This window comes from Pangasianodon hypophthalmus, chromosome 27 (assembly GCF_027358585.1).
Source record: "Pangasianodon hypophthalmus isolate fPanHyp1 chromosome 27, fPanHyp1.pri, whole genome shotgun sequence".
In the NCBI taxonomy this organism is placed as follows: Eukaryota; Metazoa; Chordata; class Actinopteri; order Siluriformes; family Pangasiidae; genus Pangasianodon; species Pangasianodon hypophthalmus.
The window spans coordinates 1,941,954-2,230,311 of NC_069736.1; the positions used below are offsets into that span (position 1 = coordinate 1,941,954).

At 38.0% G+C, this 288,358-nt stretch overlaps 1 protein-coding gene across 1 annotated transcript; it reads left to right on the plus strand.

The window, feature by feature from the left end:
- The first annotated feature begins 36,087 nt into the window (after positions 1-36,087).
- Positions 36,088-154,265, plus strand: brinp1 (bone morphogenetic protein/retinoic acid inducible neural-specific 1). The gene is made up of 8 exons (XM_026921482.3): positions 36,088-36,479; positions 66,113-66,380; positions 95,920-96,110; positions 103,702-103,871; positions 116,319-116,424; positions 136,897-137,133; positions 141,211-141,433; positions 152,374-154,265. The coding sequence occupies exons 2-8, from the start codon at positions 66,163-66,165 to the stop codon at positions 153,512-153,514; spliced, it is 2,286 nt and encodes a 761-aa protein (XP_026777283.1). The 5' UTR covers positions 36,088-36,479; positions 66,113-66,162; the 3' UTR covers positions 153,515-154,265.
- Positions 154,266-288,358: the final 134,093 nt, after the last annotated feature.

Consider the following 288,358-nt stretch of genomic DNA (forward strand, 5'->3'; position numbering starts at 1 on the left):
CAATGTCCAGCTGGGAGAAGATATGCCCCATCTGTCCATCCGTGTTCCTCTAACAGCTAACAATACCTTCTTCCATCCTTCTGTACCATCTATCTGTACAGCCCACTGTCCGTCCATCTGTTCCTCCTCCTCTTCGTCTAGATACATTCCTTCAATCCATCCACTTCTACCAGCTCACCCCTCACTCATTCTCCTCCACATGCTCACTATCTCTGCATCCACTGTCATAATGTATCAGCATGTTCACTACCCAGACTTGAATCTTTACGTTTTTTTCTGCCTCCTTTCTCTGGGGGAACCTTAAATGTTCTTTATAACCCTACAACAGGGAGATTCCCTATCAGAGTGGGTTTGAGCTTCCATCTGTATGTTCTTCTGCACAGCTCTTTATCTTTCTCTCCATCCTCCTCTACCTGTTCACTGTCACACCATCCAACCTACTCTTTCATCAATCCTTCTCTACCAGGTCACTACCTGTCCACTAACCTCCACCAACTCTCTATAATTGAAATCGTGTCCAGAACCAGCTCATTACCATTATCATTTATTACCATTATCATTCCCTCCATCTTTCCATCCTTCTTCCTCTACCACCTGCCTGTCCTCCTCTACTACCTCATTATTCCTCCATTCATCCTTATACCAGTTTGACATCAATCTGTCCTAATCTACTAGCTCCCTAGCCTTCTATCCATCCTCATCTATCTGTTAACCATTGTCCATTCATTCTCCACCCTTCTCTAGCCAAATTGCTATCCCTCCATCCATCAGTATGCCTCTGATTAGAGTTAGGGTTAGTGTTAGGGTTAGCTGATTATCATTTTATTTATTATTTTCTCCCAGCTAACTATCTGTCTAGATCACTATCATTCCATGTACCCTCCTGCTATTCTTCCAGTTGTCTTCCTCTACCAGCTTACAATTCCTCCCTCCATCAATCCACCTCCACCAGCTCATTATCCTTTCATTCATCATCTTCTAATGATTCACTACTCTTCTTTCCACCCTTTTCTACCAGGTCATTATCCTTCCCTTAACCTTCATCATGTCTCTATACTTATATTATATATTATAATTATTATTATTATATATTATAATTCCACAGCGGTCTGTTTCCCTGTTTCCCTAATCATTTGCTCATCCATCCTCCTTTACCAGTTCACTCTACGTGCATTCATCCACATGTACTAGCTTTTTGTCCATCCATCCATCCATCCATCCATCCATTTCACTGCCCTTCTGTGAGCATCACAAAGATGATCCAGCATCACTTACTTTGTTCATGACTTTTCTCAAAACTCATTTTTCCAAACCTCATGTTTTTCTCTAAAGTTGCACTTTCATGCGTTATGTGTAATTTTTTTCTGCTCTTTGAATTATTGGAAAGTACATTAGAAATAAATTAGTAACACAATGTTCATATTTTCATATTGGGGACATAACTAGATATGAAGACATTAGTCAGATTGAACAGTTAATGTGTTCTAAATGAATAGATGCAATTTCCCATTTTGTTTTAGAAAACCATAAAGCCTTGCCATGAAACTACATCCCCTTGGGACTGGGATCCTGCAGGACACAAAAAATTGTGCAAATGGGAGAGTTTTTCTTTCATGTAGAAAACCTGTAGGCAGGAGTATAAGCTTGCATGACAAACAGAGACATGTGGAGGTATACTAACTTCCTGGTCCGAGTCGCGGTGGTTTAAATTACGCCACTAGTTAGGGAAATAGAACCAAATAAATTGGTTGAAAACAAAACTAATAAAATGCAAACGAGATTAATAAATCTGCACACATCTCTAGTTTAGACCATTTATGAACTGGAGTGATGTAGCTGAGGTTGAGGAACTGTCACAACCACGGTGACACCGCTGCCATTTCTACATCAGGGCATTTTCCAGTGTTTCTGTGGAAAAAAAACCTTTCTGGTTTAGACCACGCCCACTCTGGATTTAAATACAAATACAGATACGAAGATTTGGAGCACTGCATAGACACTGTTACAGATACTGGTGCTGCATTACACCCCTATTTCATACATTTGTGAAAATAGAGAAAAATATCTGGAGCTCAGCTTGTTCTATTATTCAGCATGTTTGTGTAGACATACAGTATTTTCAAATCTAGTTGTGTTTGCAGACTAGAGGAGATAAATCATGTGTGTGTGTGTGTGTGTGTGAGACAGAGAGAGAGAGAGAGAGAGACAGAGAGGCAAATCATGCTGCAAGTCATGCTGATCATGTCCTTTCCAATATCCCTCAGGCAGACAGTATGCAAATCCAGGTTGTATAAAGAGAATGGGTGTTACATATTTACATTTACTTTACATTATGTTACATATGTAAGAGTGTACGAGCCTAACTGTGTCTCGGCACATCCTACACGTTCACAGCATAACATATGAATGATAAATTCACCCACCCACTGTATCAACATGACGTGTGTGTGTGTGTGTGTCTCTGTATGTGTGTGTGTATGTGACTGAAGAACAATGCAGATGCGTAACTCCTCAAAAGCAGTGAATTCATTCTGTGTGGTCAGTCCACAAAGCTTTGTTTAAGCCGCCTCTGGTCCACTCATGTCCTGATCCACTGGGCTGAGAGCAAACAGCAGAAACGAAAAGGGAAAATAAATAAATAAATAAATAAATAAAATCCCCTTCAGTATCTGTTCTATGGACAGGTTTATACACCTACGCTGAAGCTCAAGGAACAGGAATAGGCAGCCGCATACATTCGACTATTTTTACTTTTGACGAAATCATTGTTTGTGAAATCAAGTTCCTCCATGAGGAGGGACAAGTATATACCAGCTACTTCAGGAAAATTACATGGTGCATTCAGGAAAATAAATAAATAATATTAAGAAAAAAAAAAGAAAAAAAAAATACAACATTTCTCCTATTAAATACTACCACTATGACTAATAATAATAATAATAATAATGATAATAATAAAAGAACTTCTTAAAATAAGTAATTGTAAAAGAAAAAAAAGCATAAAATAAAATTGTGGTAGAATAAAAATAATAGATTATTTGAATGAAAAATAATAATGATAAACTAGCAACATTCATACATTAAAGTCCTACGTTGTAGATGTTTACAAAGAAAGAAAAAAAGCATAAGCAAAGAAGCTGAATACAGAGAGAGAGAGAGAGAGAGAGAGAGAGAGAGAGAGAAATCTAAACGTAAATAATTTTACAAAAAAAATTAGAGATGCACTTTTATTTGTCTAAAAAAGGCTAATAAAAAAACAGCATAAAGCAGGAAGCAAGAAACAGAGAATAAAAATGTAATAGAAATTCTAAAAAAAAAAAAGATTCTGAAAAAAATTTTATGTAAAATTCTAAAAACAAATAATTTTAAAAATAAAACTTTTTTTTTTGTCTAAAAATGTTTTAAACAGCACAAACAGAAGAAAAGAAACAGAAAATAGAGAACATGAAAAAACATTTAAGATAAAATTGTTAGAACTACAAATTGAGTAAAGTAAGCAAATGTAGTTCAGAAAATAAGATAATATTTAATTCAAATAAAAATAAAAATAAACAATTGCTCAAATGATACAACAAATATAAAACCAGATAAAAGCTTGAGTTAAAAATGCATGCAACTGAAGATGCTTGGGAGTTCCACAGTCTCACAACTTTCATGTTTTGCTCTTAGAAACAAATGGATCAATACTGCACCTTCTACTTCAGTCAATTGTTAATTAAACCATGCTATTCGTTATAATAGTAATAAATAAATAAATGCTGAATGCAGTTATATTTCATGCTGGGCTTCGGGCTGCTGATTAATAAAGCGGCTGCACAGAAATAAATCACTTCTTAACTGAGAATGAATATTTATTAATTATATAGTGTGAGTGTTCAGGTTTTATAAGGCTAAACACGAAATCATTGTTACTCTGAACATGTTAACTAGCACTAATCATGAAGAATCCTGAAAAAAAGAGTTGTAAAATAAAGACTGAATAAATCAGAATAAATTCCCGGTGTAGTGATTTAAAGTGTAAGCGAAAACCTTTCAACTCCGTCCTGATACACTGCTTTATTTAGCATAATTAGCATGTATTAAACACCATTATAGCATTACCATTGCTTGTGTATTCAGCTATGCCTACAAATAGCCTAATAAATACAAAATAAATTATAAATTTATGGTCCAACTAGAGTTACAGCTGCATGCAAAATGATACATTATCCAATGCTGTGCTTTTAGCTATGGCAATTAGCTCATTATGAAACGCTGACACGATCGCTACATGGAATTCGCTAGCAAAAAGTGCTGCTTTACTTTCCTAGACGCAGATTTTGCCACCTTACACATCACAGGTGTTTCACGAAAACAAGTTGATTACACATGAATTTATACCAACTACTGAACACCTCCATATTTATCAGATTAATCATGATTATCATCTTTAGTCGGGATCCTGCAGCTTAATGAAAGCAGAAGGTCACAGCTGGTGTTGGAAAGATGCCTGGTATCCACAGCAGGCTCGCAATCAGTCCGTTTTCTCAGTAATATATCGTATTTTAGAATTTACTCTTATTTTAAAAGGTGCAAGGACTGACGAGGGAACATATGGAGCTTCCAGGACATAACAAAGAGCAGGTTTATTCCATAATTTATGAAAAAATATGACCTGACATTTAGCGAATAAATGCAGATAGTCCTTGGGCAAGTAAACTGGGCAACACCCAATTTCTAGCCATTTCTTGCATAAGTGTCTGCATTAAAATTTAATTTAGTTGCATTAAATTAACTAGCCAGATTTCTCTGCAAATGCTAGGTAGCCATATTAGCAGTTCTGAGCCTGATGTTAGCAAGCTAGCTGCCTCGATTTACATCAAATGACAAAATCATATTTTGAGAAAAATTGCTAATTCATCAGAAGAAGCTGCAGATTTTTTTTTTCGAGAGAGAAGAAAGAGAATCTGGTGAGGGAACGGCAGTTTCCAGCTGCTATAATGTAACACGTGTTGTAAGTGTTGTGACGTTGTATTTTTATAAATAAAACATTGATAGCAAATCACTGTGGTATAAGAGGAATAAAAAAATTGGGATGTTGTATTATTAATCAACAGGGTCATAACTGTAACTCTGCTTTATCACACCATCCAATCATTGATTATGTTCCTTTAATTGCACAACACAGAGTGTTTTATTCCTTACAAATCACACAATAACAACTTGACGATTTTGATGCTGAACGTTTAAAAACTTGTCATCGATTTGGTCACAAGTGAGGCGTAAATGACGGATTAAATGCCTAAATAAAATTTCACAAAATGTCACAAGAAAGTGTACATGAACTTTATAAATTTTTTTTAGCATTTATAGAATTAAAAAAGCCAGTAAATGTAAAAGTCTTTCTGTTCACAGATATATTTAACCCCAAAACCTGACTCCACTGCTTGTAGTCTGGGGTTTGACTTATTGAGCTAAAATTTTTCCATCACATATAATCTCCTGTGTTATGAGGAGAAATGCCAAATGAAAAGCTAAATTATTTAGTGTGCATTTTGTGGATAAAAATTCTTCCAGTGTGGTTTCACCCATCTTTTGTTTTTCTCTCCAAATTGGCAGCGTTTCGCTTATTCGCCTCTGCGTCTCGCTCAGCTTCCTGCTTTTCTTGGCTCAGGGACAAATATTATGTACGCAGGAGGACATGATGCTCAGTGCTCTTTATTGAGTACTATTGCTGAACCATGTTGCGCTGCACTAGTGTGGAGGTATTTTTAGTGAATAATTTGCAATTAAATGACAAAAGTTCCACTAAATTAAAAGAATATTCACAAATAAATAAATCAAGTTTTTTTTTTCTTTTGCATATAAATACGTTCAACAACAACAACAACAGCAACAACACAAATCTGACTAGCTTCAGCAGTTAGATTAAAAAAGACCTGCATATTCCACTAGTATATCTTAAGCTGTGATTTCTGCTGTGATTGGTCAGAATTACATGGGCTTTATGAAAAAATTGTTTCGAAACTGATTGGCAAAGCCATCCGCTGTGCTACCTTACTGCCATATTATTCAACAAATACACTATACACTAAAAAACGGATTAAAAAATACAAAAGCCACGCTGGCCTTTGGCTTATACAGTATGCATATTTTATGTTACAAAACATCCTATTTGGTTACTCAACAGCTTATGAAACCTCGAGCACCACTTCCCCAGTGCCAGTGTCATGTTTTGCAAGCAGGCACCTTGTTTGTGATTTTATGCATAACGCGTTTGCTAGGCGACACCACAAGGTTAAACGGGAAAAGTCATCAGCCAAACGGCTTGTGAAAGCGGTACATCTGCTCTTGGCAAGGAGACGGGTGATACTGCATGCATTTGTTTATCAACCACCTTTATCTTTTATTTTCCCTGCATCCAGAGCACTCTCCACACAGCAGACACATCCATCATCGGCTCATCGGGATACAGGAACCACGACGGGATGCTATTTAACCCTTTCATGGATAAATTATTTAAAAAAAACCATATTCTTCAGATAATTTTTTAAATATTACTTAACATTGCATGTTATATGAATTTTGAATGTTTCTAAATATCTAAATATTAAAAGAAAATGGAGTTGCAGGAGTAATATAATTAAGTAGAACGAAGAACAATAAAACAAGAACCTGAAATTAAAAAAATAATAAAATAGAATAAATTAATTAAAAAAATTCCAATGACCAAAAAGAGAGAAAATATCATCAATAGCAATATTCTGGAAAAAAAAAAAAAAAAAAAAAGCTACTTTTAAAAAGCCTATGGCTCTTATTGGAGTCTGGAACAATTTCTTTTTATTTAATTTTGAAATAATTAAAGATATACCAGACACACGCTGCACTGACACTGACAAAGAGTCTAGAGAGCAAGAGAAATCAGGATAATGCGTTATATTAAATTACAATAATATGTGATTTGATTTAAATCTTATATTTTCCCAAAAACAGCCTTAAATTGACTGTCCATCATTGTGGATGCTATGCATGAAAGGGTTGGATCTCGTCCCTGTGTTTATATCCCACAGGAGGTGAAACCTAAACCCGGTTTGTCTACTGATGTGGATTAAATCCCGACGTCCACACCGGGCCTTGTTTCTGCCACTGCAGAGAAAACATGGGCACGCTGGTAGCTACCTCCGACTGCTGAATTCATTTAAATGCATCCAAGCATGAAGAAATGAACATTCCTGTGTGTATTACTGCACACTCATGGCTGGCACTGCATTCATGCTGCACTTCTATACAAGTGACCTATAGGCAGAGGTCAGCGGATCACTGGGAATAAAAGCATTCACTCCTGCGTGTATGCCTGTACACAGATTTTGTTTTAAAATTTATTTTACCCAGAGACTGAAAAGCTAAAAAATAGATTTTTGGAAATACTGTGATTATTCTCGGTAGTCGACTCAGGCTTTTAGAGGGTATTGATGCATTTAAATGACCCTCATTATCACTTCTTGGAGTCTAAAAAAGAGACTGACAGACAAAAAAAAAAACCCTGAAAATGTAAAACATCAGGGACTAGGAAAAAGAAAAAGAAAAAAAAACACATGTCAGACAGATGAAGTACATAAATATGATAGTGAAAGGGTGGGATGTTAAAATCTCACAATTATACTGAAATGACAGTTGAAAAGTGCCACTAATGAATTAATTTGTATAATATTTTTACATATCAGATGGTGAACTACTAAATACAACTAATTTACATTCTTGTTGGTAAATAAACCTACAAAACAGGAAAAAGGTTCTTCGATATATCAAAACCACCTATAAATGTTTGTATTTCTTGTTTTTATGCCAGAACAAGAACTGAAATGCATCAGATACACTCACTGTCTACTCTTCACCTAAACTGGACAGACGTCGCCTGGTATTTTTCTAATCTTCAGCTTTCCAGGTGAGTCTGTGCCTGTTCTGAGATGATGCTTTTCTGCTCACCATGGTTGTACAGAGTGCTTATTTGCATTCCTGTCAGTTCGAACCAGTCTGGCGATTCTGCTCTTGCCTCTCTCACTGACAAGCCGTTTCCGCCTGCAGAACTGCTGCTTACTGGCTGTATTTTGTTTTTCGCACCATTCGGTGTAAACTCTAGAGATTGTTGTGTGTGCAGATCAATAGTTTCTGAAATACTCAAAATGCTCATCTGCACACAACAACCATGCAACAGTCAAAGTTCTCATTTTTCCCCATTGTGATGCTTGATGAACATTAACTAAACTCTTGACCATATCTGCATGATTTTATGCACTTTGCTGCTGCCACGTAATTGGCTGATTGGATAAATGCATGAATGTGACAATGTACAGGTTTTCCTAATAAAGTAAACGGGGAGTGTATACAGTATATGGTATATTTTCATTTTTAGACTTTTATTGTTGTCTTTAGCATGACACCATAACCTACCTAAACATTTCTGACCCTATTCTCATCACGCAATTATTTAGAAACAACTCAAACACTAAAAATATCATCTCTATAACTGCCAGGTTGACTGATTTTCGCTGCCGGACAGATAAAAAGGTCACATTATATGTTGCAGCTCGGAAAACTCATGTATCGCCCCAGAATATCAAGTTTCTCACTTGTAAATATGACTTTGTTGGGTATTTGAGTGCAGTTTCCAAGTAGGAAAATTGGTATTTCTCAAACACAGCATCATGCTTTCAAATGGGTAACAATGCGTGTGACTGAAGTTATATGAAACGTTATGAAGGTTAGGAATAAAGGTAAACTTGTGGGTTATTGTTTATACCTTTTCTTTTATATGGATTTAAAATAAGTCCATTCACATCTCTTTTGCTTGTTTGAATATAGAGAGGACACGAGTTTTACGTGTTTTAAGTAAATTGTCCTTGATTGAATCCTTGACTGTGGATTTGATTGAATGTTTTAAATATAGTTAATAAATAAATACATTTATATGCTCAGAAATGTGACAGTCAGTTGGAAGGCAGGAAAAACAATAAAGTATTTGAGTCAGTAACAGAGTTGTTTAGTTTCCTTTACAAATACAATACCTGGAGATTTATAGATTTCTATTGAATGATTGTATTTGAAAACAAAATGACACTACACGCATTTCCAATATGCAACTGTATCACACACAGGCCAAACCCCTTCCCTGAGCAGCTCCCGTTTCTCAAGTTCCCTCAGCGTTGCCCAACCTGACAGCCGTGTCTCTTTCCAGCTACGTGGCCTGACGTAAATTAGACAATCTGGCTGACTCGGACACTTCATGGTCCAGAAGTAAAAGGGGAAAATGCTCGTAGCTCTCAGGTGTAATTTTGCGCTTGTTAGTGGTGTAAATTGTCTGCCGAGGCCTCGGGGGGATTCTGTAGGAAACAGGTGTTTGCTTAACCCCAGACACCAAATTGGCTTTGAGGAGAGAAAAATTTACTGTACTGAAGAGGACATCTTTTTAGAGAAAGAGAGAGAGAGAGATAAAGAGGGAGGGGGAGACAGACTATTTGTTTTGACAGGCAAGCCGCTTAAGCAAATGTCCTCATCAAACGAGGCCGAGTTCGTGCCAGTGTTCTCAGCTGTGTGCTGCTCTCCTGCTTCTCGCTGCATGAAAATAGATTTAAATATGATTTGTCCCATATGGGGAGAAGTGGTTGGGGTTTGGGGGGTTATAATCACCCACACATCATGAATATGCTAATCGCTCAGACTCTACTCGCTGATGTGTTAATGGATTAAGCTCTATTACTGGATTAATGCTCGCTCAAGCTCTTCTGAGGCTGTACACAGTATGCAGAGGGTCTGAGTGTCTCTTTCATGACTAGTTCCTTGATCTGATTGTCTCTTTTACGACATGTTGCTTTTTTGTTGACTTGCAGTTTTGTATTGTAGTCCATGTTGCCAAATGTTTTCAAAAGAAAGTGACTAACGTATGCTCAGAAATTCATACGTCGCTAAAACTCGTCAGATGACACCATTTGCATGTACACTGAATCATGAAGTTTGCAATATTCAAACCCACTTTTCAAAGTTGTTTAACAGTCACATGACCCTGGCAGGCCAATGCAAATGCTTTCTGTGCAGTGCGTCTTTCATTTTCATTCTAATTGTGAACCATGACCCCTTTCCAGCTCACTCCTATCATCCTCACCGCATGCCCCGCTATTCTTTATATAGCTGCTTCCGTGATGTGACCCACTTTTAGACACACCACACTTTTCATATTTGAATCTACATTCTGATACTGTGGGGTTCCAGCATTTGCACCCTACGACATTCATTCATTCTTTCCTTAAGACGTTTTAAATTATTCTCCTCTTCTCGGTTTGGAGGCTTTTGAACACTTTTGGGCATTGTAGAGAGGAGGGAGGGCCTAAAAAAGTACTGTAGGTCCTGAGACATTTCATTGGCCGATTCAGTGATGCCTTGTGGAAGGTCTGAATTGATTTAGCCGTAACTTGTGTCTATGGAATTATTTCACAAATATATCTGTGTTATACGTACAAATCATCACTACTTACAGTTTCTGGGAAGATAGTTCTTCTATTTCCAGCAAAATGATTGACATTATATATATTTTGCAATCTGAGTTTGTAGATCAGTGGTGTTTCTCATCGGTGTTTTGGTCAGCAGAGGGTCTGGACTTCTCGTTTGGTACCTCGAGATGTACCTCCACCACAGAAACCACCACAGGATTGCAACATGGCTGATCCTGACTCCATTACCCATCACTCATAGCTGCTAGCACATTCACGCTCACCTGATTACCAATCACACACACCTGGACTCAATCACACACACTCTTATAAATAACCCAGACTCACACATACACACTGCGAGCTCTCTGACTTTACGCATGATGGTACTGAGCTTTTGTATTTTGTGCACATGCTGTCTGGTTTCGATCTTGTTCTGGTTCCTGGTTTCAGATTCTGGTTTTGGTCTGTGATATTCTGTTTGTCAATCATCTGACCTGTTTTTGACTCTGTTCTTGACTGCTGATTTGGTTTTTTTCCCCCATGTTGTAATAAAGTCTGCCTGCACTTTCAACCGTCTGTGCTGCCTGACAATCACAATCAAGCTTTGCCAGCCAAGTGTTTTTTTTTTTTTTTTTGATTCACATTTATTTATGCGAATCTGGTTTCACTGAATTAAATACGCATACATTTGCATACTTAATAAAACCAAAAATCTAGTCTTTGGATGATGATTCTCTCTAGAGAAGGACTTTGACAGAACAGTTTGGTGGAATATCATTTCCTTTTTGTTTAACAACGAAAATACAATGCAAAACCATACCATTTTCAGTATATAATGTAACATAAGTCCAACAAATATCAACATTTTAAGAAATTCCTCTGCAATATCTTACTCGATATGGTTAGAAATGAAGATGTAAAAATTTCATGAATGCAGGTCATCTAGAAACTTGAACGATTTTTGCTTCTGAATATAGAATGCTCTACAATTTCATTCATTGCCACTCTTGTAAGTGTGATTTCTAAGGTCTGTAAAGAAAATGAATATGTATATGACAATAAACACATATACCGTATATTGCAACAGGGATATATGATGGCATGATTGTGCCAAGTGGACGGACCTGTCCTTCAGCGTTCATATAGAACACTAACGGGGTGTTCATAAGTGCATAATACAGCGATATATTATTTATTACTACGATTTAAAAGAAAAAGTTATAGAGGCAATTGATCCAAAAATCTGAAAATATTATGGACCTGGCCAAAACTCTTATTTCTGCCTACAGTAACTCATTTAGCATTTTACAGAAGCACCAGCATACTTCAAAACCTGGACAAGGGAACACTTCTAATAAACGGCCACCATAATAGTGCTCATATTTCAGTCTTATGATTAGTATAAGATGCCTGGTTAAAATCGCTCGATGGTAGGAAAACAAAGCTCTTTATGTGAAGTCATTTTGATTTTATAAACTGCTCCTCACTTAAACAGGTGTGAGGACCTTTCAATTGTGCGATTGGAGATTTATTACTGGTCTTAAGAGCATTATGGGTGTTAAGTGCTTCAGGCAGTTGAGTATATGCAGATGATTTGTTGTTTCATGATGGGCAATGGCCAATTTGTGCATCTAGCACTTAAACTGTTGATTAAAATCTGTTGAGAATGGCTTGTGTGGGACATAAATTGAATTCCAATTCTGTCATGCTGTATTTTTTTCCTAGGCTTTCAGGGAACTAATGTTTAAATGAATACATTATCAAATTTAACGGAAGTCATGATCCATTTGTCCAGTTTTTTTAAACATTGAATCAGGCATTGTAATTTTTTCCCTTCACATTCGTCAGTGACAGGATGCAGGTTTGATAGCAACCAATTGTTCTTTTCTTTTTCAGTCAAAAAAGTGCCATTTTTCTAGAAGTCCTCTTGTTCTCAGTATGCAAATCGAAGCAGATTGTGACCTTCCGAATCGCATCCATGCTGAGCTCCTGCATCAGTGATGATGAAGTGAAAACCACAACCAGGTCAGTATTCCACAGCAAAACTCGGCACACGGAGACGTTTTAACCACTGCTCCAACTCCGAGACAGACAGTTCAGCTCCATTCTGCCATTTTTCTCCTCCTCCTCTGTCTGATTCTCTAACAGGTCTGTCAAATGCGATGAGTTCCTCGTCACGGAGCCCTAAAAGTAGCCGCCGTTACTAGACGGTGGTAAATTGATCTGACAGCACGATCACACCGGCACACGCCGCACAGCTGCAAGGTTTAATCAAGATTTATCAGAGCAATTACACCTCAAATGCTCCGTCACTCAACAGCTGTGTGTGTGTGTGTGTGTGTGAGGGAAATCAGCCAAGCACAGGCATATATATATATATGTGTGTGTGTGTGTGTGTGTGTGTGTGTGTGTGTGTATGTGTGTGTGTGTTGGGGGTGGGTGGGAAGGGGGGTTACGAGAAACATTCCAAGTCCAGTTTAGCTGAATTACTATCTGTCATTCAGGAGATGGGTGTTTAGTAAATCACCATCCATGCAGTTGTGATAAGCTGACATGCCAATGTATATCACAGCTTATGAAAAAAAAAAAAGCTATGATTTTATTTTCTCAAATAAATATCCAGTCATGTTGCTGCACTGGTGCCTTCCTGGGATAAAATGAAAATGTTTAAAAGGTGTCAAGATTTAAACCCTTAAGAGCTTTTAATACACTTTTTGAGGTGACTTTTGTGCTTGTATACCAGAATTAAACTTAAAGAAAGAGTTCAGTGGAAGTTGAGTGGAAAATAAATTTCATCCTCCCAAAAAATCGATTATTTAAAAAAATTTTTTTTTTTTTAATAGTTTTGCACTAGAGCTAATGTAGCTCAGTGATGAAAGTTACAAAATAGGGACATGCTGTTATTGGAAATTAATCAACAACAGGGTGAGGTGCTGAAGCAGAGCATGTCCCGAAGTGTTTTATTCCTCTTATACAACAGCACTTTTCCAACCATTTAAATGTGTTCATTAATTAACAAAAGACATATCATAGTATTTAGGTATTTATTTACTTTATGTATTTGTTTACTCCTCTGTCCTGAAGATGTCTAAAAACTTATATTTACAGCTTTATGTAAATGAATGGTACAAAGTGCTGACACTGGAGACTCCTTCCATAAATGTTAAACAAACATCTCCTTACAGAAAACTTCACCATATCACTGATCACACACTTTTAATCTGCTTATGTTAAACATTCGTCATACAGCTTGCTGTGAACGAGCTGTTACTATAGAAACGATAACGTATTAGAACGAGTGCATTAATATACACCTGTGATTTGCAGCTGCACTACTGTCAGAGCTGCTGTTATAGGAAATTAATCAACACCTTCTGACTAATCAGAACTGAAAATTCAACAGCACTATGGTATAATTCAAATGACACAAGTGATATTTAGTTGTGAGATCAGGGCGGCTCTCTAATGGAAGTTTCCGGTCAGTTCTCACTAGGTATAAATCCACATCTTAATACAGTCTAAAACAAAAGTGGCAGAACCCTGTAGAAGCATATGTTATCTCTCGGCTGGCAGAAATGCGAGGGCAGCAGGTAGCACCGGGCAGAGCGGCCACACTCTCTGAGTAATTACTTCTCCCTCATCACGGTTCCAGGCCAGCTCAGAAGATTCACGCTAATTACATTAAAGCAGAAGAGGATTTGCCTGAGCGAGTGAACGATCGGGGGGCAGGCCGAACCTGGCAGCCTCCCGTCACCAGCAACCCACCACAGAGCTCGCTTTTGTTCATGAGATTGAGTTGTCTGGCTGCCATCAGTCATGTTTAAAAAAACACCGGTCTCTATTTTCTCCACAACACACCCATCTGCTAAGAGCAAGGCTGCTTAGTATACGAAACAGCACTCTCTGAGATAGTGTGAGGAAAACTAAACAGAAAAACGCACACAAAGAGGAAAGACTCAGGGGAATTTTGTTGTTAGTTAAAGCAGAATAATGAAATACAGCTACGTACGGAGATGGGATTCAAGACTGAATACTGAAGTAAGTACAGTATTTGGTTATGTAATGCATTTGGTTGTGAATTGTGAAATTTGGAAATTTTGTGTTGGAACTTTGTAGTGTAGGACAAAAAAACAGCATTTATGTGTACAGTCAAGTGCAGAATTATTGACACCCTTCACTAGAATAAGAAAAAATGACTCGCATTACATACAATTATTCGATTTTCTCGACTCAAATACATAAACATCTAGATGCTGAAATTACTAGCACCCTTAAAGTATATTAACATTCTGAGATTTCTTTAAGCATTTTTTTTAAACATCAGGCAGCTGTCAGTCTCCAGATACTCTGTTCTTTCCTTCGACCAACAGTCCACTGGAGGAGGATCGACAATGCTTTGGGGCTGTTTTATTGGCTTAGTGAAAATAGCATCATGAACTCTGCAAAGTACTAGAATATTTCAGCCCAAAGCCTGGTTGCCTCTGCCAGGAGGTTACAACAAGGAGGCCATAAGTGGATCTTTCAATAACATAATGCACCCTTCAATAGAATAAACAAAAATGACTGGCATTACACACAATGAGTCACACTTTTGTGTACAAGTGAAGAAACTATATTAATATGTGTGGTGAAATTATTGGCACTAAAAGTACTAGAATAAGAGTGATTTTTTAAATCATTGCCATCAGTCTCCACTTTTCTGTACTTTCCTTTGACCAAATATGAAGTTGCCCACATATACATCTTGTTTGTCATCCATCATGGAGAAACATTAGATGAATAATTATTAACCCACACAAGTCATGGATGTAAAAAGGATATAAAAATGCATCTGCAGTTGAAAATACCATTAAGCAGAATCTTGTGAATCTCCGCTATGCGTCACACTATTTCAGTCCAAAACCTGCTTGCCTCTGCCAGGAGGTTAAGACTTGGTGGATCTCTCGATAACAATGAGCCGCAAACATGCATTAAAATCAGCATGAAATAACGGCAGGTGTTTTGTAGCGGCCATCTCAGTCTCCGGATTTGAATCTTGAATTAAAAGGACGTTCTAAGAATAGCTAAAATAGAGCCTGAAACATTGTGTACAAGCATCTCTAATATTACTGAACATTACAAAGAGAGGCTCAGTGCTGTTATTCCCTCTAAACATTAATTACAGGGGTGCCAGTAATTCTGAAAATAAAAAAAGAAGTCTTGCAGTAAAAGCCCATTTTTAGTCTGTTTGAGACTGTGTGGTCTTCCTAAGTCATGAGGCTCATTAACGGTGATCAGGGTCTGGGGAGAAGGTAATTGCCGTCCTTCCTTATCATTGACAAAAATATCCCTTTAGAAAATAAAGTGCTCTCCCACGTTAATCGTTTTTGTTCTCAGGACGAGGTTCTGGTGTAAGTTCTACATGTGTAAGTGTCTTTCACACTCTCACCTCTAACACAAGTCTAGCACCTCCGAGCAAATCCTGTTTCTGCCCACGTACACTGAAGTCTAAAATTCCGAGTTCACTCACTTTCTCATGAAAAAAATATTTTGTCATAAATAAAAATGTGTGTTCTTATTGTTTGAAGACTGATGTGTTCGTTATTCACACACCAGAAAAACTGACCTTGTATTTTAGAAGCAGGATTTCGATGTTTAAGGATCATGGGTCATTAATTACTTAAAAAATGAATAATAAAAAAGCAAAGCAATAGAAAAGTAAAAAAAAAGGAAAGCAGAAGAAGAAGAAAAATAGTGAATAAAAAATAATAAAAAGGAGAGAAAACTGACCATGCATTTTAGAAGTAGGATTTGACCTTTAAGGATCATGGGTCGTGAAAAAAAAAAAAATAGAGGAAAAAATTATATAATGGAAAGAAAAATGACCATTGTATTTTAATTAACATAAAAAAAATAAAACAATAAAATTTACCGTGTTTGTCCTTAACTAATTAAATAAAAAAAAAAAAGAAAAAGAACCAAAGCGGAAGAAAAAAATTTTAAAAAAATTTTAGAGAGGGAAAATTCTAAAAAGTGCATATATCCTTCACTGATTCAGCTTCTGGATACCTCATATCCCTTACACACATTACAATAAAAGTACATTTCTAGTTTTTATTTATTCTCCAACGTGTGATTTATGTATAGAGGAATGAAGTTTCTCGCTCTCTCAGTTAAAAGCTTCTCAGCAGTCGGGTCGTGTCGAGTCTGTCACAAAGCGTGAAATCCCGCCTCCGCCATTACTCGACGCTTTTTCAAACATGACTAGCAATCTTCTGTTGACACAAAGAGCTTTTTGTAGTTGAACTACGGCTCGAGGAAGAGAGAGGAGAAAAGAGAGAGCTAGAGCGAGTCACGTCTCGTATCCGTTTCAGAGACGGCGGTAAGAAAGAACTTTGTCGTTTTTTTCCTCTCTCTCTCTCTCTCTCTCTCTCTCTCTGTCTCTGGCTCTGATTACAGCCTCCCTCATGTCATAATGAGGCTAAAATACACTACAGGGGAATAATTCATGTGCCGCATATCTCACCGCTACAGTTCTGCGAATTAATTTCCCATTTCTGAGTAGTCTTTGAGCTCTTTACATTCCAGACGTCTTGAGTGATTGAGCTTTAGATGTGTCACGTAGGCCATAACTACGGAGGATATTACTAACAGAGAAGACATCTATCATTTAATATCACATCATTAGGAGAAGATGAGACGGGAACGCTAGCGCACATGATCCGCAGAACTCAATGTGATAGTTCAGGGAATAAAAATTAGAATGAAATTCACTTTTTCACCAAATGAAGATCAGCCATGACATTTTTGGTGTCTACATTTAGCTTCCTTACATTCCCTTAAAGAAAAAAAAACACATATGTACAGTTCATGTGTGAAACATATGTGATCATACTGTATGTGATTCATCTCATTATGTGAACATCATGTGAAAAAAGAAATATTCGTGTGATGAAACAATGTTTGAAAATGAAAGAATTGTGTCGAAATCACACGTGAAAATAAATGAATCCTGAAAAAAAATAATAAAAAAAAAATCATACGTGAGAATAAATGAATTGTGTGTCAAAATAACATTTTAAATCAAACAAATCATTTGTCAGAGCCACATGTGAAAGTAAATGAATCACATGTAAAAATCACATTTGAAAATAAAGGAATCATTTGTCCAAATCACATTTTAGACTAAACCAATTATGTGCCAGAGCGAAATGTGAAAGTACAAGAAACATTTGTAAAATCTCACGTGGAAATAAGTGAATTATGTGTTAGAATCACATGTGTAAGTAAATGAATTATGTGTCAGAATCACATGTGTAAGTAAATGAATCATGTGTCAGAATCACATTTTAATTTAAATGAATCATGTGTAACACATGGAAATAAAAAAAATCAGGTGTCAGAATCACGCCAGTGTCAGAATCAGTTTTTTTTAAACTAAATGAATCCACTGTCAGAATTTTTTTAATTAAATGAATCATGTGTCAGAATCACTTTTTAATTTAAATGAATCATGTGTCAGAATCACATGTGTAAGTAAACGAACTGGAAAAAAAAAAAAAAACCAAAAAACCCCAGAATCTACATTTTGGGCTGGAGAGAAGAAGAACAGCTGACCACTTTGCGTATTTTTCTTTTGGTCTTTTCGATTGTTGGTGATGCTATTGCAAAATTGTCCAAAATATTAGGAAGTGGTTGACTGACATCGCAAAGAGCAAACCACGTAACAGTTTGAAGTGAAAATTTAATTTTAAGCTTTTATTCCTACGATGACATCCACCTCGTGCTATAAAGCTCGACGCTAACGCTTTCAGATCTTCTCCGTGTGATTTAAATGCTTATGTTACAGTACATTTCGAGCAATGAGCAATTAGAGTTTAATGGGAGCTCTGCGATGAAGGTGACGAACACATGCTGTAAATAAGAAAACATAACCGTATATAACTGCTGTTAGGTGGCAATGCAAGGAAAGGGGGAGATGGGCCATAATCTGTTTGATTGCCTTGTTATGATGAAAGCCTTGTTAAATTAAATAAAGCTAATTAAGAGAGAGAGAGGGAAAACGAGGGAGGAAGGAAGGTGAAGAGGAGTTTATAGACCACAGAGAACTGCAGGATACGCACTCAGCTGCTGGTTTACTGGGTACAGAAATCTCGTATCTCAACTCATTGGCCATTTTAGTGGGTTTTTATCACCACAGTACTGAGTCCTGAGGTGCTTTCTTTCCTCTGATGGAGACAGTAGAGCTATACCGTTCATCTAGATGGCCTGTGTGGTACTCAATTAACAGAGCCAATGAGTCCAGACCTGACGACTTTTACGTATTTTGCGTAGGGCTCAGAATTTTAACATCGAAGTACACTGCTATGAGTTATCACTCAAAACCAGCCCTTTGTTCCCCAGTAATAACAGCAGACATGGAAATCTGGAATGATTGACAGTAACACAGGTGTTTTGAACACTCCGATACTAACTGACCCCCTGGAAGCCCCGCCCCTTTCCCCCATTAGCAATCTTATGTTAGTATCAGTAAACCTTTGGCTGGTGTCTCGAGTTTCCTGCTTGTAAGACGTGCTGAGGTGGCGTCCTCGCTTTCTGTGATGATAAATAGCAAAAGTTTTGAGTTCATTAATGCAAAATAAAATCATTCAACATTAGACAAGTATATTGCATACAGAGTTCATATGAAAAATGGTCATAAACAGCACTCTTTCAGCTGACAGAGAAACTTTTGTCAACCTTTGCCTGCAGAAAAAGATTAAATAGGAATAAATATAAATTAAAATTGTATATTTGGACTTTCTGCATTGTGACAATGTCCATTGTTAAAAGTGCTATATAAATAAAATTGAACTGAATTTACTAGGCCTACAAGGAAGTGTCGGTTCTAACACTTTACAAATAATTTTAATGGTAATGATAATGATAATTAATGATAATGATTAAAAATGGAGGACTAAAATGCATAAAATGATATAAATTAAACTTGATTTTATTTTTGGACCTACATAGTAGAAGAATGTTTTTTTTTTTTTTTATTGTCAATCAATCAAAAACCATGGTGTGTGTGTGTGTGTGTGTGTGTGTGCAAACTTTTGCTCTAATTACCACTGGCTTTTTTCATCTTTTTTTTTGTTTTATGTTCTCTGCAAAGCACTTAGTAAACCCATGTACAGTATATAAAACTAAACGTAGAATGCCATATGTGAGAAAAGGAACTAACCGGTTTCACAGATGTTCCACAACATTTAATGTAACTATAAATGGATAAAAAGTATGATGTGTTGTCCTTACAAAATGTAATTCTTGGTAAATGGTCACGGTATAAGAGGAATAAACCACTTGGGAACATGCTTTCAAAGGAAAAGTAACTCCGCTTCACCACACCACCCTGACGTTGATTAGTTTCCTATAACAGCATGACACAGAGTGTTTTATTTCTTACTTATTCCTTGAAACAGTGGGATTTGAATTTGTACTTTCCACCAGCTCAGAACTTTAACCTCTCCTAATAGTTTCACTGTGATTAATTCATTCTTTATAGTCACTAAAGAGTAATATGTTTTTGATGAATAGCTAAATAAGAAGCTGGCACTTTAAGAGATTTTCCACACAGCCAACTTTTTAAAATGTGAGAATCTCTGACATTCTTAAAGACAGCTCTGATTAAGCAACGGCTGCTCACTGTTTCCACTGTTTGTGATGCTGTCTCTTGCTAATCAGCCAGTTTGTAGCTGCAGTTCTGAACAAATCCATCACCCAGAAGCGCTGGGACGCTTTAAACAAAGCCGTTGTGTTAAAAAAAAACAGAAAAGAAAAACAATGTCTTCCAGTTAGACAGCATATATACAGCTAATCAAACAGAGCATCTTCAGCAACACGGAGCTGGTGGTGGGAGCTGATGGTGGCAAAGCCCAAACGCCCACTTGGCCTCCAGCCGCCAGCTGATTGGAACATTATCTGAGAAAATACGCTTCATTAGCGCAAGCAGTGATTAGGCCAGAGAGCGAAAGAAATAAAGACAGAAAAAAAAAGAAATACTGTTAGCACAATGAGCAGAGAGACGAGTGAGTGCTGGAAGTAAATGTCAAGCAAAATGCCATCAGTTGTAATCTGGCATCACACACACGCAGCCTTAAAGGCGAAGGCACAGAGGAGTGTCCGGCATTTCCGCATCTCCAGTCAGCTGTGAATTCTGGCCTCAGTCGAAGTAAAGGAATGTACAAAATCTATTCCAAAAAGTAAAATCATCATCATCATCATCTTCATTATCATGATCATCATCATTGTTTGTATGGCACTTTTCCTTTTCGTCAAAGTCTTAAAGTGATTTACATAAAAGAAAAAAAAATAGTCAAAGTATAAAATGATAAACAATACCTATACTGATAGAATTTAGAAATAAAAAAAATCAAAATATAAAAAATTAAAAGGAAAACAATGATTCAGAGTAAAAATAAATGGCAAAAGATGTTAGTATAACAAATAATAATTAGCAACTTTAATAAAACAAGTCACAGTCACAGTCACAAATAAACATTATTGATCCCAGAAAATCTACAATTTTAATAATTAAAAAATTAATAAAGAAAAAATGTTCAAATGTTTTCATGTCCCTTGCTGAATGTGACACATAAATACCCCCGCTTATTATTATTATTATTATTATTATTATTATTATTATACCCTAATGTGAAGTTTCTAAAAACCACCTGTGACTATTCACATGTAACGTTTATAAGACTTTTATCTGTAAAGAATCCTGCTGTGTGTAATATCGTACCCTTCCCTCACACATGTTCTGTGTCATTACACAGATCATCCATCACTACAGTAAAGGCGTCCACGCCGAGCATCCATCACAGCGCCATCATATCGTATCACCGCCACGTGAAAGAGCCGTGAGTCTGCTGAACTCATTCACGTTGACCCTCCCTGTTAAGAGCAGCTGATGTCTGGTAAATTTTTTTTGCTTTTCTTTATGGCTTCACCTATAAAGCTGACTGCTCCAGTCGATGAGGCTGCAGTCGTTTGTTGACATGGCTATCGATACACAGTCGGAGGAAAAACAGCTCAGCCGAGAGAAGTGAAAGGTTCAGCGCTGATTGACTTGCACTGTGTTCTTGTGGATAAATATTTTTCGACCTGCAGTGGAGGCAGATGTGCTCTGAGGTTCAGGTTGTACACAAATGCAAGAGAATCAGAAGCCTAGTCAGCTTTTACAGGATTAATATAAATCCTAACACAACTAAATGTCCTGTTGGTATAAATCACATTTATGTGTTCTTTATTATGTTCTAAGGGTGCAAAAACTTCTGGACTTCATATACAAAGGGGTACAGTAAAACAAAATGTCTTCTTGTGCAATTTATAAATGGCAGAAACAAACATTTAACACATTTAACAAACATTCCCTTAAAATCGGTTCTTAGTTTTCATTAAAGTAACTCCATAACTACATATGCATTTAAAAGCAGGATAAAAGAATGAATTATTTGGTTTATGTATGTGAGGGACTTTCTTTTAGCAATCTGAATACTACATATGCACACTAAGGTTTACAGTTCACTGTGATGGACTAGGTATTTATTGTTATATGAAAATGTATTAGATATATGAGGGGGTGGGGTGAGGGGAGTCTAAATCCACTAAATCCCTCCCCTTCATGATCTGTAGTATTATTTGTGAGCTTTTTCATTGTTGGTCATGCTTCTGTAACTGAATTAAAACAACAAAACAAAATCCATTGTGCAGACCTCAGCAAATTTTGTTTCACAGTCACTGAGTGTACCGGCAACTTAATCCTGCATCAAATGACCCCTTAATTATGTTGTTGTTGCAAATTTATGAGCCATCATTACCCATCTCAGGCAATTTCTCCCATTTTAATTGCTGCCATAAAACTCAGTCATTAGGCGTTTTGTCACCTGTATGACGCACACTGCAATACACAACAGCGTGCTGATGGCACCCTCCCGTGCTTAACTCCAGAACCATTACACATGCACGCAAGATAATTGTCTCCTATGATGGAGAAGATGCTGTTTAACCTTTACAGAAGAATCAGCTTTTTTAATGAAGAGGAGAGAAAGCTATTCTTAGTGTCATATCCGTTCTTCCATTATCAACCCTGCAGTGAAAAAAAAAAAATGTCGGTGATTCACATGTGCATGATGTACCAGCCAGAAGCTAGCATGAAAATGCGAATGGTGAAAAAGGGCTGTGTAAAGATGTTCAATGATCCGAATAAGTGCATTCTGATTGCTGATTCTGTGTAACCTGTTTACACCAACTGTATATGGGTGGTGTAGTGGGTAGCATTGCTGCCTCACAGCTCTGGGATCTCTGGTGCGTTCCTGAGCTCAGGTTATTCTCTGTGTAGGGTTTTGCATGTCCATGTCCACATGGGATTCCTACGGGTTCTCAAAAAGACCATGCCAGTAGATGGAAGGGTTAGGACAATTTGCCCTATAGCTGTTACTAAGTGTGTGACTGGTGTGTATTCCACCTCACACCCAGTGTTCCTGGGATAGGCTCCACCTCCAGCATGTCTCTGACCAGGATAAAGTGTTTACTGAGGACGAATGAGTGAATATTTATTTCTTTATTTATGAATTGCTGTCCATGGTGCTGAAATACTAGCATTCGAATGGTGGCGATATCTTTGGTGTTAATTATAGTGTTTGGAGAGCGTTACTGTCTCTAATTACATGCTTATTTTCCCCTAATGTGTCTTAAATCACAAAGAATGCTTTACCCTGCACATTTTACGAGTGCAAAGTTTCCTTTCAACACACTCAGTACTGTTTGTCTCTACTTTCTGGACAATAGTCGTTCATCAAGTGTGTAAGCAACCTGCTTCTGAGGCTGTAGGAGGTGAAGCCCGTCGATATTCGAAATTGTTGAAGCATTTTCACATCCTACAGCGTCAGATGAAGTAATAAGACTCACCAACTGTCAGTGTCCACACTGCTCATGAGACATTGTTAATTATCATCGTGTCTTAAACACTTCATTTTCACTCAGTACTCTGTGTTTTCCTTTTTTTCTCACATTAGTGACATTTCTTTTCATATAAGAGAAATATCAGCTCGGGTTCAGATGTAATGGATTCAGACATTTGAACTCTAGTGCAAAAAGATTAAAAAAAAAAAAAAAAAGAATGACTGGGTACAGTTACTCGAAATATCAGTGGTGTAAAAATGTTAAGATTCATTCCAGCTTCTATAGGCGAATCATCATTAGCAGATTGTCAACGTTTCCAACACCTCAGGTCAAGCCTGCTCTTCGCTCGCTTGGCATCTGGACAGCACGTTGTCATTTCAAACAGCAGGTCCTCGACATATAACATTTTTCTTTTTTTTAAAGATTAGATTAAAAGATTATAAGTGCTGGAAGCTTGCTGTCATGCCCATGCGTTTTTCTTCGCACTGAAGGCCAGATGAGAGGTGAAAATGAAGAAAGAACAGTTTGAGAAGTGTGCCTGACCTAATGAGGTTTATCTGCCAGAATAAACGGAGAGATGAAATGGTGTTACAGGCGGTTTAAGAGCATGGCCACTGGAGATAAACAAGGACATGTGTCCATGTTGGTTAGAAGGGCTTTTTGGAGAGTTATGAATATGGAAGAGAATTCATTTTTCAGCTCGCAGCCTTCAGTTCTGTTTGTTAAAATGGGTTAAAGTGGTTTTATTTTCCTGAACAAACTCGCTGATCATCGAGAGCAACTCACAGAAGCATCTGATAAACCATATACGAATATGAGTTCCCTCAATTTCTGGTGCTGTTCTGCGAATTTATGTCCCAGCATTTTTTACTTAATCAGTTTGAGACAGATAAAATATAATTTCTGTAAATATGATTCAGACACAGACTACATGTTGCACAGCTGTTCATTTGTGCTAGTTGAGCAGAATAAAAATTCACACCATTGAGGAGTGGTATTGTCAATTTTACATTTTTAGTCAGTATCTTTTACCTTTAAAGTATTATTTTAAAAGTGAATTAAAGGTACTTATAAGGTCCAATTATGTATCTCAAATACTTATAATGGTACATTACTGTATATTCACATTACATTGCAACAGATACACGCTAAAGGTACAAGGGTACACAAGGGTAAAAAAGATACCCCAGGTATCAGTAATGTCCTAAATATGAGTATGGATCTCTAAACTAGCGAAGTGCAATCGGATTGGATAGTGATGTGCAGCCCACGGCTCCGAATGCGCTCTTTCACATAGCGGTGGTCACGATGGAATTCACTGCCACAGTGCATGGAATTTTATTTCAATTTTGTTTTAGGAATTCATTAGGGACACGCACACATCTACACTTCATACAAAGTGACACTGATAACATTTGAACAAAACAAAAGGAAAAAAAAGACTTTTCTTAGTGTAGTGTAGTCTCACACAATGTGCAGTTAAAATATTTTCAGACCGAAAAATAACATTTAGCTGCTTAATTTACTGTCTGTCTATTTGATGACTACTGTATGCAACCGATATTACAGACAGGGCTTGATTTTTTAAGTCCTGCAACACCACGGAAGCTGCAATCCAGCAACATTCAGAGAAAGGAAATGTCTCAGACACAACAGTGCTCCAACTGCCTCACATATGGCATCTTCAAAGCTGTTCCATAGACCGCATATGGCTTTAGTATATTGACTGCGATGTGTTGAGGGATCGCAGTGATTTTTCCAGAAGCGACTGCTCACAAAATTCAGCGGGAGGGCCGTGGGTGTCGACTGCACATTACATCAGTAATTATTCAAAAAAGAAACTAGAGACATGCACTAAAATCCCTGGCACACTCAGCTTCATTGCATGTACACAACCTCACAACGCACATTTTTGGCTAAAACATTGAGATTTACTGAAGCTTTATGTGAGTAAATACATGCACAGCAATCATAAGGAAACAGCATATGCTAATAAAAACTCCTGTCATTCAACTAAATGAAATTTTATTTTTATAGCACGTATAACAAATATTGTTATGAATCAGCTTTAGAGAAATTCTGGATGCATCTGGATGCAGACAGCATCATTTGTGTGTCATTTCTTCTCAGTACTTTGTACATGATGTCATTCATGCCATTGTTATTTGCAAATCATCTGCAACACACTCACTTAGCTCACACGCAAATTAGTATGTGTTATTTGGGATTTTAGTAATCCTGGGTCTTTCAGAACTACATAATAGCCTTTAAACATCTCTAAACCCACACAATATTAAAATAAACATATTAAATAAATGAGAAGAAATAACTCCATCACTTGTCAAACAGTTCACATCACTTTTGCTCATTTCTTTGGGAAAATTCAATGAAGTCAGCTTTTTTTTTTTTTTTTTTTACCCTTTTCAAAAATATTTCCCCCAATTTAAAAACTTCATATTTTGTTCTGTACTACAGCAAAGGGTTTGACATCATTAATGGCAAAGTCTAGGGGGAAAAAAATCGAAGTAAAAATGATAAAGTTGTGTGTCAGAAAACTTGACTTCTACAGTTTTATATCACAAACACATGCTATAAAAGTAGCCATTGGTCAGGATGTGGTTTACTCTGACCGAGTTTCATGGTCTCAGTGAAAACCGAGATTGTGATGACGTAGGATCTGACCCAGGGATAGCATTTAAATAATGAAGTAGAGAGGGCCAAGAACCGATCCCTGGGGAACGCCTTGAGTAACAATAGAAGTGACAGATTTCTGTTTGCCACTGGCAACAAAATGATGTCTGTTAGAGAGAGATAGGATCTGAACCAGGCGAGAGACAAGTCTGTGTTACCAATATCTGAGAGCCTGGACGTGAGCAGGTCATGATTTATAGCATCCAAAACAACAGTGAAATCAAGAAGAAGGAGGAGAAGGTCTAAGGCACTGGAGTAGGGTGGCTACTTTTCAACATACCAAAACCAGATACCCTTAAACACGTTTAAAATTCCAGTAGATTCACTCCTGTTCATTCTAGTTGTACTATATGAACTTGACCTTGTTCTTCAAAACAAACTCTTAGAAGTTGGCAGTCTGTAATTAAAATCAAATACAGAATTCTGTCTTGACATTTTGGTTCTTTGTTCTTTTAGGCTTCTTTTTGGAAACTCATGTCTGTCAACCGAGCCAGACTTATAGATCAAGGATTGGCCTTCCTTGGATGGAGGATGCGAAGTCTGTAGCAGCTTTTGGGAGGTTATTCAACTCCAGCCTCAGTGTCTAAAAACGAGTGTGGATCAGCCTGTAGGTTGGCATGCGCCACTCTAAACTAACGCAACCCATTACATCAAATGCGTTCTTTCACACATCGCTGTTAATGGCAGGAATTACTATGCCACTATGCCAAATTGCATCTAACTTATTATAACTTGACCATAAAAATTACTACTGGCAGAAAACAAAACCGTCTGATGCATACCTCTACCCTTCAAATATAAGCAGTGGTTTGTTCTTTAAGAAAAAGCTCGTACAAGTCAGAACTTGAAGTATGGAATTACATCAAATACACATTTCTGCCCAAGATATTGTTTCATTTTCGCTTCTTTTTCTGGATTTCTTTCTTGGCCATTTTTGTGCTTCTTCTGAATTTTAGACAGATGCTGTGACTTGGTGTAGTGCTCTTTATGACTGGCCGCTGTTTTAAAAACAAACTGCCAATAAACTGGGGCAGTGGTGGCTCAGTGGTTAAGGGTTCTGGGTTACTGATCAGAAGGTCAGGGGTTCAAGCCCCAGTGGGCCCCTGAGCAAGGCCCTTAACCCTCTCTGCTCCTGGGGTGCTGTATCCTGGGGTGCTGTATCATGGCTGACCCTGTGCTCTGACCCCAGCTTCCTAACAAGCTGGGATATGCGAAGAAACAAACTTCACTGTACTGTAATGTATATGTGACAAATAAAGGCTTCTGCTTCATAAGGAAAAGATTGTCCATGGTGAAATGGAGGCGGTCATTTAGGACACGTCAAACAGCGAAAAACTGTTATATATGAAAAACGTATGCAAAAGCTACAACCCTTTCTGACAAATTAGATAGAAAAGGATAAAGGATCTTATGAACTGGTGTAACATTACCATTTTTAAGAGCAGAAAGATGAAACAGGTGACTTGTTAATGCAAGGACAGATGGAAGCAGTGATGACATAGAAACACTCATCATGGAGTGAAGTGAGGGTGGAATCGAGCAGACAGGAAGCCGCATCAGATTTAGAGATTAGTTCCATAGTAATGATTGGCTCAGAAAGAGAAAAAGCTGTCAGGAATTTGTCATGGGATCTAAAGAGGGGGCTCGCTGTAATCGAGTGAAAGCAAGGCAGTGGGGAAACGCTGGTATATTCTGCTGATTGTAACTTTATAGAGGCTGAGGAAAAAGCCTTACATTGATCAGTAGAAGAAGAAGCTTGTTAATAGCAGTGAAGAGGATTCTGGGCTTGTGACCAGTTTTTTTTGATTAGAGAGGAAATGTACGATGTATGAGTAGCATTAACGGCTGTTCATAGGTTATAACATACACATTCTAGTCTAGTTACATAAAATTCCTTGCTTACAAAGTTCTGGATATGGCTATAAATAAGAGAACTGTAGTGGTTTTGTTTTGTAGTGGCGCTTCATGTTACCAGTATTGACTCAACAGACGTGATGTGTTTTGAATTTGATGATGGGAGCACGAATGCATACTCATCAGTTATCAAAGCTAATCAGACCAGAAAACATAAATAAAATGAAAAATCTATCTATATAAAAAAAATAAATAACTTATGGCTCTTACACTGGGAAATAATTTACATAAATGCATGTGATTGCATCACACTGAATCACAGCAATCACACCAAGATGGCGGCGCGGTCAGACGCAGCGGCTACTCCGGGTCCTAAAGACGGCGCTTTTATGTCTTTTAATCTCGTCTCTTCATCTCCAAATAATCTCACTTTATCGCTAATTCATAAGGAAAAAACTTCAAAACACATCTATGATCGCCATAGCCTTTTGGAAATTGGCAGTGCATACAAACACCGACTCTCGCCGGCAGCTACTGAGAAGCTTCGAGGCCTTTGTCTACTGCTGAAGCCTGACCTTGAAACCGCGGCCTCGTCCGCTGTCGCTACCTGCACAAGGCGGCATCGCAAGCAGTGTGAGAGAGGACAGAAACGCGGTAATCATGGAGGTATACGAGCTAGGCTAAGGGCTAACCCCACAAGACTGGCTCTTCCAACACTTATGCTCTCAAATGTTCGCTTGCTGGAAAATAAACTGGACTTAATTCAACTCAGTCGGTCTACACAGCGAGAGACAAGGGGTTGCTGTGTTTTTATCTTCACTGAAACATGGCTAAACAACAACCTCCCAGACTCCGCCATTCAGCTGCACGGGCTAACCTGCTACCGAGCGGACAGAGATTCATCACTGTCTGGTAAGGCTTGCGGAGGAGGCTTGTGTGTGTATATCAACAAAAATGGTGTAACAATGCTGCGGTAGTATCAAAACACTGTTCGTCGCTGGTGGAGTTTATGTTTGTGAAGTGTCGACCATTCTATCTGCCGAGGGAGTTCATGGCTATCGTCATTGTTGCTGTGTACATTCCCCCATGTGCAATTGCTAAGGACGCGCTTCGCAAACTGTACAGAGCCATCAGCGAGCAACAAACAAACAACCCTGACGGCTTTTTCATTATAGCTGGTGACTTCAACCACGCAAACCTAAAGACAGTTTTGCTGAAGTTCTACCAACATGTGAACTTTGCAACAAGGGGAAACAACACACTGGACTTTGTTTATACAACAGAGAAAAACGCATACAAGGCTGCACCCCGCCCCCACCTCGGATACTCAGACCACATCTCTGTTATGCTAATTCCAGCATACAGTCCACGTCTCAAACTTGCCAAACCGATTCAAAAGCAGATCACAGTATGGCCAGACGATGCTACCTCAGCACTGCAGGACTGCTTCCAGGACACAGACTGGAACATTTTCAGAGAGGCAGCCACCTAAAACAATCACACAGACTTACAAGAGTACACTGAAACAGTGACTGCGTACATCAAAAAGTGCATAGAAGATGTGACAGTCACCAAGACCATCACACACGGGCCAACCAGAAGCCATGGATGACAGCTGAGGTTCGCGGGCTGCTAAAAATCCGAGATGAGGCATTCAGATCAGGAGATAAGCCAGCTCTCAAAACAGCAAGAGCCAATCTGTCTCATGGCATCAAGAAGGCAAAACATCAATATGCTCAAAAAATCAACAATAACTTCAGTGACAGTAAAGACACCCGGACCCTGTGGCAAGCCATTCAGATCATCACTGGCTACAAGCCGCTGCCACAGGCCAGTGACGATGAAACATCCCTGCTGGATGCACTCAACCACTTCTACTCACAATTTGAGATACAGAACGATACACCTGCACAAAAACTACACACATCTCCAAACAACCAGATGCTCCAGCCGACGTAATAAAGACCTTGTCCAGGATCAACCCACGTAAGGCTGCGGGCCCTGACAACATACCTGGCCGTGTACTAAGAGATTGTGCTGCACGGCTGATGGACACATTGCTGAGCCAGGCAGTCGTCCCCATGTGTCTCAAATCCACCACCATAATTCCAGTACCAAAGAAGTCACCTGTGTCCTGCCTGAATGACTATCGTCCCATAGCACTGACCCCAATCATGATGAAGTGCTTTGAGAGGTTAGTCATGCACCACATCAAGTCCAGTCTCAGAAAACACACTGGACCCATTCCAGTTTGCATACTGTCCAAACCGTTCCATAGACAATGCAATATCCTCCACTCTCCACCTAGCTCTTACACACCTGGAACAGAAAGCCTCTTATGTTAGAATGCTGTTCATTGATTTCAGCTCAGCATTCAAGACAATAATCCCTCAGCAGCTTATCAACAAACTAAACGTGCTGGGCCTCAACTTACCCCTCTGTAACTGGATCCTGGACTTTTTAAGTGAAAGACCTCAGTCAGTCCGTGTCGGCCGAAACACCTCCAGCACTACCATACTGAGCAAAGGTGCCCCACAGGGCTGTGTGCTCTGCCCGCTGCTCTTCACGCTGCTGACTCACGACTGCACTGCCAAGTTCAGCTCCAACCATATCATCAAGTTTGCTGATGACACAACTGTGGTAGGCCTCATCAGAAACAACGACACACTACAGAAAGGAAGAGGCACAGCTGGCTGAATGGTGCGGTGTTAACAACCTGTCCCTCAATGTGAGTAAGACAAAGGAGGTTGTGATAGACTTCAGGAGAAACTCTGTTGCCCACTCCCCACTGACCATCGACGGCTCGGCCGTGGAGAGAGTCAGCAGCAATAAATTCCTGGGAGTGCACATTACAGAGGATCTCACCTGGACCACCAACATCATGTCACTCAACAAGAAGGCCCAACAGCGCCTCCACTTTCTCCGCCGGCTGAAAAGAGCAAGTCTCCCTCCACCCAACCTCACCACTTTCTACAGGGGCACCATTGAGAGTGTGCTGACCAGCTGCATCACTGTCTGGTATGGAAATTGCAGTGCTGCTGGCCGCAAGACCCTACAGCGGACAGTGAACACAGCTGCAAAGATCATCAGTGCCCCTCTCCCCTCCATCCTGGACATTTTCCTTGCACTATGCTCCAGCAAGGCTACCAGGACCCTACCCATCCCTCCCACAATCTCTTCGAGCTCCTGCCATCAGGTAGAAGGTACCGGAGTATCAAAGCTCGCTCTGTCAGATTGCTCAACAGCTTTTTCCCCCAGGCTGTGAAAGCCCTCAACTCCAATCTCCCTGTCCCCCTCTGAAACCTCATCCACAACCCTACCTCCTGAAACCATGAACACCTCACCCCCTCCTCCCAACTCATGAAAAACTGTCAATCTATTAAGTGCAATTCTGAGTGTGCTACACACAGGTGAGTGGGCTATACAAACCACCTGTAGTAACACACTCTTTTCTCTGAATGTACACTGAACACTTTTTATAGACACTCTCTCACAGAAAGACTCAGTTTGATAATATATGTTTACTTGTGCATTGCACTACAAATCATCTTGCACTACGCACTGCTTCCCCCAAAATATCTCTTTTGTACAATTTCATGTACAAAATACCTCTTTTGCACAATTTCATTTACAGTATCTATGTAAAGTTTTTGTATAGTTTTTGTAAAGTTTCTGTAAAGTATGTATAGTCAACTTAATTGTTTTTCTATGTTCATATTTATGTTTAACTTGTCTGTAGCACCGTGGTCCTGCGAGACAAGACAGTTCGTTCCACTATATGTCCACACATGTAGCAGAATGACAATAAAGCTCGACTTGACTTGACTTGATTGGATAAAGCACAATGGAGGATCTGCTACAGAAGCTGTCATGATTCATGGTTTGAAAACTAGAGTCGCTGAATGATGTTTGCTGATAGATGTTAATACTCATATCTACATTTGGATTTAAACCTGAAGTGAGTGTGGCCTAAACTAGAAGTTTTTTACAAATTAAATATGAACCCTACCACTCTATCCCCACACATGTATGATGTATTCTTAATTTATAATGTATTTGTATCTGGGAACATCCCTACAAGACTGTGGTGATTACATGGAACTAGTCTTTGGTTGAGCCATGTAAAGCACAAACTATAATTATAATTATTATATTTTAATAATAATATTACTTTTTCCATTAGTACAGAGCAGACTAGAATACAGAGTAGTTCGGTAGCAATCATGAGTAATAAAGAGAAAAAGAGAAAACTGGGTCAACTACCTTTCTATTTCAGAAGGATATGGAGGCTCTTGTGTAAAGCTTCAATGAGTTATTGATCAGAAGCACACACTATAGAACCAGATTTAAAATGCAGCCCAGAAGACTACATCACAAATATTCTGTGATCATGATCGAGTACGTGCACATTATATTATGATCATTATACAACTAAAGACTTCAATGGATTGTGCAATACAGATGAGCTTACTTTTCACCAAATAACTGGGTTTATACTATAATGCTGTCATTTTTGATCCTCATAACCGTATAGACAAGAAGACAAGACAAAGCAGTAAACACCATGGACATGATATTGCTACACTCACAGCAAGTTTTTGCAAACTCGCAGATAAATATTTTCCAATTAAGCTTAAATATTTCGTGTTAACTGGAACTGAATTTTACATTTACTGAGAGTTTACTGTTAGGTTGCAAAAGATGCATTCATCATGTATTTAGAAATAAACTTGATTATTTCCTGACCCAGAGTTTTCCCATTATCAGTTTACTTAAGTGAATCACTGCAGTATTGGATGAATTATTGCTAAATCCAATTTCCCCCCAGATATTAGATTATTTTTATGCTGTAGTGCTCAGTGTGCAGAAAAATAATGTGTTAAACTGAAACTATAGAGTACAGACATAAACCAAGTGGACAGAACAGTTCACATTAACATGGATACTACTTTTAGCTGGTTTAGGGTTCATGTAAATGGCCGCTGGGATAGAACCAGGTTCCAATGCCATGTATTAAAAATCATATTAAATAATAGAAATTGTTACTATAAACATTTTCTGCCAACCTGTGAATAGATAAGTAGCTTTTATTTGAATGATTCTGATAGATATGGCAACAAGTTGATCCTAGAGTTTCAGTCATGTGATTTATCTGTTGCGGTCACCATATTTGGGAACGCATTTCACATCACAACTTGAATGTAACTACAGGTGAAAGATGGTGAAAGATACACACACACACACACACACACACACACATATATATATATATATATATATATATATATATATATATACCGATCAGTCATAACATTAAAACCACTGTCAGGTGAAGTGAATAACATTGATTATCTCGTTACAATGGCACCTGTTAAGGGGTGGGATATATTAGGCAGCAAGTGAACAGTCGGTTCTGAAAGTTCATGTGCTGGAAGCAGGAAAAATGGGTAAGTGTAAGGATCTGAGCGACTTTGACAAGGGCCAAGTTGTGATGGCTAGACGACTGGGTCAGAGCATCTCCAAAACGGCAGGTCTTGTGGGGTGTTCCCGGTATGCAGTGGTTAGTATCTACCAAAAGTGGTCCAAGGAAGGACAACCGGTGAATCAGCGACAGGGTCATGGGCGCCAAATGCTTATTGATGCGTGTGGGGGAGCGAAGGCTAGTCTGTCTGGTCCGATCCCACAGAAGAGCTACTGTAGCACAAATTGCTGAAAAAGTTAATGCTGGTTATCATAGAAAGGTGTCAGAACACAGAGCGCATCACAGCTTACTGCATATGGGGCTGTGTAGCTGCTGACCCGTCAGAGTGCCCATGCAGACCCCTGTCCACTGCCGAAAGCGCCTACAGGAATCACGTTTTCTTTAACATCTTGTGGAAGGCCGGGTGCGTGTGTGTCGCTTACCTGGGGAAGAGATGGCATCAGGATGCACAATGGGAAGAAGGCAAGCTGGTGGAGGCAGTGTGATGCTCTGGGCAATGTACGGCTAGGAAACCTTGGGTCCTGGCACTCATGTGGATGTTCCATGTGTGTGTGTGTGTGTGTGTATATATACCTCACACAGAACCCCTGTCCTGATTCTGGAGTGGGTAAAGGATCCCAGCATGTTTTATCAGGAGAAAAAAACAAACTCTTAAGGTAAGTCAATATCAGACAACGAACTTTTGCTAATGTTAGCAATACTTGCTGCAAAGATAAACTTCCCAGTTATACCATAACATAGCTAGCTAGCTAACATAGCTAGAAAGTGGTTCAGGGAGAATTCACTGCAATGTTGAAGATGTATGTAGTGAAGTGTATCTGAGAAGTTGATTATCAGTAAAAATAAAAATGAAATCTTTTTAATGAAGCACAAACACAATGTTAGTCAGCCCCTTATTCAGTCCTCAAAATGGCTGGGGGTATCATGGTAAGTGATGGACTGCAAACCCCTCCAGGGTGTATATTCCCATCTCGCCCCCAAAGCCCTGGATCCATGACATCCCTTTCCAGGAAAAAAAGCGATTACTCACGATGAAAGAATGAATGAAATTCATGGATAGGAAATAGTCCAGGAAGTAGCGGGAGAGAGGGTGCCAAAATTAATTCAGTGGCTAATTTCAGTGGGATATTCCAGTGGATCCTTTTAATCATGGTAAGAGTCAAAAAGATTAAGGTTCAGGTTTAGGGGCGGAGGTAGCGTTTATACCTTTTCTTAGATTTTCAATCCTACTACATCACACTTGTTTGTTTGAAAACTTTATGGCAGTATACTTCTCTGCCAACACGCAGGAGGCCAAATCCAGGCGATAGCGAGGGCGTAGGCTGCCGGCTTTCACTCCTCACACCGGTACTCGAGTGGGATGAGGAAGAAAACGTCATGGCTGGATGCTAACAGCCTCACCACTCTCTTTTGGAGCTCTTGCTCTCAGAGAGAAGATTGATTTACCGATTTATTCAGCTGTGATGAAACCAAAAGCAGAAAGGTGAATTATGTGTAAGTGGAGAAATGATAGATGTACTTGGTAGACCATCAGGCGACTAAAACCTCCAGTGTGCTACCCAGTCCCATGATTTTTGATGCCTGGAATTCACTAAACTAACTGAATAAGCTAACATGATGCATGATGATGTACATGGTAGCTAACATGATGCATGTTATCAAGCTAGTTAGCTATTTAAGTGTGTTAATGCAGATTAAGGAAACAAACTCCCAGGAGAGGATGACTTCGCATCTACTTCTACTTCTCTTATTCTCGTGATGTAGCACATCATGTTTGCGACCTCGACAAAATGTCAGAAAGTCATTGGTGAAGGCTCTATGAGCTTCTTAGCATCACATGTGAAATATATTTGAATCTTTATTTTCTCTCAGTATTTTCAAGTTCGAGTTGATGTATTGTACATGTTGTGATGACTTTGTGCTGCTCGTCTCAAAATACCTGTGCGTTCCTGATTCTGAAAAGATCGTATGTCGTCCGTGAATGCAAATTAATCCACCTGGTACTTTCTAAAACGTTCTACCATCAGCCAGATCGTGACCCTGACCATGTGTGAGGTGCAGCAGGCGGTGGATTCAGAATGAGGAGTTTACACTGTAGTTACCAGGAAGCAGATTACACACCAAATGTATATGTAGTTTTTTTTTTGTATTTCAACCTCCTTGTCCTATGAAAAAAAACCCGAATAGCCTGATGGCTGCCCCTGAAATGGCTCCAGAAGAAGAAGCATGACAGGAAGTGCATCAGGATCATCAGCAATGCATTTTCTGATGGACGTCTAAGCGAACTTGGCTTTATTCTTTAATGACCGGTTGTCAGTCTGACATGAGTTGAATGGAAAGCATGACTCCTCTCCAGCGAGCTTGGGTTTCCCACTGACCGTGTTGCGTTCTCATATTTCACCAAGCGTCTGTGCTGCGTGAACTACGACAACTCAATTTGTGCTGAATTTAATCTCGCCAGCAAAACCCGAGAGCGGTGCTATACAAACAGCATATGTCATGTTTATATAATTGTGTCTCCCTCTCTCTCTCTCTCTCTCTCTCTCTCTCCTTCTTTCCTTCTCTAAATCTTTCTCCCTCCATCACTTAGTCAACCTCCGTCACTTTCTCACCTCCCATCCACTCTCTCTCCCCCCTCCCTCTCTCCATCTCTCTCTCTCTCCCTCCCTCTCTCTCAGTCTGATGTAGCCCAGTCCCTCCCCTCGCTGTCCTCCATCTCTCTCTTCTCCTCTCCAGTCCGTTTCTCTTCAGTTCCTTCCGCTTGCTCTCACTGAATGCACCAGCCGTCTCTTCTTCTTCTTCTTCTTCTTCCTCTTCTCTGCTCTTCTCTCTCGGATATTTTCCACGCTGTGTCTGTACGTCCGTATCTCCTCCGTATCTCTCGTGTCTCCCATCACCTTGCTGTGTGTTTCTCCTTCTTGAGCATGAGAAGGGTCGCTCTCTCCTCTGCCCTCCATCAGCATGAGCCGAGCACAGGGATCTCTCAGCGCAACTTTCGCACGGACGCATTAAATCGTCGTCCTGGAGCGCCGTTCCTCATCACAGGAGAGAAGCAGATTTAGGTAAGTGCATGCACCTGCACACATACCTGGATAGATGTGTGTGTGTGTGTGTGTGTGTGTGTACATGTCCTTTGCATTGGTTGCATTGCAGTTGTATAATAGTTAGGCTGTAGAGATGATGCACCATCACCAGCAGCCCCTGCAATGTGCCCTTCCACTCACTGACCATCAGCAGTTTTTTTTTTCTGTGCTTTAGATTTGCAAAACCACTTTATTTTCATCTCTAAAGCTTTCCCCTAGTTTGCATGCATGCTATACTCATAGTTGTGCATGGATTTGTTTTTAGCCAGCAGTTGGAATATGTGTGTGTGTGCGTGTGTGTGTGTGCGTGCGTGCGTGAGTGCGCGCTCCAAACAAGCGATTAAAACTGCAGAGAAAGCGCGAGAGCGCGAGAGATATGTTTTCCGTCCACGTACCGCGTTTCTTGCGTTCACCTTAATATCAAAACAGCATGCACAAAATACAATACAGTACCAGCATCTCATGCAAGAAATGCATTTGTGCACCCGCGTTCCGGCATTTAAACAGAAGACGAAGAAGAAGGAAGAACCGCAAAACTTGCATTAAGTAGCTTTTTGTGCTCGTGCATGTAAATATGACCAGCAAAATGTTCGTGCACGAGATAGGGGACGGGAAGTTGCACGAGATATTTGCATACGCAAAAAAAGAGAAAAATAAATACAGTAATGCATTAGTGCAAATGCATTAATATTCTAGTTCACTCAGCATTTCAAGCATGCACGCTATCTTTTTTTTGTAATCATCTCTCTCACTCCTTTCTCTCGCGCGCGTTTCTCCAAAAGCAATGCAAACTCGTTTGCATCGACGTTTGTAACACTAGAGCAATTTGCACGTGCGACACGTTAAAAGGCACTTCCAGGCTGCACCCGATAGCACGTGCAATACTTACAGCCGTGCATTCGTGCGTGTAGAGCGTGTTACACACGTATGCACTTGCATGCACAACGTACATAATAGCATAACAGCATATGAGCAAAATCGTACATATTGCACAGCTCAGCTCTTGCACCTTATAGCGCGTGCATGCGCGTGCCCGATGCTGGCCGGCGGGGGGCGCTGTCGCACTTTTCGCCTCCGATGTCACATTTGACTTTGAAGGCTCAGTAATTGAGTGATTATGATGGATGCATCCCAAAAAATACAAACGGCCGAGTGGATTCTGGTAAGCACCTGCGCCAGAGAGAGACAGGAGGTATTATTATTTATGCATGGTCATAAGTGTAAATTATGGATGAATCTCTGAAATGAATGTAAAAGGTTTCCCGTTTGTTGTTATTGATTGTTAACACTGCTGATTTGGCATCTTGAGTCCTGGACAGGTTGAAAAGGTTAATTATTCGTGATGTGGGTTGAAAACGGAGGACAATTCGACGTAATTTGTTTTTCACACCCGACGTTTCAGCTTTACAGTCATGCTGAGTGCTGGGCGAAAATGCCAGCGGTGGCTTTAGGCTAACACCTGCCTCTCTGTGTCATGAGTCCATACAAACGAGCCCAGAAAAAAAATTGAGAGAAAGAAAAAGTGTGTGTGTGTGTGTGTGTGTGTGAGACAGCTTAATGTTCTCTGGCTAGCCATGCTGCATCTGAGTGATGGATTGACTGCTACCTGCTGTTGCCACAAACCCACATGAAGAAGTGGGTCCATTTGGAGGTAACGACCCGGAGAACACCATCTTCTCCGAGGTTCGTCTCTCGGTTTCGGGCCTCGTCCTGAATATCAACAAGCAGCCTGCTTTGGCAGCGCGAATAATAAGCACTGTCTTGCACTGGCAGGAGGCAGCGGGGTTGTGAAAGGGATTGTGGCTGCAGCTGGAGGACTTGGCGTTCTGTGGAAATGGCTCCTTCGAGTGTCCTGTGTGGATCGCCTGTTTGCGCCGGGGTTTATGGTGGAGTTTTTTGCTTTTTTTTCATAAACGTGCATGGCAGATTAATGAGTACGGCTGTTGTGATTGTCGGCGTTCCAGCTGATCTGTTCCAGCGAGCTCCTAAATGGAAGATGATTGGTGAGCATCGTTAGGGGGCTTGGCGCAGAGCTTAAGGCGTTCATGTGATGTAATGATAAATGAGGTAGGAATGTAGGGGTTCCAAGCGTGGGAGGAGATTCATAGGTCAGTCATGAAGCTTGCATGAGATACAAGAACATCACACTTTATAGATCACGAGTCCACTTACTTCACGTCCCTATTACTGTTCATTATAAGAGCCACTTTTCCACTTTTACCAATTTGGCAGAACTGCATGCTTCCTTCATGAAGAAGGTGATCCCAAAATTTCCCATGAAATTAAAAAAAAAAAAAAAAAAAGAACTGCTACTCCAAGTGAGTATCCTGATCCATAAATGTAAATATTGCCCCATTCCTAGGTTCATCCTTTAATGCCTTTGAGCTCCTTTTATACATTTCTACATATCTTTGTCCAAAAATCCCTCTTCTCCTGCCTAGAGTCACATATATTTCGTGTTCTTTTGATCACCCCAAGACCTCAACCAGATAATCTTACACATCCCCGGTCTGCAGTCTCATAACTCTGCTTAGCATGTCAAAAAACTCAAGCCTTGGGATTTATTCAATACTCCAGGAAGCCCGGGAGGTAACACAGAAGTGAGCCGAATGCTATTTTTACTTAGTGTCCCATCCTCTCTCCGATTCTGAAGCCTGCAATTTGAGATTCGCACAAGTCAGCAGGAAAAAAAGAAAAAAAAAGTCTTCCTGCTGAATGGAGAAGTCGGGATGGATGTCGCAGGATCAAATGGTAAATGAATCATCCTGAACGCTTGCAAAATTAATTAAGACAACTGAATCAATCCTTCATGAGCTAAACATGACGCATCCTTCCTCCGGGAGGTTTTTGCCGGGGTGAAGACACCGAAATGACGAAGGCAGCTGAGGAGCAGGAAATTATTAGTGAAAAGACGCTAAAAGCTTGCGCAGGGCTTAAGAGCGGATCATTGCTGAGGGATTTATGTTGTGGTTAAGGCACTTAGGCACTTAATGGGATGTGGTGATGAGGTACTGCGTTTTATGAATTGACCCAATACATACGTAGACACATACGGTACGTCTTTCAATTTTTTTTTTTTAGATGCACTATGGTAACTGAGAATAAATAGCGCGTCTTTATATGCTTCTTTGCTGAGACCTATCAGAACATTTTCACTTCAGGACTTCATTCCCTTCCAATCTGCACGCTAAGAACAATATGGAATGAATGAGAGAGGTGATATAACTGGACAAAAAACAATTACTGCAGTAATAAACAAATACAATTTGGAGGCAGCTATCACAGACCAGATCATACTGCGGTTCGAGTGGCCTCGGGAAATGGAAGGCAATTAAAAAATAATAATGAAAAGCAGCAATTAAGTCTTAGAGGCTGCGTTGTTTATTATTTTTGATCTTTGCTCTTTTCTCAGTTCTTGGATAATCCCCCCATGTTTGAATTCTTTCCAGAGAGTCAGAGGCTTGGAGGCTTTTCTAGTCTGGTGAAGTTCGTTTTGGCAATACGCAAATAGTGCAATGCAAATGAACCAATGCTTTGTTTGAGAAATGCGTCTGAGAATAATATTATATTAAGTAAATTTTTTATGAGGCAATAAAATATTCATATTTATGGTGATGGTTCCTGATTAGGAGATTTGGCTGTACTGTAGTCTTTTTCTTTGATATTACATAATTCTGCCTAAACCAGGTGAGTCAGTCAGAGCTGATGGATTTGTCCTATTGTGTTTTCTTTTTGTATTTTTAGCTTTGTTACTATCTTTTGTTTCCAGCACAAAGCAGAAATGATAACCAGATCCGTGAGACACCATTATCAAAAACTTGTCGATATCACGTATTTCCATTTTGGCAACATTGTGGTATATGAGCATCAAAATGAAAGCATCAAAATGAAACGCTACACAAACGTAACTTGTATACTTGCAAACTGACATTTCTCAACCAAGATTTGCTAATCTGACTTCCCGCAGATCATCAGTCCTTATTTCAGATGTTTTCCCAGCCTTCATCTCTGCACCTGATCCCACGTTGACCTTCAAGCTTAGGGAGATAAGGCTACTGAGTCAGAGCTCACGAAGCTCACTGAGCGCGCTCCACTGGCATCCAATCAGACGAGCAACTTTGTGTAAGTGGGAAAAAAAAGCCGTGAAAGAAAATAGTTTTGATTACAATGCAGTTGGCACTGGCGAACGCAGGTCTACAGAGACGGAGACGGAGACGTGTGTTACAGAATACTTGGCCACCGTTCTGTCTGATATCCATAAATTATTAACCGCTGTGGTCATTTGCAGTGATTAACCTCAATAATTCATCTAGTTGTGTAATTGAAAGGCCCGAATGAAAGGCTTCCAGGAGATCACGGACCCCTGCCTGCTCTTTTTTTAAAACTCTGTTGACAAATTGGGGGAACCAGTCCCTATGATCGATGGTACAATGGCCCACCAGCTGGTCCTCCGTCGTAGTTTTTCCCGACGAGGGTGCTAGGATTATTAATAAACAAAGGCAACCTGTAGGTGTGGGAAGGAGGGAGGGGGGGTTCCTGCCAGCTGGCTCAGTCACTTTCCAACCTCACACCCACTCCTCCGCGAGAGAACCATCCAGCACCTGCCAGCCGGCTGACAAATGAAAGCCTGCGTTCACAAATTCCACACGTGTCCTTGTGCCGGACTGAATTTCCCCGTTACATTTGAGACAAAGTCATTCGTCAGTGGAGTGTGCTTTTTTTTTTTTTAAATTCAGCTGCCTTTTTTTCTTCCATCTATTCCCCAAAATGAAAAGAGAGATAAAAGGCAAATGACTGGTGATCTCATCCCCCTTGATAAGTACTACTGAGGATGCTTGAGCCAGAAGGCCTAGCTCAAGTGTGCCGCAAATGTAGGCTGAAAGGAGGGCTTATGTACCTTGTTCCTCCTCCTTGATGTTCAAAGCTGTCCAGCCATGGCTCTATTGATCAGCCAGAGCCATAAAACAGACGAGAAGTCATGCTTTTTTAGCTCCTGGTAATGTTCATCCTTTACTTTTTTTCCCAGATCAGACAAACAAATTCAGCTTTGATAATTGGCTTAATCCAGGCAGGTTGGTGCATGAATATTAAACGACTCGTTATGATCAGGGTCGAGATTCATCGTCTTATTAGAAGTCCTCGTTGGGAGAGCTCTCGGTAGTGTTATTTTTCTGACAGCAGGGTTGGAGGTGGTGGGCCGGATGGAGAAGGCTTAATGTAGTGGAGGGAACAAGCGTGACTCAGCATAATGCCGCAGCCTCAAGGAGCCTCTCCACAGAAACAACCACCAGCACTCAAGATCTCACCCCTCCTCACTTCTCCTCCTGCATCCCCCAGTGATGGGCTGATCCTGGATCAGATTTACACTTCTGCCTTGTGTGACGTTAGAGTAACCTTGGGAAGATCATGGAGCACAAGCACTTGAGGGATGAGAGCAGATAAATATGTTGAGGATGCTTTTCCTCCCCAAAGAAGATGCTCCTTTCTAATCATGAGTGGTACCTGATCAATTCTGGTAAAGTCACAAAAAAAAATCCTCCATGCTTTGCACTTGGAGAGCCACTTTGTATCACTATATATATATATATATATATATATACCCATTCGGTTGACCTCAAAGTCAAGGGCTAGTTAATATTTCCGCTCTGAAAGAATAAGCCTTTGATCTCGGCCCATTGTGCTCAGCTTCAGTGACTTTTTAGCACAGCATATCGAGAGGCTTCAAAGCGGAGAGGACAGACGCTTCAGAAAAGTCCCATAGCGAGTCCTGCATTTCAAACCGCAACACAGGTCAGAGTAGAGGAGAAAAAGAAAGACGGAGAGAGAGTTAAAAGCAAACCCACTGAGAGAGAGAGAGAGAGATTGCCGTCGAGCCCGGTTGAGGTTTTGCCGTAGCAGTGTGCTCGATTTACCCATAATTACCCAATGCTATTTCCTGTGTCTCGGCCCCTGCCTTTGAAAAAGAGACCAGCCATTCTTTAATCTTGTCACTTCCCCTGACTATGGAGCAGGAGGTTGGGAAGTACCTATTAGAGAAAAGAAATTGCAGAGGGCCCTCCTTTTGCCCCTTTCCGGATGGCTTGAGGGATGGAGGAAACAGAAAATGGACGGCGGCAGCACGAGGAGGGAGGGAGGGAAGGAGGGGGGGGAGGGAGGAAGGGAGGAAGAAAAGAAGAAGGGTGGCATGGTGAGCTAAAAGCGTAGAGAGCCTTTGAAAGTGCAGAACGCTGCTGAGAGTCTCAGTACAAGTTAGTCTTGGGTTTCAAGCCAGGGAATACCGCTGAGCTGTCATCTCCAAACCAGGAAGTGATGAAGGAGGGTTTCTGTTTGTGAGCCATTTTATTATTATTATTATTATTATTTTTTTTTTTTTACACAGCACTAAGCTCAAGCCCTCGGGAAGTCTGACACACCAATGAACTATTATATCAGGATTAGCTGTGATTGATTATTTATGGGATATTACGAAATGAGAGATAGACACGCTCACTTAGCGTTTTATAAAACGTTACTGGAGCCAACGATGATGCACAGAGTCTTTTTGTTCTCTTTACAAGCCGGATAGAAGCTAGTGTCCGTGAGCCAAGTGCCATTTTATAGGCTGTGGTTTAGATGTGCTACTTTTAGCAGCAGAACTGTTACGTCTAGTGTCCTGTGAAATACAAGTACGGAGTATTGCCAGTTATATGAAACCAGTTCTAGCTCGGTAACAGATTGCACTGCCACAGTTAGACTCTTTGAATGAGTCGATTAGCAGTTCTATTTTATTTTCCATTTTTCGATAGTCATATCAGAGCTCTTGCTATTGGGCAATACCAGATACTCATCCACTGAGCAACTATCTGCAGGCCTCTGTTGCTAGGTTATGTGAAACACCAGTGGTGTGATGGTGCCAGGCTTTAGGACAAGGGCACCACACACACACACACACACACACACACAAACACACATGTTCACACCTACTGGCAATTTAGGTAGTGTGCTAGCCCTTGTGTTAGCTCAGGATAAATCACCACACAAAGCTGGCCGCTCAACATGCAGGACCAGCACAGGCTCCTCTAGTGTAGAGCATTATGTTAAAATTCTGATAAGCATTTTGCTATTCATCTTCACTCTGGCATGTCCCATAAGTCTGCTGCTCGAAGGCAGTGCATTTATTAAGCCAAGAAATAACACAACAACATCACACACTCAGCAAGGAGTCTCCAGCTAAAATAGCGCCAGTTCCTCAGTGACGAGCTGGGTTGTGCTGATGGAGGGCTCGACTCCCTGGCTCAGCTATCCGAGCTGATTTAATGGAGCCGTGTTCAGATAAATCGTTACCTTCCGGAACACTCTTATGCATTTTTCAGAGGTAATCTGTTGTTTCCTCCATTGACTCTATTTAGACTGAAACGCACATACACAAACAAATCAACTCAATCGCTCATGAAAATTGAACGGGGGACTTAAAACCTCCATGTTTGAAACATTAATACTGAACAACACGCTACATTTTTTTCTTTTGTTCCATCAAACATCCTGGAAGCTCCAGCAGCCCAGAAACGATGCGCTGATTGTCTAAAACTCCCCGTGCTGCGTTTTCGCACAGTGCCGTTTCTGATTCAGATTCTGATGATGAGCCGCATATGAACGGCCGGGGCGTAGACCGAAACTTTCCCCCAAGGTGCGATATTGCGAAGCTGAGCACGTGCCCAACATGTCAATGATGCAACATGGAGGAAATGTGTACTGGTGCCATGTTTGACAAGGAAGAAGTGCTGTTTCAGCTAAGCCGTGCACACAAACACACACCTCCTGCTGCAAGGAGATCATCAAATATCCCATCAGCGATGTCGAGCTGCACTGTTAATGAGTCAAGGCCACAGCAAGAAGCCAAGATCTTTCAATCAAAGTGTTTTTTTATTATTTAGTGTCTTAGTGATGAGGGCTACAAGATCAATTACTACATGAAGAACAATTACGACACAAATATTCAGGCATGTCTAGAAACCTACTTTATAACAAACAAACAAACAAACAAATAAATAAATGTTAGCCATAATTCAGTGCACTGGCATTCTTCACTCATATAAACACTGTAGATAATATTATTTTATAATATTATTGAATATTTACCACATTTCCAAGAAAATGAAAATAATTTAATTGCAGTTAAGTCCACATGTGCACTAGCTTTCAACACAGAATCTATCTATCTGTCTATCTAAGCCAGGTAGTAAACGCTATTTATTTATTTAATAATTTACATATTTTTTTTTAGCAAATGCATGTAACTAAGGTAGACAAAATTATTAATATAGTTATTGTATAGCTGTATTTGGGGGAAAAAAGCAATCTGTGTATGACAAGTGAATATTTTGCACAGTTTTATGGATAAAATGTCATTTTTCAAATGTCAGATTTACAAACGTTTGGGTAATGCGTTATTTCGGTTTGATCCGTGGAAGCATTTACACACAGCTTTAGTATAAGATTCTTTAAACGAGGCCCAAGAATTTTGTTTTTCATATTGTGGAAGAATGCGTATGAATGAAAGAAAAACAGACAAAAACTGTACATCAGATTATTGTTCATGGAAATTTCAGCATGTTTAAAGCGATAAATCACAACAATCAACTGAGACAAAGAGCCAAGAGTCTCCGCATCCGTCCATTACTCCACTGCTCATTTGCATAATGTTATGATGTTTCTCTGGCACCTGGTCCCACCCACTTTTCTTCACTAACACCACTTCACTGCAATTTACAATTAACGTGCCATTATAAACTCACATAAACATAAACCTATAGGAAACACAGCCTCCTCTCCGTCCTTCGCTCCTCATCCCGCTCGGCATAAACACACGCGTGTGAGGGATTATTAAGTTACAGCATTTGATTTCCCTCTATAACAAAACTAATTTAGTCTATTCCTCTGGATTACGTCCCAGGCGGCTCAGAGGGCAGACATGGACCTCTCATTAAAATAACTCTCTGATTGCTGGGATGAGGAGGAAAAAATGGCAGGTCGTGTTGCAGGATCGTTTGCTTTCGCTAAAGGTTTATGACTCGGCGCTGATCTCGCTGAGGCTCGGCTTGCAAATCTGCCTCCTGAATAATTTAGCGACGGATAAACGTCTTTTTTTTTTTTTTTTTGCTGAACACTGACTACAGGAGACTTTTTGTGTCTTGTTAGGTGATTGGCTGATTCTATCATAGCACATCAACAGCTAGAATAAATAGTTTCTTTCCATGTCCAACATTTCAGAGGCGTTGTGTAATGCGAGGCTGAGTACACTGTGTAATGTTTCACATATTGATCGATTTGGGACAGCCACAGCTTTCATGGTCTTACTTTAGCATTAGAATGAAACAGATTTAAAGGAAAAGTCCACGTTAAATATGTTCATACTGAAATATTCATGACGTGTTTAGTGATTCTGATGCTAATTTGTTGGTTGGTTCTGTTTTTTTGTAATTCCCTTGAGAATGTAGCGATTGCGTGTTGCTCTGATGTCACAGGAGGACATTGTTATTGCTAGCGCAGTCACAATAGTCTTTAATAGGAGAAAAAAATTCAACATAAACCTCAGAGATAAGTCCAGTTTCACTGTTAGCTTCTAAAAACAAAAGAGCAAGAGCCATTTTTCTCATTCATCATTTTTACCAGATGTAGCGGAGAAGTTGGTGCAAATATTCAACTCAGAGTCCCAGAATGCAATGCAACTATACAACACAGTGAGGCTGTGGCTAGTTAGTGATCTATGAGGTAACGGGCATGATGGTGTTGACGGCGGTATTAGCATGAAATGTAACACTTTGGAGGTTGAGCTGTTTGAGCAGAGTGTACAGATGAGGAGGTGAGAGAGTTTGAGAGACTAAAGGACTAAAGCGCCGCCGCATTGCTCTCTTAAGGTAGAGATGAAGTGAAGGCTAAATCCTACTGCACATCTATCAAAAGGTAGTTGCACGGAATTGTGGGTAATTTAGGATCAAAATAGTTGGTGAACAAACAATAGTTTCATCATGTTTGACGAAAGAAACTTAAACTAAAAAGTCAGAATTTCATTACAAAATAATGGCTTGGATGAAGATCACGAGTTAAAGCACACGCAAGTCATTGATGGTGGAGCTTATCTTTAACAGTGAACTGTTGTAATGATTGTCCTATTAAAGATATTCACTCAGTCACTGGTGGTTTAATGGTACTGTATTGACACACAGCTGAGAGGTCTCATGGCACTTCACTTCCTCGGTTGACTCAGAGGTCACAGCAGTGTGTACTTAAAATATTTCTAATGTGAAATATCTGCAGAAAAATAAGCCAAATAAAGAACTCACATGTAACCCACTGCATATGTTATTCATGTTATTCATTTATAATAGATATTTTTGGTCATTTTCATGGGCGCCAATATTTTGGAGTCGGCCGTATTTAGTATATAAGCAATATAGCGTTGTCGCTGGACTTCACCTCACATTTAGGCACTAAAATAAATACAGACAGGTGAACAAACAAACAAACAAACAAACAAACAAATAAATAAATAAGTGATAGCTGGATAGATAGATAGATAGATAGATAGATAAACTGACAAATTGTTGGATAAATGTACAGACATAATAAATAAATAAATAAATAAATAAAGGAGGATAGATAGATAGATAGATAGATAAACTGACAAATTGTTGGATAAATGTATGGACAGATAAATAAACAAATAAATAAATAAACAAATACATAAATAAATAAATAAATAAATGGATAATTAAACATTACTTCATTAATGACGCCTGTCACTTTGTAAAATGCGGACACGTGGCATGCTAGCTACTCACGCTAACATTGTTTCCTTGTGTAAGGTGAAAAGAGTTAGCAGGTGTAGGACGTGTTTGTAGCAGACAGGAAGTGTTTCGGGAGGGAAATTAAAATCCGAGGGGTTTCCTGTTCATCTCTTCATGTTAGCGCTGAGCCACACGAGTACATCCTGCTGTTTCGCTTTTGTAGCACTCAACCTCCAACACACAGCGACTAGTGTTTGAACTCTTGGATTTCACACCTTCACAATCTTCCTGATCCAAAGTTGCACGCCGGGGGATCTTTTGTTTTCGTCTCTGCAGCTGTGTGAAGCGTACAAATATTTCCTCTCAGGTTTAATTCCTGAATTAGCTAAAAGCACCACTCTCTTCTCTATACGCGTGTTTTAATGAATCCTCCTTTTGACCTAAAGCAAATTTTTGCATCTCTTTGTGCTCTTTCTCCAGAAACCAGCAGACTACCAGAGAAGCATAAACTGCTAACCAGTTAAAGTGTAATAAATGCGTGTGTGTGTGTGTGTGTGTGTGTTGTGTTACTCAAAAGCATCAATGCAACATTATGCAATCTTTGGCTTATGACTGAAGCGTGACATCACTAAAAATAGAGACTTTTTTTTTTTTGCTGAAGTGGCTGAAAAAAAAAAATAGTTCTGGGTTTTTCTCCACTTTTGTTTCTACAGCGATGCAGCTAATTATCCTAATCAACAATGTGAACTTAGTTCCAGTACTAATTTATCATTGGATAAGGTAATAAGGTAATACCTTATTACCTTATCCAGAGATCACTCCATAACCACAGATTGTTTTATTTGGTATATCGAGGGTATAATCACTTCGATTCCAGTGTGATGAAATCTTTCTAGTGATGTTGTAAGCCATGAGATTCAAAGTAAGCTAGCTACCATTAGCTAAATTATCCTACTGCGTAATTAGTAAGGAATCAAACGCTCCATGTGGTGCTGTTATAGGAAACTAATCAATGACAGAGTGTTGTGATGAAGCAGTTACTCTTACCACCCTGAGGCTGATTATTTTTCTATAATAGAATGACACAGAGTGTTTTATTCCTCTTATACCACATCAATTTGCCAACAATTTAAAATTTTATTAAGCAAAGGACGGCACATGCTGTTTTTTTATTTATAATTTCATTTAATGTTGTGGAACATCCATGAAACAAGTTAGTTCCTGTTTTCACTTACGTTATAGCAGCTATAAGCAGTCGTTCCCTCACCAGCCTTTCTTTCTTTCTCTCTCTTGAAGGTAATAAGACAAAAAAAAAAAAAAATCTGCAGCTGTTTATGTTACTGGGAAACTACAAGTAGTCATATTGCATGGAAAGAGCCTTAATTTGAATCGCGTTAAATCATTGGTTTGTTTAAACGCATCTTTGATAGATCAGATCGTTGATCATGTACTGAGATTCAAATCTTACTGTCTCAGAAGGAAAGAGAAATCATCATCCCTCAACATTCCTATTTCACACTGACCTTGAGAAAGTGGCGAGTTTCCCCCCTCGTGATTTTGGCACCGCTGCTTATATCTGCTCGAAAGAAAAGCCAGACTGTCTCAGGAATTATTTTTGTCCCTGATGGAGGTGGAGATGATTATCATTGCCAGGGGAGTCGTGGACACCGGCGTAATCACCACACTGAAACCCGTCCAGCTCTCTGAAGCGTCCAGAGGAAAGACAGAGACGGAAGTTCAGCAGAAAAGCCGGCGTTACAAACAGAATATGGCCCAGTACGAGGATAGAAAGCGGTAGTGTGGATTGCGCAATCCGCCGTCTGGGTTGATGCAATATCACATGGGACTACGAGAAAGAGAATGAGAAAGAAATAGCACACTCTGATTTCATCACAAAGTCTTAGGATTCGGAATCGCAGCAGTTTTTTTTATTCTTCATGGTGGATTCACATCATTGATTCACAAGGACTTGTGGAGCCATCGGTAACGCATCAGTCTGAATGAGAAGAGGGTCAGAAGTTCAGTTCGAATGCAAGTCAGGCTGTGGAGTTCATCCTAAATCAGAATTTCACGTAAGGTGCGCTGTAACTTTTCATCATCACCATCCAATCAGAAACATGATCGGACAAACAGGAAGTACTACATCCCTGTTCCAGACACAGAGACGCAGTTAGAGTCTTACTAGCATTAAGCAAGCTCTTTCTCTCATCATTTTAACAATGACCGTGTGTTACAAAAGTGAAGACTCGAATGATCTTGCTCTTGTGTTTGTATTTTACGTGTTTACTCTGCAACAGCATTCACTAACGAAGCATAGCGACGAAAGATAACGTAGTGGTGACGAAGTTAATCTGCATCTGAAAGACAGAAAATCATAACATTACATTAGCTGCAAAAATGTGCCAATAATCTTGATTTGTGTTTTATGTGTTTTAATTTTGATTTGTTATCGATTTGTAGTTTATCTTCTGATTGCTTACGTTTAAACGCGCTGTTACAAGCAGGGTGTATCTGCGAGGTGGCCATGTCCTGTCAGCACAGACGACAAAAATACGTCCCATTTAAAGAAGTCATTACACTTCTCACAAATCAGAAACAAAAAAGCCAGGACCATGCACTTTTTACTTTAAACAGAATCACTGAGTGGATTTGTTTGTGGCAGATGTTGCACTACTAGCAGGCAGGTGCGTGTTTTTAGTTCTAGCTTAAGGCTACGTTAAATCTATGCTACACAAAGCCGATTGAGGAGACGTTTAGTGCTAAACTGGAGGCTATAGGCTTCTATTACTTGTTAGCAACATTAGCCTCAGAGCTCCAGTATAGAACTAAAGTAGCAATCTTTCTGCTTTCATACTTTGTGTTGTTTCAACCTTTTTTTTTTTTTCATCAAAGTGAGGCTTCCAAAAATAGAAAAAAGTCATGTGACGTCAAACACTTTTTTATTTCAACTCCTGACCAATCAAGTTGCTGCAGTGAGAAAAACAAACATGGAGGACAAAGTGGTGAAACATTCTGATTTGTTAGTAAGTGAATATTATGAGATTTACAAGATGTTGAATGGAAAATATTTCATTGCCAATATTTTAAACATCGCTGTAGCTAAATATAACAATGTCTGTTTTTTTTTTTTTTTTGGGATGTTCACCGATATGTGATGTGACGTCTAACATTACTTCACACAAATTCTCAAATTCGCTTGATTTTCTGCCTCCAAAGCTACAGCAAAGACAAACAACCTGCTCATTACCACTTACAACAATTTCTGTTTCATTTGCATTACTGAGAATTATAAATCTAATCTATAGGCATTAGTTAGCTGATGCTAGCTGGGAAATGAGAGTGTTGTTATGGTTACGGTGTGCACACTGCAGGAGCTGCATTTTCCCCACAAAAGCACTTGGATTTTCTTAAAAAAAAAAAAAAAACCCAATGTGAAAGCAGCACAACTAGATTCGAATTAAAGGTGTGTAAATGTATTTTTTGGCCAGACTTTCTCTTTAAAAGCTGGTGCTCTTTCATGTCAGTGTTAGAATTCAAAGTAGAGCGCTCGATTTATTTTTGCCCCGCATGCACCCAGACGTTTGCTTTGGCAAATCCGATGAAGAAAAGCGTTCAGATCAAATTAAACCATCCCTGCAATCTCTGCACATTTCACGAGGCAGCAGTAAGTCTTTAAATGTGGGGTGTACAAGTGTGTTGAGTCTTTCGCAACGCTTCGTCTACGAGCAACCGAGAGCGGCGCGAGCTTACATCGCCATCTGCTTCCAGTCCCTGCGGATCTCTCAGATTTATGGAACCCCGCCGTTTCCCATCATCTCCTGCTCCATCATGCAAAATCACACGTCAGTATGGATCGTCTCATCCAAGTCCTCCATTCGAGATTCAGAATTTTCTGTTTGGAGAGACTTTCTCGCAACCTCGGAGACAGGAAGTGGTGGATAAACACAACGGCGGGGAGGAAATGAGGTCAGCGCTGCCTTTCGGGAGAGGAGAGAAACCTGGGCTGATAATGAAGCAGCAGCAGCCGTGGGATGGAAACTCCGCTCCTCGGGGTGCCACAGGTCCTGTCTCCCGAGATGCATGCATCTGTTCCACATCCTCCATCAGCATCGCCAGTGTGTGTGTATGTGAGTGTGTGTGTGTGTGTGTGTGTGTGTGTGTAAAGAGGCAACAACAAATGCAACTGAAAGCCAAAGGCTCCGTACTAGCAAGTGCAAAATAACATGTAAAAATGCTGAGCAAACATTTTTTTTAGGTCAGCGATATGATGCATAGCATGGTCCCGAAAACAGATTGTGTTGAGGATGAAAGCAAGTGGCGTCTTCTTCTGCAGTTTTTCAGAAGACCCAAGCATCTAGGGCAAGGATCCCAAACGATGGCCTGCTAGCTAGTTTTAACATCGAGATAAGATAATTAAATTAAATAAAACATAAAAATCCACCACTTCTATCATGTCTTCTGCATATTCCTCAACATTGTGAGAGAACATTTTCCCTCAATGAAATTTAATCAATGAAGAACAGACTGCAGAATAATTTACCAAACCATGCGTCCTGGCAAATCTTTAAAACTTAAAACAAATATTTACAGCTTAGCAACGTGTGCTATAAATCAGCAAACGCGCCATTCTGATTGGTCAGAAGATGTTGATTACTTTGCTATTAAGATCATGTTTATATCAAAGCTCTCATTCTAATACGTTATTGTTTCTATAGTAACAGCTCATTCACAGGGACTTGTACAGCGGACACTCAACATAAACAGATTAAAAAAAAAAGTTTTCCATAAGGAGAGGTTTATTTAACATTTAGGGAAGTGAGAACAAGAAGGAACAATTTTAAATGTAACTATAAATGGATAAAAAGTGTAATATGTTGTTCTTTAATAAATTTAAAAAAAGGATTTTTTGGATAGTTAAGTGTTATCTTTGTAAAGAGGTTCTTCTTGGAAGCCTTTCTGATATCAAAATACCGTGTTTTAGGGTTCTACATTAAACCTTTAATGGGATCTCCAGATGATACACCAAAGAACTTTTAAAGGTTCTAGATTTACCTTTTTTAAAGGTATATGATAAAATTCCATACTTTTCCTGTTTCTACTTTCACAAAAGGTTTCAAGTAGAGCTCCTTTCAGAAATCTAGAACAGTTAGACACTTAAGAACCCCTTGAGGAACCTTTGAGGAACCTTTTTTTTTTACCTTGAGACTTTAGATTACTTTGAAGATAGATTTTTTCCCCCAAAAAAGTTGCTTTGCTTTCCAGTTTTCTCTTTCAAAAAAGAACTGAAAGCAACCTAAAGACTCCTTAAGGAACCTTTGAGGAACCATTTTCTTTTTATGTAGACCAAGGCTGAAATAAAAACCATGTTCCACATTATCAAAAAATGGACATGTGGTGTGAAAGACCTCGGGAAAAAAGGTAGGTATTCGAGGACGCTGCAGAAATGGGCGGGTGGGTTCCTCGGGGAGAGAGGGAGGAATGTGAAGTGGATCGTTTAGTCTGTTTCTGCTGACAAACCGCCTCGCAAAATAACGGAGCCATTAGCATATCGGTTGTGCAGCACTGGTACTACAGAGACACGCGCCAGATTCAAGAACATGTGTGTCTGTGAGAAAGCAACAGAAAAAAGAGCCGCGTCAATCGGCGCTGTCAGTCATTTGTTTGCCTTGATAATTTCACTGGCTTGATGAAAATGAGAGAGAGAAAAAAGCAGAGCGATTATGACAGCCGTGAGTTCGACCATCCATCAAACACAGGGCGCTTTACCCAAGAGTTCCTCCATGTTCAAAACAAACCACTCATTTGAATAAGTTTCTGTTTAATAAAATGCATCAGGAAAATGAATCAGAATCACACGAGGAACATCAATAAGAAAGAACAAATCCGTTTTACTGCATTTTATCATTTTACATCAATATTGTACCATATAATCCCATATTACCTCAAGCGCAGAAAGATTAGGAGCTCTTTAATCACAATCTGTATGAAACAGTAAACACAATTAGACAGAAAATAAAATAAAATAAAATAAAAATATTTGGGCTCTGAATTCTTCTTCTTCTTCTTCTTCTTATCTTTACAGCAAATTAACATGTAAATAAATGAACAATTTATTTTAAAAATAAAATAAAAAGTGGATAAAGTGAGCAATGATTTGTCATTTATATTAAATAAATAAAATTAAATATTAAATTACATTTTTACAAAAAATAAAGTAAATAATGGAAATAAAATATTAAGCAATTAATTGATCAATTACTACTACTACTACCACTAATAATAAAGAAAGCAAATTACAAAAAGTATATTTTAAGCAGTATTTAAAAATATATTAATTGGAGCTGCTTGATGTAGGTTTAGTGAAAGGAAAATCTCAACTTGTGTGTTTTAAGTGCTAAAAGCTGCTTCTTCGCTTCACAAGGCCAGTATGTCATCCTTCAATTTGTCCTTTAATGATCTTCAAAACATCAATTTAAAAAAAAAAAAAAAACTCGAAGAGGTGACTCGTTCAAAGTCGATTCTACAATTTAACAATAAACTTTGTGCTGTGATGCTTTTTAAAAACCTGGATCTTTGATTATATATCAGGATGTGTAGTGTATCGTCCAAGAAGGTGAGTCACACCCGCTTAAAAAAAAATAATAATAAAAATAAAAACCAGAGTAAAATTGATTACAGGTGAATTAGTTTTTGTTTAATTCGATTCTCTGCCATCCTGCTGTGCCTAATTTATGTGAATTATCCACAGTAACACCTTGACCATCCAAGCTGTCGGTCCTGCCTGGTCATTTGGGTCGCATTAATTACTTTTTGGCTTTGTGACAAACCTCGTGGTCTTTAGGGAGGAGCAGGACAAAAAATGTCCAAAGCGCTCCCGAGGTCTTTTACTTCTCCATCGATCTCCGCGTGGATGACGATAAATTCACCGCGCAGCTAAATTGAAACAGTACGTCAGCCCATTAGTGAATTGGTTTGTTTTGAGGATTGGCCATTGATTGTGAGCTCGGCTGATTGGGTTGAGGTCGGTACGGGGATTTAATTATCCCCACGGCAGAGTAGACTGCTGAGCTATGACTTCAGAAGGTCAGGGAGCAGAAGGGAGCAGATCGGCCCTAAAAAATGCCTCGCAACACAAAAATCCAGCACAAAGTCAGCTAGGATGCTCTCGGGTGCTGGGCTCAGGGGTGATTTTTAAAGTGTCAGGTTTTTGGCAAGCAAAGAGCAAAAAAAAAACAAAAAACAGATCACTATGCTAAACACGGGTGACAGGCTGAATTTTCAGCTCGCTAGCGATTTTCTTGCTGGCTAACTTGATCCGGTGTTACATTTTAATTCCTGCATTTCTATAAAACACCATTTTATTTTAAACAATTATTAATATTTTGAATAGAGTATGTTTTCATTTCACTGGCTCCACCCACTAGCATTAATATTCATAAGTGCACCAAAAAACTTACAGTTACATTCATAAACAAACTCGCCAGAGATCGTTTGTACTTGTTGGCGCCCAACATGAATGTAAATCTAGATTATCTATCTTTATTAACACCAAAGGTTTGATTGACTGTACCGGATACCTTGTAAAGCCTAGTTCATAAATGTAACAAGTTATATTTCAGTGTTGCTGTTAGAGGTTGGCTAGCTATACTAGCTAATTATGTTAGCACAACATTTGTTGGAATAAAAGACCACACTTACTGTACTTGCCCATTAATCATCCAAAATTGTTCGCAAACTGCTTCGTTGTGGTCCAGGTTTAAGCAGCTTCTATCTGACATGTTGTATATCCCCCTTATATTTGCTCAATAAAAGGCTAAAGCCTAGTCCATACTAACAAGTGTAGAATTGAAACACTCCTTTTTGTAGTTCTCCATTTTTCTTTTCCATTCATGCTAAAATAGTATTTTTTTCTCAACCACCGGACTGAATACACCTGAAATGGATAAATCTGAAAAACGCTGTTTTAAAAAGCTCCTATGAATATTCCAAGACGGCATATCCCATTGTGATGCTGTTTTTGTATTAAATGTATTGATTGTAATTACATACAATATGTTCATGTTGTCAAAACAAACGCGAAAAATAATGGAAAAACGTAAAGGTTTTTCTATTGTCGTGTTTCTTTATGGATGTGGAACCCGATGTGGTCTTCTGCTGTTGTAGCCCATCCGTCCGCCTCAAGGTTCACCATGTTGTGCATTCGGAGATGCTTTTCTGCTCGCCACGGATGTAAAGAGTGGTTATTTGAGTTAGCCTACCTGTCAGCTCGAACCAGTCTGACCTCTCTCATCATTGATTCACTTCCGTCCTCAGAACTGCATCGCACTGGATGTTTTTCATTCTTCTCTCCATTCTGTGTAAACTCTAGAGACTGGTCTGTGTTGAAATCTTAGGAGATCAGCAGTTTCTGAAATCCCATCTGGCACCAACAACCAACAGCCATGCCACAGTCAGAGTTACTGAAATCACATTTTTTTACACATTCTGATGTTTGATATGAACAGTGAAGCTCTTGACCTGTCTCTTTAAGATTTTCCACATTACGCTGCTTCCACATGGTTGGCTGAATGGATAATTTCATGAATGAGCAGGTGTGTAGGTTTTCCTATGATATATACTGTATATACTGTTAATCCTCTAAAACATGCAGGCTTTTTCCCCACTCGTATGAGTTCGAGCACTAGCGAGCTAAGTGTATCATCCCAAATGGCATAAAAGTGTACCAAAAAGTCTACTTAGAACAATAATGGGACATGCTGTATGTTCATTTCAGCTGTTACAGAGACGTCTTTAAGTGTATTGCTTGAGAAACATGAACATTTGGAATGGTGTGTAAAGCAGGTTGAGTTTTTTTTTTTTTATTTTATTTTATTTCATTTTTAAAATCAAGAAACCACTTTAGGTAGTTATCCCAGGGTTGCAGCAAATCCTCATTTTATAAATACCAGCAAAAAAAAACCAGGGAAAAGTTCATTTTCACAATACAAAGCATTTAAATAAGATTACCGAGTATATAACTAAGCTTTTCTTTAGACGCTTTTATCGTCGATGTCCTATTTCCTATCTCTCTGTTCACACAGTCGGACACACTCTCAAAGCTCACACCGCCGAGACGCGCTTTTCATTTCCGCCTCTTGTTGGGGAGCAGATTAGGACTTAGACACACACTTGATTTGTCAAAAGCAGAACAACTGAAGCATCAATATTCTACACTACTGAGGGATGTTCTGTGTTTGAAATATAAAGGCCACATACGAGTTAAAACATAACATTTTGTAATCTGTTCAGAGTATAGAAAAAAAAAAAAAAAGTATGTAGTGACCAGATCCTTCTGGACAGTATTTTATATATAATATACATTTATTACTTGCTCAATTTTACACACTTGTGAAATACTACATCCAGCTAAGTCCAGTACTAAACGAAAATTAGCATTATCTTCATTTAAAAAGTTGCTGATTGGTGCTGATTGGACATGGTGGTATTTTTGGTCAGTCTGATTGGTAATATGGTGCTCATTTGTGGGCGGGAACTTGTGTTCACAGAGCCTGGATTGGTGGAGCTCATTAGTCTAGAACAAGCATCATCAAGTAGTGGATAAAAAAATGCTATAGTACAGCTGACAAACACAATATAACAGTGTTAGCATCTTTCAACTCAAATACATAGCTGAAATGTTAGCCAAAGCCCTGCTGCTGATAAGATCAGATAAGATATTGTATAGTCTTAGTGTGATTAAACCCCGCCCCCTTCCCTGGAATTCCAAGTATACGGTGTTGCATGGATATAACAGGAAGTGGATGTCCGATATACAGGAACTGAGTGCTTTTTTGCAGCTCGCTTATTTTCTCCTTCAATCCTGAGGTCACTTGAATCCCCTCGATACCCAACATGACGATGAGCATTCGCTGTTCTGTGTGCGCACTTCCTGTCGTGACCTTTACCTACACTGAAATAAGACAAAAATACTCCACGCGACACTCAGTGACTTGACGACTGTGACTCAGAAGCACACTGGCATTTGCAGCGGCTCCCTGGAGACGACCATCCTGAGATAAGCTTCTTAAAAGCACTAATTTGATGTGTCCTGTCGGTTCTCTGAGCCCTAACGTTCGTTCCCTGCAGACCTCGTGGAACACGGATGTTCAATACATCGCCACAGAGCCAACGGAGGATCATGGGATGCAATTAGAGAACAAGCCTGTGGTCTTTGTGAACTCGGGTGACTAAAATGGATTTCACGATGATTTAGTGAGCATTTCTGGGGTCGTAGGAGATCTTCATAGTACATCTATTGGGATTAATTTAACACGCTGCATTCTTGGGTCTCTGGAGGGTAAAGAGCATTGATCGCATCTATCTCCAGGTTAGGCGTTTAAGTCGAGATCGTTTCTTTGTGCTGTATGACGAATCTTGTTCAAATCGCTGATTTACAGCTCAGTTCAAGACAGTAAAATGAGCCACCGTCCATATTGGGCTGCTTTTTTAACAACCCTGATTCAGTGCCACAGTGTAGCGATGCACCCAATACACTCATTAAAATACGCAATGGCTCTCTGATAGTTCAGAACAATGCTAATCTGAATAAAATATTAAATGTCATAGGGGGAAAAAGCTATTAAAATAATTCTGTATATTGCATGCAGTGGGATAATTTGGGGGGGAAAGAAAGAAAAAAACACATTTTCATTAAATATATTATCTGGACTTCCCCATCTGGTGGTAATAATAATAATGAAAACAAAAACAGACAAACAAATAAACAAACAACAACAACAACAAAACCATGGCACTCTGTTGCTGTGCAAAAATAATGTTAAAAGACATAAGGAGAAAAAATCTATTGAAATAATATTGTATATTGTATCCAGTGGAATAAGTTTAATTAAAAAAACTTTTCCTAAATATATTATCTGGTCTTCTCCATATAATATATATTTTGTTAAATTAAGTAAATCATATAAATAATAGAAGAATAGAAAAATGCAAAATAATGGCTCCTACACATGGCGAGCACACACAGCAGCCGTACCCAAAAACAAAAAACACTCCAGGTGTAAGTTTTAAGTTGGAGTTACAAAAGAGCTGCAAAATGTTCTGCATTAGCATTTTAAAAAGAGCTCTAATATTAACCCAGTATCACTCTCGTTCATCAGAGACTCGTACGTGAGAGAGCTACGATACCACACTGCTGATTCTGCATTACACTGAACCGCTGATTCGAGTGAAAGTCACTCCGTTAGTGCAAATGGAAATCAGCCAACATTACTGCACTGACCGATCATAATTATTTAACGATTGCGGTTAATTAGCTGCACGCGCAGCACAAAAACGACGACTCAGCAGAAGAAAACGTGGCATTTTCCTAAAATCCTGAAAGCGGCGTATCCCTGGTACTCGGAAAGGTTATTTTGATTGGCTACGAGCCAGGAGAAACATTATGGTGCGTTTATTGGCGAAGTCCAAGTTCAATCACCAGCCATGTTACAGATGCAGCAATAAAAAGTCTCGGGTTCAGGTTTTATAACTTAGGCATTTAAGCTGTCTTATACTAAAGTGGTGTTGAATTCTGGATTCTGATTGGTCAGAAGGCGTTGTATATAGAATTTTTATATAGAATTACATGAGTGATCTACAGAAAATGAATAAACACTTTCTGACCAATCAGAATCCAGAAGTCTCGTGTTATTAATAACTATTCCGCATAATGCGTCATGTCTAGAAAAGAAAATAAATAAATAAAGCAAAGCGTTGAGAAACGGTGCATTGAGAAGGTGTGAGAGGCTGAGAATGGACTTTTCTCTCTCTCTCTCTCTCTCTCTCTCTCTCTCTCTTTGAAGTGACAGAGATTTCGCTCTACACACTCATTCCCTTCCTGCTGCGGCTCCTCACACTTCTCCTCTCCCACTAGCCGTGAATCAAATTTCACCTCGTTGCCTGAAGGACTGGAGCATGTGCTTTCTGTGAGATCGAGCAAATCTCTCCTGAAATCTCTCCATCTCTCAATCTCAGACAAATGAAAATCTATATCTATACACATGAGTGTGTTTGTAAGGTTTTGGGCCATCACAAGACACCAGAACGGCTTCGATGCTCCTCGGTGTAGATTTTACCCGTCTCTGGAACAACAAACACTGTCCCTCCAGATATTCCCTAATGCATAGAGTACGCTATATAACTTTCCAAAGCTCAGCATTAGTTACTGCTCACACTACGGAACGCTTATACCTTGCAATCTGTTGTTTTGTGGACATGGTGATGTGCACATTACATAAGCGATCATAAAAAACAAGGCTCACACACTACACCATCTTTCACAAGGACAGATCCCAGTAGAAGTGTGCCTAATCCCCAAATCCTGCTTTCTCACAAAATACACGCAAGAGCTGCCTATCATTTTTATTCGAGATATTTTGTACAGATACTAGAAAAAAGAGAATTAAGAGAAAAAATGTAGAAGAAGGATTGGTTTATGGAGACGCAGACAGTGAGGATTGTCTGTTCTGCAAAGAGAACCGGAGGTACAGTGCAAAGAAATGTAGCTATTTTATACTATGCACATGTTTATTTTTTATTGTTACTGTTCCTAACAACAATTTAGATCTGAATCACCAAATAATTTCTTACAGAAACGGAATTGTTTACATTTTCCCCTCGCCCTCTCGCACTAATAGATGGATGATAAACTGGGTTCAGGGATCTGCTGCGCGTGACAGCAGATGAATTTCTTTTCCTGTCACATTCTCATCGCTGTACTTGCTGCTTGTCGTAGAGGACCTTCGCACTACAAGAGTCTTCACACAGAATTTCTAACATGCTTGAAAATATTGGCGCCTTCACAAGAGCTCGTAAATACTCCCATAAACAATACTATAAATAATTCTGCGAAAATTAAAGGAAATCGAGTCTAAAATAAAAATACGGCCTCAGATGATAGTGTTCGAGAATGCTGCCCAAATGTTACATTTTTCAAATATTATTTATTTAACTATTTCATTGCTCTGGATAACAAAGATGCATCAGATAGCTATGATTTCTGGGCAAGTTTTGAACCTAAAGTCTACATTCTTGTTGCTCTCTTGACCTGTAAGTATCATTTAACAAGTGATGTGCCATTTGTGAACGAGTCGACTCTTTGATTCAGCTCTTTTACTTTACATTACTGAATGTTTGGAGCCAACTCGCATATACAGTATGAGCAACTCTTGCAGTGATTAATATTAATTAGAGAAAGCTGTCCAAATATTACATTTTTCAACTTTAATTAATTAATTCATTTTTATTTTTCTGGGTAACAGCTACTGTATTAACAACCTTTTCTTTTTTTCTAATCCAAAAATAAAATTGCATCATATAAGAATTTTTTCTAGGCCAGTTCCTGTTCCCGAGGGCTACATTTACATGTCTAACAAGCTATGTGTCGTTTGCAAATGAGTCGACTCAGCTCTTTTACTTGTGAACATTTAGAACATTTTTTTTCTTTTTTCCCTTTTTTTTTCAATATTGTAGGAAACGTTACTCTTGCCATGTAATTTCGTCAGTATGTTTCCATGGAAACGTCTTTTCAACACCAGAGCTGGTCGTTAGCGATGTGTCAGCTCGTGTTTGACTCTCATCCATTGCGCTGCTGCTTGTTAACCACTATTAGTAGTTGTTGACGGATGTAGTCAATGTGTAATGGCAGGCGATCAAATAACTTAACTAGCTAGCTACAAGGATGATTATTTGCATATATTCAAGGAGATTATGTCCAAAAAATTAGGAAATGCCCACATGAATCATCCCCTTTTGCTTTGCCGAGACCCTTTCTTGTTTTTTATTATTTTTTTTGTGTTGTCCTATATAAGACTGCAGTTGGTGTTCGTGGAGCTCCATGGCCCACTTTCTTACACGCACACACACACACACACACACACACACAAACACACACTCTCACACTGTGATGTTGGCACCTCCTTGGATGAAGGAATTATCCTGGAAAAATCCAAGCTGCCAAACCAGCCTGCTCCATGTTAATGCTCTAAAAAACAGTGTATCTCTGGTTTCCTCTGACGGCTGTACATCGGAGTTCCACTGTGATGCCCCTCGGGTGAGCAATCACACTTTTAACTCCGATGGAGACCTCCAGTGTGTGCGAGTGTGGTGTTATGGCTTTAAATTCCTCCGGGGGAATCGGAATGATTCAGAGATGTTCAGAGATGATGACTATGATGTTGGCTTTGTATGTTTTTATGTGTGTGTGTGTGTGTGTGTGTGTGTGTGGCAGATTGAGAACCCACGCATGAGAGCCATCTCATTAGCAATGGGGGTCGAGAGTTCACAGGTTCACGTGGGGTTAAAATCTTGGACAGCCGGTACGTTTACCCCAAATAATCCGCTCATGTGTGGAGGAAAATAAGCTAAATAAAGAAGAAAAGATCTGATTTTACAATTATATTTTACACACAGCTTTAAATATGCTGCGTACGTCCTCACACACTATAAAAATGGTCTTTTTATAAGCACGCAAATGATATTATACACTAGCATTCTAAACTAACTTTCCTAATTAATCTTCACTATTTTAATAATCAGAAATTTTGAAGAAATTGAAAGAAAGAAATTGCTGAAGCGTTATCATAACGTCACTAATGTTATCATTGAAGCCATTTTTTTCAGTACAAGTATAGTTTTTGGTACTAATGCAACTTGTGCACGTGTGTTTTCACACACCCTAGCCTTGTTCTTTATAATGTTGTTAAGTTGATTTTAAATGAAGGCCATTAGCCATCTACATGTTACCTTTTATCGAGTAGCTTGACTTTGATAATTAGCAACACTTAGTGTGGGTGAGCAAAAAATTTCCTATAAACTGTAGTCTGTAAATCATTCAAACAAACATTTTCACTTGAAACAAATATTTTTAAAAGCTTTTTTAAATTATATCACGATACCAAAAAAAAAAGGTCTTAGTTTTCAAAATATGCCTACTTACGTATTTTAGCAAGTTAGCTATTCAAGCAAAGGAGCTATTCAATGGTTCAATTCGATGTCTTAAAACACACCACATGTTGGAATTCAAACTCGGAAAAGTTTGAGCTCTTGACCTTCCTTAAAAGTTATGAAATTAGGAATTATGAAGTGCCGTTCAGATTTTTCCTACTCCGAAAACATTCCAGACATTCCACGCTGACATTCCTTCCTTCACGGTGTCTGTCCATGTTTCTCTCCTCCATGTGCTTCGATTAAATGATGCATCGTTGCGTTCTGACAGCCAACTTCAAGTAAGTCTAAACTAATTATCTGAAAGGGCTCCTTTATTAGATTCCTTTACTGCATATTTGTCATTGCAGCAGGGCCGCTGTCTGGCCTGGAGATCTTTATTCATTAAACCTCAGAAGGAGAACACACTCGTTATATCACTGTCTGCGCCCGCCTAAATTACACCACGCTGCTCCGAGCAGGCCGAATACAATTTTAAACATCTTCTAAAGAAGTACAATATTGCAAGAGGCCAACTTTTTGGAAATTAGAATTGTTTTTTTTTGTGCCAGGGTTTTCCCCCAGAGACATCATTACTTATGGGTGCCATAATTTTTTTTTTTCTCTATTATACCACTAAATGCATAATTTAGAACATGCTGCATGAATATGCATTATTCATGATGTTTGCTTGTTTCCGAAGGCTGGCTCAGGTTGTTATTCATCATCCAAAAACACTCGTTACAACAATTGGAGTGACTCTGAAAAATGACACATAAACCAACTGGAATACTGTATATATATATATATATATATATATATATATATATATTCGATAGAATTCCACTTGTGTTGTGTGTCATTTCTCAGAGTCACTCTGATTGCTGTAACAAGAGTTTATATAGACTATTAAGGGCTTATTAACCTCTTCACAAACGTCTTTAATGCCACAGCGCTGTTGAATTCTGGATTCTGATTGGTCGGAAGTGTCGATTGCTTTTTTATATCCTTTCTGCTTTGTTTTCTGTATCTTCAGTTACCCCTTTTGTGGTCTCCTGCTTTGTACTGGGTTGTCTCACATTGTCTAATATTGCAGAGAAAAAAAGATTTTTGACTGAAATATCAGCAGAACAAAGTTACAGCGTCTGTAGCCGGAGGGTAAAGTTAAGCGTAAGGAAGCCATTTTCGGCTGTAATTACGCTTATCACTGAGCGAAGACACGATTCGGCTGGCTGCAAGATAATAAAGAGCGCCCATGACACATGCTAGGAAGAGTGTGTTTAGCTCAGTTTAATAAAGAAGGAGAGAAAGAGAGAACGACAGGACTTTTTGTTAAAGCGCTCTCGTGCCGTGTCAGTGTTGAATAGAAGATACTTAGAAAGATTGTTATTTTAATGATGGCGGCCATTTTCTCCAGCAGGATCCATCACATCTATCAGTTATTAATTATTAATGCAAAGTTTTACCCTGTCCATTTCTGTTATTCAAGACTGCATTATTTAAAGCTTAAATCAGAAAAAATGCACTAGACTGTATTATTCCTTGTCCCTGGTGTGGTTCCATCTTTTTTATTTTACATTTTTATATACAGTAGGGTCACATCATGTACAAATCCAGCTACTTACTGCCTGTAATTCGCTTTTAGAGGAAAACGTTAAATTTCCATTTTAAAGTACACTCTAAAGGTCAAAAAGTCCAAAAGAGAGCACTAGAGAAAATGATGCTCAATGCTTCCACCCCAGCAATGCAGAATGCACAGAGAAATCTGTGAAAATTAAAAAATAAATAAATAAATAAAATTGCAAAAGAAGCCTCGCAAGTCAGAAGAAAGCATAGAGCTGCGGTTCAAAATCCGACCACACTGCCCTCATTTCATTTAATTTCATTTTCATTTCTTACAAAACAATATTGATTGATTGATTGATTGAATTATTCACCAATGTGTAGTCATGTCATGTAGCATTTTATTTGTGGAAGGAGTCTCCAGTGTCAGAGCTTTGTAACAATCAGAGGTAAAGCGGTAACTTTAAGTTTTCCGACAGCTTCAGGACAGAGGAGTTTACACTTTGTGCTTTTTCAGTAACATGACAAGCTGCGTTTTTTTTTTTTTTTTTTTGGTTTATTATACTGCTTTCCATTGTGCTCGGAACTCAGAAAAACCCGATCTCCGACACCCGACACGTAAAAGTGCAATGGAAAGGTCATTCGAGTCGGAATTCCAAATTGGGAACTCGGGAAACATCCACCTTGCCTGAGTTCTCTGACTTAAACACCTCTGACATCACAGCAGTGTGGTGGTGCATGCAGTCTGCAGTTACCAGACTTCCCTTTGCATTATTTACTTCTAGATAAAACTTGACTTTACTTGATATGTAGCTTTTCTGTCGTGAAAAGATCTTTTAGCTGATCTGAGGCTACAGCTGTTTCTAGCTGCTATAACGTAAGTGAGAACAGGAACTAACTTGTTTCACAGATGTTCCACAACATTAAATGTAACTATTAACGGATAAACAGTATGTGTCATTCTTTAATTAATGAAAACTTGTAATTGTCGGTAAATTGCTGTGGTATAAGAGGAATAAAACACTTTGGGGTGTGCTGTTATAGGACAGTAATTTTCCTGTATAACTTTGGGCACTCTGTCCTGTCTATCAGTAAAAACATGACCGTCAGTGAACAGATCTTATTAGGGAAGATGTTCAGAGTGGGATATCTGAAACTCACACATCTCGAGCCACGTGTTATTGATACGTAACGTATTCGTAACGTGATGGATGCTTGTGCCGATACACACTCAGTGTTAATTAGGCTCCCTCAGATGGCCCACGTACTCCGTGTCACAACACGTCATCGACGCACCTCTTAACCTCGACTGAACTTATCACGCCGCTAATTAGCGGGAATAACGTGAAAGCTGCACGTCTGCGCGTCTGCGCTCGTGATCTGCTCTCAGCCATGAAAAGGGCACCGAGATTGTTAGAATAGAGCGCAGAAAAAAAGAAGGGAAGCGGGCAGCTGACAGCGTGTCTTAAAGGGTGTGTTTGTTTAATTTAACATTTTTTTTTTAATATGTGAAAAGGGCAAATAAAAAAAAAAGCTAAGCGATGTGCTGTGAGGTTAAATCCACTGACATAATGCTGCTTTCATTAAACACACCTTTAATTTCATTTTCAAACCACTAATATTTATCTCTCTCTCCCTCTCTCTCTCTCCTTCTCTCTTTTTTCCCCTCCCTTCCTGTCTCACTCTGTTTCTCTCAATGTCTCTCTCCCTCTCTCTCTCTCTCTCTCTCTGCCTCCCTTCCTGTCTATCTCTGTTTCTCTCAATATCTCTCTCTCTCTGCCTGTCTCTCTGCCTGTCTCTCTCTCTCTCTCTCTCTCTCTCTCTCTCTCTGCCTCTCTGCCTGTCTCTCTTTGTTTCTCTCTCTCTGCCTGTCTTTCTCGGTTTCTCTCAATGTCTCTCTCTCTCTCTCTCTCTCTCTCTCTCACTGTCTCTCTCCTTTTTTCTCTCCCTGTCTTCCTCTGTCTTTCTGTCTCTCTCTTCCTCATTGGTTCTCCTTTTCTTATCCTTATTTTCTCTTTCTGTCTTCCTTCCTCTCTCTATATTTATCTCTCTTTCTCGCCTTCCTTCTGTTTCTCTTTTTCCTCATGTCTTCTTTCCTTCTTACTTCATATATCTTTGCCTCGTTTTGCTCTCTCCATCTCGCTTAATCATATTTCTCTGGATCTCTCTTTCCCTCTCTACTCCTCTTTTCTCTGTTTTCTCTTTCTCTTCATTCGCTCTCTTTTTCTCTCCCTTCCTGCGCCTCGCCCTCTCTCCCTCTTTCCTCCGCATGTTCTTTATTCTTTCCCTCTCTCTCTCTGTCTCTCTCGTTCTGTCCTTCAGGTCTCCATAGAATGGAGCGAGAATGAACAGAGAGCGGCTGAAGGAAAAGCATGAACTGGAGGGTCATTGAGGTCACTTGCTTCCTGTTTCTATGGGACCATCTAACAGTTGAGTCTTTGCGCCAGGAGCCCTCGGCCGCTGAGCACCATGTGCCCAAGCACTTCGACTGGCTCATCTCCGACCGCGGCCCTTTCCACCACAGCAAGGCCTACCTCGCCTTCGTGGAAAGATTCCGCCAAGGATTTACGACCCGATATAAAATTTATAGGTGAGTGCGATTCGGACGTTTGTTCGGAGTTTCTGCTCGGAAGCTGTTTCTGCTCTCGCTGTGAAATGTTTATCAGCCATTTTGTCCTCATTGAAGAAAATGTGCTTGTATCTCTCACTTCTGCTGTCCTCTCTCTCTCTCTCTCTCTCTCTCTCTTTCTCTCCTTTCATTTTCACTCACATATCTCTTTTTCTTTCTGTCCCACAAATGATCCTTCCCTCAATCATTCTATCTTTTCAATCTATCCAAATATGTTCTCTTTTTTCCTTCCTTTCTTCCTCCCCTCTCTCTTCCTCCATCTCCCTCCCTCTCTCTGTCTCTCTTGTTCTCTGTCTCTCCTTCTCTGTTTCTCTCTTCCTCATCGCATCTCCTTTCCTTTTCTTGTCCTTACCTAACCCTCTCTCTCTCTCTCTCTCTCTCTCCTACTTTTCTCCCTGTCCTGCTATTTTCTCCCTCTCTATCTCTCTCTCTGTCCTCCCTTCTCATTTCATTTTTTTCTTACTCCCTCTATCCTTCCCTCTATATTTTCAATCTATCCAAATGTATTGTCTTCCTTCCTCTGTTCCTCCCCTTTTGCTCACTATTTCATTCTCATCTCTCTCTTCTTCTCTCTTCTTTGTTTCTTCCATCTTTCTTTTCCTCTATTTTCCCAATCTCTTTTTCCAATTCACTTGTATCTCACACTCTTTTCTTTTCCCTCCATCTTCTGCTATTTTCCCCTTCTCCCTTTTTCTCTTTCTATCTCTTTTCATCCCCTTTCCTTTCATCTTCCCTCACATCTCTCTTTTTACTCCCCACATCTCTCCTTCCCTCTGTTTTTTTATCTGTCAAAATCTGTTCTCTCTCTTCCTTCCTCTATTCTTCCTCTACCTGTCATTCTTTGACTCTCTATTTCATTCTCATCCTCTCTTCTTCTCTCTTCTTTGTTACCTCCAGCTTTCTTTTCCTCTCCTTCCTCTCCAATCTCCTGTTTCTCTGTATCTCTTGTTCCCTCTACTTCTCTATTCTATTTTTATAGAAGAGTCTCTATTTATTGTCCTCTCATCCCCTCCTCTTCTCTCTTCCTCATGCCCCCTTTCTTCTTCCCTTCCTTTCTTTTATTCTCTAATACCCCCATCTGTCTTTCTCTGGATTTCTATTTTTCTTTCTCTTTGTCCTCTCTCCTTTCTTCTTCCACAACCTCTCATTTTTTCTCTCTATTTTTTTCTCATCTTCTCTTCTTTGTTTCCTCTATCTTTCTTTTCCTCTCCTTTCTCTCCAATTCCATATCCTGTTTCTCTGTATCTCTCTTCCCCTATCTATTTTTCTTCTCTCTTTTTTCTCTTTCTCTTTCCCTTTCTCTCTTTACACCTTCCTTGTACAAAATGATAAGCAGTACCACAGTACAGAGTCGTGACTGAGGAAAAATATTTGGTCGGGTTTTTCTGCCCATGTTAATTTTCGGGGGATTAAGTTCAGTGTCCAGGGCTTATTATGGGATGGAGTTTAAGAGCCTGACTGGGAATTGTGATCTGCACCCTATCAGACCAGACAAATCATGTGATTAGCATAAAAACCTGGGGCTTGATTTACAGTAAAAAAAAAAAGTGCGAAATTTTCCAAAATCCAATCACATTGCCCTCGTTTATTTTAAAATTTATTTAAAATCATTCCCTTTTCCCTGAATTCTAGCCATCTCATTAAACACAACACTTGTCCACTAACACGTTATTCTTTAAGCGCAGGAAGTGTGAGAGTAGAAACCTGTAGTCGTTGTTGTAGGATGTTTTGTGAGAAATTCAGTGTGTGATGCTAAACTGGTGGCCTTTTAATTTCAGCACAAAACTAAAAGACGCAAACTAAACCATTATGAAGCTGGTTTTTAACCCCCAGAGCTGCTATTTCCGTCGCTGCTTTCCATTAACTACAGGCAGGTCCACGCAGTGGCCGAGGAAAATGAAGAAAAATGGGCTAAAAGCGTTTTTGCTTTTTTTTTTTTATGTTGCTTGCTCTGCATGTCCCATTTACAGTTATTGCCAAAGAAATGGCGTGTTACGATTTCCCATTTCTGACACTCCGGCTTTTCATCCGTCAACTTTAATGCGTCTCGCCCGCCGCGGCGGAAAACGCTGACGGAGTCTGAGTGTGTGTGCGGATGTAAGACGTGATTTGTCAGAACAGAATTCAAAGTATTAGTCGTCTATTCCCCCGTCTCTTTGCCTAGCAAAGCTGCGCATATTTGACTGGCACGCTCGTGCAAATAGAGAACGAGAGAGAGAGAGAGAGAGAGAGAGCATTTTCTTTCCACCCCTCAACCCCGAGCGCGCTTTGAAGTCCGTGAGCTGAGAATGATTCGTTTGATTCGCCGTCGCTTCCTCCTCCTATCTCTTTATCCGTCTTTCTCTTCTTCTTTTTCTTCTTTTTTTCCCTTTGGCCCCGTGCTCCTGTCCTGTATTTGTCATTCTCTGTCTAGATTCAGCGGATCTTCTCCTTCATGCTTTCTCTCCATGTGTGAGATGTATTGGTGCTTGTTTATCACAAATCAACTGTGCTTTTTCTTTTTTTTTTTCTTTTTTCTTTTTGCACTCCTTGTCAGGCAGTGTGTGGGTCTCTGGGGCCAAGATTTGAGCTCTGTCTCTCGATAAATGCATCTGTATCTTTGTGTGTGTGTGTGTGTGTGTGTATGAGTTCTGGAAAGATTATATCGTATTTTGTAAAAAAAAAAATAAAGAGCTGTGGAAATAACCACAGGAAATATATATCCCATCTGAATTGAGGTGTTGGTAAAGATTGTGTTATATCCTGTCGGAAAAGGGGCTGTGTGCTCTTTTTCTTGAGTGTAAAGTCACTCCAGGAAGCGCTCGCGTTTTTCTCTTTTCTATCATCTATAACTAAACCAAAACCAGGTTTAAAACAGAGCGACATAATACAGACAGCGTATGAAATGTCAGAGAAGCGCCGCTTTTGGGGATTTTCAGTAAGTTGTTGACTTCCTAGTGCAGGTACAGCGACATACATGCTATGGTCATGTGACCTACTAATGATCAGTTTGTGTGGCCACGCCCCCTACAACAAGCTTATAATAAAGCCTAAAGCGACCAGTGTGTATTAAAATAAAGTGTGTGTAGTACGCAGGGAATTTGGATACATCGTGAATGTATACACGCCCACTTCTGTGATTTATACAGAAATCATTCATCCTGAGGAAATTGATCATAATTACTACAGACGTCCTCCAACAACCTTACGAATCCATCGTAGCCACTTTTTTATTATTATTATTTGTAAAAACAGCATGCTAGGACAAAGCTGAGAAATCAATCCCAGCCGGCCAGCAGCGCAGGCTCACGGCTCGCTCGTGATGAGACAATTAAATGGCGCCTCGATACAGAGCCGCACTTCTCATTAAAAATTTAATCCAAAAAGCTGCAATCACATCTGCCTGACATCTGTGCGGCTGTCAGGCGCTCGCGAGAGGCTCATCCATCAAACGGCCGTAATCGGAACAAAAGTTTCGTGTTTTCTGTTCTGCCACGAGAACACAGGAGCGTGTGAGAATGCATTACATCCTCAAACCTCTCAGGAAAAAAATTACATTTGTCTGTTTTACAAACTGATCCAGGATCAGAGAGATGTGTGGCACTCACAGAGTGATTCACATGGGAGGATGAGTGGAAATAAAACCAACAAAAACAGGAAAATGATTCAAATCCTAGCAGTAGAAATTCTCCACAACTGAAAAAAAAACAAAAAAACAACAGATTTAAAGAGCAGATTCTCTGTGAGTAAATTGACAAATTATTCCTCGTATCATGTCGTGTGTGTATTATATACAGTATGTGTACAGTATATTCAGTAATATCTTGGAAAAGCCGTAAAGAGAATATTAATGAAGGAAAGAGTGATTCAAAAGAAGGAGAATTTTATAAGATTAATAAGCTTTAATTTTTAAAAATATGCACTGCCATAAGTCAAATGTTATAACAGAATTACAAATTTAATGCCTTCATTCTTACAAAATACACCATCAAGAGCAGTTTTACTAGAATATTAATAGATGGTTGAATGGGTGAATGGATGGATGCATAGATAGATAGATAGATAGATAGATAGATAGATGGATTGAGGCATGATGGATGGGTGGATAGATAGATGGATAGATGGATGATAAATGGGTGGATATATTGACAAATGGGTAGATAGATGGATAGACAGACGGGTGGATGGATGGATGGGTGGATGGATGGATGCATAGTTAGATGAATAGATGGACACATAGATAGATAGATAGATAGATAGATAGATAGATAGGTAGATAGATAGATTGATAGATTGATCGATTGCCTTATTTAAGGCATTTAAGTGTTCTTATCTTTCTAAAAGGCTTTAGATGGATGGATGGATGGATGGATGGATTAATGGATGGATGGGTAAATAGATAAATGTTGTAGTCTGGAACCCTTTCTGATAGGGAAACGCACCGCTGTAGGGTTCTACATGGAATCGTTAAGGGTTACACAAAGGAATGAAGAATAATTAAATGCAATAACAGGTGAATTAAAAATAAAGAGAGTAGTATGATGCGAGTGTCAGTGGTGTCGTTGTAGCACACTTACGCTTTCGGTAACGCTAATGACATTAACGGCTGATGACGATGCTGATTGTGTAGTAAACACACAGGAGCTTCTTTACTTGTACAGGCCGGCACGTTCCCCGGGGTTTGGTTGCCGTGGCGATGTAGACGTGTTGTGTGTGGAATAAGATTGAGCAGGAAGTGCAGGTTCTCCCTCAGCACCTCTTTACAGGACGAGATTAAACGCTGGACAATAACGGCCTGATTGCAGACAAGCAAATCTCTCTCGGCTCCGATAACCGAGACCTTCTGCCTCCAGCTGAGCCGAGATTCCGCCTCTGCGGCTTAGCCTGAAAAGGTCACCATCACTTTCCAGAACATTTCCATTACTCCTAAAGGTCTGTTTATGGGAAAATTAACCTCCGGCCTTTTTTTGACCCAGGTCCATGTATTCAGATTTTATAGCGATACAGTTATAAAAATGTACATAAAACTGTAATTATATCTGATTTTTATTTCTGTTATAGGAAAATAATCAACTTCAGGGTGCTAACAGTAACACTGCTTCATCCCACCACCCTGTTGTGGATTATTTCTCTATAACGGCACAACATGGAGTTTTATTCATTACTTAATAAAGAGGAGGTTGGAAATGGAGTTTTCCCAGTTGCTGCCAAAGTTACTAAAGTTCATCGTCCTTGAAACGCTCCTTGGTTTTATTTTTCCATTTTTACAACACTAGCTATCTGACTCTACCATGGATTTGTGTTTACGATAATTCAGTCAGAATTCAGTTCACATCTAAGAGCTGTTTAAGATTAACTTGATTCCTAACAGATTCCTTCTGTAATATAAAATTGGGATCCTGAATTACTCAGATTTTAATGTAGGATTTTAGATACAGGTTCTGGGCTTAGTAGTGCTTCCTATAAAGAAAAGAAATAATGGAATTCATTCTTTTCTATATAGCTTTCTATATTCATTCTCTATATCTCAAGTATGCTGTATTTTTTTTTTACTCATCCAGTCACATGCAATTTATTTTAATATATAAAAAACCAGCATGTGTTGGATTCCACTTTACGTTTTTATTCTTCGTGAGCTCGGGCGGTCATGAGCAGCATTGTGCATCTTGCTACTTTTCTTATTTTCTGCTTCCTAAATCCATTGCTCTGGGCTCAAGGGACTTTTATATCTACGTCTTTATGACTGTGGCTGTGGTTCAGAGCTCCAGTCCTGGGGACACTTAGTTTTGTGTTTGTCATTAATCTACGCTGATTCAGCTCCGTACCAGACTCTTTATGATCCGTGTTAGAGAGGAGAAAACACTAAAATGTGTCGAGGACCGAGACTGGGAAAGAGCTGGCCTATAAAAGTTTGCAAAAATGTTAATAATGCATGCTGCTCTTCAGAGTTACTCGTGCTGGGACAGGACTCTTATTCAGTGTGGCGGGTCAATACAGTCGCACTGTGTGTATGTGAGTGTGTGTGTGTGTGTGTGTGTGTGTCTGAAAAATTCCAGTTATTTATGGCAAATCATGAAATATAGATATGTCTATTTGGTATTGGAGCAAAAAGAGGAAGGATGGGACATGAAGTAAATATGGGCAGACAGACAGAATTTAAAATACAGACAGACAGACAGACAGACGTTAATATAGAGACTGACATAAAGGCAGACAGACATACAGACATTAGAACAGAAGCAGACTATCAGGCAGACATTAATATACAGACTAATGTCCAGGCAGACAGACACTGAAATAGAGAGAGGGACATAAAGACAGACAGACAGACAGATAGACATTAACGTAGAGTCAGACAGATGTAACAGACCTTAAAATAGAAATAGACAGATAGATAGGCATACAGTATGTTGAAACAGAGACGGACATTAAAACAGATATAAAGACAGACGGACAGACAGACAGACAGACAGACAGATTCTGTAATCCACATTTCCTCACTGAGGCATATTTAAAGCAACATTCTGATGTCACATCATCATCTATATTAAAGTATAGTGTAACGATTTGTGTTGCAGTATAATTACAGCATATTACTTACAGTGTTGTTAGAGTATAGTTACAGCGTTACATCATTGTTACAGTATTGATACTGTACAGTTACAGTATTGCTTACAGTATCAGCACAGCTTTGTTATGCTAGTGTATAGTTGCAGCATTGTTACAGTGTATTTACAGTTACAGCATTATAGTATTGACATGTTAAGATTGCAGTATTGTTATAGTATAGTTATGATATGTATTTCATTTTTTGATAAAATATAGTTACAGTAGTCTTATACTATCATTACAGTATAAATACAGGATTGTCATGGTATTGTTAGAGCATTGCTGAAGTATTACTAGTAACATCATTATTATAATATTGTTACATTATGACCATAGAACATTAACCTTAGTTAGAATATTATTACAGTATTGATAAAGTATAATCAAAGTATAGTTATAGTATTGTTACAGTATAGTTATGCTGTTGTTATGTAGTGTTATAGTTACAGTGTAGTCTCAGAATTGCCCATGTATTATTACTGCACTGTTACAGTATTATTATAGTATTGTGACTGTATAATTACAGCATAGTTTCAGTATTGTTATGGTACAGTTACAGTGTTATTACAGTATTGTTATGGTATAGTTAGTGTTATTACAGTATTGCTATGGTATAATTACAGCATAGTTTCAGTATTGCTATGGTATAGTTACAGTGTTATTACAGTATTGTTATGGTATAGTTAGTGTTATTACAGTATTGTTATGGTATAGTTAGTGTTATTACAGTATTGCTATGGTATAATTACAGCATAGTTTCAGTATTGCTATGGTATAGTTACAGTGTTATTACAGTATTGTTATGGTATAGTTAGTGTTATTACAGTATTGCTATGGTATAGTTACAGTGTTATTACAGTATTGCTATGGTATAGTTAGTGTTATTACAGTATTGCTATGGTATAGTTATGGAGTTATTACAGTATTGCTATGGTATAGTTACAGTGTTATTACAGTATTGTTATGGTATAGTTACAGTGTTATTACAGTATTGCTATGGTATAGTTAGTGTTATTACAGTATTGCTATGGTATAGTTATGGAGTTATTACAGTATTGCTATGGTATAGTTACAGTGTTATTACAGTATTGTTATGGTATAGTTACAGTGTTATTACAGTATTGCTATGGTATAGTTAGTGTTATTACAGTATTGCTATGGTATAGTTATGGAGTTATTACAGTATTGCTATGGTATAGTTACAGTGTTATTACAGTTTTGCTATGGTATACAGTGTTATTACAGTTTTGCTATGGTATAGTTACAGTGTTATTACAGTATTGCTATGGTATAGTTATGGAGTTATTACAGTATTGCTATGGTATAGTTATGGAGTTATTACAGTATTGCTATGGTATAGTTACAGTGTTATTACAGTATTGCTATGGTATAGTTATGGAGTTATTACAGTATTGCTATGGTATAGTTATGGAGTTATTACAGTATTGCTATGGTATAGTTACAGTGTTATTACAGTTTTGCTATGGTATAGTTACAGTGTTATTACAGTATTGCTATGGTATAGTTATGGAGTTATTACAGTATTGCTATGGTATAGTTACAGTGTTATTACAGTATTGCTATGGTATAGTTATGGAGTTATTACAGTATTGCTATGGTATAGTTACAGTGTTATTACAGTATTGCTATGGTATAGTTATGGAGTTATTACAGTATTGCTATGGTATAGTTATGGAGTTATTACAGTATTGCTATGGTATAGTTACAGTGTTATTACAGTATTGCTATGGTATAGTTACAGTGTTATTACAGTATTGCTATGGTATAGTTACAGTGTTATTACAGTATTGCTATGGTATAGTTACAGTGTTATTACAGTATTGCTATGGTATAGTTACAGTGTTATTACAGTTTTGCTATGGTATAGTTATGGAGTTATTACGGTATTGCTATGGTATAGTTACAGTGTTATTACAGTTTTGCTATGGTATAGTTACAGTGTTATTACAGTATTGCTATGGTATAGTTACAGTGTTATTACAGTTTTGCTATGGTATAGTTACAGTGTTATTACAGTTTTGCTATGGTATAGTTACAGTGTTATTACAGTATTGCTATGGTATAGTTATGGAGTTATTACAGTATTGCTATGGTATAGTTATGGAGTTATTACAGTATTGCTATGGTATAGTTACAGTGTTATTACAGTTTTGCTATGGTATAGTTACAGTGTTATTACATTGTTACACTACAATTATAGTACAGTTATAGTATTGTTACAGTGCACTGTCATACCAATTTCTTTCTCCACATCTCTGAAATAAACCAAGACAGACCACTTCAGGTCCTGGGTCACGTGTTATTTTTGCAGAACAGAACTGATGCATGTTTCATACAGAGTCCAGCCTCACACTGTTTACAGCATTATTCTCCACTGAAGAGCTGTCCATGACACGTGCCTTTACAAAGCCTTAACACGGGTTGTGTATGGCTGCGTTGTAGTGTGCAACGTGAGAGGAATACACACACACGCACACACACACACATGGAGTGGGTTCATTCTGTTCCTGCTGTTTTGTCACATCAGAATTCAAGACCACATAAAGAGCCAGGGAGAGAATAAAGGCCAGCCATGTGGGTGGCTAGCTGTTTTTCCACACACAAGCACACACACATGCACACACACACACACACACATACACACACACACGCACACACTGGATGATGAGGTCGGATCACCCTTTTCTCCGTGATCATTGTTCTCGGTCTCTTTCTGCGGCTCTCGTGCGGACGGGAAATCCAATATAAATGCTAATCTGTCTATTAGTACACTTTAGAGAGCCACAAGCGCTCATTGTGCAGTAATCAAAGGGCGAGATGGACGATTTCTTATTTAGAATGAAAATATTTATGAACGTGGCGATCTGCTTATTGATCAGGTGTCGAGGAGAGAACAGAATAAAGGCGGATTGTGCTATCCCGACACAGCCATCGAGCTCGGATCCATTACAGAGCGAGTCTCCTTTCACCAGGGTTTAACAAGGAGGTGAATGGAAAATAATAAAGTCATCACTGCGAGGAGGCGATCGTGATATTCAGCCTTTATTAAAGAGTAAAAGAGGTCTCTGGCATGGCACGGAGAGGCGTCACTCCACCACCGGGTTAATAACGAGACCGAGACCTCGGAGCAAATCGGCTTCTCCAAGCAAAAACATTAACAAATCCCTGGTTCACGTCGGATTTTTTTTCTTAGACGCCATATTTCCACAAAGTCCCTGTCTTCACATCAACAGCTCGCTGCTTTTTCTGTCCGGAAACTTCAGCTGTCGATGCAGCTCATTCCACGACTTCAATCTGGCAGTCGTCTCAAAAATAAAATAAGAACTGGTTCCATTTTAAATTATTCTTTGCTTCTAGCAATCAAGGAACTCACTGTGAAATGAAATTATTGTGAAGCACTTCCAGCTGGTTCGAACGCAGGAACTGCACAATATAAACCCAACACCAATCCACAGAGGATAAAAAATGTCCAGGAACATTCTTCGCTAGTGACCAGAAGGGTGTAGGTTCAAATCTCAGCACTGCCCTTAAGCAAGACTCTTAACCATCCAGTTATGAAATAAATGATAGAGATACACCAGTAATCAGTTAAATAAGTAAGGAATAAAACACTCTGTGTTGTGTTATTATAGGAAAATAATCAATGACACGGTGGTGTGATGAAGCGGAATTAGCGTTACCAGCACAAAATTGATTATTTTCCTTTAACAGCATGTCCTGAAGTGTTTCATTCCTCTCATGACACAGCAATTTGGAAACAATTACAATTCGTAAATGTTTTTTATCCATTTATTGTTACATTTAATGTTGTGAAAAAAAACTGTTCTTCCCTCCAGGGGAATCTTAAAGGTCCAATAAAGGTTCTATTATATCGTCATATACACGTATGACACGCTGTAGGCTCGAGTTACACGATTCGTGGCCACGACTGTGGTCAGGGCTGTAACCTAATATGAATACATTATACAGATTGAACAGATAAAATCATCCAAAGCAAATATAAATACAGATACGAGCCGAATACAGATGAGTATGAATACAGATACAGACACAAACCCATTTGAATACAGACATTGGTCGAGTATCTTTTTTTTTTTTTTTTTTTTTTCAGTAAGCTTGTCAGCTTCAGGCACTGGGATTCCATGAAAAAAAAAAAGTCACACAAGCGCAAGGCTTTTACTTTCACATGCAGCTTTTGGAGCTTTAAATGAAAGCTCACTGAAGCTTGTGGGGAAGGTTGCCAGGTTTCAGCAAAATTCTCAACCCCAGTCAAACAATTTAATGTACAAATAGTTTTTTTAACTACGAAATTTCCCAATTCTAAGAAAGAGTTTATATGACACAGTACCAAGATGCACATTAATACCCTTGCTTCTCTAAGTAAATGAATAAATAAATAAAAATTAAAAAAACCCTTGAGAACAGTGGATGTTCTGTTATAATGACCTCCCGCTAAAAACGCCCAGGCTTCACAGTTTCATGTTTCTGAGAAAACGACCATCTGCTCGAGCTGAAATCACGATGGCGGAAATGAATATGAGGTGAATAAACGCTGGATGTTGATGTTAATTCCCGCATGCCAAAACAGCTCTTGACTCATAGGCATATTAGAGTGTATAATAGCACGTCTGTACACTTCCTGCTTTTCTTTCTGCTCAGCCCCTTGTTATGCACAACCTGTATTTTTTTTTTATTCGAGGACGTGCGCTGCCACTGCAGAGGAAGCTGTAATCATCCCATACATACGGTCCTCGCTCTGCCAAGCGCAATTTAACCACGATTTGTCAAACTGCTTTTGCTAATGTGGGTAATTTTATGTTTGCCTCATCAGCTTAATTAGATGGCGACTAATCAATTTATGATTAAAAAGATATGACAGTCCGCTCCTCTGTGAAGTTCAGATTTGGTTTGATGGCAAACTTTAAAGGTCGCTGCACTTTATTGGAGTTATGGAGGAACGTTCCAGTAAGCGGATATATTATATAGCGCAATATTTAATAAGGAGCACTTTATAGTATAGCCAGAGTTCAAGCAAACAAACAAATAAATAAACACGCAGATAAATAAATACATTTTATTACAATTACATTATATACGTGACAATGACTAACATTTAGTTTTTAATTTTTTATTTAAATAAATAAAGAATAGATTTATAAATAACATTAACTAATAATTCTTTGACAAGCATATTATACACTATATTAACAATATATAATACAAATTTCTTGCATTATGTATTGTATGTATTGCTTTTTTATCACTTGTGACACACTGTTAGTGTAATATATATTTTTAAAGTCTATTAGTTATTTAGTTTTTTTAGTTTATCTTATTTTTATACATTTGGTTTATTAGTGTATTTACAGTAGCTGTGCTAATCCAGTATTTACGGTAGTTTGCTACTCCATGCAGTAAATTAACATGAATTTGGCAGTAATATAAACTGAACATCTATATACATATATATAAAAAATTTCCTTTACTGCTGGTGTGAATGCAGAGTTATATGTACAAATATAAAACTTAAACAAGTCCTAACAAAACATGTAGTCATTTCTAACAGTAGATCATGCAAAAAGAATAAAGAAAGAGACCTTGTACTTTTTATGCATCTATAGTTACCTTTAATGTTGTGGAACGTCAGCAAACACAGTTAGTTAGCTTGTCATGTTACAGAGAAACCACAAAAAAAAAAAAAAAAAAGCATAAACTCCTCTGTCCTGTCAGAAAACTTAAAGTTACAGCTTTACCTCTGACTGTTACAAAGCACTGACACTGGAGACTCCTTCCATGGATGTTAAAAATAAAAACCAAAGCAGAAAACTTCACCATATTAACAATTACAGACCTTTTTTTTATTTGTTTATGTGGCACAATCTCCGTACAAGACCTTGTTACTATACTGATCTGTTACTATAGATTCGATAATGTAATGTCTTGGGGTTTTTCAGGATGAAATGAAAGAGATCACATATCGATCCTGTGTCAGGTAACGGATTTTTCGTGAATCAGAAGCAAACGCAATCATAGGTCTTGCGCTTTTAAGAAAATATCACGTCTCTTTGTTTTTAAAGCAGAGACAAATCCCGAGTGAGCGGCGGCCTGGATTGCTCGGCTCATCCTGCAGTAATTAGATTGAGGTGGATCATTTAGATGCCGTCCAGATAGCAGGAGAGACGAGAAGAATGGACAATTTGGGTGCACATACAGACACACACACACACACACACACACACACACACACTGATCTGGCTGAGACAGATTCTGCAGGAAGACGAGCTGAACGAAAGGTCACCATCAAGGTGAGAAATAATTAAGGGGGTTTTCAGTCTGTCTTGGTGCACAACAGCACTCCAATCAGTGTCAAGCACACACACACACACACACACACACACACACACACACACACATTGTATTAGGTCCATGAGTAACTTAATAAGATTCCAGTCTTCCTCTCACCCTTGACGTGACCCTCACACTAATGTCTAAATGCTAAAAGGACATCAATTCTAATATTTCCGGATTTTTTTTATCCCATTATTTGTATGTATATATATATATATATGAACTGTATGAACTGTCACCTACTAACACCCACCAAATATGTTATGTTGCACTACACTCTGAACCTGCTCTAATCATCCGGCATGGCGGGATTCCGGTAATTGCCGGCAGGAAGAGCGGCTAATTAGTGAAGAAACGGAGCTGGCAGGGTTAAGCGCTCAGTAAATAAGTCAGTAGGCCACATCTCCACTCCGTACATGAGCTCGCCCGCATGGCTCCGGCAGAAAAGCGTCTTGGGAAGTGGAAGTGAGTTTCCGAGCGTGATTGAGGATGGAGTGCACTTAGATGTGCATCCGATTCCGAAAACCGACTCGTGCCGATAAACAGTTCTAAACTACGATGAATAAGAAATAGATATTATAAAATGATCTGGAATGCAGAACATTACACTACACCTGTGTGACACACAAAAGTAGGCTGCCCAGATAGGGAGCAATTTGAGGACTTGATGCTCTTTTTAGCAGCCTACTGTAGATGATCCTATATGTGTAATTAGAGTTTGGTGAAGTTTGAAAAACATAGAACGGTAGCTCTGAGTGTTAGATGTGATGAATTGAGACGCTGCCGAGCTTCTTGGATAAAATGCTGCCAATGTGAACAGTTATGGTTTTATTGTTTTATGATAATCTTGTAAATTGATAAACATAAACATGATAAAATTTCAGGCCAATATCGTGACATATATAAATCTTGACAGCTTATACTGTATGTTACCAAATTTGGACAGTATCACCAACCAGACATCTAATAAATGTGTTCAAGAACCAAGGACATTGACAAATAAAAGGAAAATCTGGGTGACATGGCAGATAGTAAGTCACAAGCTCAAGAGATTAACATTTACTCATGACTAACTATTTCAAAAAAATACTTTTTAATCAGTTTTGAAGACATGATTCACTTAATATTTTTCAGTCCAGTGATTATATTGTGCTCCAAAAATGTGTGAACATTCTCCAAGCCTTTGAAAACCACTGCATAAAGAAATGCAGAGATTCAATCAGCTTGCATTCTTCAAGATTCTGAAGCTTGTGGCCAGAAAAGTGTACAAACACTCGGCATTCTGTGGGCTGAGCCTCTGAGGCTGAGACTACATTTGGCAAACCATCTAGAAATATATATATACATTTATTTTCATACCACATCACTGCCGAATTCTGGATTCTGATTGATCGGAAGGTGTTAATTTGAATTTTTTAATTTTCAGCGGCTGTGACGATAGTGCAGGTTTACATCAATGCGCTTGTTCTAATACATTACCGTTTCTATAGTAACAGCTCATTCACAGGGATTTGTCCGGTTTATGCTCCACATGACTAAAAAAGTGTGTAATTGTTGATATGTTGAGAAGGTTTATTTAAGATTTACGGAAGGAGTCTCCAGTGTCAGTGTTTTGTAACAGTCAGAGGTAAAGCTGTATTTTTGATGAATTGCTGTGCTGTAAGAGGAATAAAACACTACGGGATGTGCTGTTGTTGGAAACTAATCGACTTCTGGGTGGTGACAGTAACTCCGCTTCCTGACACCATCACATCACTGATTATTTTCCTAGAATTGCCCAACACTGAGTGTTATATTCCTTATGTAGCACAGTTTATATCTAATATAGCTATGAGATAATGTGTTCGCACAAGAAGACACGCTAAATTTATAGACTATATAGGATAATGAATTTTGAGCAGCACCAGTGGTGAATTTCCATTTTCCATTCAGCAAGTGAGTGTTAATTTTATGCCTAATATTTACATGAAGCTGATTGACAGAAAACACCCTAACACTTTATCTCTGCAAGGAAACAGCAGAAGTACTTCCTGTTTTAATTATAACTTTAAAAAAACAGAATTAGTGCAGTAACCCTCGCAGATTATGAGGTGGATAAAGTTTAATTTGATTTTCTGAAGCTGATTTGATTCTGTGTAGTGCTTTCTGTTATACTTTCCCCGGGCACATTTCACCCAGAGGTGGCTCGTGTTAATTACTGGGTCATGAATATTTAGTTAAACATTGTGTTTAAATGGAAATCACTTGACCGCAAGAGCACAAGAAGCTTGCACATTTACACGGGCGGAAAAAGCAGCAGTTTTCTACTTTTACATAGTAAGTCTACATTTATGTTAAAATAAATTCCCAATTTACCCAAAGTTTGGTGGTTTATTTGTCATCATCCTGTTCATGCTGATCTTATGTCCAAATATAAGATTAAATTCTGCCATTGTTCCATGATGCATGTCAGGGATCAGGAATACAGGAATACTGTATGTGAGGACAATATGGCTTCTCGATTTCAAAGAGCGATGGGAAAAAGGCCATGACTAAAATCCGGCGGGATTTCCACAACGCAGCCGGATAAACAAGTAACAACGAGCAAGCAGATAGTGATAATAGATAAGGAGCAGAAAACAACAGCGCTGATGGACGTGGCAATCCCAAGTGACCGCAACTTCTAAAAGAATTGATTCGAAAAGCGGGAAAAATCACAAAGATTAAAAAGAAACGGTGAAGGTGAAAACTAACAAAGTCCCATCGGTGCCTGAGGAACACTCGGGTCAGACGAAATTATATATACTCTACAACCACTGCGCAAAACTGTGCATAGATTTACAATCAGACTGTATTCAATATTAATAATCTTACTTAGTAAATATAATATCATGCTATAGGTCTCTGTGCCAAAGTGCACCAGTCAAAAGTTAACATTTTTATATAAATGTATGTTGTTTTGTAAGCAGTGTTTACAGATCTTTAGAGAAAATTTTTAGAAAATATTCATTAATAGTTTTAATTATTACGATTAGGTCTCCAAAAGGTAAATATGTAGAGTTGAATCAGATTTAAATGATTTTTTTTTACTGCTTGAGACCACTCCCACTACTCCTGCCTATGTACATAAAGCTCCGCCCCCAGAACCTATGCTGAGTTAGCATTATGCTGTGTTCAAGGCAAAGTTGCAACTTGTAGTTTCCCGCCTACAACCGGTAAAAACCCACCAAAAACACCCCCTCGGCTTGAAATTTCAACTAGTTTACTTGGGGTAGTCTTCTCAACCAGCAGCTCCTTCCCTGTTCATGGAGTCACGTCGAATCATCATGGCTGCTCACACTGTGAACAGCGTAAAGTTCCCCTTCTGTACTTTTAAATGAGTTTATAGCAGTATTGGTTTTCGATCAGTTCATTTACAGACATGGTACTTGGTTAAATCTCTAACACTGACCATATAACCACTGTTTTGAGAAGGTAATCAACAACATTAGCGTTATCGCTAACATTAGCTGGTTAGCTTGTTGCTAATGCTACTTGCTATTGCCTGCTGGCTAGCTTGTTGCTAATGCTACTTGCTATTGTTTCTTGTTATTGCTGTACTTCAAATTCAGTCCAAAATGTTGCATGAATGTTTAAAGGTCACAATAATAGAACAGAAGCAGTAGCCACTCAGGCCTGAGCACAGCAATAGCAAGCGCTCTCATGACATCACTTTCAAGTGCACTCGGACATTCCACTGCTTGAAAGCTCTAAGCTATGGTATTAGCATGTTATCATCGCTGGCTAAAAGACAGGCCAATCAGCAGCTTGAAGGCCAAGTTATAACACAATAAATATGTGAAATTCGACTCATAATTATACACGAGGAAGTTCATGAGTGCAGCTGCTGTTTTATCTTTGTAATAAGCTCTTAAGAGCTCTAAGCTCCGATATTAGCATGTTAGCATTGCTAGATAAAAGATACTTTTTTTTACACTCGTGCTGAGGGCATGGCTTAAACCATTATTTAGGATCATCCTCTACATATTTTATTATGTTATATGTACTAGTACAAAATACAAAAAGAAATCAACTATAGCACCTGTAATTATGTATAAAGCAGGTAATACAAATGTAGAGACAAATTACAAATTTATTTGTGAACCCTTTTGGCATGACCTGTGTGTCTCTAATCATTTCCTAGAAACTGAGATCTTATCTTTATCAAGTCTTAATAGCAGACGAACTATTGTACAATCAGTCCAGACTGTGAAAATACTGTGTGTTAGCCCTTTAATATCAATGTTTCATCACTGATATGGTGAGGTTTTGAGATATATGGAAGGAGTCTCCAGCGTCAGTGCTTTGTAACAGTCAGAGGTAAAGCTGTACCTTCAAGATTTTGGACATCTTCAGGACAGAGGAGTTTACACTTTTGTGGTTTTTCAGTATGATGACAAGCTGAGTTCTTTAGTCTTATTAACTTCAAGAGAGAGAAGAATGAGAGGCTGGTGAAGGAATGACTGTTTAGAGCTGCTATAACATAATCGAAAACAGGAACTTGTTTCAAGGACGTTCCACAACATTAACTGTAACTATAAATGGATAAAAATTGTAACCATTGGCAAATTGCTGTGGTACCCTTACATATCCATAAACTCTTTCAGATTTAATGTGATAAAGCACAATAAGGACATTGAGCTTGTGTTCACAACACACTCATCTCCCTGACATTTTATTTAGCACCATCAAATTAGCTGACATGTAGGTGTGCGTGTGTGTGTGTGTGTGTGTGTGTGTGTGTGAGAACAAGCCTCTTTCCCTCCCCTCACATTAGCACACAAATGCAGCCGTCACAATGCGAGATCAGCTCAGAGCGTCTCGTCGCTGCAAAGCTCAGCGATAAGCCGGGTATTAGCGCCTGATTGGCTGATTAGATTTCGGGTTTAGGTCTGACACAGCCGCCGGCTCAGCGCACAACACACACTTGCCTTCATACACACTTCATTAGAGCGACAGCTTATCTTTTTAGGTCAATTACAGGAAGCGTGATCTTCAGAAAGAGCTGTACTGTAACACAGTCAGATGGCTTACACAAGGACAATTTGGTATCTGACAGGAAATGCAGAGATTTCTGTTACTTGTTTGTTTACTTTTGGTGTTTGTGGGTGGAGAGTGCTTTTTATATCGAGAATTGAAAATCAAAATATCCAGAAATTATTGGAACACTAGCTTATCCGTTAGCCACATCTATTGTTGTTGTTTACTGTATAAATAAATGAATGAATGAATGAATGAATAAATAAATAAATAAATAAAGATTTATTTCGAGAATTATATTGAAGCCGACTGCTAAAGATGTATATTGTATCATCAAAAAAGCTGCAGGAAACATTTAGCTGAGGTGGAAAACTCGTTCCAAGGATAAAATTTGCTAAAGTGGTTCCTTACTCAACCAGATCTTTGTAAGGTTAAAGTAGCCCTAATTAAAACATCTCCTCATTGCTTTGGCAAAAATATATTTATGTTTGTTTAAAAAGAGAATATCACTGACAGGAATTTCTAATTTTGGTCAAAACATGGTATTTAGGCTCAAATTATCACTCAATGCATCAGTGTGTTATTCAGTGGTTGTATTAAGGGTCCAATTCTGGAGTATTTCTAAAATAAAGTACTGGAAATGCAGGACCTGATGGAGTATAGTGGAGTGTAGTGGAGTGTAGTGGGGTGTAGTGGGGTGTAGTGGAGGATAGTGGGGTGTAGTGGGGTGTAGTGGAGGATAGTGGAGGATAGTGGAGTGTAGTGGGGTGTAGTGGGGTGTAGTGGAGTGTAGTAGAGTATAGTGGAGTGCAGTAGAGTCAGGTAAAGTGTAGTGGAGTGTAATGGAGTGTAGTAGAGTATAGTGGAGTGTAGTGGAGTGTAATGGAGTGTAGTAGAGTATAGTGGAGTGCAGTAGAGTCAGGTAAAGTGTAGTGGGGTGTAGTGGAGTATAGTGTAGTGTAGTGGAGTGTAATGGAGTGTAGTAGAGTATAGTGGAGTGTAGTGGAGTGTAGGAGAGTGTAGTAGAGTATAGTGGAGTGTAGGAAAGTGTAGTGGAGTGTAGGAGAGTGTAGTGGAGGTCAGCGTTCACTCCTGTAAACCCCACACTGTTAAAAATCATTAGCGCCTGCGCTCGAGCAGATGGCGAAGCACCGTCCTTGTCATATATATTGTGTGCGTCGTGTGTACTCAGAGCTGAGAGTGAGCGGCCGTTGTGTCCTCACTGAGGGAGCAGCGGGAGGGAGCAGCTTCACACCACTCTGGACAGATGGAGGCAGCATGGCCGCCTCGCCTCGCCTCGCCTCCGCTCACATATTGGAGAGCTGCAGTGAGCCGGAGCGGTGGGGGAGGACGAAGAAACAATTAACGAGGAGGGAAAAGAGAGAGAGTGAGAGAGAGTGAGAGAGGCGGTGGTGGTGTTGTTTTTGTCCAACTTCTGACTTCTGAAAGACTCACTCGTGCCTACAAATACACAGCAACAAAGAAAGAAAAAATTTCACTCTTTTTATAGCCAAAAGTAAAACAAGAACAAAACTGTTATTGTTATACATTAATACATACTCAAAAGTTTAAATCAATTTAGTAATTACAAAGACAGATAGATAAGTATTTTAACTAATATTTTTGTTGCAGCAGTGGAAAAAATTTTTAGTATTTTTAACATTTGTTTTTTTTAAAGGAAATAAATAAGAAATACTACTACTGCTAATAATAATGCTTTAAAGGAAAACTCCACCATGAACATTCATAATAAATATGTGATCTTGTAAACCTTTAGCTAAACAATGATCTAATGAGTGTGTGTTTAACTAAATATTTGATGTAACAGTAGCTGATAGAAATTCACAATAATTCAACATGCTAAAAACAAGTAAAAATAAAAAAGAGAAGGAGAAAATCGTTTTGCATAGAGAGTTTTATTGGCTTTTCAAAAAAAATCAGAATATCAGCTGATATTTAATGATCAAATTTCATTCTGCCAATGCACGCACACACACACACACACACACACACAGTCAATACACACCCAGACAATTTTAGCTGATGGTTTGATGGATGTGTGTTGAGGGATATGAGGCGATATGGTCAACACAGATCCAGCGCTCGCGACAATCTCACTACACGCTGAGATTGACTATGCAGCATCGGCACAGCTGGTGGTCTCCATAGCGACCAGCATCAAAGATCTCGCTCATCCCTTTTTGTGTAAAATCCCCCAGGATGATGTTCCAGTGTGCAGATTCATATATCACACAATTACAGCTTCAACACGCAGTGCTACACAGCGACATGTCGCTTCATCTCTTCTCTGCTTTCACAGAATAGGCACAAGAAAGAAAGAAAGAAAGAAAGAAAGAAGAATGTTTTGCCAGAAATTCATGAATAATAATTTATTTAGATCTATTAGCTGTATCTAATAATAAGCATAGATAACATAGATTTTTTTATTTAAATTTTAGATAATTAACATATTTACTAACCAACCAACCAACTTAGTAAATAAATAAAGGCAACAATAAAATAATAACAAATATGGAAAAGTACATGCATTATATTTAGATAAATAATAAGTAAGATAGTAAGATAAATAATTAATTTACTTTAGGTTTTATGCTTTTAATTTAACTTTTATGCTACAGAAGTGGAAAATAATAATACTTTTCATTTTTTTAATTTGTATTTTTTTAACAGTTGTATATAATCAACATTATTATTAAATAATAATAATAATAATAATAATAATAATAATAATAGTCATTTATGTTCATTTTTTAGTCAGTATTTGTATTTTTTTTTTAATTTGTTTTTTTCCCTTTGTTATCAGTGCAAAAGACTGTATGATACCTATGCAGAAATACCTGGTCATTATCAGTAGACTAAAGATCTGGAGTGGTGAACAAACGAACAAACAAACAAATCAGTAAGTTTTTTTCTCTCAGTGCACTGAACGTGTGCCTGAACGTACGGCTGGATGATGGAAGTTAATATCAGACGACTGAGCAGCAGTTCATCGTTCGTGTCTTTACCCCTCCATGACCCCAAACAATCACTCGGCAATGTATAACCATCACACACATAAAGCGTCTCGGGCTTCATGGAGGATCGACATGCACAAAGCACAGCAAAAAAAAACCGCATTGATTTGCGTTGTGCACTAATGTGAGGACAGAAACATCTCAGTGCCCACATTTATCTTTTAATACGTTAAAGAGCCGCTGCAGCTGCATCCAGGAGTCAGACTGCTTCTGTGGTGGTCTGGTTGAGTTTAGTGTAGTGAAGATAGACAGATAGATAGATAGATAGATAGATAGATAGATAGATAGATTTGATGACTGAATTAATGACTTAATAAATTAAGAAAGAAAGAAAGTTAGTTCTTCTTATTCTCCTCGAGACACAGTGGAGAGAGAACAGCTCAGGCTTTGAGAAAGAGAGAGGGAGAGAGAGAAACAGGTAAAAGATGAGTAGGGCAGTGTATATAAATAAATAAAGAGAAGAGGAGAGATGTGAGGTGGAGAGAGAGAGACAGAGAGAAAATGGCACCTCAGGGCCACAGTTTCAACTGTTTCACTTGCTAATTGCGCAGCAATAATGATGACAACTGAAATGATGGCTGAATGAGTTCTTATTAAAGGAAACTACAAGAATAACTGTCATTATGAAATCCCAAACGTTTCTCTAAACGCCCAGCAGACGGCTGAAGGTGAGAGAGTGAGAGAGTGGGAGACTCACTCCTGAAGTTTATGGAGTGAAACGAAACATGTTCCAGTCCTATTAAAATAAACATGGCGTCTGTGTGAGACTGACTCCACGACCTGCACAAAGGAAAGTCAGAAAGTGTTTCAGCAGGTTTTCTAGGCTACAGGAGTCATGTGATGTAATCGTACTTTGTTTTACTGATTCTGTAGGAAAAGTATAGGAACAGAATGTAGTGCTAATGTTACCCAGTTTGAGATTTGTTTAAATGAATGAATGAAAAGGTTGGAATCACATATACATTTAAGTACTTGTTTATTTTTCCTGAAATATCATTAAATTTCCATGTAAGACACACAATTTTAATTTGGCAGATAAGTAATATTTCAGGAAACAAAAACAAACAAACAAAAAAGTTTAATCTATAGATAAGGATAATTTTACAAAGGATATATGGTATTTTTTTCCATCTTCAAATTTAGTCTTGAATAAACCTTCACAAATGACTAGCATAAGATTTATTATTTTCCAGTAACAGCACATCCCAAAAAAGTGTTTCATCCCTAAAACAGCAATCTGTCAATCATTACATTTTTAATTATTAAAGAACAACTTTGTTGTACTTTCTATCCATTTACAGTTACATTTCACATGAACGCATGTGAAACAAGTCAGTTCCTGTTTTCACTTGCGTTATAGCAGCTATAAACAGTCGTTCCTTCACCAGCCTCTTTTTTTTCTCTCTCTTAAAGTTAATGAGACAAACAAACTCAGCTTGTCATGTTACTGAGAAAGCACAAAGCATAAACTCCTCTGTCCTGAAGATGTTGGAAACCGTAAATTTACAGCTTTACCTCTGACTGTTACAAAGCGCTGACACTGGAGACTCCTTCCGTAAATGTTACGTAAACATCTCCTTACAGAAAACTTCACCATGTCAATCACTACACTCATTTATATCAAGTGGCTGCCATTAATATAATCCATTTGTTATAGAAAACACCTTCTGACCAATCAGAATCCAGGATTTAACGGCATTGTGATGTAATACTGAAATAATCACACAGAGCTGTAGGATTTGGCTTGAGATTTTCATTTCAGGATGTTTTTATTGCAATTGTGAAACTTTAATACTGTTACACAACATACCTGTAACATACCTGCTACATGCAAATAATAATGAAATGCTAAGCAGCCCGCTGATAGTTAATTGTGTTATCAGTTCTACATCATGATACAAGCAATAACAAGCCATTTTTTTCCTGAAGATCTCCATTGTATTCGGGAAATTGCTTTAAATACATTTTTGTCCAGTCTCTATCATTCCTAATTAGGAAGCCGAGAATGAAATTGGCACGCAGCCGAATGTTTGACAAACACAAACACAGCTTTGCATCTCCGTCAAGCGTCCTTTTGTTTCGCTAATGCCAGATGATGCGTGGTCGGCTACAAATGTGGAGGAAATGCAAACCGCTCCACTGGGATGTGGATCACTGGAGTGGCGTCTTAACAAAAGTGAAGGGAATGTCAGGAGTGTGTTTGGAGGATGCTGTGTTTCGGTGGTGGAGTGTGTGTGTGTGTAGGTGTGTGTGTAGGTGTGTGTGGGTGCGTGTGTGTAGGTGTTTGTGGGTGTGTTCTTATGAGCCCAAAGAGACCAAGGCGAAGGAGAAGGCGTCCTCTGAACAATTGTTGTTCCAGGAAGGTGTGGACAGGCGTTTTCATTTTCTCTGGCTGTGTGAAACATGGTGCCGTCAGGGTCGGCCATTCAGCTCGGCCATTCTGCGCCGTGGATTATCCCGCCGTGTTCGCTCTTAATGTCACCCACTTTTAATGGAAAAAATGAATCTCCCGGTGAAATTGCTTTCAGGGGCCTGACACGGCGTAGGCGACTCGCCGCTGATGGATTGGTGTTCTCGTGAAAGCAGTGCAGCACGTCGCATCCGAGAAAAAACATAACAGGGCAAGTGGGGCTTTAGTTCCGAGCCGCCGTGGATGAGTTATCAGCATTACAGCACGGTTCAACACAGTTGCAGATTAAGATCACAGTTACTGAATATTTCTTCAGCACATATTCACATTGCTTTTTGAGAAGATGAAATGTGGCTGGTCAGGTGTTTTACACATTCTCCAGAGGTTTAGCCTTCTACCTGGGAGACACTCTGTTGTAAGGAGAACCCAAAAAACCTTGACTCATGGAAGCAGGATTGGACGTGATTTTCCAGAACATTCTATCTTCTACACTCTTACAATGAAAAGGGTTTTTTTTTTGGATTATTAAGGGTACTTAGCTTCCTAAAGGCATTCTACTTGACCATCTCTAAAAGAGAAACACAACAGAACAACCCTTAATCGTTTTACATTTTCTACAAGGATGTGGATATTTAACAGAAGATACCTTTTTGGATAATTATCTCCCCAAAAGCATTCTGCTTGACCCTCTGTCAAAGGGTTCTCCACAGAGATCTTTAAGAGTTCTGCTAGATGAACAATCAAAGAACCCTTAAGGTTTTGTAGCTCGTGGATGCAGGATTGGATTTGAATATTTTATTGAACATACTGTCTTCTACATTGTTAGAAAAAAAAGGTTCCTCAAAGGTTCAGCAAGGGTTCCTCAGATAGTTAATGGGTTTAAATATCCTAAAGGCATCTACTTGACCCTCTCTGAAAGCGAAACCCTCTGACATAGGGTTCTACATAGAATCTTTAATGGTTCCCCAGAGGCACAACTGAAGAACCCTTAATGATTGTAATTTTTCATTGATACAGGACTGGATTTTTAAGGCCCTTGATTAAAAACTGAAGAACCTTTAATGGTTCTAAATTTTCTAAGATTGTAGATCAGAGACACAAGATTGGATGTAAAGATTTTGCAGAGAGTAATAAGGGTTTTAATTTTTTTGATAATGATTCTTAGCTTTCTAAAGGTGTTCTTATTGACCCTCTCTAAAAGAGAAACCCTCTGTCATAGGGTTCTATACAGAACCAATAAGGGTTCCCCTAGAGGTACAACTCAAGAACTCTTAAAGGGTCTGAATTTTCATGGATGCAAGATTTAATGTGGAGATTTCACAAAAAACTGCTTTGTACTTTTTAAAAAAAGGTTCCTCAAATGTTCCACAATGTTTTTTTTTTGGATTGTTAATGGTTCTTAGCTTCCTAAAGACACTGTAATTGACTGTCTCTGAAAGAGAAACCCTTTGTCACAGGGTTTTCTATCGAATCTTTAAAGGTACCACCAGAGGGACAACCACATTCCCGTTGAGGATTGGATGCTGAGATTTTCCTGTCTTCTACACTTTAAAAAGGTTCCTCAAATGTTCAAGTTTTTTTTTTTTGGATGGTTAACAGATAGTTAACAGAAAGTCTTTATCATAGGGTTCTACACACCTTCAGACACACTTTCAATGGATTCCCCAAGGGGCCAAAGCAGCAAATTGTTATCAGTGTTCTATTGAGCCATAACATACAGTATACTCTTTAAAAAAAAAAAAAAAAAGGTTGCATCTAGCTCCTGAAAGGTTGAACAGTTGTTCCTCTGAGGCAAACTTTCAAGGTAATATGTAGAACTCTACAACAGAGGGCTATCAACAGACTAGCTTTCAACAAAATAAGCTACAAACATTGACATTCCACTACCAACTGTTTTTCATTTCATCACTTTTATTGTCATATTTTGTCATGTTTTGTCATTTTGTCAAAGAAAACACTCCATCACTCTTTAATATAGTCCTACAAGAACGGGTTCCTCGGGGGTTCTTTGGATGGTTAAGCACTCTTAGCTTTTTAAAGGCGTTTCTATATAGTATCAATATAAAAATATAAAATGAGGGAAAATTGTTTATTTTGATTTTGTACTTGGTAGTGGACTCCAACTTTTAGATCAAAAATAATTCCATTGCTAAATTTCCCACGTTGAAACTATTTCTAGTTAATCAGCACGCAGTTCCAGTCAGATCTAAACCCGATGTGAGTTCTGTAGGTCTCGGTGAATATTGTTATCAGCATGACTACATCTGTTCCTTGTTAGATTCTGTCTCTGTTCTTGGGTAGAAATAGAACTGGACATTACCGAACCCGCTGGTGCACCAATTAACCAAAAATCACTCGCCGCAGGGAGCCGTCCATTTCTCAAACGAACCGTGCTGGAAGACCGATTTGCGCTTGATTATGCGGCTGTCTGTCTGTGCTCGCCGATGAGAAATAAACACACGGCTCTGCAGAAATGTTGCATCGGAGTCGGCTGCGCTCTTAAATGAGGTCGCTGGGGAATTAACTTGTGACAAGAAGCCCGTGCTTGGTCTCCGCTCATCAAAAGAGGAGAGAGAAGCTAAAACAAAAAAGAGGAAGATGAACAGATTTGAGATGTGTTTACACATGAGCAAACAAACATAGGGTTTTTCAGATCTCGCAGTGCTGCCTGTTATTACAGGGAGGCATATGGGTAAAGACGAGGCGAAACATATGTGGCAAAAGTAACAACATAGCCTTCGGAAAAGTCGTCACGTCTTCACGTGCGTTATGTAAAATGCTGCTTGTTTAAAAGCAATGCTTAAAGAATTTTTCATCTTGATCCTTAACATAGATCTTGTAGATGGTTGACCTGCGAAATCTGATGCGATTGCATTAGGTCATCTGCATAGCCAATGGCGAACGCAAACAGGCGACTAAAACGCTGAATCACAAGAACCCTATTTTTCAGTTTGTTAATCTGAACATATGGATCAAACCGCATATGCTTGCACATATGGCTAATGACTGGGGCTAAGGGCCATGTTTGAGCTATAAACTACATTTGATCCTATGCCAATGTGAGAAACTCTGGTTGTTAGCGACACAGAAAACTTTGTGGAGTTAGCATTTCCTGAAGCCAAATAACCCAGAAAGCCTCCAAAGAATGTGCAGTAAAGGGGTTTCAAGACCTGCCTTACAATGTTAGGCTGCTACAGCACCTAAGAGCTAACAATGGTCTGTACAGTGATTTGAAAATGCTTCTGAGGCTTCAGAGTCTTTTCAAAAAATCCGGGAGCTAGATCTAATTTACTGAACCCTTAATAAAATGCTGATGTGGCCCACAATAAAGATAACGACAAGAAATCCACTCTTTAAACCTGATTGTTTTTATTATAACTACTGGCTAAACTCCATAGTCTTTCCATTTTGCTTTCAATGATATCAATAATCCATTGCAGCTGTCATTCATTAAGGGATCTAATAGGTATACCAGTGCACATTCCTCTCAGACATTCCTCATAACTACCCACACACACTTATTTCCCCCTGTCTTTCTCTCTGGTGCAACTTTATGCAGAGGCTTAATACGCCTCATTATCTGCCCTACTTTACCTTGAGATTTGTTGATGCCAAGGCAGACACAGTGCAATTTGCATATATTTGCTCCTACTCCCTTGAAGAGCAGTAATTAGAAAGCGCTTAGATCCATTTCACAAGGCGAGAGCCCGTGAGCTTCACCTGTCACGTGGGCCGCAGAGAACCTCAGCTGCACAATTGAATTAGCATCACCCAGTGTTTTTGCAGTGCTCTGGCTAATAGCAGGGAAATCCGATGCAGCCCGAAGGTAAAAACCTGTTGATCGTGATTCTGCGAGATGTCTGACTAAGGACGTGTCATAGTCAGAAATTATTCTGGCGCTGGCAGCGCAGCGTGGGCCGACCCCATGCAGGTAGACTTAATTGTACACTGATGCCTGGCACTACCAGCTGCCTGGTGATGTTTTCATTATGACGCCAACCTCAAAGCCCTCTGAAATTTCCGCTGATTGTTCGACACCTCCAGAAACACTGCGCCATTCACACATTCCACTGAGCCACAGCGAGCAGTTCCCAGTGGAAATAAATAAGGCAATGTGAGTGCCTTGATAAGAGGGGATTATCTTATTCACTTTCAGGAAAAAAGGGACTGTGCCTATCTGTTTACAAATGCTTGTCACAGGGGTGGAATCTTTTAGTTTGTGCACCAGAAGGTTGCGATGAACTCTTAAACCCTCAGAGAACATTCTATTCAGTGATGGCTGGTCGTGCTATTAGATGTGAGGCTAAAATCTAATATCTATCTGTAGCTCGACAATCAAACTATTAGTACTGAGCAATGCATTATATCACTAGGTCTCATTGATGGCATAAAAAGGACAATGTGGGACAAACTATTACATACACTATTAGGCAGATAGAGAAGTGCATTAATGATTTTCTAATTTTGTTTAAAGTCGTAACACTACCAAACGTGGTAACAAAAAGGTTGTCTGCTTCTCTCTGTCTGCTTCTCTCTGTACATTTCTCTTTTTAATCGTATGCTTGTTTTAACCCAAGCCGCTGTAACATATCAATTTTCCACTAAGCAATTGATAAAGTGTAGTCTTATCTTAGTGTACCACAAAGGACAAGACTTGTATTGAGGATTTACGGGTGTTTATTGATGACATCAAGTGCTGTACCTTGTCTGCATGATAGATCCTGCCTCGGAAAATAATAAGCCCAGTGAAAGGGAATCAGTACGAGGGAGACCTGTCCTAGTTTATTCGCTCCCTGGCTTGGAAGATGTGTAAGAAAAACGGCTTCCAAGTCTCCTAATTATCCGATCATGTGAAATCATGAAGCAGAAATGTGAGTTTATTGGTTACTACCCCAAGACACCAAGGCAATTTAATTTAAGGCTGTTGAAGGAAGTAAGCAGGTAAGGGTTTAATGCCGAGGTACGTCCTCTGAGGCAAAGCTCAAGTCAATTACAAACCCTTGAGATCCATTGTCCATGTCCCTAGTTACCCTGTTTCTTCCATCCTAATGATTAACACATCTCCCGAGGCCGAAGACTCAAGTGGCAGCAGGCGCTGATGCCAGAGATCTCCATGGCAATAACCCAGCAGCGCTGATTCAAAGCTTAATGAACCACTTTGGGTCTCTTACTCTCTCTCCGACCCGTTGATAATGTTTTTCATTTATGCTTAGTTACACTCGGATGGGGTGATTTGCACCGGAATGCACCTCGGATGCATTTTCATGTCTTTGTCAAGAGTTTTTCAATTTTGCGCTTCATTACAGGAAGTGTGTTTCTTTGTCTATAGTGAAGCTCAAATGAAAAGTAATCTGGCCAATATAGGAGATTAGCAAGCCTACAGTCTGCCCATTGGCGGAAATCAACTCAAGTGTGATGTTCAAATGTATTTACTTAATTAAGATAGCAATCACAAACAACGATAGCCAGCAGGCGGCTGTTGTTTTGACAAGAAAGCATTGTGGGTGTCTTTATTTGGATTCTGATATGCTTTTTTTAAATTTTTGTACTCAAGGCTAAATATGATTGGCTGCTTCATATTATCTTTCTGCTCTGCCGGTCCTTGTCTTTGTTTGATTATTAATAAGGACGCATCTGGATTTTGTCTAAAGTCTCTAAATACCATTAAAAAACAACAGATTTAGCTTTTGTTGTGTCTGAAGAAAGAAACAGTAGTACTTTGTCTTAATTCACTGGATTAAATGAGAACATAAAAGGAAAAAAAGAATAAAATACAGTTGTCCCTACCATAACTGTTTTAATAAGCCGATAGTTTTCACTTTACATTTTTCCTATACTGTACGATATGCAAAATAAAATATGACTAAAATTAAATAACTGGCAATCGCACAGATCAAGTGACATCTTTTGGTCGTGATTTTGCCTTTAATACCTGTACATTGAAAAAAGATACATGTTAAAACTCTTGACTAGTCCTTTCTCAGCAATAACAACATTTATTGGTGGCCATATTGGGTCCTTGAACTCTTATCATATGCATTGGTTTTCAGTGTTAGTTATTTTGTTCCTAATGGTTGCATCTGCCTTCTTTCTCTTGCAGGGAGTTTGCACGTTGGAAGGTGAGGAACACAGCCATCGAGCGGCGGGATTTGATCCGCAATCCCGTGCCCCTCATGCCCGAGTTCCAGAGGAGCATGAGGCTTCTGGGACGGCGTCCGTCCACGCAGCACTTCATCGACACCATCATCAAGAAATATGGTACTCACATCCTCATCTCAGCTACGCTTGGAGGTAAGTGGCATGGACTGCAAATCCACAGAGCCTTAAGCCAGACAAACAAAGATGCACTTATTTTAATTATGCATTCAGTATTTGAGATTCTGTGTGTGACTGCAGTGATCTGTTTTTTTTCTACAGGTCTTTTTACTTTTAGATTTAGTAAATGTGATTATCTGAAGGGAACTGCAAGTAAAGCATAATTTTGCCTAAGTGTACAGAAGATGTTCCAGAAGTCCTAACAAGTGCTATGCGTTTTCTCATCCCGCAAGTTTCACCAGCTAACTAGAAATCCTGAGATGATTATAGGAATAGCAGAGGAAGCTCCAGGGTCTCTGGTTCAGTCTTGAGCTCATTGTTTAGTGTCACCCTTAGGTGGGGACTGGAGTCTTATCCAGGGTGTATTCCAGCATTGCGCTCAGTGTTCCTGAGATAAGTTCCAGATCCACAGCAACCCTGACAAGGATAAAGCATTTACTGAAGATGAATAAATGAATGAGAAGGAGCTACAATGAAACTTGAGGGTTGGAGGAGTGCTTGCACCAAGATACCAACTAAGACACAGATTACCATAATGAAAAATAAATGAATGCATGAACTCGGAAGGACATCTTGAAAACTTAATTCATGACCACATGGTGCAGTGATCTTAAAATATTCACAGCCAGAACCTTAGGACTGATTTAGCTTATGATCTTATGAGACAATAACCATAGAACAACAGTATTACACGTATGCAAGAAAAAGAGAGCTATGTGTGTCTACATAAATGTTCACGTACTATTAGAAGATTCACGTCTTCAGGCATCTCTTGAAGGTTGTGAGGGAATCTGCAGAACAAATGAAGTAGGGCAATTTATTCCACCATCAGTAAAAAGTTTTAGACAAAATGTCACAAGGTGGTGGTATTGCCAAGTTCTGTTTAATGATCAAGATGGAATATAGGGCTTGAAGAGTGACTCTAATGTCACAAGGGTCCTCGGGATGGCTAACAGTTCTTGCTGTCTCCTTGCTTGACACAGACCCTTTAAGATTTCTCCAAGGGGGACAAAGTTAAGTACACTTTAGATTCTTTAATACCCTCAACTCTTAAAGAACTCTTGAGGAACCCTTTATATAAGAGTATAGGTTATCATCAAGGCTTGAGCAGCTACAGGAATCCTGTAGTCTATTTTTACTCTGGTAGCTCAGTGGTATCTAATCTCAGTGGCTGAAGGTCTGGAAAGTGAGTAAGACCCTAAAACCTCAAGTGCTCATCTGTACACTTTTGGAAAAAGTGGTTATTCATGAATTCTTTGGTGGTTAACGATGCTACTTGCGACAGTTTTTCCCCCGAAACCCTCAGTTGTAGAGCTCTATGTAGAATTTTGAGAACCTTTAAGTGTGCTAGATGCTCGGATTAGACTCTCTTTCCCTTGTAAGTCACCTTGGATGAATAAATGTATTGCACTGGCTAAGTGGTTAAACCAGATGTGCTATTTATGCTAATGAGAATGCTAAATAAGAGAAAATAAATATATGGTTGTATGATGATTTATGAGTGCTGAGCTTAAAGTATCTAGGTCATCTGCCTGTCGCTCTCTGACACCTTTTTCCACTAGCAGATTCTGTATCTGTTCAGCTCGCCAAATATCCGCATCTGTATCTGTATTCAGATTTAAACAGTTATTATTTGAATTTTTTGTTGTTGTTTGGATCTGCCTGCAATACTTTCTAATGATTTTATTTGCTTCTATTCTCCAAAATATAAACAAATGAGCAGCATAATTTAAATTAGCACGGCCATGACCAGGCAGTTACGTGTTTTTTCTTTGTCCTGCTTCGTATCTGACCGCTTGCTTACGCCTCCAGAAAAGTAAAAAAACCTGCGTCTCTTGTGAGTGTTTGCTCTGGATCCCATTTCCTAAGCACATTTGTAGCGTCAGCCAATTTCCCTGTAAAGCTTTCTAGCAAGATTTATAAAAATAAGATGATAGTCCACCTTCTATTTGTATCTGTGTTTGTATCTGTTTAGAGCATGTTATGTCTTTCAGAATAATGTATACCTCTCCCCTAACATCCCTAGTATACAGACACTTAAACCACAGCCCTGTTTTTACTTCACCCCCTTTTCCATCTATCTCTGTGTGGAATATTTATAACTCATACTTGTGGATTATTTCATACTCACTATTCTCACTTCTTCTTCTTCTTCTCTTTTATATGAGCTTTAAGCTCTAGACGATCATCGCCCAGAAGTCACCTATTTCAGTCTAGCGCTTGCACATTAAAGTATGTAACGGTGGCTGATAAAAAGCTGAAATGTGCACCGAGTGGTGGCCTGTAGCTATTATACTAAAAGTACAGAGAGACAAAGCAGTAGAGAACGATGGAAAAGGAGAGAGGATGCTCTCTTTTACAGCTTATTTTCCTGATAGCTGCTGTCTGAAAGCATCTAGATTTCACTCCTATTCATCTGCACTCAAAACCTATGCATACACTTAGGCTACTATTAAAGGGATGGACTTTAATGATAGTGTGAATATGCTTTAAAAGACCCATATTATGGCCACCAGGATACTTGCTTATTTGAAATAAAAGCCATCTATATGGTATGTGGTGAATTTTCCACGCAGTCCATATAGATATGGAAACTGCAGAATTGTCACTAAATTAATGAAGTAAAAATACATCAGACATAGCCAAATGTATCTAAAATATCTCATAATAAAATTATGACAAACAAGTGTAAGGTTATTATGCCTATTTTGAAACTTTTTCTCTAGTTTAGAGCTTCACTTTGTCTTGTTCTTGCTTAAAATGAGAAAAATTATGCTAATAGAACAAAACTCATTAAAAAACTCTCTTTTTGTATTTTAAGAAATAAGCTGAAAATCTTATATCCATTATATATCCATTATCTCATAATCAGAAACATTCAAGTTTCAAGATATTTTCACTTACTAATACATCATTTTTCCCCAGAGAGTTTGTTTTGAATTCATGGTTGTGATGTCACTATCCTGAACACATTTGCATATGTAAATCTGTAGCAGAGCCACTGGCTTGGATGATGTAAGGAAAACCGGTTATACAGTACGGAGCCATCCAAAGGACTGTAATGACTCACAAAGTATACACTAAAACTTACTTTCTCCAAAGACCCTGAGGATTTCATTCCAAGCCTAACTGTTTGTTCAGCACAGGCTGCATTTTTAATGAGGCACAGGTTTTGCCAAAAAGTTCTAGCTCAGTGATGGGTCAATTCCAACTCCATTGGACCAGGCAGCAAACATACAGCCTATAAGTCGTCCACTTCATTCTAAAGTCTTGAATATTGCAACAGCTCACAATTCTAGAGATGGATATCTCTCTTACTTTTGTAGTGTTAGTCTGTATTTTGTAGTATGAGTGCTGGGGGCATTATTTCACAGTATCATTCATATGTTAAGCAGATGCCATTATTTATTGCTCTCATTTGACATGTGATGAGGTCAGCCAATCAGAACAGAGTTAATTTACATATGTACTTTATATCAGGCTAAAGGCACAGTAACAAAAACAATTTGAATATATAAAGAAAGCTTGGAAAATGGTCATGTATAAAAAAGGATTTTTTTTTTGCTTCATATTCAATTCAGTTCAATTCAGTTTTATTTATAAAGCAGCTTTATAGAAATCTAAAATCTAAAATATAAAATTTTTAATTTATAAATTTATAATATTTATTTATAATGAGCAAGCCAAGAGGTGACAGTGACAAGGAAAAACTCCATGAGATGACATGAGGAAGAAACCTTAATATTTACCTTAAACTAAATATTAGGATTAAAATGTTAGAAGAATTAATATAAGAATTAAAATAACAAAGAATATTAACGTAAGAATTAAAATACTTTAAAATATACACTAAGGTGTTTTTATTGTGCCTATGAAGCAAAGGGTGGGGATTTGATTTTTTTCTTTTCTGTGCGTCAAGAGTTTATTTTGACAACAGCCAATACAAATTAATTCGTATTCGGTAAGATAAAGATGAGTATTTTTTACAGTCTTTCAGAAAATGATGAACCGTGAAATCTAAATTTTATCCACAGCAAAAATTTTGGAATTATTAGGTTCCTTTGGCGTAATGGCATACTGTCTGGATGGTCACTACGTCCATGTTATTAAACAAAGAGAAATATATAATCATTAACATGGACATCTTTTTGTTGTTTTATACCTGTTGATATAATTTCATTATCTTTACATTTGAGCTGCATTTCACATAAGCGGAAATTGCTATACACATAATAAATTGATGTGAACTCCAGAGCAGCCATGTTTACTGATATTACTGATGCTGCGTGGTGCATTGCGGATCCACCTTGCTGTTGCTCTGCGTGTATTTGTTGTGACACATGTCAAACGCACAAAGCGGATCTAGCGACGAGCTAGCGTACAGCTAGATTGCACTTGACGCTAATACTCTACACTGACCTCTAATGACCAGCTAATGGTTTTTTAATGAGCTGTAATTGTGGGTCTGCGTCTCTGGCTGCTTTCCCTGCCTCCAGGTTTAACACCGAGCATCACGTCGGCGATATTAATCCGCCATCACAGACTTTTTCAGAAGCCCTTCCACATCACTTCTTTCATCCTCACACACACACACACATACCACCACCACCATTTGGCCATAAAACAGAATAGGAAATCAATATAAGCTGTATCTGCTTTCCAGCCCACAGGACTGTGATAAATCCTAAACAGGTGTAAGGCTGAGATTGAGACGACGTGTACTATCAGACTGCGGGCCATAACGGTGTCCGGGTTCGATTTCATTCCTGCTGCAGCACTGATTTGGTTAAAATGGCCAAAGATCAAGATGACTTCACTGGCCAAGTGCAATGCAATTCTCATTCATTTTAGATACCTGGTTACAAAATGTAAAGAGAAATACAAGGGCTAACAACAAAACAACAAAAATGGTGGAACCATTCCACCATTACTAAAGGCGGAAAGTACAATTGTGTTACGTTACTTGAGATATTTTTCACCTAATACTTCTGACTTCTGACTCACTACATTTACAACTATTATCTTATTAACTTTACCTTTTACCACATTTTCTCCCAATTTGGTCATTTACCAAATGCTTCCTCCAAGACATGTGAAGCCATTCCATGTTATGCTACATCACATCACAGCTGTACACACTCTGAGGAAAGCTTTATCTGCCCTCTTCCACATACATGAGCTCATGTCATGGCAAAGATCATGATCAGTTTCTTCTCTTTTGAGATTTGAACTTGCAATCTCCCTAATGATAGACAGAATGCTTTTCTGTTTGCATCTAATGTTAGCAGACTAGCATGTACAGCTCAAACTACTTACTAAATACGCAATATTTCATACACACCATGACTTGGATTTGATTATCGACCAACCAGTTGCATCACTTTAAAGTCAACCATAACAAAACAGAAAGTCAATATAAAATAAAAAAAAATAACAGGCCTAGTACTCCACCCTGAGGTACTTCCAATATCCTTTATTAGAAGCATATATACTGTTGATACCTGGCACCCGTGAACTCTTCTGCTTGTTTTCATGACCAGCATTATTATTGTACTATCTTGGGAGCAAAATTGTGGCGCTTTTTTGGTTACTTTTTTTTTGGTTACTTTGAGACCAAATCTTGATTCCTACTTGAACTAGGAGTGAACAATCAAGCTTAATGAACAAACGAGTCATTCATTTGAGCCTCTTGTTTGACCTGGAGGACTTTTTTTTGATGAACATGGCCACCATCACAAGGCTTCTATGATTAAAAGGAACCAAGCATTATATATATATTATAAGAGAATATTACACATGCAGGTTAATAGGAAGTTGATAAGCGTGTCTACTCTACACAAGGGTCAAGTCTGTGTGTGTGTGTGTGTGTGTGTGTAAAAAGCCAAGGCATCTTGGAAAGAATATGATTGTGGCACGAGAGTTAAGTGACCAATCAGTGCAGAGTGCCTCAGACTAAATGGCCAATCAGGGTCCAGGGGTGCTGAGTGCATGCGACATGATTTCGAGTGCTTTTCAGATATGCTGCTGTGACCTTTGGATGGATGAGAGATGGAGTGAGAATATTTACTTGATCAACACAGCAGTGTTTGTTGTGAACCTGAATTTGCCGAGCGTTGGTCTACCGTTGACGTGTTGTCACAGTCGTTTAGAAAAAGGTCAGCTGAAGTCGCAAAATCAATCCTGGTTTCATTTTTCTAGCCCCTTCTAACCCTCGCCCCCCTTTTTTTCCGGTCACGCCGAGGGGAAAGAGTCAGAGATCGAGTGCGTGACATGATTTGACATCTGGAGCATCTTTGGCGTGGCAGGTGACAAACCGCAGCATGAACGTGATGCAGTGCTTGTCAGGCCTTAACGCAAAGATATGCTGAGATGTGAAGTATTGTGACAGACGTCCCTTAATCCTATGACTTCATGACATGAAGAATCTTTCTTTTCACCCTGTACAGTTTAGAATAAATACTGATTTCAATTACACCATAAAATAATTGACCTTTTGTTAGCTAGATTGGTCTACTGAGCTACTATTTAGCTATTGAGTTTCAAAACACAATATTACGCAGCTTTATTCATTTATTAATTAACCTGGTTACTGATTAAATTATTAAATACTGGTTAAGCTGATTAAAAATAATAAAATGCTTTACTCAGTGATATTTTGCTAGCAAACTGGCAAACTGTTCCTTAGACCATGATCATAATAAATAATACTGTATAATGTAATAAAAATAAAATGACAATAAATAATTATTAATAATATAAAACATATAAAATAAACATATATAACACAATAAATTTACCTCATCTGCATTGGTTTGTTAGTGAACTTTTCTAGCATTATTTAAAATAATAATTTATGTAATGAAGCCTTATTTAATTATATAAATTCTATAAATTTATATAATTAAATAATTCTATAAATTCGTTTCTAAGTTAAACATCTTATCATATATATATATATATATATATATATATATATATATATATATATATATATATATATATATATATATAGCATGACCAAACAAATTTGTTTAATTAATTAATTTCTCCAGATAATTATTATACATAACATTTTTGGAACCTCCAACTTGCTAGCATATTTCCTGCTAGCTTAGTGCTAAGCTAAATGATCCAGCACTTTAACTCAATCACATGCTAACACTGCGAGGCAACATTAATGAAACTAGCCAACAGCTAGCATTAGCGGTTTGATTTTTATGTAGTTGGCTAAGTTTACAAGCACGCTAGCTAACGGTAGACTTTACTGTTGTGGAATTCAAACCAGTATTTTACGCTAAATTTATTTTATGCTTAAGTGTGCAATTAGCTGATGATGTGTTTCTAACCAAAGTAAACCAAAACATTGCTTAAGCCCTAGTTTGAAAAATAAAGCTTTCACACATAAATAATAAATAAAATGTCACATAAAGGTGGTAGGATAAAAATGACAAAAAATCTTTTATCTCAAGTTTTTTGCTATAATATTTTGAGAACTCTTTCAGTGTGGTAAATTTTTTTGAATAAATTTCAGAATTTGAAACATTTCATATCTGTGTGTGTCCTACAGGTGAGGAGGCTCTCACCATGTACATGGCGAAGAACAAGCTGGACCGGAAGATGGTGAACGCCACGCAGGGGGTGGAGGCGCTGCACCAGCTCGCCTCGTCTTACTTTATCGACCGAGACGGCACCATGCGCAAACTCCATGAGATCCAGATCTCCACCAATGCCATCAAGGTAAATACTTGAATAAATATATACTAAACATCAAGAGGTCTTGTCTATCAGATTTTTTAACAAAAAAAATCTATTATTCTTCTCTAAGTTATAACAGTAGTAATCCATTATAACCTTAGCTAATCTTTTCCTGATAATTCATAATTAGCAAAGGAAACTATATCCAGTTCTATTATATGGCTGTATATCTATAACTTATAGCTGCTATTTTTTAAACTAATTGATATCAATATTACAGAATATACTGTATTTCTAGAACCAATATCTTTGCTAGCCTGACATAGAAAGCTGTCTAGCATTGCATAATTAAAAGCAGTGTTTAATGCTAATCAGTGTGTCAAATGTCTTGCTTGCTTAACTGAACCCTTGTGTGGTTTGAGGAGGAAACTGGCTAGCTAAACTAGCTAGCTAGTAATGATTCAATACATACACAAGCTAACTTTGTTTACTGTTGATATAATAAATTGAAACCTTTACACGCCTAATGCTTGACACCTAACTTTGGTGTTTATACAAGAAAATATTTTTGTTATATTTTTATTTTATTGTTATATACAATGCTGCATATAATTTTTATCATCTAGCTATCTAACAATTATCATTCTAGTTCATGGTTGAAGTGAGGTTTTCACAACTGTAACAACAATTAAGGAGATTGTGTGTGAACAGGATATTTACATAGATTACTTTCTCAGATATCAGTTTAAGTCTAAAATTCTCTCGGAAATCCTCACAGGTTCATTCTTTTTAGCCAGCTAGCTAGGTTTAGAAGCCCTGATTATAAACATTTATGAATATGATCTCAAATCCTCACAGAAATTCTATCATGTTAGCTAATATTAGCCAGCTAACTAGCATTAACAGATCAGATTATAAACATTCATGAATATGACTGAAAATACTCTCAGAAATCCTACTATATTAACTCATATTAGCCAGCTAACTAGCATTAACAGCTCAGATTCTAAACATTCATGAATATGACCCAAAATCCTCTCTGAAATCCTGCCATGGTAGCGCCTGTCAACTAGCTAGCTAGCTTTAGCAGCTCAGATTATAAACATTCATGAATATGACTGAAAATGCTCTCTGAAATCCTGTCAGGTTAATCCTGTCAGGTTGACATTTCACCTAGCTTGCTAGCTTTTGCAGTTAAGAGCATAAACATTTATGAATCTGAATCAAAATCCTCTCAGAAATCCTGTCAGGTTAACTCTTATTAGCATATACAGTGAATTATCTCTACTTATTGTCCATATTGATCATTTAGCTTTAATAGAAATATTTAAAGCTTTAAGAGTACCTTGGCATAAAAGTTTTTGTGAATTAATATTAATATGAATATTTATATTTTTCATGAAACCATATTTCGGTCAGCTTGTCCACATAAAAACATTGAAAACAGATTTCACAATGAAATTCACCCAAGAAAACATTGTAGATTACTTTTACCATCTTTAAATAATTTCCTTGCCAGTTTGAGGGTGGAAAATGTGAAATATGAATGAACTAATAATAAAATTAAAATAGAACAAAGGGTATATTTGTGAATAATCAATATCACCCAAGAAAAATACTCATTTTTTGATAAATTATAAACATAAAACATATATTACAGTGTTTTTTTTTTTCCTGGTAATAAACGAGACAGTCCCTCCTTCTCCCTGTCGACACTTTATCTGCCTGTCTGTGCAGTTTTTAGTATTTAATAGTGACTGAGGCAGGAGCAGGAAGTGAAGCATGACCCAACAAAGTGAAATTGACAATAGCTGCTGATTCAGGAGAACAGGAAGCAGAGGCAACACACACAGCAAACCAAAGCTCCACCCAACCCATGTGCTGCTCAGGTCAAAATGACCCATTTCTGATTTTTTTTTTTTTTTAACTAAAAATAGAACAGGACTGAAATTATCTTTTACACCCTCATAAACCTTTGTTCTTGACCTGATTTCTCTAATAACCGTCAACCATCAGTGTCATTTTTAAAAGAAATCCACATTATATCGCAGACGTGATGCTCAGGACGTGGCCATTGGGTATAAATTATAACCTCATCTGCACGTTCAATTACTGTAAAACTGTCAATTCCCTTTTCACCTCATTTTTCATGTTATTATGTGGTAACTATTATCGGTATTTTAATGCGGTCTTGTGATTTGTGCACACTTATCATGCATGAATTATGATTGCTTCATGTAACACCAATAAAGTTAAAATCGTAAAGCACAAAGAAGGTGGTTATACAGAAATCAGATTTGCCAGATTAAAACACGATTAAAAACCATTCCGAAACAACTAAAAACCATGTACCTCAAACTGTTAAATCAATCAACAAACAAATAAATAAATACGTTTCTAGATTCTTACATCATAATCTTGGTAAAATCCATGCTATAAATCTTTTTTTTTTTTTTTTTTTAAACAACTTCTTTCACGGTAACCCTGATAAAAATGCATGTTTTTATTTAAAAATAAAAATCTTTTTACATGGTACCCCAGTATCCATGCTGTAAATGGGCAAGTCGAGTGTTTAATGGTGCTGCACCGCCATTACAGTACTTGGCTAGCTATAATGCTTGATATAGATGTTTCCCAGTGCAGTCTTGTTGCTAAGGAGACTATGGAAGGTATTTTTCCTGCAGTTATTTACACATTTGTCTGAAACATCATGACAGTAATTAGTGTTCAATCTAGAAATGTTTTGTGTGTTGAATTTCCGGCACATTCTTCGCACAGCACTCATTGCAGTATGTTTATCGAGTGCTGTGAGTAATGTCATGAAACTGATGTGGAAAAGCAACATTAATGTTAAAGCAACGCGGTAGCAGGAGTAGCAGGAGTCTCAGCAAACACAGCTCAAGGTCAGAGTGTGATCGTTATTCTGTACACACACCAACCTACAGAGAGATGGGGGAGAGAGATAGAGAGAGCAGGGGTAAAGAACGCAAAGGAAGGAGAGAGTGGGGTAAAACAAGAGAAGGGGAGAGAGAGAGAGAGAGAGAGGTACAGGAAGAGAAGGAGGGGGAGAGGTAAAGGATGAAGAACGAAGAGAGGAGAGAGAGAGAGGTACAAAACAAAAATAGGGGAGACAGAAAGACAAGAAAAGAAGAGAAAGATAGGAGAGACAGAAAGACAGAGACAGAAACAGAGAAAGAGACAGACAGAGAGACAGACCAAGAGTGAGACAGAGACAGAAAGAGAGACAGACAGAGAGACAGACCAAGAGTGAGACAGAGACAGAAAGAGAGACAGACAGAGAGACAGACCAAGAGTGAGACAGAGACAGAAAGAGAGACAGACAGAGAGACAGACATGTGTTTGACAGTCACGTAGCAGACAGTCAACAATCTTTACATGCAGGAAGTAGCTGAGTGTGTACTGGGACTACACACACACACACATGCACACACACACACACACACACACACACTCGGCTGCCTTTCCAGTATTGATTTAATATTGCCAGCAGTCCAACCCTGCACTCTTTTTCTTCCCCTCTTACACACACACAAACACACTCACACACACACACACACACATACAGAATCTCAGGGGTAGACATCACAGGACTCATCACATCACACAATGCTTTATGATTTATTCTTCTTCTTTAGCTGTTGTTATATTATTGCTCTCCAATGGACCAGTGTGTGTAGATTTAACACTCTCACTGCAGTCATTGTGAGTGTTAAAGCTACACACACACACACACACACCATTCTTCCAAAAGACATTCCCTAAGTTGGTATTAAAAGAAATTCTAGCAATTCGCCACTGCTAACAATTTTTAAAAATATTAAAGCATGAGACATCATACTTTTTTTAGTGGTTTTTAGTTACATTAAGTGTTGTGGAACGTCTGTAAAACAAGTCAGTTCCTGTTCTAACTTATATTATAGCAGCTATAAACAGTCATTCTTTCACTTTATCTTTTTTTTTCTATCTCTTGACAGTAATAAGACAAAGAAATGTGCCACATTACAGAAAAACCTCAAAGCGTAAGATGTCGGCAAACTTAAACTTACAGTTATACCTCTGACTGTTATAAAGCGCTGACACTGGAGACTCCTTCCATAGCCATTATCAGTCAGGTACAGTCTGTCGCAGAATCAATATTACATCGTGACGGCCAACGTTCAATCATCGGTTGACCTTTTGTTTTCCATTAGAACTTGCTATGTAAGAGTTCAGGTCATGCGCTGACCTTCTTGTCAACACTGTTGCATGCTCTTTGAAGTGTCTTACCATCTCTACATCTCTCACTTCCAGTTTTTCCTTGCTTTAAGATCCGCCCGAGTCCCTAATCTCTGCTGACTGTTCTTCCCGTCGTTCTTCTTTGCCGTGTGTTGACATGCCCCAGACACTTCAGCTCGCATTATAGATCATGTCACAGACAAACCAAGAGCAAGACAGTGGGTGTACGATGGCCTGGGAGGATTTTTCTCATCTACAGCTGTGTTTCTTTTTCTCCCTTCTCCCAGCACTTATCTTTGCTGTGTCAATCAAAATGAAGATGTACACAAGTGGTAAAACTTTGCCTCGTTTGATGAATCCTCGTCATTCAGATATCCTAAAGCTCGGATGATTCCATCAACTTTAAAGATGAACAGTGCCACTGTCTCTCTCTGGGGCTTCTCTCCTTTCTGAATTTGCTCACAGGATGCTCGGGTCAAGACTTTCTCCAGACCAGGCAGTTTTGAAGCAGAAATTACTGATCCAACTCCACACTTGGATCAGAGGATTTGACACAACCATTCTTGATTGACAGGGTCTTTTAATCATATATAACACTGTTTAAATTGAGTGTATAAATAATTAGATGCAGAAAATATAGACAGATTTTTTTTTTGCCTCATTTCATGTATACTCATCATCCTGACATCCTAAAGCTCAGAGATTTCACTCTAAACCTCAGAGAATCTATCAAACTTGACAGAGAATTGCCTGAGGATGAACTGCACCATGATGTCGCTACCACTGTTTGGATTTTGGACAGTGTTTACTATATGGACTGGCTTTTGGGACTGAACTCTGTTTTGAAGCAGAATATATTTATTATTGAAGGACTGCTGAGGGGAACATTCAGATTAGGAGGATTTGCTTCTACATCTCTTGTTTTGGAGGCATCCAATAGTAGTGCAAGATATATAAAGGGAAGATAGAGCGGTCCCAAAGGTCGTGCTGAGCAGTGGGAATACCTCACTTGATTGGCCTTTTGTTTTGGAGATCCAAAGCTCGGGTTTTTCCTTGTAAGCCTCTGAAGATCCAACAATCTTCAGATAGATCCATTTGAAGATAAACTGCGCCCTGAAGTGGCCATAGCGATTTGGGTTCTGGGCATTGTTTAGTCTTTGGGCTGGCTTTGGGGATGCTTGGGGATCTGTTTTGAAGCAAATTTATTTATTATTGGAGTATTTCTGAAGTGGAACACTTGGATTAGGAGATTTTACTTCTATAGCTCTCGATTTGGAGGCATCCAATAATACTACACAGCACTGTTTTCATCAAATAACACTAGAAATATATATAGAGAAGATAGAGAGGTCCCAAAGGTCATGTTGAGCAGTGGGAATGGCTCACTTGATTGGTCTTCTTGGTTTGGAGATCCAAAGCTCGGGTTTTTCCTTGTAAGCCTCTGAAGCCCAACAACCTTCAGATAGAACCATTCGAAGATGAACCGCGCCCTGAAGTGGCCATAGCGGTTTGAGTTCTGGGCATTGTTTGCTCTTTGGGCTGGCTTTGCGGATGCTTGGGGATCTGTTTTGAAGCAAATTTATTTATTACTGAAGAATTTCTGAAGTGGAACACTTGGATTAGGAGGACTTGCTTCTACAGCTTTTGATTTGGAAGCATCCAATAATGGTACACAGCACTGTTTTTTTCAAATAACACTAGAAAAAAAAAAAAAAAACAAACAAACAAAAAAAAATATATATATATATATATATATATATATATATATATATATATATATGTGTGTGTATATATATATAATGTTGAGCAGTGGGAATACCTCACTTGATTGGTCTTCTTGGTTTGGAGATCCTAAAGCGCAGGTTTTTCCTTGTAAGCCGCTGAAGAATACTTGTTTAAGGAGGATTTTCTGCAATGTCTCTTGATTGGCAAGGTCCGGTTATAGTAAATACCACAAAGAATCAAGACACAGAAGAAAGAGATGTTTTTCAAATGTTTTGTTAAGTCACTTAAGACAGCTTTATTTGATAATTTCTCATTGCTCAGAAATCCTAAAGCTCAGGTCTAAGTTCCCCAAGATCCATCAACCTTCAAGCAACATTATTTGAGAATGAACCGTGCCAGTGTCTTCTCTTGATTTAGTTTTGGGCACATGTACCAAAACTTTCTCAACATTAAACAATATTGACTAGTCTTTAGGATGAAGGATTGCTGAACACTTGGATCACTGTTTCAATGAAATGAATGAATAAACTGAAATGAAAGAAGATATTTGATGCTCTGTTGAAAAGCTAAAGCGATGCCACTTAGTCACTTACTAAAGCTCATATCTTTCCCGCTAAGTTTCTAAAGATCTCTGAACCTTCAATCAACATTATTTGAGGATGAACCATGCCACCATCAGGTACTGCCTTCCCTTGATTTAGCTTTGGGCACATGTCCTATTGAAAAGCTGAAGCACCTTGTTTGATCCTCCACTTAGTCACTTACTAAGGCTCAGATCTTTCCCACTACGTTTTCCAAGATCCAAGAACATCAACATTATTTGAAAATGAACTGCACCACAACGTGGTTGTTCTTTTTTGGGTTTAAACATGTCTTATTTTTTAATTGTATTTGGACCAGGATTGTTTTCTACATGAAGAAGTTTTGAAGGAAAGTTATCAGCCTTCCTGGCTGTAGGATTACTGAAGAGGAACACTTAGATCCATAGAAAATTTTCTGCATCTCTTGCAGAGTCTGATTATGATATATACAATTATTTTGATAGAATGTAAAAATGAAAGAATGAAAAAGACATTTTCCAGTGCCCTACTGAACAGATAAAGCACCTTGTTTGATTGATGGTAGTCATTTGCAGATCCTAAAGCTCAGATATTTCTTTCCAAGCCCCCAAAAATCTATCAACATTCAGACGACATCACCGAAGTAATCGTCACTGTATGGACCACAGAACATGCTTGCACCAAACTTGTTTCACAAACAAACAGTTTTGAAGCAGAAGTTATTGATTTATCTCCAGGGTGAAGGATTGCTGAAGAGGAACTCTTGGATCCGGAGGATTTGCTCCAACAGCTCTTGATTCAGAGATATCCAATAATGGTCCACACCACTGTTTCAATGAAATGTAACTAGAAATAGAGAGACAGAAGATAAAGAGGTCCCCAAGGTCAAGTTGAGCAGCAAGAACATTTCAGAGATTCTAAAGCTAAGATCTTTTTCTCTAATCCACAAAAGATGCATCAACCTTTGGAAAGCATCATTCAAAAATAAGTTATGCCATGAAGAACACTCTGGGGTGTAGTCTCATATATATATATATATTTTTTTTTTTTCACTTTGGAGATGCTTGGGACAAAATTGTCTTCAGACCAAACAATTTTCAAGCAGCACTTATTGATTTAGCTCCAGGCTGAAGGATTGCTCAGGAGGAACACTTGGATTAGGCGAATTTGCTGCAACGATTCTTGCTTTAAAGAAAGAAATTTCAGGCCCTTTAACGATACACGCAACTGTTTCAACAGAACATGACTAGAGAAATGAGAAATTGCTTAGAATTGAACAGCACCATTATCTAGACAACCTACGGAGATCAGAGAAAAAGTTTGAAGTTGTACTTCATGCCTGGTTTCTTTGAAACTTGTGTAAATTTGAATTCTGACATGAAACTTGATATGCATAATCACAGAGTGAAAATGTATTTCTCTTTGTGTCCGTCTGATCCGAACCACGTTCATGAATAATCAAGGAGAGTTGATTTTTTTTATCCATCTTTTTAAGAAAGTCATCCCATCCATATGAATGTATACACTGGGATATACAGCACTATCGAGCCTCCATGTCATTAAAAGTACAAGAAGCTACATGGAGTCCAAGTAATATAAAAGTGTAAGACAAGGGCAATGTACAGAACTTTCCGTGGAATGATAGTAAAAAAGTGCATAGATGGTAAAAAAAAAATAAATAAATAAAACAAAGTACACACTAAATAACAGACCATGAGTAGTATCTGGAGAAATTTGGACCTTGTAATGTGATGACCCATCCAGTATCCACTAAAAGAGACGGATGGAAGTATGTCTTCGGTGTACCTGTGGTCAACATTCCCTTGTGTATATGATCATCTCTGTAGGACAGAGCCATTAAATACTGTGAATAAAGGAAGTGGTGTACACTTAAAGATAAAAAAAAAGCTAAAGTAACATAATGAACTCTGTTGGGGGGTCTTTTAAAACGGTAGCACAGTGGAGCAGTAAGTAGTGTTGCTGCCTCACGGCTCCAGGGTCACCGGTTCAATCCTGAGCTGGGGTTTCTGTCTATGTGGGGTTTCACATGTTCTCTCCATATCTGTGTGGGTTTCCTCCATGTTCCCTGGTTTCCTCGCACCTCTCAAAAATATGCCGTAGGTGGAGTGGTGACTCTAGGTGTGAATGAGCACAATAACTCAAAGCAAGGAAGTACGAGAAACTGGGATACAAGCGCATGAAGGATTGTAATGGGAAATGTATTTTAACAAAGAATACGATATTAGAAATGGTACACAGTAACTAAGATGACCAAGATATGTGTTTATATACAGTATATATATATATATACACACACACACACACACACACACACACAGTATGATCAACTAAAAAAAGAAACGGGGAAGAGATAAGAGGACACACAAAAGGCAGTGAATTAGAAAGTGGTGGAGAAAACCAAAACCATAACAAAAGCACATGTTGAACTAACAAAACTTGAAACTTGAACTAACAGCGAAATGATAAGAGGGGGAGTTTGTGAAAATGAGTGTGTGAATGTGTGTATTGTCCTGAGATGGACTGGGGTCCCACCTCACACCCTGTGTTCCCAGGATAGATCCATGATCCTGGACAGGGCATGGTTTTTACTGAAGAGCCACAGTGTGTACGTTGCACACAGCAGCGCAATATGCAAGATTGTGGTAATGGAGCAAAAAGGGAATTTTTGTACCTCTACTTGAAATCTCAATGGTGCGACCGATATCTGCTTTCCCCGAAGTTCTGGGTTTTTGTGAACAGATTTAGTTCAGAAGACAGAAATAATAAGATGCACCTTTTGGCCCACAAACAGCCCTGCCATTTTTATAATTACACAAAGGAATCGGATGGCATTGAACACAGACGCTGGGAGCATGCTAATTTATGCTAGCCTGAAAGCGTATATGGTACACAGTGCTGCTTTGGTGCATTGGGAATGCGCTGATCATAAACAGTGCATGATAAAGATGTGATTGTGTCAAAAGCTGTGAAAAAAACAACAACATCAAAGTAGCTGAAAAAAGAATAGGAATGAATATAAATGAAGTCTGCACCACGGATCACACAGTAACTCTTTTTAATTTTTTTTTTTAACAAAACACCCCCCCAGAGACGGAATCGCGCATGCGGGATACCAGGGTTCATGTGCCTTTACTTTCAAAAGTGCCTAAAATAGAATTTCATTAGGAGGGCACCAGGTGACGGGGCGTAATAAGGAATCGTGGCAGTCCCATGATGACACGACTTCGTCTTACATTCCTCCAACTCCAATTTATTCTCCCCAGCCACCAAAAGCCTCAAATCTTTCACTCTGCCGTCTATTTGATAAGAACCCGCTGGCCATGAATATGGTGGTCCTTAGCAGAAGAAGAAGACATCACGAGTGTGTCAATCGAAAGAATCCGGAATGTGAGACTTGCTGCAATTATCAGGCTTTCAGTGAGTAGATGGACAGGACAGGACTTCATGCTTGATGAAAAAGACATTTCCTTTTTATACAATGTCCTGTAATGGACTTGTTAATTGTAAAAAGAAGACGTGTTGATCGTACGCTGACAATTAGAGGAAATGCTTTGCTAGGACCATTTTCACCTGACTAATTTCGACAGGCTGTCAGTGACCAAAAGCTCTGACTCATTCACGTGGCAGACCGAATATTATAAACCGAATGCAGACAAATACCAGAAAATACGATTATGTCTTACATTTATGTTGTTTTTTTTTTACGGAATAAATATAACCCCAAATTAAATAGTGGAATCTTATGATTATCATGTTTATCTCCATTATTTTTGAGGCTTATTTCCTGCCTGAAATCCTAATCACCTAAATCTCCATTGATTTTTTTTCCCCTAAGCACTCAGATTTCTTTTCCTATAATCAGACTGAACATTTAGCATGCGTTCCTGTTTGTCCAGCATCCTCTAGAGGCTTCAGACTTAAAAGATTAGGCCCATTTGCATCACACGTGTCCTGCAGAAGTAATGAAAAGGTTTTTCACAGAAGAGCTTTCAGAATTGTGATTCATATGATTTTCCAAGCTTATTTTCTGATAAAAGCCATAATTGAGCTCAGAAAAAAAACTGGCCCATTTTCACCTCCAAATGTTTTGTGTTCAACATGACCTATTTGCCTTCTTTCTTTATTCATGAACAGGAGATTTGGAGCAAAAAAAAAAAAACTTTTAGGGAGTTGGAGTTAGATAAATAATAAGCTAGTCAGCTACATGGAATGGAAAAGAATGTTATTAATCATTCACAGACATTTCAAATGAATGTTCCTGTTTTAGAAGTGTTAAGGATGATTAAGGTTTTCATTGCATCCTAGCTAAATACCGTTTTACATTTTCATTCCTCGAACCTTTTCAGAGCCCCAAACGCAAAAGACCCAGTACTTCATCAATACTGCAAGAGAATGAAAGTCTACACCATTAAAAAACGTTGACCCAAAGTGAGCGTTGGTTTGATCTGGTCGATTACGTCAGACGTGTACGGAGAGCCTTCTACGTGCTTCTAGTGCTTTTCCTCACTTTTTATTAGGCGTATAAAACAACTCAAACAACCACAGAGAGCTTTCCAAAAGACTGCTATATGAATGAGATTATGATAAAAACAAATATAAGCTAGACCTTCCAAGCTTGAAAGCTTTTGGTGATCTCTGTTGGCAGATAATCACTTGAAAAAAGGTTACATTTGGCTTATTAGTAAATAAATTCAATTATCACAAATGTAGCATAACAACTTTTTAACTTTCTGTGTAGTAATGCTGGTTTGTCAGTGTTAATTAACACGTGAAATAATGTCAAATAGTTAAGGGAACTTTACTGTGAAACATGTACCCTTATGTTTGTTTTATTGTAATCACATAAAGAAAAATATTAGATACATTTGCGTATATTCAAGATATTTTCATAAAGGTATCATTTTTCTTGCATTTTAATTATTAACTCTTGTTTGTTTTTTCCCCTTTGTGTGTAAATGCATATTTATTTACAGTATATAGTATTTATATAGTTCATGAACATATAGTGTACATACTGTACATGTACAGTGTTCTTGCTATTAGCATAATAATATTGTTTATAACATTATGCTTCAGTTACAAAGCCAATCTCAATCTTGATTCTGTAAACTGTAGCAATATTTGAAGGAAGATAAAGTATAAACATATGAAGTAATTTTTGCATCCTGTACAATAAGAACTTTTGCTTAAATAAAATTTTCTGATGGCCAATTGCTCTTAATTTTATATGGAGGTGCTTCTATGGTGCTCTGACAGGAATTAGCTCTGGGGAAATACAGAAAGAAAGAGCATTAAACTTTGATAAATGTCAAGCTTTTTTGGCTCGGTTTTTCCCGAAGACTTTAACAGTCCTCCTCTGAGACAAGAGGAATCAGTCTGGACCGGCCGACGGTCAGCCGTTAATTAAGGAGGCGGTAAAAAAGATACAGTGTCAAGATCCCTACCTTATGCTCAAATGCTAAAGGGAGGTTTGAATTGTCTAATTAGGCTGCTGAGTAAAAGTTTGGTTGGTGGAATGCTTCTAACTTTCTGCAGGAAGTAGTGGGCAAGTCAAGCTGTTTGAAGAAAAAGCCATTAGCACTTCACCTTCTTTTTTTATAAGCAGAAATAAAAACCCTTAAAAGGTCTTTAAAAGGGAAAGGAAGCGTTGTAGCCGGTGGTGGGGACCTCCTGAATGTTAAAGTGTTTCAAACGCTCTCCAGAGCCGTAAGGTACACTTTCACACCGTCTCCATAAAATGCAGATGTGAACCTGCGAGGTTTTAAAGTGTAGACACGTCTCTACAACTCCCACGTTCATATTCATGAGCATTAACATCGTTCACATGCTTATGTATGCTGTGTGACCCATTTCTGTTTATCAGCCTTCCTTTGATAATGGTTTTTTTTAGCTTTTCAGTCACTTTGCACATTTTGTGTCTTTGCTCACCGATTTTGCTTCATTGCAGGTAACCGAGACGAGGACCGGCCCTCTCGGCTGCAGCACCTACGACAATCTGGACTCGGTGAGCTCGGTGCTGCTGCAGAGCCCAGAGAGCAAACTACACCTGCAAGGCAAGTCTAAATCTGCATCCCCACTCCTGTTCTTATCCTGGAATTAAAACTCAATCTCTGGTGTAGCAGAGGTGGAAAAATCAGTCACTCAGGAGCCTGGGACAAGCAGATTTCACATCTGGGTTATTAGTTTTTTTATTTATAGTTGCTCTGTGGACTACTGGTTCAACAGCCAGAAAAAGAAAAAAACTCCACTCCACACACTACACAATTGACTTTTGCTAAACGAAAGTTTTACTTTGCTATGTAGCTACGTTTATACTTTATGCTGGAGCGATGAAGCACAATGCTTGACACTATACAGTATATTATTTGTGCTGCATTTCTTAGGCATTCATTATACATCCGTCAATCAGAATTTAAGACCTCTGACTAGGAAAAATCTAAGAAATTGCCCCCTCAACTTGGAAATCTGTACTCAGAAAGTCAGGAAGGACTCCTCAACCCCAAGTTTAGCATATGACGTCAAGTCAACATGGCCGCTCGCGCACCATCACCAGTAATTGTCATGTCACTACTTTATTTACTTTAGAACAATCAACATAGACACATTATTTGTGTCTATAATGTATAACACTGACAATGTATAACACTGACAATACAGTTTGCTGTTGTGAGAAAGCAAATACATCATAAGCTCATGATCATTAATGTTAGCTGACTAGCTTGTTGGTAACGATTCAGAGTTCAGACTTCCCACTTCTGAGTTAAGTCGAAAGCTATTGCTAATTCTCAATAACAAAATATTTTGTTTTTCAGGGAACACTTATCACTCCATCAGAAATAAATAACGCTAGTTAGTGGGTAAGCTTATTAGCATGTTCACTGAGGTTACTAGCCGAAAGATACCAGACTTTGGAGTTCACTCTCAAGTTAAATTGAATACATTTACAAGTTAAATTGAATACATATAGTACATACAAGACAAATGTAATTTAATGCCAAATATAAAACACTCCTGAAGCACAATTACGAATGTAACAAGTAAGCAAATTTGTCTACTATGGCAGGAAAAAATACAGAACTAAAACAACCCTCAGACATGCTGTTATCAGATAGTAACTCATTTTTAAAAAATTCCAAACAATACCAAAACTATTTTAAAAGAATTGATGCTTTGCTTTATATCTCGTCCATCATCTTTTTTCCCCTTGCTTTAATGAATTGTGTTTCTTTACAATATTATACTGTATATCATGTTCATTTTGAAATAAATCTTCCTATAGAAGTTATTACTCTGGTGTAAAGCTCAAAGGTACAACAAAAATCGGATGACAGATTAAAGGAAAAAACAGCAAGTGTGTTAGAAAGTGTTGGGTGTCGTGAGCCACAGAACAGAACCCTCGTACCCTGTGGATGGTGATGGGGTGGAGTCATGATGGAAGAGACCACGCCCATCAGGATAGAAAAGGAGCTGCCAGTTTCTCCTCTAATTTTTCCACAATTCATTTTTCCACCATGTTTTTATAAAGCAATTAAATCTTAATTTTAAAAAAAATTATCACATAATTAACAACTGATGCAATTTTGGCTGTTTAGCTGCTCAAACAACATTCATTTTTCACAGATAAAACTAAAATAAAAAAATGCTTCAGTAGAATACACACAAAGACACAGCATGGGAGGAAAAAGCGCCTCATCAGGCTAGGACTCTGTAATTGTGTTTTTGCTCGATTTATCATCCACTTGTACATCCTCTGTCTGTCAGAGAGAAAAAAAAAAGAGATGAAAGACAGTCACAACTGCAATTTTAGTCCCGGCTCATATTGCTTTCAGCTTCGTCTGCGCAGGTCTCAGCACTCGAGTTTGTACAGAACGACTCTGAAAGAGAAATGTTTTCCTTGCCATTCAGCTACGCCCCAGACACATGAATTCATCCTGAGGAGATTGCTATGTCTGTACGGATTTGGATAATGACATTGTCTGTCAAACACACTTTCAACTTTCTACAGCTCAGGTATTTAAGATTATATTTGTGCGCATCTGCCGGATCGACTTCAACGCGCCTCGATATAAAATTGCTGTCTAGTGGCCGTGATAAAGCACAGCCATCTGCAAATTGTGTTCTTCGGCTAGCTACGGGAAATTATAGGTAGGAATTTAGCATTCAGCTTCACCTGCACAAGTGCCACATTTGTTGGTAAAAGCAGCTGTTCTCCATTTCAATTCGGCTGCGTTTTCTACTGAAGTGCTTAAAAAGACATTTTCTGATCATTTATATTCATTGAACACATCTATCTAAGGAAACGAGGAAGAAAGCAGAATATAATCCAAGCTTTGGGCTGAGAAGTTGAAAGTTCAGGCTTTTGTTCAAAGTAGAAATTGAGTAAAGAAAAAAAATACAATTTATACAATTAGCTAAGACAAGTTTGGCATGTAACATTAATGTATTTTTTTATTTATTTGTTTGTTTGTTTGTTTTGTTGGTTAGTTTAGGGTTACAAGGCTAAGTAATGAAAATCTGTCTCATCAAAAAATCTGTTTCCTTTCTTTCTTTCTTTCTTTTAAATAAAAATACGTAATTTACATACATAATTTAATCATCTTCAGTTCTTCAGGTTTGCTGATGTGGTTTAGTACACAGAGTAAAGCAATACAGTAAAAATATCATATCACAATACTTGAAGACATCTTCACGATACATAAATCATATGTATCATGATATATAGTATTGCTGAGGTTTTGCTAACAATAATATACTGTAGGTTCAGAGATTTTTGTCCACTACTTATAAATATAACAGTAATTAACTAAGAAATAAGAGAAAATGAAACAAATGGTAGAGAAATACTTTTTAATGTACAGCCAATACATAGAAAGTGTATCATGATGGAAATATGTATTACAATATCAATATCTTATCATCATCATCTTACTGTAGTCTATAGACATAAAAAAAGACAACTTTATGAGGGCGGCCATATTGGACACTGAGATGTTCTAATACGTTATTGTTTCTATAGTAACAACAATCGTTGCTATGGTGAAGTTTTCTGTAAGGAGATGTTCATTGAACATTTGTGGAAGGAGTCTCCAGTGTCAGCGCGTTGTAACAGTCAGAGATAAAATTTTCTGAAAGTTTCAGGACAGAGGAGTTTACGCTTCTTTGTGGTTTCTCGGTAACATGAGAAGCTGCGTTTTCTGGTCTTATTAACTTCAAGAGAAAGAGAGAAAAAAAAAACGAGACTGGTGATTTCTAGCTGCTATAACATGGGAGAACAGGAACTAGCTTGTTTCCCAGACGGTCCACAACATTAAATGTAACTATAAATGAATAAAATGTATAAAAACATATGACATGTCATTCTTTAATAAGTAAATAATTGAAATTGTTGGGAAATTGCTGCAGTACAAGAGGAATAAAACACTTTGTAACTCAGCTTCATCACACCATCCGATCATGGTTTATTCCTTACTTAATTTTTATTTAAAAACGAAATGATCTAGCTTGATGTTGTTGGTAGAAGCAAGTACTTGAAGCTTTGGGGATCTATTTGTGGAATAAGATTTTTTAGTACTGGAAAAAACTTCAGATATACAAAAAACCTGATACGTTTCTCTTTTTTTTCACAGAATAATGTGTAAGTTTTTGTTCTTATCAAACTGTTCCCAGGCCCTGAATTTGCTCTACTTCTTGCTGCTACTCCAGAACCACGACTGCTGAGTGGTTATGATGAATATTTCATTTTTAGCATCATGGACAATGATGTTAACAATGCAACTTGGTCTATCTTTCATCTGTCCTTCACGTCTTTTCTTCCTTCCTCTCTGAAAGATTTTTCCTCCAGCGATGTAACAGCTGGAGAGAATAGCCTTTGATGCTATCGGTCATTAAGCTTCCTTTAAAGCATTGTAAACAAGCGATGACAGCACATCTCTGTGGTTATATGGATTAGCCATCTGGCACGTCATAAAAGTAATGCAAATTGTTTATATATACGCGAGTTTAATGATGAGAACGGATGCTAGAGAAAAGCCATGATGTACTGGAAACAAGAAGATAAAAAATAACGAGAAAATGGCTGCCATCTTCTCAGCACTGGGGACGTGGATGGTCAGATGGATGATGCAAGATTGAAATGAACTGCGCATCAGGTTAATGCCTGTTTTCAGATCTTGTGCGACTCTAAACTCAGAGCAAAAACTGCATGCATTTGCTGAATGTCATTTTTCATCATGCTATAAAAATAATGGGGATGGAGGCTAGCAATGATGCCTAGCAATGATGCTAACTTGACAACTGGGTTTCTTTTAAGGCAGTAACCAAACAGTAATATTTTACTTAAATTCTTCTTACAGATAGTTGCACTCCTACAAGAGACCCAGGTGTCATGTTAGCATCATTGCTAGTGAGCGTATCTGACCCTCCATCTTTCCCCTGCTATTATCCGGTCATGTTTTTATTCACCCCTGCGCCTCAGAACCAAAACCCCACAACAGAGTCGTGGCGCAGGTTAGCAACATCACGCCGGCTCCTGTCAGATCGCTGTTTAGTGTCATAAAGCAAACACACACTCCACACATGATAGGGGAAAAAATGGAAATGCAAAAGGCCGATGGAGAATATCACAGAAAATGTCTGACATTTCAGAAAATAGACATGACATTTTACAGGGAGTCAGCAACACATGTGAACTGCGGCGTGTCTTATTTTAGCAAGACGCAACATTATTAAGTGTTCTTAGCTGAGCAGGGAGGTCTGATTGACACAATGAGATTTAATGGAGAAACAGAGGAGCGATAACGGCAATCTGAGGGAAAACGAGGCTTCCGTCACCTCCCATTAGGCACTAGACTATTTTGTCTGTATTTAATAACAAATTACAAAAGGTCACTGTGAGAAGGATTGTTGTAACCATTAATAAAATTGCCTCCGAGTTCTTTCGGCTCTATTTCGCCGCTCAGGGAGCTGAGCGGTGACGCAGATGACAGGTTCAGAGAAGAAGTTACAGTTTGTGATTTATCAGCGTTTTCTAGCTATAATTTATTGAGATCTTTAATGAATAAATCCTAAATGTGTTTGTTCCGTGTGTATATATGCAGATTCATATGCATTTTGTCACTCATAGAGGAACTCATAGAGGAAACTATATTATTGTATCTTTATTATTGATACTGTACTTGATACTGGAAAGTGAATCTTAGTGTATCTTTTGAAATTAGTGTGACCTAGTGTGTGTCTTATATTCATTTTAAAGGTGGTCTACATTTACTTTCCCAAGCAATTTAGTACCCTTTATCCTGAGAGTGATAAAACTAGACTCGCTTTTGGGGAACCACTACTCCAAGCAATTTATTCTACTGGCTCACTTTACGGAAAAAAAAAAAAAAAACAAGTACTAAACTGTACCATTGTGTATCGGTTGCCCTTTTTTCTGCATTTAGTGTTTCACCAGGGACTTTAAGTTTTCTGGCATCTTCAGGACAGAGGAGTTTACACTTTGAGGTTTCTCCCTGGCATGACAAGCTGTGTTTTATTTTTGTCTTATTAATTTCAGAGAGGAAAAAAAGAGAGGCTGGTGATGGAGCGACTGTTTATAGCTGCTAGGAAATAAGTGAGAACAGGAACTTGTTTTGCAAACGTTCTACAACATTAAGTGTAGCTATAAATGGATATAATGTATGAAATATTCTTCAAAAAATCAAAAATATACACTATACGACCAAAAGTATGTGCACCCCTGACCATCGCTCCCGTATGTGCATCTTCCCCAAACTGTTACCACAAAGTCTAAAGCATACAGTTGTGTAGAACGTCTTTGTGTGCTGTAGTATTACAGTTTCCCTTCACTGGAACTAAGAGGCTTAAACCTGTTCCAGCATGACGATGCCCCTGTGCACAAAGCGAGCTCCATGAAGACATGGTGTGTGAAGGTTGGAGTGGAAGAACTCGAGTGTCCTGCACAGGGCCCTGACCTCAACCCCACTGAACACCTTTGGGATGAACTGGAACACCGACTGAACCCCAGACCTCCTCACCAACATCAGCACCTGATCTCACTAATGCTCTTGTAGCCGAATGAACACAAATCCCCACAGCCACGCTCCAACATCTAGTGGAAAGCTTCCCAGAAGAGTGGAGGCTGCAAAGGGGGGACAAAATCTACATCAGGGATGTTCAGCCATCACATTTGTTTGTGATGGTCAGGTGTCCACATACTTTTGGCCATATAATGTATATGTTGTTGGCAAATCGCTGTGGTATAAGAGGAATAAAACACTTTGGGTGTTGCTGTTTTAGGAAAAAAATGAACTTGGGTTGTTTTGTTTAAATGTCAGACCAATATGTTGCAAACAGATTTCCTTGAAAAGACAGACATCTGGTATGATTACCAGCATTTATCCATTTATGTCTGGAGTTTATAAGACAAGTGTATGGTTATAATCTCACACTAATTTGGCTATTGTCTGAGTAGGCTAGGAAGGATCCGTCTTGAATTTTTTCCAGCTGAATGTAGATTCAAATACATGATCAGTTTTAATTCAGTGCTGTAATAGTCAGCCGTGTGAAGTCGAGATATTAGGTGTACTTTTTATCTGTGGACGGGTCTCTTTCACAGAGCTGAATGACTTTGCCTCGAGATAACCAGCAAACAGAGCTAATGACACACATTTCCATTTCCAGATGCAATAAAATCAACCTCACCATCATGTACAGCAGCACACAGTCAGACAAATTAACCACCGACAGATTTTCTTTTTAATACATGTTGCTTTACTGCATCATGATGTCATTGTGGGTCTGCGTGTTTATCATTGCGTTGGTGTTGCAGTGGCCAGATTGTGGCTATCAGCTTCTCAGTAGGGATTGCAGAAACCAGATGAAGTTCTGATTTTACGCTGGAGTTGAGCCAGAACAGGCTGACCTTCAGGCCAACATGCTAGTGGTGAGTACCCAGGACATCACTGCATCTTGACTAACACCAGACCAAATGATAACACTCTTTTAGGAATTTAAGTGGTCTTGAGCAGAAAAGTAGCATCTACGTTATAATTTTTGTGAATGCCCGAATCGTGGCTTTTTTAGGTAGACATGTTACTCTGGCACTTACGGCAATAGGATGTCTTCCTTGCTTTCTGCAAATCATTTAGAAGCTGTAACTTTACGTTTGTCCCTGACATCTTCAGGACACAGAAGTTTATGCTTTAGGTTTCTCGGTAACATGACAAGCTGTGTTTGAAGAAAAAAGAGAGACCCACAAACAATCCCAAGACTACTGTAACATAAATGATAACAGGAACTAACTTTTCACACAAGAGGTTCCACAACATTAAATGTAACTATAAATGGATAAACAGTATGACGTGTGATTTGCTAATAAATAAAAAAATATTACAGGAACAAAACACTTCATCATACCACCCCATTGTTCATTTTTTTCTGGTAACAGTGCTTCCTGAAGTGTATTTATTTTAGTAATTAAATGAAATTGAGCAGGCACTGTAAAGCTGTGGCTTTGTTTGGGGACGTATATATGTCTTCTAAAATTTTTTTGAACCCGCCTATAGAAGGCGTTCTGAAGTTTATCTGAAGTCGAGTGACCTTCTATTGTTGTATAACATAAACACCCCGGCTTTGTCCACAATCGCAGCTGAGTCTGCTTTGCCAACTTTATTCAGCCCATATTGTACCCCGCTCTATAACCTCCATCTCTGACCTCCCCTGACAAAGACTGAGTTGTGCGACAGGCTTCCCAGCATGGCTGCCATTCAAGATAGCGGAGAAAACAGCATGGCTCAGAGAGATGGCAGTCTGAAAGGCTCCATCCATAGCAAGGTCAATGTGAAGGGGGAATAGAGACGAGCCTGAGAGATCATTATTAACCCTGAGGTGTCAAGGAAACGTTTGGCACTGGCACTGGCTGAATCCCAAATGTTTAGTATCTCCAGAAGGATTCTGCTGGATGTCTAGTCTTAGGCTGCTGTTCCTCGGGTGTTTTTTCTTCTTCTATTTTCTTTCTTCAGCTCACCTCGACTGGTGAGCTGCTGTATTTTTCTTGATCAGGTTCATGAGGAAAGAAATATGCCTGCAAATGTGAGGCAGTGGAGTTTCCCGATTGATCCAGCTAGAAGATCTGTAATAATCATCCCCTGTTCAATTGCAAATTTAGCTTTATTGATTCGGGAGATGCTTTCTATCCAAAGTGACCTACAAGCAGAATCCAATCTAATCATAAAGCAGAGCAGGTCAAGGTTAATGGTCTTCCTCAACGGCAAGAGCAGATGAATTTTTCAACACACTGATGCAGACGTGCCTTGCAGATCTGCAGGAAATCAACAGAGCCATGCCAAATTTTGCTAGATGTTTCTAGGACATGATATGTTTTCGACATGCTGTTTGGACCGATGGGAACAGTCAGGAAAAAGTGTGTGGGGTTTGCATACAAATTAAGTCTGTAGTTTGCATCCTCCTGTCAAACATTCATTTAGGCAATTTGAAATTGGACCTACGGTGTTTCAGGTAAATTGGTGTTTTGCAAAATGGCAGGGAGCGAAATCACGGGGATAAAAGCACTGCCTCCCAGTGTACTCTTTAAAGCAAAAAAAGTATTTTAAAAAACTAATGCTGTCATTTTGAGTTTTTTGAGGGATTTTAAAGGTCAAACAAGTTGCAACCTTTTAATCGCCATGAGTCGGCACACCAAAAGCTCTTTCTGGAGATTTCGACAGGAGGGAAAGGCTGTGCTGCTGCCAGTGACATAAATCAGAAAGCTAGTGCATGCAGAAGCTTTCATCTAGGTATTTCTGGTGACAGGAGAATACAAGAGTCCCTTTTCTCTCTCACTTTTCAAAGAGCCGCTCTTTTTGCAAGGCTTTGTTATCTTTAGGCCTGGGAAGCACTGATAACAGTGAATGATAATGCAACAAAGGGGCACAGAGAGATATTGCATTTCTCTGGGTTGGATTTAGACTGAAATGCTGAGGCATTAAAAAAAATTGACATCAAGGGAAGACACCTATTAAAGCTGCGTCATGTCTGGTTCATGCAGAAATAAACGAGTAAACGCCTTTATTGCGTAAATATGGCATGTGGAGCATAAAATGATAGAGAAATGTATTTCGACAGTGTGCAGTTTGTCGAAGCTCTTTTTTGCGAGTTTAGCAGTCTCCTCTAGGAGAAATGGTACCATGGATGAGAGAAATACATCTTTACTGTTAGACTGCCGTTTCAAGGAAACATCTACACCAACGGAGGTGGAACCAAAGATCTAAAATAGTAAAGCGTCACATAAATCTGAGCAGAGCGTCCTTGGTATCCCAAAAGACAGTGCAGTTCACAGTCCCTCTCAAAGTGAACTGAGTGAGCATATACATTTTATTTATTTATTTATTTATTTATTTATTTATTTATTAATGAGGGCTCAGACTTTAGCAAGGAATGACAGCTACAAGGATCTCAAAGATCTATGATTAAATGGTGTTCCTCACTAAAAGGTGTTAGGGTTCCATCCGAGTCACAGCACCAAATTACAAAAAAAATTTGGCACCATGCGTGTGGAAATGTGACTGATTCCTAGATCTTCATTTACAGACCTGGATCAGAGTGGATCAGTACGGCATTATAGTCAGTCATCAGTCTGGATTTCACACATACATAAATCAGAAAACCTCTAAACAAAATAGTAGTGAATAAATACATAATAACATCAGAAATGATAATTAACTCTCAGTACTGAGCCGCGGTGCCATGCTGTTTTCTTTGTTTTCCTTGATCCTGGAGAGTCAATAGATCCTTTATACGTATGAATGAGATGACAATAGACATCTATTAGATTGGATAATTTGTTTAACATAAGCAGCCATGAATCTGAATTTTCATTTGGATAAGTAGCTTTAGATAAGTAGCAAAGATTATGTGAAGCAAATCTCCACAATCCAGTGAATTAAATTTCATCCATTTCACACAATCTAAATGCATGAAGTTTGACTTTGGCATAGAGGACATAAGGAGTGTCTGATAAAACATCCTGAGTTCTGTGTGTGTAGGTACAAATCAACACAAGTTCATATGTTCCCCTCCAACATAAAAACTTGAGCTTTTGAAGGTTAAAACATTATTTAAAAAAAATTACCATAATATCATCAGGCCAAGTATGAATTAAAACCATTTTTTTGTTGTGAAAGTCATTAAACATGATGACATGCAATCTCTCATCTCCTGGACAGTTCAATCTGTCAGACCTTTTACTAATGACTCATTTTATAAAACGCCCAAACACTGAGAAATTTAGTGAGGGCTGAACCTGACATTCAGAGTGTTTCTGCACTGAAATTACTGCTCAGTCATCTGCAGAGCGGACCGTTGTGTCTTATTAAATAAGAGCTCTGTTCTAAATAGATCTCATTTTATTTCTGATGGAACGTCAGCAGAATCTAAAAGGTTGGCTGTGTTTCTTCTCATTTTTCAAGCCATTTTTCCACATTAAATGCTGTTGTTAATTGAACCTTCATATAAATATGACTAAATGTTTTTTTTGACACACAACAAACATATTTTCTTCTACTTGGTCAGGAAATAAATGCCTTTTAGGGACCTAAAAATCTGCAGCATGTGAATCACTAATTGAGTCATCTTGATTCATATTATATATTAAATTAAGTTGGATGGATGACAGCGAGTCCATCATCACTTTTGCTCTGGCATCCATAAATTAGAGAGAAAAACAAAAGCAGATACATTTTTCAGTGTTCACTTGCCCTCTATCTCTCTCCTCCACCCATATTCTCCTTTTCTCTTCTTCCATGAGTCATGAGCCTATCTGGTAAGATTTATGAATATGTTCGAATAGCCTGAGCCAACAGTTTTCAAAGTGGTGGAGAGAAAATAAATTAAACAGCCCCACAGGCAATTCATCTGCAGTTTGATGGATTACATACCCATCATCGCACTCTCCCTCTTTCCCTTTCCGTCGCCTTCAAATAACAGGCAAAAAAACTTAGTAAACAAACAAACAGGAACAAAACAAATCAATTAAGACGTATGTGCATCGGGGCCTTTCAGCGATAAATTCAGCGGCGGAAATGAAGTTATGAAAAACAATCGTTTTGAGACGGCGCTGCTTTGAATGTATTTCATGAAATATTAAAAGGTTAAAAAAAAAAAAAGCATAATGAAACTATAAACCAAATCTTGGCCAGATGATGTAATCACATGATGTAATTGCATTTTTATCATGTTCATCATATTATGGCCAAAATAGTTGAACTTACCGAATTAATTAAATTTGGTTTTGGGTTCTAAGGTGGACATTAAGTGCTACACTCAGATTGCCTCTAAATATTTGGACACTAGAGATGTCTAATGATGCTTTTATACCTATTAATCTGTTTGTCAAATCCAAATCTGAGCATAATTGATTGAATCATTTCCTGTTTGGTTTGGTTCGGTTTCACACTGCGTATGAAAGAACAAAGGAAAAAGAAAAAGAAATGGTGTGTAGGGCTGAAAATATCCTCATAAAAACGCTTTCATTCACCCAAGCTCAGAAAACATGGAGTTGGTGTGAAATAAATGATACTTCTGTAAGTAACTTGTTTGAAACATTTTGTGTGTCACATCCAGCATTTATTTTCTCTTTTTGTTTTTTACGCCTGTTCAGAACATATTGAATTTTTTGCAGTGCTACTGCTCTATCCTTTGGTTTAGTTTAGCAGCTCACATCTACAAAAAAAGCTGCAACCCATAACACGACATGTTGATTCACTTCCTGCAGTCAGGTCGACTCAGAGTCGAATCCCTTTCTCACTAGAGTTCACTCAGGCGTGGAGCACCTCGCTCAGGCGCTCTCAGACCTGAGTGTGATTCTCTTCTGACCTGCCTAAAGAACCGCACTGAGACAGAGAACGCACCACGGTTCCATTCAAACAGACTACACGCTGCACTCATTGCGAAAGCACCCTTAAACTTCTCATCACAAACCAGCACATCGGCAGAGACTCCGATGAAAATGGCTTTTCGAACAGACAGAATGACTGTAATCAAAATCTCAGGCGTATAGATAATCAGAAATGTCTACGGCTTAATCTTGCTCTGTTTAATGTCATGTGATGTCAAAGCCGAGCCTCACATCAGACGGTCGAGTAGTGAGGAATCGCTCTGTTTGAAAAAGCTCGGCGGCTGGGCACAGCCACCTCCGTAATGCCGTATCATTTAGAAGATTGATGCCAGCGTGATTCAGTTCAATTCTCTGGGATGCCAGGCGCCCAGCTAGCTGATGAAATCTCTCCTGCGTGACCTGGGGGTCGGCTCTCAATTGGAGTTGGTCAATCTGGAGTGTGTTTCTGCTTGGACCAGCGGGCCGATAAATCAGCCGCAAGCGCAGATTGCCGACTCTTTTTCCCCATGAGCTCGGACCCTGCTCGTTTTTTCTTTTTTTTCCCACTCTATCGATTTGGATTTTTTTTCACTTTCAGACGGTGTTTGTGACAGCTCGACATTTCTGCTTGTACACATTTATTTATGATAGATCTTTCCAGTGGGTTTAAAGGTGAAACTATATGATAAATCAATGCTACGGTAACCGTATAGCCCTATGTCATGGTTTTGGTATGTTCAGCGATGTTGGTTAGGAGGCTTTAATTTTTAATTAAGCTGCAAATTACAGTTCTATATTAATGCGCTTGTTCAAATACGATATCGTTTCTATAGTACCAAGTATGCCAGTCACTACACATAAACAGATTAAAATACGTGTAGTCATTGATATTGTGAAGTCTTCTGTAAGGAGACATTTATTGAACATTGAAGGAAGGAGTCTCCAGTGTCAGTGCTTTGTAACAGTCAAAGACAAGCTGCGTTTTGTTGAGAGGGAAACGAAAGGCTGGTGTGGGAACGATTGTTTATAACTGCTATAACGTAACGTGTTTAATGGATGTCCCACAACATTCAATGTGTACCTCTAAACAGATAAAAAGTTGGACATGCGCTGTGGTATAAAGGGAATAAAACATGCTGTTAGGACTTGTTGTTATAGGAAAATAATCAACTTTGGCATGGCAACAGTAACTCCACTTCATATAACTACTCTAACAGTTGATTATTTCCCTGTAACAGCACGACTTGGAGTGTTCTGTTCCTTACCTAACATATTTGTTTATTCATAAGTCTTAAAAGGAAGATTTTTTGATTGATATGTTTTTTTTACATAACAGCACTTCATAAAGGGTTCTATACATATTGGATCTATTCAAATATATTCAAATTCAAGTTAATAATGTCCAAGTGCTACTACTGATGTTCATGAAATGTACCATTGTATGCGTGTATACTGTGCATGCACAGAAATATATTATTCAATATTCAGTAGTGAGGACAATTAGTTGAAGGGAAGAAGAAGAACAAAAATTGCACACATTGATGGTGCTGGTAATCAAGAGGTCCGCTGTCTAAAAATGGTAGCACCAAATTACAGGAAATTACATGGTGCACCAAATTACAGGTTGAGAGTCAGCTGAGCTGTCCGTGGCATTGGTGCTGTCCACAGCGCAGAAACGTCACCAGCAAGGCTGAACGCTGGACATATGGCGTGTGATCTCAACCCTCTCGGTGGTTATGTTTCTCCTGCTTCCATCTGACAGGAACGAACTCTCGACATTATGTCCGCATTATGTGAAAGAAGTCGTCGATAAGATGTAAGATCATTTCATGTAAAACGCTAGCCGATATGACTATGGCTGCATGATTGATGAGAGTAATATACAATTTCCTCCTCACTGTATCATTTTGCCCTCTTTTTGTGTGTGTGAATTCGAATACACTCGCGTTATTATGATTGATGGTATAATACAGCGATACGGCAATAAAATTACCCTGTAAATGATTTTATGAATTGATCGATATTTTTCAATATATGTCCTTTTTTACGACGCTGAAGAGACCACCACTTTTAAAAACGTCAAGCTGAGTGCATATTACAGAGCTCTAATAACAGCATCCTGTTCAGAGGTTGTGTAATTGCTTCACTTATTGCCACTGCACCGTGGAAGTTGGCCGACACGGTGAAAAAGTAATATATATGTATATATATTTTGCTTCATTGTGGCAACGATTCAAACAGGAATCAATATGCCTACAGTCAGAGTACCGAATCAGAGTACCCAATCCACATTCTGGAGCATCACTGAACTGCATATTTTATTGTTTTATTATTTCAGTGTGAAGTTCCAGCACGAAGCTTGGACCAATCAGCTAATTAAAAGACACGTCCTGTGCCAACGTGGACGTTTTAGAGAAGAAATAAACATCATGGTGCACAGATGAGCATGGGGGAGTACAATGCTATTTTGGAAAAAAGAAAGAGGGGAAAAACTGTTTATAGCTGCTGTAATGTGAGAACAGTTTCGTGCATGTTGCACAACATCAAACATAACTATAAACGGATAAAAATGGATTATGACCGATTAAATGTTATGACATAGTAAGTGTTGGCAAATTGCTGTGTATAACAGGAATAAAACACTCCGTGTCATTCTATTTGAGGAAAATCGTCATCGACAATGTGGTGCGATGAAATGGAGTTACTACTTCCACTCTGAAGTTGGCCATTTTATCTGTGGCCATTTTACCAATTAACACCCTAAAGATCATCTTAACTGTTAGAGAGAGAGAGAGAGAGAGAGTTCATTGTGATGCTCGCACCACCATTTACATTTACATTCATTCATGGCATTTGGCAGACGCACTTATCCAGAGCGACTTACAATTCTCACTTATACAACTGAGCAGCTGAGGGTTAAGGGCCCAAAAGTGGCAGCTTGGCGTTACTGGGATTTGAACTCACAACCTTCTGATCAGGAGTCCAACGTCTTAACCATTTAATTCAGTAAAACTGTGTCTTCCTGTCATACAAAATTGGAAAAGTTTTATAAACTGTAAAAGCTGAACTGTGTGCTCTGATAGTTCCAACGCCAAGAGCAAGTGAATTTCACTGCCACTGAATGATGTATGATGTGCAATTAGATGAGACGGGCCTGTAATTTATAGACCAGACCACTGGGGGCAGCGCACTGAACTGGTTTCACTGGCACAGGACAGAGTCCAACATTCCCAAACAGCAGCAAGTACATTCTCCCTGTCTGAGATGCTGCTGTTAATTTTAGTTTATCTTAGTCCATTAAGGGTACTGAGTTGTTGGCATCGTTCTCCGAGGAACCACAGAGGAACTACATTATGCCTTACGCCTGAAGAAATCCCTCAGTGTGGACATCTGCGAGTGTGATTCGTCTTGCTGTTATTACAGCACTCATGCAGCAAAGAAGAGCGCCGTATTACCCATACAGACGTCTCCATCTTTCCGTCTTTCTGTCTTTCCTCTGCTCGTTGCTCGTCACGTTCTCCCTCCCCAGAGAACGAGCCATTACGAGACTCGAGTGAAGTCAGCTTCCGAGATTCAGCATCAGTATGCTGTGTTTATGAGATCTTGGCAGCTGTTTAGCTTTCCGCGCTTCCAAAAAGTGTGAAAGCAATGAGAGAGTGTGAGATAATGTCACATGTAATCTGGGTGATGGCCAAAGAGAGAGAGAGAGAGAGAGAGAGAGAGAGAGAGGAGGAAGAAAGAGAGAAAATAAAGGTTAAAGAATGGAGGAGAAGGTAAAGATAAAGCGAGAGATGTAGGTAAAAGTTCAAAATGAAAGAGGATGTGAATGAAAGATAGCAAGACAAGGAGAAAATAAGAAAAAAAATTAAATCAGAAAAAGATAAAGCACCATCAACTGTTTTTTCACGGTGAGATAAAAAGAAAATCTTCAAGGGTCTTTAAGAAAGTTCTTTAGATAGGTAATGGTTCTTATGTAATGCCTAAACACCTTCCTGATAGGGAACCACTCACTTAGCATTCTACTGTACATAGAACTTTAATTTCTAACATAGAACTTTTAATGTCTAAACATCTAGAAAAGAAACACAACAACAGAAGCAAAAAGAATAGATTTAGGGTTCTCTAAAATTGTCTTAGTTAGACATGTTTCTGATAGGGAAGCTCTCGGGTGTAGGGTTTTAGGGTGTAGGGTTTTACATCGAACACTGAAGGCTCACCTGAAAGCAAAACCTTTTAATTTATACAAAGAGTTTATTATACAGAACACTATAAGCTAATTAGATGTCATCAATGTGTGACTAATAATTAACATGATCATTTTTATAATATCTTTATGAATAATATATCATGTTAAGTTTTCTGTATATACTTATATACTGTATATTAAAAAAAGTTCTGATCGTTTCAGGAATGGTTTGAGGATCAGTATTTCTTTTATTTGTTTTTTTTCCTTTTAAAATTAAATATCCATTTATTTATTTATTTATTTATTTATTTATCTAATCTATTTAATTTAATCTATTTAACCTATTTATTATTTATTTAACAAGGTAGTCATTAGGCTTTATCCTATTTAAACCAGAAGATAAAATACACTCTATGGCTAAAAGTTTGTGCACACCTGACCATCACACTCGTGTGCTTTTTGAACGTCCCATTCCAGATTTATTTCCCCTTTGCTGTTATAAGAGCCTTCACTCTTCAAACCATGTCTTCATGGAGCTCGCTTTGTGCACAGGGGCATTGTCATGCTGGAACAGCTTCGGGCCTCTTAGTTCCAGTGAAGGGAAATTGTAATGCTACAGCACACGAAGACATTCTATACAAGTGTGTGCTTCAGACTTTGTGGTAACAGTTTGGGGAGGAACCACATATGGGTGCGAGGGATTTACTTTGCCATATCTCTTTGCAGTTCATCTTTTATGTATGCTTCTTCATCATGAGTAAGGAACTGATGATAAAACTTTACCAACGTCTAAACTTATGAAAGTAAAATTGCAAGGTTAAGCTAAATTGAAATTTAAAGGTAATTTACATATTAATGCATTTACACTCATTCCTTTTTTTTTTTTAACCTGATCTGAATCTCTCATGACATCACATTTCAGACTTAAAGACCACAATGCTCAAAACCAAAAAAGTTTTCCTTACTAAGATACTACACACATGTTGGCTTGAAGAGATTGAAAATGGGTATGTTCTGTGTCCAAGACTTACAGCGTTCATGATGTAGTGAGAAAGAGGGATATGTTAATCTGATGTTCTCATTACAGCCAAGAAATAATGAAACCATTTGAGAGAGTGACTACGAGACAGCCACAGAGAAGAAGAGTACGAGAGAGTGGGTGAGGTGAAGCCCCGCTCCGGGTGTGATTAGTCGACCTAGTGGCAGTGCCGTGGCAGTGTAACAGAGAGAACGAAGGAGAGAACGAGGGAGAGAACGAAGGAGTGAGAGCTGTTATTGTGAACTCGGGGCCGTTGGCACCGCTGCTGCTACCGCCGAGCTGCACTCATCCGTAATCTCACCATCTGGATTCATCCACAAATCACATTAAAGTCTCAGGCCCAGGAAGACATCATGCTAAATGAATACTGGCTCAGAGATGGAGAGAGAGAGAGAGAGAGAGAGAGAGAGAGAGAAAGAGAGAGAGAGACACACACACACACACACACACACACGCACTGGTGCCATCCAGCTCTTTGTGGTCAGATATGAATCAGCTCTAACATACTCATGGCACCTCCGGCTTTTTTTCACATCATCACTGAAGTACAGCAGAAAAGCGTGTGTGTGTGTGTGTGTGTGTGTGTGTGTGTGTGTGTGTGTGCGAAGAAGAAATAAATAAAGGAACAAACCCAATCACCGAACATAACATTAGCCTCCTCGCTCTTCTGTCCGTAAAATCAACGAATATGTAAATTACAGGGCTGCTTTATGAGAAAACGCCAGTTTACCTTGAAACCTGCTGAGTTAACAATACTGCGAAACTTTCCACTAATTCCGGGATAAACAATAACGTGCCCATGGTCCAACCATCGGCATTATTGCTAAATCTTTATTCGTTTATTGTGTATACACAGAGTTAAGTGGAAAAGTTTGCATACCTTATGGGTGTTAAGATTAAAAAAAAAAAAAGGGAGCATGTACCTCTATATAATTTCAAGTTTAAAAAAATGAAAAGTAGGTGACAAGACAAGGTCGAATATGACAAGGGAGATGATTCGAAAGCAAAGATGTGAAACAGGTTGAAAGCGGAGTTATAAGAGAATATTTAGAGAATATTACATTCAGTATGAGAGATGCAACTTTTGCTTATTTATTTATTTATTTATTTATTTATTTAATAACTTAGCATACACTATTAGCCTTTTTTTAATGTCTGACAGCTTCAAATTGTTAATTATTACTTGTACACTTACACCAGTGAATGTGCCCAAGCTCTTTTTCCTCTTTTTCCTTATTAATATTATTTTTTATTTTTGCAGTTTATTGGTAGAAATGTACAGTACATGCCTTTCATCTAGCATTTATATATACACATATGATCTATGGAAATGCTATGAATGCTATGGAGTGATAATAAAGCCTCAAAAGTTCATTTTATCATGAAGGATTTTTATAGCATTTTAGCTTTGTGGCTCTCAGAAAAAAAATTAACAAGCTTTTACAGAGCACTAGAAACACTCTCGCTATCTCTGTGCCACTCTTGTCTCTAATGCACTCTCTCCTGTATGCCTCGAGTACTTTGGACGTCCTCTCTTCCCTTTTTTAACCGACTCTCTTCTCTCGATCTCTCTCCCTCTCAAGAACTTTCTCTATCTGTGTCTCAGAAACAAATACTCGCTCTTTGTTCTTTCTTTCATTCTCTCCCTTTCAATGACTCTCTCACAGCACACACGCATGAAAGGATATTATGTGTGGCCTGGTAAATAAGCCGAAACAGATCAAGACAGAACGCATCAATCACGGCTCCTTTTTATCCCATTATGGAGAACCCCTCCCACCCATGAGGGACGTTTCAAAGTCAAACCAACCTGCGGCCAAACTTCATCAGTGTGTAAACACACACACACACACACACACACACTATAACACAGTGTGTTGACGTCATTACAGAAACTAATCCCTGCTTTTCTTACTCATCATGTTTTCTAGATGGATATTTGACCTGAGTGTGTGCAGTGCCTTTGCTAATGGTCTAATATACACAGCTATAATAGAATCAGTCATCGCAGCCTCCATCTCATTCTGGTTCGCCTTTGCATCATCATCTTGCCAACAGAAATTACACCAAATTGTACATCATGCAGAGAAAATCATTGGATGCAGGATTCCAATCGTCACACACTGGTACTTGGGTGGAATGAAGGAGGGAAGCAGGGGAAGTCTTGGCCAACAGCTCACAGCCTCATCATGCTCTTTTGGAGGACTCGTTCTCTCTGCAAAGACTGATCAAGTGCCTTAAATACATAGACTAACCAAGAGTCAGAGCCTTAAAGAATGAGATTAACCAAGAGTCACAGCCTTAAAGACTGAGATTAACCAAGAGTCATGGCCTTAAATAGGCAGACTAACCAAGAGCCAGAGCCTTAAAGTCTGAGACTCACCAAGAGCCAGAGCCTTAAAGTCTGAGACTCACCAACAGCCAGAGCCTTAAAGTCTGAGACTCACCAAGAGCCAGAGCCTTAAAGTCTGAGACTCACCAAGAGCCAGAGCCTTAAAGTCTGAGACTAACCAAGAGTCAGAGCCTTAAAGTCTGAGAGTCACTGAGTGTCAGAGCCTTAAATAGACAGACTAAGCAAGAGCCAGAGCCTTAAAGTCTGAGACTCAACGAGAATCAGAGCCTTAAAAGCTGAGACTCACCAAGAGTCAGAGTGTTAAAGACTGAGACTAACCAAAAGTTAGAATTATCAAGACTGGGACAAAGCAAGACTCAAAGCGTTAAAAATTGAGACTAGAGTCAGACCTTTAATGAACATTGAATTTAACCAAGTATTGACATGTATGCTAACAAAAAAAATCTTTTCTAATGCTTTATGTATTCATTCACTTAAATGTACTGATTTTTTGCTATTTCTTGTCCATGCTGATAGATATTTTGAAGATACTGAATACTGTTGTTCTTTCATAGCCTGGGTTTTTGGCCTTTGCTGCTTGTTTGGGCATCATTTAGAAGCTGTAGAGAAATATCTGACCACTGAATGTTTACTGTTTTATTATTCATGCAGTTTTTTTTTTCTTTCACTTCTCACCCCTGGTCTCTAGTCTAGTAGTTTGATCAGGTTGTATTCGGGGATAAATCATTTTTCCAATAATGTATTTTTTAAAGAATATACATTTAAATTATTCTGAATGATGCACAATCCATATAAAACACCCCCATGCATTTTGACTCTACTACAAGGCAGGCAGTATTAAGTGTCACTGATTAAAGGCTGGTCTATTTAATGGGGAGTGTAATGAACCCATCGTTTAATGATACTTATTTTGGACAGTTTTGACAGAGCATGGGAGTGTTTTTTTTTTTTTTTATAGAGAACACATTTCTATAATCCTGTCAGCCACCCTCTTTGTTCTTGATATACTTCCACAAGGTTCTTTTTAATGGCAACTCAATAACTGCCATTGTGTTGATTCTCCGTATGTTCTCTGCAGGTCTCCAGGTGATTCTCCCAGAGTACCTGCAGGAGAAGTTTGTGCAGTCTGCTCTAAGTTACATCATGTGCAATGGTGAGGGAGAGTACGTGTGTCGCAGCAACCAGTGCATCTGCCAGTGTGCTGACGAATTCCCACAATGCAACTGTCCCACCACTGACCTGCAGATCATGGAGAACACACTCCGGGGAATGGCTGAGTCCTGGGCTGCTTCATACAAGGACTTTGAGAACTCAGGTAACTTTGGAAGGTCATCCAATCCTCCCTTTTTTGGTAATGATGTGCAAATTGTTCTTTATTTCAAATGACTCTTTCAAAGCGAGTCAACTGATTTGATTCTCTAGGCTTTAATTCTTTGATTTGTATATTGAGAGGTTCTAAATTACTCTAATCAGCTATATTTTAATCAGTAATCCATGGCCAATTTTTTCCACATTTTTTCCTGACTTTGGAGCAGCACCGCATGTTAACGCCGTTCAGCCGATCTCCAATAAAGCGGCCATGAATTATTCACAGGCTGTGATGCCTTCTGTCAGAGAAGAGAGGCTCCTCACGACAGTCAATTTTAGCCTTTCTGCTCAGATCCACAGAGCTCAGCGTGATCAAAAAGCTCAGAGAGGATACACATTTTAGAGCAGAGCAAAAGAAACACACTCGCTGCGGGGCCTTTTTACAAGCAGACGATGTCTCTTGCATTTTATACACAGCATGCTATACATCATCTTTTTGCACATTTCCAGAGAAACGTTAAACACTTACAGTAATTAAGAAATGATAGATACTTCTACAAGACTTCTCACTTTGTCTCCATGCTTTTTTTTTTACAGCAAGCATGTTAGCAGGAAATTAAAATAAACCCAGTGACAGCATTTGCAAATATTATGTGGTACAGACTGCAATATTCCAAAATATCACAATTGCAGTGTTCTATAAATAAATTCACAATCCAGTTATGTGATCTAATACCACAGCGCTGTTGAATTCTGGATTTTTATTGATCGGAAGGTGTTGATTCATTTTCTATTTCAGCAGCTCTGACAGTAGTGCAGCTGCAAATCACACCTGATCCTCACTTTTATTACTGAGCGACCCAAAAGTTTCTTCTTTCTTTTTTTTTTTCTAAAAAGCATACTGTTATCTAATGTAATTTTCTCCCACACAGATCCAGACAGACATTTTTTTTTTGTTTTTGTTTGTTTGTTTGTTTTAGCACATAAACTAACTGATAATTCACAGGCCAAATTTTGCCTAGATAAAGTTGGTGTAAAGAGAAAGTAATGACTACTAGAAACAAATGTGTCTTTTACGTCCCACGTCCTTTCCCCTTCAGTGAATTGGCATTTCTGCTAGGCAAATATTAAGAGTGAAGTTTGGTCTGACTGCTGCATTAGCTCAGAAAGCTCAGAATAAAATCGTATAGCCGTGGTCAGACCAAACTTATGTAAAATAATTCGCCAGGCAGAAATGCCAGTTCACTGAAGGGGAAAGGACGAGAGAACGTGAAAGGTTTCAGTTGGCTTCTGTATGGCTGTCACGAGTCAAAAATGTGAATGCTACAGCTAAACCATATTTGCTTTGTAGTTTGAATGAGTCTTTAAGTTGGATGTCCATGACAAGTCACCAACCAATACATATTTGATATAAGGCAGCTAAAGATGATATCATCGCAAAACACATATTAATAAACATTAAATGATCAGTGCAGTCTTAGTAAACAGGAAGTAAACCGGATGCCACTGAATAGATGAAAGTCTGCATTGGACGAACCACAGCATCACCCCGAGCAGATTTGGAGGTATTAAGTTTCGCCATATTGTCTGGGTATTTGGAGGCACTCAGTGTCCCTCCTCTCATAAGTAGCAGAGACGATATTCCAGCACAGACAAACACTAATGCATTTTTGTTTATGCAACCCACAAAACTGGCATGCAAAACCAGCTTTCCCCATACTCCCCATGCGACAAGAGGAAAAATAACCAAAATAGGTTCGGTTCCTCTCCGAGGACATCGCTTAATATCTACCTCACCGGCCTCGCAGCTTATGTATTATTAACAAGTAATAAAAGGCCCAAATAAAACCTGACACTCAGATATACTTATAGTGAACAGAGGACACTCAAATTGAGTTTGAAGGCCTCAAGGTCGACGCAATATTTCTGGAGATGGGCCTGGCAATAAACGAACCAGTCCTGGGTGTGTGATAAACACAGAAGGGAAAGAGTGGACGGGGGAGGAAAAATAAAACGAAAGTCAGCAAAAGGCACAAAGTGGTCCTCCGAGACACATCATTGCTCCATTCGAGACATAGTAATTGTTTAAAACAGTTAATCGGTTGATTGGATGGATATGTACTCTCAAAACTTTGCTTCTTCCTGGAACTTTGAGCAAATCTAAGCATTGTCAGAGCAATACTTTCCTGAATAATATCAAATATAATGCAAGAAATGGGTGAACACTTTAACTCTTACTTGCTTTTCCGAGACTTTATGACCCAAAAAATTATTGGCCACATTGGTTTCTCTAATGTTTGGCTCCAAGAACATTGATTTTTTTTTTTTTTCAAAATAAAATTTATAATATAGCAAGCAGCAATTAAGTGGCCAGGCACTTTCTAGCTCCGCCCCTTAGTGACAGAGGAAGACTAAATCTGATGGCAATGTGTCAAAGGTTTATATTAATGTGGTCACTCTAGTGCGTTATCGTTTCTTTAGTAACAACTTACACAGGGACTCCATATAAACAGATTTTTAAAAAGTATGTAATTGTTGATAAGGAGACATTTTTGGAAAGAGTCTCCAGTATCAGCGCTTTGTAACAGTCAGAGGTAAGAAGTGTTTAACAGTGGTAACCGAAACTCTGCTTTGATGATTATTTTCCTATAACAGCATGACACATAGTGTTTTATTCCTTACATATAGGGTAAATACACTGACGGCCAGATTATACAAGTCAGTAGTGATGTAGTAGTTTCGCCAAATAATCTGGTACATTAATCGTATCGGCATCACAGGTTGATGGAATATTCATTGATACGTTGTGAACAGAACCAGAGGTTAATGTCAGTACTGAATTCATGTGCAACCTCGAGTGCAAAGAGCAAACTGAAGCTAAAAGCCGCAGGCCATGACAGCGTGCAAAGTGCACAAAGAGCCCAACCTACACGAGTCACAGTGTGTTTTATGTCCTTTCCAATTTATGACGCTATTTCCACAAGGCACCCAGCGACACTCTGAATTAGATGTCAGGCCTTATAATCTACACCAGTGTACGCAGGGTCATACTCGCCGCACACGAAGCACATTTAAAGCAGCAAGCGTGTGCATTAGCAGATCTCTCTGAGCTCATATTGACACCATTATAACAACACTGTCGATAAAGGCATGCTGCAGAAAATATTTATGGACAGGGGAAAGTGTCTTGCTCTCCTGCACCATGCCGAGGGCTAGCTGCCGGAGATAACACCGTAGCAGTTCCTGTTTCTGTCTCGTTCTGTTTGTACAAACATCACAGAACATTTTAAAACTGGTTTTGGGTTCGACTGACTCACAGCATGAGGGATGAGGACATGGAAAATTATGAAAAGATTGTGACAAAAGCCAGGGCTAACTCTGCTTCATTCCAATCTGCTATGAATATGATTGGCTTTACAGGCTTTAGAAATAAGTTGAATGCAGACTTGAGATGAATCCAAAGTAAATTTAAAATTAAATTAAAGTTTCAGAATTACCTCTTAAACCTAGGAGTCCAGGCAGAGTTTCAAAACATTTCATAAATACCACAAAGTCTGACCAAAAGTCAGAGTCCAGAATCAAGGATTGCTTTTATTTTAGCATTTAGGAAAGAATAATTTTGTCAAATTTTATACAAAATAAGGTGTGGGCAAAAGTTAAGCAAAACCCGCCCCTAACCTTTACCTTAACCTTCATAACATTTTTATACAAAATTTTGGCCTCTGAAATTTACAATCAATCAATCAATCAATCAATCAATCAATAACACATTGTACACTGAAGGTACTTGGTATAGGGCCAATAAATATTTGTGACACTCATTGAATAATTTGCTGTGTGTCAATAAAAGTAATTTTTAAACATGCTAAAATCATTTTATTGTGAGATTTGAGAGTGTTATTTGGTGTTAGTAGTATCAAAAAAGCACCTCATGTATTATTTGGAGCTCTGAGTGTTAAATCTCATTATTCAGTGTTAAACTGATGTAGGTGTGACAGCTATAATGAACACATACTCCTTCTCTCTCTCTCTCTCTCTCTCTCTCTCTCTCTCTCTCTGTCTCTCTCCCCTCTGTGTCTCTCAGATGAGTTCAAGTCGTTCCTGAAGCGTCTGCCCTCCACACACTTCCTGCCAGTGAGCAGTGTGCACTTGCTGTGGGGGAGCGACTGGGACCTCCAGGCTCGTTACCGGCTGCTCCAGAGCTCCCTTGAGGTCCTGAGGCTGAAGATTCAGCGCACGGCACGTAAACTGTTCAGCCTCAGCATCCGCTGTCACCACAACCCCAACCATCAGATGCCTAGAGAGAGGTGAGCACACACACACACACACACACACACACACACACACACACACTATACACACACTTTTGCTAAAGAGTCAGAATTATCCTTGCAGAATCATGAACTAAACTCGAATACAAAAACTCAACCTGTACTGCAAAAAATGACATCTTAGCAAGTATCTCAAAATATCTTGAATACACTCCAATTTATCTAGCATTTCCTATTATAAGAATACACTAAACCAAATATAAGATTATCAGACCTATTTTGTACTCTTTAATAATTTCAAGCTAGTAATAGTCTTGTTCTTTTGGCAGATAACTTTTTTAAAGCCTTTATTTCTATAAATATGATCTGCCAAAAGAAAATCTAAAGCTTGAAATGAGTAAAAGCTTTGAAGACCAGGCTGAATAATCATATTTTTAAATTATAATAATCTCAGAAGTAATCTCGTAAGAAAATTAATCAATCAATTTGAGATATTTTCACTTGCTAAGATATAATTTTTTCGCAGTGCGGTTGTACAAAATGTGTAGGAACCTGCCCATGGTATATTCTAACAAATTTATTTGCTAGAACTATTTCCCAAAATATAAACGAACTAGTAGCTAAATTGAAACCACCAAGTTCCTGACCAGGCAGTTACTAAGGATGATGTAAATATCTGATCGCTAGCTCACACCCAAATGAAAGTAAAAATCTTCTACTTCTATTTGTTTTGTACAAATACAACTGTGTATTTGTATCTGTTTAGAAGATATTATCAGTTCATTCCAAATAATGATTAACGTGTATGTATTCGGTTACATTCCTTGGTCAAAGCAATTGATTGTTTTAAAGATATAAGGCGTGCGAAGTACTCTTGGAACTTTTGGTGTCAGGATCATGAGGAAACTCCATAGAGTTAAAAGATAGAGAGAGAGCGCACTGGTCACATGGTTGTGTTCTTTCATGGACGGCCTGCATCATTATGTCATTCCCAAAACGGGAATCGTCTGCACTTATGAAGTGACCAATAGCCAGATACCTGTGGATTGCAACAACCAATGTGTGCAATCTTAAAACCATTAAAAAGAGCTCTTCATTAGCTATGAAACTACACCAGCCTCTGTGATGTGTGGTGCCCGAGACAGATTCCCGCGGAAGTCGGGCATTTCCGCCTTTAGTGTACACTGTATAACGCCATGAAAGAACGAATTGTATACTGTGTATACTGACAATCTGTGAAATTTATACAGAAATTGCAGAAATCAGGTATAAATCGATCATAGCCTCTACAGACGCTACTAAACAGACACACATCCAGAAAATGTATCCTGTCTGAACTGTAGTTAAGATTATTAATATGTGAGAAAAAAAAGCCATTTTAGTCATTAAACTTAAAATACAAGTGTTAAAATTTCAACTAGTGCCAACTTCTTTAAGTATTAAACTGCATGTGTTTTGAGTAAGATGAATATCAAATACTTAGTACAGCCATTTTGGACATTTTTGGCATTGCATTCCGCAGTGTGTACTCGCTGTTATACCCCGTCCACCTGAACGTCTAATAAAACCTCGATATTACAGTATAAAAGCTTATATTTGTCGTAGGAGTTATACAAACTGCTGATGGGCAAGTTAAAAAGAAAAGGTACTTTTGTACAGAGTGTGTGTGTGTGTGTGTGTGTGTGTGTGTGTGTGTGTGTGGGTGGGTGGGTGTGTGTGTAATAAAGCCATAGACCATAGTAAACGATCACTGAAGATGTAATATCTGATTTAATGGTGCAAATGGGACATTGTGATCAGGCAAGAGTACCGAGGGACATTTTCACCTTAATATCCTAAATGTTCTCACTGGTCATTAACAGATCTCGTCTCAGCAAAACAGCATGGACTCTGAGCATACACACTACACACACAGAACTTACATAAGTAGCAAGATAGCTATCTAGCTAATGTTTAGAAAACACTGTAAAATGCAATTTGATAGCTTATGATATCTAACTTTCTAACATATGGTAAAGTTCAGCAGATAGCTAAGAACATTTAAGCTCACTCAAGCTCACTGGCTGTTATATATACCTGCTAAAGTATGTTAAGCTAGCTAGCTAGCTAGCTAGTTAGCTAACAAAGGTAACTTGTCTGACTAGCCAGGTACAATTCAAGGTCTTAATACACAAATTCAAGGTCTTAATGGTCACACAACATGGTTTCTTACTTGCAAATCCATTACAATTTGCATGACAAAGTTGTGTAAAAAGTGACAAATGTTAAAGTTTAAATGTTAAAGTTAGGAGCAGTTAGAAAGTTTACCTCTGTATATAATCAAATGAAACCCAAGCACATCACCTTTGTTTAGAATTTGTACAAATTTCACTTGGTTGCTTTAAAAGGGTATATTTGGAGGTCCAGTGAGGAATTCTCAGCTCCTTGAAACGATATTGATTTTCTCCAAAACCAAGCTTTAACTTGTAACAGTGAAGATTCTGAAGCCTGTGGCCAGAAAAGTGCAAAAAGATATCAGATACTGCATCAACTGCGAGCCTTGAGGCTGTGATTAGTCTGCAACTGATACACAAGCTTCAAGACAATAATGATCTTTTGCTACAATTCACACCACAACAAAGTTGTGTAAAAAAAGTTTAAAGATGGCATTAGGAGCAAAGTTAGTGTTCATAGCCCTGTATATAATCAAATGAAATCCAAGCATATCGCCCTTGTTTTGTTGAATTTGTACACATTTCTGTTGGTTGGTTCACAAGGTTACATTTGGCCTCCGAGGGGTTTGGAGATGCAGTGACAGATTCTCAGCTTCTTCAAATGATATTGATTTTCTCCAAAGCCAAGCTTTAAATTGGAACCGTGAAGATTCTGAAGCTTGTGGCCAGAAAAGTGTACAGACATCAGAAATCAGAAAAGATATCAGATACTGTGTCAGCTCTGATGCATGAGACTGAGGCTAGTCTGTAACTGATACACAAGGTTAAAGGCAATAATGGGCAAATACTGTATATCACAATTCATACAACAAAGTTGTGTATAAAGTTATAAAGGGTTAGAGTCAGGGATAGTGTTTTTACCTTTGTGCTGTATATAATCAAATGAAATTCAAGCACATTGCCCTCGTTTAGTTGATTTTGTGAACAAATTGGTTGGTTCACAGGGTCATAACAGGCATGAGGGGGTGGGAGATGTAGAGCGGACTTCTCCTTGAAATTATACCGTACTGCATCAAGCCTAAGCTTTAAATAAATCAACATATTCTACTTGAGTTTGGGCTCCCCACCTTTCACACCACCAGCGATGGTTCAGACAAGCAAGGCCATGATTTGTTGGTGCTCTGAAACTGCTTTGCATATCAATCCAGAACCCTGAAAAGGTACTTGTAAACACAGCTGGAGAAGAAACTGTCCACTTGAAGATAGGACTTATGAAATCTGATCTAAGACATGGCAGACTTTTCGTTTTTCATAACATGCTGGCAGACTTGACAAGCAGATTAGATCTGAACATGCATGCTCAGGAAAAAAAAAAAGATGAAAACCAACTCGGAGAAAATGAAGCGCACAACTGATAGTCACATAAAAGGTTGGAAATGCATTGGGAAAAAATTCTAGAGAGTTCATGTGAGGTTAGGGTGGTGGTGGTGGAGCGGGGGTGTTTGTTGTGGACGGCAAGGACGTCAGTTGTCACTAATGTGGAGGTAGCACATCCACGCTTCAATGGCGGCTTTGACAAGGTTTTGTGCTGTAGCGTTATCAAAGGCGAGCAGAGTGTAGTCAGGACTCTGCGGGGCGAACATCAAGGACGTTTGACAGCACAGAGGGGAAGGACAGAGAGAGAGAGAGAGCGAGAGAGACAGAGAGAGTGATGAATTAGGAATGGAGGAAAGTGTCGCTGTACTGCAAGGTAAACTAAGACCTTCAGCCTTATCAGTGCTGTGTAGCAAGAAAATTAAATGGTCACTTTGCATTTCTGCCCTAATTGTTTATTCGAAGTGGAATGAGGTTTGTCCGTTCCATTCCTATGTATGAGCAAGAGCTATTTTTACAGTTCAAAGTGGGTTGCTAATTTACTGCCGAACTAGAGCGTGAATTAGCATTTGATTTAAATAAGCTTGAATGCAAACAAAAACATTTGGATAGAAGTCTGATTTTCATGCTATTTCACAAATCAAAGTCTATAGCAGTGGTCAGGATTTAGCAAACACATCCAGATAGCACACCCAGGTAGCGCAGATTACATCTCGACAACATCACATGCAGGTTGCTTGCTAATTGGGAAGACATCAGCACAAACAGTTGTTATGGATCACCGTCAATGACTGTTCTTAATATTCCACTTTTTAAAGCCTTTAGACATGGAATATTTCTTCAATCACTGATTGTACCTAGTCATATGTTACTGGCTAAACAACACCCCAAAAAAGGAGATTATGTCAATTAATTACAGGAGGAAAGTTACATGAAGGTTATGTCAAGGTCTTGCTAATGATTGATGAACAAGACAATACTTTTTATCTGTTTAGAGTTAGATTTAATAATGCAAAGTTAGTTTCTTTTCTCACTTACGTTATAGCAGCTATAAACAGTTGTTCACTCTCCAGCCTGTCTGTTTTCTCTCTCTTGAAGTTAATAAGACAAAAGAATGCAGCTTGTCATGTTACCAAGAAACCGCAAAGCTCATCTTTAAACTTTAAACTTAAAGTTACAGCTTTACCCAGGACAGGTACAAAGCACTGCCACTGGAGACTCCTTCCATAAATGGTAAATTTATCCATATCAGTGATTACACATATTTCTTTGCTAACATGCTGTTGAATATGATATCATATTAAAACAAGCGCATTAATATAAACCTGTGATGTGCAGCTGCACTACAGTCAGAGCTGCTGTTTATGTATTTTTTGTTTAAATTAATCAACACCTTCTGACCAATCAGAATCCAGAATCCAACAGTATTGTGGTGTAATTCTATATAAGGTTTTGTCAGAACTGGCACTTCCTTCAGGAACTCCAACTCCCAGAATCCTCAGCCAATAACCACACCTTCTCCTGAGTACCATCGCTCCTCAACCTACTGATTAGAGCTCACCTGTTGTTCGTTTAGCCTCGTTTGTCTGTGTGTATATATATTCCTCGGGTCACAGCAACAAAGTTTTGTTGTTTTAGATCTCATCCTTCAGTTGTGTTTGCTCTTTTTGAAAAAAAAAAAAATATATATATATATATATATATATATATATATATATATATATATATATATATATATATATATATATATATATATATATATATATATATATAAAAATTCCTGAGAACTGGTTATCCAGCTTTTGGGATTTAACTACATTTTATTGATGCATTTAATTAAGTTGATTTTGAGCAAATATTCCCTGATGCTTGAATCTTTAATGTCTGCTGAGTAAAGTATAGTTTTTATAACTGATCAAGAAGTCTTCTATCTAAGATGATATTTTTAAACTATAATATTTAAGATATTTGAGTCTCAATTTTGGGCCCTGACGCAAGTTTTTAGGTGCCTTAATCATGGAAACAGCCTTCCAGTATCAACAATGAACAATTCAGCTTTGAAGTTCTGAGTTTATCAGAAATCTGTCTCTCTCCACATCTATTTTGAGTTTATTGTATTTCTAAAGTCTATGAGTCAAAGAGGTTTCTGGTTTATTCACTACTTGTATCTCAAACTGCATAAAACTGCTTAAATAATATATTTCAAGTAGTAGTTTCAGTCAGCGTTCAGTGAAAGTGAGATCATTTACTAACTTTATCAAGAGTGGACCTCAGATTATTCATAAATTGTTCGCAGGAGCATTTACACAAGAAATGCGGTGTGCATGAAAGTCCTTTTAGTTCAGAAAAACGCTGATATTCTCATGTTCACTTTTGTGTAAATTGAAGTAGAAAGACTCACTAATGTGAACCTGGATTGATTGGCTCATCATTTTGCCGTCATTATTTTGATGTTTTAAGCTCTCTCTGAACTTTATCTAAATGACTGCAACATATGCATGAGTATAAAGAAAATTAGAGTTAACAAAACTCTTGTAAATCTGGCTGGAGTTTTTAGTTTGGTTTGGCCAATGAAAACATTTCCACACTACTAAAGATAAATGAGATGTGATATTATCTGTGCTATGTGCTACATTTCTGAGATGGAAATAAATAAATGGCTCCATGGAAAAATGACATCTTTTCCATGCTGTTAATTTTTACTTTGGGAAATTCAGATGGTACACTACATCTATCACTCGAATAATGCACTAGAAGTCCATCACACATTTTACACTCCTGTAACAAACGAGGCGGAGCCATCCGATGGGTTGTGGTTTGGATTTTGCTAAATGGTTGTTCCTGTGAGTGAGATTGCTGTTATTTAATGAACATAACATTAGCAAAAAGATTTAACCTGGACTTGATAAGCATAAAATAAACAGAAGAATATCTACAAAACACACCCCCCCCCCTTAAAAAAAAAAATCATGAGTATTTAAGTGAATAAGAATTGGATTGGATACATGTTGGAGATTATTGGTCGTGGACTTGGAGTGTATATGCATTAAATCCCCGATTCTGGCTCTGTGCTCAGAGCTGAAGTTGGTTTAGGTTATCTGTCGCTCAGAGAGTCCCGCTTGTCCCAGTCTTCCTGCTCTTTGCCTGGCAGTTTCTTGCTGACACTGAACAGAAACAAGTGGCTCATTATTGGAAGCAAACAGCATCCACAATCCCCTTGGATTCGGAGACAGATAAATTCTGCAAGAAGCCTAAAAACTAAACACTGCTATGAAAGAAAGATGCACAACTGTTCTTATTCTGATGACGTGCTGTAATAAGACCAAGGATGCAAAATTATTTATAGTCACGTCAAAGTGCTGAATGATAACATTTCATCTCAGCCTATATATATTATACACGAGGCCGCATTTTGTTTTCAGTGCCCACACTTCCTTATCTTGTGCTTTTGCTCTTGTCTGTTTATGGGAATGAGGTCCTGAGTGTGCACAGACGTGCTGGAGGAAATGCAAAGTTTTAGAGGGAAATCCAGCTCAGCAATAAACCGGCTTTTATTCGATTAGAACCCTATTTTGCGAGCTGCACAATTTCCTGTCGTCAGGAAAAGCGAGTGTGAGCAGTCCTGCCCTGCTGGAGTCATACAGCTGATGCAGAAAGTTTACCATTTCAGCACAAATTTATTTTTGTATTCAGGCAGGAAAGAAGCTGAGCTCCTTGTCTAGTTTTCAGGATAAGTAGCATGTTTTTTTTTTTTTTAAGTCTTTTTCCTTTACAATAAATGTTTATAGATATCCTCATACATCCTATGTGTTACAATTGTAGGACCTCATTCCTGAAATATTGCATATTATTTGATATTAATAAAAAAAAGTTTTAATATCATATGGGATGTAGCTTCTCCGGGATATAATTGAACACCAATACATTATCTGCAATGAACAGATAATGTGTTCTAAGCAAATATGAATACAGATACGAATAGGAGGCACACTATTCATTTATTTTAAAAAAATGCATCAGGACTGCAACTGTGAGAGTAAACATGTGGCTGTCTTAGTAATCGCTTTCTCAGGGCCATAGTGGTTTACATTAAGCTACTAGTTTGTATGTATTTTGGGAAATAGAGCCAAGTACATTTGTTAGAAATTATAACAGGCAGGTACGAACAAAAAAATAATAATCACCCAAGCAGGATTGGGCCACGCCTACTTCAGTTTTAAATCTGAATGCATAGGTGTCTGAAAAAGGTCAGGAACCAATGAGAGTAAAACTATGTATATTTAATTTTGTATTTATTATTTACAACATATGCTCTACATCTTCACCCTTACGCCCTACGCATTTTCTCAGCTGCTGTATCCTGTTATTGTCTTTGTTTCTGATTTTTTCAGACACGTTGTATTAATGGACACAAATAATTGGAGTACTGAACAGATACATCTAGAGATAGTGTCCTTGTGTTACACCTTTAGTCTTTAAAATGTATTGCACAACATTTCAATTGTATTTCCATCAAAAAAATTGATGAAACTAACAACCTTTGGGTGCAGATTTTTTATATCTCATTTTTTGTTAATATTTACAAACTTTCAGTTGGCAATATTGCTGATGAAATACTGAATTAACACTGGCTTGGAACACCAGACATTTAAAACAGCAATCTCATTTTCCTGCGGGTTTTAATTACTATTTAAATTATATATATAAAAAAATAAGAGAAAAAGCTGGAGAGTGCACTGCCACGAGAGACAACAGCAGACATTGCTACACTATTGCTTGTGTGAACACAGGAGTACAGACAGATGGAAATTCTCTTTAAACTCAAAGCAAAGCAAGTAATCTCACTTTAAAAGGAATAAAATCTCTTTAAAAAAAACAGCTGCCATTTTGGAATTTAATCAAAACAGCAGAGAGGAAGGAAAGTGCAGAGCCCATCTCTGCTTATGAGAGGTCCAGACTGCGGTTATTGCCCTGGCTGAAGGCTCACTGGAATTGTGGCCATTTGTCATTAGTTGTAATGTAATAAACAGTGGGTGGAATGCCATACTGAGGAAAGAGAGAAAGGGCAGAGGGAGAGGAACGAGTGTAGCTTTTGTCCAGTCTCGCTGTGCATTACATCCACACGGCTCGTCTCAGTGATGTAGGAAAAGCTACGATCTTTAATCTTGATGGTGCTAAGTCAGTATCAGGTGTGATTCATTAACAATTGAAGGTGTCATAATCTTTAATTCTAATGAATTAAACAGACTAAAACATGCTGTTATTTAGCAAAAATGTGTTTAATCTTTCATATGGCGAACATATCCCAACATGTGGAAGGAGTCTCCAGTGTCAGCAATTTGTAACAGTCAGAGAAATGTTCAGGACAGAGGAGTTTAAGCTTCAGGTTTCTCTGTAACATGATGAGCTGCTTTTTTTTTTTTTTAATGTAACTATAAACGGATAAAAAGAATGCATCATTGTTTAATGAATAAACATATACATATTTGTGAATTCCTGTAGTAAAAGGGGAATAAAACACTTCCAGATGTGCTACGATAGGAAAATAATCAGCTATGTGCTGGTAACTCTGCTTCATCACACCACCCTGTCGTTGATTATTTTCCTAAAACAGTATGACACAAAGTGTTTAATTCTTTATATAATATCGTTCATGTGCAGTGGAGACCGAGACAGAGTTATAGACCAACAGTAGTGAGATCTTTTGCTTTCCAAAGAGCAGGAAAAACCAAAATCATTGTTATTCTTTCTTTCTTTTTTAATCCTCCCGGTTCTTCTGCTCTCTCTCTCTTTCTCTCTCCGTCTTTCTCCCTCGCTCTCATCCCCAACACCAAAAAGCTGTCTGATTACCATTACGCCAATGTACTGTGACTCAAGAAAACAAACAGCAATCGTTTCCAGTCATTTCAGTCCCATTCCCCGTGGCTTACTCCAGCGAAAAAATAAATAATAATAGTGGAAATAAAAGCGGCAAGCTGCTCCAAAATCACATATTGGAGAAAAAGCAGAATGCAACATATTGTAGCCTAGTGCTTCCAACCGCATAAATCCGACTTATTGCAAATAAATATAGAGCGACAATATTAAACGGCATGAGCACTTAAATGAACCTGGTAGCTTAAGCGATTTAATCAGCGACGCAATCTGAAGCAGGTTGGAAGTAAAATTACATTTTATAATACTCAGATTTCAGGGCGAGTTATATAGATTGAATGGAACCGTTATGAATATTTGTAAGATGCTTAGCCTGGTGAATGAAAACAACAACGTTCAGGCAATATGAGGCTGACAAGCACTTTTATATACACCGTGTTCATTTCTCTGTAACAGAGACTAAATTCATATCTACAAAATACAGCACGAGCGGAGAAAACAGACAAAAAGAAGTACACTCTATTTAATATGGGAACTCGAATATCGTGAAAAAAGCTCAACCAGGTCATGCACATGATGGACTCACCATATTTCATTTCCTCGCATTCTCCACTGAGTGTTTTGTTTATCTCTTTTGTGCGATTCACCTAGACCCGTGGCCTTACAGCGGAATCATCTCAGAAAGGTCTGCTTTTCTACATTCGCCTAAAAGTTTGCAAAGTTGTAAAAGTCATGATGATGATCACCGTTCAGCTGGAGAGGGTTGTTTGTCTGTCTGGCCTTTATGAGGTCGCAGAAACTGTGTGTAGCCCCACACTACGATACTTGATACTTTTCTAATTTCTGAAATATAAAACCCTGAACTAAAGCAATGTTTGACTGAGAAGGGAAAAAATCTTCGCTTTGAAATAAATTCCATGGTTTTGTCGAATCTACAAAGCTTTTCATGACCCCACAAGCCTTAACCTATAGAACCGGGTGTATTAATATTACATTAGACCCATATTAAATATGCAGCAGTTGAAGAATTCACATTTTTTCAGATCTTTGTCCTGTGAGGCTTGAGGATTTGAGTGAAGTCAGAGTCAGAGAAATTCTAGCCCAATTAGCAGTACATAATCCCTTAAGCGCAAATGACATTCGGATCTAATTATTCTACAGTGGGCTGAGGAGAAAAGTAGAATTTCTGAATAAAGAATCTTTCTACCGTCACCTTCCGTGCCATCTCCTCGGGCGATCGTTTTATTGGAGATGGCTGGAGGTCCTGCTGATTTGCAGAATGGTGAGGTCATCACTTTTCACTAACCATGGTCATCATAGTCTAGAGATGTGAAATCTTGCTTTCCTCATCTGAATGACAAGGAAGGATGCCTGAGGGGGAAAAAAAAGGAATGTGATATTCATGGAGAAATGAAGTCTCTCTTTTGGCAGAGTATATTATCCATTTTACTGATTGGACTGTTGCAAAACGTAGCAGCCCGTGACGGTTACTTAATCCTCCGCAACAGCAAGCCTTGGCGCATTGTTAATGGTCCATTTTATCCACTTGTCTTTGTTCATTTTTTGTGCTTACAGATCTGTTCTGCAGTGGCTGAACCGGGTGCAGTCCTTCCTCTACTGCAATGAGAATGGCTTCTGGGGCACCTTTCTGGAGAGCCAGCGTACATGTGTATGCCACACGGGCATCACATTGTGCCAGCGTCCAATCCCGTGTGTGATCGGTGGCAACAACAGCTGCGCCATGTGCAGCCTGGCTAACATATCTCAGTGCGGCTCGTGCAACAAGGGCTACAAGCTGTACCGTGGCCGCTGCGAGCCGCAAAACGTGGACTCGGAGCGCAGCGAGCAGTTCATCAGCTTTGAGACAGATCTGGACTTTCAGGACCTGGAGCTGAAGTACCTGTTGCAGAAGATGGACTCGCGCTTGTACATCCACACCACCTTCATCAGCAACGAGGTGCGTCTGGAGACCTTCTTCGATCCGCGATGGCGCAAGCGTATGTCACTGACGTTGAAGAGCAACAAGAACCGCATGGACTACCTGCACATGATGGTGGGCTTGTCCATGAAGATTTGTCAGATGCGTAACAGCAGCATGGACCCCATGTTCTTTGTTTATGTCAACCCGTTCAGTGGAAGCCACTCGGAAGGATGGAGCATGCCGTTCGGTGAGCATGGATACCCCCGCTGGGAGAAGGTACGGCTCCAAAACTCGCAATGTTTCAACTGGACCCTGATGCTGGGCAACCGCTGGAAAACCTTCTTTGAGACAGTGCACATCTACCTGCGCAGTCGTGCCAAGGTGCCCACCGTCCTGCGTAATGACACCGGCCATGGCCCTGTGGACCTTTCCGATCCCAACAAGCGCCAGATCTATATCAAGATCTCTGACATCCAGGTGTTTGGCTACAGCTTACGCTTCAACTCCGACCTTCTCCGGAGTGCTGTCCAGCAGGTCAACCAGTCCTACACGCAAGGGACACAGTTTTACTCGTCCTCGTCCATCATGCTCCTGCTCCTGGATATCAGGGACAGGATTAACCGCCTGGCCCCTCCAGCGGCGCCCGGGAAACCCCAGCTAGACCTTTTCTCCTGTATGCTCAAGCACCGACTCAAGCTCAACAACAGTGAGATGATCCGTGTCAATCATGCGTTGGACATGTACAATACGGAGATCTTGAAACAGTCGGACCATCTGACTACCAAACTTTGCTGAAAGTTAAACGCTAATGAAGGAACAAACTTACTGCAGAGCAAAATTTGGAGAGGACATAAAAGGATTCTTTTTATTTCCCTTTCCTTTGGGACTTTTTGCTTTTTTTGATGTACTATTAACAACTTTGTAAGTGTAATTGTTAAATAAGAAACTAAAAATACAGAGATTAAGCCTTTTAGTTCACTACAGAAGAAAGAAAAAAATGAACATGACTGTACCATATTTGTCCAAGCATGTCTGTCACTTCCAAATGGAGCATTAAAAGAAAAGAAAAAAAGTACATATATATATAAATATATATTAATAAATTCAATGATGACAAAGAGGCCTTGATATTACTCAGAGGGAACAAAGGTCCATCTGAAACTGCCATTCTTTACTGGGTAACATTTTTAATGAATTAGCAAAGCAGACCAGAGATTCTTTTAATTTGACGACTTGCAACATACAGAACATTTCGCTAGTCTTAGGTCTATCCAGTTTAAGGAAGACAGGAAGTCATTATCTGTATAGCGTTCCTTCATACTCTGTTTAATCGTCCCTCTGAGTGTGCTTGGCATGATACAAGGCAGTAAGGAAACATTCTCCACTAAAACAGTTGTTTATAGCTGCAGTTTTGTTGATGCCTAATGCTAATCGCTGTTTGCTAGTCGCTCGTGTCATTTGAGAATGAGTGACCAAAGCTGAACCTGAATCGTGTGTGTGTGTGTGTGTGTGTGTGTGTGTGTGTGTGTGTGTGTGTGTGTGTGTGTGTTTTTTTTTTTTTTTTTGGGTCCTTGAACGAAGTGTCTGTGGTCTGAAGGTGAACAATCAATTCTAGCTTTGCAAAAAAAAAAAAAAACTGCCTGTAACTGCTGACATGTCAAGATTTTTTTAATTTGTATTATTTTTTATTATTTCGAGCGCCAAGATCAAATGATTTTGAGCCCGTTATACTTGCAAGAGATGACATAAAGCCATATTTCCCAGGGGAATGAAAAATAAAGATAGGCTTGCACACATTTATTTTGAGAATGAATTCCTATACATGAGTTTGTACAGTTTTTTTTTTCATGTGAAAAATAGCAAAGTAGTCTGCAATCGAAATATGACAACGGATTGCATTTTCCTGAAGCCAGATGTAGAGTAAATGTGAAACTTCATGTTGAGTTTAGCCTCGTAATCAACTGTATAATGTACGCTTCTTTTTAAAAAATATTTCCTTTTTTGTACATTCGTAGTCTGGTTTCTGTTGACTTGATTACCATTTCATCCTGACAATTAAGATTGATTATTACTATTATTATAATTATAATTATTATTATTATTATTATTAGCATTCAGTCTTATTAAGTGCCTGCTACCTATCCCTTTAACCATTTTCCAAAAGGTTTCATGGCATTTTCGCATAAACTACTCCTTTCCCCGATCTTATTTTTTTTTTCTTCATCCGTCAGTACTGAAAAGGGCAGACAGGAAGTTTTGTCCATCCTCGCTGTATTCTGCATGTATTTAAAGGAGGCTTGAGTCACCTCCTTTGCTGAAAACACTTAAGATGTATATTATATGTGTAAATAGCTCCATTGCCTTGGTATAGCCATGAAATCAAAAGCTTTTCTTAGGTCACCGCAAGTTTTTCAGCCACGGCAACTCGAGCACAAGATAACGAAAGGATTGCGAGCCCCTGGGTTAATTTATTATTTTTTTTCTCGCGCAGGAAGAAGAAGAAAAATCACCAGTTGGTGCCGAACGCCACCCTAACAACCTCCCTTTCCCATGCATACAAGCACATATGCTGTCCTTTCTTAAGCCTTTTACAGAACGACATGTGTGACACAGGCTGTGCCTTCTGGTACGCCTCGCGATGGGTCTGATTGGCAAACAGCTTTCATTACCTTGTCTATGTAATTTCTGCTGTTCTGTTGGGAAAAAAAAGAAAAAAATATATAATCAGCTTTCTTCAAATGAATGTTTCATATAATAATCTATTTCTCATTAAAAATGCTATATTTAATAAGAAGAGCCGTGCTTGTCTGTACCACTTCCAAGCAGGTTGTGTATTAAGAGTCACCCAGCATCACTGAGGCATGAGGGATGAATATTTGTTCAAGTTTTTCATCATTTTATTTCCATGCAGAATTGATTCAATTTGGCTTTTGGGTTCCAAGTGTGTCCGAGTGCTATGCTCAGTTTTCCTCCATCCATTTGGACAGTAGTGGTGTTTTAGCTTGCTGTTCGTCAGTTAGCCGACTCTGAATCAGAGAGAAATGTACAGTTTAGTTAATGTTGCATATGTTTAGTTGAATGGGTGGGCATGTGGATGTCATCTTAATCCACAAACTATTCCGATTCTAGGCTCAACATTTATGTGTATATACTAACAGTTTGGCTAGCAATATTTATTGGTCCAAGTTTGTTATTTCTAGGCTTATTGAGGTGTGGACCCATTTCTTTCAAATGACAGGCTACAAACTATACAAAAAGTAATTGATAATAAATCAATAGTAATGATGGTTGTGATTTTTATTACTGTAACTGTTAAAAAACAAACAAACAAACAAACAAAAAAACAGCCCCCTTGGCTATGTTTCATGGACTCCTGGGCATCTAGAAGTTGAAATTTGTTACACATATAACATTATTAGTTATATTATAGTTGATGTCAGAGTAAATGTTATTTCCAGATTTAACGAGAAGAAATAAGGGAAGTGTAATTTTTTTTAAACTATTTGTACTCACTGACATTTTTCCCCAAAAAAGCTAACAGTGGGGGAAAAATGTTTTTTTTTTAGATGTGATCCATCTGTTTGTTTTTTGCCATAGATGGATTCTTATTTAGTTTATCCTGCGTCTGTGCTCGTCCGCATACATACACCATACACCTGGTTAACATTTTTATTAAAAATCTAAACGCAGTGTAACTCAGCATGTATTTCAGTATCTATGTGTGTTAGAAAGCATTATTCGATTCCCTCTACACCCTTCTCCTGGGTGAAGCTAGCCTGGGGCACCAAATGTGCGAGAGCGGGCGCTTACCGACGTGACCGGGAAACTCATTCAAACATGGAGAGCTGTAAGAGAAAACTACAGGTAGTTGCTGAAAAACAATGCAAAAGGTTTCCCAGTGCACTTGACATGGGAATTAAAAACAGAACTTTTGGCTTGAGTTGGTTCAAAAAAAAAAAACTCTCAATAAAACACTTCCTGTCATGCTGTCAAGGAAAAATAATCAACGACATGGTGGTGCGATGAAGCCGGAGTTACTGTTACCAAACCGCAAAAATTAAACAGCACGTCTCGAAGTGTTTCCTCTTACACCACAGCAATTTGCCAATGATTACAATTTTTATTCATTACATAATGTCATACTTTTTGTCCATGTAATGTGGAATATCTCTGAAACACATTAGTTCCTGTTCTCACTTATACTATAGCAGCTATAAACAGACTTTCCCTCAACAGCCTCTTGTTTCTCTCTTGAAGTGAATAAGAAAAAAAACACAGCTTGCCATGTTGCCGAGAAACTGCAAAGAAGCATAAACTGACACTGGAGACTCCTTCTTTAAATGTTAAATAAAAGTCTCTTTTTACCAAACTAATAAAGACTTAAACTCCAAATTAAAAAAAGTAAAATTTAATGAAATAATAAAAAAATTACAATAAATTGTTTTTATTTATTTATTTCCCCTTAAGTGTTCTGTACAGCAGGCCCACAATACGTACAAGAAAAGCCTATAAAGAAAAAATGTAAAAAGATTATATATATATATATATATTAAGGATTTCACTTATTAGTGCAAAATTAGTGTAAAATTAGCATTTTACAGCTGTTTATTCAACATTAAGTACATTTCCAACTTTTATGAAAGCAAAAAGTGACCATTTTGAAGAGCATATGTATGAACCTTACGTGAGGATCTTAAGAAAAAAGAAGATGGAGCTGCTTTTGTCTGTGTGAGTTTGTGCGTTTGTTCTCGTTAACTAGCTTCAATCCAAATGAAACTGTGATTAATGCCATGAGTTATGGTCTACTGCTAATGAAGTGTGTGTGTGTGTGTGTGTGTGTGTGTGTGTGTGTGAGTGTGTGTGTGAGAGAGAGAGCCACAGTCTGTCCACACCCAAACCTCCAATGCTCCTGCATGTGCCAGGCTGTAATTAGAGCACAGCAATAAATCACGCTGCTTTGTGTTTCATGGATGACGAACGCACCGCAAAATCCCCTGCGACGAATTTAACATTTACAGTGTTTACCTGTCAGGCTCATAGTTTTATGACCAAGCAAGTGAAAAAATAAAGCAGAAGATCACTGCATTATATCTGTTTCTATACCAGTCAGTCTGTCTAAGACTGTAATAAAAATGGGCGGAGTTAGAATGAATACATTACCTACAAGTGACAAAACTGGGTAGAATAAGTGACCTAAAAAATATATATATATATATATAAGATACTAGACACTACACAATTCTAAAATAAAGTAAAACACTAAATACTACAAAGTGTTATAATAAAATACTTATCACTACAAAATTCTAAAATAAAATTGTTGAATTGCTGGAATACTGGAAATTATTGTTTCCACAAAATATATGCATAAAAAATAAAAGTGGAAAATTGGCTTCTGAACGTACTAAATAGAATTTCATTTAATTTGCTGCAATGTAATTTAGCTTAATTGAATTCTGAGCGATTGCCCATCAGCTGTTCCGTACACACTCGTCTCAAGCAGCTTCTTCACCCAGGAGGGTTTTCTTCAGCTTCCCAAATAATTCAAGCTCCTTACTGCTTCCTTCTAAATGAGAAGAAAAAAACACTTCTTATTTTGGGGACACAATTTAACTTTAAATTCAAAGCTATTCTTAAAAAAAGTTTCAGAAATAAATGTAGGCATGGGCATTAACACCACAAATTATATTTACCTTAGAAACAAATTTCAACCATAAATAAATAAATAAATAAATAAATACATAAATAAATAAATGAGTAAATAAACTGTATATTCAGTTTTGTGTGTCCAATTTTTTTACTGATGGTGTAGGTCATAGCCTTGGACTATTAAGGATTACAGATTATTATTATTATTATGTATACAGTTGTATGTGGACATATGAATATTTTTTAAAAATGAATAAATGGCTAGAAATATATCAATTGTCCCTGGAAGTCTGACAAGTCTGTGACACTTTTAAGGTGTCTATGGTTACCAGTGCTCGGTTTTTATGAATATTTTTGGAAAAATAAGTTTCACTGCTAGGCGCGTTTCATTACTGTTTTAGGTTTTTCATGTTGCACGCTGCTGCTTCTTTTAATAAAAACATTACCAATGCGGGAAACGATCCCCATCATTCACACTGACATTTTCTCTGTTCAGAAGTTTCGATCCTCGGAGCTGCTAACGACGAGGCGCTCATTGTTTCAAACTCCTAAATAAGTGCGAAAAAAAACCCCTAAAAATACACGGAATGGTGTCAACTTTGTGCCAGACTTAACAAGTCGCTGTGTGCAGGCTGTGGAGAGGAGCGAAAGGGAAATATGATTTTAATTTCCATCGCAGCGTGCTGGAATGAATTCATGCTCGGCTGGTAATAGACTCTGTTCCCCGGACGATGTGAATGTAAAATGTGGCGCGCATCGCTGTTGCTCCTGCTCTTCTCACGAACCATTCGTCTTCCTGCGGCACGATGGGAAGGAGGAGAAATGGAGGAAAAAAAAATTATACAAAAATGTAATGGACAGAGTCGGGTCATTTAAACATGGAGTAGGACTGGAGATGGGCAGCTCGGTGAATTTCCTGCTCACACACGGATCATTAATTAATGCATTGATTCATATTCAACAATAAAGCAGCAGTTAGTGGTTAAGGTCGTGTACTAGTGAGCAGAAGGTTATCAGTTCAATTCCCCAGCTCTGAAAAGGAAAAAAAGCCACTTTGGGTCTCTTGAGCAAAACTCTTAACCTTCAGCTGCTCATGTTGAGTATGAACTGGATTATTCCTCTCTCGGAGGACTCTCTAATGATTAAAAACCATCTCACTAATGAATGAATGGCGTGGAAATGCAGCAAGTGTTACTACTAGGCAGGTTTCCAGCTAACAAAAAATGTAAAAACACCAGTTATTAATAATAATATCACCTTCTTTGTGATTTTTTTAGTGAAGAAATTTTGTCAATGTGTAAAATATTGTTTACAACAATAGTGGAGACGTTTTGCATGGTTTCCAAATTGTGCATGAATTTAGCGTCATGTGACCAGATTTTCATCATGAACATTCCTAAAGCAAACCAACCAAACACACCATCGACATCAAACAAACATGTCTGTGTTTATTTCATAAATATACACTACATACGCAGTGTCTGCCTGTATCATCAGATTAAGTTTAATACATTTTAAAGCTTTTTAATGCCATTTTGCAGTAATGTTGTTATACCAAAAAAAAAAGGTATTTATGCTGCAATCCATTGTACTTGGAACTCAGACCTCTAACATGGAAAAGTGCCATGGACTCTTTCAACTCAGAATTCCCAGGCCAACTTCAACACACCTAACACCAGATTTAAATCAGATTTCCCAGATTTAAAACTTGACTTTACTTGATTTTACTATGTTGCTTTTGTGTTGGGAAAAGGTGATTTAACACCTTTGTAAATTTATATTTGTAAAATAATTCAGCGTAATTTTTCTAACATGATAAAACCACAGTGGCAGACACATTTTAGAAGTTTCAGAGATTAGCTCTACAAATATGTCTTTGCTCTGGACATCCATGTTTTTCTGAGCTGAAGCACTGGAATGTGATTAGACTGGAACACAGGAAAATTGATGTGGAATTTTCCTTCAGTTTGGAAAGTTCCAAGTCCAATGGAAAAGTTCACTCAAAACATCCATCCATTTTTCAATACCGCTTATCACAGGGTCATGGAGGAACCAGGAATCCATCCTAAGGAACACAAAGCAGGGGACACCCAGGACGAGATGCCAACCCATCACAAGGCACAATCACACACAATCACGGACTACGGACAATTTGGAAATGCCAATAAGCATATAACGCATGTCTTTAGACTCTAAGCCACTGTGCCCCCCACTCAAAACATTCCTATAAACCTTGACAGAAGCTCTCCATCACTGTGATTTAGGATGATCTGTTTCTATTTTGTTCGATTTTTCTGCATCTGAAAAAATACTGAAGAGACACTCAATGATAAGGCAAAGAAAAGAAGGCAAAGTACTCCATTATATGGAAAAAAGTGGTTTATTTTACAAATACAAGGATACATAGGAATTCATGTCCAGGGTAACTCACTATGCTATACAGGTGAAGCATCTATGGCCGGTGAAGGCGTGGCCTCACACCTGGCCTTCATGGAAATCCCATAATTCAGTGCTCCGTATGAGATTAACAGTATGAGCACTGAAAAAACAAAGTAGACAGAAATAAACTCAAATATAAATAAACAATACATTTTCAAAGTCAGTACTAACATGGAAATTCAATATCATCTCACACTTACTCTGCAAACGTTCTCACACTGCTGCTTAAAGAAGCCAGTAAACTGAAGGAATCTGGATTATAGGGTCATACACTACACCTGCAGATAGTTGTGCTTCTTTTAAGTAATAAATACAAGAAGGAAGTCCATTACGATTATTTCATTTGATCAAATTGCTTAAAATATCTGAACGACTGCTTAAATAATCAGATAGTAACTTGTAAGAATATCAAAAGAAATATTAGATAGACTTTCCTAAATACTTTTTACATTTTTACTCCTATTCCATTGATATACACGTCTACTGGAATGAAATCTGTATAGTCTCATGGCGTAAGCAAATAAATCCAGCAAACCACTTCTCCCTGACAGGAAATAAAGAAATAATGACAAAAATATATCTCTATATGTGTGCACTTGTTAGCAGAAGTGAATTTCCTCTTTCTGTTTGTTAACTTCAGGATACAAGGCTGCGAGTAAACAAATCCTCACTTGCCAAATCTCACCTTGCACACATGACATCTATCTGTGTCAGCTTGTGCAAAACTAACAAGCATCAGGACGGAGTTTCCTGCAGGAGTCGGAGACAGAAGGAATGGAAATCATTTCAACTCTGTAAACAAGACGTGGATTCCATGAATCACAAGCACGCTTACGTTAGTTTCTATCAAAATTACAAGCACCAACACTCATTTCTAAACCACTCGCTGTACTGTACATCTTACTGTGCTAATTGGTCAGAAGATAATGATTTTTTTTTTTTTTTTTTTAAGAGTTTTGTACACTCGATCTAATACGTTACCATTTCTATAGTAATAGCTCATTCATAGGAACTTGTACAGTGGATGTCAATAATTAAAAAAAATTAAGTTTATTTAACATTTAAGGAAGGAGTCTCCAGTGTTAACACTTTGTAACAGTCAGAGGTAAAGCTATAACTTTTTTTTTGTTACTCCTCAGGACAGAGGAGGTTATGCTTTGCGGATTATCAGAAAAATCACGAGCTGTGATTTTTTTGTCTAATTAATTTCAAGAGAGAAAAAAAGAGATGCTGGTGAGGGAACAACTATTTATAGCTTTTAACATTAAATATACATATAACTATACAAAAGATAAACAGATAAAAAGTACAATGTGCTGTTATTTAATAAAGAAAATTGTCACTCTTAGAACATTCCTGTGGTGTAAAAGGAATGAAACACTTGGGGACATGCTGTTACAGGAAAATAATCAACTTCAGGGTAGTGACAGTAACTCTGCTTCATCACATGACCCTGTCGTTGATTATTTTCCTATAACAGCATGACACAAAGGAAGTAAGAAATGAAAGCAAACTTTGATTTAGGTCAAAAGAGTTTAATGTTAACCCCGCCCCTTACCCTAGTGTTTATGCATTTTTCAGTTCATTCACATGAAATTGAATGAAACTCCACCAGATCCATCTCTTTTGTTCAAGTTTGTATGAATTTCTCATGAGATCAAGCTGGTTTGAAAAATTCAACTATGAATTTCAAATCCCCTTAACGGCTTTTCATTTTCTTACAAGCCGAGTCGTTATGACATCTTACGTATTCGTCCAGTAATGTTCTTATTAATGCGTAAAGAGAGAAACTATAATTGCGTTTGTTATAGATTCTGATTTTTTTTCTTCACACTTATTTGTAGCTTTCGTTCTATTTGGTGCAAACAATCAGCACATTGTGGTGTTCAAGCAGGTCAAGCAGTTTCAGCGGATTAGCTTAGCACATACAATATATTCCAACACAAGAGGAGCTGAGGCTGTTTAGCCGCAGTGCTAACCCGTGTGGGGATCATGTCCATGTCTGTCAGAAACGGAAAGCGTTGAAGCATGGCTTTCTGTTTATAAATGCTACTGAACCCTGAGGGCCGAAAAAAGAAAATCAATAGTTGCTTTTCAGACCGGGTAAACTGAAGCCCAGATTTATTTCTGACTGAAATCTCAGATTAATTTTAGACTCAAACATTGGGAGTTATTCCCCTTTTTTAAAAAGACAAAATGAAAAAAATCTAAATGAGTGCTATAATAATGTTATGGAAAAACACAAGTATGAAATAAATGCTCTAAATCCATCTCAAAGACATGAATATCAACCAAAACACCACTTCATCTTTTTCTCCTAGGATTATGTCTACATATCTAGATTTGTAATAAATGTAATGATGGAAAACTACTATTATTAATATAAGTAGTACAGAAATAAAAGACCTCAGACCTGCTCATGACACTCACCCGAGACACCAACGATTCTGCTACTTCCTTCCAAGGTTTATTTTCCTTCATAATGTCTCTAAAGACATTTAATAAGAGGTTGTGTATAACAGGATAAATTGAAACCAAGGTTGTATGATTTTCTTCCATTGTTGCATCAAGCAGGAACTAACTGCAGGTAGGAAATAGTTTGTGAGTGTGAAATTGTTTGAGAGAATCATTTGGATTTGTTGAATTTACAGTCTCATAACTAATTTGCATAGAATTGAGCTTCTGCATGCTATTCTTTTAAAGCTCGCTCAACAAAATAGTAAAAATCTCACGCTCACAAGACTTTTGTTTTGACATGGCAGATGTATTTGCTTTTTGATGAGACTTCTTTAATTAAAAAAAAACAAATACTCCCCCCAAAAATTAATATTGTTCATAAACGAATACTCCTCTTAATGTCCATATCGGTATTCATATTCATTTAGGAAGCATTATTTGTTCATTCTGAATAATGTATTCATATTCAGTTTCATGCCTTGTAGATAATGCACGGTTGCCTGTCGCTTTGTCCTCTGCTAGGATTAGGACAGGATTTGGATCAGAGTTAAACTGGATACAAATGAGAATAATAATCAAGGGGCGTGGCCAGGGCATGGCCAAGAAAAACTGGCAAAGAAAATCTGGCCACCAGTTGCAGGAGATGTTCACGATTAACAAGACACAGTCTTTTAAAAGACAAAAAAAGAGAACTTGTCAAGTCAGCACGTCTCCACCTCCACAAACAGCATCTCGTTTTGTTAAACTGCGTCCTGCTGATCCGCGCCGTGTTCCAGTGAATCCGTTCATACCGACTTTAAACGCAGTTCGTGTGGAAGGTAATTTTGCTTGGACCCCTGCAGTCACCCGCCTTTCAATTTATCAATCCTTTCTTTCCACTGGCTTCAGTTTCATTTCATCTTGCTAAGGAATGCACTGTCACCACAAAAATAATGGTGTTTATGAGTCGCCGAAGTGTTGTGGCAGCTTTATAAAAACCCACAGACAAAAGAGCAACCGAAATAGAAAAATGGCTCAGAATTTGCTCAAAAAAACCCAAAAAAAACAGACGGTTATTAAATGCCATACATCTTCATACCAAACGTTAGTTCTGTTTGAGAAAAGCACCATTACACACAGGAGAACAGTAAGCGCTAGAATTTATCATTGCGTCCACCATCTTCCATCACTGTAAACTCTGCAATGTGTCATTGTAGAGAAAAAGATTGACTTTGGTGTGAACATTGGACAGAAAATAACAGGTTTCTGCACCAGTTCATCAGACTGATGGCAGAACAGGAGAAAGATGTGTCCAGTATATACATAGTAGTAGTGCTACTCAAATGGCCTAGAAGCATCTCCATACCTTTTCCCTAATAAGATCTATGAATAAGCAAATTGCCTTCTAAGCCACACCCCTAATTACGCTACTATGGCTATTCCTTATAGCAACATTTCTAAAATGGGGGTTTCGCATACTGCTAGAGGTACTTCCAGGTACTAAAAAAGGGTACTTCATAAAAATCAGAAATCATTTCTGTGTTATGATATTTTATATCTCTATCTATCTATCTATCTATCTATCTATATGTATGTAGCTGCCATGTGAACTAACATGTTTCATGGACGTCCCACAACATTTAAGTGTAACTATAAATGGATAAAGACTATATAGGTAGTATGATGAAAATTTCTGTGGTATAAGAGGAATAAAACACTTTAGGGGACTTCAGGCCGGTAACCGTGACTCTGCTTCATCACACCACTGTGCTGTTGATTATTTTACTGTAACTGCACAACACAGAGTGTTTAGTTCCTTATATAACAAATGATACACTGTAAACAAAAATGTGCAATGGTGACCAGTTGCAAATAAAGATACACATTTAAAAAGATACACGTGCTAATTTTGGGGCAGGGTTAGCACTGATATCTTTCTTACGAGTTCATTAGTATGACTTTGAATGAAATCCAGCCACTTCGGTGCAAAAGGAAAAAGGAGCTTCTTTATACGTTACATATAGCTAGCACTAGCTAGGATTCCAGCATTCTATTGTCAGGCTTTAGCTGAGTATGTCATTGACATATCTTGCTAAATGGCTACTGACCCTTTTAGGTGACTAACTAGCTGTCATTCCTCTTTCTAGCTTTTGTGTCTTCAATGTGACACAGAATCTACATAGGTCATCCCAAGCAACACGTTCTTAACAATCCTGACTCTTTAGAATGGTTTAGCATTTAGGATACAGCTTTAAGCCTTAATAGCCACAGATTGCTAAGCATTGCTAAACGTGAGGTGACTTTGCTCGGTTCTCCTTCCCCATCCATGACACTCTTTGTCCTGTCCTTAGTCTCCATGGTTAGACCGCTGGAGGCTAGTCCTGTGGCAGAGCGTAATTGGAGCACAACAGAGTGACCCAGTATAATAGGATTACACCGAAAGCACTTCTGAGGAGAACCACAATGTCGCTAATCCTGTTCTGCTCCATGTCCTTTTCCTGCTTCCGCTCAGAAGGACCAAGATGTAGGTTGAAAGGGAATCGGTGCCATCAAGATGATGAGTTCTCGGAGAATTACAGGTCCGAATGGAATAAAGCTGCCAGCTGTATTGAGGCTTCGATCAAACGGAGAGCTTTCTAACAGGAAAAAAAAGCATTTCTGTCTTTTCATTTTTAATGTATTAGTACTAAAGAAAATAGTTAACGCATTCTGGGCAGTAATCCTGTGAAAAAATAACTTTCACTGTAAAACACTCCGTCATGATGTTACCGGAAAATAATCAAAGTCAGGCTGCTAAAAGTAACTCTGTTGTTGATTATTTTCCCATAACAGCATGACGGAGTGTTTTACAACGCATACAGCACGTCCAGAAGTTGATTGCAGATTGCAATTTTTAAAATTTATTTAAGAATAACACAATGTACATTTTATCCATTTATAGTTATGTTTTAATGTTAAAGCTAGTTCCTGTTCTTACTTACATTATAGCAGCTATAAACAGTCTTTTTTTCTCACTCTGGAAGTTAATAATAAAAAAAAAAAACGCAGCTAATCATGTTACAAGTCTAAACTCCTCTATCATGAACATGTTGGAAATATTGAAGTTATAGCTTTACCTCTGACTGTTACAAAGCTCTGACACTGGAGACTCCTTCCATAAATGTCAAAAAAAAAAAACTCCTTACAGAAAACTTCCCACATACAAATCTGTGTTAGTCGTTTCCATAGAAACTATAACGTATTATTAAAACAAGTGCATTAATATATTCTAAACCCATGATATGCGCTACAATCAGAGCTGCTGTTATTGAAAATAATTCTGACCAATCAGAATCCAGAACTCAGCAGCGCTTGAATAAATTGTCCTGTATGGAACAAAGCAAGGTGAATGAGCTCTAACCTGTCTGTTGTCCCCAAATGAAGCGCTAATGTGTCCCACGAGGAACGTCAGTGAACCTTATGTTGGCAAAACGTATTCATTAACACCTGCAGGTTTTTGAGCGAGCAGCTCGGTCTAAAAACGCTGCTTCACCCTGCCAGAGGGGCGTCGTAAATCAAAGTGGCAGGAGTGATGCAGCGTGCCAGTTGAGGCATGCACATCCCTGCGCTGATTTATTCATTTACAGTCAGAAATAAACACCTAAAGACCTACATGGCCGTGAACACAACAGAAGATATCAGGAAATTACGAGGTCAAGTTAGGAGGTCGCTATCGAGATGTATCCATTTTTCTCGTTGATAAGTTTAGGCTTAGATGAGTGATTGTGCGTTCACATCGTCGTAATTACAGTCTCGGTAATTACAGCATCAGAAATTACAGTAATTACCATAATTACAGCATCTAGTATCCTATTCGTAATTTACATCACACTTTTTTCAGATACAGGGGGAAATCTGGATTTTCTGTAAACTGACAGTGACATCAAGTTATCTATTCAATTCAGTTCAATTTTATTTGTATAGTGCTTTTAACAATGGATGTTGTCACAAAGCAGCTTTACAGAAATATATACATTCTGAATATAAATTTTAAATTTATTAATTTATCCCTAATGAGCAAGCCAGAGGCCACAGTGGCAAGGAAAAACGATTATAAATAGTTCGCTTCTATAACTGCATGCTTTGTAGTTAAAAAAGTGCAGTTGTGTAACCAGGAAAATTTATTATAGTTTTAACATGAAGACTATTTTGCTGAAGTTATCAGTTGTTCACTAACGGAGATTTGAGTTCAAAACTGTTCATGGCAAATTGCAGTCCTAAAGCTACTATAGAAATTGTAGTCCTAAGCCATATGTGTGTATATATATAAAGACGGTTGAATTGAGGTTAAATAACAAGATAAATGTCAAATAATAACAAAAATTCATGACTGATTTAAAAAATCCTAGCATTATCATATAATCATCTCTATAATCATATGATCATACTTTCGATTTTTGAAAGAAACGCATTAAAAATATGATTTAGAAACAGTCTGAGAAACTCCTAGGAGAATCTTCAATATGGAACTACCATAATTCCAATACTTGGTGAAGACACAGAGATCCAACATGAACAGAAAGTTAATTGACACCTTCTGACCAATCACAGACAGACGTCTAACGAATGGAAAGAAAAGCTACGTGGGTAAATGAGGACAAAAATGGACCAAATATTACACAAACAATAAGAAATGACTTTGATAATGATTGCTTAAGTCAAAGGCTGTCATTACTAAGGCTGTGATTTATAGAAATTACTGATATTGAATAAAACATTTCCCAGATGACATCTCAGGGGGATGTTTTAGTGTGTTAAAAGCAGAAAGCTAGGTAAAAATGTCAAAAGGTTTGGGGAAAACTGGCATTTATTTCTGTGAAATTATACCACTAAAAATATTCACATATTCAATACAAATATTAAACTCTTATGAGACTAGGTTCTGCCTTTCCATTGTTTGGTGCTTTTAAGGAAGGGAGGGAGAAAGGGAGGGAGGGAGAATTTTTTTTAAAGTATATTAGATATTAACATTATTCTCTTATGAGTTTCTGCCTTTACATTATTTTAAGTTATAAAAAAAAATCAACTCATGGGGAAAAAAAAATACTGAGGGCATCACATCTGCCCTCAGATTTGCATCACAAATCCCCAAAAAATGCAAAGGCAGAAACTAGTCTAGTTTAAAAATTCCAACTTTAGTAAAAAAAAAAAAAAAAAAGTATCTTGATAATCAGAACAGATGCTCAGTCTCAGCTAGAGGTGACTGCATAATAATGATTTATACTCATTATTCCCTCAGATTAATGTAAAGTCTTTGGTCTTTTCCATCGCACCTTGAATAGCGTGTTTGTGTAATTGCTAGCTGCTTATCTACTCTTATTCATGCACCTTTCCCGATGCCTGAGTGGAGTTTAATTTCCAAGCCATTCCACTCTCGACAGCTCCCGTCAGATGAACAGGTCCCCCGAGATCCCGAGCCACAAACGTGATTAGTGTGGCGGCTGTAATTGCGTGGTTTTTATGTCCGGCACGTCGTATTGCTCTTTCGACTTTATTGACCCACAGCTTGACTAAGATCTGCATTGTTCCTCATTTCCAATGTGGGTTTTTGCAATAACGACAGTCCAGGATCCAATTAGAACGCAAGATATGTCGGCTATTATAAGAACCTGCAGTAGTTATTGGAGTAGTGCTAGGAAAATAGACTGAATTTAAAAAAAAAAAACAAAAGCCATTTCTCTCGGAGACAAATCCAGGGCAGGATTTTCCAGTGTCTACCCAAAAATGCAGAGCCGCTCTCTGTCCCAATTTACGGCTGGTGATTGACAGAAGAGAGAGCATTTACATACTGATGACCAGCACATATGCAACCTCTCCAGCTCAGGAAAAACCCCGGGCAGGATATCAACACGACCCGCTCCCAACCTGGCAGGATAGAAATAGCGTACAAGAGATAGAAACTGAGTGAGAGATTGGGGTTTCTGAGTGCCATATTAAAATCTGATTTCGTGTGAACGCTAACCAACCCTCGACGCTCGCTCTGTTGTCTGATCTCGCCTGGCACACCAGAGAGATTGATGGCTTTGACTCGAGTTCTCGATTTCAGCCTGCTCTCCCTATTCCCCTCTGACAGTGTTCTATAAACTGCTTCCTCCACTAAATCTGGTGGCTCCCACTCCATCTGTCTCTGTCAAGGGACCCAGACAGGCTCCCAATCCCTCGCTCCATATCTCCTGCCTCCCTGTTTTTTTGACATTCTCCCTCACCCTTTCTTTCTTCTTTTTTCTTCTCAAATCACATCTTCTAGTCTCTAGATACCTTTCAGTCACCACACCAAATCTCGGTTATAATCATGGTTGTAGTCGTTCATCAGGGCTTTAGGTTTGCCAAGCTGCCGAATGGCGTGGACCATCTCCATCCCGATTTCTCTCTGTTTTCCTCTTCCCTTTCTTTCTCTAGCTGACATCTCTGAATCTCCACATACCTTCCTCTATTTACACCAAAATTCTCCTTGGTACAAGCAACGATCATTGCTACGTTTGGATAAACAAAGACAAACAATTGTGCCAGTATCTCACACTCTCACTTCTTATTTCCTTCATTCTCCATATTATTGTTTTCCTTCTTCCTCCTCAAACATGTCTCCACATACCTTCGTCTATTTACACCAAATCTGACCTTGTTTCTAGCAGTCTTCAGCAGCATTTTGGATTTAACATAGCCTCCAAATGGTGATGTACTTTCAACCATCCCCATTTCAATATCTCACTCTCTATATCAGTTCTTTCTCCATTTTTCTTTCTTTTTTCTCTCCATCCTCCTTACCAAATCATCCCTTATTTTTTAAATCAAGTCCGAAATCTAACAGTAGAATTGTTTCTCCTAGTTTTGCATTAGTAAAGATGATGAACATGCAGCTACGTACCTGTAGCCAGTCCCTACCCAATGCTTCTGTTTGGTCCTCTCTTTCTTTCTCTGATTCTGTCTCTCCTTTCACATGTATCTGAATCTCCAGACACCATTCTTTCTTTACACCAAAGCAACGCTTGCTTGTATAATCATTCATTAGCATTTTGGATTAGCAAACATGCGGAGTGGCAACAATCCCAGTCCCAATCTCTATATTTTGTTGTCCCTTTTTATCACACTCAATTCAATTCAGTTAAATTTTTGTATAGTGCTTTTTACAGTAGACATTGTCACAAAGCAGCTTTACAGAACGCTGCAATCCACTGCCCTCGGAAAAACCTGACCTCCAACACGTAACAGTGCAATGGGACAGAATTCCCAGCTGGAAACTCTGGCAACATCCTCCTTGCTCAAGTTGTCTGACAAACACATAAACACACCTGACATCACAACAACGACATGGTGGAGCACACCGTTACCGGTAAACAGATTTCCCTTTGCATGATTTTTTACTTGATAAAACCTGATTTTATTTGATATCTAGCTTTTGTGTTGTGAAAAATTGTTTTGTAAGTTAGATTTTTAACATTATACCTATGATTTTACATCTCCAAATCATGTGGATTAGCAAAGATTCAGACCCTCCACCCTAATCTTTTACTCTATCATTCTTTTCCCTCCATTTTGTTGTTTACTATCTTTTTTGCACTCCTTTCTGCCAAACCATTCTCCAGTCTCTGTATACTTTCCTGTAAATGGTAGTGCATCCCTAACCATTTCCATCCTAACCGCTTCACTGACATTTCATCTGCCTTACTTATTTCTCTCACTCTTCTTTAGTCAAATCTCTCCCAGTCTTTAGATACATACCTTTCCTTTTTCATCTCTCAGTTCTTTCTGGCAAAATCTTTCTAGATACCTTCCCTAATGATCTTAGATGAGCAAAGATGCAGAATGGCTGCTCAATTCCAGTCATCTTGTACCCAATAATTCACTCCAACCTTCTTCTTTCTTGGTTTTGCTTTCTTTCCCTTTCTTTCTTTTGTCCTCTCTTCCAAACATCTCCCAGTTTCTAGTTACCTTCCTTTCCTTTCTGAGTGTTTTGGATTAGCAAAGACAACAGAACAGCTGCCATCTGTATCCCAATCCAGCACTGCATCTCTTTTCACCACAGCTACACCATCTATCTCCGATATGGATTAGCAAAATTCCAAAATGGCAGCATGAGAGCCTGTCCATACCAGCATACCCTATTTAATTCCATCTGTCTGTGTGAATCTTCCTGAACACTAAAACAGGAAGTCAGCAACTGGAAACATGAACTCTTCCATCATCAGGTGAGGAGCACAGAGTCAGGATTAGCAATCTAGTTCCATACACAAGAGAGAAGGATTTCTTTCCAATGGGGTGGAAAAGTTTCTCCAGGGTTCTCCAGAGAGACTCTCCAGTGAAGAACCCAATTAACCTGCCTCACCCAGTACATCTTCTCAAATTATGCCGTGCTCCCTGATGACTCCCTCGCTCAATTAGGAAATGACTTATCACCACACAGAGGCGTTCAGGTAAAGTGTGCACTTCACTTTATGAACCAGATTACCTGCTCAATTAGCATCTCGTATTTACTGTACACTCCTAACTGAGGCAGGGAATTTGACCAGTTGTAATGCTAATACAGTGATTATCTCAGTTACAACAACTCACTCGCTAATTAGAGCTCTAATGACAGTGGGAGTTTAGTTTGTTGCTGATGGTGATAAATACTTGGCTCAGGAATGTTTACATTTTGATGGTAGTTTGCTTATTTTAGTAAAAAGTACCATATTATATCTCCAGTGACTGATTTATCCTAGACCTTGAACTACATCCTTTGCACAGTAAGTTTCATGCACAGTTTAAGATGTACCTCCTTTTTTATATTTAAAATATATAATAACTAAACAAGTTCACTTCTGACTGATCACATTCTTATTGCGTCTCATAAATATACAAACATTTTTTGCCTGAAGACTTTGTGGGTGCTGATTCACAGTTCCCCGAGGACAAAGAACGTTAAAATACGCAAGACCTAGATAAAGAAGAGCATTCTTCTCCCCTAAACAGCACATTTTTTACCTGAACTGTGGCAGGCAGATATGAAGATAATTTGAACTATCTGAAAGCACTTTTCTACTGTTTAGAATTTAGCAGAATGAATGAATGAATGAATGAATGAATGAATAGCTTCACAATGTAATACATTTGTGGTAAGTAAAACAAGGACTAAACCTCAACACCTTAACATTACTATTTTTTTAAGCAGCCTCACCATGTTCCACCAGGATTGCAGTACACTCTCAGAAATAAAGGGACCAAACAGTACTTTTCCTTGTCTCTGGAGTGGTACCATCAAGGGGACATATTTTGTAACTTCAGCATATATAGAGTGTTTATACAAGTTACTTCTGATCCACTACTTTGATTGGACAAGCGATGTTTCAAGAGTGCTAATATTTAGTATAACAGGACTGGGACATTTCACTGTGTGTACATTCCTGGGCAAAAAAAAATGGGCTAAGCCCAAAATGCCTATCTAATAGCTGTCTGATGCAGGTTTTTCTGCTGTCTCAGAAAACCATCAAAGACAGATTGAAGTTTTTGGCAGAATATGGAAAGTTTGATTCAGAGTGGCTCAGCACAGTTGTGTGGAGTGATGAATCACGATTTGAGTTGCATGGTGGAGCTCCAGAGAGGTGTCGTGAAGCACGCAGAAAGAGGTGTCATAGTGTGGGGAGCCTTTTCAGCTGCTGACACTGGTGAGCTGCTTCACTGGGAAAAGTCAACTAATGCTTTGGAATATAGGAGAATATTGTGAAAAGTTGTTTGTGTCTCGCGCGTCCGGGGTTGGCGGTTCCACAGCCTCTGCCCTGTGTGCGTGGAGTTTACATGTTACCCCCGTGCTTTGGGGGTTTCCTCCGTGCACTCCAGTTTCCTCCCCCAGTCCAAAGACATGCATTATAGGCTGACTGGCATCTCTAAATTGTCCGTAGTGTGTGAATGGGTGTGTGAGTGTGTGTGAGATTGTGCCCTGCGACGGGCACGTACATAGTAAAGGCACTAACGATGCACTGTTGATTGCCCCATCCTAGAGACACATTTGGTACCTTTATTTCTGAGTCTATTTCTACCTTTCTTTTTTCAGTAAAAGCCGGCATACCACTCTTCTATATCAGCACTGAACAAAAGAAATATCTCAAATCACATACTGCATGCATTTTAGTGGGAGCAGTGTGTTATTAATCCCTGCAGGGTTCGTCCTGCTTTTCTAAAGTAAATTCCCAACACTGTAAATGTGAATAATGAGAGACATCTGCAACAAATGTGTGAGTTTTTTTTTTCTAAATGGCTCGCCCATTAGGAGCAAAAACTTATTGTGTTTTAAAATTGGTTGTTGGGCCTGTGGAGGTTGTTCTAGAGAGGCTTAATGATACATTTCCATTTAGTACAATGTAAGTGTTTGATTTGAGAGAAAAATCCAGGTGCTAGATTCTCAAGGACATAATGTATGGCCTAAGAATAAAGTGCACAGTGTGTGATTTGAGACGTAGCCCTGTTTGATATGTCAGACAGTTGGCGTTGAATTTCTCATATGTTTGAAGACTTTAATTTTGGTCAGAATGTTCTCAACGGTGAATTCCCATCTTCCAGATCATTGTGAAACGTCTAGCAGTAACTCAAGGTGACTGAGAAGCTCGGACCTTTCATTAATCTTAAAGATGTTTATCTACTCATTCTCCGGGCTTCATCAGTTCTATTCAGGATTGATGAAAACCCTCAGGCGAGTGGCAAAACATCTCTAAGATTAAAGTACATGTCCATCCGCCTGGAGTAACGGCCAGTAGATATCACACTCCATTGCTATCACCTCACTTCCTCCTCCTCTTCCTCCTCCTGCAGTCTTTTACTCTGTCCCCGTTCCTTTTTTGATCCAAATCCTAACAGCAGCGTTATTTTCTGTAAGTAAGAACAAATCACCCGGTCGCCTTTCATCACCTTCTGCCAGGAAGACAAAAGAGCATTCGGCTGAAGCTAACTGCCCCTGTAAGCACCGTGCTTTCACCCTCTCGTGCCCCTTTCCATCAGCCTGCCACCAGCTCCATATTCACTCCCTGCTAGTTTCCTATTTTTATCTCCCCTTTTTCACACTTCCTAAACCGCACTATGTGCAGTAGGTATATAAACAGTCCAACACACCCCTGTTAAAATTGCTGTTTGTAATGTAAAGAGTGAAACCATGATGTCCAATCTTTTTCCTCCTTTAATCTGATAGAGCAACCAACACAATTCAAGTGAAAAACAAATAGAAATGTTTTAGGAAAAGAAAAAGAAGAAAACTTACAATAGTTGGATAAGTGTGCACTCCCCTTAACTAATCCTTTGTAAAAGCACCTTTTGCTTGTAATACAGCACTCAGTGTTTTGGGGTAAAAGTCTACCAACTTAATACATCTTGATTTGGCAATTTTATTCCACTCTTCCTTGCAAAAATACTCCAGATCTATCAGCTTGTGAGGGGATCTCCTGTGAACAGCTGTCTTCAAGTCACTCCACAGATTTTCAAAAGGATTTAGATCTGGGCTCTGACTGGGCTAAAACATCGATCTTCTTCTGAAGCCGTTGCTTTGTTGACTTGGATTTGTGCTTTGGGTCGTTATCATGCTGGAAAGTGAAATTTTTTTAACAGAGTCCTGCAGAGTTTGTACCAAAATAGATTGATATTTGGAGCCATCCATAATTTGCTCTATCTTTACTAGAGCCCCAGTCCCAGCTGAAGAGAAGCAGCTCTATAGCATGATGCTGCCATCACCGTGCTTCACAATGGATATGGTGTTCTTTGGGTGATAAGATGTTTTGTTTTTCTGCTAAACATCTCTTTTAGAATTATGCCTAGAAAGTTCTACCTTGGTCTCATCAGACCATAACACATTTTGCCACATGGTTTGGGGTGATTTAGGAAGTTTTTTTCTGGAGGGTGGCTTCCGTCTAGCCACCCTACCTCATAGCCCTGACATGTGAAGAATAAATGAGATTGTTGTACCATGCAGGGAGTGACCAGTACTTGTAAAATATTCCTGCATTTTCCTCCTTTAATGTGAAAGGGACGTCCTGTTGTCCTTGGTAATGTCAATGTGGTGCTCCATTTTCTCCACTTGTTGATTTTGGCCTTGGTGGTGTTCCATGGGACATCTAATGGTTTGGAAATTCTTTTGTACCCCTCTCCTGATCGATACCGTTCCTGTACATGCTTTATAAGTTCTAAACCAAGATGTCAAGAAAATCCTTTTAGGTCAGAATCACTTCACTGATGGCAGGTGTATGATAATTACTTTTGAACATGAGTTTGAATGTGATTGGTTAATTCTAAGCACAGTCACATGACCCATTTTTTTTTCCTTTTTTTTTTCCCCTAAAAATGTTCTATTTGTTTTTCACTTAAATTTTGTTGGTTGCTATATCACATTAAAGATGGAAATAATATGATTTCTAATATGTATACAGGTATATATAATTTGTTGCTTTATCAGAACAGTGTGAAATAAAGCTCTGAGTAGTTATCGGTTCTATGAATCTTTAATTCGAAATCAAGACTTCACTAAAAATCACTTCAGCTCACTGCACAGGATGGATGCAGACAATTTCGTAATCTATAATTCAAGATATTATTTGCTGATGCAGCTAAGTGAAGGAAACCCCGGGGGTTATTTTTCAGCATTGGAGTTGGGCAAAGTTCCCAAATACAGTAGCTGTGATGCATGCTGTGCTGGATTTTTATTTTAAACCTCAGTACAGTTGCCTGATAATGTGAAAATCCTGGAAGGATCACAAAATAAATAAATAAATATATTAAAAAAACATTAGTCCTTGCGTATTTTGTAAATTTGCATATTTTAATATTTAATCACAAGATTTAGATGATTCTAAAACAAAATAGTTTTCTGAAGTAAAATATGTTTACAATTAAGCTAGCTTATGATGAACATGACTGAGTATGAGGGAAAAAAAAACATCAGCTCAATTAGTATTATCAGTAAAGTGAAGAATTTATGTAACACACTACTCCTAGCACAACGTTTACCGCTCTAAAACTTCAAACGGATAAAACTTTAATTACTCTGCCTCTTTTCATTGACTGAAAACCGCCTTGTCATGGCAGACGCTCCTAAAAGGACACTTCCTCTCCGAGCGGCCAAGGTCACGTCCAACACCGCCTGCCGTTTAAGCAAATTCACAAGGACGGCCGCCCCGATGCCAGCGGGCTTTCAGTCGTCTTCCTCTCCTCCAGGTGGGAGCGAGTGATGCTGAGCTCTTCTCCTCCCCTCCATCTGCTCCGGAGAGCCACCATCAGTTCATCAGCCTCTTTATGGTAATGTTAGCGAGGTTGCACTCAGTCGCTTTCTTCACTAAAAAATGCACCGAATATCTTCCCCAAGCCTGCCAGAGTCGTCTGAAGTGCAGGAATGTGTGATGTGTTACAGCAAATATCTTTACAGGAATGCGTGAGACCGTCTCCTGAAGCTTTCCTGATCCTCCTGCTGTGGTCATTTCATAACTTCAGTGACTGATGAGTGCAGAACAATGAAACATAGAAGATTAAAATGGATTGTATACTAAATGCTGGATCATTTATATTTTCATAAACTTTTTAATTTAATTTAAATAATAATAAAAAAAATGTTAAAGAAGAGGAACTTTATACCATCAGGTCAAAAATAAATGACTGAAAAATAAGTTTAAAACATTTAAAAAAGTACAATAATTAATAATTATAAACATTTAATATTAATAAATAAAAGTTTTTTTGTAAATGAAAAAATACTTCTAAAACCAGAAAGCTATATAAAGTTTTGGTTGAGAAAAATGCCATGTTCAGGATAATTATCATGTTAATATAGCAAATAAACAGACTAATGAGTGTTTGTGTATTTTAGAAAGATTACTGTAATGATATTTATTATAATATGATCACCTGTGCTAATAATAAGTGAATAAGCGGTGTTTAAGGTCTTTGAGCGTAGCGTCCTGCACAGTCGCACCGTCAGCACTTTACTGCGACTGACCTGGCGTTAATCTCCTCAAACCCTCTGCTACATTCCTCATTCACAGCTCTGATGTAGAGAATCTTTAATCTGTGCTCAGTATTCAGTCAGTGTGAGCTAAAGCTGAGTAAACACGCGTGCTAATCCCACCGCGCTCCATGCTAACGCTGCATGCAGATTTCAGCTCGATTGGCTGAATCGAATCCCGAGCAAACACAAGCTGTCAGGATTTTTTTTTTTCACACATGCCATCTTGTGCTACTGTCACCTTTCTGCAGAAAATAAACAGCTTTCACTTTCAAGAAGCTGAAATGGGAAAATATTGAAATTGGAATGTAGTAAGAGAAGTCTGCAGAGACGGAAAGATTTCTCAATGAAGTGAACTTCAGCATGTTCTAATCCGAGCCAAAAAAAAGTTTGGAATCATTACCAGTTTTATTATTTATTTATTTATTTTTAACATTTTGGGAAATGCTAAAATGTGCAAGGAGGACCAAAAAACTACAAATGAGTCTTTGAGACTCATGAATCGAGTCATTTGAGTTCATTCAATTAAATGATTCATTCAGATTAGGAGGGGAGGGCCAGAAATACAAATGAGTCTTTTTGAATCATGAATCGAATTATTTGAGTCCATTCAGTTAAATGATTCATTCAGATTCAGAGGGACGAAAAAAACCTCCACAATGAGTCTTTTTGAGTCATGAGTCGAATCATTTGAGGCCATTCAGTTAAGTGATTCATTCAGATTTAGAAGGACAAAAAAACCTCCACAATGAGTCTTTTTGAGTCATGAGTCGAATCATTTGAGGCCATTCAGTTAAGTGATTCATTCAGATTTAGAAGGACAAAAAAACCTCCAAATGAGTCTTTTTGAGTCATGAGTTGAATCATTTGAGGCCATTCAGTTAAATGACTTATTCAGATTTGATCAGCTGGATGATTTGCTCAAATATTAATTATGCAGCCACCTAAGGCAGACTACAAATGAATCAAGTCATGTAAAAGATAATAACTGTTGCTGTTTTGTGTGTTTTAATAATGTGCACGTATGGTCGTGTTTAGAAGAATTATTTTTCACTCCCAGCCCAACGCATACTGCTACTGCATGATCTGAAACAATGACTCACTGAAGGAAAAAGGAACGAATCTCTGTCATGGTGGAAATAAACAATAACAAAAAAAAAGGTTGAAAGTTTCACTGCTAAGTGAGAGTTGCATGATAAGTGAGAGAGCAGTCAATCTTTGTCATGATGGAAGTAATATATAGCATTAAAAAAAAGTGATAACCAAAAGATTCACTAATTTGAACAGTGATATGGTGAAGGAGAGAGGAACCAAAAGAGTCTCTGACTTAATCACTGATCCACTGATCCATGAGAGGAGAAAATCTCGTTTATGATGGAAATTAAAAAAAAAAAAATCAAAAATATTCTTAAAATGTACTTCAAACAAGAACACACTGACACTGACACACTGCATCACAGAGGAGCGAATCTCGGTCATGACTGAAAGAAAACATATAACTTTAGAAAATAATAATAAAGATAATGAATGAAAGATTCAAACGCTGAATGATAGAAAAACAAACTTTAATCATGACAGAAATACACGTGACTGGAATAAAAAACCACTGAATGAGAGCTGACTGAATCTCAGTACTGAATCAGATTCAGCACACACCAAGCTACAAATGAAAAAAAAAAAAAAAAAAACATGGAAACCTACAAAATGTCAGTTTGCAACCTGGAAGCCAAAGCACTATGTTTCCGTACGTATCCGTAACCGACTTTCTTTTTTTATCAGGTTTGCAATTTGCAGTAAAATGACTCAGGGAATGATACTGATTCATTTACCGTAGTGACTCACTGTGAATCGTTTATCTAACAGCAACAGAGTTCTACATCACACAGCAGCCAGAGACAGCTGGAGGAGAAATCATCTTTCATAAAATAAATCTTTTATTATGGTCTCTCTAAGCAGAAGGTTAGTTCACACACAAATGAGGGGATCAAATCCATACTGATAAGAAGTCAGAATGAGGTGATGGGAAGAAAACATGGCTCAGAAGCAACATATAAAAGCACACGTGTGTATGCTGTTGAGTGCAAAAGTTTGCGCACCCCAGGACTAACTGAAGATGGCAAGTATGTGAAAAAGGATGAAAAAAATGTGATATAAAGTAAATATTCTCTTAAAATGTGCATGTCCTTCTCTAAGCCCTTTCAGGATCCTTATTTTATCCTAAGATTGATCCCCTTTTAAATGTTTCTGGATTTTTCTGTATTCACTATGTTGGAATACATTTTAGCATCTTGGAATTTTATAGATAAGTTGCAAAATTGAGCAAACTTTTAATTTTTCCATTCAAGCACCATGGGAGATGCAAAATTTTGCGAAACTACGCCGACTAATGAGACTAAAATAACAAGTGATGCATGCTAGAGCAGGAGGAAGACAGGAAATGAGTTGTTTCTTAATGCTAACAATGCAAACGCTGCACTTATGTTTGTGGGAAATGTCTAAAAAAACAAACTGATGAGAACAAACTGAACATTTATGTAAGAGTTTGAGATGTCTGTCTTTAGCTTCAGTGCTTCAGCTATGATGGAGAAAACAGTGGACATGCTAACTTAGCTAGCTAGCTAAATCTCAGCCATTGTTTGTACCAAATAAAAAAAAACAAAAAACGTAAACCAGTATAAATGCTTCTAAAGAAGTAGGGAGGAACTGTGAGGAACATGACAAGGTCAAACTCTTTCTTGTTCAGTAATACTGCGAATGTTCTCAGCATTCATATTTCCTAATGCTAAGTGGACGTGATAGGCTAATGAAACATAATGATCTTTCTCACTCAAGCACAGAATTAGCGCTCGTCTTTACTGTTCAGCGGCTCCTGCTTTCAGTCAAGGGCAAACATCCTACACAAGGTCCCTGCTAATGGCTAACGGTATAATAACACGAACAATTTCAGTGCTTTTGTCCCTTCAAATCAGAGGAGTAAATGTGCAGCTCAGTGTGTGAGGCAATCGACTGGTACGCTGAGGAATAGTACTGAAAAAAAAAGAAAAAGAAAAACGAGAATGACAACAGTTCATTACTCCTACAGAGATTCTCATAAGCATAAAAAAAAAACCTAAAATTAAATAAATAAATAACTTTATATATTTAGAAGTGTTTCTAAAAAAACAAGCAAACAGCAAAAAGACTAAATAAATAAACAAATAAATAAATAAATAAACTCCATACTTGCAGGTGCTTCTGGAAAACACAGAAGACAAAATAAATAAAAAAGTAAAGATACACTTCATTACCGCCGCGCCATGCCTCTGAAACGCAGACAAGTAAACAAAGCAAGAACTTCCTAAAAATATAAATATAATAAATAAAATATACAATATGTTCAGTGAATAAATAAAATACCTAAGGAAGTAATATAAGTAAGCATATGTAATAATAATAATAATAATAAGTTAATGCAAGCAAAAAAGAAGCAGATTTGAATGAATGAATAAATGAATGAATGAATGAATAAATAAACAAATAAATGCAGTACTTTATTAAATATGTGCAGTACAAACTAGCACAATATTATTACACATGTAAAATATTTAAGAAAACATGTTTCTGATAAGACAAACAAACAAATAAATAAATTTTGACAAAAAATAATAATTATTAATTATTGGTATAACATTTATAATATTGCTATTTTATTTTTCAATAATTAAATACAGCAATATTATCAAAAATGTAAAAAGAAGTTTCTGATGAGTTAAGTACTGCTCCTAATAATAATGATTGGATCAGTTTATTGTTCCATCCGTAATTAAAGCGGCGCTACATCACGTGGCCGTCAGTGAGCTGGTGTTTGTGCAGTGACCACAGCGGAGTGTTTGAGCAGGCGTTAGCGGTGAGCGCGGTACAGCAGTACAGCAGTACAGCAGTGCCGTGTGCTCAGGTTAGCGCTCTCATTCATTTCCAGCATGTCGTCTGTGATGTATGGGCCAATTGGGTGAACATGGCGGCTCGGGCGGGCCGACCTTGCGGGGCGTCACTCAGGGTCGAGCGTTCCCACAAGGCCCAACACCAATTAAGAGCAGTACATCAGCTTGACAGAGCACAAGGTGATTAATCCCTCTGCATTGCGAGTCAGCATTGTGCTGCTGAGGACAAAGCGCAATTGTGTGACTAAAAAAAAAAAAAAACACAACCTGTATGTTCGGTGACACGCAGTCGTAAAAAGTGGTGAGATTTACTTTTATAAGTCCTTGGCCAAAGTAGAGAGTAGAGTGCGTTCTGTTCTTTTTATTCGTGAGGTCATACGTTACTACTTAGCTTCTTTAAAAAAATAAATCCTTTTTTTTCCCTTGATCGAAGAGGAAAAGTTGCCGTATGGAGTACGTAATAAATAAGGATAGCTGATGTAATAAATGATGACATAGTGTGTGTGTATGTGTGTGTGTATGTGTGTGTATGTGTATGTGTGTGCGCTGTTTTGTCCTTGTTACACCTACATCACGAGTAGTCACTTTGCTTTTTCATGTGTACAGTCATATGTAGAAGTTATACACTCTAGATGATTTTGTAACTATTTAGCATTTGTGATAAACTAAACATACTAAACATAGCATAACTAAACATAGCATCATTTGGTTGGTGTTCTAGCTAGCTGATTTTCTAACTAGCTAGCTGAATAAAAGAAGTTCATCTATCAACCATATTGAAATGTACAATAACAATGTGCTCAATTCTGTGATGGTTGGATGTTTATTGTGGTTTTTATCTCACACTCACTGGCCGATCCAAACATCCAATCACGTGGCAGCAGCGTAATGCACAAAAACATGCCGATACAGGTCAAGAGCTTCAGGTAATGTTCACATCGAACATCACAATGGGGGAGAAATGGGATCTCGGAGACTTTAACCCTGGTATGGTTGTTGGTTGTTGGTGTCAGACAGGTTGGTTTGAGCATTTCAGAAACTGCTGATCTCCTGGGAGTTTCACACAGAACAGTCTGTAGAGTTTCCACAGAATGGTGCGAAAAAACAAAGAGAACATCTGACAGTTCTGGGGGTGGAAACACCTTGTTGATGAGAGAGGTCAGAGGGGAATGAACAGACCTCCTGTCAGTTTCGAGCTGATAGGAAGGTTCCGGCAACTCAAATAACCACTCTTTACAACCGTGGTGAGCTGAAAAGCATTTCAGAATGAACAACACATCACACCACACATCAGGTTCCACTCCTGTCAGGCTGGACAGCTGGAGATTGGAAAAAGACCAGTTGCTAATTTCTAATCTCTGTTATGTTATGCTTCTATCCTTAGATAAACTACTCAGACTCAAGTTAGGCTGCTTTAAAGAGGTAAATATTTCGGTTTCCACGTTAGTCACGGCCATGCTTACTTATATGTTAAGGTGACACTGTGTGGAGCAGTATTGTCATTTTGTTCTCCAAGACAATAACCTCCAAGGCTCATCTAACAACTTCACTTAACCTGATACCATGATGGATAATAGGAACCTTAAAGGGGAACTCAACAAAGGGTGCCAAAATAAACTTATTGGAACTGGTATTTAGGTTTCTAGAAGTTTGTGGAAACACTAGACAAGGTTGTTTTTCTCTGACTTAAAGGTCATCACACCACTGTCCTGTTGTTTAATTAAGTGAGAACCTAAAGGAATATACATTATCTACATATTTATCCTCATTGATATTCATGCTAAATCCTTGCTGAGTAACCATTTCCATTTTACCGAGAAATAACCTTGATTTGGGCTCGCTGTAAATGCTTTGGCATCCACTACACAGCGATGAAATGATCCCTGAAAGTGCCAAGTGATTCAGAGAATTTATTCCAGAGCTCCTGAATGGACCACCTGCCGGAGAATGGGTGGTTTGTTTCCCATCTTTCTCTCCATTTCTGTTTTTGTGGTGCCAAGTTGAGCAGGGGGGTGAGCTGTCTCCTCATCGGAGCAAAGGCATCTCTGCGAACGCACGTCATCCAAAAAACCCAGGCCAATGATCATCATTACTGCTAAAAAAAGTAACTGTTATTGTCGCTAGCATTTATATTCTTACCATTTTTATTTAAGATCATTTGGGAAAAGTGTTCACCTTCTCATCAGGGGTTTGAATCCCGACAATAGCATCAATATTTATAGCTTAGAAAAGACGATCATCCTGCTGACACTAAACAGCCGCGGGTGATGTTAGCGCTCTCCTCCAAGCGTGTTCAGCTGCTCTATTATACTGCATGAGCAGCTGTTTGATAAGCTGTAGTGGCTTTATAGGTCTCATTTTAGTGCTCACTAAATTTTAGCACACGTTTTAGCACATGTTAGTGCTCACCATCCCATGCTGGTCAGGGAACTAGTGAGGACTAAACTGAGAGCACATAAACATGAGGTACAAACAAAAGACGGCATTTTAATCAAGAAGAACTTTTCACATCCACTTCCTTCGATTGCATTGCAGAGAGAACACGATTCAGTTCTGATTCAACCCAACTGCAATATTTTCAGATGCAAACTTAAGGCTTAACCTGAATTAAATTCAGTGTGTGCTGGATATCTGAACTGAATAAATAAATAAATCAAACCTTCCGGATACAGCCAATCCTTTTAAAACAGTTTATAGCAAAATTTAAAAACCAAAATCCAAATGTATCATCAAATAGTTGATATACTTGTAATATCCCATGACAGCAGAATTATGTCTTGAATAGTGCAATTTATACCACAGTGCTGTTCTCAGTTCTGATTGGTCAGGACGAACTTCTTTCGTGGGTGCTCAACAGCATTAACAATAAACGGATAAAAAGTACATCATGCCGTTCTTTAAGAAATAAAAAAATTGCAATTGTATGCAATTGTATAAGGGGAATCAAACACTTCAGGTCATGATATTAGAGGAAAATAATCAACTTCGGGATGGTAACAGTAACTCCGCTTCAGGACTCCACAACATCGTTGATTATTTTACTCTATCAGCATGACACGTGAGTCTTTCATGCATTACATACTGTAGAATAGATCCAATTAGGACGTTCACATGGCGGCTCAGCTGTTAAAATTGTGTTCTAGTGACAGAACCAGATAGCTGCAAGTTCACATCCCGGGACTGCCAGACGTCAGAGATTCAGAACCCTCATTCCGCCTGGACTAGCTCAGGACTTGGATTGAATTTTGCCTCATTTGCAAGTCACTTTGAAGAAAAATGCCTCCCAAATCAATGAGGTAAATGGATTAAAAAAAAATCAATGGACAGGATTTTAATGGTATTAGCCTACAGATGGTAGAACACAATCACATCCGAGTTGGAATATCTTTTATTATTATTAAGGATGCATCAGTGTCGTTAGTGGTAATAAGTATTGGTGTGATGCCGTGCTCATTTACTCATACTTATGAAAAAATGCAGCAATATCCACATCTGATTCCATGTGATCGCAGATGACGTAAGCCTAAAGTACATTCTTACGCTAATGAAAAGACGATTTAATGGATAAAGCAAAGCAGACTACAAAGTGTGCTCTGAAACCTGAAAATATCAAGAGGAGCAGTTCATCACTAGCAGAGAATGCTGGCTAGGTAAAAAAATAGACCACAGATGACCCTCTGTTAGTGAAAGTAACAGCTCTTTGCCAGTATGTTGTTCCTGATGATCAGCGGCTATCAGTCATAGACAACAAGGGAGTTTTCTGCAGTGAAAACAAAAAATGTACTTTTACTCACAGCTGTACAAGAAGCGCTGTTCTGAAGTGAAATAAATCTCTCTCTCGATGAAGTTCACTAATGGAGCTAGCTAACACACTTCATTTAAAATCAAAGTGCTAATGTTAGAAAGTACGAGCCGTGTAGCTGAAGTGCGCTCGTCATGGTCACTATGTAAACTAGGAAATAAATAACATGTTCCATGCTGCCTCTGTTTGATTAATACTCAGTAGGCTACTCATTTCCTTATCGGCATGTACGAGTAATAAAAAACTTGTACTCAATCTGGAAAGAATGATATCACTTTTTTTTTTTTTTTTTTTTAGCTAAGCTAGCCTGACCCAGATCCTGGTTTTCCTCCAAGCACATATACAACACATTTTTGGCTCTACTTCATTCAAAACCCTGTGAACTTTGAATATATTTGAACCTTCATGCATATGCAGCGATACTCCTCATTTCCATGATCTTCCATACAAACATGCATGTGGTCTTGTGGAGAGTACAGTGGTCCATTGCTCAGGACGAGAGGAAGAGAGACCCAATTTCCTTGCCTGGGCCTAAGACTAGTAATCATAATGACAGCTAAAGTGTGCAAGAGCTCAACGCCGAGCCAGCTCAAGCATTTCTCAGCTAAACTAATTCAGATTTCCCAGCGAACCCAAGGACACGAGTGAATATAACTCCAGCAGAAACATCTTCAGACAGATTATCTCCTATCTCAGCCCATCACAGAGGGAAGCATGCATTATATTTTTATCCTTGAGTTTTTCCCCCCATCTGTGCCTCCCACTAGTCACCTGAACAGACGACAGATGTGATTAAACATGTTCTCTCCACACTGAAATCCCAAAGTCATCATATCCACAAGCCGTAGATAACCGTCTCTCTCTCTCTCTCTCTCTCTCTCTCTCTCCACCACACGCTGATCCTCGTTCACATTTTATTCTGTACTGCATGAAAGAGAGGGGTGTTTTCTACAACCTTGCAAATGAGATGCAAATGACACAATGCACTGTTTAAATAGAATAGAAAAGTGTCTTTTTTTTTTAAAATGATTTTATTTGTGGGTTTGACAATAAGAGGCTGCACCGTCTCAGAACAACTCCAGTGTATCCAGCAAACCAGATCCATATCACAGACAATATCTACATTTTATGGCGAAAAAAATGTATCTAGTAGCAAAATATTAAGTATGCTGATTCCTTAATTATAAACAAAACAAAACAAAAAAACAGTTCTACTTTGTAAAATCTTCCAATCTTGTTAATATAACACAATGAGTGTGAGATTCTTTTTATTTTATGGCAAAAAGATTGAACAAAATGCATGTGCAATTTATTTATGTAAAATATTAAGTATGCAAACATATGAATATTATGCAAATAAATGAATCTTTTTTTTAATGCTGGAATCTTGTTAATACAATATTAGAAATCTTTCTTTTTTTTAGGCAAAAATATTTAGTATGCAAATCCATTCATAGATGCTAAATAAGAAATTGAAAAAACTTCCATTTTGATTTGTAAAACTAAGACTTTATTTTACTAAAAATTAAATAAAAAATGTAAAGAAATATTAAGGTAAGGATTTATCTGTAATTCTAATATTAATTATGCAAATCCATTAATAGATTTATGAAAAAAAATCATCATAATAAAGTCTACTTTGTGAATTTGTGAATCTTTTGGATTTTCTTCCTTCTGACTTTTGACATTTTTGATGGTAAGAGGATTTTTGAAGAAGGCATACATTTGAAATATCTGTTTGTACTAAATGTCTATGGATAAGTATATATTTAGTAAACAATGCACTTCTGAAATTGTTTAAAATGCTAAATTCTTATTAATAATTTTATTAATTTGTTATGAGAAAAATATTAAACAAAATGTTTCTTCAAGGGACATATTAATTATGCAAAAGCATTTATAGATGTAACAAAAAATAAAGAAAGAAATGAAAAAAGTTCCATTTTGTGTTGTGAATTTCTTTCAGTGCATTCTTGAATTTAATTTGATTCTGACTTTAGATTTTTTTTTTATAGCTACATTGTCTTTGAAGGTGTAGAATTGGAAATTAGTTCAAATGCTAGAATCTTGTTGTGATTATATGACAAACTTGTCAAAGTTTTATTAAAAAAAAAATGACTTGCTAAAGTCAGGTCAGTCCCTGTCACAGCTGATCTGACCTCAGACCCGACTTCAGAGCCGCAAATCGCTGATGTGTGCTGCAGAAGGCCTCAAATTTGTTGAGTCTCTGTGTGTTAACTTGATTCGCTAAGTTTCTCTGAGTGCTAACCTTGCAGGATAGAGCCGCGTGGGTCGCCCATCTGTCGCACGGGAGCACACTCGGCTGGCTACTGCAGCCTTTCAGTTTATTTATTCCAGCTCGTAAGCATTTTTTTTTGTCTTTCGTGAGAACAGAGTGGCTTTTTAAGATGAGGAGACATCGACGGAGTCCAGGTGGTGCAAAAAACAGCCACACTTGAAAAAAAACAGCAAACTCGCAAGTCAGGAAAAAACAGTAATATATCACAGATCAAAAGCTATGTCTGGAGCTAGTTCAGCATACGCCTACACAAACAGAAGACACAGAAAGGAGTAAATGTGATGCAAATTTGATCTGTGGTCATTTAAATAAAGTTAATTTGTCATTAAGTGGCAGGTATTTGCTGGACACATTGGTCATTTTCTGTCCTAAGCAACCACTGTTGGTATTAGGGGTCCAAGCTCCATAGTCATTGTATATTCTCCTACAAATGATTGTGGTGTACATCTTAGAACCACCAACAGGCCTAGATTTTAACACACACATAATGCAAATTTTGTGGTCACATAATGCAAATATATGGTCATTTAAATACAGTTAGATTATCCATAGATGTTACTATCATGAACAATCAGCAAATAAAGAAAGATCTAGGGCCAAACTGTGATGGCTAGACGACTGGGTCAGAGCATCTTCAAAACATCAGGTCTTGTGGGGTGTTCCCAGTGTGCAGTGGTTAGGAGCCACCAAAAGTGATCCAAGGAAGGACAACCGATGAACCTTGAGACGGGGTCATGGACGCCCAAGACTCATTGATGTGAGTGGGGAGAGAAGGCTAGCCCATCTGGTACGATCCCACAGAAGAGCTACTGTAGCACAAATTGCTGAAAAAGTTAATGTTGGCTATGACAGAAAGGTGTCAGACCACACAGTTCATCACAGCTTGCTGCTTATGGGACCGGTCAGAGTGTCCACGCTGACACCTATCTACCACTGAAAGCGCCCACAATGGACAGGTGAGCATCAGAACTGGACCGTGGAACAATGGAGGAAGGTGGCCTGGTCTGATGAATCATGTTTTCCTTTACATCATGTGGACAGCCGGGTGCGTGTGCATTGCTTACCTGGAGAAGAGATGGCACCAGGATGCACTACGGGAAGAAGGCAAGCCAGCGGAGGCAGTGTGAAGCTCTGGGCAATGCTCTGCTGGGAAACTTTGGGTTGGATGGTGTGAATGTGGATGTGGATGTTACTTTGACTTGGCCTTCAATTTCCCCAGATCTCAGTCCGATCGAGCATCTGTGGGATGTGCTGGACAAACAACTCCGATCCAGCTGTTTAGGCGGCATAAGGGGGATCTACACAGTAGTAGGCAGGTGGTTTTATATATATATATATATATATATATATATATATATATATATATATATATATATATATATATATATATATATTTTAATCCGTTATAACATTATAACTGTTTTCCATCGTCAGGTAGCTGTGGGTCATTTTCCTCAAAAAAATCCTCATTTCATTTAAAAAAAATCAGTCATGTCAGAATAAATAAAATTGTGTACAGTGTGTATTATTCTAGACATGAAATGGATTACTTGCACGATGTTGTGTTAAGGTACACTCGCTGTCTGAATGACAAGAATGTTTACTTCCAGGCGGATATCCTTTCAACGATATCTTTCCCTCCAGCACCTTTTCCATCATTTTAGCATGTTCATTTTTACTTAGTGTTTGTTTAGTATGTACAATATGATTGCTGAATTGTGGTCTATAATCAACCCCTCAGATGGCACAAAAATAGTGAGACTAAAGTAGCCTTGATCTTTTGGCAACTATTGACTATTTTTGCATCATTGCTCTGTTTTTATTAGTTTTCTCTTCACTGTTTATATTGATTATTGTTTATAAATTGCACATCGGCACCTGATTCCTGCAAGCATAATTGTGATTATTAACATTATTTGATTTTTATTGCTAGTATTTATTCTATTTTACTTACAATACTTGCTATAATTATGGAAGATATTCATATTGATTTCGATTACTTTAAATGGAACTGCCGGAATTTGCATGCCCTCGTTTTTATGATCACATTCAGCATTGCGTAATTTTGAATAAGAATGCTCAAGTAGTGCTTTAAAGATAATCTTGTAAGATGCAGCACTTGAGTCTTAGATCTAATTTGCAGTACCAGTGTTGATATGTATATTCAGCTTTTTTTTTGAATGCTTATATGCAAATAAAGCAAATAAATAAATCATGGGTTTTCATTATTCAGAGAGAATTGTGATGTTCGCACAATCTGAAGTGTGAGTTTTATTTATACATAAAGAAATGGAAATCCTGTCAGTAGACTTTCAAAACACCTATTATCAGCCTGTCGTGTTATAATCGTAAGAAGATTAGGGATGAACACATCACAGAGGAGGAAGAGAAAAAAAAAAAAAAGACGAGACGTAGCTTTTCCTCGCCATCACTTCTGTTCAGTTGTAGTCCAAATGGCTGGCAGCCGAACTGAGCCAGATGACTGGATGGGGTCCGATATGAACATTTTGTCGCCACCAATCATGGCACGTTAGGTCAGATGGAAGGAAAGAAGGTAGTGGCTGTGTTCCTAATCTACTAAAGAAGTCTGCTTGGGAAAAAGGCCTGAGGACAGAGCGCTGGTGGGACTCTTTCATCATGCATATGTGCCAAAATCTCGTCCATATCCGACCATATGGTCCAGAGCAGGAAGTTCGATCTGCTCGTTCATCCTGGCATCAAAGAAAAGAGAAAAGTGATAGAGAGACAGCTGTCTTTCTCAACATGGCAATGTACAGTGTTATTTCCTAGTGTCTTATAATAGTCATTTAAGCATGAAATAAACACAGTCATGTATACAGTATATCATATACATTTTATTAGTAAACCTATTTATTATTTATTCAGCATTTATTTATGGATAAAAGAATAACAACAATTACACTTGACATTTAAGATGTAAAATTCATAAAAATGTCTAAAAGTTTGGTTCAGAAAGCTAATAATATTTGAAGACAAGCAATATGCTTTCACTTGATATCATTTTTACAGCAAATTCTGTCAACATGAGCACAGCTTAGCAGGGAATCAAACATTCCGTGTCACGCTTTTACAGGAAAATCATCAACAGTGTTGTGATGTGATGAAGCAACATCCGAAAGTTGATTATTTTCCTTTAAAAGCATCTCCTGATGTGTTTTATTCCTCTTACACCACGGCAAATATCCAACAGTTAACATAATGTTTTATTTATTAAAGAATGACACTGTACTTTTTATCCATTTATAGCTACATTCAATGTTGTGGAATCTCCACAAAACTAGTTAGTTCTTGTTCTCACTTACGCTCTAACAGCTATAAACAGTCATTCGCTCACCAGCCTCTCTATTTTTCTCTCTCCTGAAGTTAATAAGACAAAAGAAAAACAGCTTGTCATGTTACAGAGAAACCACAAAGCGTAAACTCATCTGTCCTGAAGATGTCGGAAAACTTACAGCTTTACCCCTGAGCGTTCCACTGAAGCGCCGACACTGGAGACTCCTTCCATAAACGTTTAATAAACGTCTACTCAACATATCAATGATTACACGTTTATTTTAAACTGTTTACGTGGAGTATCCGCTTTACAAGTCCCTGTGTAAGTTGTTCCTATAGAAACGATGATGTATTAGAATGAACGCATTAACGCAAAGAAATAGAAAATTATATACAATATAAACACTTTCTGACCAATCAGAATCCAGAACTCAAGAGCAATGTGGTGTAAATATAAATAAAATCTGTTTATGGTAACAGAGAGAATAAAATAGAAGCAGTTCATGGTGAGAGTAATTTGTCAGGATTAAATCTCAGCATCCTTCTTTTGTCTGATAGCTCGACAAAACTCACAGCACCTGTATCATCATGATTAACAGAAATTATTCTCCACCTGTGCTGCTATATCGTGTCTGCACTTTCCCTCCACCTGCACACACACACACACACACACACACACGGACACACACACCCCAGAGCTGCAGCTGTGCATTATGATGATGCCGCGGATTCACACGACGTCATGCCTAGCTGTCTAATTTATTCCACTGAAAAAAAAAAGGGAAGTCACGTGGCACGGCTTGCCTGTGAGTCAGCCCCATTTGTCATTCTAATTGCGTTCCCTCCTTCTGAGCATCAATTTATTCCACCTAGAGGAAAGCAATTCAGTGCAGAAGTGACTGTGTGGCCACTGAGGACTGACAGATCTTATTTATCGGTGCATCCTGTTATTGTTTTTAATACATAATACAGATTTGCATGACTTTCATGTTTTCATGTCTGAAACCATGGTGATTAAACACCTTTTGGTCTAATTAAACAAGCCAGGCATTTAACACTAAAGAGTGCTTAAAATATGTTCGAGTTCCTCTTATTTGGCGTATTTTTATAATGAATTATTAATTATTCAAAGCCGAAAAATGGCTCATTTAGCCTCACTTCCCTCTGCGGTCACCTCTGTCAATAAGTCAGTCGATATTTCCTCTCAGTAATGCAGAAAAGGCGGTTATTCGAGCTTTGTGTATTTGAGCCTGCGTCCATGTATTTCATTCACATCTACTTACTTTCATTAAATTCTGATTTGTTTTGTCCTTGCAGAAACGGCCCTCGGTTGTCAATATCTTTTCATTTTTTAAGATGATGGGCTTTAGCAGGAAGTATTGGATTAGGAAGGATTTTCTCGAGGACAATGCTTTGGGTCTGACCCAGAAGGGACATAATTCACTCTCGAGATTTAGCTTCAACTCCCCGCCAAGATACTGTCACTTTCTTCAAATTGCACAAAGTCAGATTTGTGTGTTTAATGAGAAACAGGTATAATGATGATCTGTGTTTAATGAATCTCACAGCACGAGCTTTTAATTACCAACAACAGAGGAACAGGGTTTGCCAAGAAGATGGAAATGGACTTCTATTTGTTCCAAATTGTTAAGTAAGCAATAGAACACTTGGGGGCCTGCTTTTATAGGAAACTAATCAATGACTGAGTTACTGTTACTACCCCAATGTCATCTTTTCCCTATAACAGCACATTCTAAAGTGTTATATTCCTCTTATACTACAGCAATTTGCCTACAATTCAATTATTTTTTTAATTAATTAAAACAAATGATGAATCATACTTTTTATCCATTTCTAGTAACATTTAATGTTGTGGATTGTCCATGAAACAAGTTAGTTCCTGATGTCACTTATGTTATAACAGCTATAAACAGCTTGTCATGTTACCGAGAAACCACAAAGAAGTATACACTCCTTTTTCCTTAAAGTTACAGCTTTACTTCTGACACTGGAGACTCCTTCCATAAATGTAAAATAGACATCTCCTTTTAGAAAACTTTGCCACATCAACGTCCTGCAAAGTCCCTGTTACTGAGCTGTTACTATAGAAACATATTAGAAGGAGCACATTAATCCACATTGTAGCTGCACTACTGTCAAAGCTACCTTTACAGAAAATTAATCAAAATCTTCTGACCAATCAGAATTTAACAGTGCTGTTGTATAATGCATAAGAGGAAAATGTCAGGGAGATGCTTGCATTCTGTGAATATATGTCTCTAACTTCTGTAAAGTGAGACAAATGGCTGTTTTATGTCGAGTGTTTTATGTCGAGTGTTTTATGTCGAGTGCTAAGCTGCCAGTCATTTGTTTTCATGCCTTTATTATGACGAAACAGACGGGAACAATTATATCTCTAACCATATAAGGACATGTATAAATTTTGGCCATATCTATATTCTAGGCCTTAAAAAGAGAATGTTCAGGAAGAAAGTGGGCACCTGGTCACCCTAACCAATCATCTAATGGCTGAGAAAAGAAAAGAAAAAACTGAGTAGTGCGCGAACAGAGCTTTCTTTTCTCAACCTGTTTTTCGTCTGACGCATCAACACAATTCTTTGAAATTCGACTTGCCTCTCTTGCTATTTTCTTTGAAAGCTTGCTTGATTATAAGCGCCTGACTTCATGGTGTATTATTAAAATCTGCGCTTTAATGCAGAAATTGTTACACGTATTCGCCACTTCTTAAGAGTCACATTTCCTGTAAATTCCTGAAGCACCCTTAACGAACAAGCAATCCAAAGCTATTCTTGATTAGGTGATATTTAACATTAAACTCAATGATTTTAAAAGGCCATTAAGCTCATTGAAAACACTGCAGGTTCTCAGTCATGATTCATGGCCCAGAAAATTCAATTCCAGCCCACAGGATACAGCAACAGTAATTATTTTACACCGTCGCTTTCACCACGCATCGCATGAAGTGTGCATCTGTAGGTTTCAAGTGTTTGTGTCTGCTTTCCGATTGCCACATATAGGACAGGAAGCATGTGTTCACATCCTGCTGAGGGAGGCTGAGGTTAACTTCGAGTTGGAAAGGACCAAAGCCACCCAATCTGTCGCTTTGGCAATAACACACTGAGTTTTTTTTTCCAGATCCAGAACAGGAAGTGCTGCTATAGGAAAGCTGCTAACACCATGTCCTTTAGATGGATGGATGGATGGATGGATGGACAGATCTGACTGATTGACTGACAAATTATTATCTAATCAAATCACTGTTCTAATGTTTCTTATAATAAATCTGAAACCTGTAGCTCCTAGTTAGGATAGACAGATAGAGAGATAGATGGAGGGATGGATGGTAAGGCTAATGGACAGAAAGATGGTCTTTAGTGATTTCAAAGAGGAAAAGCATACCTAAACCAAACCGATAATTAAATAACAAATACTCTTAGCTACAAATAACCTTTTCTAGATTGTAGATTTCCATTTCACTATCCCTCCATCCAAAAATGTAAATATCTATCCATCCATCCAAGCAGCATTTTATCCATTCATCTATCCATGCATCCATCCATTGTTCCAAAAATGCATCATCCATATATCCATTGTTCCAAACATCTATCTTTGTTTTCATTCATCCATCCACCCATCCATCTGTCCATCCATCCATCCATCCATCCATCCAATCACCCATCCATCTATACAAACATGTGATCCTCTATCCATCCATCCATCCACCCCTCATCTTTCCATCCATTTAAACATCTAATCATCCAATCATCCATCTGTCCAAACATTCATTCATCCACCCAAACATCATCCCAGCATTATCCATCTATCATCCCAATTTATCCAAGTATCAAATCATTCATCGATTCATCCAGTGGATTGTCATCTATTTCTCCTCCATCCATCTAGCCAGCCATCCTCCATCATCCATTTATTGATCTATCAACCCTAATCCATCCATCTATCCATACACCTACATGATTTATTATTTCATTTTTCCAACTATCTTTTATTCATCCATCCACCCATCAATCCAATCTTAGACAAATAACTTCTCAAGATTTCTTGATTTTGTCAAGATGTCATAAACCAGCCTCTTATTAACGGTTGATGTTTGGGTGTAAAACATTTGCGTGATTTTCTGATCCTCAACTGATCAGCATCAGAGTCAGCATAAATACCGTGAGGCCATACAGAGTCTCCTGATAGAAGGCTTTTTGAACACATCTATTGTGAGCTATTGAGCAGTTTAATTTGCCCTCATTTTTAAGCTGGAGGGACTTGGGTCTCAAAGCCACCTCGCTCCACCGGTCCAGGAGTTTTAACCCCACCTAAAACAAACGACCTTCCCTGTGAGAACAGGAATCGATGTAATTGAGGCGAGAGGACTTATCCAGAAGCCCGAGAGCGTTTTCAGACATCGCTCTGGCTCTGACATTAAGGCGAGTGTTTCTCCGACTCCTCTCCACAAAGCCCGACACTGTGTCAGTGAACTGGAGTGTGTGCATCTCAGATTGTGAGGTAACAAGCTGGAATGTCAGACTAAAGGCATGAGTGAAACTACAGTGTGTCAAATTATGCTGGGCAAAACACAGTTTGTGTGGAATATGACCAAAAGTTTTTTGGAACTCAGGTCCTTGTAAAGGCAGAACCTTGGTTCACTGTGGACAGATGAGATTGCAAATCATGCTGCATTTGTTTCAGATATTCTTTGATAGATTTTTTTAATATAAAAAACATTCCAACAGCAACAGATTTGACTACATTAATGTTACACCAACACTGATATCACAGTTATTACACAAATGGCAAGATAAAGTTATTGTTCTTTGTCAAAGGTGTTGCTAACTAATTTTGTGCATTGCAAACTCATGACACTGTTCTTGGCTTATGTAGACATTTGAATTTTGGCTTCAATGAATAAATGAAACAAAAACTGAATCTATGGTGAAAAAAATGTGGCACCAGTGCCTGTAACTCTTATTTAAAGGGGCGTGGCCTTTGTGCCCATCTGTCATAGTGGAGGCGTGGCTTCTGTTCCTATTATTCCCAGTGAATGAGCTGTAGACTTTGTGCCTGTCAGTCCCAACCAAACATCAGTATATCTATTCATCACTTATTCAAAGCATTCTTTTGTCTTTTTTCCATCCATTCATTGATATTTCCAAACTTTAATTTATTCATCCACTCACCCAACCATCATCAATCTATACCTCCAAGAATCCTTCCTTTTTTATCCATCCATCCATCATTCCAAAAAAAAGTATCTGTCCAAACATTCCTCATCCATCCATCCATCCATCCATCCATCCATCCATCCATCTATGCATCCATTCATTCTTCCATCAATCCAGTGACCTTGCCATCCAGTCATCAATCTATCTGTCCATTTATCCAAACATCCATGCATTTGTCATCCATTTATTCATCCACTGTTCCAAATATCCACTCGTTAATTGTTCATCCATCTCTCCATCCATTAATAAATCTTAAACTCCCATGCACTTGCATCCATCCATCTAATCATCCAAACAAACATCCATCCAGACACCCATCCATTAATATTCCATCCAACCATTCACCGATACATCCCTTGTTCCAAACATCCATCCATTCATTTTCCATCCATCCATCCATCCATCCATCCATCCGTCATCCATTCATTGTTCCAAAAATCCATTCATTTGAACATCCTCCACTGATTTTTCATCCACCCATCCATCTATCTAAACATTTATCAATTTATACAATAATCCATCCATCATTCTCATATATCTATTCATCCCTCCATCTGTTCATGCAGTGAAAGAGGTGTGGCTTCTTTGCCTATCAGTCCAAGTTGAAGTCTGGACCTAGTCAACAAACAGTTTAATGTAAATGAGCTTGACTGAGGATGTGTGACCCTCAGTCACCATATTTATACTCGTTCTGTTCCCTGCTTTATAAAACCGTAAGAAATTCTAAACATTTCCAGCCGAAGGTTATATTTAATTCTCAATCAGATTGGCTTTGAAGGCAAGTAAATATACGAACAGTCTGTGATTAATCTGTCTTGGTAAAGGTTCACATGGCTGGCTTGATAGAAGGCAAAACCGAAGACACCATCTTCAAAGCAGCCTTCAAAGGAGGCTGCAGTAATTTATACTTATTTCAATCACTCCCAGATCAGGCGTGTTGATTTGCATGGCTTTTTATCTGCCATGTGGGTTCCTAATTACGATCTCGCCTACGGTGCTGCTTTTGTGTCATTAGCACAGAGACTGTGTGACATGTCTGTAATTGTCTGATCATCTCTCTTAGTGGTCAGCATCCCAGGACAACATGCTGATTAAATAACACACTGTTTAAGGAGGTCTGAGATCTATTTCTGACGATGGAAACTGTGCATCGGACGCACTCTCACAGCCACAACCTACTTTTTTAAGAGGTCTGATTATACAGCAATAGTGAAGATGATGAAATAACACATACACAATTATGCTGTGAGCAAAAGCTGTGAAATTAATCTTATTTCAGAATCTTAATTGTACATTTAATGAAGACTTGCAGATTTTTGTCATTTTCTCCCAAGTTTGTAGAGCCAAATAAGTTTACTGTCAGCATACATTTTTCCGAAGTTAAACTGTTGAGGTTGCATAAACACTGCGATGTGGAAAGTAGAAAGTTCCAAGTTGGAAAATCCCAAGTTCCTAGTTGTCATGAACAAAGCATTATGGCTTGAGGAGATACTCAACCTCCACATCACTGCTATACAATCTTGTATGCTCTTTCCAGTTTTTGGAAAGAGTAGTGACTGTAAACTTCTCTGAACTCAGTCAAGTACTGATGCATAAAACTCGAGAGGGAATGAAAACAATCTGCACATACAGCTCCGTTTCCTGATGCTCATGAAATGAACATAGCAGCTGCTTCAACTGAAACCTGCAGTTTAAAGATTCACGGTGCCAATCGTCAAACGTCAGAGCGTGAAATCTCAGTCGGAGTGGAAAGAATCGGATTAGTCCCAGTTCTGTCAAGGAAAAAGGGTAAAGCGATGGAAACTCTGGAGATTATTTTAGGTTTATTTTCCGAAGGTGAAGCCTGCTCATTGCTGTGGAAAGAAGGAGGGCGTGTGGAGGAAATGCAAAGCTTTTGTGGGGACAGATGAAAGCAGGATAGGATGAAAAATGGCCCCAAGTTTTGAAACACAGACTGATAAAAGCGAAGACGGGACAATCGATGGGGCAGCACTCTTCCTCTCAACCCTATTGTGCTCCTGTTATATATAGAATACGCTATTGTCGCTACGTTGAAGCTGAGTTATTGCGAGCTATTGTGCGACTGAGACAAGACATTTTAGTTGGCAGCAAAACACGAGTCTTTACGAGGCCAGGCGCACTCTTTGGAACCCTCTTCTTTTCGTTAGGATTTTTAGGGGTCCATACAGCAAGGTTGCTGAAGCCCTATTGTTTTTGCTAGGATTTTTAGGGGTCCAAGCACTGATGTTCTTGGAACCCTACTCTTTTTGATAGGATTATTCTTCTTTGGGGGGTTGATTGGAAGCCTCCTGTTTTACTTTCTTCTTACTCTTCTTCTTCATCTTTGTCTCCACTAACATTGATCATGCAGACCAAACTGTAGGTCATACAGCTCATAGTACTCCTTCCTGAGATGAGCCACATTGACTTGGTGGTGGTGCAATAACACAGCATTTTACACATTAGCCCATACCTCAAGTAGCATTTGTCCTGGAGACAATTTTCCCTCAGGTTCCTTGGCTTTGAGTGAACACATTTGCAATTTGGACAAATTAACTCCACTAATCTGGTGTACTGCATCATTCTGCTCATCTGTAAATGAATTCCTAATAATGATTAGGCTGCTTAACAACATGGGCACCATCAGCCAATCAGCTTTCAGCAGGCATTTCACACGGATAGCGTTGAACAACCGCAACCAAATTTGCTTAGTGCTCTATGTAAACTTTGTGCTCTATGTAAATTGGCAAGAACTGGGGGCTATGCCAACTACATTTATTTTGGTTTCTTCAATTTGCCTGAGAGGGATCCACACTTCTGCACATATCTCAAAGTAAAGGCTTTCATAACCCAATCATTTAAATATTAGATTTTTAATTAATCCTTACAGCAATTTCTCAGTGTTCAAACTGCCGTACACTTGTTGTGCATTATGGGAACATCACAGGCCTTCTCTTGTTGGAGCATGACCAATATCTTAAGATCAATATGCCATTTCTGAATGCACAAGAAGGCAGGGGTTCTACAATAGGAAACGGTTCTCACATACGGCATGATTGGCTGTGAGTCACTTTATTCTATATAATCATTTCTCTTTAGGGAGGCTGCTGTGAGTTCACACTGTGAAACACGGCTCACTTGTGACATTGCGCCGACTGGATTATTATTCTTTTTTTAATTAGAAGGTGATGTTTCAGGGTCTCGGAATGCCACTATGGGGCAATAATGAATTCAGCCGCTGTTAATCAGAATCCATGAGGAAAATTGCGGTTAGCCTGAATGTCTGCCAGCTTTGCAAATTTTAATTAGCAAAGCCATAAATCTTAAGCTGGCTCATGTACGTTTTGTGTGTGTGTGTGCGTGTGTGTGTGTGTGTGTGTGTATGGAGGTAATACAGCATACAGAAATCACCCAAGCTTGGTAGATTCATCAAGAGAGGTATGTGTGTGTGTGTTTGTGTGTGTGTGTGTCTTGTATGTGTATCATGGATAATTTAGGTGAGCCACATAAATACACAAAGACAAGTCGATTAACAGTGTGATGTTACAACAGTGTATTATAATATTACGGCACAGTGATACAATGATATTACGAGAAAATGTTAGTTACTTTGCATCCTTGAAACATTACAAAGCATGGTTATTTATATCACAGCACTACTGAATGCTGGATTCTGATTGGTTCCTTCATTTTCTATAACAGCAGCTCTGACAGTAGCACAGCTGCAAATCATAGGTTTATATTAATGTGCTTGTTCTATTACATTATCGTTCCTGTAGTAACAGCTAATTCACAACGACTTGTCTGGTAGACGTTCTACATAAACGGATTAAAAAACAAGTCCTTATTGAAAAAGATGCATAATAACAGTAGGAGTCTCCAGTGTCAGCACTTCATAACAGTCAAGAATTTTTATACATTATATACATTATATACATTTTATACAGCAAACATTATAAGCTTTATTTAGGCTTATTAACTTCAATAGAAGGAGCAGGTGAGAGACTGACTGTTTAGAACTGCTATAATGTAAGTTGCTATAATGTAAGTCACTAACTTACTTCACTGATGTTTCACAACATTAAATGAAACTAATAAACAGATAAAAATTATGATATGTCATTCTTTAATAATTTAAAACCTGTAATTGTTTGTAAATTGCTGTGGTATAGAAGGAATAAAAAACATTGAAACATGCTTTCATAGAAAAACAATCACATTTTTTGTCACATCAAAAAATGTGACAAATCAATGAGACATGTGACTCCACATCATCACACCACCCTGATGTTGATTAATTTCTCATAACAGCACAACACAATGTTTCATTCCTTGCATACTGTATTACAGTAGTGTATTACTGTATTACTAATTTTAAAAAGTACTCACCTTTAATACAGTATGCTCACAGCAAAGAGAGCACAGGATAAATTTCCCAAACACATCCAAATTTAATTTTTATACAAATTAATTTACATTTTTTACACACTCCTGCTTAGCAAATCACTGTGAAGCACCTGAGAAAAACGAGAGGGAAAAGCAACCTCACGACATCTGTGTGTGTGTGTGTGTGTGTGTGTCACCGTTTGGCACCATGGAAAATGTCACTCTTTTAATTTCAACAAAGTGCATTGACGGCTGCGTGACATGCCGTCAAACACAAGCAGTGAGCCGAGGGCAGAGCAGAATGTGTGTGTGTGCGTGTGTGCGTGTGTGCCTCAGGATCCAAACGTCAGTGCTATCAAAGAGCAGGGAAGGAAGTGAACATGAAGGGTGTCAGAGCGGTGAGAGGTGACAGAGGAGAGCTGAGACACTTCATACTGGAGTTCAGAGCAGCACTGAACCTCTCACACAGCCTGTGCTTGCTGCAAAACACAAATCACAAGCTGGTTAGATGCGGAAGGTGAGTATTATACTTGAGTTTAACTCAATATGTGTGTGTGTGCAACAGCATATGACCCACACACGACACATGCAGTCATCCAGTCTGAGCACAGTGCTGCTAAATGGGCTGAGCAGCAACACAACAAACTGAGTGAGGGCTCTTAATCGTGCCAAAAAATTGAGGCTACATCTTTGGTGAAAGTGCCTCATTGAGTCTATTTTATAGAAGTAAGCTTGTTCCTGTGTTGGCAAATTCTAGCCCATTAAAGCCCAGAGTGCACAGTCAGGCATCAATTGTCATAAAGTCAGGGATAATCCAAACATGGAATAGTGAGGAGTCAAAACACAAACAAAGCAATCAGGTTAAAAAACAAAATGCGCAATAGGATGTATTGGCAAGACTTCGCAATGGCTATGAGGAAACCGTGTGAAACAGGAAGTAAACCAGATGTAAACAACTAAATTAGAAATCTGGTGACAGTGACTTCCTTTTGTGGGAAGGAGTACTGTCCTGAGCTGTTGTCAACACAGATTTGTGTTAAAATCTAAGCCAAATAAAAATGAGTAGAAGTAATGCCTACTTGAAAGTTAAAATGTGGCCACATGTATTTAAGAGTATAAAGTAAAGAATATGAACTGAAATCCGAAGTTAGCGTATGTTTTTCTTTAACCAATATGAAAAACTAAGAGTTTAGGATTAGTGTTGAGGACATGCTAGAGTTCAAACCTTTTCTTCTGATTTAGCGAAATCCAGTCACAATGTTAGCAAAACAATGCAGCTAACAAGTGAAGACTTTGATAGAGACTTTGTTATATAAGTTTTAACACTTAAGTTGTCTTTATGTTCTGTTGAGGGTCACTCTCGAGTACTTTCGATCTGTTTAAATTCGATCTGCCCAATATATATATATATATTGGGCATTATTATATAAAATATATAGTAGAGTTAACACTGTATTTTAGGAGCATACTGTGATACCGTTTGGATTAAAAAATGCCCCATCGTTAAAGGAAATACACACAATGCTTAGATAACTTTTGTCAATTTAGTGGACTATATTCTTGAATCTTATAAACAGGCAACATCACGGAACCACAGAATACACATCCAGTGCTTTTCCGTCAGACACCGGTACTGCATTAGAAGGTATCAAATCCAAAACTAAAGTTATTCACAGATACCTGTGAAGGCAGAAAGAGTTTCTTTGGAGGTTCTGAGTTTGAGACAAGTGATAGGTCTGATTATTAAAGTAATACTTAAATTTCAACAAGGATGAGTTGACTCACTGAGACCATTGCTTTTAGCTCACATAGAGAAAAGCTGAAAACATGAGCATGAATACATTTAATTAACACCTATATCATCCACGTACATCTTCAATTTAACTCTAAACTCCAACTCTAAGAGTTAATGACATTATTATAATAATAATCATATAATAACCACAGCTCACAGATGGTTCAGTGACTCCTGGAGATCACCTGATGGAGAAATTTAAATAGATGTTATATCATTTTCTGCACAAAGGCATGATTCAGAGAGTCACAGGGTTCAGAGGGGTGCTAATGAGCCTGTAGCTCCGTCCCTGTCTCTGTAAAGTGCTACGCTAATATTAAAACGTTTTATCGAACCAGTCTGTGCTTTTAACATCTTCAAAATTAGTAACAGCTCTGAGGTAGTAATGCAGCAATTCGGGAATGTTTGAGAAGTTAAGAGCCAAAAAATGCCAGCCATTACAAACATTCACACTTTATGGCTCCACAAAATGTTACAGCCACTGACCTCTGAAAAAAGGGGGCAAGTCACAGCAAGTGCATCTCGCAAGGGGCCAAGCAAAAATCGGTAGAAGTGGGCGAGTTTTAAAAAGTTCAAAGTGTTGAAAATTAGTCAGTTTAACAGCTTTGGGTCTAGAAGTTTCTCTCTCAATCATTATGAGAAAAATGTTTAGTCAGTTATTTTTGTTTTTAGAAAGACTTGAAAGCCATCTACAATCTACGTCTTCATGCCATTAACTATAAAAAAAGATAAAAATGTATACTTTCAAAGGAACAAAGCACTCAGAGATATGAAAATAATCAACAACAGAGTGGTGTGTTGAAGCAGAGGTAATGTTACCACTCTGACATTGATTATTTTCCTGTACCACCATGTTCTGCTTTATTTCTCTTATACCGCAGCCATTTGCTCACAATTACACATCTTTATTAATGAAAGAAAGACACGTCATAGTGTAACATCCACAAAACAAGTTCGTTCCAGTTAGCACTTATATTATTGCAGCTACAACCTGTTATTGACTCATCAGCCTCTCTTTTGTCTCTCTTGAAGTTCATAAAACAAAAAATGCAGCTTGTCATGTGACCAAGAAACCTCGAAGCGTAAACTCTTCTGTCCTGAAGGCATCGGAAAACTTATTGCAAAGCGTATTACAAACTTTTTTCAAACATGTCCCTGTGAATGAGTTGAAGGTAAAATCGTGACCTTATGCCATGTTTTATCTCCAAAATGGGAAAAAAATAGCACAACAGAAATAAGCACAAGGGAACTACCAATCTAATCCCATAAAATTTGATCAGTATTGATCACCACTAGGCTTTCTTTTCCTGTCTTCTGCTCAGTATAGCCTGAAATATTGGCTTTTATTTACACAATATAAAAGTGGAGCAGATGTTAAGTAGCTAACCAAGTTAATTAGCATTAGCTAAACTATTTCAAATTTAAATCATGTACCTAAATATGAGTTTTGTTAAATTTAATGTAAACTCAGACCTTTTTGAGTTACAGATCGTAGCATTTGAGTCAAATTGATTTTACAAATCGTGTAATTTAGCCTACTCATTTATTGTTGCATGTTTCTCCTCTCATATTCATAAAGAGTAAAATCTGCCAATCTTGTGACAGTCCTGTATAACGTTCTGGGTCACATCTGTCTGTATCTGCTAAACTCTTCGGCTTTTTTACAGACTGAACATGTGGGCGTCGGGGTTCTTTAACCTCCCGCTGCCGTGTGGAGGCTCTGAATCGTGCCGAAGAAGACTCATTTGTAAAAGCCCGGGCGTGCCGTTGTCTTCTGTCTCTCTGATAAAGCGCACCTCTGAACGGTTTGTTCTCTGGTGACAAACATGAAATGGAGTTACAGAGTAGACTGTGGAGCATCAGAGTCCAATCACAGCGAGAGGGCAGTTCACACACACAGTAAATTGGGTTTATTGAGAAACAGGGCTATAACGCCGTTTGCAGCTCCACAGACACGACACGAAAGCCTCCAGTTTATACAGTAAAGCTCAGTCTTAGCTTAAATCCAAGGATTTGTTTTAGTTCATGAATTAGAGCTACAAATAAATACACGAGTATATAAGGATATTATTCTTTAATAATAAATTGTACTTATTAAATAATCAGATCAGCCATTAAAAGGTGTTATAATCATAAACAACATAATCTGCCACTGAATGTTGGCACTGTTTTTAAATGCATTATTATGTGTGAGGTGTTTTCTTTTTCTTGCTCCAGTAGAATTTGGCCCCAAGACAAATCTAATTGTTAAACCCTGTGTAACACCTCAGTTACAAATACAAACAAAAGAAGAAACACAAGACAGCTAAATTATTAACATGCTAGACTACAGCTGGCCTAATAGAAAAAGTCTAAGTAATAAACGTCACCCTTTTAGTCAGGTTTCAGGTGGACAGATGCAGTTAATGCAGAATCAGTACTGACGCTGGACATCATTTAGCATCTTTTCATAAATGTTTTCTCAGGAAACGAAAGGTAACACGAATTTTCCTCACACTCACATGTACTTTTTAATAAACAACTAATCAGCTTACCAATCACATTCATGACACAACAGATTTATGTTTAGTCACGTCTACAAAAAAGAGCTGAAAATGACAAAATGATGACTGAACTTTGAAAGAGCGCCTCCTAAATGCGGAGTGTGGTAAATGTTCTAGTAATGCAGCTCAGCAACTGCAGCGCATCAGCTACCACAGACACACACTAAATCTTCCTGCTTGTATAGGGTGCCATTACTTTTGTGCAAACTGAGCTAGTCTTATTCGCTTTCTTTTAAGTCATTAATAAGAATGACTGAGTTGTGCAGTTTCCGTTAAACTTAAACTTGGCAGCGTAATTCGTATAAAAAAATCGCAGGATTATACGATTTATTAATTTAAGATATGAAGGTTTTTTCAATCTGATTGGATTTTTATGAACAGTTCTTGCATAAACACATATACAAACATTTTACGATTAAATTTCTTCATATAGCTTGATAAATGAGATCTGTCGTCAGTCATTAACCCTGTCATGAAGAGCCCCGCCCCTTGAGCCCACCCCTCAACCGTGCTTTGTAAACACACACATTTACATTTTGCTTTCTTTCCTGCTATCGAATGACCCTGGATCCACATCTTTCATCTCCACAAAAAGGACATCATGACCACATATCCTCTATTATTAATGCGGTCAATGCGCTCCATTACGCCGAGGCTCTTTTTTTAAGTTTCATACCTCTCCTCTATCCATTAATATTCCATTTTTTCCACTTCAGACCCCATTACGGTTGTCCTCCAATATGCAGAAATTCAATTGTGACCATCACGTTTATTGATGGATGGAAATTACATACCCTAATGCATTTGATCTGTTTTATCAAAGTGGTGGCTGAGATTTATTTATTTATTTATTTATTTTATTATTATGTTTTTGGAGTGCCATTAACTGAGACGCATTCTTGCATTTAGAGACTTTTGGTTTTGTAAAATCTAGGAATTAGGAACACTCTGATAAAGTCCCAGTGGACTACTAATGAGTAATCGTGCACTAAATGTAATAAGATGTAACATAATTTCTATTTAACCTCACTTTAAAGTGCCCTAGATTTTCCATAATTCCTTTAAAGGCGGTGTGTATGTGAATAGCTCCAATGTTCTACTGTCAAGTCAGCAAATGTGTGACTTTGACTCAAATTATCAGCTTCCATCCAAATCTTATCAAGCTGCCAATCAAATCCATTTTTTTTTTACACCTAGCTGTATTTGGCCTCAGGTTTAGCCATTTATTTTACAAAAAAAACATTACTTTCATACTAAAACTTTATAATGTATAAATTTATGGAGAGGTTTTCTGTAAGGAGACGTTTGTTTAACATTTGTGGAAGGAGTCTCCAGTGTCAGTGCTTTGTAACAGTCAGAGGTAAAGCTGTAACTTTACCTTTTTTGACATCTTCAGGACAGAAGAGTTTCTGCTTTGTGGTTTCTCAGTAACATGACAAGCTGTGATTTTTATTTAACTTATTACCTTTAAGAAAGGGAAAAGAGAGAGAGAGAGAGAGAGGCTGGTGAGGGAACAACTGTTTATAGCTGAGAGAACACACTTTTGTAGATATTCCGCAACATTACATGTAACTATAAATGGATAAAAGTATGACGTGTTGTTCTTTAATAATAAGGATTGTAATTGTTGGCAAGTGCTGTGGTGTAAGAGGAATAAAACACTTAGGGATGTGCTGTTATAGGAAAATAACTAGCGCTATAACTAGCGCTTCCACCACTAGTGTAGCCTAGTTTAATATTTGTCCTGTTAGTGTTGCGTTTGCTACAGTTTGTTCTTATAAAACAGCGATTAACACTGAAACCTTGTAATTCACATGATTAGCAGCTTTTGTTTGATCATTGCCGGGATAATAATGCTAGTTTCTGCAGATGCAGCTGTGGGATTTTCAGTGGCATGTTAACCCCAAACTAACTTTCGTGCTAATTTACCACATGGGGTGGCTAACTATGTACAGTAATTGCTGGACCACCACGCCTATGCTAAATACACTAATAAATGGGTTTTGTTGTATAATTTGTATGACCTACTGTGTTCAAGAGGATCCATGTGGTGCTTTTCTTTTTTTTTCTTTCTTTTTTTCAATGCAATGCTGATTGTGGACACACTGTGCTGAGTCTCACGCAGTTTATACTTTTCCAATCCCTGATATCACGGAGTTTAAAATGCTGTCGTAGATACTGAACACTGCAATTTTACATTAAGTCTATTTTTATTTTTTATTATTTTTTATTATTTTTTTTTTTTTAGAAATTTTGGAGTCTATGTTTTCAGTCAGTGCCACATTTGTGTGTGTGAGTAAATAAGGATATTTTTTGTTATGATTTTACGTTGATTTAAGATAGTTTTTTGCGTTATTGTCAGGTTTTGAATGTTCATCAGACACCGGATGTGTGTTTGTAAGTATTATGATTTAAATGTGGTGAAGTTTTTTGACATTTAAACAAGCAGGAAAAAGTAAAATATCCTTCATTTGGGAGACGTGTTTCAGTATAGGTTAGATTTTTACTTATCTATTTGGATTTTACGCAACCGTTTATATTTTTTATATTCTGGATTTTATTCACAACTGTTTAATTTGTTTCGTTTTAAATTTCCAAATTAGTATTTATTGGATTTCATTTTCAGCGATTTAAATTTGGATTTAAAATTTTATTCCCAGCTTGGATTTCATTAGTTTTGATTTTATTCATAACCATTTATTTATTTATTTATTTATTTATTTATTTATTTATTTATTTATTTAAATCCACAGCTCAGTGTGTACAGAAAAAAAAAAAAAAGATTTTTCACATGTATAGATATATTCAAGCTGAAAAAAAAAAAGATATCATGTATTCAGAGTAAAGACTGGAAAATTAAATGTATAGAAAAACATCAAAAATCTTTCAAGAATTATAAGGAAATTAAAAGATTAACATACTTAGCCCCACAGCGTCCCATGTACCAGGCTAAGCTAACTGTCTTGATCATAAGCATGATAGCTTGCTAACATTTTGTAACTTATTAACTTAGCAAGAGAGGTTTAAGAAAAAAAATTGTGTCTTGATCACTTTTTAAAAGCAGTGTTTGGCATTTTTTATCTCAGAGCCTTTGGCTAAGCTGTAGATGATCTGGTATTTTCAGTATATTTCGTTGTCTTGATGTTAGCAAGCTTTGCTTGGCCTCAGAGTTGCCTAGCAAGGTATTTAAGGTAATGTTATGATTTTAATGTTTATCTGGAACAATATACCTTGTAATCTGTGCACTATGCACCATCTATAGATGTTTATATTTATTTTCTTATTATATTTTTTACTTTGTTCAGGAGCGATGACAAAATTCTTTTCCCTCACCTCCGCGAGAGTATCAAACTAAAGTGCTGGATCGTATAAATAACAACCATGGGACTTTATTTTCATCTATTAACCTCCACTCACCCTTCATCATCACGTTCTCTAGCGACATCACACATCACACTGCATCTCAGCTTAGTCTAATAGAAAATAAATGAAAGCCCCTCATTTCTTTCTGTCCACACACACACACACACACCACTCAACGTGCGTGCGCTGTGAAGATGGATGTATTGTTTTCCTTTAAATCTAAAAGAGCTCCACTTATAATAAAGGGACGAGACATCTTCCATTCATTAAGGCTCAAGGATCAATAGAGTCTCCTGTTTTTTTTTTTTTTTTTTTTTGGCAGTGGAGGAGGAAGCAGAGCCGAGGAATCTGTCTCTCCAATTTATTTTTCGTGGTGGAAACGAATTTTCCAATCCACTCAGCAGTCAGAGGAAAAAGACTTTAGATATATAGTATGCTCTGCTTTATGTTAATTCAGGAAATAAAGTCGCAAACAATACGAGCCTGAAGTGTAGGCAGTTATGATCAGATCTAGTACGACGCAGAAGCCTTACACCAGTTACTTAGCAACTGATTTGCTCCAGTAGATGTGAGGATAAAAAGAGAAGGAAATATTTCAAAAGACTCACAATATAGTGGCAGCGCTGTTGAATTCTTGATTCTGATTGGTCAGAAGGCACTCTCTAACAGCTGCGTTGTATTAATGCTCTTGTTCTGATACGTTATCATTTCTATAGTAACAACTTACACAAGAATACACAACGACCTCCATATATAAGTGTGTGGTTGATTTTCTGTAAAGAAACGTTTATTTAACATTTATGGAAGGAGTCTCCAGTGTCAGTGCTTTGTAACATCCAGAGGTAAAGCTGTAGCTATAGGAAAAAATGAGAGGCTGGTGAGGGAACGACTGTTTACAACTGCTATAACAGAAGTGAGAACAGAAACTACCTTGTTCCATGGGTGTTCTGCAGCATTAGATGTAACTGTAAATGGATAAAACATTGTATGGATGACGTGTCATTGTAATTTTTGATAAAGTGCTGTTGTATAAGAGGAATAGAACTCTTCAGGACTTGCTGTTGATTATGTTTCTGTAACAGCATGACACACATTGTTTTATTCCTTATGTAACCAAACAACAATCACAAAATCACATGAACGTGGATTGAGATGAAAAGATACTCAGGACATAAATAGACAAATGAATCAAGGACTAACACGAAACAGGCGAACACAATTGGATAACAACCCAATGACAGGATCATCTTAGCCATTTTGTGAATTTTGGTAAAAAGGTGAATTGCTGCTACTAATGCAACATCATGTCATTTGGCACAATGATGTTGTTTGGATATGGACAGTTTCCTAAAGAAGTAGAATTTAGGCCACGCCCCCACCTGTGTCTAACATTGAACTGTGTGTTAAGTATTTAGCTTCAATATGGAGCTACAAACTTTAGCTTTTTTTATGATTTTTAGATTGTTTTACGACACTGAACAACTCCACAAAGCTTGTGTGATGACGGTTTAGTGCAGAATGCTAAACTGGTAGCTATAGCTTCCTTTACTTGTTAGCAAAATTAGCCTTGCAGTACTAAACCAGCAAACAGCTAACAACAAGCATGAATTGGAGGAAGTTTTAAAAAGCAATGAAGCGTGCGACGTTTTTGTGAAGACAATGAAAAACTCCCCCTCTTGCTGTTTTCTCAAGGGCAAAACAAAATAAAAAAATAAAAACATTGGGCCGCTTCCTGCCAAAGGGGAATTCATCGTGATGGAAATACAGCAGTAATGCTTTGGCAGTGTTCACTTCATTACAATATGCAGTGGATTTCTATAGTGTACAGAACGATGAGGTCCCTCCGGACGACTCCGGCTCCGGCTCGTAGATCAGCTCGCCTCGGCCTATTGGATATTGATGAGAGACACGCAATTGCGCTGATGGAATTCGCGTCATGCCTTGCGCTTCCAGTAGGCGAGATTTACCGAGCCGCTGCTCTGTGGGCAATTGCTCGCATTCATCCTAATCGCAACACAACAACAGCACGAGGAGAAGTGGAGGTTATGGGGAAAGGAGGAGTGCATTCAGGAGATGGAGGGCCTGAGCGAGCGAGTGAGAGAGAGAGAGCAGTGTGTTTCTTTCAATACGCCAATATGTGTGTGAAAGCAGGCGCGACAATGGTGAGAGAGAGAGAAAGAGAGAGAGAGAGAGAGAGAAAACCTGATGGTTGTAAGGCAGCAGTTCAGCTGGATAGAACAGATGGAAGGCAAATAAGTTATTATTTAGGGGCGGGGCCTATGTAACAACAAGACGTCACGCTACATTAGATTTGTTATTGCAGTTACACAACTTAATAAACACAACACATTGACTAGTCATATGATTTTACATTTAAAAATAATCTTATATTACTCTTACAACAATACGTAATAAGAGTTTTAATACTACTACTACTAATATATCCGCAAAAAGTATGTGAACCCCTGATCATCACACCCATATGTGCATCTTCCCCAAACTGTTACCACAAAGTCTAAAGCATACAGTTGTGTAGAATGTCTTTGTGTGCTGTAGCGTTACAGTTTCGCTAAGAGGCTTAAACCTGTTCCAGCATGACAATGCCCCTGTGCACAAAGCGAGCTCCATGAAGACATGGTGTGTGAAGGTTGGAGTGGAAGAACTCGAGTGTCCTGCACAGAGCCCTGACCTCAACCCCACTGAACACCTTTGGGATGAACTGGAACACCGACTGAACCCCAGACCTCCTCACCAACATCAGCGCCTGATCTCACTAATGCTCTTGTAGCTGAATGAACACAAATCCCCACAGCCACGCTCCAACATCTAGTGGAAAGCTTCCCAGAAGAGTGGAGATTATTATAACAGGAAAGGGGGTTACGCTGTGTTAATGTCCGTGGGTTTGGAATATGTATATATGGGTGTGGTGGTCAGGTGTGTACATTTTGGCTACATTGCATATATATTACAATATATTAGAAATTTACCAAACTAACCAATCAATTTAATTAAATGAGCTATTATTTTAATATTAATTATTAACTAATATAAAAAAATTCAAATACCATATTTTGTAATAAGTGCGGTGGTAGGGGAGACCACTGTGAATATAACTGTGAAGACAGTTTACAATTTTTGTACAATAAAAATTTAAATTTTTTTGTTCAGTAAAAAATATGAAAAAAATGTAATTCAATGCTTATGTTGCATTTCAGTATAATTATTTCAATAATTTGAGAAGCAAGCAAGATAGGGGAAAGACTATGCAATATTCTGTGTGCAAAAGAAAAATAGATATAAGTAACATCCAGCCAACAACCAAACAGCAACTATTATTATTATTATTATTATTATTATTATTATTGTTGTTGTTGTGACAGGTGAGGAAGTGACAATACAATATTCTGTGCAGAAACTAACATCCAGTAAGTAAGTAAGTAAATAAATAAATAAATAAATAAATAAATAAATTCATTGCTCCAGCTGTACAGGTTTTTAAAATTATGAAGCTAGTAAGCGAGATCTCAAAGGGGGATGCTAACAATGCTAAAGTAAACAAACATACGTTGTGTATATACATTATGATGTATATATTATCATATTGCTGGTGAGCACTAATGAGTCTTCGGCGTTGCTGAGAGTAAACATGAGGACACTGTCTCATTCACTCACATTTGTTTATGCTGGAGAAAGTAATGTGATTTTCCAGCGCAACTCGATTTCAGCACTCAGTGTAATTAAAAACGGTTCATTTAACGAGCCCGAGCCCGTTGTCTCAGAGTCGCACGTCTCATAACCTGATATCTGTCTGCATTTACAAAGCAACAAACAAACGGATAAATAAATCGTCCAATTAAAACGTCCAGTTACCTTGGTTACCTTCGACTAGACTTTTAAAATGATCTCTGTGACTGAAAAGCGGCTCAGAGATTTTTTTTTTCCAGAGGTTTTGCTGTTAATGCTGACATTAGCATGTCATAAAAAAGGCCAGATGTCATATCCTGTCATACAGAGGATATAAGAGTGTCATGTTAGCATGACTGCTAATGGCCCTGACAGCTGAGATTATGTGTGATGCTATGACAGCTAGCATATGTCACTTGTGTTACATGCTAATTCTTCCTGGCTGCTCTTTTAGCACAAACGTTTTTTTAAGACTGATTTCAAGACAGCTCCTTCAAGACTGCTGTCACAAACAAAGAGTCGTTTTATCATTATGCAGCCAGAGGAAATATTTCCTCAAACATTATAATATTTATTCAGATTTGATAATAGTGGCATCAGGATCACACCTAAGCCTTAATAAATTAATGAATTAATTACTCATTTTGTGGAATTTTATTAATATAATTAAGAATTTATTTTATTCAGGGGTAGTTAAAAATCAGAATAAGCCATCCAAGAAGATTGAACACACACTTTACTTGATCCAAATGAATGATGAATGAATCACACTCTCCTGCTTCCTCTTACCTCATTTATGTCACGTCGTATGTTGTGTCGTGTCTTAACCGACCCCGAGCTGCTTATCAGCATCGATTCTAGCAGAGAAGAGCTCGATCGCAGACCCAGCAGCACACACACACACACACACACACACACACACACACACACACCTCAATGTATGGATCTGAGAAGGACAGATGTTTATGTAACATCCTGATAGTGTCGGGTCAAAATATCAGCTCACATCAGCTTTTACTCTCAAACAATTCAACAGTTCTTCAGACTCAGACAAAAGACGCAAGATTTCAGCTCCAGTTAGTGCCACGTCGAGATTTAGCCAAAGTTTTCCTGGATGTCACTGTACAGTGTCTGTGCACGGGGCTGGAATCGGCATTATTTCAATTTTATATGTACATTTCCACTTTTGACACGTTTTCTCAGTATTTAAAAAATGGAGACAAGGAAATTGACAGCAACAAATTAACATACTCGATAAATAAATAAATAAATAAATCTTCTGGTACTACTACATTATATTTATTTATTTATTTTTATTTAAATTATTTATATTATATCAGAGTAGGGCATCCAAGAGGATTTCTTTCTTTCTTTCTTAGTTTATTTTAATTCAGGGTTAGTTTAAACTGCTAATGGATGGCAAGGCATGTCTTTGTTTGTTAACCTTTGTCCTAAAGTGTGACCTGAAGACATTTATGATCCAAGAGTTATGGAAAGAATGACCAACTAAACACACACACACACACACACACACATACACACACATTAATAAAGTTTTTACACATTATTAATATATAAAGAATGTGATGTGTATAAAATAACGTACACTGCTTTTACCATTATTAAACTTTTTAACTGCAAAATTAAATGAAGTACAAAAAATAAGTTAGTAAGTCAGTAACTTGGTAAGGAAGGAAAGAAAGAAAGAAAGAAAGAAAAAGTGTAGTCTGTTTAAAAATGTTATAAATACAGAATTTTTTGCTTTTAATGCTTTTGTCTTGGTGTGATCACTAAAGAGTTACAAAAGAACCAGAGAAATTCAAAGCAGGAGCAACAGACTGGACCTTAAAGACAAAACACACTTTTACAGCCACGTACAATATATATATATATATATATATAAACACCAATTACCTAACACTGCAGCGCGACCCTAGAGTCATGACGAGTTCCTGCCGTTATGGATTATAAAGACAATAAAAATGGAGTTGACTTGAGAAACTGGGCCCTGACCTATAAGGAGCCGGGAAGGAAAGAAAAGATTAAGAGTTATTTCTGTGCAGGATTTGCAAGCCGTGACATTTGTTACTCTTTTTATGGTGAACAGACAAACCCAGGTTAGCCGTCTCGCAGCGCTCGCACTGACTCTTCATTTCTTTTTTTTTAATGTTAGCGATCTGTCACCGAAGAGGCTTTGCAGTAACTCGTAGCTTGGTGGAAAATGTAGTTGATTTGCATGTATGATTTTGCTTTACTACACTGAAACATCAGATTTAAATTTAAGATAAGATAAATGTAATGCTCAAGGACATAGCGGTAGCAACCCAGCAACTTGCACCCTGTGTCATAAGACTGACATAACCAGATTATAAACATGTACTGATTATGTCTATTTGTACAGCAGTCTTATTTTACCATTATTAGTAAGTGTAAATGTAATTCTCAACATAAGAAAGGGTAAAACTTTTACGTGAACTGAGTGTCATAAGGTTGTCATAACCAGATAATAACATTTTCAATTTTATCATGCTGTCCTGTCATGACAGATTATTTCCAGTCATGTAGGAGACTTAGTTTACCTTTACTGCTATTTATAATGGTAATTCTCAACCTAAGTAAGGATAAAAATGTATTTTAACCCAGTGTCATAAGACTGACATAACCAGATTATAAACATATCATGGCAATTTTCTTATTCTGTCCTGTCATGACAGTTTGTGTCTAGTTGTATAGCAATCTTGTTTTACCATTACTAGTCATTGTAAAGGTAATTCTCAAGCTAAGAAGGGGTAAAACTTTACTTGACCCGGTGTCATAAGACTGATATAACCAGCTTATAAACATGTTATGCCATGTTTCTGATTCTATACTGTCATGACGGATTATGTCCAGTCGTGTAACAGTTTTATTTTGTCATTACTAGTAACTGCACTGGTAATTCTCAACCTAAGTAAGGGTAAAAATGTATTAGAACCCAGTGTCATAAGACTGACATAACCAGATTATAAATGTTATTTTCTGATTCTGTCTTGTCATGACAGATTATGCCCAGTCATATTGCATGTTCATGCTACCATTACCAGTAATTGTAAAGATCATTTTCAACCTAAGGAAGGGTAAAAATATTACTAGAAGTCGGTCTCATAAGATACATTTCTTATGAGGCCAGAGTTGATATAACTTATACAGATATAACTGTACTTGTGTCATAAGACTAATAATAACGAGCATACATGTATCATGGAAGATGAATCGTCATGATAGTTTATGTCCAGTTGTATAGGAGTCGTAACACTACCAGTAACTATAAAGGCAATGCTTAAGGAAATAAGGTAACAATTTACAAGAACCTTGTGTCATAAGACTTACATAATCATGTTATAAACATATCAACAGTTTGGCATTAACAGTCTGACATAGCACATGCTAAAAAGCTCTACACTAGTCAGCGTATAATGTATGTTATGACAAATGTATGACAAATGTCATAAGACTGATATAACAACGTCATAAATTTGTCATGGCAAATGACTTTTTATGATGTTTTATATCGGGTTACTTGTAGTTGTCATTATGCTGTAGCTGCTGGCACAGATAATGTTATGACAGCTTATGTCGCACGCTAATTTTTGCGATGTGTAAAAAGATTCAACACGTGTTGTCTTTACGTGTTGCTCCATGAGCCTGGAAGCCTGATGTTTATAGATCAGATGATCAAATGTGTCTTGGTGTTGATGTTGTGTTGCTTGAATACAGTGTAATACTGCAACAACGACAATAAAAAAAGAAATTGTAACATCACATTAAATCCTTAAAAGGATGTGTAGAAGTTGCCAATTCAAATAAAGTGAAGTCCACTGGTCAGTGTCATAACGGATTATTAAAGCTGCTGAAATAATAAATAAATGTCTGCTCTCCATTCTGAAAACAAGATGAAGCCAGATGAAGAATAATAAGTCCTCTGTCCAACCTCATCTAAATCCATATAACATCTTTATTCACTACAGCAAGAAAAGATTTGTCTTCAAAGGAACTGTGTTTGTAACAGTCTCTGCATACTTATGAGCACTATAAGCAGGCGTACATGTAAAATGTGTACATTTTACATGGTTTAAAAAAAATGATATGCAGAAGTGTTTGATGATATTTGGAAGTGGCCTGGATAGCAGTGCTACAAAATTTGTTCCTGATTTTCTCTGGTAACAGTGTAACATGCTTCATAAAACTGACATAACTGGATTATAAACAAGTCATACCAATAGTCGGATAGTCATTACTATCCGATTTTACCATTACCTGTAATTGAAAAGGAAACTCTCAGCCTTGTGCACATTTGTTTGAACACAGTGTCATAAGGCTGACATAAGCAAATTATAAACATGTCATGACAAATTTCTAATGCTGTCTGGTCAAGACAGTCCTAGTCATATGCCCAGTCATATAGCAGTATCATTTCACCATTACTACTAAATGTTCTCAACTAAAGTAGTGGTAAAAATGTTTTTAAATGCAGTGTCATAAGACTGACATATCCATATTATAAACGTCTCATGCCAATTTTCTGATTCTGTCTTGTCATGACAGGTTATGTCCAGTCGTATAGCAGTCTCGTTTTGCTATTGCTAGTAAAAGTAAAGGTAATTTGCACCCTAAGTAAGGGTAAACATTTATTTGAAGCCTGTGTCATAGGACTGACATAACCATATCATAACCATATCAATAGTCTTATGTGGTATTATCTGATTTAACAGCTGGTAAAAAAAGCAGCATATAGCTACTTATGATGCTGAAATGCATTTCTTATGAAGCCAGACGCTACATAATACTTTAATTCAGTAATACTTTACATGAACCCTGTGTCATAAGAGTGACATAACCAGATTATAAACATCATGCCAATTTTCTGATTCTTTCTACTCATGACAGATTAAGTATGGTTTTATAGCAGTCTCATCCTACCATTAACAGTAATACAGTAATTACAGTGGTAATTCTCAGCCTACTCAAGGTAAAAATTAACCCGTGTTGCAAGACTGACATAACCATGACATAGGCATGTCAGTAGTTCTATTTGCATTCTATGGCATAACACATGCTTACAAGCACATACACTTCTTATGAAGCCACCAACTGTATTTTGGTAGCATTTTACTTGAGCCTTGTGTCATAAGACTGATATATCATGTCAAAGATGTGTCATGGTGAGTGACTTGTCATGACTGGTTGTATATCACTGTTTATAATTAATTATGCCATGTTGTGAGACACACAGCAGGAAGTAAAATCATCATCGTTCATCCTTTATAACCCGGTGGTCTTATGATCACACACAACGCTCACGCTCATGACTCTCAGCGTGTGACGGACAGTTGTGCCTTTTTGTCCTTATAATTACGACAAGGTCCAGAACCTGCGACTTAATAATGCCAGCACTGTCACTTAGCATGCCACACCGCTTTGTTGATTTGCCGAACGTGCCACTGAGTCCAGAATAATTTCAATTCAATTCATTTTTATTTGTATAGCGCTTTTTACAAAGGTCATTGTCTCAAAGCAGCTTTACACAAACTAAAGTAAAGTGAAGTGTGTGTGTGTGCCGTCTCTGATGAGCAAGCAGGGCGACGGTGGCAAGGAAAAACTCCCTGAGATGGTGATAGGAAGAAACCTTGAGAGGAACCAGGCTCAACAGAGAACCCATCCTCATATGGGTTTACACTGTAGTGTGCGTGTGTGTGAGCACAATGTGTGTTGGTGTAGTCCATGGAAAACAGCTGAAGCGTTTTCGTGGCAGTATGAAGCATTGCCGGTGGACAGGTCCAGAGTGAAGGGGGGGGGGAGGTCTGGATCACCGGCAGCTCAGGAGTGTAGCTCGGCAGAAGGAGAAGGAAAGTGGTTAGGTACACTCACAGTCACCGTGTGGAGATAAAACTCAACATCCACGAGTCCCCCAGATCTACTCCTTTGATAAAAACACTAGTCGCTAAATGCTAGGTTAAATAAATAAGTCTTCAACCTCGACTTAAACACTGAGACCGTGTCTGCTTCACGTACATTAACTGGGAGACTATTCCATAATTTTGGGGCTTGGTAAGAGAAAGCTCTGCCCCCTGCCGTGGTTTTGGCGACGCGTGGTACTGATAGACAGCCTGCATCCTTAGAGCGAAGTAGGCGCGGCGGAACGTAAGGTACTAACATATCGCTTAAATACTGCGGAGCGAGACCGTTTAATGCTTTATAGGTTAGGAGTAATATTTTAAAATCGATGCGGAATCTTACTGGGAGCCAGTGTAATGTAGATAAGACTGGCGTGATATGCTCATACTTCCTAGTCCTAGTCAGGACCCTCGCTGCTGCGTTCTGAACTATCTGAAGCTTATTTATGCATCTAGACGAGCATCCAGATAGTAAAGCATTACAGTAATCTAATCTGGACGTGATAAATGCATGGACTAGTTTTTCAGCATCACTTAGCGAAAGTATATTTCTAATCTTAGCAATATTTCTGAGGTGGAAAAATGCTAACCTGCTTACATTATCTACATGCGCCTCAAATGAGAGATTAGAGTCTATAATCACACCGAGATCTTTTACTGTTAGACTACTTGAAACAGAGAGACCATCTAAAGTAACAGTGTGATCTCTAAACTTACTTCTAGCGGCTTGTGGTCCCAGTACCAGAACCTCTGTTTTTTCTGGGTTTAGCAGGAGAAAGTTGCTTAGCATCCAGTCTCTTATGTCTATCGCACATGCCTCAACTTTCTTTAACTGGCTATTCTCATCTGGCCTAGCTGAGACGTATAACTGTGTGTCATCAGCATAACAATGGAAGCTAATATTATGTTTATGGATTATGTTACCTAAAGGGAGCATGTATAACGTGAAAAGCAGTGGGCCTAAGACTGAACCCTGCGGAACGCCATATTCTACTCGATAACGTGCTGAGTGGTCACCGTTTAAATCTACAAACTGATAGCGATCGGTTAAATAAGATCTAAACCAGTCGAGGGCTGAGCCCTTAATTCCTACGACCTTTTCCAGTCTGTGAAGAAGGATATTATGGTCGATAGTGTCGAACGCTGCGCTAAGGTCGAGTAAAATTAATAGACTAATGCAACCCCGATCAGAGGCTAATAGCAAGTCATTGACTACTTTGACTAATGCTGTCTCTGTGCTGTGGTGGGGCCTGAAACCTGACTGATAAAGTTCATAGATATTATTACTTTGTAGATATGAAATTAGCTGCTGCGCTACTACTTTCTCTAGTATTTTAGATAGAAAGGGAAGGTTTGAAATCGGCCTATAGTTAGTTAAGTTGTTAGGGTCAAGGTCTGGTTTCTTCACTAGTGGTTTAATAACAGCTAATTTAAGTGATTTTGGAACGTACCCATTGCTCAGTGAGGAGTTAATTATTTTAAGCAGGGGTTCAGTTACGGTTCCAACTATTTGCTTAAGAAGACGTGTTGGTACCGGATCTAATAGACAGGTTGATGATTTAGCAGAAGAGATGAGCGAGATTAAATCATTAATAATTTGTTTTGTTGAAGCTTAACAAATGTTAAGGCCATCCTTAAAGAAAAATAAATGAGTGAATTTGCATAAATTAGGAGCTTTCAGACTTCACTTGCTCTGGGGGATAAACTTGTCAGTTGAATGTTTATGGAAAATAAAATATACAAGAATATAGTAAAATGTATGTAGAATATAGTGAAATAAAGTGTATAGTGAAAAAGAAGTTTAAAAAATTGTGATATTCTCTTTCAAAGTATGCTCATTTTTTTAACTTTATTTATTTTGAAAGGATATTTGATTTGGTTTTACAGATCCTTTAGTACTGGAGTGCTGTATGGACTTCCAGTATAAGAAATGGTCGAATTGTATGTGTTAAGATATAAATAGTGAAGAAGCCTCTTATTTATCCTTTAAATTTTGGTGGTAAAGTTAATGAAGAATCTTTAATGTCCTGGATGTGTATCAGTAATTACTTGAAAAAAATAATTTTGTGGAAAAAAATAATTAATTTCCTATTTTAGTGTGTGCAATCAATCAATCAACCAATCAATCAATCAATCAATAAATAAATAAATAAATACTTACTTTTGGGTATACTTTTTTTGTGCAGTTATTAAAAAATAATCAACTTTGAGGTGTTAAGAGTAATCATGCCATTCCACTGTTGATTATTTTCCTACAGTAGCACAACATGAAGTGTTTTACTCCATACAAAATGCACCATATAATATGATGGAATGATTAACGAATGATAGCGAACATTATTATTATTATTATTATTATTATTATTATTATTATTTAGAAAATATAATAAAACAGCTGGAATTTATAATGATCAATTATAAAGAATTTATAAAGATATTTTAAGACAAAAAGAAATAAATTTAAAAAAGAGATGATCTATTCCTACTGAATTTCTAATGGCTGGGAGATCATAATCATTGGCGAGAGATTATTAATTACTCAACAATTCTAAACTTAAATTCTAAAAATTAATTGTAAATGAAACGGTTAGCCCGTGAAGTGTCGTGACCCAGCAGTGATAATAGTCTAAAATCTCTCGCAGGCTTCAGTTCTGCCAGTCCATCAGTGTCAGGACTGAGTGAGTGTTAATTATCCAGCGTTTGTGCTGAACAGCAGGTCAAACGCCTCGGCATGAGAAATGCCCCCGGCTCCAAGGGCTCTGCCGGTGCGCCAGGTCCTATCAGCGACAAACATTCCCACTTAATCCTGAGTGGACGTGTTTGTCTTGTTCACGAAGTGTGAAGACAATCAGGAGCGTTCGCCGGCCTTTTCCCCTCCTCCTGCCTCACGCTCAGTTATCAGGTGTGTGTGTGTGAGTGTGATTGAATAAATCTCAGGGGAACTTGGTTGAAACGGGTAAGCGTGTCGATCGTAGATTACGTTATGGTAATTAGTTTGCGAAGTCCTACAGAGAAGAATGGATTTCCGTTTCTTAAATCAATGTTTTAGGGTTAGGACACGATAACGAAGGACACTGCTTTGAGAGTTTTCAAATTTGCCTTTAGCTAAAGTGCTAGCTGCTACATCTGTGATGGTTGACAAAAGTATGTTAACTATACCAGTAGCAGTCCACACTTATGTTACGATCACTGACGATGCTGAGGTCTTGATTCACATTTGTGAGTATTCAGATTTCTGGGTCAATACAAATTCCTGATTAATTTTTCCCCCGTTTTTTCCCCAAATGCGGTTAGACTCATGTCTTGTGGTAAAAATCACTTGCGGCATTTAAATACGAGCCTAAACATACGCTAACATCACATCAATGGAAGAATAATTGTTGGCTAAATCAGCAGTATTTTTCCCCATTTCCTCCCCAGTTGGTCAACAACCCCCAGCATGGTGAAGGCTAACACATGCTTCCTCTGAGACACATGAAGCCAGCCAGCTGCTTATTTTCACCTGATAGTGTAACACACTCGGAGGAAAGTGCTATCTGCCCTCTTCCTCATACTTCCCTATAATTGGTTAATGTTGCTCTGACTGACAGGGGAGATGGAGTATGGCCCTCCCACCCAGATAGTACAACCCATTTTGCTCTCTTGGACTCTCTTGGAAGTAGATTTAACAGAATGATGGAAAATCATCCAAGTAGAGCTCCTTAATGACAGGAGATTGCTAGTATCATAGCTGCATGTCACTAGCCTACTTACTGTTGACATTTTTGACATTTGACGTTGATTCATTTGAGTGTAGTTTAACAAATGTTTACGTTGTTAATCTACAAAAAAAAACAACCGGTAAGTGTATAATAACCATTGCTTCCATAATCTGCTAGAATTTTACAAGTCAAGTGGTGTAGCCCCAGCATTAGCTAGCTAGGTCAGGATTAAAACACTCCTTGCTGTGCTGTTATTGGAAAATAATCAACAACAGGGTGTTCTGATGAACTTCAACAGACTGCAACTTGCCAACAATTACAATGTTTTATTTATTAAAGAATGACTTGGTATAATTTTTACCGATTTAATGTTATCACTTACATTATAGCAGCCATAAACAGCCATTTTTTCTCTCTTTCAGGTTAGTAAGACCAAAAAATGCAGCATGTTATGCTACAGAGAAACCATAAAGCGTAAACTTCATTAAAATTTGAATATGCTGTTTAGATTAAATAGAAAAAAAGGGTTATGTGTGATGAATTGTGGGATTTTCAATTCAGTTGAAATTGGACATTCGACATTCTGCATATTTGAGTGGGATTAAGACACATCTGGGCTGGATACCTTGACAACCGGCCATGCTCACATTCATGAAGCAAGTACGGGAGAAAGAACAAGAACAAGATCAAACAAGAAACCATGTTAGGAATTTTTTTTTCTTTCCTGTGTGCAGTATTTTCTTTCCAGGATCCTGTCTTTCTTATAGCATCATTTACACTCAGGTTTAAAATGAACCTGTTCTGAAGGCTGCTATAATTTGGATGCTTTTGAAATTAAAACCAACTTGTAATCAAATACACACCTGCTTTTTCAATCTTCCCAATTACATACATAGAGAAAATCCTAAACTCCTTACGCTTGCGTGATGCAGATGTCTCAGCTTGGCTTCCTTCAGCCTCCCGTACTACATTTGTGTGATTGGTTTTTCGTAGAAACGGATAAATCTGGACCAGTTTCAATCAGCAGCAACTGAAGGCACATCTGTCGATGCAGATGTTAGCAGACAATGGTCTCATAAACAATCACAAAAAGCTTTGCAATCTGTACAAGTCCCCACTGGATTTCAATCTATCTTCATATATACGAATACAGAATGCAATAATCTCCTATTTGTGGCCGTCTGCTTTATGATGTCGCCCTAGCTCAGGGGGAAAAAAAGAAACAAAAAAAATTTGCACTATTGAAAATCATTCAATTATTCGGACAAGAAGCCAGCTAATGAAAAACATGTCAATTATTGTCTTTTAAATGGATTGCCCTTTATCGAGTCATCTCTGTAAACACGGTCAGTGCCTTAGGACATGCCGTTTTTTTTTGTTTTTTTTTTGTCCCTTTTCCAATTTTAGATTTGCGATTTTGCGTGAACCGGTATTTAAAAGCCATCTTAATTAAAAGCGTAGAAAATAGATTAGCCAAAATGAGCACCATTAATCAAGTAGTCTATTTTGCAAAGACTCATTGGTTTTAGAATTAAGCATGTGGGATGGGTGAGGAAAGATTGCTAGCATGTTGTGCTAGCTGCCTGTTACTAGCCTAAAAGATTATGTCACTTTTGACACCTAACAAAAGGAAAACACATTGTGGATTAGAACAATTCAGTCATTGAATGAGTTTTATCACATAAAAATACAGTTGTTATGTGTAAGTATTAGCTAGATAGATGAGGATTAAATCACTCCATGGTGTGTTGTTATAGGAAAATAATCAATGACAGAGTGGTGTGATGAAGCGGAGTTAAGGTTACCACCTGAATTTTGATTATTTTCACAAAGCACAAAAACAGCAATTTGCCAAAGATTACAATATTTATTTAATAAACATATTTTGTATCCATTTATAGTTACATATAGTATGTTATAACAGCGATAAGCACATATTCCCTCACCAGCCTGACTCTTTTTCTCTATCATGAAGTTAATAAGTCACAAAAGCACAGCTTCGCAAACTGCATAAAGTCCAACATTTCCAACCTTACAGAAAAAAAAAAAAAAATGTTGGAAAACGTTTAACGATTCATTTCTGTAAGCACAATCATTGCCTTCGGACATGCCATTGCTTTCCCTTTTTTTTCTCCCAATTTTAATTTTGTGATTAAAGATTACATGCATAAAAAAATAAAGATATTTCCAAACCATCTTAATTAACAGCGTGCAAAATAGATTAGACGAAAATGAGTGCCATTAATCAACAAGTCTATTTTGCAAAGACTCATTGGTTTTATAATTAAGCATGACCTAAAAGTTATCCCAGAGATCTGAGTTTGGAAGCAACGATCTGTAAATGAGAAATGAACAGAATTTAGATAATGTACGGCCAAGCGTACGGCGCTTACTGTGCCAGGACAAAAAAAAAAATCCCTTTGTCCACTTAAAACCTTACGGAAACCTTGTGCGTAAACAATGGCAGTATTCTTGCACTTGCGCTATAGCTGCATTGAAAGAAAGTGTTGACAGCATAGAAAATGAGCAAGGAGACGAGTTCGGAGGAAGGAGGACAAGGCGGTGGAGGAGGAAGGAGGAGTGTAATGGCATATCTGCTAAATGGGAGAGTGATGGGGCGATTGTGCGACTATGAAGGGAAGTCATTAATTAACGTGGCTAATCTGTTGTGAAGGTAAGCATTTTGTGAGCCGCTGTGTCAGGCTGCGTGCCCGCACTTCATTTCGCTTCACTCCGCTTCACTTCACTTTCCTCTTCCCAAACATGGCAGGAGGGTCTATAAATTCAGAATGCAAATGACCTTGCTGCCATTGTTACCGTAACATCACGCTGTCGCTTAAAGATTCCATGTAGAACCCTACAGCAGAGTAGAGTCTCTTTTTATTTGGAAGGTAAGAACCCTTAAATGTCCTGAGAACTCTTGAACACTTTTTTCTTTGTTTTAAGTGTAAGAAGTTGTAAATAAATAAATAAATAAATATCCAATCTCTAAAGACCTATTTGGACGGGATTAGTTTTGTATGCTGAAGTTGGGAACTTATGTAGTTATTACTAGAAATATCTAATATGGAATTTTAATCTCATCCAAATCTGAATCTGTTGGTTTTTTTTATGGACTGTGCATGCACATGCCTGGAAAGATTAAGTAATATCTTCTATACAAATGAGCACTAGAAAAAACACAGTTAATATGTACAGTATATTAGATCTGGATTGACATGCTTGTAGAGATTGCATTATATCCTGAGGGATAAGAGGTTTTGCACTTTTTCATGTGTATAAATATCCTCCAGGAGGCGTTCACTCGTTCCCATATCGTCTCCAGCTGAAACCAAAACAAAACCAATATTAAAATGCAAAATGATAAAATGTAGACAATGTTTCAAAGGACATGTCAGAGAAGTGACACTTCCAGGGGGTTATCGCGTTCCTAGCACAGGTACAGCCTAGGGTAGGGTCATGTGACCTACTAATACTTTGCGCAGCCACACCTTGCGCAGCCACACCCTCTACAACAAGCACTCATAATGAAGCTTAAAACAGTTTGGAAAATGTTGTAAAAACATATTAAATGCACTGAGAAATTGGGTGCTTAACTGAACTTTGTCAAATAAGTAGTCTGATCTACAGGGTTAATGAGAAAACTAGCTAGCTGACCTAATTAAGGTTCTTTTATAATGCTAGACAATGCAGCAACAAGCTAACACAATTTGTTTTAGTAACTATAACACTGAATGTCTCAACATGTAAATCTGATGTTTTTGTATTGTTTGTGAAAATCTGTTTTATTCATAGACAGTCATAGATAGGGACTAATATGGCATCCATGTGGCTTCATCAGCTCTCACTGTTTACCATTACGATTACACGACAGGAGCGTCGCTTGTCTGCTCTGTGCTCATCTGATTTAACGACACCTCCGCGGTAAATACAGAGGAATATTTGTAAGGCGGCTCAAGGAGCAGCAGGAGATAAGTCTATTCAGAGGACGTCAGCTTTGGACACGTTGAAAGCCATAAAACTGGACCTTAATCGGCTTTCGGTGTAGTGTGGCGGATTACGCTGTCCGAGTCATTAAAATGTAATGCCAGTCGCAACGTTCGGGAAATTCTCACCAAAAAGAGGACTTTATGATTACATTTCAAATTGAGCTGGACGTTTCTGGGTAGTCTCGCAGCTCAGTTTGTTTCTCCCTGGAGCTCTCTGTTGGCAAGAGAACACGAAAACTGGGCTGCGTGTTATAACATGTCTGGCCTGAATTAATGATTTATCATAGGGTGTTACTAAAGTGTGATGTCATTGCAGGTCGTCATTATTGTGACTCATTTAGTATCATGACTCACTTACAAAGCATCTGTGAGTGAGATGTATAGTATAGGCAAAGTTCTGGTGCTAATCACAATCATGGCATTAAAAATAGATAAGGGATAAAACCCACCCTGTCATGCTTTTATTGGAAAATAATCAATGATGGGGTGGTGTGAAGAAGCGGAGTTACTGTGACCACCCTGATGTGGATTATTGTCCAATAACATCATGTCCTGAAGTCTTTTATTCCTCCTATACTACAGCAAATTGCAGTCAGTAAAATCTTTTTGTTTTTAATTTATTAAACAACAGTCATACTTTTTATCCGTTTATAATTACGTATATCTTGGAATGTCCATGAAACAAGATAATTTTGTAAGGAGATGTTTAACATTTATAGAAGGAGTTTACACTTGACAGTTTCTCAATTACATGACAAGCTGCATTTTTTGAGTTAAGCATTAAAAGTAACTATAAATGGATAAAAAGTCTGATTTTCTTTAAGAAAAAAAAATCGATGGCCAATTGCTGTGATAGAAGAGGAAGACGCTGTTATAGGAAAATAATCAACTTCGAGGTGGCAACAGTAACTCCATAGTTGATTATTTTCCTACAGCCACATGTTACCAAGTGTTTTATTCTTTATTTGTCCTAAGCTGATGCAGTTTACTTCAAAATGTACCCCCTTCATTTCTAATTGTCTACTGTAATTGTGTATTAAAAAGTACATTACATCCTCTCTTCTCAGGTTGTCACATTTGCAGCATCTCTAACTAAAGGTGCTGAAGTGTTTGTACCCCATATTTCTGTATTTCTGTACTAAATAACATTACAAGGAGGCAAAAAAAAACCTCTGCAGCTTGTGGAAAGAAAAAAGAGTTCATCTAACATTCTGACAACGCTACAACAGCATGGTACGTCTCTGAGATCGAGAACCCGTCTGCTCGCCTGTGTAGGTGACTCGGCTCCTTCAGGACTCCAGAAAGCTCGAGGACAGAAGGTGCCACTCGGCAGCAAAAACCACCCATGCACATGTCACGACGCTGGAGTATTTGTCAGTTGCAGCTGTGCTTTCAAAACTATAAACCCTGCCAAACCTCTGAAAACCCCTCAGATCCGGCTGTAGGGAAGTCTCCCTGCAGATTCAGAGACACTCCAGGACACGGACGCGGTCTGAGCCTGAGGTTGGAGAATGAGAATCCTCTTTCTAAAAGAGGTAGCTTTAAATGTCAGACAGTCTGGGAAAACCTGTTGGACATCACTGTGGCCGAATTCTTTTAAAAAAAAAACAGCCAAAGATTATGAAGCTTGGGTTCTGACCATTCTTTTACAATGTTGAAGTATTCTGACTCACTTTATAACTAAAAATGGTCTCTCTAAATGTCATTTAAATGCTAGCTTGCTAGCTTAGTGTGCTTTCCTCATGCAGTGAATGTCACGCTTTGATCAAGTTGTTACTTACGTGCTACAGTGAATTAGACATAAGCTCATTCAGGTCAGTTTGTAAATGGTGTAAATACCAGCTGTCAAAATATGTCAATAATTCCGTAGAGAAGGAAGTTGTAGTCTTTGAATGCTAATTGAAAAATCTGGGAAAATTTAGCCAACAGAACAAAATGTACTGAATAATTCAGAGATTTGTTATAACGTTAGCTTGAAGAATGATCACTGGAGTGGAGAGCGATGCTGAGGCTCTTGTTGTAAAGTGATTACTCGTTTTCCATCGTACATGGACATTTCGTCATCGCTATTTCATTTATATTTAATGAAATGATAATTAAATCAATAATACTAATAAATAATACTTAATAATCATAAATAGTACATGCTTTTAGACAATCAATGACAATCAATGTCTTTTAATAGAATTGTAATGAAATCGTTAAGTGTATTTTTTTTCACTTAAGTAAAAGTAACCAGACTTGCAAGAACTTTACTTGCATTTGAGATCCATGCAAAATAGAAACATATAGAGATATAAGATTAGAAAGAAAAAAAAGTCTTTTTCCACTCTGGTCCAGTCTGGGTGAGCCTGTGTCCACTGTAGCCTAAGATTCCTGTTCTTGATGAGGTCTTCTGCCATTGTAGCAGATGCTTTTCTGCTCACCACGGCTGTAAAGAGTGGTTATTTAATTTGCCATAGCCTTCCTGTCGGGTTAAACGCATCTAGCCATTCTCTTGCCACCTCTCTCATCAAGAATGAGATGTTTTTTGTTTTTCTGTGTAACCTCTACAGACTGTTGCGTGTGAAAATCCCAGCAGATCAGCAGTTTCTGAAATACTCAACCTGGCACCAGCAACCATGCCACAGTCAAAGTCACTGACATCACTGAGAGATTTACTTTGTTCTGAGGTTTGATATGAACATTAACTGAAGCTCTTGATTTGTCTCCACATGATTGGATAAGTGTGTGAATGAGCAGGTGAGCGGGAATAAAAACAGGCGACTGATTAGGATTTTTAGCCAAACATGTAGCACAACAATACCTTTATTTCTTAAATGATGGGATGTTGGAGGAAATATTTCAGATCATCTGTTGTTATATTACCGAGAGCGTTTTGCCATATGGCACGGCTCTGTGTTGTAGCGACACCTCCGCCCGAGACACAAAACCGTTAGAGAGCTGCAAATGCAACGCAGATGATCGCTGGCCAAAGTTCACCACATTACAACAGATGAGTCACTCATTACAGTTAACTAGCTTTTATTAACAATGTACAACACACACACACACACACACACACCAGGTTGCTTCTTCAAAGTAAATAGCTCTGTATTTGAACACTTTATTTGAAGCTTTTTATAAGCACTTCATATCACATGCACAAGAATTAAACACTTTCTACGAACGTAGGATGAATTATATGTACAATATACTCATTAATGAATAAATTTATAACATGTAAGATTGCATTCTTAAGCCATTCTACACACTGTTATAATTATTTATGGCAAGGTATTACACTACTCAGCTAACAGAGTGCATCATATGTAGTGTTTATGACACACTATAACACAAGACCAGAATAAATTCATTTTGCAAGTTCATACAGTAACTGACTTTTTCTACAGTATGTTTTATTTATGTGTGCAGATTATTGAATGACATATGGTATTATAACACCATTATAACAACGTATAAGTTGTGTTTGTGAGCTCTAGTTGTGTTTGTAAAGTAAACTAAAACATTTCTGGTAACACTTTCTATGAAGGCCATATGAATAGTGACGTTTGGATACATTCATAACATGTTATAATGTATTCATAAGGCATTATATACATTGTTATAACTATTTGGATTTATAAATTGTTAAAATAATGCGTTGTAAGTAGTGCATGACCATTACATCTTATAATGCACTACGCAAAATGGGGCTTGGTGATATAATGTGTTATAAAAACTATTTATAATGCATTCTGTTAACGATTTGTCCATGCGTTATAACCATTGCTATCAACTGCAATGCATTTTCGTATATAATTATAACGATATGTATAATGCTTTATGAATGCATTATAAAATGTTATGAATGTGTTTGTAGGTCATTACACATAGGACCATCATAGAAAGTGTTACCAGATTTCTTAAATCAGCATTTTATTTCTGACAATTTTATCAATCCCTCATCATCTCTCTGGTGTTATTCATTTATTAAAGAAAAAAAGCACCAACAGATATGAAAGGTTTGACTGGCTTTCATTGGTATTGGTGTTATAATGTGTTATAAGCACTGCTTTTCACAAATCATGTTAACAATTCTTAATTTATATGAAGCATAGCATAGCATAAGATGCAGTGCATTTTCATAAATAATTCAAACTTATGAGTGCACTATGACATGTTATGAATGTTCATAATTTATTAGAGATAAATTGATAGACGGCTTTACTGATACAAAGTGCTGACACTGGTGACTCCTTCCATAGATGTAAACAAATGGCTCCTGAAAGAAAACCTCAACATATCAATGATCATGCAATTTTTCTTTCTAGATCATGCAGAGCTTCCGCCGTACAAGTCCCTGTGAACGAGCTGTTGCTATAGAAACAATACCATATTTTAAAAAAAGCATGTTAATATAAAACTGTGATTTGCGGCTGCACTATTGTCAGGTATTCTGTTATAGAAAATTAATCAACACTTTCTGACTAATTGGCTGTAAAAGTGGAATAAAACTGGCGGTGGGATCAGAGTTTTGGAGGCGACTAATGGCTACAGGTGAACAGTGACCTCACGAGGGTGGTTTAACACTGTAGTAAAATAAGTGATCTAATGAGACCAGGTTTTTTACTAATGAACCAGATGGCGCCTTTTAAAAAGCAACACTCGGTAAAGCATTGTGATTTCTCCACTGAGCGTTCTTTTCCATTGCGTGGAATTTAGCACGTTATTTTCGCAGGCTACTTATTAAAAAACAATGTGTTTCTTTCTCTGATTTTAATTCCATTCAATCGCATTCATATGTTAATGCGCTGACTGCTGCTGAAATCAGAACCCGTGCCAATTACAGATCAAATCTCACATCGCTTCCAGCCAGTTCGCTCTGCCGCGGGCCTCCGTGGGGCATAAATTAAAACAAACTTCTCAGCGTGCGATTTTTTATCTGTGATTAGATTCATTGCTGCAGCCCGAGTGAATAAATAGCTGGGTTTCAAAGTTGTGTTCTGACAGCCGTGCTCGCCTGCTTGCTGAGATAATAGCACGCTTGCTGTGTGTTGTGCATGCACGCTCTTAAAACTCTTATACATCAACAAATATCACAATCACCATCGCAGATTAGCAGTGCAAAATACGTGTTATTTATCTCTGTTCAAACTCTGTTTTATTTTCTTCCTGGTTGTGTGATTGGCATTCAGGCGTCAACAAGGGGCGGAGCTAAGGTTAAACAATTAACTCTAAAAATCTCTCAAACTCACACTGCAGAGACTCATCCATGGGGAAGGTCTGACAGAGCCTCACCATAATATTTATAAATGTATAATATTTATAAAGGCATAATTCACAATTCTGCTCATTTTAAATTACACTGAATTACTTCTGATTTATGATTTAAGACGATGTTGCACTGATTTGCTCGTTCTCCGATTTCTCGTTTAGTGCTAGAGAGCTCTTATTGTGCCGACTGCTCAGAAATGGGAACTACAGTGAGTGCTAATACAGGCCCCTTGGGGCAGGAATCACGCTGCCCCATGCTCATTCTATGAAGAGGTTGTTTATGAGTAGGGGTGGGGCAGCAGACAAGAGAGTAAATGAGTTTTTTTTTTTTTTTTTTTACACCAAATTGGGATAGTTTAAAAATACTCCAGGACCACCAAGATCTTGTTTTATAGCAAATAATCAGAATTAAATCGAATGACCTTTTACAAACAAAGGCAAAGTATAAGTGCTGATAGTGTGTCTACGAGCTACAGAACCATTTCTGTTGTAAGACTGGAAGAGGATTATGGAGTGGAGAATGTTCTTACATCAGAAATGCGTGCGCACAATGGTGCCCCTCCCCCCAACACCATTAACCAATAACATGAATCTTCCTATTACAAGCCATACCACACTCAATCACACAATCAAGTGTAGCACATCATTTTTGCTGGAGTTAAACTATCTTCTGTAATGTTAGGTATTGTAAGACTAAGTTGTCTCTACATTGGCTAATTTCAATGCGAAGATTTTCAACAATCTGAATTCACCTGTCAGTGATTCACCCATCTGCGTCACGGTTTCTATGGTGAAGATGGTTTCTGCTTTGGCTTGTTACCTCATCATTTGTTTTGTGTTGGCTCTTGATTCATTTGTCTATTTATACCCTGTCGTTTTTGTGAACCTTTATGAAATCTCTTCAGTTGTTATGATGTTATATGTCTGAGCCTTTTGTTTCTGTGCTCTATGACCTCTTTGTTTTGACTCATGATTGGTTATTTGATTTGCGTTATTATATTTTTAGCTATGGTTAAGACTTCTCAAGACTGTTTAATATTTTGCACTAACAGCACCTTGATCCAAACACTCTTTTAGCACAGTTACACTTTCGTTGTTGTTGGGGTCTGAGGGTTTGTATGTGTGTGTGTGTGTGTGTGTGTGTATTGTTGAACTCTGTATTTCATCCTTCTATCCCTGCACCTCGTACTAAGACAAATTCCTTGTACATGCAACGTGCTTGGTGAAATGAAGTGATGCTGGTTCTGATTGCACCCCCACTTTGACCTCTGAGTATGATTCCTAGATTGCCCTTAATAAAGCCCACGCTGGGTTTTTGCACTTGCGTCCTGCCTCATCAGCTTGAGAACTCTTTCTGATTACACGGCACAAATTTGATGATTATGTTTCCATTTATTAGCGTATTAAATGGTTTCAGTTGTCTGAATGTAAATGTGTCTGTTGTCGTTGCTATTTTGAATCATCATTCATACTGAACAGTTTTACAACCATGGTATAAATTATTACAGAATTAAATAAATAAATAAATACAATAATTCAGTGTTACTTTTTTTGAATCAGAAGCAGCGAGTACGTGATGGAGAATTCAGAAGCTGCCACTAGTCAACAATTACAGTCAGCGAGCGAGATGTTACAGCTTTATTTCTCTCTTTATTTCAGAACATCAAAGACTCTTTTCCTGTTATTGGCCTGAAGCGAGGCTGCACGTATAAAACGCGCCCGGACCCTGCTGGCTTTTTCTTCAGGATTAAAGCTGAGTGATGTAACAGCGTGTATGTGTTGGTGCGTTTCATGTCTGAAAACTCCTGCAGTGTGTGTTCATAAAGTATTAACGGGGACTGTCCTATTTATAATGAGCTCCTTATGAGCTCTCTCTGTCTCAATTCCTGAAAATGTGTCTTTGGTGCAGTTTGTAAAATTTCTTTTAACATTCAAGTTGAACTTTCAAGTTCAGTTTTGGAGACTTGCTGGGAAACAAATCATTACTGTAAAGGCAAAGTGAAATTTCATCAGTTGTAGTGTTAATGAAATGTAAATTAAGGAACAGAATGTGTTTAAAGCTGTGTAACGACACTTATTACACCCTATGTAGGCATAACGAGTGTATATTTATGGGTACATTACCTGCACATACTCATCATACTATGCTGCAAAACTAAACACATACTGTATGACATGATGTGTAGATGTTATCCCATGAATTATTCGCATGAGAAAATGGCCTACATGTGAAAATAAATGAATCATTTTTAAAAATCATGAGGAAAATATATGAATCATTTTTAAAAATCATGAGGAAAAATTTTGAGGAGTCATTTGAAAAAAATCACAAGAGAAAAATGAATGAATCATACACAAAAATAAAATCTGAAAATTTATTTATTTATTTTTTTATTTATTTATTTTTTTATTTATTTATCATGTAAACATTGCATACAAAAAATCATTTTGAAAAATCACATGTGAAAATACATGAATCAGGTTTAAAAAGCATATATGGAAATAAATAATTATGTTTTTAAAAAAAAAAAACTTAAAAAAAGATGTGAAAAAATGTGAAAATAAAAACATGCAGTACACATGAAAATGTATGAAACATAAAGTTTCAAAAGAAAATCACTGTAAATGTCACATGTGACTTTTCTATACATATTTTGATTAAAATATAAAATAAATTGATGGTATTTATAATTAGATTATAATTTTGCTTTTTGTCACTTTCCTGGAAATCCTGGAGCGAGACTTTCTTTGTCCTTCCTTGATATCCGAACAGAAAAAAACCTCTTTGATGACATTGGTAAACATTTTTTTTCCACCCCTACTGGAAATGAGGACGAGTGTTTCGTGCGTTCTTGTAGGAGTGTGTGACATACCTCACAACCCCGCCGTCTGGACTCGTCCATCTCACTGTAGTAATTTGTTCTTCCTTTTTGGTGTGCAGACTTTCAGCTCATTAGGATCTGTACAGTGGTGTGTGTGTGTGTGTGTGTGTGTGTTTGGAAGAGGAAGGGCTGCATGGAGGCTGTCAACATGGCCACCAGGAGACATTTTCACACCGACTTCCATCCTAAAGCGTGAGTCGGCTTTCGATGGGAAACACGCTCAGGAAGGCCACTAATGAGGTGCTGTACCTGTTGCTCTGCTTGTTCACAAAACTTCGAGCTGGACAGAACCACAGGAGCCGGGACAGTCGAGACACCTGCGATGTGTAAGATGCATGTTTTTGCCAGACGTGTCAGTGACCTGATCATCTCGAAAGTGCTGGAGGGAACTGCCACACTCCTCTTCCACAAACTAGCTCTGGCTCCGCGAAGACCAGGAGCGGCTGGCATAAACGCGCTAGCACCGCTAACCCTCGCACGCATTTAAAAAATAAAAAGACATCATCATCAGATTCTTTAATGGTAATAAATGTTGTAAGACGGACTATTCGTGGAACCGAGCGCAACAGCACCATACAAACCATGACACCATTTACATCTGTCAAATCAACAACACAGAATTAAACAGGATTCACCATTTTGTTTAAACTTCCATTACTAAGTGAGCCGTAATGTACTTAGTGCTGATTGTGGAATTCCTTCTTTCCCGTGTGGGCGGAGCTTGAAATAGTTGCTCAAACGCAATTGTCATAAATGACAAATGGCTCCCTATTAACTGTGTATGCTCACTACATAGGGTATACATACACTATGTACTAGTGCACTACATGGATAACTGAACATTATTTTCAGATGGAGCGATGGAACAAGGCACGAATGTCATATTTTAGTCACTGAACACTCTTTTCACTAAAAGTATTGGCACCCCGCTTCGTTTTGTTCAATTGCCACTATTAAAACAAATGCGTATCTGTGAAGGGGACTTACTTCACACCTACATTTACACCTTATTACCCACAGTTCTGTTTCTGTGTCACTGTTTACACCAAATGGCTTCCTATTAACTGCATATGCTCACTACATAGGGTATAACATAATGACATAGTACACCCTGCTGTATCTAGTGCACTACATGCACAACTGAACTCTATTTTCAGATTCAAGACATTCACACAGGAAAAAAAGTGCAATGCTGATTTATTAATATTGTCTAACAAATTATTCTGTATAGTGACTAAAATTAATGGCACCCCAGCTTCATGTAGTCATCATTAAAACAAACTTGTGTCTGTGACACACTGCCACACCCACTTTACAGGCAGAAATGGCCATTAAAATGTGAATTTCTAGTACTATGATTTCCTGAGGAAATCTCCTCTGTTTGAAAATTAGCCTAAATAAGATATGAGCTGAAGCAGGGCCAAACGAGTCCAGATGTTTTCCTGGATGTGAGAAGACAATTTGCCATGAATTGAGTGTGAACTGTCACACCGTGGGTATGTCTCCGTCCCTACAGGTCCTTAACATAAAAAAAAAGCACATTCGCCACTGCTAAACCTGAACTTTATAAATGTTTATGAATATTTGGAGTCAGAGAGTGGCTTGAGTGCTTTAATTTATTTTTTTTCCACCACTGGGAATAAGGAGCGAGCTAATGCTGCAATAAATACGGAATCCAACAGCCTTTGCAACTCTTAGTGGATTCATTTCACAGTCAATTGGCACTGCAAGGCTGTCGAGCTGCCGTTATTGAGGAGCTGCGCTGCCAAGAGAGAGGTGCGAGGCGAAGTTTTTCATGCCTCCTGCCTCCCTTTTGTGGGAACGGTGCCGGGAGCTGACAGCTCTTACTAGCGGGCTTATCTGAACAACTTCTCTCAAGCTCTCTGAAGAATCGAATTGGCCTCTCTAGAGGGGCGCAGAGGTGCCTCGTCTTATTTTTCTTATATTTTATCTCGAGGGCTTTTTTTATTTTATTTTTAGGGTCTGAGAACTAAGTGTATCTACAGATAGATATTCATAAATTTTAATGCAATTTCATGACTTATTGAGTTACTGAATGATAGCTGTTCATGCACGGGTGACATTCCTGCTTAATTCACGTACTAACTGTTTATAAATCTTGGAGAATGTCGGTAAACCCAAACCTTCAGAGGCCAACAAGTCATAAAGATCACTTAATCGTTTTAATCAAGATTTGATTATTTTGATTACTATGCATTGAACTTGATTGCATATGCTACACATATACATGTAATGACTCTATAAGTCCACACTCAAGGGCTCCTTGACAGTTATATTTACTGGGTCTAGCTTTCTAAATAGGTCCCTGAACATTTCTGTTCAGGCAAAACCTCTGTTTGTAGGACAAAATGTAGAACATTGGACATTCCTCAACATTAAATGTAACTGAATAAAAATGTATGACATGTTTGGTTTATACTATTAGCACCAGAAAAAATGCAGTGGTGTAAAGAGGAATATATACACTTCAGGATGTGCTGTTATAGGAAATTAATCAACAATGCAGTGAGTTACTGCTATCACCCTGAGGTTGATTATTTTCCAATAACAGTCCTGAAGTGTATTTATTTCTCTTTACACCACAGCAATTTGCCTACAACTACAATTTCTTATTAATTAGAGAACAAAACATCATACTTGTTATCCATTTCTAGTTACATTTATTGTTAGTAAACCAGTTAGTTGCTGTTCTCACTTATGTAATGGCAGCTATAACAGACTGTCTATAACAAAATGACACTGGAGACTCATTCCATAAATGTTAAGTAATCATCTCCTTACAGAAAATTTCACCATATCAACTGTTACACGTTTTTTAATATCCACTGTACAAGTCCCTGTGAATGAACAATCAGAACCGAGCACTCAGCAGAGCTGTGGAATAAAAAGTTAAAGGGATCTGTCTAAGCTGATGAACTTCCATTTTTTTATAATATAAAACATTATAACCTTGCAGTAACCTGCATAATCAGGATTGACAGTGACATTTCTTCAGTAGGTGAAAAAGGCAGCGCCGTATCGTCAAACCCATCATTCTCGGCCCTCAGGGCTGTGACTCTCTGACCTTCTGCAGCTTTTTATTTATTTATTTATTTTTTTTCAGCATGAAGGTCTCAGTGATGGTCTGAACATCATTATCTGGCAGCGCAGCACGATTGCTGACTCTGCAGCTGAAGCTGACAGATGGGTAGAGCTCGCTATCATCATGACACAGGAGGACGCCTCGAACAGCAAGCTCGCTTAATTAGATCATTAGAATCTCCGTTGTGCTTAAGGAAACAAACGAGCGTTCGAGGAGGTTTGAGAGAAACACTCGGCTCCCGTAACAATAGGGGAAGATCATTATGAGAGTCGATGCTGTTTGACTGAACGGTGATGCTTTGTGGATCGTACCTTGTCATCAGAAAGCTGAAATAATGATGGAATGTAAGGTTTATATACATGACTGCGAATCCAACGTAATTGTTGAGATGCTAGCTAAAACACGTAATCATATCTGCAGTACTGGACAGGATCATTCACATCATTTATCTCACTTTTTATGGGACAATTCTTCAATTCTTCAAATTTTCAGTGTTTTTTTTTCTTAAATGTAAATCACAAGCACTAACGGCTGAATTCTGGAAAAAATTACACAAGGGCAAAAGACATTAACAAACCAAAAACATGACAACCTGGATGCAAAGCGAAAAGGGGCGGTCCTTATTGAACATCACATTCTCGTTGCTGATTGGACACAGCATGTGACTACCATGAGGAAAAATGAATTGCACTTTTTCAATCTATTATCTAGCTAGCCTAGACTGTAAAACCTGACGAGGTATGTTTACTCAAATTAATTAAGGAAAGTGATCGCCCTAAACCATTTAAGTTTAAACGTTTGGCTGTTTTGAGTACAGAGCTAACTTATAGTATAATGATTTGCATTTCCTCAACTTCTCTTGTGTTACATTTACTTAAACCCACTAGTTTAAGCTTAAAGAACAATTAAGTTCATTTTGCAATGTATTTTTTGTTTATAAAGCGATGTTAAAAATAAAATAGCTGTAAAATATATTTCATATGTTTTTTTTTTTTTAAATTTGATTAGTAGCCATTAAGCATTAAAAGGTAACTTTCAGCGACCTTTACAAATTTTAACAGAACACATCTGGCCTTTATTGTTTACTATTTTTAACAAAGTGAAATAAAGTGAAAGAGCACACCAATTAGGATTTCTTTTTTTTTTGTATCAGGTGTTGAAGAGAAATTTGAAAGAAGAAGGTTTGGTTTAAAATAATATTATTTGAGCAATTAAAGTCACATGAAATCAATCTGAAACTTTACGTAAACACAGATGACTTTGCTACACAGTGCTGAAGTCATGTTCAGTTACTGAGTTCTAATAAATTAATTCAGTTGTGTAAATGTGACATTTAAACACATTCGAGTAGTGATTACTCAGGTCTCTGTTTTTCCACCTTCTCTCAGACTGACGCATGTTGTAGCCAATCAGCAACGAGCACGTGATGCTCAGTAAGGACCGCCCTTGGTTTGTGTGTGTGTGTGTTTGCGTTTGCTGTCGTGGTTTGGTTCCACTGTTGTGCTTTCTGATTCGCTGTTTGGATAATTGGCTCGAAATCATATTGTAATAAATATACATGCTACATGTTTGTGTGGCAGTCTGAAAAAAACACCTCGGATGTCGCTATGTCAAAATTCTGGAAAAAAATGTCGTAAGTGCAAAACAATCCAAAAACACAAAAACAAACTCGAAACAGAAATGGAAAGGGGCGGTGCTTGTGGATCATCCCATCCTTGTTGCTGTTTGGACATGGCACGTGGCTATCGCAAAGGAGAAATGAATTGCATGTTTTCAGTCTTATTTAGCTAGCTTAGTGAAAACCATTTAATGCGAACTTATTGAAGCTGTGATTTAAGTTGAGAAGCGTATCTAAAATAATATCATATTACTACCATTCATAAAAATAAGCATGAACAAAAACATCAGTAGATTCATTAAAGCTCCTTGATTCATACTCCAGCTCTAAGTTTTCCTGAGCATGTGATGTTCAGTAAGGACCGCCCCTTTCTGTTTGGTCTTTTCGCCTTTATGTCTTAAGTTTTGTCATTGCGTTTTATGATTCGCTGTCATGTTTTTTGGTTTGCAATTTTGATTTGTTAGTGTGTCTTAAATTCCCAGGCCACCGTAATATGTAATAGAAAATGCCAGAATTTCAGCATGTGAAGGGTTTTCCCAGGCCGCCACACATAAGTCTGTGTATGCACTTATTAATCCTTTACTTCCTGCTTCCTGCTCTTGTGAAATGTGACATAAAGGAGTCAGAACCAGTATTCAGTTTTTCGTTTTCTAATAAACTTTCCGAGTTGCACTCAAGTTCGACTTTTTTTTTCCACTTGATTCATTGTAGACGAACAGCATGAAAATCTTCACTTGACTTCATTCAAACGCAAATTAATTTTTTTTTTATCTTTGCACAAGAACAAACATGTTGAGTGCACGTTTATCTTTCCAGTACCAAACGTTTATTTTTCCTTCTGCTCTTCTTTTCTCTCTTGTCATAAATCATGTATCCTTTGTGGTGAGTGTTTACCTCCGCGTGTTCGGGACTCGACTCGCTCTGATTAAGATTTGGACGCTCAGTTGACGGCGGTTCAGGCTTTGAGCAGATTTAATTAAGATTATGAGGTGAACTGGGAGGTTATGAGTACAAACAAACTCTCGCTATCTGATGCATATGTGACAGTAACCAAAGAAAAAAAAATAATGGGATTATTGACATTCTTCTCAAGTCAAGCCAAAAGCTCATCCAGGGAAAAGTGAGAAATATTGGCAAGGAAATTGGTAATTATTGTTTTTTTTGTTTAAACTTTCTTGTTTTTTGTTGAGCGTATTTCTTAAAAGTCTATAAAAATGGGTTGTGCTGCTTTTTCGTAGTCGAAAAGAATGGATAAATATAATTTCGTGGACAGAAATAAGCTGTAAATGTTCCTGTTTATACACTGAGGCCCAGATTTACTGACATGGTGGTCGTTTTTAATAAAGTGCGGTCACGAATTTATCTCATGATAAATTTCTCAATCTGGAGTCACTGATGATCTGACAAGGATATGCTTTTATCCTACATGACCTTAAGTGAATTCTCAAAGCATATAGATTTTTCTGATATAGTCACAGTAACAAAGTAAACAAAATAGCACAAAATATTTTAGTATTGTTTTATGAAGATCTATAAATGTGTGCTATGGTAAGGCAGTATGAGAAGGTAGTAAGATAATAAACTGTTGATAAATCATCAGAACATCTGTTCTGCAAGCTGCCAAATTGACACCGAGTTGCAGAAATGTGTGTGTACTGGATATTTGAAGTGAAGGAAGAAGAAAAAATGTAGGAAGAGATCCAAATACGACTGATTTTACCTGGTTCTGTAAGAGATTTCTATTTCTGAAGCGTTTATTGATGCTGGCGAGATGTTCTCCATGCTTGGGTGATTTCTTTCCACATACCTTTTAGCTATTTTTTTTCCTTTTTGCTTTTCTGGGTTGTTTACCAAATGGATCGATTGTTCTGATTCAACAAATGGACGCTCATAACTAAAGAGTGTGCATTTTTGAGAGTCTTTTTATTTTGTAGTCGTGTCTAAAAGTATAATCGAAATATCCAGTGTGCTCGTGAAATCCTACAATGCACTGCTGAGGGTTCTTGCGCAGAATACCGCTTTTAGATTTCACACACAGTCTTTACGTCTATATCTAGTGAATTCCTCCTCTGTATCAAGTTGTTATTTTGTTGCAGATTATAAATCAGTCAGTTGCAATTTTTCAGTACTAGGAGACGCCTATTATATCAAAATGACACGAATTCATAAATAATGACAGATGCTAATAAATGAGACCAGACTTAATCAGTGAATAAATGAAGTGTCACTTTGTCTTTCTGCTCCTCTACCTCGCTCCTCTAGATCCTATAAAAAGACACAGACGAGCCGTACGTTACACCTGCAGGGACGTATATAACCTGTAGCTATATGTTGCTATAAGCTGCACCTGACATGTTTACTGTGCATGATGCACCATGTTGTTTTATGATTTTATACACGACTGGCATCGCAGAAGCTTTTGTTTCTGTCACTCCGGGGAAGCGCAGACATGTGGCTGCAAAAGGATTTAAAAAAAAAAAACAAAGATAATAAATAAATATTTTTTCAGCAGACAGATTGCCAGATGCCGGGCTATTGTCATTCCCAACGGAGGGTGCCGTTATCACGTGCCGTCTCCATGGCAACTGATTACTCGCACCATCAGGGCGGCGTGGTGTGCTGTGGGACGAGCTGTGAAATAAAGTGTTGGATTCCAGTGACGGCTCTGACAAAAAAACAGAATCAGCATGTGCTACAATCTCAACTCGGTGAAGTCACGTGCTTGTGTCCTGTAACTCCGGAAACACACTGTCATTTTTCATAAAGTGTACATAAATAATAGTATATTATATATATAGGAGAGGAAACGTGACTAATACTGCTGCCATAGCATCCTATTTTGTGTAATGTGACTGAACTGAACTAAATTGGACACAATTTTACAGTACAAAAATTATACAGGTGGCCAATATGTATCAACTTAATATCAATCTCATGATACTTTTTTTTTCCAAATTTTGGACAATAACAACATATATCACTGTAAATGACTACTAAAAAGACTTACATTTAAATCAAACAAGGTACTAGAGTGTGCGTTGAGCACACAAATGGCTTTACATATGAGTTTAACACCAAACAAACAAATAAACAAACAAACAAACTAACTAACAATTAAATAAATAAACTGTTTCCCAGTTTTGCTTTTCTACCATTGAGGTCCATCAGAATCTTAATCAATTATTGGAAATCAATGAATAATGCAGTATATTTATGTAAAATTTAAATTTCTTATTCATTTGTAATTTGATTTTGTTTTCTTTAATGATGTGTCGATTAATTGACTCGTTTGTGTAAAAAAATTGACCTGTAAAGTCATTTTCAATCTCGCTTTTACCATTTAGTTCTGAAACTGTTTTAAAAAGAATGTATTATTGATACGACATAAAAATATAATTAAAAAATGTAACATATTCTTTTTTAAATCACATTTTTATTATTCAGAGAAAATAGATACAAAATTAAATGTGTGCCAGTTTGCTATTTGCCAAGGTGAATATGAAGTTAAGAAAAATGGAGACTTTTCAAATGCAGCAACCTGCAAATGATGAGAAATAATTATAGAAAGCTTCATTACAGGTGAAATTTTCTGAACTTTTCTGAACTTTTATTCTGTGCATGACTAGAATCTCTTTTGAATGCAGTTTAAAGGTTCAACAACATTTTATCTATCTAATTAAAAAAGATTATTATTCTCCAGGCTCACTTTTCTGTTAAACTGTTTAAAGTATTTGTGGAACAGGACTGCAAAACAGTGTGTTTGTTAAACATGATTTAATTGTTGAATTATTTTTAATTATTACAAATGACATTAGAAAAAAATACTCACGAAATGATGTATTTTACTCTCATGCTGCTGGGGTGATGGTCGGTGCAAAACAAAAATGAACTGTTAATTAACTGTTACTCCATTTTTAAGATGAGACCACACCCCTTCCTCTTTTCTATTGGCTAATACTTCAAAGGTTTGCAGAATGAAGAGGTGGGGTCTATGTATTGTGTAGATTGCATGTTAGCTAGCCATTGGTTTTTTTTTTTTTTTTAATATATTTTACGTGAACTTCCTTTTTTTTCATATCCGAACACTTTCATATATGGACTCAAAGACACGCCCACATTATTTCCATATATGGACTACGATATGCGTGACAGAAAAGATTCAGGAAGATGTCTTTCCTGAATGTTTGTTTTTTGCTTAAGAGCTTTTACTTGTGTCATTTATAAATGAGTTGATTCATGATTCGGGAATCATTTAGCTCAAGCCTTCCACCGATCCATTTAACTTTTTTTTTCTCTCACTTTTCTTCCATTGCACAGGATTAACACAAATACTTAAGCCTCGTTTCTGTCCTCACTGCTAAGATGATTAACCTTGGTGAGTGGCAGTAACTTCAAATGGCTTCGTTTATCACTTCCAATGGAGAAATAAAAGCCTGCCTTTGAGGCAGACACACACACGAGAGGCTTCGGCAATATCAACACAGTTTTACTAAAGTGTTTGGTCTCTCGCAGCTATTTGAGCTTAAAGAAACCTCAGGTGTTTGACCTTTAACGACACGCTGCTGCGACGTGATGCTATGAAATATTTATAACCCTTTTTTGACACAAAAGTTGGAGGAGTGAGAGTGTGAGTGTTTTTTTTTAGGAGTGATAACAAAAGCTGTGATTGCCAATCCACATGGTCTCTTCTGACCTTAACCATTCAGAACTCTTATTTTTAGGAATTGTTATAAACGCTTTGGTCATGTTGTCACTACTACATAATTATAATGTAGTTATGAACCATAAAAGGAACTATTTATGACACGATTTGTAACACCTATGCAAACCACTTAAACAGTTAAATGAAAGTTTACATTTTCCTTTACATGGCATTTGGCAGATGTCTTTATTCAGAGCGACTTAGAAAAGTGCTTTGAAGTCTCTATCAATAAATACATTCTGATACTGGTTCGCTAGGTCTTTTTTTTTAATGTGGTGATTTCAGTACTTTAGGAAGAGGTAAGTCTTGAGACGTTGTTTGAAGCCTGCCAGTGACTCAGCTGTTCGGATATCTAGGGGAAGTTCATTCCACCACCTTGGTGCCAGGACAGAGAAGAGTCTCGATGCATACCTTCCTTGTACCCTGAGAGATGGTGGGAGCAGTCGAGCCGTGCTAGAGGATCGGAGGGAGCGTGGTGCCATGCGGGATGTGATATGTGCTTTGAGATAAGTGGGTGTTGGTCCGTTTTTGGCTTTGTAGGCAAGCATCAGTGTTTTAAATCTGATGCGGGCAGCTACAGGAAGCCAGTGGAGGGAGCGCAGCAATGGGGTGGCAAGATCCTGACATGGGGATGAATCACCTGGGATGAACAGCAGTTCATTTTTGCTGCTATTAAGCTTCAGCTGATGAGCAGTCTTCTATGATGACATGTCTGCCAGACATGCTGATATCCGAGCAGAAACCTGAGTGTCTGAGGGAGGGAAGGAGAGGATGAGTTGCTTGTTAACAGTGGTATGAAAACCCATGTGAGGATATGACCGTAACTAACCCATGTGAGGATATGACCGTAACTAGATCACGTAACTAAACCTTATTAAAATTGGAAGTATCCAGCCAAAAAAGCCCCCTCCTATCTCACTGATCTGTTCCAATATCACATTCTGTCCAGTATTATCCATTCCTCCATTCCTCTGATGCCAAATTCCTGTCTATATCATTCAGGACTAAGCACCGGACCTGGGGTGGAGCTCTCTTTCCAAACACATCCAAGATTGCACCGATTTGGCCAAGTTCAAATCATTACTCAAAATTCACCTTTTCAGATTGCTTTTAATCTCTGATTAATGTTGTTGCTACTGGTTTTATTGTGCTGTCTTTTGATTTTGATTTTGATCTGATCATCCTGTATGGTTTTGTTGTTGTCCTGTAAAGAGTCTTTGAGTATCTTGAAAAGTGCTCTATAAATAAAATGTATTATTATTATTATTATTATTATTATTATTATAAAAATAAACATAAAAAAATTAATGCTTGTAAATGTCCGCTAGTATTAAAAAGTAAAAAATAAAAGCTTTTAAGTGATGAAATTAAGTTAGTCATGTTTTCATGTGAACACTACCTTTTATTACTTATTTAAAACTTTTAGAAAATTAATTTAGTTTTAAAGTAACTAAGTAACTTTCAGGCTAGATTTATTACAGAATCAGAACAGATTCATTGTTTTGTTTTGTGTTTTTTCTCCGGCATAATTAGATATCAGCCCAGTACAGCTACATGTATATCATTGTATCTGTGCTATTTCTATTGTCAGCTCCTTTAAAAATGCAGTGCTTGGCTTGGGAGCTGTACTAGTAGGTTGCTGTGGATGAAACAGTGTGGAATCGGGAAATTTGTATGATTTTGAACGAGCAACGTTGATTTGTTTAGACTTGATATGATTTTGTATATAAGATGACGTAAAAAAAGGTAAAGAAGTTAATGCTATACATAATCGTAATTGGTACTTTTTGTACAAAAAAAAAGTTGGGAATTGTTATGAATTTATAGGACCATGCTGCTCTGGCAAATGATTCACCTTTGACTTCACTGTTTTTTACTTATACAGAACTAGCAATGCTCCAATGCCGAAACTGACATCAGGTATCGGCCCGATACCGTCCAATTTCACGATTAATGAACAAAACAAAGCAGACTGCAAACTGTGCTCTGTGAATATGTGCAAAGAAAGGAGGAGCCACGCCATCTTCCTACAGTACAACCTAATAATACATTTTAAACATAAAATTCAGCACGAGGAGTTCATCACTAGCAAACTCTAAACTCTGACAAGGAGAGAAAAAAGTCTACAGATGATGTTTGGCGAGTTAAAATAATAACAGATCTTAGCCAGTATGTTGTTCTTGAAGATCGATCGCTATTCATCAGAGGCAACAAGGGATTCTGATGCGACGAAGACAAAAACGTACTTTTACTTATAATTGTACAGTAACACTTTTCCACAGTGGAATAAAACCCGCTCTTCTCCACTGCAGCTATACTCGATTCGAGGTAAGTAATGTAGCTAGCTAATGCACTTCATTTTAAATCAACTGGCTAAAGTTAGACAAGCCATGTAGTCTATAAACAGAGCTAATTAAAATATGCTGATGAGTGATTAATACTATGTAGGTTACCCATTTGGGTATTGGTGAGTACCAAAAACATGGACTTGTACATGATCTGAAAAATATGATATCAGTGCATCTCTACACAAAACCCAACACATGACTATATACAGGACTGTATACGCAGAAAGTGTCCAGAAGTGACATATGACATTCTCCTTTTAAAGCCAGATGGGATTTGGGAGAATGGACAGCCTTTTCCAGTTAGCTGCCTCCACCACAGAGCTCCCTCTCTCTCTCTATCTCTCTCTCTCTTTTATCAAAGCATTATCAGCCAGAGCCAAGAGCTGGCCTGAACAGCCAGTACACACCCGCCGATAAAGCAGCCACTGGAGTGCGAAGAATCTCTGGACTCTTGGGCTAGTGCTTTTTGCTTTTTCACTTCTTTTGTGCTTCAGTAGTTGTGCCAGAAAAGTCCCAGCACTCAGACAACAGAGACCCAACAACAAGAAGGAGTGAAAAGTAACAGCAAAAACATAAACTAGACCTCAACCTCGGGAGTTCTGGGCTTACAGATGCTGGGTTCTGATAGAACCGGGCCAGTGCTCGCTCTGAATGGAAAGTAGTCTTCTGGAAAAGCAGCATAGACGACCAGATCTAATCTTTAACCGCAAGGTAGAAATCATTTTGTTGTACATTTACATTTAGTGGCTGATGCTGGAGCCAGTAGTGGCTCTCTATAGCCTTATGAAAAAGGTTCCACTTAGCACCCTTAAGAGATCTGTGATAGACAAGCCCTTAAAGGTTCTATATAGCAGACAGTTTCAAGTAAATACTTGTAGAAAGGTACACATCTTTAGAAAATATCTCAATTTTTTTTTTTTTTAAATTAAGATTTTGTAGGTCTCTCTGAAACTTTTCTCTCTTTGAATTTCCTCCATGTTGTTGAGTTCTGCATAGTACTTTAAGGGTTTCTTCAGATAAACCAAAGATCCCTTAAGGGTTAACCTGTTTAACCTCTCTAAGAGTTGGACTTTTACAATTAGTTTTCATCTCTCTAGTCAAGCCCTGAAAGGTTCTGTATAGACCCCAACAGCAGAAGGTTTCATGTAGATCCACTTTAGAAAGCTAAGCTCTTAGAATTTGTTTTGAAACAATAATTTTTCCCAAAGGTGGTCTACTTGGAACTATTTTCTAAAAGGAAACTATATTATTGGGCTAACGTTTAGGGTTTCCTCAGAGGAACCAAAGAACCATTAAAGGTGCAATAATTCCTTACTTATACAAATAACCTGGAAGGTATGTTAAAGATGATAATAAAAAACAATGGATTAAGTTGCTGAGAAAACCCATTTTGAAGACTCAAATTAAGATCCCGGAGGTGGAGCTGAGGTCAGGTGAGGAATCATTCAAATATTGAACCCATCTAACTGACCTAATCTTGAAAAAAGAGTCTAATCTTACTTAATGCACCTTTAAGGGTTATACATTTAACCCTTTTAACCTGTCTAAGAGTTTACAACATAAAGGATATCAATTGTTTGTTGTATTCTGGGAGTTAGGGACCTTGCTTAAGCATCAGGTTTCCAGCATTTAGTACCTTTAATGGTTCTTCAGTTTGTTCCTCTTGATATTTTATTAAGAACTCCACAGGGTTACAAGCAGAGCCACTATGGGAAGCTAGCTTTCTCAGTGGGATAGACAATGAGCTCTTAAAGGTTCTAGATTTAACCTTATTCCTAAGAGTTTATAGTGTTTGCTATCTATCATGTTTCTAAGCAGAACCACGCAACATAGGTGCAACAACCATGCTTCTTAAACAATTTGCACTCGGAAGCCTCTCTGAAGGAGAAATCAGTGTAGGGTTCTACATTCTGGGTTTCCATCAGGGGGACAATCAAAGAACTGTGAAAGGTTTTTAATTAACCTTTTTTCAATTGCTTTGCTGTACATTTATATTTATTGGCTGATGACAGGAGTTATGGGTGACGCTCAGGGATCCAACAGTGGCTCCAACAGTGGTTCCTCCTGGAGAACCCTTACAGTTTCTATATTGACATCAAACAAAACACAGCATTTACCTTTTATTAAAGGTTCCTTATAAAATTTAAACCTTTTTGAAAAGCTAAATTTTTTGAAAATGTGTTTCTCAAAAGTTTTTGTGTTGTTAGGCACTCTTGATTTCTTAAAGGGGTTCTATGTGGAACCCTCACTGATAAAGAATGCACAGATGGATGAACCGAAGGATTAATGTTTTCCTAAGACTGTAGAATGATTGGCACACCAAATAACCCTTGAGGAACATCTTTTTCTCTTAGAATCTAGCAGTCCTGGGATCTGACCAATCAAAGTTCTAGTAACTAGTACAGAACCTTAACACACTGCTCCATATAAGTGTTATATAGCGATGATGAATGATGCACATTCTGTAAGGTTTATTTAGATGCAGGCTGTAGGAAGATGAACCCTCATCCATTTTTTGGTCTTTGAGAGAAGTGGTACCCATAAATAACCATAAATCTTTCTACTCCAAAATGGAGCTAATGCTTTGACAGGGAAATGGATCCCAATCCGCAAATGTAGCGGTGTGGAGGATTGTAAATAAATAAAGATATTGGCTGAGCCAGAGCTCGATAGAAAATAATTGGCAAAAACGCACATGACCTATTTTAGATCAATGAATGTCAATAATGTACAGCTAAAAAAAATCAGAAAATTATTGAAGTGGTTGTGAAAGCAGTTTGCATCAAAGGCAGGCCAAACATATGGACTTCAACTCCCGGAGACTGAAGCTAGAAAAGTTGTAATGGGTTCTCTAGCAAAGCAGAACTTCATAAATAGATTCATCAGGGTCAGAGAATTTCAAAACGACATGCATTTTGGATGGAGGACAAGCTGAGGTTGGAGATTCTATTACACAGAGTTAATATTTATTCCAGTCATAATCTCAGTTTGCTTTTCAGATTTTCTCTATTTCAGATGTCAAACCAAGTCTTCTGTCCATCCTATCCAGTGGGTCCAAATAAAATAAAAAGTCTGTTGGTCCCATGGACTTCAAGTATTTTTGCATTGCTTTAATATTTATCTCATATCATGTAATTTCTCAGAAAATGCGATGTCTCGTCTGTTTTACGGTTTTCTTTTTATTAACAAACCACATTATACCTTATTTTTAGTGAGAGTCACACCAGAAATCAGACAACAGATTTGTCATTGTGATACAAGTGTACCGAAAAATTATAGAAAAGGAAATTGCCGAAGAATTACTATTGAGATGAGTAATGTGAAATAAATAAATAAATAAATAAATAAATAAATAAATCTCAAACAAGAAAACTAAACTCTACAGTAAGCTAAATTATTAGAAAGAAAATGTCAAGGAAGGTTTCTGAAAGTGTTTTTAGATTGTTAAGCACTCTTAACATCATAAAAGGGGTTCTAAGTGGATCCCTCACTGATAGAGAAACCTCCAGATGGAAAAAAATGAAGAACAAAACAAAGTATTACAGATCAATGTGTTTTCCTAAGAATGTAAAACCATCGACACACCACTAAACCCTTCAGTGGTGTGTCAAAGGACGATAAAGCTTTAGTGTGGAATGTTCAAAGGCTAGCATAAAGCTGAAACTTAGCATAGAGCTAAAAATCGACAAAATATGAAATAAAGCTGCAGTATACAATGGCATGTCCACTGTTAATTGGGACTGAAAGAATGGATACAAATGAGCTATAATTTTTCCTTTTATATTCTTCTAATCTGACTTCATTTCCGACCTGCCAATCCCCTTGTCGAATCTGGTTCGCTTCTGGGAAATCCTAAATGAGTAATAGAGAGAGAGAGAGAGAGAGAGAGAGAGAGAGAGAGAGAAAATCACACACAGAAAGCCAAATACATGCAGGGACCTAACCCGTGCTAAGCGAAGAAATTCATATCCCTCTTCACAGCCTCTTCCTACTCGTTTAAGCTGCGATGATTTATCGTCTCAGTCAGATCCGTCACTGCAGGTGACTAAATGGAGACTTCCCAGAGCCAGGCGGGATCAGTCTGGGCTGAGAAAATAAAGATTATGATCTAATTCAACTCCAGCGGGCTACGTCGAGCCCCAATCCTGCAGTACACAGCTAATGGAATCAGAAGCTGAGACAACGACGGAATGGCGAAGGCAAATGGCTCATTAATGAAGACTAATGGAGGAGATGGCACAGGGAGCGGCAAGTTTAAAGAGAGATTACAGCACCCACCTGAGAGGGAGGCGCAGGTTCAACTAAGCTAATTAGGCTAGCACTGAAAGGAATCCTGTAGAAAAGAATGCAAGGCATCTGGTTTTCCGAAAGAAGCGGCGTCAGCCAGGGTTGGGTGGGATTCGGGATTCGGGACGCAAGGTTCAGTGCCAGAAACTGACACTCAGCAGACTATGAAATATGAACTTGATTAAATTGAGCAGCATGAATATTTTATTATCTGTGATAAAGAGGATAGAAAATAACACGGGCCACAGGCCAATGGCACATGCCAACCTCGTAAAATGAGGTGTGATGTCACCAGGGTTCAGGATCAAACTATTGAAAAGCGGCAACTAAACCTTCATGCTCTCTTCCCTACTTCACAATTCATGTCCCGTCAAGCCAGACCTTCTCTTATACCTCTTTATAGCAATAAGATATATTACATCGTTTCCTCCTTTCAGGGGAAAGTAGCTAATGCATGCTGAAAAAGTCGCCAGAAGACACCAGCTGGTGTCATATTATCATAAATAATTTGCATATTCATCAAATCATCATGGTCATTTGCATATCAAAATGTGTTACAGGAAGAAGGAAGATCTTCTGTAGAATAGAATAGAGGTTTAAAAATCTATTGTTAGAAAATAACAGAGTACAACTTGTTTATTAAAGAAGGAAGTCATCTTTGGTCACGGCACCACAAGCAAATCGTTAATATATTCAGAAATTTCTATAATTTCTATCAAGAACACAGACAAAAGGAGGCAGTGGTGGTGTGGCGTTGGGAAATAGACACGAAGAAAATGGTTATGAATGGAATAAATCGCTTTTACTACTGTAACTGCAAAACAGAATCAGTGGCGATCAGTGATTTGTCATTGAGAACAATGGTAATCAGTGATTAGTTGTTGGGATCAGTGTTGATCAGTGATCGGTTGCTGGGAACAATGATGATCACTGAGTGTTCGAAACAGTAGTGATCAGTGATTGGTTGTTGGGAATAATATGGATCAGTGATTGGTCATTTTGAACAATGGAGATCAGTGATTGGCTGATGTGAACAATGGTGAGCTGTGATTGGTTATTGCGAACAATACTGAGCTGTGATTGGTCGTTGAGAACAACGATGAGCTGTGAATGGTTGTTGAGAGCAATGGGGCGCTGTGATTGGTCTTGGAGCACTGTATTGAGTGCTAATGTCTGCGACAAAGTCACAAAGTTGGCGAGAGTCTAAATGACAAATATTTTGCTAATCCACAAAGCCCAGTTGTCCAGTCTGATTCTTTTTTGGTCATCAAACTGACATAAACTTATACATAATAAGGATGGTCTGTCCTGCTGGCTGGTGCATTGAATATAGATCGATTTAGTATTGCCATATTTGTTGATAACAAATTTTTTTACTTCTGCAGCAGACAGTAAGAACACTGTGCAAGCTGCCATGTGTATGCAAGATGGCTGCCACTCATATCCTGAGTTTGTTCAATATATTAAATTAATGTAGTACACTAACAACATAAACATCAACCAGGATTACTGTTGGAATGCTGATAAGGAATGGAATAAATGGGGTATAGTTTGGAAAGCTGTGTAATCTGCTAACTCTAGTAATGTTGTTTTCCTGTTTTGTTTGTCCTCACTGACCCAGCTTTAAATATCTAATCAAACGTCCCGTTTCCTCTCCTGCCAAACGTTTGACGTGACCGTCACCCCATCAGTCTGTCTGAGCGTTCCAGCCTTCAGATGGCCAAATAACACATTTTTCCTTCTCTCTCCCTTTCTCTCTGTGGAGCATGTCCATCAGGCCTCCATTATTCAAACAACAGACAGATGGTCAATTAACTTCCGTTCATTAACTCAATTGCATGAGGATAAAAAATGGCCGTGCTTTCATCATTCGTAGTGTCTGTCGATAGAGTCGTGCAATATTTCTCTACGCCTTGTGCACTATTATAAGCTAATGGTTGAGTTTGTGATTTCCTGATATCGGACATGCAGCGGAAAGCATCACGGTTGGCATTCAGGGTCAGAAAAGTCACTAAAGGCTTCAAACACTTCACTTTAATTCCAATTCGGTGACACGGGTGAATCTCAATCAGCAAGCATACGGCATCCGACCCCACGTGCGGCTTCAACAGCTGATTTAATTTATCTTAGCTTTTAATTGCCATTTGGGGAGGAACTGAGAGATTTCAGCATCTGTCCTGGTAAATGAGGGATGAACTTTGACAACCATATCAGCCAACACATATGCCTACTTCCTGTTTTCTTTACATTATTTCAAGAACAAATTGTCTCTAGACTAATCTATAACAGAATCACTACAAGTAGCTAATCTATTAGTTTAAAAGAGAAATAAGCCAAATAATGTATACCTCTCATTTATTCCCGTCTCACACTCAGTGTTCCCGGGATAGGCTCCAGATCCAGCGTGAGCATCATGAAAAAGTGTTTATTGAAGATTAATATAACATTGTTTTCTAAAAATATATCTAATGCATGAATAGTGCTAATCATAATTATCACATTAATCACTGCAAATATGCTTAACAAAATGGCTTCCACCATCGTTATTCAGCAGCTTTTTAAAATAGCACTTGATCCAGCACAACCTATTATTTAGCATTTTTATAGTTAAGCAACTTAATGAAACCAAGAGATTCTATATTGAGGTCATGAAGTCGTAATGCGTGCTCATTTGAGTTGTCAAACTAATAAAATAATGGTAATGTTTTTGTTAATACTGTCTGCTCTCCTGTAAAGAAAATGTGTAGATGGTTTAAAGGACACTTACAGCTCAGTTTTAATCTAATTCACAACATAATCCATAAAAAATTCTGTCCTCAAGATAAGCATTGTCTCTGATTATGATGTATATAATGTATATAATATAAAATATATGATGTATGGCTCCTATAATCTTCTCCATCACAACAACAACCACAAAAAAATTTAAGTGGATTTAATGGGATGATGCTATTAATTAATTAATTAATAGCATCATGTTTATGTGTTGACCATTGTCCTCAAATGGCATTCTGTAGTTTTTTTTTTAACTCTATAGTGTATGTATATCAAAAATGTAAATTTCAGCATGACATATTGTGGTTACATCAAACTGTCAGACAATAATGCTGGACTTAACACCGCTCCTCAATCGACTTGATACCACGCAGGAAGAACTAGCTTGATTTCAAGGTTAGAATTAACTGCGACATAGCACTTAAATCTATAGCTGTGTCTTATGACCGAATACCGGCTTGCTGAATTGAATTGAATCAAACCTGAGCGTCAGAAATGACATTGTATAAATTGGCTCCGTCATTTCCGCCGTCCCATTTTTCACACCAGACGTGACGTGACGCTCCGCACGGCTCACGCAGAGCCAGTCGTGCTGCTTCTTTGCTCTGATCAGATGTGAAGGTGGGGGACTGGAAATTATTGACGGTTCAGCCTGCGTTCATGGAGTGCGAGGTAGCGAATTCTGAGTGCCATCTGTACACGATCCACAGGATCTTAACCAGCAGCGTTTATTGCACATATGATTACCGGGTGTCATGCTGTTTCCGTTACAAGCCATCTGTCCAGGAGAGGCTACGAAAAAAAAGTTAATAAATAAATAAAATCCTGCCGTGCTGGAAGAAATGAATCACTGACAACCTGCTGAGCATTCGTGCTATATTTATATATATTTTTTTTTCACTTTTTCACCTAGAACGCGTAGAACCACTTTCGCACAGTTTCACTTTTTAACTTTGGTTATAAGCTGTTTATTTACTCATGTTGATGATGTCAAGGAAATATATAATGATGTTTGTGGAGAAGAGTGACATTTTCGTTTCAAAACCCATTACTCTTACTGATAGCATATTATTGTGTGTGTATGTATGTATGTGCTTGGGTGAAAAAAAAAAACTGTCAAGGCTTGAGAAAAATATGCAATCTGCTCAGCTCAGATAAATTGCTCACCTGGGCTTGACAGTTTTGACTCATCATAAAACATATAAATATACTATATACTGTATATTCTGCTCACAGCATTCATGGTGTTAAATAACATAAACTGTGATATGTTAAATGTATTGGTGCGTCAAGATGACACGTTTGCCTATAAAAAAGTCGAAAAAAAATCAAACTTCTTTAAAATTCGACAGATTCAGAGACGTTATAGAGACGTTACATAACGGATTCATGCTGCACGTCTCGGTTCGGCTTAGCCGCTTCTCCTCGCTGCAGATAATAAGTACAAATTTGAAGGCATCCACGTCTTCCCTTGTTGCCTTATCTTTCAATCTGCTCCGTGGTACTCCAGGTTAATAAGGGGGCAAAGCCATGCCATTTCGTCCTCGACAATCGGCTTTATCTGACACATTGACAGCAACCAATTACGCGAGGACAAAAATAACAGCTCGGGCAGTGGTTGGTTGCCTAAACTGGGTTACGTCTAATTTAAGAGGCAGCAGTCGCTGTGGACTGAGTTAGCTTAATAGCTGACATTTTGACGCACGTACATGGTTAACCTCTTATTTTGGCTCATTTGTCAGTTGGGTGTCAACAGGCCTGTCGGAAGTGTGCCGCTCGGTGGTTAAACAGCTTGTCAGACAGTGAAACAGATAAATTATCTACTGTATCTATTTATTGATCCTGTAAAGAAAAAGAAGGAATCAATGTGGCAACCAGGGGTTAAAGTGAGACATGGTGGACAATGCTCGCATTTTCAATTAATTCTTATATTAACGTGCAGTCAACTACATATATTGGTTACAATTGTGTCTCTCCACACACACAAGCAAATCAATTCGGACGTATTATTTGGGATAACAAGGAAAGCAAATTAATCATTACAACAGAATACTGTTTATGTTCGTTTGGTGGATTGTAATTAATTCACTTAGCTATCTAACATTGAATACGTGTTAACGAAATCCAATTACAATACAGACTAACTAGTTTGCTAACCCAATCACCGAGTCAGCGAGCATGCTACATTTACATGTAATCTACTAAACAAGTTTATCCATAATGAGGATGTAACTAACACTAATATTAATGTATGAATTATTCTTTCATTTTGTTTAAAGCAAAGTCTGTCAGTTGAAGCTGCTTTAATTTGTAGCCTTTTCTGTCTCATATAGAGATTTCACTGAAGGGAACTTTTCTTTCTCTAATTTATTTCCTTTGTGAACAAATGAATGCTAATCAGTGCTAATAGCAATGGCTAAATAGCTTGTTAGTCTGTGAAGTTAATTCTTTATTATGGTTTTGTCAGTTAAACATGTAATTCATCAGTGTAACATTGAAATTTACGTGAGAAAGGCTGATTTAAAAAAAATAATAAATAAATAAATATATGTTTCCTGTATCTAAATGTAACGTTTGTAACATTTCATAGAACTGGAGTCACACAGTGGTATGAATTTGCTACAGTAAGGATACAATGATTATTTGATACCAAGCTCAGTTCAAAAATGCACTAAATCTCAAAATAATAGTGATCTTATTATATGCCGTTATTTAATAATTCACAAAGTCATGTTTTAACAGTAAATGATGGATTATGATGCCTCAGAATTCTAGGAAATATGGCTCTAAACTGGCCACATGTCTAGTGTAGCAGTGGAATTGCAGCCCTGGACTGACCTTTCCAGTCCATCATGTTGGAGAGATCCTGGAAAGCTGAGTCCTCAGGACCCCCCACTACTCCCCCCGCCCCGCCATGTTGTTGTGGTTCAGTAGGTTTGGCACCAGTTTGTCTTCAGGGGCTGCCAGGAGGAAGTCTGTACACGTCCAGCCACCCTAAGGGCTCCACGTTCGATTTTCAGTCTGTACTTCCTCCAGCAGCCTTGTCCTCTGGTGAAGGTTTCCCTGAAGGCACATGGCCATTTCCTGACGCTGGATGCTCAAAGCGTGTCCATGGACTCAGGGTCTTCTTTTGTCAAGACTTCCTGCATTTAGAATAAGAATTTTTCTGCTGTCATGGCTAACAAACTCTGAGTTGTTTTTTTGTAATGTACTCTATCAAACAATGGAATGCCATCCTTTCATTTGGAAAATAAATTCCAGAAAGACTGTTGCGAAGGCAACAGTAGCAGCTGTACAAATTAAAACCATTTCATACAGCACTATGCTTGCATCTAAATGTTGCAGGGACCTCATAACTCTACTTAGCTAATTTTATTTAATTTGTGAACAAACAAATAGCTAATTACCACAGTGGCTAAATAGCTTATTAGTATGGAAGATGGTAATTCTTTAATATGGCTCAGTCCAAAAATTGCTACATATTTTCCTCAAAAGGAAAAAAAAATTAAATAATGAAAATGTATGCTAGTTAGCCAGTTATGCCATTTTGTTCCAAAATAAGTGCTGAAGCTGTTCCTCACTATCTTATAGACTTTCTCTGAGATGGTGAAGTTTTCTGTAAGGAGATGTTTATGTAGCAGTTATGGAAGGAGTCTCCAGTGTCAACGGGTTGTAACAGTCAGAGGTAAAGCTGTAACATGTTCAGGACAGAAGAGGCAAAATGATGACATAAACAATACAATAAAATCCAGCATTCAATAAATATTTTATTACTAATTATATTCGTTATGAACAATTCTTGTGCCACACGTTGTAGTCTGTTAACAGTATGCTTTGGTTGCTAAGCAACATGAATGAAGATTATGGTATTCTAGGAAGTAAACAGGAACTACCTTTTTTTTGACATTCCATTAGATTAAATGTAACTATAAATGGACAAAAAGTATGATGTTATGTTCCTTAATAAAATTTTTTAAAAATGTGAGTATTGGAACACTTAACGACATGCTGTTGTAGAACTTTGGGGTGGTGACATTAACTTCTTTGTTGATTATTTTCCCCAAACACACACCCCCCATCGTGACAGGAAGAGAATTTTGTTAAATATTGATGAATGAATGCTGGTAATAGAAAGAAAGCTAATGATTATTGTGACCGTATAAGACAAAATATCCACAATCATGCAGCTTTTAGTGAACCATAAGCTTCCTGAAATGGTTTTCAAGCTCAGTGAAGAAGCAAATCAACAAACTGTGCCGCTCTCCACCTTCCGGGACGAGGCCGCTGCACCCACGCTGTATAAACTCAACGTAAATTACATTAAACCCCTGTGAGAATAATGAACTTATTGAGTCAAAGTCCTCAGACAGAACTTCTGCTAACATAAGCGCCAGTGGACATTGGTGTTAATATCGTTGCTAATATTCTGCGGCTTTATTAAATTGGCTAAAAGATAATGAGTAAGATAAGCCAAATGTGCAGCAGGGCTTAAGACTCACAGCTCAAATGGTGTACCTGAGGAATTTAGTCAAAATTGATCAATAAAGAAGTGAATTACTTTCTCAGTGGTTCTACATTTTTACTTTTCACACTTATAATATTAGCTTAACAATAGCAATAGTTTTTTTTAAAATGTATTTACAAGATAATGATTTCCAGATTTGGAAATGTAGCAGAATATATTAACCTACTATGAAATTTGAATTTCACTTTCATGTATGCAGTGATTAACGCCTGTTCTTTAGGCAGGTAAAAACACAGACACAGACTAACCCTAACCCTAACCCTACTCAACAAATGATAAGTAATAAGTGTGAAAGTGCACATCTAAAAGTCCCATGCAAACGTAATAAGAATACCAACAAACAAGAGTGATTTCATTTTATTTGACATATTTAAAGTCACAATAAAAGTTATAGCAATCATCGCTCATCCTAACATTAATGTGGCAGCGGGGGCGTGGTCGAGTGTCAGCTGTGGACTGAGAGGAGGCGGGTCGAACCAGCAGGTAACGCGTGATGAGCCTCACCTGTGTCGTATTACTGCCAGTCTACTTATTTGTGTCTCTTTGTGCTTTCAGTGACTCCTGTAACCGGCAAGAGAGAGAGAGGGAGAGAGCAAGGAAAAAGGGAGATGTCTGGACCAGTGAGCGCTGCCATGTGATAGTCCATCAGCTGGACTGGCACTGGACCTACTCAGGACTCGACCAAAAAATTGCTCCAGTACCCCCAGCTTGATGATCTGTTCCACGTCACACTCCTCTGCCATCAAACACCGGCGACAAGAGTCCTTCAGCTGCTGTGCGTAAGCAAAGGGGCGGCCAATCTCTGGGAGCTGGAGCGAACGGAAGCGTCAGTGGTGCTCCTTAGGTGTCCAGCCGATGCATTGCAATACCGCCCTCTTGACGCTTGAATACTCCAGCTGCGTCCATGATGGCAGCTGCTGGGCAGCAAGCTGGGCCTGCCCCTGATAGTAAGGGGAGGAGTTGCAGATTACCACGCAGCTGCCACACACTCAAAAAGTTCTAAGAGGGCCTCTGGATCGTCTGTGGAGGCTAATTTGGTGAGCGTCACATGTGAACTGGTGGCAGGGGCCACAGCTGGAGATGTGCTGCAGCAGCTTCTGGACTGGCCGCCAGCTCTTGGCCTGCTCCTGCGTGAGGGCTTCGAAGTGCCATTGCTGCTCATTGTGCAGGTTGATTAGCGCTTGATGTTGGATTTGGTGGAGGTAGGCAAGGGACTTGATGATCTCAAGTGGGGAGGCTTCCATGGTGGCACCACTGTAGAACCTGGTTTGTGAGGGTGTGGAAGAAGACTCGGGAGGCAGAATTTTAACCGAGGATTTTAACAGGCTTGCGTTTATTCAGTCTGCGCTTTTCAGTTCACCAACAACTTCACAAAAACAGGACAACTCAACAGAAAACGTGTCTGTCCCAGACTCGCAGCTTTTGCTCCCTCAAGTTGAAGTTCACACTCCTCAGCGTGTGTGTGTGCGTGTCTAACAAGCTCCGCCAGCTATAACACACTCTCTCTGTCTCCCTCTCACTGGTTACAGGTGAAATCACAAAGTCACTGAAAACACAAAGAGACACAAATAAGTAGACTGGCAATAATAAGACACAGGTGAGAATCATCACGCGTTACCTGCCGGTTCGACCCGCCTCCTCTCTGTCCACAGCTGACGCTCGACCACGCCCTCACTGCTATTCTTAACTATTCTTAACATTAGCGCTCTGATACACCAAACCAATGACACTGTGCACCTCCAGGGGCTGTATTTGTAATCATAAAAAGAAAAAAAACAACCATCATTGGTGTATCACAGAATGATAAAGACTGTGTGCCAAGTTTCATGCTGTTTATACTATTTATAGCCTTTTTGACATGCTTTTTAGCATATTAATATGTGATTTGAGACATTACCAAACAAATTAAGCTGGCTAGCATTTTACCACCACTATGCATCTGTTTCAGTGCTCGGCTCAGCCATTTCTCTGCAAAAATGTGGCTAGTTTCAGTGGAAAACTCAGCAGTAAAATTGTCTCTCAAATGGTCAAACAGGTTTTGACAAGGTCCGACTCGCACCAACAGTCCAGGACATGCTGCAAAAGCTATACAAGAATAAAGATATCTGAAGTTGCATACTCAGAAACTCGCCAGAGTAGTATGTAATCCAGCAAACCATTTCCTCCCGGATATATTTATGTTTACTACATACTGCTTTGGCTGAGGTTTAGCGCTGGATCAGTGATGTATGAAGTAATTTATGCAGACAGATGATTCCAAGACTATTTCCCTTCAAAAGTTGAGAAGTTCTGGACGAACTTTTGTTGAGGTGAAGACTGCGTTGGGGCCGTCTCAGTGAGCAGCCTCCCTGTGAAGATGACCAGCTGTGCCGTGGAGGCGAACAGAAGAAGAAATAGCCAGACAAACGTCCGGAATCTCGGCCAGCTCCTTTTCCTCCTGCCAAAGCTCACACTGCGTGCTGCTGGGTTTTGTTAGGGTTTTTTTTTCCACACTGGAGTACAAGACAAAAAGATTGTCTTTTTTTCTTTGAGATGGTGATACCATGCAGAGAGCAAAAAGAAGAACATCTTTCCGGCCTTGACAGCTGACATGATGCAGGTTACCATGCAGAATTTTTGGCGAAGTAGTTTACGTGTGAGTTTGTTACGTGAGATACAGTAAGCAACAAAACAAAAAAAACAAAAAAAAAAACAACACAGAGCTGCGATTTCAGCAACAAATGACACATGACAAAGTGACAGTGCAAAAAGTAACATTAGAATTACGTATAATGCTGTAAAGCGACAAATTCAAACTATTGGCTCGAATGATTCCTCGGACCAATCCTGTGGCACACGAGGTCAGGAGTTTCTTCAGTTCTTCATTTGCAAGTTTATTTCCTACCTGCAATTAGTTGCTGTTTGATGAGCAAAAATGGAAGAACAATTTATAACTGTGGTTTTGTCTTATCCTGCCATATAAGATGTCATTAAATGTGCATAGAGACATTATGAATAAAAACAAAGCTTGGAATGATGTAGTGGAGATGGTCAATACCTCTGGTGAGTGTACGTAGCTAGTACATTTAGCTAGCTTGAATGAAGCTATTGGGAAGCCGAGCACATAGCAAGTAAATCAAACAACCATTTTCATACTGATTAGTGCGTTATTTCATTTGCATTTGGCTAGTTAGCTTTAGAAGCTATATATAGCTACTACTATTTCTCATTGGAACTCAAAAAAAAAAAAAAAAAAAGCACTGGACAGGTCACGCCCACAAGCAGCAATCTACAGAGACATGAGGGACTTGTCCCTTTCTAGTGAGAACGCAGGATAAAACTTTCAAAAGTTTAAAAGTGCATAATGCCAATTCTTTTTAACAGCACTCCCGAAAAGAACCTCCTGCCAACATCCACGTTTCCATTCATCCATATTAAAGAGCGTGAAAGCGAAGGCTGTGATTTATCCCAGTGTCTTTTCTTTTGTTACTGCTCTTTCACTTTCGCCTTTGAAATACCAGAGGGAGTTTTTCGTCTCTCCGTCAGAACAAAGACGAACATGTTTAATTGAATGAAACATGTCCTATTCTGGGCATCGAGCAAAGGCGAGGTTCAACTCCATGAATACAAATTACAGTCATTTACAAAGTCGCGGCGAGGGATCACACGGCAGCAGACGTGTTTTAAAGAGAATAAAATGTTTTTTTTTTTGTTAACATGGCCCTGAAGAAATGTTTCCTGTTCATTTCATTTGTTAGCTAACAATGAATTAGAGTGCACAGTGCTGTGTTCGAGCTTACCTTTACACGATATGCAGACAAATTAAAAAATTTATAGCAGGATAGAACAAATGGACTTTTCCAGGATCTTTTTAATCGCACTTCTGACTCACACATGGAAACACATGGAAACCTTAAAGATTCAAACGACCCAAAACAGTTCATGCCCAAATCCCGTCCTTGCTTCAGTGGATAATTTTACCTGGATCCTGTAGATTTGTGCCTAAGAACTGCTGCTGTAATCATAAAGACTGTCCTTGTAATGGTCTGGGTGTATGTTGCTTTAAGACCCATGTTTGGGCTTTTCCCAGCCCCTGCGTTCAACGCGATTGTGAGTGAAGCGAGTTAAGCTACGCCATTTTCGTTTGTGCTTCTAAAATATAGATTCATCTGTTAGCGGTAACCTGTGTCATGTGGATCATTTATCATACACTGTAGGTTACATCCTGTGCTCATCCCAGGTAGAGGTGTAAACCGCAGTGTTACCTCAGGTAGGAGTGTAAACCTTAGCGTTACCATACGAAATGATTTCGATTCATAAGGCAATGATTCGATATTTCACAATACCACTGAATCTACTACACTCCACTCCACTACTCTATGATACAATTTGGATTCATAAGGAATGATTCAATATTTGACAATACCACTGAATCTGCTACATTATGATAAGATTTGTATTCATAAGAAAATTATTAAATATTTGACGATACCACTGGATCTGCTATAATACATTATAATGTGATACAATTCCAATTCATAAAGAAATGATTTGATATTTGACAATACCACTGAGTTTGATATGATATAATATCATACAATACAATACGATATGATTTGAATTCATAAGGAAATGATTCAAAATCTGACTATATCACTTAACCTGCTACAATACAATATGGTATGATTTGGATTCATAAAGCAGCAAGTATAATATAATATATTATAAGCACTACTTATAACTCATTCTATTAACAATTTATAAATGCATTATGAATGATGCTACATTTCACATTTCAATCATTGTGTTTAAATTGATGCATCAATCAACATCCAAAATAAGGCTAACTAGCATCCATGCTAATGGCATGTGTACATTAAGGACATTCTAACGATTTTCTTAAAATTATTCTTTTTTTTAAATATCTAATTTGTGGTTCAATCTATAATTTGAATATCAAGATTGTACTTTCAAGGTGACCTCATCAGTCAATATAACAATATGATTCAGAATAAATTTAAAAAAACTGCAAGAGAGCTTTTCTTCTTCCCATGATCTTCAGGAAATCGGGATGATGCGACTTCCTGTTGAACTTGTGGAATATTATATATGTGTGTTCAGGTAACAGGGTCAAGTGAATCAACCAAAAATGGACTTTGCTCATAATCTAAAATGAATGACTAGTGGAAAAGGAAGTTTCAAGGATGAGATGTTCAATGGAGTCTGAAATTTTGTTAGGTTGTTGTTGTTGTTGTTTAAAATGTCTTTTACTTTTAAATGCAATCATCTGATTTGTGGAATCCAAGATTCTGCACAAGGTGACATGGTTTATAGTTTCAGAATGCAGTATTTGCAGGATGCTAACTCTGTTATAACTCTGTTAGCTGCACTAGCCTCATAGCCCCAGTGAGAAATTTCAGACACGTCTTGTCTAATCAGCTACATTCAGGGGTGAAAGGGAAAAAATTATCTAATTACCCTGATAACCAACGCTTGCTGTCTGCATGTGAGATACACATGTCTCACGGAAGCCACTAAACACACATGATGATCATTAAAAACAATTTGAACTAGCACTTCTCACTGAAGAGGAGTGTGAGTCATTGCACCCGCCCACCTCGATCTAATACACACGGGAAAGGAAACCTTCAAACAGTTGCTTAGTAACCAATTACTTTTACAATTATGAGCACTTATGATCTCGGCACAAAATCTTCACTAATGACTGAGCTTTAATATCCCGAGGGAAACGGACGGAACATTAGCGCGGCTGGGATTCAGATACGGAGACACATTCCAGTCTGGAGGCTAATAAAGCTAAACTGAAGCAGTGTTGCATGGCAGAATTATGATACACACATATATGGAAGTGTCTTTGTTAGTTTAGTATTTTCTATGTAATTTATAGATTTCAGTAAGGCTTGGTCAGTGTGTGTTTATTGGCTCAAAATGTCAAGGAGTTTTTTTTTTTTCCCCGCTAATTGTTACACTCTTTCATGCAGAACGCTAATGCTCTAACTACTCAGCTGAGTAAAGCAAGATACCAGACTTCATCTTGAGAAGGAGTGTGTTAGCTCGAGGGTGTGATGCCCATCAGGATGTGAACACAAGCACTAGCTCCTTTTCAACATACTAACAAGCTTTTTTTTCTTTTAAATCCCCAGACTTTCTTCTTTTTATTTTTTTTTTTCTTATAGGAACTGACACGATGCACTCACATCCTGCCTTCAGAGATTAAAACACATCAGAGATTAAAAGAAATAATAAAAAAAGTTAACCAAACATGATCTGCTACAAAGCAGCATGATTAAAACCTGCTCCTGTCTTATTAGACCTGGTGCTTAAATTGTCTTACACTTCTTTTTTGGTATCAGTTTAGCCAAACCCTGTGACATGAAAAGACTGACATAACCATGTCATAAACATGTCATGATTGCCGTGACAGCTAACGTCTAGCGAAAGTGATAGCGATGTGAATGTCATGTAATCATGTATCAGTAGCTAATCTAATTTTTGCTAATTAATATTTTATGAGAGAAAATACTTTTTTTCTGATTGGCTGGCAGATGTCACATGCTAGTTTTTTTTTTTAATTAATGATAATTAATGGTTTATGACAGCTGTTATAATACATACTTTTAAAAAATGGTCATAACAATGAATATTTGTTACCATGGCCACAGAAAATACTTGTTTCTAATTGGCTCATAGATACCACATGCTAGGTTTTTTTGCTAATTAATTTTTTTATGACACGAGTTATAATGCCTACTTTAGGAAAGCTCTCATAACAATGGATATTTCATACCAGGGCTACAGAAAATATTTGTTCCTGATTGGTTGGTAGATGTCACATACTATTTTTTTATTAATTGTTTTCTGACAGATGTTGTAATACATACATAGCCACAGAAAATACTCATTTCTGATTGGCTGGAAGATGCCACATTCTTGTTTTTTGCTAATTAATGTTCTATGTCAGATGTTGTAATACATACTTCACGAAAACTGTTATAACAAACGATATCTGATACCATGGCTGCAGAAAATCCTTGTTTCTGATTGGCTGGTAGATTGTTTTTGCTAATTACAGTCCGGTTACTACAGGAAGCGTTCCCTCCTGTCTGTGCTTAAACACTGATCACAGTAGTATTATTTATCTTTGACATCTAGGGGCTGGACTTTTTCATTTCTCCTCATCATCACTGGGTCAGATTTGCAACAGTCAGCTTTAATACAAAGCCATGTTCAAAATGTACAGAGCTTTCTTGAAAATACACCACATTCCCTTTTCATATTTAATGCTTTATTACTACTTCTTATTCTCTCAGAGGAATGATTAATGTTAATTACTTGAATGTGAATGTGCTTTTTTTTTGTTTCAATTTAAGCAGCTCGCCAGAATGAAGTATAACTGAATAGATTACTTCGCATAGATATTAAATATTAATTGTATGAAGTAAAATGAGGAGATTAAAAAGAGATGTGACTTTTTTCCTCACCTCTCATCTCAATTTCTTTACATTTAAAATAAGATTTTTTTTATTACATAAAGGCTGCAATTAAAATCGAGTTTTTCCTCCATTCTTGACTTCCTGATCTTGCACTTCAATGCTGGAACTATTTGTGTACATGAGCAAAGTGTTGATACATCACACACTCACACATCATTCCCTGTGGCAAGGCTAACACACGCACATCCAGCTGTAGTGTTACTGCCGTTCTTTATCTTTTAATTACTTCAAGCAACTTATTTACTTTATGGATCAGCTCAAAAGGCCAGAGAAACTTGAATAAAATCAATCTGACCTCGAAGTTTTACTGCACAGCGTGGAAACAAACCCAAGCGCAACATATTCATGCCTTGCTTGAGTTGTTACAGAAACATTACTGAACATTTCTGCATTCTGATTGCTGGTAAAGGAGCAACTGTTTTTAGCTGCTAACATGTTTCGCGGACGGTCAACAACATTAAATGTAACTATTAATAGGTTAAAAATTATGATGTGTCATTCTTTAGTGATGACAAATTGCTGTGGTATAAGAAGAATAAAACATTTCAGTACATGGTGTAATAGGAAAATAATCAACTTTTGGGTGGTAACAGTAACTCCACTTCATCACAGCATGCCGTCATTGATGATTTTCCTAGAACCGCATGACACAGAGTGTTTAATTTCTTACTTAGCAATGCGTTTGCAATGAAAGACGTGCAGATAGGTAATCTCCTAGCATAATGACTGAGGCTATTGATTTAGCTTTATTTAGATAATAGTGTTTATATGAACAACATGAAGGCAGAATCCTTTAAAGGTTTTATATAGAACCCTATATAGAGCCTGGTCTACACATGTACAACCATTTACCTTCCAACAAAGCTGTAAAAAACCCATTTTTTTCTACTCCGTCATTAGCCCAGTCTAACACATACAAATGAATCTCTAGTCTTTAATGGTATGAATTTGCATGATTTTGCAAGTACCTAGACACCACTACCTAGAGGTGGCGTCATGCCAAAAAAAAAAGCTTCAGGTTACGCAACATGGCCTCCATTATACCCTTCCATAGTGAAGTTTTGTTCATATTTATAGATTATATTGCCATAAATCTCATCACTAAAGGGTTAGTGTACCTTGTCTTGGCTGACTGATGACATTTAGTATAAGATCAGCATTCTAACTCCATTATTTCTTTTCTAAACACTGATCAGGTCCCAGCACAGCACTGCAGCAACCCAGCGTAGCAAATCCGCATGTTTTTCCTCAGCTGACCTCAGGAAACCCCCACAATCCTTCAGCAAAACTTGCTAACACCTCCAGTTGCACAATAGAGCGCATTCCCAGCAGACCTGCTACAGCTGGATCCTGAAACAGAAAGTCCACCTGCCTGGAAACATGGCAAGTGACCTCGGGAAAGCAGGCGAGATAATCAAGGTCTGCCGTCACCCTGAACCCACGCTGTTACTGCCGCTAGCCTCAGGCAGGCAGGGCGGGAGACAGCGTTCAAGCACACAGCACCAGATTTAAGAGCAACGCTAACACAGAGGAAGCTAAAACACAGATTTGTGGAAACAGTAAACAAAGCAAAGAGCAGACAGTCTGTGATTGGACGTTACACTCTCTAATTACGAAATAATTTTCAGTTCTTATCATTTAATGAACATTGACTGACTATTAGCATGAGCTCTGAAGAATCCGGTGAAGGACGCAAATACGGTATTCATGATGCATTATGAATGCTTTTGAGCATGCATAATAGCTTATAATGCTTATATGAATGCTTACACGTAGTTTTATTTACATGCACAATACTTAATAAGGCATGTACATATACTTTGACTTCATATTAGAAATGCATTTATAATGTGTATTTGACGTTATTTTACTTGCGTGTAACACTTTATAAAGCATGCATATGAGACTTAATATTAAAAATGCCTTTATAAAGTGTATTTTAGCATACATAATACAGTCTAATGCATACAAGCCTATATAAATGCTTAGAAGTAGTATTAAGTATGTGCATGGGACCTTACATTGCCTGACATAAGCCTATATGAATGCTTATTAACAGTGACAGTTCATAAGAATGAGTATATGACCTGATATTGTAAACACAAATGTAATGCCTGACATATGTCTATATAAAAGCTTATAATAATTTTAATCACAGGCCCAACACTTTATAAGTCATGCATTTTCTGATTTCATGCAATAAATGCATTTACAGTGTAATGTGTAATCTGATCTGTAAGCTTTCCTTCTTTTGCTCCATCGGAGGCAAATTATTTTGGAGATTTAGTGTCTCAAGTCTGGAAAGCTCTGGTTTTGTTTGCTCAGCTGGTAGCTTTGAATTCTTTCATCACATGCAAATCGTCGGCTTTTTTTGTCATGCCTCTTTTTATTTATTCACTCATAATAGCAAAAAGAGATGCTTTGATCACATCTTACTCCTTCCCCTAATTCCCTAATTCCCTAATTCTTATTCTGCATTGTAACCAGATTTTAAAAATTTAAAATTTCTCATTATCAGCGCTCCTGACATTTTTTCCTCTCTCAGTCTTACCCTGCACATTCAGCGTGTCACATGGCAGCTATGACTAATGTGTTTATCATAACCCAGCATTTCAAGGACTCTGTGCTCCGGCGTGGGCGTCGAACGCAGATGGCAGCGGTGAGCAGTGCATTGTGGTCCGCGGGTGGGCTGAGAAGCAGGCAGGCCGGCAGCTGTCGGCCCGAGAGCTTGTCAGAACGCTGACGGCTGGAGAGAGGTCAGGACGGCCAAGATCTCAGCTCTCCTGATGCTGAGAGAGAGACAGAATGATGGACGGATCTGTGGAAGCGTCTCTCGAGGATCTGATCTTCAGGCTGTCGAGAGGATGTGAAAGGACAGGGCCTGGAAAAGCTGCACTTACACAGGAAGTGGATGCTGGGAAACACAAACAGATTTAAGATGAATAAACGTCATGAGAGGAACTGATGAAGTCTCTCAAGATTACTCATCCACTTGGGCATGTATGGGTTTCTTCCAGGTTCTCTGATTTCTTCTCCGGTGCTTACTGAAGATGAATGAATGAAAGAACGGTTGAGCTTCTGTCCTAATGCTAGAGAACAAGCTGACTCGACAAAAAAAATCTAATATTTTTGTGTGTTTTTGAGTGCAATTTTTGCAGGCTGGGTTCCTACTTAAATCTGTTTGAAGATGTTGTATTGGGTTGATGACAATCCCTGCATGGTAAGCCTCCATTTTGAACTCTGAAAGGTTTTTAAGCACCTTTTGAGTATTATCACACTGCTCTAATTCCGATTAGCAAACCTTCAGCTTTCATCACACATGCGTTCAAATGTTGAATGAGTTTTTTTTGTTTGTATACCTGTGTATGTCTCTGTTGTTTATTTTAGTACCTGCCCAGGATCCATGAAATGAGATCAATGCAGTGTGAAACCTTTTTTTTTTTTTTTTTGCGAGCTACGAGGACAACGCTTGTCGTTACCGCATAAGCTCAGACTTCCTGACTTGCAGACGTTTGCTGCCACATGGGGAAGAGTTTTAATTGCTAAGCAGTGACACTCTTATTCGGGAAGCTGTCAGATCGCCTGGATTAAACACACTTCACGTTAAATTCGGATGAGCACATGCTCAAACACTCAACATAAATCCTGCCTCGTTCAGGGAGAAGGCGGTGCACCGGTTCTTCCTCCCGTCCTCTTTTGTGCTTTTATTAATTAGACTTAGCCGTATAAAAAGAAAAAAAAAAAACCCGAGGTTGCTGCCTCCAAGGCTTGGCCCCTGGAGCAGAGAGCTAATCAAATGCACAACGTCCCACTGCATTACTGCATAACTGACAGCACTTTAAACATGCGAGGGCAAAAAAAAAAAAAAAAAATCGTCTCCTCCCGCTGTGCACGAGAGAATAATAAAGGGAAAAGGATGCAGATTGGAGTAGGCCATGTGTGCCTCATGCACAATTAGATAATAAGAGTCTGGGGAGAACGTAGCAGAGCAACAGAAGAAGAGATGAGTGTGAGAGTAAGAGAGAGAGAGAGAAAGAGAGAGAGAGAGAGAGAGAGAGGGATTAGGTTTACTCCTAGAAAACAATCAGCAATCAGTCAGCCAGTGATCAAGTCTTGAAGGTCAGGCATGAAGATTGAATGATCTGAGCACACAAAGCTCCCTCTGCCCTAAGAGTCACAGCTGGCCTGACCTTCCTAGAGGGCAACAACACGTGTGTGTGTGTGTATGTGTGTGTGTGTGTGTGTGTGTGTGTGTTTACAGACTTCAGCAATCTGGCTAGCTAACAAGGCAGATGCACATTAGCCGTTGGCCTGGAAAAATGTTCAAGAACTCTCATGCAGAGTTATATTCCTATAACATCACAATCTGAAGTGTTTTATTCTTCTTATACCACAGCAATTCAAAATCGATTGCCTTTTATTAATTAAAGAACAGCATATACCATTTATCCATTTCTAATTAGATTTACAAGGAGAAACAAGTGACTTATGGTGCAGCAGATATAAACATGGTCATTCCCTCACCACAGTTTCTCATTTCCGATTGGTCAGAAGGCGTTGATTCATTTTCTATAACAGCAGCTCTTACGATAGTGCAGATCACATGCACTTGTTCTAATACGGTATCGTTTCCATAGTAACAGCTTGTTCGCAGGGTTGAATAATAAACAGATTAAAAAAAAGAGTGTAAGCACTGATATGGTGAAGTTTTCTGTAAGGAGATGTTTATTTAACATTTATGGAGGGAGTCTCCAGTGTTAGTGCAGTAACTAAGTTTTCCGATATCTTCAGGACATCAGGCTTCTCAATAATGTGACAAGTTGTTTTTTTTTTTGAGAAATAAGAAGGTGAGGAAAAAACTGCTTATAGCTGCTCTAACATAAGTGAAGACGTGAACTAACTTGTTTCACAGATATGTCACAATATTAAGTGCAACTATAAATGAATAAAAAATTGGTGCAGTAGCAGAAAACTCCACTTCATCACATGACCCTGTAATTGATTATTATCCTATAACAGCATGACACAGTTTTTAAATGCCTGTAGTCCATGTATGAGGGAACAGCTGGGTGTGATACTTCACAAGGAAATGAACCCATAAATAAACCCAATGAGATGGTGATCAGCAAGTCGCTCCCCATACGCCAACACATCCCCCTGGAGTTCACCGCTGAGACTGACTCCCACTCTGAGACAAAAAAAAAAAAAAAAGAAAAAGAAAGAGAGAGAAGATGGATGGATAGAAATCATAAAAAATACATTTGTGTGGTATTTTAATCTCAGAAACCGACTATACAATGTCCTTGACCATGCTTGGATGTGGAGATTTTTCCCTCTTTCATCCCTCTCTGCCTTGTTCTCTCATCCATTCCTATTCTTTGCTCTAAGATGGATGGAAATATGTAAGAAATGCAATCTCTTATATTTTTTTTCCCTCTCTCACTTTTTGCCCTTCCCAAAAGGAGGGTGAAGGAATACATTACACTTTTTGGGGTAATCTGCTTAGAGTGTTTAACAGAAATAGCTTTGCCCACAGTGGGTTGTCTTGTGGATTATGCAAGAGCAGCAAATTGCTTTAGACGTCCCTGTGCTGCTGCCTCCTGCTCCACCTTTGAGCCAAATATGGAGATTTCAGCTGAAAAGAAAAAAAATCAACTCCAAGTTCAAGTTTGTTTACTCTTCATACTAGATTTGACATTAATAAAATACCAAAAAACATGATTTTTGGAAGGTTTAACTTCCATTAACTGTTCAGTTTTCTTTTGTAATGTAATCTTTGTTTGTTAAAGTCACTTCCGCAATGATTGCGGATCAGATATCAGAGAAATAAAAAATGATTTCGATTCGATCCTGTAACAAATTGGAATTGAATTTAGAAAGAGTTTTTTTGGGAACTGGAATGAGGATTGATTTTTATTGTATGTATACTTCACACTTTATAATATTTATTATATTTGCAGTGAATGTGATTTTGTGTGAAAGAATTTAGCTGAATAACAAAAAAAAGCTGTGGTTATGTGTGTCCTGGTTTCAGCTGTGAATTTTTCCTGTATTTTTAAGTGCATTATTAAAAAAAATAATAATGTATAGTACTTTTTAAACAAATACATATGGGATAGGTATCAATATTGGCTGATATTCAAGGTTTCATTGTCAATACGGGACTAGAAAAGAAAAACTGGTATCATGCCATCTCTATATATCAATGATTGCTGTACAAGAAAATGGAGAATTCAACAGCACAGTGATATTTTAACATGTGATTCGTGATGGAAGGATGTGAACACGTAAACTCAGCATGGTATTTATTTTGTGAAATCCAAGAAGCATTATCAAAGCTGCAAGCAGGGGTCGGAGCACAGGCGGACAACGATTACCAAGGTCAATCCATAATCAAAAAATCTGAAAACATGAGAGAGGCTCAAACCCAGGAAATAAGACAATAGGAACAAACCATGGGCTTAAAGAAACATAAATGGCATGATACGACTTTGAAACGAGAGACAGAAAGAAGATAGCATGAATAGACCAATTAATTCAAGTTTCAACACGGAACAGGTGAACACATTAGGGTAATCAAGCAATGACAGGATGACAGGAAACAAGATCCAAAATGTTTGATTGTATATCTCTGAAAAAACCCCGCCCCCTCATCCTGTCCTCTCTTGCTCAAGTGCTTACAGATTTGCAATCCAGACACCACATTGTCGATACAGCATTAACGAGAGTGGACATAAATAGAGGTCAAGTGAGTTCTCTGGATTTCTGCCAAAACACTGAGAGTGTGTGAGAGTGTGTGAGATCGCGTTTCAACTCAGGAAAGAAAGATGAACTCAGAAGAATAGCATGAATGTAAATGAGGTCTGACTTGCTTCAGGATTAAGGATGGAGGGGTTTTAAATGCACTCATGTTCCCTGTTTATGCTGTGGGAATGCCATGACTAACATATTTTCATCGGCCTTTATTTTCGGCTTGTTCGTGCATTCCATTCCACGTTTTCAGAACTGAGAGCACACCAAACTGATAAGCATTGATTACTACCTACAAGCTTTTACTAGATTATATTTGCACTTGATACGAATGTGTATTCTCATGTCTGATATTTGAGACCAGGAGAATGCCTTTAAAACCCAATGACCTTAGTGGTATACAGTTCTAAGAGTAGTATTAAGATATCAGATGCATCAAACGTTTGATATCTAAGCTGGAAGAAAGTACACCTGACCCGAATACTTAAGATTCTGGGCTTGTTTAGGGGCGGGGCTTATAATTGCATGTTTGCCTTCACATAGAATAATTCTGAACAAACCGTAGATTGATTGCGCAATTGCAAGTCCATACAAGTTTCCAACATGGCTGCCACTCCATTAGGTTCATCCATTTGTTGTTGTTGTTGTTGTTGTTGTTGTTGTTTTTCCCTTTGGTACCAACACAACAACAGTGTTTTTTGGATGCACGGCATGTTAATGAACAGGAATACCTGCAAACGAGAAGCTGTTCTCAGATATTCTGCTTGCAAGAGTGCACTGAAACAAACAAACAAACAAACAAACAAAACAAATAAAGTGCATACTGAAATAAAAGATGTAAAACAAACAAAAAATTCAGCATCAATTTTACCATTTTAGTTGTAAAATGGTAAACAATTAAATATGACAATTACAATTACTGTAACTATGAACACATTTATATCATGTTATAATCCATTCACTGTTCTATTTATTTATGAAAAGGAATTACACTTATAGCTATCTGCTTTTATGCATTATGAATTGTGGCAACACTTTCTATGAAGGTCATATCTATAATAGACTGTGAAGATGATCATATGTTATAACACATTCATAAGGCATTATACACATTGTTTATGTTCAATTATGTATGAAAAGGCATGACACTTTATAGCTATCTTTATTATGCATTTTGAAACTTTAACATGATGCATTATAAGTAGTGTTCATAACATGTTATATCACCAAGCATCACTTTACATAGTGCATTATGAGAAGATATACTGGTGTTATAATGCTATAAGCACTACTTTTAATGATCTTTTACAATTTTTGTAATTTATAAATGCATTATAAACAATGCTAGAAACTGTCATGTCTTTTCATAAATAATTAAAATGTTGTGTATAATACCTTATGAATGCATTATAACATGTTATGAATATCTTTATAAGTCATTATACATATGGCCTTCGTAGAAAATGCTTCCATAAGGATGACATTGCAATGCATGACACTTTTAGCTATCATTATTATGCATTATGAATCATTACCATGATGCATTATAAGTAATGTTCATAATTTATCACCACTTTGCATAGTTGATTAAGATAAGATATATGTATGTATGAATGTACATTATGAGTGTGTATAGTGCCTTAATAAATACATTATAACATGTTTTAAGTCATTACACGTGTCATATTGCCAAGCTACACTTTGCATAATGCATTATGAAAAGATATAATGGTGATATAACTGGCTATGATTACTCCTTATAATGCATTCTTTTAGCAATTTATAAATGCATTACAAACTCTACTGATTTTTCTTAAATAATTATAATGGTGTGTAATGCTGTATGAATGTGTATAATGCCTTATGAATGCATTATAACATGTTTTAAGTTGTTACACATTACATCACCTAGCCCCACTTTGCATAGTGCATTATGAGGAGATATAATGGTGATATGATGTATTATAATCACTGCATATAGTGCATTCTTTTTTACAATTTATAAATGTTTTATAAACTGTAATGTCTTTTCTTAAATAATTATAATGATGTGTGTAATGCCTTATGAATGTATATAATTCCTCATGAATGCATTATAACGTTTTAAGTCATTACACACATAGCCTTCTTGGAAAGTGTTGCCAAAGTTTTATTTATTTATTCATTTATTTATATAATATTAAAAACAACCAAGACACATGTAGCATAAATTAAAGCCTTTTACTGAAAAAGTCATCAAAGAGCACCACGTGTTGCAATCCGTCACTAATTCCATTATCAAAAGCTCAAATTAAATCTCGTTCTGAGCGCCTTCGAGCTGGTCGTATGTAAGCCAGCCGACGCAGCGGTCTGCTGGAGAGGGAGCGGCGTTACCTAATCCTCCTGAACCATCCCGAGCCCCACTGCAGGCGTCTCTCCAAGAGGCATTTAGTTTATTAGAAAAGTTGGTTACCTTGGGAAATCACGATCAAAGCCGAAAGAGCAATTAAGCAATACGAGGCTGTAATGAGATTTGATTTGGCTTCTGACTATGAGCCGTGTGAACTGGCGGCAGCGCAGGAGGCTAGCTCTGATGAATACTGATTCCTACATTAGCGTTCATATAGTCCCAAACACGAATCGATGTGAGAGAAAAGCCAGGAAAAACGTGCACCGTTGGGGCTCCGTGTTCCAAATAGCGCCGTAATGAAGTAATGCAGCTGTAGAGTCAGGCAGGTTTCTTTTCGTTCTGGCAAAGTTTAACTCATCCGAGAGAAAATAAAGTGACAGCTGAAGTCACCCTGACGTCCCTTGCAAATCCAGGTAGAAAACTGCTGATAAATGTTCGGCTGCTAAATGCTTTAATTGCATGTGCAGAATACATGAAAAGTGGGTAGTTTTGATTAGGGCGAGCTGAAGCAGAGCAAATTAGGCCCTTGGCTGGAAATAAGCTGTTTTTTGAAAATCACTTTAAAAAAAAAATCCCACTGGCACATTAAGTACTATTCATATTCTCAGACTTTTTAGAAACACTTAAGGGCACACTCTTAGATGAATTAGAAATCTATAAACCCTGAAGCATAAGGTTGAATTAAAAAAATAAATAAATAAATAAACAAAAACACGGCCCTTTTGTAACATAAAACAGTAAGGTGAAAAAAATTCAAGCCATAAAAAAGCTCCCATTCCTTCCTTTTTTCCAGGAGAAACTTCACCATTTATGTATGAATATATCTATGTATGTATGTATATATGTATATATGTTTGTATGTATGTATATATGTGTGTATATATGTATGTGTGTATGTATGTATGTATGTATGTATATATGTGTGTATATATGTATGTGTGTATGTATGTATGTATATATGTATATATGTGTGTATATATGTATGTGTGTATGTATGTATGTATATATGTATGTACGTATGTATGTATGCTGTTGATGTGCATAGGAAGAGTAATGTTGAATAGCATTAACAATATCAGAAACAAAAACTCAGGAGACTTTTTTAAAACTTTATTTAAATCTACACTCTTAGACAATTCGGAAATCTATGGAACTTTAGGAATCTATGGAAAAAAAATAAACCAGGTGACAAACGAGGTGAAGATTTTATTTTTTTTCAAAGTTTTACAATTTTAGTCATTTTCATCTCCTTTCCTTTTTTCCAGGGGATGTATCATCTTTTTTTTAAATTGATTTATTTTATTTATTTGTTGAGATATGTCAGAAGAGAAATGTTAAATAGCATTTATATTATCTGAAATATTGACTAAAAAGTATTACTAATTTAATAACTTATTTAAGGGTACATTTAGTCAAATAAAATAAAAATAAAATAAAAATGTAAAATAAAAAAATTAATTTGAAAAAAAAGAAAATATGACATATGCAAGTTTGAATTTCCACCTCATTTACTTATTCTGCTTTGTGTAGCTTCACAAAAGAGGTGAAGAAAAATCTAGCATTTATTTATTTATTTGTTTGTTTGTTTGTTTGTTTATTTAATTATTTTAACAATAAAAAAATTTCCTTCCTTTTTTATAGGGGACACGTTGCCATTTATTTTTTTTAAATGTATTTATTCATTCATTCGTTTATTTATTTAGCTAGCTAGCTATTAAAGTTAATACGTAACCCTAACTAGCATTGATATTCTCAGACGTACAAACTTAGAACAATTTTTGGGATCATTTTATGTAAGAGTACACTCAGAAGCCCTGTGGGGTAAAGTTTAAAATCTGTTGTTAAAGAAAATGAGTCTTTTCCAACCAATCAGATTCAAGAATTCAGCAGCTCTGCTGTATGAGCATTTATAAACATTTATGTAGGTTTATGTCATCATGGTGTCATGTAGCGCTATGAACACGACCCTTAAGCAAAATGTTTCCAAAGTTTCCCTACTGGTGCAGTGTAGATTAACAGACCTCCAAAAAAAGCTCCATAATCCCGGGGTAAGGCGGGAAAGCCAGGTACAGATCCGTGCACCAGAAATAGCCGTCACTCACCACGCCAGCCATGGACACGACAGAAATAGTGTGGAAACTTCCTTCCAGTGCTGCAGCTCTAAACTCTGGCCCTGGAGACTCAGGACATCATTCTTATTCTTAGCAATGAGTGGACAGGTGGAGGAATAAAGGACAGGGGGCTCTATAGGGGTAGAATAACGGCCCTTAAAATTCCCCGGCTGTCATCGCCACATCAGTGTTTTGTTGTTCTGGGAGGAGAAGGCACACCGACGTATTTATAGAGTGCCAGGTTTTTTTAAAAAAAAAGACTCCTTGTGTGTAAATCGACAGACATCTTTCCACCGGCTTGATGAGAACCTTCAGCGTATTGACACAAGAGCAGCACAGAAATGCCTGCTGTGGTTACCATAGCGATATATATCTAATGAAATCGGCTACTAAACATATCGACATATTCTTTTATTGCCAGTGTTACCGAGGCTGAGGTTCTGCAACAACAGCTTTTTAAAAAAAAAATTCAGAGTTCAGAAGTCAACGTTTCAATCACCAGCAACGACAACAACAAAAACAACAACAAACATCCAGTGGTGGGCGCATGCAATATTCTCATCTGAGCAGAGAGAAAGAAACAAATAAGCAAATAAATAACAGTAATAATTGTGTGGTAAAAAAAAAAAGTATTTTATTCTTTTATAAAGTGAAATTCATGCATGCACGGTGTAATAAGGAGGTCAATAAGATATCGATTTTTTTTTTTTTTCAGGGGATCGTTACATGGAAGAAAATTAAAATACAGAAGAGACATATATATATTTCACATTAAATTAAATACACCAAAAATGTAAAAAGCTCAGGACTACCAGGTTTAATGGATGATAACATCTTAAATAAAAATAATATTAAAGGTTGATGTACTAACAGGTTTTACAGAAAAAAAGTCTAGTTTGTTTTGCATGTTTGTCTTAATGAATATGGAATTTGAACTGTTTCTAAATACAGGGTACAATCTATGTACAATCAGGGTACAATCTCCAATCTATGTACCCTGTAATCTAAAAAAAAAAAGACACGGGAACAGAGATTTTGGCGTAAATGAGCACAAAAGAAGGGCAGGTATTACATTTATGTAAACCCATTTCTGCCATTTTAAGAACAAACAAAGGCATTATTTTACACACCTTTCTCAAAGATTATGTTTACATCAAAACAGTAAACTTTCCAAAGATTGTGGATTATTATTACTGAGTAAAGTTTCATGCCTTTATCCAGGAATAATATATAATTGTATGTAATTAAATGCAATTAATTAAATGTATGCTTGTAAGTGTATGTAACTAAACTATAAACAGTTATAAAGTACGACATTCATTAAATAATAGAAAATTTTAATCGTTGGCATGTCGTCTAAGAGGAGTAAAACACTTCAGTATGTAGGAAAAAACTTAATAATAAACAGTGTATGTAAAATATATATATAAATATAGATAGATAGATAGATAGATAGATAAATAGATAGATATAGATATAAGTATATCATAACCCCTTTATAAATGTTATTTGGACACATCCCTCTCCTGTTATATTTCCATCCAAACTTATGCCCTGCATGTGTACGTTAAATGATATCGATTATCAGAGTGTTTAAATTTGTGCACCCCAAACCTGTATATGTTACTGAGTGTATTATATTGAAAATTGGAGACTCAGATCTCAGCTCAGGAGCATGACAGGACAAAACTAAGTGCACCCCTGTGTTAGTCTTAAACACCCTAATATACAGTGTAAATTTGGTGAAAATCTGAGAACTTTGATTTTTTCACCCAAAAAAACACAAAGGCTAACCCCTTACCTTTTTTTAGGTGTAAAAATCAACATTCTCCGATTTTCACCAAATTCACACGGTGTGTTAGGGAGGACAAAACTAACACAGGAGTGCACTTACTTTCGTCCAGTCACACTCCCGAGCTGAGATCTGAGCGCTTTAGTATGTAGTATGTACATGTATGGAGTGGGAGTTAACTTGTGTTATATAGAGTATTTTATGTTAAATTACATTATATATTTTTTTATTAATGATCTCAATCAGTACCACATTTGATCATTAAAAGTCGTTAATGAATTTATTGTGAATGATGTGCAAGTGATGATGTGGCAGAGGGGGCGTGGCCAAGCGTCGGCTGTGGACAGAGAGAGGAGCTGGTGGAGTCTACACACACAACACACACGATATGTGAACCTGAAGGTGACAAAACCGTGAACTGTTTGGATTGTGACTGATTTCTTTGTTTTTGTGTTTAATTTGATGTGAAAATAAACAAAAAACTGTTTTTTAGGTGAAAAAAATTAACATTCTCCAATTTTCACCAAATTCACAGTGTACATTAAGGAGGACAAGACTAACACGGGTATACTTAATTTTGTCTGTCATGCTCCCAAGGGCAGATTTGAGTGCATTAGTATGTTTGTACTGTCCATGTATATGGAGTGGGAGTTATAACACATGTTATAGTAACTACAGTATAAACATTCATTCTCTCACAACACTATCTCTCTCTATCTGTCTTGAAAAGAAACACTCACGCATGGTGTGTTTCAGTGCTTACATAAAGAATGTTCAGAAACGGATTATTCAAAGGTTTAGCAAGGATTAGCATGAAACCCGGAAAATCAGTTGGATAAAAAAAAATCTCAAATATCCCATATCTCATTAAGCAACATTTACAAGATTTTTTTAATATATAGTTTTCTATCAGCATATACTGTAAAGTTTACAGTGCTGTGAAAAAGTATTTGCCCTTTCACGATTTCTTATTTTCGCATATTTGCCACACTTAACTGTTTCAGATCTTCAAACAGAGACAACCTGAGTAAACACAAAACCCAGTTTTTAAATGATTTTCATTTATTGCTACTGTATTTGTTCTGTGTGACTCTAGTTTGTCTGGCAAATAAATCTAATAAATTCCGATTTGTCCTGTTTAACCGAGACGACTACTTGGAAATTCTCTCTGTTTTATCTGCAAAGTGTAATGTGACATTTATCAGAGTTAAGAAATTGATCCAGATTTATTCGAACAAACAATAAGATCATATCTTTTGTAGCAGTTGAGCTTAAAGCAAGAAGATAGATCAGTCTAAGCACTTAAGTAGAAAAACATGGACTTGAAGAAAAAAAAATACAGAAGAGGAAAATCACCCCTTAGGGATTTTCCACAAGTATTGGAAGGATTAGATTTGTGCACACACTCTCTATATTTCCTATATAAAAATCTTATATGTATGCTAATAATATAAGGGAATACAATGTACAGGGTTTTTTGTAGTTATTTGATAAAAAAAAAGGAACAAAGCATTCACTTCTCAGGGACAAAATGTCCCCGCAGGCTTCGTGCACAAAAATAAAGTTTTCATGTTAAGAGTTTTACTTTTAACCACACAGGTATGCAATTTTACGGTGGGTTGATTGAAGCGTGTGGACGAAGTGGTGCGACTCGACCCTCCCCCCCCGTCGTTCACGGAGCAGAAATTCCATTCGCAGGGAAACTAAACGCAGGCCCGAGTACGTGATCCGTGTCCTCGTGTTCACAGATGTAGTAATAGGAAGCGGCAGGGAAAAGGCGCGAGTCGGGAAACGTATTTCGCTCTCTTCGAACCGGCGCCGCCTCTTTATCACATCATAAACTGCATTATGTTTTGATTAATTTCAAATTGCCTGTTTTGCTTCAGTAGACTGTGAAATACATTTCCCCTTTTGTAAATTTTCAATTTCTATTATTTTCTGTCCAGGAGAGGAAGGGAGAGACACGAGGATGAGGGTTCGGGTTGTGAAATTAAGAAACCGAAGCGTTAATACAGGCAAGCGACTCCAATTCATCACTCACATGCTTAATTATGTTGTTTATACAGATGTCCGTTTAAAAAAAAAAAAGAAAACGCGCCCGTACTGCATTCCAGTACTGGCTATGACAGAAAGAGACGTAATTCGTCAATTTCAAGGTAATGAGAAAACTGAGTATTAGCGTATGTTCATTTTCTAAAGGTGAGCGAGTCAATTTGTGAGAAACGCAAGCCATGAGAGCTGCTTTATTAGAGTCAAGCAAGCGTTCAGCTGGTAAAAAATGCATATAGATCTACAACAGTGACTGATTGCCAGCAGACTGGAATGAGATTTTTATTAACAATCTCAATCAATACCACTTTCCATCAAGTCATTAAGGAATTTATTGTAAATGTGGTACAAATGATGACTTTTTATTTTTTTTACACTCACAGTTTGGCTCGGAAAACATTGAATACGTATGAACATGCGTAAACATCACTTCAGCACTATAAGGAAAAAAACACCCCATGTTGTGCTGTTATGGGAAAATAATCACCGATGGTGTGGTGCGACGGAGCAGAGTTATCGTTATAAACCTTGAAATAGATTATTTTCCAATAATATGACATCCCTTAGTTTTTTATTCCTCTTATACCACAGTTATTTGTCATTTTTTTCCATATATAGTTACCTTCAATGTTGTAAACATCTAAACAAGTTCGTTCTCATATCATTTAGTTTAAACTAATTCAAGGACTTGCATGAAATGGATTTTTATTTAGTCTCCATCCATTATAGCCCCTTTACAAATGTTATTTGGATATTTCCCTCTCCTGTTATATGTATTTCTATCTATACTCATGCACTGCAAATACACTTTAACCGATATTGATCATTTCATTTCTCCTTCCCAAACGTGTATATTTTATTGAGTGTAAGATATTGGAAATGAGAGGCTCAGATCTCGTGACTGAACAAAACTAAGTGCACTCCTGTGTTAGTTTTGACCTCCTTAAAGTACAGTATGAATTCGGTGAAAATCTGAGAAGGTTGAATTTTTTGCCAAAAAAAACACAAAGGCTAACACTTACCTTTTTTTAGGCGAAAAAAATCAACGTTCTCCGATTTTCACCAAATTCACACGGTGTATTAGGGAGGTCAAAACGAACACAGGAGTGCACTTAGTTTTGTCCTGTCACACTCCCGAGCTGAGATCTGAGCGCTTTAGTATGTTGAAACTGTCCATGTATGGAGTGGGAGCGAAACATTAATTCCCTCACTAGACTTTCATTTTTCTCTTTTTTCTCTTTTTTATTTTCTCTTTTTTTATCATGTTACTGAGAAGCTGCAAAGCGTAAACTCCTCTGTCCTGTAGATACTGGAAGTTACAGCAGTACCTCTGACACTGGAGACTCCTTCCATATATGCTCAACAAACATCTCCTTACCGAAGACTTCACCATATCAACGACTACACGCGTTTTTTAATCCGTTAATGTGGAGCATTCCTGTGAATGGCCCGTTGCCATAGAAACCATCAGAAGGAACTTATGATTTGCAGCTGCAATACTATCAGAGCTGCTGTTATCAAAGGAATCAACACCTTTTGACCAATCAGAATCCAGAAATCAACAGTGTTGTGGTGTCACATAATGATACATTTGTGCAATGAATTTGTCTGTCAGTGAAGTTCATACTTGATCTTCTTTATATATTTTACAAAATATGCAATAATATGAGAGACCTGTTTAGAGAAAATGTATTTCTCTATTACAAAATGGCGGTCTTGATAGTCATAAAAGCTTCTGGGAGAGGGACGGGTTTTAAATTTTGGGAGCTTCCTTCTTCAGAGTACAATAAGAACTTTATTAGAAATATAAAATATAAAGTTACATTTTTATTGACTATAAAAGCCACTCCTAAGAGCGGAAGAGAAAAAAGAGAGATGGAAAGAAAAGGAAATGTAAGAATATGATAAACAAATAAATAAATAAAATAGGACAGAAAAGAGAAAAACACATATTTTGCATGCATGCATGAGCACAAAACACAAATTGAAAATTTGATGTTGATTTGTTGGTTTTTGTTGCTTTTGTTTGGAGCTGTTTTTGGCAAGCCTCGGCAGGCGTCTGTAATGACAGCATGGTGCGTTAGATGAGTCAGGACTCGTGGATCATCATTATGAGGGTGGATGTAAGTGTAAAGAATGAATTCATCATCCAATATGTGCACCATTTTTAGATTTCAATGTCCTGCACTTTAAACTGCAATTATTATCACGCCATAATGACACGTACGCACATGTTGGAGCTCTGATAGACATTTAATGGTAATTCCTTGGACGTCCTCGCTGTAACGTTCCCCCAGCTGACGAATGACGAATTAATGATGCTGACCTGCTATTACAGCCGTGTTCAGGTCTTTCATAGTACACTTCATCATTTTGCTTTATACAGCATGTGTGTGTTATCCGCTGAGCTGACCTATCCACTCCGTTTCCATCTGGTCCTGGGTGAAATCAGAAACGTGTGTCAGGAGCGAGGGTAGGATGGAGCCAGGGTTAAGACCATTATCCACCTTGTCCTTAGCTTAGAGGTCACGAGAGACTTTCAGAGGCTTGACAGCTTGTCCAGGCTTGTTAAATAGAGAGAGAAAGAAAGAGTCTGTGTGTGGTGCTTTTGATTGTGTGTACATAACAGAGAGAGGCAGAATGTGTGTGTGTGTGTGTGTTTAGTGAGTATGTGTATCTAAGATGTGAGTGTCAAGGTCAGACTTTCCCAAAATACTGAAACTAAACTAAGGTAAGAAAATGTGAGACAGAGATATATGTGTGTAGTAGCCTGAAAACATTTTTGCAGGAAAATGATCAATGACAGCGTTAGTGTTTTGTTTCTCTTATACTACAGCAAATTTCCCATCATTACAATGTTTCAATTATTCAAAAAACAACATTTTTTTATCCATTTATAGTTACGTTTAATGTTGTGGAACGTCCATGAAACAAGTTAGTTCTTGTTCTCACTTACGTTATAGCAGCTATAAACAGTTGTTCCTTCCCCAGCAGTAAGTAAATAATTAAGACAAAAATAACAGCTTGTCATGTTACCACAAAGCATAAACTCACAGCTGGCACTGGAGACTCCTTCCAAAATTAAATAAACCGAAAGTTTCCTTACCGAAAACTTCACCATATCAATGATTACAAACATTTTTAATCCGTTTAGGTGGATCATTCGTGGCACAACTTCTCTCCTGAGGATGTCAGAAAAATTTAAAGTTACAGCTTTACCTCTGACAATGGAGACTCCTTCCACAAATGTTAAAAAAAAATCTAGGTTGAAATCTAAGATCTAGGTTTTTTCTGAATGGTGCTTTTTATTTCCTCATTATATCCAGGTTTTTAGCTTGTGTTTGCATGTTCTTTACATATGTATCTGTCTTTTTATTAATGCTATTATTTTTTAAAATGTGTACTGTAGCACTGAAATGGTTCACTATCTCATGGTATTGTTCGATATGCAATATAAGTTGATTTTGACTTGATGAATGATATAGTGGTCATTCCATCCATCAAATTACCATCCATTAAACCACCTGACTTCTGTAGCGCACTTTTGGATCTCAATAAAATTCCAACATATGTCTAGGACTATGTTAAAAACAAAGCATTTTCTATCTGGATACTGTGCGATTGTGTGCGGACAAAGCATCAGCATGCATGTATGCACTGTTAACTGATGGTTATAACAACTAGCATGCTACAATGACCCCAAGGCCTTAAAGGTTTAAACAGGGTATCACGTTTACAATTTATGATGTGCTTTTGAACAGATCTACTTTTCACTCCCTCTCTGCTGCCATCACTCAATATCTGCTCAATGTTAACTTACATGCTTTTCAGTGCTTAAGTAATCCATCCAGATTCTGAGCCCTTAAGCGTGGAGATAAAGGGCGAATCCGGGCCATGAGAGTGAGCCGGGGGGCCGTGGGCGTCCGAAGTGCCTAGTGTGAGCAGCTGAGCACTCCGAGAAGGGAAACTCGCAGAGCTTTGGGCTGAGTGTGAGCCATGGTGAACGTGAGTGATGTCAAGCCTGACATTTTCACTGCAGTCCAAAAGAGCTGAGTGATCTAATAAAAGGACAGCAGGCTTGAGGCTCATTGCTCTTGAGGTCTTAGAGAGTGAGTCAGAAACCCAGGAGAGCCCCAGTAGCCCCCCCTTTGGACTGGCCAAGTGGCAGCTGTTCCTCAAAAAAGCCTTTCATCAGGTTAACATTCCTCCATTGCTGCTCTGGCCAAGCTGAATGAGGCCACTGCTCATGACCACTTCAGGTTTATGGAGAATTCCATATCCATATCCTAATCAACTTGCATCTCGATAAGAGAAAAGAACTTCTGACCATTACAGAGTGGACAAAGCAGTAACCTGGACGTCCAGGACAAGTGGATTTCAGGACCGGCTGTTCATTTTTTATCTATAGTTATCCATCCTCAAATAGGTTCAACAAGCCTGAAAAGAAAAATAAGCTATTCTCTACATAACTCTGCTGTGTAGATGTAAAAAAAAGGTCATCTTTAGGACCCAGTGTGTGGATGTGTGAAGGAGGACTCAGGAGACAGGCGTACAGTGATGGACATTTTTCTTTTGTCTTTTTTTAAAATTATTTTAACCAGGTGCATTTTAGTGAGCAATCTCATCAAATTAAACACAAAAACAAATCACAGTCCAAACAATTCAGGCTTTGAAAGGAAAATTTGATCATTAAAGTGTTTAAAGTTGTACAGCCCAAACCTGTATATTTTACTGAGAGTAGAAATGAGAGGCTCAGATCTCAGCTCGGGAGCGTGACAGGACGAAACTAAGTGCATCCCGTGTTAGTTTTGACCTCCCTAACACACCATGTGAATTCGGTGAAAGTCAGGGAATGTTGACTTTTTCTCCTAAAAAAAAAGTAAGGGGTTAGCCTTTGAGTTTTTTGGGTGAAAAAATCAATGATCTCAGATTTTCACCAAATTCACCCAGCACATTAAGAAGGTCATGACTAACACAGGAGTGCACTTAGTTTTGTCCTTTCACGCTCCTGAGCTGAGGTCCAAGTCTCCAATTTCCAATATATAACTCTGAGTAAAATATATAGGTTTGGGGCGCACACATTAACGTTAACGTTAAACACATTAATGATTGATACCAAAGTATTGGAGTGATTTTTATTTACAAGTATACTTTCAGTGCAAATCTGTGAATGTTTAAAAAAAAAAGATCATCTGTTGAACCCAGTGTGTGGATTTTATTTTCTCTTTTTGTTTATTTTCACATCAAATTAAACACAAAAACCAAGAAAGCAATCTCGGTCCAAACGGTTCAAGACTTTGCTACATTCATGTTCAGGTTCGAGTTGACGTATCGTGTGTGTGGTGTGTAGACTCCACCAGCTCCTCTCTCTGTCCACAGTCAACACTCGACCACGCCCCCTCTGCCACATCAGCACTTGTACATCATTCACCCTAAATTCGTTAATAACTTTTAATGATCAAAAGTGGTATTGATTTAAATCATTAATAAAAATATATAATGTAAGTTAACATAAAATACTGGATATAACACAAGTTAACTCCCACTCCATACATGTACATGCGCTCAGATCTCAGCTCGGGAGTGTGACTGGACGAAACTAAATGCACTTCTGTGTTAGTTTTGACCTCCCTAACACACTGCATGAATTTGTTGAAAATCGGAGAATGTTGATTTTTACGTCTTAAAAAAGGTAAGGGGTTAGCCTTTGTGTTTTTTTGGGTGAAAAAATCAACGTTCTCAGATTTTCACCAAATTCACACAGTGTGTTAGGGAGGTCAAGTGGAACACAGGGGTGCACTTACTTACGTCCTGTCTCGCTCCTGAGCTGAAATCTGAGCCTCCAATTTATAATATATTACACTCAATAAAATATACAGGTTTGGGGTGCACAAATTTAAACACTTGAATGATGTGTATCAGTCAAAGTGCACGTGGAGTGAATGAGTTTGGATGGAAATATAAGAGGAGACGGACGAATAACATTTGTAAAGGGGCTATGATGGGTGCAGAATAAATCTACTGAAAGACCATTTCATGCAGTTTCCCAGAGGACAAGTCGGTTCACCAAGTGGGAAAAGAAAAATAAATTATTCTCTACATAACACTGGTGTGTAGATGTTTAAACTTAACGTGTTGGAAATCAACTCGATGCTACAACAGTTGGTGAACCTACTCGGTGAACGCTCAGCAAGGTCAACGTTCTCAGATTTTCACCAAATTCACACAGTGTGTTAGGGAGGTCAAAACTAACACAGGAGTGCACTTAGTTTCGTCTTGTCATGCTCCAGAGCTGAGATCTGAGTCTCCAATTTATAATCTCTTACACTCAATAAAATACACAGGTTTGGGGCACACAAATTTAAACACTTTTAAATAAATGGATAATAAATCTACTAAAAGACTAAGTTTCCCAGAGGACAAGTCGGTTCACCAAGTGGGAAAAGAAAAATAAGTTATTCTCTACATAACACTGGTGTGTAGATGTTTAAACTTAACGTGTTTCATGACGGTGTGACGCAACTCGATGCTGTAACTAGAGGTACTTGTTCTGAATCTCACCACCTGCTGCACTACACACATGGGCTGGGATGCTAGAATGACTTTTACTAAGTGGATTAATTACTGTACATAAATGACATATCATCTTTTCAGAATCAGGAAACACTGACAAAGCCGAGCAATATTAAGGTGTTATATATTTCTCCTGCTTACTCCATGCTGTGCTTAAACCAACACAACCTCATATCTCGTATATATAAAATCTACACGTTTCTGCAGGTGGTTTATTACATGCATATTCATATGTCTGGTGGCTATTGTGTGCTACTGACTGCCAGGGGAACTGTGTGGGATATTTTTACAAACGGGGAAGTGTGCCGCTATTTTTTTAGCTTCAGATTTTTTGGAACAGAAAAAAATGCCCTACCTTCTGGAGATCGAGAGTTCCAATCATAAATTTGAATCAGACTTTATTTAGTACACATGCTACTCCTGAGATATCAGTGATCCTGACTCCTTCTGCTCTCTGGACCTGCCTGATCCATCCTGATGCCCTATTTCTGGTTGGAGTTCTCATCACTTGGAAATCACTGGCTGCTGCTGTGGATGGCCCCACACAGAGAGGCTAAAGATACATGAGATTACTGGGGATGGTGCCACTTAGAAACCATGAAGATGGCTTTGGACTGGAATTTCTATGATAGCTTTAAGACTGCAATTTGCCATGACCGGTTTTGCACTCAAGTCTAAATCAGTGAACAGTTTGATAACTTCAGCAAAATAGACTTCATGTGAAAACTATAATGAATTTCGTGGTTACACAACTGCACTATTTGTCCATGTAGTACACAGTTATATAAGGGATTTATTTATAATCGCACTATCCGGTGTCACCTAGATGAGGATGGCTTCCCGTTTGAGTCTGGTTCCTCTCAAGGTTTCTTCCTCATGTCGTCTCAGGGAGTTTTTTCTTGCCACCATTGCCTCTGGCTTGATCATTAGGGATAAATGTATAAATTTAGAATTTATATCCAGAATTTCTATATTTCTGTAAAGCTGCTTTGTGACAATGTCCATTGTTAAAAGGGCTATACAAATAAAATTGAATTGAATTGAATTTTTCTTTTCTTGCTTGTTGAACCTACTTGTCCTCTGGGAAACTGCATGAAATGGCCTTTTAGTAGATTTATTCTCCACCCATCATAGCCCCTTTACAAATGTTATTTGTCCCTCTCCTGTTATATTTCCATCCAAACTCATTCACTGCATGGGTACTTTAACGGATACAGATCATCAAGTGTTTAAATTTGTGCACCCCAAACCTGTGTATTTTATTGAGTGTAATATATTATAAATTGTAGGCTCAGATCTCAGCTCAGAAGCGAGACAAGTCGGAACTATACACACGGAAGTGGTGTTATAGCCAGTATTTTAGGTTAACTTACATTATCTACACACAACACACACGATACATGAACTCGAACTTGAAGATGAATGTGGCAAAGCCGTGAACAGTTTGGACTGTGATTGCTTCCTATGTCTTTCTATTTAATTTGATGAGAATGTTTGCTGAAAATCACTTGGTGAAAATAGAAGACAAAATAGAAAGCTCTGTCACGGTACTTCTGAATCCTGAGTCCTCCTTCACACATCCACACACCACGTTCTACAGATGACCTTTTTTTACATGCACAGTTTTGCACTGAAAGAATGCTTTACTTTAGTACTTTAATTTGAATTAAATAAGAAATAAAACACTCCATGTTGCGCTGTTATAGGAATATAATCAACGAGCTTGTGGTGTGATGGAGTAGTGTTACTGTTACCACTACAGTGTTGATTATTTTCCAACAATAACACATCCCCAATTGTTTTATTCCTCTTACACCACAGCAAAATGCCAACATCAACAATCTTTCAATTGTTTAAACTATGATGGTGCATGTTTTATCCATTTGTAGTTGCATTTAATGTTGTGGAACGTCCATGAAACTAGTTCCTGTTCTGACTTATAGCAGCTATAAACAGCCGTTCCCACAAGTTACAACTTTACCACTGACTGTTACAAATCCAGTAAATGTTTTCTGCTTTTGTGAACAACTTTAGCTGCGTCATTGTACCTTGCTAATACAGGAGTGGACAAATCATATATTTCTTCGCTAGCCCAATCCCATGATTTTATGTTTCCTGGAAACCTAACTGCCTCAACTATAATCTGTATTGAACTGACTCGAAAGTCAGTGTATTGTGATAATGTATTGTGAGCTAGCTGGTTAAGTGCATTAATACAGATTAAAGGAATCGGACGTGTATAGCAATATCGTCTTCTAACAAAGTTTGTAATGCATTGTGTTTGCATCCTTGGAAAAAAAGTCAGCAAGTTGTTAGCTATGAACATTTTGGCGATCAGTTGTGGTGTTCTGTCCTCGAATTGGACATTAAAAACAATGTGAGTCTGAATGCATCTTTATTCTCACTGGCTATGTTTAATCCAACACAACATCCTATCTATATATTCCTAATTCCAGGTGGCTATTGTATGCTATTGACCACTAGGGGCACTGTGTGGAATATTTTACAAATGGG

Bases quoted from the DNA above. Each gene is read 5' to 3' on its own strand.
- brinp1 (XM_026921482.3), top strand. From the start codon at position 66,163: ATGAACTGGAGGGTCATTGAGGTCACTTGCTTCCTGTTTCTATGGGAC. The intron at 66,381-95,919 runs GTGAGTGCGATT...TTTCTCTTGCAG, and splicing joins ACCCGATATAAAATTTATAG to GGAGTTTGCACGTTGGAAGG. The intron at 137,134-141,210 runs GTAACTTTGGAA...TGTGTCTCTCAG, and splicing joins CAAGGACTTTGAGAACTCAG to ATGAGTTCAAGTCGTTCCTG.